The sequence below is a fragment of the Achroia grisella genome, unplaced genomic scaffold (genome assembly GCF_030625045.1).
Source record: "Achroia grisella isolate CSIRO2021 unplaced genomic scaffold, CSIRO_AGI_Agris_v1 utg660, whole genome shotgun sequence".
NCBI classification, from domain to species: domain Eukaryota; kingdom Metazoa; phylum Arthropoda; class Insecta; order Lepidoptera; family Pyralidae; genus Achroia; species Achroia grisella.
In genome coordinates, this window is record NW_026712984.1 from 41296 (window position 1) to 303110 (window position 261815).

The 261815-nt window shown below is 35.4% G+C and overlaps 8 protein-coding genes, 1 long non-coding RNA gene and 1 pseudogene across 11 annotated transcripts; 4 read left to right on the forward strand and 6 right to left on the reverse strand.

The window, feature by feature from the left end:
* Window positions 1-10126: 10126 nt before the first annotated feature.
* On the reverse strand, window positions 10127-17372 carry LOC131849872 (uncharacterized). The gene is made up of 4 exons (XR_009357806.1): window positions 17214-17372; window positions 16641-16735; window positions 13866-13997; window positions 10127-10271 (listed from the first exon to the last, which is right to left on the reverse strand). It is a non-coding gene; the product is annotated as an uncharacterized LOC131849872 (long non-coding RNA).
* A 2699-nt stretch (window positions 17373-20071) lies between these two features.
* LOC131849735 (derlin-1) lies at window positions 20072-24405 on the forward strand. Its single transcript, XM_059199850.1, has 5 exons — window positions 20072-20285; window positions 21304-21507; window positions 22066-22214; window positions 22738-22848; window positions 23547-24405. The coding sequence occupies exons 1-5, from the start codon at window positions 20133-20135 to the stop codon at window positions 23680-23682; spliced, it is 753 nt and encodes a 250-aa protein (XP_059055833.1). The 5' UTR covers window positions 20072-20132; the 3' UTR covers window positions 23683-24405.
* Window positions 24406-26531: 2126 nt separating this feature from the next.
* On the reverse strand, window positions 26532-29234 carry LOC131849736 (NADH dehydrogenase [ubiquinone] 1 beta subcomplex subunit 9). The gene is made up of 3 exons (XM_059199851.1): window positions 29059-29234; window positions 27709-27851; window positions 26532-26767 (listed from the first exon to the last, which is right to left on the reverse strand). Exons 1-3 carry the CDS (start codon window positions 29157-29159, stop codon window positions 26574-26576), a joined length of 438 nt encoding a protein of 145 aa, XP_059055834.1. The 5' UTR covers window positions 29160-29234; the 3' UTR covers window positions 26532-26573.
* Window positions 29235-36146: 6912 nt separating this feature from the next.
* On the forward strand, window positions 36147-69652 carry LOC131849594 (clavesin-2). Of its 2 annotated transcripts, none has more exons than XM_059199697.1 (6): window positions 36147-36312; window positions 64813-65078; window positions 65728-65949; window positions 67014-67207; window positions 68367-68483; window positions 69042-69652. In XM_059199697.1, the coding sequence occupies exons 2-6, from the start codon at window positions 64823-64825 to the stop codon at window positions 69282-69284; spliced, it is 1032 nt and encodes a 343-aa protein (XP_059055680.1). In that variant the 5' UTR covers window positions 36147-36312; window positions 64813-64822; the 3' UTR covers window positions 69285-69652. The 2 variants fall into 2 exon arrangements, with proteins under 2 accessions (XP_059055680.1, XP_059055679.1); XM_059199696.1 differs by lacking the exon at window positions 36147-36312 and adding an exon at window positions 56436-56518.
* LOC131849648 (uncharacterized) lies at window positions 45348-54492 on the forward strand (annotated as a pseudogene).
* Window positions 69653-73099: 3447 nt separating the features above from the next.
* LOC131849609 (sister chromatid cohesion protein PDS5 homolog B-B) lies at window positions 73100-113696 on the forward strand. 2 transcript variants are annotated; one of them, XM_059199717.1, is made up of 19 exons: window positions 73100-73307; window positions 77010-77099; window positions 81763-81957; window positions 82767-82957; window positions 83359-83566; window positions 84119-85165; window positions 85713-85890; window positions 99043-99231; window positions 100092-100185; window positions 100831-101014; window positions 101973-102203; window positions 102992-103129; window positions 103481-103540; window positions 104114-104273; window positions 105193-105311; window positions 106491-106634; window positions 107747-107911; window positions 109180-109278; window positions 112167-113696. In XM_059199717.1, exons 2-19 carry the CDS (start codon window positions 77019-77021, stop codon window positions 112266-112268), a joined length of 3585 nt encoding a protein of 1194 aa, XP_059055700.1. In that variant the 5' UTR covers window positions 73100-73307; window positions 77010-77018; the 3' UTR covers window positions 112269-113696. The 2 variants fall into 2 exon arrangements, with proteins under 2 accessions (XP_059055700.1, XP_059055701.1); XM_059199718.1 differs by having other exon boundaries at window positions 101973-102194.
* A 4742-nt stretch (window positions 113697-118438) lies between these two features.
* Window positions 118439-134156, reverse strand: LOC131849727 (facilitated trehalose transporter Tret1-like). The gene is made up of 7 exons (XM_059199842.1): window positions 133843-134156; window positions 128581-128810; window positions 124421-124744; window positions 123440-123572; window positions 122129-122346; window positions 120436-120621; window positions 118439-119184 (listed from the first exon to the last, which is right to left on the reverse strand). Exons 1-7 carry the CDS (start codon window positions 133901-133903, stop codon window positions 118948-118950), a joined length of 1389 nt encoding a protein of 462 aa, XP_059055825.1. The 5' UTR covers window positions 133904-134156; the 3' UTR covers window positions 118439-118947.
* Window positions 134157-136547: 2391 nt separating this feature from the next.
* On the reverse strand, window positions 136548-141379 carry LOC131849847 (trypsin-1-like). The gene is made up of 6 exons (XM_059199972.1): window positions 141289-141379; window positions 140441-140693; window positions 139423-139702; window positions 137983-138150; window positions 137423-137541; window positions 136548-136737 (listed from the first exon to the last, which is right to left on the reverse strand). The coding sequence occupies exons 1-6, from the start codon at window positions 141377-141379 to the stop codon at window positions 136548-136550; spliced, it is 1101 nt and encodes a 366-aa protein (XP_059055955.1).
* Window positions 141380-143224: 1845 nt separating this feature from the next.
* Window positions 143225-172223, reverse strand: LOC131849626 (facilitated trehalose transporter Tret1-like). The gene is made up of 8 exons (XM_059199736.1): window positions 172080-172223; window positions 154238-154467; window positions 151043-151159; window positions 149774-149980; window positions 147707-147839; window positions 145430-145659; window positions 144473-144667; window positions 143225-143722 (listed from the first exon to the last, which is right to left on the reverse strand). The coding sequence occupies exons 1-8, from the start codon at window positions 172159-172161 to the stop codon at window positions 143447-143449; spliced, it is 1470 nt and encodes a 489-aa protein (XP_059055719.1). The 5' UTR covers window positions 172162-172223; the 3' UTR covers window positions 143225-143446.
* A 27395-nt stretch (window positions 172224-199618) lies between these two features.
* LOC131849598 (facilitated trehalose transporter Tret1-like) lies at window positions 199619-237321 on the reverse strand. The gene is made up of 8 exons (XM_059199702.1): window positions 237201-237321; window positions 224611-224840; window positions 222548-222717; window positions 217310-217463; window positions 207899-208031; window positions 202357-202586; window positions 200921-201115; window positions 199619-200030 (listed from the first exon to the last, which is right to left on the reverse strand). The coding sequence occupies exons 1-8, from the start codon at window positions 237271-237273 to the stop codon at window positions 199770-199772; spliced, it is 1446 nt and encodes a 481-aa protein (XP_059055685.1). The 5' UTR covers window positions 237274-237321; the 3' UTR covers window positions 199619-199769.
* Window positions 237322-261815: the final 24494 nt, after the last annotated feature.

Consider the following 261815-nt stretch of genomic DNA (forward strand, 5'->3'; position numbering starts at 1 on the left):
CCGACTCGCCGCCGGAGTTGCGGTAGAATGCATCGCCGCTCCGGCCCGCGGCAGTGGCCGTAGTTTGGCGAGGGCGACTCCCGAGCCAGAAGCCGCCGCTCCTCGCAGCGGAGGGCTCGGCCCGACTCGCGTCGAGCTCTGCTTCCGCCACTCGGACGTCCATAGCCCCGACGATGGTGACTATCTCCAGCCCCAGCGCGCTGATGGTCGCCGTATCACCCTTGTTGAGCTTGCTGCCCGGACCGGTAATCATCCCCATAATGAGTGCCATGTTCCTCCACGTCCTCTCCAGCAGCTCGAGTTTGGTGGCCGTCCCAAGGTTCACCTCCAATTCTGTCGCTCCTGACCGCGGCTGCTGCTGCTGTGGCAGTGGCAGCTGCGGAGGCTGCGACGTCTCTAGGCTCGTATCTGCACCGGCGGCGGACGGGGTGCTCAGAAGCAGTCCCGCCACTGGAGGGGCGGAGCCGGCGGTTTGCCGAATGCTCGGCTTCCTTCTCTCCGCAGCCGCCACCTTGCTGCGCTGGGCGGCGATCGTCTCCGGCGACGTCAGCGGCCTCTTGCCGGCCGTCTTGCCGCCAGACGACGTACCCGACGCAGACGGTTTGGCGGCTCCTGCTTCTCCCCCGTCGCTCCGATGCTGCCCAGGTGGCGGGGTCCTACAGATGGACCGTCGCGTCACGAATGGGCATTCGATGTCTGGTTCCTCCATTTTCTAGTTCCTGCCTGCTATGCTATTTATAAAGGAAACAAATAACACAAACAAGAACAGCGAACTAAATACAATTTACAATATGGAGGACGGAACAATTATTCTGGGGGGAACCTAATCTAGCTAATTTGGCACTAATTATTGAAGGAGGCAACACCGGAATCAGCAGGGATGCCAACCCACAACAACGTACCAACCTATGCTACTAAACGCCAAAGTCAATCTGACACTCTGACAGTGACAGATGACTTTGACGTTTGTATGTTGGTACAGCGGCAGGCAATATGGCGGCTGTCAGTGCGACAGCCGTCAATCACCGACCGCGTGCGGACCACGTTCCTAACCTAAAAATGAGAGCACGTGCTAACCTATCAGTATTTACCGTCGCAATTTGTAATTTTGGGCACTATTTTGGGACCTACTCTAGCTAAAATTGTATGGGGACTTAATCTACAACTCACGATACCGCCTTTTGCGTCCAGGAGTCTTTACACGCCACTGTGGTCCAATAACAATGTCCAAGTCAATAACAATTCACAGTTTTCAATTTCCACCTCACTCGCGAACCCGAGGAAAACGCGGTAATTAATTATTAAAGCGCGCACCTGTTCGTGTAGTGGAGGCAACAAGAAAAACAAAAAGAAAATAACGAGATTTGGGGAAAAACTAGTTTTCCCGAAAAACAATAGACAATTTCGAGCGGAGCGGACACGTCCGTGCGCATTGACGGCCGACACCGAAGTTGGCCACATCCACATGACAGTGAACCCACCTCCGAGATCCCAGTCCACCTGCCGGTCCCGATATCTTGGGGATTTTTAACTGGCTCGGCGCACGACGCGAGCCGATCTCCACACTCGTCGACGCGATAAGCTATAAGCCTATGGTCGCTGCAGCTGGCTCTTCTGTCACCCGCCAATCGGAAATCTTCAGCCCCCTTGTAAGGGTCAGATCTATGTTAGACTCGCCGTTGGGGCCACAGAAGGTTGCTGGGTTGGGTTGCCCGGCGAGTTCCATACGACGAGGTCTGGGTTGAGGATGAAACTTTCCATAGCTTTTCTTCTGTATTCTGCCTCGTGTCTACGTTCGGTGTAGTGCCAAGGCTCAGAGAATCACATCGGCGAGTACGCGCTAAAATGATGCAGGTGGCGGTCGATTGCACCGCCAGGAGCGGCACCTTCGGGTCAACCAAAGCCCGAGTTTTGTTCTTGAGTAAGAACGATATCGAGACCCAGACCCCGCACGATGGTCGGCAATTCCCTAGTGGCTAGCTCCGAGCCTCCCGCGTTGATCTGCCCGATGGTAATGGTTGGACCCCTACGATCCATATTGAGTGTTATGGACTTCCCGTTGCTCAGTGTGTAGGCGCGCAGGCCAGTTCCTCGCCATTGTTCAAAAGAAGACACCGCCATACACGCCGTATGGTGGTGTCTTCTTTTCCGAACAGGTAGCACGTCGCGCAGCGGGTCTCCTCAGACTTGCAGCCCGTGTCCCGTACCTCCGCACTGTCCGCAAGTCTGTTTCTTCGCCCGGAAATATTTAGCCGGGTGGCCGTATTGCAAGCACTTGGCTTAGCACGTCACATTCACGTAGTCTGTAGGCGTGACTACGTCCCATCCGATATAGTTTGTCACGCCTAATCAACGCTCCCCTCAGTGACTGGCTACACCGAAGCATCACGGGGACAAGAGGACAGTCCGCAATCCGTAGTAGCTCCCGAGTCGCCAGCTCCGAAATTTTTAACTTTATTTGACCTATCCACATACCTAATGCGCGATTACGAGCCATATTTAGTCGATTCTACAGCCCGCTAGTCTAGCCGGGCATACCCTATCCATAGTACCGACTTATGCGACCGAATTTCTGACAGGTTGCGCACCGCCTGCTGGTAGCGCATCTGTCCCGTGCATTTCCAGCTTCTCCACGTCTCCCGCAGGTGACGTCCGAAGCCCATCAGTATTTTGCCGGCAGCATTGGCGGCACTTTTGGCAACTCGTGATCCTCCCCAATATACAGCCTCTCCCGCGTAACCAGGAAGTCTCTGAGGCCGGCACTGCATAGCACGATCGCCATGATGTTATGACTGTCCCTCCAACCCTTTTTGAAGGCTAGTTCAGCGTTGGCCTTCACTCTCTTCAGATCCGAATCTGTGCTGCTTAAGTTTTGCTCCACCAATCCTCCAACGATGTCCTCCCACTTAACATTCTATGTGAATCCTCTCAGTGCCTCCAATGGCCGCTTCAATTTGGGTTCGGTAACCCGAAGGGCCCGCTGAGGCTGCCTTCTTGAGACGCTCCGCTGCCTCTTTGTTCGTCGTCTGCACTATTTCTTCGGGTTACCGACCTTCCTCACATCACCTAACATCTCCACCGCATCGGAGCTCGGCCCAACTTGAGTCGAGCTCAGCTTCCGCCAGTCGGGCGTCCATCGCCCCGACGATTGCTGTGATCTCCGGCCCTAACGCCCTGATAGGCGCCGTGTTGACCTTATTCAATTTGCTGCGATCATTCGCAGGGCTAGACAGCAAATTGAATAAGGTAAGAAGATAATAAGAAGAACATGCCATGTTCTTCTTGGTCCTCTCCAACAGCATAACAACAACCCTCCACCAGCCCATGGCCATTCCAACCTCTCGGTTATACTGGCCGAATCTGAGGGGAATGCGCGCTGAAAAGCACGCATTCTCTTGACCCCTACAAATTGTTTCTACTCCTGTCCCTTTCTCCTCCCCCTTCTGAAGTGCTACGGCACGCACCCGCGTCGTCCGGCGAGGTAAGCGGCCTCTTCGCCGCCGCCGTGCGGGGCGGCGAGTCAGCCTAGCTCGTAGAAGCTGCTCCCGTCGTCGCTCCCGAGCCCGCCAAGCCCAGTAAGTCGCCCTCGACCAGACCCGGAGGGTCTCTGCAAGGCGAGCGCGGGGGAGGGGTGCGGCAAATCGAGTTCCGCGGGAGGAACGGGGAACCATCCTAATCTTCTTCCATGTCTAATAGCGACTACCCCAATATATGGGACTAATTTACCCCAAAATATGGGAGTTGCAAGATTAAATTAACGTCCACACCGAGTCTTTAAAGTTTGTAGAACACCACCACACTCAAACAAAACAAAAAATTTTTTGTTGATGGGCAACACTGCATGCACCTCTGACAGACGTCAGAGCGCTGCACCAAGCGTGCGTGACAGTCGGTCTGGGATCGTCACTGTCAACACTAACTGACAGGCGACGGGCGAAGTCTGTCAAAGGTTATCTGTCAGTCGCCACACTGACGCATGCCTACCACATGGGCACCGCATGGCGCAACTGTCCTAACCTAAAAATTAATAGTTCTAACCTAACTTATGCTACAAATAACCTAATATTAATCTAAAAACTTAAAATTAGGGCGTTTATTTCACCAAACAATGTTTACTTAAAACTATAACTCACTGTTTATCCTTTCTTTTTCCGTCCTTTCGCCAACAGCACAATACGAAAAATATCCTATATATAGGCCGCCTCGCCACGAAGTGGCACTTGAAGTCTTTTGCCATACCTACTATCCTATTCTAAATCTAGTTGGGAGAATCACAATAGTGAAGATATGTAAGCAATTTTTTTTACAGGGGTAACCTAAACCGGATAATTAGGTACAATATATTTGTAGGTGGCAACACCGACCAGACAGGGATGCCTAATTACACTACTCTACTCTATGCCAACACCAGATGTCAAAGTCAATGTGACATATTGATAGATGACAGACGTTTCTATTGTAATGCAGTATGGCAAAATGGCGGCTGTCAGTACGACAGCTGTCAATCGCCCGACTGCGTGCGGACCACGTTCCTAACTAAAAACGCGTGCTTAACCTAAAAGTATTAGAGACAAAGATTTGGTAAATTACTGAATTTGTGTCGTCAGTATATCTTTCGATCAATCTTAAATTCACGATACCGCTTTATGTGTCCCGGAGTACATGCATGATGACTGTGGTCATCGCATCATAACACACGCTAACCCGAAAAATGCGACGGAAAATTAGGTAAAATTCAACGCGTACCAGTTCGTGTTATGAAAAATAAAATTTCAGGAATAATCAATATTTCCCGGAAAACATGCAAATTAAATTTAAGTAGCGGAGCGGACAAGTCCGCGACGACGGTCGACACCGAAGTAGATAGGGACAACCTCCAAACCATGGCCATTCCAATCTCGCGATTATACTGGCCGAAACGCGAGAGGTGCACGCGAGCACGCATCTCTCTTGACTCCCTGCAATTATTATTCATATTTTTTTATTCACAAATGTAACAAATCTCGTTACACAATAGTAATTACATTTTTAAGATAATTATGTCACAATTACAATTTTAAATATTCAAAATAATAAATTAAATAATATATAACATTCTATAAGTCACTTAATGGAAAATGTCATAATTTTACATTGTAATTCAGATATTCCGTCACATTGTAAAAAGGATGTTGCTCGAAATATGATTTTATTTTGTTCTTAAATTCTGTTGATGTCAATTCCATTGTTTTATTTGATAGTTTATTGTACATTTTTATTTTTAAATAAATACCTTGTTTTATTGCTTTTGCAAGTCGTAATCTTGGTAATTCTAATTTATGTCCATTTCGTGTCATGTAATTATGGTTATCCGCCTTTTTACGCAGTGTATTGCTCTTTTCGTGTATGTCTAACAAGGAATAGTATATTAACAATGATATAGCTGTCATTATACGCTGTTCAATGAAATACGGTCTCACAGAGGTGTCTATGGATTCCGCATATAATTCTGATAGCTCTTTTTTGTTGCCTCAGGACTTTTGCTATGAGACTTGCATTACCCCAGACTGTAATACCATATAACAATGAAGACTGAAAATATGCGAAGTACATAGTTTTAGTATTTTTTTTGATAATACTTGCTTCAGTTTACTCAAAGCATAATTGGCTGATGCTAATTTATTACATAATCTTTCGATACGTGATGCATGACTTACTGTATTATCAATAGTGTATCCTAAAAATATGGTATTTTGACTATGTGTTGTCAGAACAGACAGAAGTTTGCTTCTTATGTCTGGTGGAGTAAGACATTAAAATACTTTTATCTGCATTTAATACAATACCATTCGATTGAAACCAATCATGCAGCGTTTCTACGGTGTTAGTCATCATTCTATCTAGTTCGTTTTATTTGTATTTCTTATTCCTACATATGTATCATCTGCAAATAAAGTTACAAATGCCTCTTCTGGTAAATTGTAAACATGTATAAGAAAAAGAACAGGTCCAAGTATCCGTCCTTAGACCTGTTCTTTTTCTTAAGGTTCCGACCTTGAGGAATACCAATACTAATATTCTGCATTTCTGATACTGTATTGTCATTTAACGCTACTACTCGTTTTCTGTTACTTAAATATGATTTCATTATTTTAATAGCATTATGTCTAAGTCCATAGTAATCTAATTTATCAAATAATATGTCATGTCACAAACAGTCAAAGGCTTTAGTGAGGTCACAAAAAATGCTACCGCATTTCATAGATTTATCAAGAGATTCCAGTATAAATTCAATGGTGTTAGTAATTGTCATACCTTCCTAATCTAAAACCATATTGTTTGTCTGTGAAGAGATTATTTTCCTCGAAATACTTTTCTTACATATATTTTCTTAGGGAAAGCGATATAAAAATATTTTAATCCCAAGTATAAAAATTTCAGCTTTTTTATTTGAGTCAATATAATTATTTACTTCATCATAAAAATGTTTGTTTGAATTGATAGTGAAAATAATAAGTTACTTTTAGAGAAATTACGTTGTATAAAAATATTTTTAACATCCTTTTTTCATCATTATGTTTTGATATACATGTATAACTAACTTTAATAACATTATGATCTGATATTTTATAGTCTAGAACTCAGATTTGTCACAGTGTTCCGAGTCATGCCCGCGCCCTGTGTAGTGGCGAGCCTCGGAAAACCACAGTGGTGAGTGGGCGTTACAGTCCAGAGCGATGAGGATCCTTCTTCCGCGAAGAACGTTGAGTACTCTCTCCAGGTGGTGCAGGTGGCGGTCTTTGTCGTCACCATATTGGAAGTAGCCGGACACGATACATAAGTCGGTGTCCGCTACGTGCCCATTACATAGATCCCTAACAATTGCGACTACTAATGACCTAAAGACGAGAATACCTGCCTTGGGGTTATCACCGACTTGTATGGCAAGAGGACGGTCCGCATCGGCCCAGGCTCTTGCGTATTGTTCCTGGGCGAGAACAACATCGAGGCCCAGGTCTTCCACTATCCTTGGTAGCTCACGAGTCGCCAGCTCCGACCCCTTCAGGATTATTTGTCCTATCCCTATTCCTAGTGCGCGATTATGAGCCATAACGAGTTGATTCTACAGCCCGCTGTTCGGCGTGGATTCTAGCTGGGCATACCCTATCCATAGTACCGTGCAACGCGGCGTCTTTACGGCCAAATTGGCCTGCTGGCGGATGCGCATTTGTCCCGCGCGTGTCCGGCTTCTCCGCACCTTCCGCAGGTGACGACCGAGGCCCGGCAGTATTTTTCCGGGTGGCCATATTGGTGGCACTTCTGGCAGCATGTGACGTCGATGTAGTCACCGGGAGTGACTACATCCCACCCGATGTACAGCCTCTAACAAACAGCCTAAACCAACACGTCTCGAAGGTCCGCACTACACAGTACGACCGCCGTGGTACGCCTCCTTGTTGTCCATGCCGTTCAGATTCTGCTTCACTAATCCCCCTACAATATGCTCCCATTTGTGGTCTGCGCTCCGCCGCCTCCTTGTTGGTGGTCTGCACCGCAACGCCGGCGTTACCGACCTTCCTCACCCTCTTCACCTGCACATTCAGGTCTTTAGGCCGAACCGCCTTCTTCAATACCCTCTTTGTGTCTTCGGCCGTCTTCAGCTCCGGGGCCGCCTCTTCCATAAGGTACACAAAGACGGGCCCGGAGGCGATCTGGTGCTGGCTGCGCGGGATTACCCCTGCTCTTCTGACTGAGCCGCAATGTTTTCGCGTAGCTCCGTGGTCCCGATGATGGTGCCAGCGCAGATGAGGACGCTTTCCCGGCTCCCGCGGCAGCCTTGGCAAGGGCATTCCGGAGCTCCTCGCAGCGGAGCTCGGCCCGACTCGCGTCGAGCTCAGCTTCCGCCACTCGGACGTCCATCGCCCCGACTATTGCGACTATTTCCTGCCCCAGAGCGCTGATCGTTGCCGTGACACCCTTGTTGAGCTTGCTGCCAGGACCGGTAATCATCCCCATTATTAGCGGTGGACGGAAACAATTATTCGGGGGGAACCTAAACCAGCTAATTTGGCACTAATTATTGTAGGAGGCAACATCAAAATCAGCAGGGATACCACCCTTTTTTTTTTTTTTAACGTGTGGAAAATCTTCAAAAGACCGTCACCCCGCCGGAGGGAGGGCGGGGCGGTGTGTGAGATTTATACTCACCACAAAAACCACACGGTGTACCTACGAGCGCCTATGCCGGAGCCAGGTGATTCGCAAGTGCATTTCTACCCCAGCTCCGACGGCGACGGCCCGCCCTGTAGATGTTGTAGGGCAGGCCCCATCTCGTTATACGGTTAGGGCGACCTATTTCGCCCTACTCCATTGTGGAGGCGTGTGGGTACATGCGCACACCTCCGGGGCCTTTGGATTGGGGGGACTGCCTCCCTCAAGGCAGTCACCCCGGCCCCAGTGGGGGATAGAGGGGGGCGGAGTTGGATACGCCCCCACCTCTAGGCCTGGCTCTTATATTAATTATAGATTTCCAGCCTTGGAGCCGCAAATCTAAAATTTTCCTAAGCGCAGAAAACCCCGAACAGTAGATGGAATGCTACCATACTTTATCATACGCCAACGACAGTTAGAAGCCGTCGGCAGTCAAGGAAGCTGACGAAGATGAATGATATATTATACCGAAGAGGTGCGACTACACACGAGTTACTTAAAAAAAATACAATTATTTGATAATCATAATACAATTAATTATGAAAACTAATACAATTAAAGTAAACTTAACCTAACTTAAGAATTAGTGTCATACTTGGGAACAATTTTTTTTTTAATTTAAATTTGTTTGTTGTTGTGTAGTATATCTTTTTGTGCTGGTTGTAATTTTTTAAATTTTAAGCTATTGCATAACTTTTATCGCGGGCTTTGAGCGCGGCGACCAAATCAAGAAATTCTATAACGAAAAAAACCTAACACCCCCACTCCGACCGGCACAGCGGTGCGGCGTTGAAAGTCGTGCATCGTCTAAAGTCGTTTCAGTTTGGCAGACTTCGGTACGGTGTTTGGATGCGTGCAATTAGACGTATGCGTCTAGACTACCTGCAAACTGCTCATAACTGAGTCCACGAGTTACTTCAAGCCCGCGACTAGTTGAATTTTAACGTGTGTGTATATGATACGACTGCACTTGAAATAGAAATAGAAATAATCTTTATTCAAATAAACTCTTTACAAGCACTTTTGAATAGTCATATTTTGATTCTACCACTCATTCGGAATGCAGATTCATCACAAGAAGAATGAGCAAGAAACTTGTGTGTTGCTATTTTTAATATTTTTTTGATAAGATTTTTTTTTATATAAATAATTACACTATTACAAGTAAGAGGCATGCGATAATCAACATAGAAGTCGCTACGCACTCATTATTAGTGTAATCAGATAATATTGTCAGTGCTATGGATTTAAAGTTTTTCTATAAAAACATTATTATCGTTAACGAATTCTTCAATTTTATAGTAAGCTTTTTTGCAAAGGAACTGTTTTATTTGACATTTAAATCTTTTTTCTGGCAGATTTATAACATACTCTGGTATTTTATTGTAAAACCTTACGCAATTGCCATAAAACGAATTACTAACTTTAGCCAAACGACATTTAGGTAAAATCAGTTTGTTATTGTTACTAAGCTTTTATTAGTGCAATCACTAACTCTTTTGAAACTGTCTATATTCTTTCTGGCATAGATGATATTTTCGCAACGGTGAGGATATTTGATTCTTTAAAACACTCTCGCAATGACTCCCTGGGACCCATACCATAAATGGAGCGAATGGCCCTCTTTTGTAAAGTAAATATTGTATTTATATCAGCTGCTTTGCCCCACAACAAAATACCATACGACATAATGCTATGGAAATAGCTAAAATAGACAAGTTTAGCCGTTGCCACGTCTGTTAATTGTCTGATTCTTCTTACCGCTAAGCTGCTTCGAAATCGGACGAATACGTAAGCAGCTGTTTGTGAGAAAGTATATTATTTTATTACTGTATAATAAATTGTTCTCTTATCTGTCACCACGCTCAAAAAGTGTAACTTGAATTAATGTCAAAGAAAAAACTTGAATTAATATAATATAAAAAAAATACTGCATGAATAAAATAAATAAATAATTATAATTGCATAAGTTGATAAAAAATGCTATGCAATAGCTTTACCGCGGCAGTCTCCAAGTGCCACAATTTTTTTTCTTACAATACAGGAAACGACACCTACGTGTTCTTCTGCTCGAGGTTTCACTGAAACAAAAGAGAAACAAGAATATTCATTTTCAGAATTATCATTATATTAATAAGTAAAGCAAAAACTTTGTACCCTGTTTAGAAAATTGCACTGGCGGAGTAGTATAAAATTTGGTACACTTATTCTTACTAATACTGTAAATGCAAAAGTAACTCAGTCCATCTGTCTGTAAAGGTGTCACACAAAACTTCTTAACTCATTTATAAGAAATTAGTTACAGATAGTCTAGATCCTGAGAAAGAACACAGGCTATTTTTTCAAACAAAAATGGTTTCCAAGGGGAAATGAAAGGCCATATAGCTGTACCATTTTTAAAGCCAGAAGCTCTAAACGTAATAAATATAAGGCTGTTGATTAAATAAAAGAAAATGTGACATTCAAAGTTTGTAAAAAAATTACCCTAAAGAATGTAAAGTAAAATAAAAAGTTTGTATGGAAATTCGTCATTTTTGATGGTATAAAGATATCATGTACGACTTATTTGTAAAACAATTAAAAACATCATTCAATGTCACTATTCCACACACACAAACTCGCGGGCATGGCTAGTAGTTCATATAGATAAACATTTTTTGCATGCATATGAATATAAATAACATTTTCTACAACTTTTGTCCGTCTGTGTGTCTGTTTCGGTTAATCTCTGAAATGGCTGGACCAATTTTGATGAGAGTTTTATTGGTAGGTAGCTGATGTAATAAGGAGTAACTTAGGCTACTTTTATTTCAGAAAAATTCTCAAATTAACTTTTTTGTTAGTATAAAATAAATTAACATCTATATAAAACATTACTCACACTACCATTCTATTACAAGACTGATCAAACGTCTGTGTTAATATTGTTAACAAGCTGTACCCGCGACTTCATCTGCGAAAACAGTGACCTGGATCAAATACTGAAATAAATTTAATAATCTAACCCCATAAAAGTCAATAAAAAAAGTTTCATCGTTCTAGCTTCAAAAATGACGAAACCTCCATATAACCTTTCATTTCTCCTTTCGACCACTTACACCCATTTCTCGCATTAAAAAGTAGCCTGTCTTTTTTCAGGGTCTCTAGACTATCTATGTGTCAAATTTAATTTAAATCGGTTCAGTAGTGTTGGTGTGAAAGCGAGACCGACAGACAGATAGACAGTTACTTTCGCATTTATAATACTAGTAGGGATAAGAGAAAAGGGTATGTTTATAATGTGGACTAATAAATAATCAATCAATCAAATCATTTATTTGCAGAATACAGGACTTATAGGTGTATACTATATTAAATATGTCCAGTGTATTCAGCTGCATAATTTTTTTATATATTATTATTTATTTATTTATTTACGTCACACTAAGTGAGCTTTACAGTTTCCCAATATGCCCACTTAGGAAGATTGTATACATATATACACACTTATAGAACACTAGTTACTAATATGTATACTAATTACACAAGAAAAAAAAACAATAATAATAATAATAATCTTTATTTTTCATACTACATAAATAATCTGCTGCCATCCTACGAAACTCCAGCAAATTACAAGTAAATATGTCTAGATCTGGAAAGCGACTAACTACACCGTTGAGTAGAGTCAATGCCAGAGAAATAGGAGCCTGTTTGGCTAGCTCTGTTCTTCTCCACGGAACATCGAAAGTAATTATTGGGCGCTCTTATGAACACCGATTTGAATACCGCTTGGGTACAATTTTCACCTCTCATGACTTTCACTACATATTCCATTAATGTAATTTTCCGTCTTACTTCGAGTATGTCATATCCCACCATCCCCAACAAAAACATAGTAGGATATATATTAGGGTATGTGACTCTATAATCATACTGCCTTTGATATATATATCATATAATTTCATAATATATATATCATATAGATTTTGTTGGTATAAACTTTTTTTGGATTTTCTCCACCACTCAAAGATATTGTTTATATCTTTCTGAAGGAGCTCGCAATCAGAAAAATTAGTAATTTAAAAAAATAATTTGTCTGCAAACAACAGACCGCCGTAGTGACTACCTCCGGCAAATCATTGATAAATATCAAAAATTCCAGGGGCCCTAAATTACTTCCCTGACTCACCCCGGAGTACGTGTAATATGGCTCAGAGTAGCTTCCATTATACTGCACAAACTGCCTTCGATTGCGAAGGTAGTTAGAGAAGAATTTAATTAACGATGGAGAAAATCCGGCAGCTGAAAGTTTGTGAAGAAGTACATCGTTGTCTACACTACCGAATGTTTTTTTTATATCGAAATATGCTGCGTAAATCTGGCTGCCACAGTCCACTGCTTCCGTGACATATGTTCAAAAGGACAGTAAGTTGGTAGTCGTGGACACTAACATACATAACTCTTTCAACCCCTTATAACTCTTTTTCTAAATATATATTTAACAAATTTAACTTCAAGCTTCTTTTCCATATAAACATTTAACTCTCCTTTAAATTCTTTAGAACCCATTTTTCTTTAATTATATTTAATCAACAGCCTAAAAATCAGTTTCAGGCTTTGAAAATGGCAACATATCCATACAACCTTGCACCTAGGGTAGGTGCAAGATTGTATTCAATCCCCTTATAACCCTTTTCCACATTAAAAAGTACCCTATATCCATTCTCAGGGTCTAGATTGTGTGTTTCAAATTTCATTTAAATCGGTTCAGTAGTTTTGGCGTGTAAGCGAGATCGAGAGTTATAATATTACTGAGGTATTTAATCAATAAACCCAAAAAAGCCAATGAAAAAAATTTCATCATTCTAGCTTAAATAGTCATGAACTTACATAAAACTTTGATCCCCTAAGTAAGACTGACAGACAGACTGAGTTACTTTCACAGTTATAATATTAGTAAGGTATTTAATAAACTAACTCAAAAAGCCAATGAAAAAAGTTTCATCGTTCTAACTTCAATAATGACAAATTTACATAAAAACCTTCATCCCCATTTTTATTATACACCTTTAAGGGTAATTAATTTTCATGAAAGTCAACAAAAAATAAATTATTAATAATTAAAAATAAACATAGTAGTTAAAAAATAAACAGTTAAAAATGTAATAACATAATCCTAACCCTTTTTTTTACAAGGGAAATTCCGTCATAGAGATCCGCACGCCCCGGGGGAGGCCTGCGGATACTGCCGGACTCCCACCGGCTAAAACCCCTTGGTGTCCTCCGCTCGCTACTAGCGCCGGGGTTACGAGATCGACATTGCAGTCCACCGTGACCCCGGCAGCACGGACATATAATATCAATATGTCATTTGAAAGCTTGAAACCTAAGCATTAAATTTATTTAGAACAATGTTTGAATGCAGAGGTAGCGCTCGAGTGCTATACTGCACCGCTATCTTCATCACATGTAAGTAGTCAAATTCAAACTAAGCAATCATAATCAAAACAATACCCTACGTGTCGAGTGGACAAATTTGAACAAGTTTAGTAGTTTGACAATTAGCCGACGGGCTGAGGCCGGATTACCGTGGGATTATTATATATTACAGTAGACTCGCGGTAAAGCGTAACAAACAACCCTGCTTACACATTTATAATATTAGTACAGGATTGATAGCATTGAAACGATACCTGGTATTTCCGTACTGGTTAACATAAAAATCTGCTTGTTACTGGCACATTCCCATAGGTAATACATCCCAATGCAGTATTATTTAATAAAGGTCCAGATGGTTTTATGGGGAATCACTCATGCTGCACTACCTGAAAGAAGATTTCACAACCCAGTAGCAATAATATTTTAGCAGTACAGTCAAAGCTGATATCAGGAAGTATAATATGATGAGAAGATATGTTGAATTGCTGTTGCAATATCAACAACCCTAATATTTTAAAGGATTTGTTAATTAAATTTGTTATTATTAATTTAAAAACATTGTTTGTTAATTAATTATATACAAGTATGTAGTCAGTAACCTGTGACTTTGTCTGTGTAGAATATATATATATATATATTTACTAGCTGTACCCGCGACTTCGTCCGCGTAAAATAGTGGCCTTGACTATATGAAAATATATATGTACTATGAAAATATTTAATGACCTAACTCAATAAAAGCCAAATGAAAATGTTTTATCGTTTTAGCTTCAAAAATTTCGACACTTCCATACAATCTTTCATAACTCTTTCAACCCCTTATAAATCTATTACTTAATATATATTTAAAAAATAGGCTAAAAATTAAACTTCAAACTTCTCAGCTTTAAAAATGACTATATTTCCATATAAACATTTAACTTTCCTATAAATTCCTTAGAATCAATTTTCTTTATTCATATTTAATCAACAGCCTAAAAATCAGTTTCAGGCTTTGAAAATGGCGATATATCCACACAACCTTGCACCTAACTTTTCAATCCCCTTACAACCCTTTTCCACATTAAAAAGTACCCTATATCTATCCTCAGGGTCAAAAATAAGTTTAAGCTCCTAGCTTCAAAAGACGAATTTACATAAAATCTTTCATCCCCTATTTTATTTTCCCTCTTAAGGGTATGTTTTTTACAAACTTTGAATGATATATTAATTTATATTTAATCAACAGCTTCAAGAATAAGTTTCAAGCTTCTAGCTTCAAAAATGACGAATTTACATAAAAACTTTCATCCCCTATTTTATTTTATACAAACTTTAATGGCCTATTTATTTATATTTAATCAACAGTCTTAAAAATCAGTTTCTAGCTTGAAAAATAACGTATTTATATACAAACTTACATCCCCTATTTTATTTTACCCCACTAAGGGAAAATTTTTATAAACTTAGAATGTCATATTTATTTATATTTAATTAGCAGCCTCAAAAATAAGTTTGAAGCTTCTAGCTTCAAAAATGACGATTCTTCCATACATCATTTCAACTTCTTACAACCCTTTTTTCGCATTAAAAAGTAGCCTATGTCCTTTCTCAAGGTCTAGACACAAAGAGTGTGTACCAAATTTCACTTAAATCGGTTCAGTAGTTTTGTCGTGAAAGCTAGACAGACAGATAGACAGACAGAGTTGCTTTCGCATTTATAATATTAGTAAGGAAGTAAGGATAGTAAGGATAAACTTAAATAAATATCTAAAATACATGTAGCCTAAAATATTCCTTATGACATATAGCTATCTAAAGTCCCATCAAAATCAGTACATCTGTTTCAGAGCTAACAAGAACAAATAAACTCTGTCTACAAAAATTATTTAAATTACTTGTACTGGAGATTCCTCCGTGGTATAATGACCTTGGGTAGCATTTTAATTAATTTTAACTTATAAACGCCCCATACGGATAACATTTTTACAAATTTGAATGTTATATTTTATCTATCTTAAAAATTACAATATTCCATACATATTTCCATCACCCCCCTCAACTTAGGTCTATGTCTAGACTAATGGTGTACCAAATTTAAATTAAATTGGTTATTAAGTTATTTTCACATTTGCAAAATTAAGAAGAAAGTAGAGTCGGTGAAATACCACTAGTTCAACATACAAATATAAATCTAAAACAAAATCTCAATATAAAAAGTTGTGTAGCAATCATATGAATTAGAACCTTAATAATGTTCAAACTTATAATTTAAATTAATTATGGTCAAATTTCAACCACTGGGGGACCTCTAGTTGATATAGAATTTTGAAAAGTTAACAATTTTCTTATATGTGTGGAAAATTTATTGAAAATTCTAATATGGTGTTAAATATAGTTATTCATTCAGTTATACATAATAAATAGTAATGTTTGCCTTTTGCCTATTATATACTAGCTGTTGCCTGTTTTGTCTGTGTTTCTGTTGTTTTTCTTAAAATAAGTAGCCTATGTTCAGTATGTTCAGTGCCTCACAGTTCAGTGGTTTTGATGTGTTTTCCAAACATTTCCCATCAATGCTCTGCTCCTATTGATAGTAGCATGATGAAAAGTATACTATAACCAGCCCAGGAGTATGAAGAATAATTGTACCAAGTTTCGTTAAAATCCATCGAGTAGTTTTTTGTTTCTATATATGAACATACAGACAGACAAAAATTTTACTGATTGCATTTTTGGCATCAGTATCGATCACTAATCACCTCCTGATAGTTATTTTGGAAATATATTTCATGAACAGAATTGACTTCTCTAGATTTAATATAAGTATAGATTTGTGCCATTTACTATACCCAAACTATAATTAATAGGTATGTACAATCTTGTCAATCAATGCCTTTTATCAAAATAAATATTTTAAGTGCACTTCATGCTCATTTAAACATAATATGCATAAAATTTTAGTTTTTTTGTTTATTACACCTTTGTTGGTTAGCCATTTTGAATTTGACACATCAAACAGCTTATATACTTATTAATATAATACTTACACAATTGTTGTATTTCAGCAGTCATCCAATACTTATTTTAGAAGACTCATTCGATTTATCGGCAAATATGGAGCTGGTAGATTCTATTCGGATGACTCCCTAAAAATAAAAAAATGCAGTAAGCTTTGGCATGGCAGTTTAGCATTTCTGTGCAGTTGAAGCCATAGCATATATTATATCTGTTATTTTTAGGTAAAATGTTAATGAAGAATAAAACACATAGCTCCAAAACTGCTTCAATATTTTCGGCCTGCAATTTGCAGTTTGTGCATGAACATGTATGCTGTACATTAAGATTAGCCAGACACATCAAGCAGTTTGTATAAAAATTAATTATATCTTTGGTGAATCACCATATAAGTAATTTTAAGCGTATCGTAATTGTAAGCGGTAGATTTAATTTTATTTTTAACCCTTAAAAATTTAACCCTTAAAAAGCTAAGCAGATTTTAATAAAGCCTAAAGCTTTCCCACATAAATATAAACGTATGTATAATATTTCAGAAACAGATAGTTTTTGCTAAGAAGTAATGTTTCAAGTTCGTTTTAGTTAGGTTAAACTTTTGAACTCACCATTCTTGGTAGGCTAACTTTCTTGATCTTGTTAAGAAACAATATAGCCTTCTATAGATGGTATTATAGTCCTCAATATTTATTTCGAGCAATCCCCACACAGTTTAAATATATTGAAATATATAATAGATTTGAAATACGTCACATGGTGAATTTAACGTGGTCTATCCGTTAGAAAATTTCAGGTTAGCCTCAGGGTTGCCATCTTTAAAACGTTTACCCTCATACGAAGAAATATAAAAAATTACAGATTAACTTAATTTGACTCTTTAATCTCGTATATTTTTGAAAACAAAAAACCTAAAGGTAATTTAGTTAAAAAAAGACCTTGTATATTATAGGATTTTGACCAATTTTCAAAATTCAAGAAATAGTATGAAAACGTCTTTGTACTATAGGCCAGAAATATCGTATTTGTACAAGTATCCTAGTAGTATGGCCGATAATTATAATTATTCATTGAAGCTGTGAATTTTCAAATTTAATATTCAGTTTTAAACAGCATATGTCAATATTAAACCTTTGACTTTGTTATGTTATTGTAAAAATAAATGATTATGAATTTGTTTTCATTAATGTTATTTTACCTTTATATCGTCATACATAGTATCACACCCATCATTCCCACAGAATGAACAAAACTTACGGATATTTTTTTCTTTTTATCTAACGAGATCAATAATTTCCCATAACTAACCCTGGCAACATTATGTGGTGCGAATATACATATAGCACTGTGACTGAGGGACTTCTATCATAAAAAATACTTTACGATTGGCATCCCAGTTTTTTACTCTATGATTAACTGGTTCTAAGTGAATTATATAGATTTTTCTTAAAAACAACATCTTTGAAATGTTAATTTTCTCTTTGTTAGTTTTCCTAATTTCTAAAATAGTTTATTCAAAAACGCTAAATGACAGAAGTTTGGGGTCGTCGTTCATTAACAAACAAACATAAATTGATATGATATCTTTACTAAAACTTCATAATTACTTTATAAATTGAGACAGCATCGTCCTTTTTTTCATTTTCAACTTAAATATCTAAAAAATTGATCATAATTAAACCCGAAATTTCAACAAGAAATTTTTGCATAAAAAAAGCATAATAATAAAGTTAATATATAATACTGAAAAAAAAATATAAGTTAAGAAAAAATAAACAATAATAATAAAGTTGTATTTGTGAATTAAAAATTAATTTTGCTAATATACTTATTTCTACGAATACTAAGTTGTTGTTAAATATATATATATATATAATAATTTTATGCCAAAACAAAAGTACATATTTAATTAGCATTTGTCACACTAATGGCAATTAATATATACTTAGTGTAATTTAAAGTTGTTGTTAAATATATATATATATATATTTATATATATTGCCATTTTTTATAAACAAGACACTACAGTTATGGTTAGTTGGGGTCCCTGATACTTAGTACACAACCGAGTCAATAAAATATATCATTATAAAAGCTATTTATCAAAACAATCGATCGTTTCCCATCGATCAAATATTTCACCGGTCAAATAATTTCGTGTTTGGGTGAAAAGTCAACAACATTATAAAATAGAGAACGTAATATAAAATTAAAGATCCGTGTACAGTATTGGGACGTTATATATAAACATTATATTCTGTTAAATCATATCGTAGTTTTTTTATCGATTAAAATGTTTTTGTGTTTGATCACAACTTGAATACACACGATAGTTGCGGACAAGACTGGCCGATTGTATTTTAACCGAACATCATCATATTTTGCATTTTGAATTACCTTTCAAATTTTATCGAATATTTCAATTCGATGTTAAAACATTGATATTAAAATTTATAACATGGATAAATATAGCCAATAACACGTCAATGATGCAGGAACAGCAATGATAGCAGTTGAAGCTTTTTTTACAACTTAGAATGACGGCTCTCCTGATGGAAAGGGTCGCCTATATACCGTCGCCTATATACATTGAGCAGTACCTGCCATGTTCATATATATCAGCACATTGTTTCCCTCATGCGTGCGAAGTCGCGGACAAAGTATATAGATAGATATACATATACACAGATAGTATACCCTGAGAAAGGTCATAGACTACTTTATAGTGCGAAAAAAGTATTGTAAGGGATTAAAAGCGGAGATGAAAGGTTGTATAAAAGTATCGTCATTGTTTAATTTAAACAAAGAAACTTTTTTAGGTTATAATCTAAATATATTTCCTTTATTTGGTCAATTTCATTATACCACGCTGACGAAGTCGCGGACACACCTAATATACATATAAGGATGGGACTTTTAAATCAAAACAAAGCCTTGAAAACACAACTATTATATATAAATAAAATAATTATTTGCTAAGTATAATATTTGAACATAGTTATCTACTGAATTAATATGTAAGAAAAATTAATTAGTAAATTTATGTTATAGTGTCTCTAGATAGTCTGTGACTGAACCAAAGGAATAATATAATAAAAAAATATGGTCATTATTAGCACTTTGATAATAGTCAGTTATTTAAAAAAACTAAACTGTTTGGTCTGTATTCACTGGATTTCATTTCAGTGTTGTGTATGTGTCGTAAATACGATTAAACCTGTATCAATCTTAAGTATTTAAACAAATTCTGTTGTAACACGTCAATAAAATATATCATTATAAAAGCTATTTATATATTTATACAAATATTACAAAATAATTTCAATATCATCAAAATAACGTGACTGGCCGATTGTATTTCGACTACAATTATCACAAGGATAAATACTGCAGACATAGTTATGACGTGACTTTACTGTTTGGTCTGAAAATCACCTGTATCAATCTGTTTTCAATATAATTGTAGTGAAAATCACCTCTTCAATATAATTGAATAAACTTGTTGAAACTATTTTCAATTGTATATAAAAATGTCTGAATTCAAAGACTGGTACAATAATGTGCCATTCTTTACCCGGTATTGGCTGACATTCACTATAATTCTGAGTATAGTTGGGAGATTTGGTATCATCAGTTACTATTATTTCGTGCTGGATTACTATCCGTTTATTCACCAATTCCAGGTCAGTAAAGAACAACAGTAATTATTCAATTTAGTATTTCTTTAACATAGTTTTGTTACCTATTTTCTGCAGTCACAATATTTTGTTCTCATACTTCATATTAAGATACAATAAAGTATTAGAAAGACCGGTCACTATAAGTGTTGTCCTTGGTAAATTGTAAAAAAGTAGCATGCCAATGTCATTGTGCCCAGTGTTATTTGTGTTTCAAGAAATATGTAACTGTGCTAATAATATACGCTGGGGAGGACAATAAGACGAGCATTAGATCAGGTCAGATAGCCCATCATAACATACAATAACCCAGATGATAGGCTGGTTGCCGAAAACAGAGTCTAATTTATATTAAATTAACCCATCATAACAAATTCAACAGGAATGTGTATTTTAGTGAGTATAGTTATAATAATGAATTTAAGAAAGAGGGGAAAAGTTAAAAAAGGTTATTACTATTGAAATAAGGGGCATAAAATTTAACAAGTTTAGCACAATTAGGTTAGGCAAAAATATGTTTTCTTCAGCTCATGAAATGAATATACTAAGAAAAAAACTATTTTATTGGTGGTTTGTGGCTATGAATTATAGAATTAAATTGTTTGTATCATATCTCCAAGTAAAATTGAGTGATGTAACTTTCTATTTGATTAGGGGTATTTTGAATAATAATTTCCATCTGAAACATAATGTTATAGAATCTTATAATTTTCACATGAGAAATCAAGAAGAAAGTTAAATAAATTTACTATATGATGCTCAAGTAGCTGCTCATCTTGACTTCAAAGGATCATTTTTAATATTAAATATTTTTTTAGTATTTAATGTTACTTTTTTATTTCTCTAGTCCATTCTTGCATCATCTAAAACTTTCTGTTTTCTCTACTCTACCGAAAGGTTGTCTGGAATAGATTGCTTACGCGATAAGACCACCTTTTGTACCTTATTACTTACTATGTTCTTTGTATTATATTTCTGGTGAATTCAAGAGTAAATAATAAATAAATATATAAATTCTTTACAGATATGGAGACCGCTCACGGCACTGTTCTACTATCCCATCGGTCCATCAACTGGATTCCACTTCCTGATAAATTGCTATTTCCTCTATAACTATTCACAAAGACTAGAGACAGGAATGTTTGCTGGGAAGCCTGCAGACTACCTTTACATGTTGCTATTCAACTGGGCTTGTTGTGTTCTTATAGGATTACTAGTTGGCCTACCAGTAAGATCTATTAATTATTATCTATATCTCTATTGATTCTGTAATTGGCATATTGCTTTGTACAAAGTTGTCTGGGTGGATAACTCTGTCTTACCTATTCAGCCGCCAAACAGCTTGTTTTGTAAGCTGTGAAATTACAGGATAAAAGGCATATTATATTATTATGGACTTATAATATTATAGTCCTCTGGAGTAAAAAAGCCTGGTGGTGTAAAGTGTCATATAATAATGTGAAAGTGTGCTATAGGTGTGGTTAACCATTAAGTAAGATTTTTTGTGCCACTCTGTTTAAATAAAATAAAAAAAAATTATGGCCTTGGTGATCTAGCGGTATAGGACATCACTTCTGATGGTTGCGGGTTCGATTCCTCGCATGGTACAGACATTTGTATTCATGTGTATGATTGGTTGTATCAGTCTGGGTGTATTCTATCTATATTATGTATGTGTTTTAATTGTCCAGGGTTATTATTATTATTATATATTTTATTTTCACAGCTTTTGCTGGATTTTTACACTTTGTGGTGTATATCACATTATTATTGTTGTATTCCACAGATACTCATGGATCCTATGGTTCTGTCAGTGCTGTATGTATGGTGTCAATTGAACAAGGATGTTATTGTGTCCTTCTGGTTCGGCACTCGCTTCAAAGCCATGTACCTGCCTTGGGTGCTGTTAGCTTTCAACCTAGTTATAAGTGGAGGGTGAGTAGAAGGTTCAGTTTATGCAGCATAAAATATTTTTTTTAATTATTATTATCATTTTTCCTAATCAGACTGTTTTTTCTTAATGATATTTTATTACACAAACTAAAACCTCATGCAAATGTGTACTGCAAACCATAACAGTACAGTGTTTTTTCACTTTCTTTCACTATAAGAAATAAACATGAAAGTTTAAGAGTTAAAATATACTTATTAGGCTTAGTTATTTATTATATTTGATTTCTTTTTGCAATTCTGTCACATAAAAAAATATATTATTTAATACCAGCGAAAATATGTCAGTCTCTGAGAGCTGACTGAGCTGAGAGAAGAAAAACTCATCATCAATTAGTAGAATAGAGGAAAAAAATGTGATGTATATTTGGCCTCAATTAACTGATATGGTGTCCTATCAAAATCCATTCAGTAGCAGATTTGGCATGAAAGAGTAACAAATTCATCTATCCATACTCATAATATTTTATAATATTAGTAAGGTTTTTGTGGTGTTTTGTTTCAACAGTGGCATAATGGAACTGCTGGGTATTCTAATTGGGCATCTGGCATTCTTCTTGTTGTTTAAGTATCCACAAGAGTTCGGTGGTCCAGCCCTCTTGACACCTCCTTCATTCTTGTAAGTATATGAATATATCGTCATAGTTGTAGAATACTGACGGATCTGACTATTAAATTAAATAATAGTCAGATCCATCAGTATTCTACGACTATGACAATATTTTTCCTTTTTGTTCATACCTGTCAGAAAATTCATGTCTATGGAGCTTAATTGGTTGCATTAATGATTTTTTCAATCAAGTGATAATTCTTTATATTTAGTCTTAAATAAAGAAAAGAAAAAAATCATTACAGTTATCTGAAGTACATAGTTACATATGTAGGTATAAGCATAATACTATGTCTTTATGCATTATATTTCATAGAGATAAGTATTATAATATGTAAAAACAGCATTCCAACAGAATTTACAAAAAAGGTACAGTTTTCGAGGATTTATTTTTTACTTCGCTTGTTGAACATAGATTATAATTTGTCAGCCATTCTGATTACAATATATGTAATTATAATATAATAGCAATTATTTTGGTTTCAGTTTTTTTTATTTTTTTTCAGACTCTTCTTTATTTTTTTATGAATTTGTATTGGAATGGAGTATATCATTGTTATTGTTTTACTTTAATAAGAACGGTGTAGTTATAACTTGCATGTTTATGTCGTTCTTTACAATGTTTTAATACTTTATCATGTTAACTTCTTAAGGTACAAAAAGCGAAAAATCATATTTTATAGCTAGCCTAATTTTTTTCTTTTCAGAAAACAAATATTCCCTGACACGAGATATATGGGAGGCTTCGGTACAGCACCCCAAGCGAGAATTCCTACTCGACCCGGCGGCAACGTCTTTGGTGGCCACAATTGGGGGCGTGGGCAAACACTAGGAGGGAATTGAACATATTAGGATCAAATAAGTGGTAATGGAACGTCAGATTTCTAAATAAAAGCAATGTGGTTTCTGTTGTTCTACTGCAAAGGAATGGATGTTGTGATCTACTCTGGGAACTAATTTTATTCTTATTACAGTGGATGGAACACTGATATTTTTGAAACTTTAGAATTATACACTAGTAAATAAATTAAAAATTCAATATTGCGTTGGCAATGAACGAACTGATCTGGTTATTGGTTTATTAAATTTTGTTGTGATTACATTTTGAGAGAACAGTACAAAAAAATATTGTAGTGAGATTGATATCGAGATCTCCAGAGTAGGCTTACCCCATATATGAGTTTTTTTATACGGCCTTAACCGAGTGTATGTATATGCGGAATAATATTATAAACTCATTTGTTCCATACCTCGTTACCTATAAAAACGACTGAAGGAATCTTAAAGAAATTTGACGTGAAAATGGATTTCACAATTATTATCATGAGGACAGATATAGGATAGTTTTGCCTAAAGAAAAACATACAAAGTCAAAGGCATCTGTTAGTTCCAAATAAGTAAAAAAATAACAAATCCGTTTCTCGCTTGTTATTTTTTACCTTCATATAATGAGTTAATTGTACACTGTTTATTCAGGGTAAAAGAGTAATTAATTATTTTGTGTACCTCAATTTTTTGTTGCTATATTTCAGATTCTGATAGCCATTAAGTTTTCAATGGAAAAAAACAGATGTGAAGAATGTGTGAATGTCCACGAACAAAATATGTATTGTTATAATCGAATATATTTTTAACAGCCTGTGTATTAATGAACCTAATTTATAAATTTAATAAGCTAGGAATTATTGTAACTTCTTTAAAAACAATGTACCTCATAAAATATCATGATTCTCAGAACAACAGAACAGCAGGCTCTTGTTAGTGTGTGGGTACTATGTACTATTGTTTTGTATAGATTAAAAATAATTTCAATTATTTCTAATTTCTGTACATAAAATTTTTAAATGTTCACAATAATTTGGATCTATTACATCAATGTGATAGACGACATGATAATAAAGGGTAAAGTTATAATTTAATCCTATCGAATACCTAAATATTTTCTACGATTATCATTTCATAAACTCATTTTTTATAGTCGACTAGGTAATCCGATGGACGCTGTCCTGCCTTAGGTGTGAATATTTATTTCGAACTGTCTAATGGCCAATTTTAAATAGTCGTTAAGGTTACTAATTTCAGATTTTTAGGCAATTTTCTTAAAAAAGAAATTCCATAACAACCTACAAAGTGTCAGACAAGTAAAAAGAACAAGTTGAATGAAATCAGTTAGATTGTTCTCATGTTATGTTCACTTGTCTGAAGTGACCAGAGGAAATAGATTAACTAAACATTTTAAATTATAGAACTACATTAACTGTTACCCACGACTTAAAAAATAAAAAAACCCTTCATCTGCATGGAATTTAACTTTTTTTTTTGTTAATATAAGTAAAATTTGTTAAAATAATAGCAGTCTAAATTCTCCCTTCAAATAGGTCCAGCAGTTTCAGAGATTAGTAAGAACAAACAGACAGACACAACAAAGCTGCCAATTTGAAATTACAAACGTACAATTAAATTTTATTTATTTGTACGATTTAAATCAACAAATCTTATTACCAGCTTATTTACTTAATTTACCAATTAAGTAAAGTGTTTCGTAAATAAGCTGGTAATAATATTTTTTTGGAAGCTGGACTAAGCATAAAACTTATGTATATAATAGGGGGATATTACATTATCACTTATGTATATAAATAACAGACATAATGCCAGTTTTGAAGCTATTGATGCAGTTTTGTTTGTATGTAACTGCCTTTATTCTGTATTTATGACTGCTTAATCCAGATAATGTAATAATATTAACCCACTTACCAATAACATTATAATATAAATTACAATTAGTTTTATTCCTTTTCGATGGACTAGATACTTTTAATTGAATTACATGAGTATATTATTTTATATATCTTATTTTAAAAGAAATATATTTGATCAGGATGCATGTATGAAATATTAAGATAAAGCAGGAGTATAGGATATGTTTTAAGTATGTCATGTCAAGAGTTTAAATTGTATTAAAATTTAAATGTTGTATTAACACAAACAAAGATTGTATATTTAATGTTTGTGAGTACAAATTACTTGCCTCTATGTACATGCATGTTGGAAAAAAATTATGTTGGTTGGGATCGTAGGGTACAATACTAAATTTTGAATGGTTCCTGTCAGTTTCTAAACATAATTTTGTTATTTTAAAGTCCGCGCAGATGATGGAGAATCTTTGAATATTAATATGAATGCCTACCAATCTCATGTTTGCAGAATCTTAAAAATGCGACATGTTTAAATTTATCATAGACCTTTGCTGACAAAGAGGGTCACAGAGGACAATCTGAAGTAATTTCCCTTGTCTGCGTAGATTATATTTTATTAATTGTACATAGATATTTATACCTAAGAACTATGGTATATTTCTATAATGATATTTTAACAATGAAACAAATACACACATTTTTATTTTTTCCCCTTTCATTTCATTGTACTATTTAGTTTCTATAGTTGTTGTTGAACCGTGTATTTTTTTATTGGCAAACAAGCTCACGATAATAGTAGTAACCGTCATCTTATTCATGAATAGCACCGCGCAATGTAACCTCATGGGTTGCCATTCACTACTACAGAGGTCTAAATAGAAGTTCAACCCATACACAGCTTACAAATTAAATACTTGGCAGCTTAAATAAACGGTGAAACAGAGATACACACAAATTGCTTTAAAACATAAAAAATGACAAGTAAAGACAAAATAAAATTAAATACGTTTACTAATATACACTAGATTTATACATTCAGTGGTGAAGGTCTTTTGGATCGGGCTTGCCATACTCTTTCTCCCAATTGGCAATAAACTCTTTCTTCCTTTGCTCACGTCGCTTGAAATATTCTGGGTACTGAGCCTTTTCTAATGGATGCCAGTAATCAAGCACCCAATCCGGGGCCGTGACGACACGCGCGTGAGCAACCCCGCCAACGCTGGTAGCGACTGTAAACAGGACAAAAATTAATTGCAGGCGTCGTGTACATTGGTTTATACAACTTAGAATGCTAATGATCATGAATCCAACACTTTGAATTTTACTGACTTACTGACTCACCGGTGATGAACCTATATCAAACCACATGAAACAGTCAAGACAGGAGGGTAGCCTTGCCATGTGAAAAGTAGACATGTCAAATATTTGCTATTACCAGACATTATATAGAATATTTTTAAAAGAGCAGATGGATCCATTATACTATTATCATTCATATAATGGAATGGTCCAAAGAGCTAAGATTATACAATGAAGCACAATAGGATCAAATGGATACATTGAATGGATACATACATTGTTAGTGTAAGAGGACTAGTGGCTTAGTAGTTCTCATTGCTAGCAATGAGGACTAGTGATCTAGTAGCCCAAATTATTAATAAGTTTAACTTAACCATCTAACATTGGCAGTAGGACCTCTGAGTGGGGATGGTGAGATTATTGGTAATGGGGTTGAATCATCCAAACATTGTGTGTTATTCTGCTGAAATGCAACATTAGTGTACAGCATCAGTGAAGCTGGTGCACCAATTCATCATTATCCTTAAACAAAACCTGTAGACTTTCACAAAAACAATAAAGGTTTTAGTAAGTATTATGCAAATTACTTTATATCAGCATGCATAGCTGAGAAGAAAAATCTAAAAATTTAGTAACTTAATTCTAGTAATATTATTTTTATTTTAGAGCAAAATAATTCAAATGAAGACATATCATTCCTAGTTAGAGCTGTGTTTAACTAGCCTTGCAGATCTATGTTTACACCATAAAGAAGATAAACTTCATTTTTAAATAAGAATTCCTTTAGTACACAGTTTATGGCTAGTATGAAGTCTGGTCTATCTTTTACTAATAAAATGGACAGTCAAAGGTTACATTTTTCTTTACTCACATTTCTTAGGAATGGGATGTTGCTGTAAGAACAATTCTTCTTCTCCCTCCTTCAGTAATGTTATAGCCTTGCGCATGTCTGTTTCCTTGGCATTATTATCAAATCGTGCTCGTAGCAGCACAGCATGGTACCGGTATACATGGCTATAATTATAAAAAAATATTAGCAAGTTGATACATCACCTTTCTTTAATTTGTCTCAATGGTCTAGCTGTTTGACATATGACATTGTGTTTGATAGTTTATACATTTTTTTTAAAATAGATTATAATGATATGGTGCACCACCTGCATTATCAGTATAAACTGGCAGGGCACCAGTGGAGGATGATAAGATGAACATGAGGTCAGTTCAGTTTGTCGACTGTGACAAATTCACCAGCAATTTATCTCAATGTTTTTCAGAGGGAACTGCATGGAGTTCAACATGACATGGTACCATGTTAGCAATGGGGTTAACGGTACATATTATCACAATCTCACAACCACCTTCCCCCAGGTTCAGATTTGTATACTGATTGTTTGAATTGGCCTGACTGTTATTAAGTATGTATTTACAAAAATATACAATTTAAAGTATTTTTGTGAGTTCAGTACCCATAAGCTTCGGAGTTAGATGATATATTGACCAGTGATATTAGAATTATACAACAGCTCTGGTCTTCATCTATACCAATACTACAAGTTTCTTTACTTGGAGTCTTAATTGCTCTTTCTTTTCTTACTTTGGCAAATTTGTATTAGGAGACATGGTGTAGGTGGAAGATTAATGCTCATTGGTTATGATTTCTTAATCATTCTATTATTAACAAATCCGAAAAAGGCAGTCCAATTTATTTGTATTTTTTTGAGTTAATATTAACACAAATAAATATTTTTGCCATGTATAGTTATTCAATATAATCTACTTGATATTTTAGTAAATATTTTATTCTAAATAGTATTAATAGTAAAGTAATTTTAAAAAAAATAAGAAGTAATAACTGTTAAAGCTTAGGAAATATTCTAAGGATGATGTATTACTTATGAACCAATTTATATTATACAATTTTCTAAATACAAAACATATAAAGTATGCTTCTAATACGCCAGTAATAACATAATAATGTAAAAATTGCCATACAAAATAAAAGCAATTATGTGTAGCAACTTAAGTATAAAAGATACTGAAATTAACCTGAACAATTTATTGCAAGATTTTATTACAATTTCCAAAAGCACAAAGAATCTTGGTAATATCTGTAAACGTATGTGATCAATAAATTGTGTTTCATAAAAAGCAAAATTACGTAACGCAATATAAAATTGAAAAGGTCTAGGTTATTAATTAGAAATAGGAAAATAAACCATACCGTCGATCATAAAACGCCTCTATATTACGTAAAGCCCTCTTGTAAAGACTACAAACTTTTTGCGCATGGGTTTTTATTCCTAGAAAAGGAACATTCGCCATTTTAAGTATTATATTTTGATTTTAAGATTTTGTTTGCCTTCGAATTTATTTGACTTTGATTGCTTGATTGATGCTATGCCTTCAATCAACGTAGAACTGACGTAGAGCAAAATGACAACACGCCGTGATGTGAAGCGTACGTTCTGATCGATTCAATATAATCGAATAGTTAATTACTATTATAATATACAATAAAATAGAGAACATAGTACTACTTTAAGGTAATTGATAATCGCTTTCTTACTCTGTATTGAGGTTGATAACAACTAATATTTAATCATTGAATAGAGTGGCTAATCATTTGAACGAAACCATAGACAAAATAGCTTGTGCAGAAATGAGTAAGAAATCACTAGTACTAATCACTGTACACAAAGTACAGTATATTTTGTTTATTCACACTGCATATATCAAAAGCTGACATGGTATTAAAATGATTCCTTAGCCGGTATGTATTATAAATTATGCTTATTATGATGTTCAATTAAAACGTGTCTGCAATCCGTCAGATACAGTAAAAGCTTCTTATTCGCGTTTTCACTATTCGCAGATTTAAAAAATGCGACCCAATTCCTATATTCACCGCTAAAATTTTATTTATTCGCAGATTTTGTATGTACCGATAGACCTATATCGGTATCTGATGGCAGAAAGGGAAAAAAACTTATGTTAGCAATACTGGGGAATTTGGAATAAAATGTTTTGATACTTTTTTTTCCTTACAGCGGCTAATTTTGAAATGTAATAAGTAAATTTATCCAATGATCAAGGATAATTTTTGAAAATTTACTGTGGCGAATGTGGGGTTCGAAATTTAGATGAAAACCCCAATTCAGAGTAATTGAGTTTTCATGAGTTTATTAATTAATTATAGGTTATCAGAAATTGAAAATGGTTTCAAACATTGCACATCCATACAAAACTCTTCATCGGAAGTGGAAGACGTAGTATTTATGATAAACTGATAGTCTCAGTTAATCGATTTTGTTCTGTGAACTGATATTAAATTTTTATTACATGTTGACAAGATTTTTGCCATTCATCGATCCCTATTTGAGAGAAAGCTTCTTCTATTAAAGACTTTATATCACTTGCATGTCTATTGACATACGACTCTTCGACCTATATTCCAAACAACAGTTTGGCACAAAACCATATTTTCCACCAGTATGTACAATGATCCATCTAGATTCTAGACTCTGCCGAAATACTTTTAGATGGGCCTGCAATATCTTTATTTTGTCAGCATTTATTCACTGAAAATGAATCGTGTATGTAGGTTTCATCCTAATAAACTACATTTAGCTTATCATCGGCTTCTCGATTCTTTTGCATACGCTCCAAATACTTGAATCTGTGTATCTTTATGTCATAGTCGCTCCATTAAAATATTCCTTTTAGATTGGCACTTCACGAATTCGATGTCTTTTAAAATAAGTCTGAAGACAAAATAAGATTGTTAATTTTAGATTACTATGTTTTTAGATTATATTCAAACCGAAAGAAAATGAAATTAATTTTTGTTACCCTTCCTCCCTGATTTCTCCATTGAAATTGATTTCCTCCCGAAAAATTTGTAGCAATTTCATGATAGTGGGTATTTCTTTTCGTACATTGTAAAACTCATTTATCTTGTTTCTGATCAATTGTAAATCAAACCTATCCAATTTTTTTTGCCACATTTCCACTTTATACCGGGCTTACTATATACGCCTCTGTTAGATCTGCCTTCATCAACAATTCGTCTTATGGTTAGTATTAGAAACTCCTGAAATAAAACAAAGTTTAGTATATATACATAATATAATACACACGAAAAATGCAATAAACCAAAGTATCACGACGTGTCATTCCTACTAACTAGTCAACGCTTGCACATGGCTCAATATCGATCATTGTGTTTGTTCTGCACCTTGTTCATCAAATCAGTATCAATTCAGTATTCTTTTATAAACAATATTTCTTGATTGCGATCGAAGATGTTTCGTCGACATTTTCACCACTTTTTAAAAGAAATTTGAAAAAAAAAAACATAAAATTCCTCAAAATTTCAGTTGACAGACGACATTTTTTTGTTGCCATATGAAAATGACTATTTTTTAAACTTTTTTTGCCATAAGATTCTGGTAGACCTATACATATATAATTATAAAAGGATTCCAATAGGCATCTAAACCAATATCCTTTGTGAATGGCGTTAAATGGACTAATAAAAATATTAAAATAGATCTTACTACTACTACTTTACCTAAAGTATGTTAGTTGATATCGCCGAGGACTTTGATCAATGTTTTTGAGAATGTAAACAAACAGAAAAAAGGGTATCACTTTGAATTGTAGGAGCTTATAAGCAAGAGAAAATTACAAAATTCTTCAAATCATAAGCAGCCTAAAAGCCTTAGGACAATTAATAAAATGTTTAAAACCTTAAATTAAATTGATTTTTTATTTCGTCACCTAGGAACATATCCCTATACTATAATCACATGTAAATTACCAATCCGTATTCACGGTTTCTGTATTCGCGGCATATTTATGGAACATATACCTACTTACCCCGCGAATAATGAGCTTTTACTGTATATGATTACCTAATTTTGCAACTCTTTTAGCTTCCGCGATTGCGCCTTCAGGTTACGCTCGGTTTAGTAGAGAATGTTGAATGTTTTTTAAGTCTTTTGTTCGTTTAGTTTTGATATACGTTTGTTAATGCTAAAGCATTAAGAAATGTATATCAACTCTTCAGTTATCTCATTATTTGTAGTTTAGATGTTTTTTGTACATATGTTATGTATATCGGTATGGTACTGTATATCGATAGTTTGAATGTTATTTACGTACCTGTGTCATTTTTAGATTTATATATGTTAATATTTGCAAGAAGACCTTGCTGGCAGCGACAACATCATTACCCGATCATCAGGTTTGATGAACTAATATGTAAGCGCGGGGGGAAGGGTTATTGTTAGTAATGTGGACTAATAACCCCACTGCTAGCAAGGTACTATCTCAGGTTGACCGACACGTGGTCCCTCTGGCAAATATCGTGATTAAGTCATGGCGAATTTACCACGATGGGCTAACTGACCTGATCTCATCTTATCATCCTCCACTGGTCTCCTGCCAGCGTAAACCGTTAGCGCAGGCAGGTGCACTATTCCTTTATCATCCATAAGAAATATAAAATATGTAGACATATAAATACTTTAAGATGTCCTTTTGTATGAAATAATAAAGTGTAATTCGTTCATTTTCTTTCTGCGATCTTGTAAAAATTTGGGAGTTCCACCGTTATTTCGACCATAATTAATTTAAATTGATTGACCACTAGATTATATTTATTAACACTCTTATCTAATAAATTCTAAATAGAAAGATAGCGTAGATATAAAATCTCAGAAATCATGATTTCTCGACTATTATGCGTGTCTAAAAATATAGTAGGTACCCACCTAATAATGTTGTGAAATAAGTGCATGCAATATAAGGCCCAGAATACATGATATAATTTTTTTAACGTAATTGTAATGGTTGACATGGCGTTTAATTTTGGGACAGCAGATTTAATTTCAAGTAATTATGAATATTATTAGATTCAAGTGTTTATTTTCCTCGTCAGTAATGAAAGGCATATCGTGTAACAATTCTATTGATTCATCTATGTATTTTTTTTATTAATGATAATGGAATGGTGCACCCGCCTGCGCTAACGGTTTACGCTGGCGGAGCACCAGTGGAGGATGATAAGATGAGCATGAGGTCAGGTCAGTTAGACCATCGTGACAAATTCACCAGGAATTCATCACGATGGTTTCCAGAGGGAACCGCGTGGAGGTCAACCAGACATAGTAAATTGCTACTAATGGGGTCATGAGTCCACCTTACGAATAATCCCCTTGTCCCTTCATATATGTATTACATTATTCAATATTTCAGTCGCCAAGCAGTTGCTTTGTAAGCTGTTTGAGGAGTGAGAGATGCCAGTGAAATTACAGGGCATAGAGATAATAGGGTAATACATACGTGGTTCATTTATATATAAATAGGCAAGGGCTGCCAGCTACCATCAGGTGTGCTCTTAGCTTGTTTGCTATTCGATTATCGTTTAGAAAAAGTTAATAGGTCTTTTATCGGAATAGGTATAAAAAATTACAATAAGATACCAAAGGATATGTTGGAATTACCCTTAAATAAATTCAAAACATCTGTTTAATTATATTTACTGAGCAAAGCCTATTACTCACTAAACGATTACTTGAATGACGAGTGTGCATGACAATAGTTGTTCATGCACTAAATTTTCATTTAATGTTAGACATAGACACCTATATAAATATACATTGTAAATAAACTGGCTTTAAATAAAAAGTATATTCAATTGAGTTTCTTGCCAGTTCTTCTCAATTGGATCTATATACCGAACTGGACGGTAGGGGAAAAAAAAAATTTGACTGTAAAAATTTGACGTTCATAAGCGGCTAAAATGTCCTACATGAATAAATGATTTTTGAATTTGAATTTGAATTTGAATTAACATAAAAAAGAAACCATAATGTAAATAAAAATAATCTTTATTTGTCTCAATTGAATTATGTCCTATTAAATTTTATAGTAATAAACTATTACAATTGCTCCATATAATACAAATCAATATCTCTCTGCCCCCGCGTGAGTCCACCCTCTCTTTTATTATGTTATATATATAGTCTTTATTAGTAAATTAATAGATATAACAAAAAATCAAAGTCAACGACAATAACATTTAAGTTCAAAACTGTCCTCTACTAACAAAGTAAACATAAAATTGCAAACTAATAAATATTCATTTCTAAAAAAAATTCAACAATAACAAAATTAAATTAAAGCTAACAATTATTATGGATTACTTATCATGTATACCATGACACGCGGACGCGCGGGTACTTGCACACATATTCACCGACACAACTTTGTAGATTACAATGCTATGAAACGCTGGATTGTTCTTGCATCAAACATTTGCTAAATTTGCGCCGAAATGTTTGTTAAAATAAAATTAGTGATGAACCCCTAGTAAAGCAACCCCTAGTTCTTGTGAGTTTGTTGAAAGGTTCAGAATCCCGTTGTAGTTTCACCACTTTTATAATGTATCGTGTATTCTAGACCTAAATACGAACCTTGAACTGAGTGAGATTCGTAGTACACATCTGGTACAAGGTCAAATCAATTAGTTAACCTGTGGCTAATACATTGCAACAACAGCATATCTGACCTCTACACATGCTGCAGTGTTTGGACTACGTTGGCAACGTAACCTTGTAATATTGCGAAAACTAATATTATATCATAGACGTAGTCTATGAGTAGTTAGTATCATTGTAAATACTATAGCATCATTTTTATATTTACAGCTGACTATTTGTTTGTTTTCAGTAGTAAGGACTAATATAATAAATGCAAAAGTAACTCTGTCTGTCTGTCGCGCTTTCACGCCATAACTACTGAACACATTTAAATTAAATTTGGTTCACAGATAGGTCACAGATAGATAGAAAAAAGGATTGAAAGGTGAGACGAAAGGTCGTATGGAAGTATCGTGATTTTTACAGCTAGCAGCTTCAAATCTATATTTATAATCTACGTATCACAGATTTTTTGCCCAATACGATTTTTAATCTGCCCTATTTTAGGGAGCGTATGTAGTTTAATACATTTAGATCTATTATAGAAAATCTAAAGTAAATTTAATAATACTAAAATTAAAAGGCACATAATTCTAAATTGTAGTACTTAGTATGTTCACGTAATGTTATCTACAGAAAGCTACACAGTATTTTAGGCGAGTGGAATAACAAATAGACGGTCCACCAGAAAGTGATAATACGGAGCGTCGCAAATACTAGAACTGTATCACTGTCAGCACAAAGTAGGCAAACAAACATAACGGACATCTGATGTTAAACGGTTACTACTCGTACTTATAAACACCTGAAAAGCGAAAGACACCAGGTGCGTGTTTCATATAGTAATAGGGTAGTAAGTAGAGGTGCCAAATTTTGTTCAGTCTATTCCCTTATAGGTTAGCTTGCTTAAATAGGCAAAAAATACGGGAATTTAGTTTTTTACCCGGGACAAATAAGAAGCAAAATTATGTAGTGATATTCTTTATTTTTTAATATATTTTTCTAAAGAGCAAGTCAACATATTTTTATTGGTTTTAACATATTCATAAAAATCAATACAATTATAATCGTAATTATAAACAAGTCGCTTTTTATTAAATTAGGAGTATAAAAGTTACGTGCGTGAGTATTTTTGGCTAGTGTAGATCGATCAATTTAATAATAAAAAACGGAGCACGGTTCGTATACGGGACAGAGTCAATCCTGTCCCGTCGGGACATTTGAAACTAACAATAAGCTTAAAATACGGGACGTCCCGGGATATACGGGACTTCTTCTTATATTTCTTTTTCTATTACTATAGACTACTGTGTTTTGCTTAATATAATTTACATGACATATCCCTCCTTTTAAATCCGAATAGCATAAAGAAAAATAAGCGAGACCTAGAAACTCGCTTCTTTGGGATTTTTTGTACAAAGTTATCAGTCTTTGTACATAAAATGCCCTTGTATTATTACGCAAGAAAACTGAAATTTTGTCTGGAGTTTCCATACAGCTGTGTACAATTTACAAATATTTTTTTAAAAATGCTTCACTTCGAAATAATCGAGGTCAAAGAAAGTTAGAAAAACTGACGACGCGAAATGTTCTATCAAAACCGGTCGGTTAACCATCATCAGGGTGGAAGGGCGCTATTTAAAAAACGCAAATATACACTAGTCTAATTTTTATTTTTATTTTTGATTTGAATAAGGTGTTTTATGAAGCCGTTGTAATACATTTTTGGTTGTTTTATTAACATGGAAAGTTTTCAAGAATGTCGAACAACATATTGTGACAGTGGCTGCCTACTTGCCATTCCGCGCCAGTGTTATACCGACACTCGGTGCGGTGGGTACCATAGCCATTACGGCGACTCTATTTTTATACAAACAGATATTTTTTTAACTTTCAAGTGCAAGTTTTGTGTACAAAGGGATTTTTAACTTAAGTGAAAATTTACGGATTTTATACATACACTTCGCTTTGCTGAAATTCGTTTCTAATTGGTAAATATTAGTTTTTTTATTTATTTGTATTATTTTGTTTAAGTCCGCAACTACAAATATTATTATGGTATTGGTATTACCACAGATAACATAATATTACACAGTATTATTATATAGCATATATATACACTGTCTTTGTTATCTATAACGAGTATGTCTAAATCTAGTCTTGAGACTTGCACATACACTTATAAGTCAGTAGAATTATGTGTGTGATACAAGATAATATTCATAGAAACAATATTAATATACAACGTGTACTGTATACTATGTATATAATATATACGAAAAAAAATATATCTGTGTATTTGTATCAGTTGTCTAGTACCCATAGCACAATCTTTAGCTAGCTTAATTTGGGACTAGATGGCGCTGTGTGAATTGTCCTGAGATTATTACTATTATTACACTTTAAACATGAATAGACATCCAATCTATATAGCGACTGTAGTATTCTTTTTTATGTAATTGTAATGACAAAAAAAAAGACAGCCTACCAGTTAGTAAGGGGTACAGTTCATATGCACAGTGAACAGCATCAGAGTACATTACTATACATGTACAGCATCACCATCCAGTAGAGTAATTTATTATATGTGTTAATAAATTCTTAAAAAAAAGAGCTAAATCTTTTGTACGGTTAAAATGGTTTTTATAATTTTCAGTACCTTCATTATTAATGTATATATATTTACCTTAATATAGTATACATAATATTGCATAGTAGTGCGAAGATTCTTTTATAATCATATCAACGATTTTACATAAAATTCTAACAAACAAACTAACAGAAAAAAAATTGAAAAAATGTTTAAAGATTCGGTTCGGTTTCGTACATGTTAATATAATCAATTGCATTTATTCAGTCATTTCAAAATTTAGTATTTATTCGCGTTAGCATAAAATTGAAAAATTCAAAATTTTTCATGTTATTATATACAATCTATAAGATTGTATAACAAAAAATATTATATCATGGTAACGGTAAATATTAAAAAATCCTTAAAGTATTCAATTGGGTTAATATAGGTACTTAATTAATTCTTACCTAATGAGTTTCTATTTAATCATAAATTAATTTGCAATTGAATAAGTGCGTCATACATCATTAAATAAATTAAAATTTATTTGAAATTCACTTCGATTTTGATGACAACCCGGAAAAGGAAAGTCGCATAAAGAAAATGACCTTTATTGAACTGGCTTTGCTCAAGTAATTTGAACCAACAAGTTCGGAACTTACAAATTAATTTACCTTGCATTTCGCATATATTTTATTTTAAGGAAGTGAGAACTTCCTTGTTTTATGAATATGGCAAAGTGGTCATTAAGTAATCTCTGAATATGGGGTTAATAGGCGACATTTAATACAACCAAGTTATAGACTTTGTCTGCGTCAATTTTCCCCCGATTTTACTACATTTTTCAGTACAGTGAAATTTTATATTCGGAGGTATAAGATCTGCTACTATCTAAGTTTTCCCCTAAGTGATAAGGGCTGTCCACCCCTAACATTTATTTTTTATTTTTTGTAAATTTTTTTTATTATATTTTCACTCTTTTACCATGAACCCTTTATTATAATAACCCAATTAACCATAAACCCCATTTTTTAATAGCGATTTTATTGTGGCAAAATAAAGTTTGCGAGGTCATCTAGTAGTCTATAAGATTCTTCGGTAAGGGGACTATGTAAGACATTCTTTCAAAGTTGGTTCGGTAGATCCAGAGATAATCTTATAAGTTTTACCTCTTTCTAATATTAATAGATAGTAAGTATAGATAATAATGCATTAATTGAATTGGATTTCTTTAAATAAGCTGAGCTTTTTTGTAGACCAAAGCTCCGTTCCGAATCTGGAATTGCGTTCACAACAGTTATCCCATACAAATTTTGATTTATAATGTTTTTATTTTGTGACAAAAGAATTGCGAAAATGTTTTGCGATTGGTTTGTAGGTCATCTTGAGCGTAAACTAATCCGAAGTAAATATTTATTATAACATTATTTACAGTGCTACTTAACAAATAGTACTACCTACTTAACTAAAATTGTAATTGTTGAATAAAGAATTTATCTACCTATCTATCTAAAAATAGTGTTAATACTGCTATCCCGGATGGAGTAGTCAGAATTATTTTTAGTTTTGTTATCGATATTTGCTTTCAGGGAGTTAGTCAGAAGTATAATTAGAAATTAATTTTTTTATGTCGACCAGAATAGAACTCTTAAGTATAACTCATAAGTTGTGAACTACTCGATCAACATAAAAAGACATAGGTACATATGTACAAAAAATACTACCGATATATGTTGGACATGTTAGGTGTTCTCGGCAGTCTGCTCTACATGTCCATTGTTTCGTTTTGTTTACAGTTACATAGAGTATCTAGAGTATATCGTATAAATACTTAACATTAATAATGTGAAAGTATCTAAGTCAGTCAGTTACTTTTTAGATAAAGAAGGAATTAATGAAAAATAATATTTAATATACGATTGTGATCTATTCCATTTATATAATCTATACATATAAATAATATTGGAGGGTCTGTTTGTAAGATTGAAATAACCATTTTTTACTACATGCATATAAATATATATATACGGTTCATATACCAAAATAATATTTTTTATAATTTTGTCTGTTTGTCTGTCGGTCTGTTTGTCGGTCTGTTTGTTCCGGCTAATCTCTGAAATGGCTGGACCGATTTTGACGGGATTTTTAAAGGAGTTACTCCTTATTACATCAGCTACATACCAGAAAAAGTTAAAGTTTTAGAAAAATAAAGTTCCACGTGGACGAAGTCGCGGGAACAGCTAGTATTATAAATAAAATAAGTAAAACACAATTAATTTTCATTTTGTATTGTTAGCCTGTTTCGACTTCTTTCAATTTTTCTCATTGTTTCTTGATGCTTCTTGACTGAACCTCTATTTCTAAAATGTATTGAGAATGTACTATATTAACAATTAACGCTACATACGGTTATGTCACAACGTACATTGTAGATGCAATGATACGCTTTCGCCAACGGTATACGAGGTGGAGGATGATAAAATAAGCCTAAAGTGAGGTCAGTAAGCCTTTCTTGACGAACCCACTAGTAATTAAACATGAAGGTTTCCAATGAGCATCGCAGGGAGATCAGGTCTACCCTGACATTTAGGTAATCGTTGCCCCCCCCCCTCCCCTCCCCGCAATCATTTACAAGTGTAGGTTGTCTTTATTTTGCAAAGTAAGTAACTTTGACAATAGAAACTTACTATAATATACTTTTAACGAAATGAAAGCACAGACGGAGTTATTAAAGTGAAAGAGCAACGTTTACTTTCGACAATAGGTATTGTGACTTCTTGCGGTTTTATAATACGTGTGAATTGGCGGTACAGTCGATTTTATAAGTAGCAAACTACTTTTTTTTTTAAATAAAAGCCACCGATTACAGAGATGATTAATTCGTAATAGTGCCTTATTTAAAATTGAAATATATTTTGTAATATGTCAGATTTGTCTCCTATTATTATCTACTATTTCCTTCTAAACACAAAGCTCGTACAGTAGCCTTGTCTCTGTCTCCTACTCGTACGATAATTACTACTACTACTGGGGTAGATACATAAATAGCGGATCAATCACACTTATACAGCTATATATTATTTTGTAAGTAGTGTTGTTCCTCTTTGAAAACCACTCTGCGATAAGGCAGTGAAATACTAAGTCCTACGGCAAGACACGTACCTTAGTATCAATCAGCATCGCATCAGAGTGATCGCGGGTGTCCAAATTTTATTTCGTTGCAATTTTCTTGCTTATTTATAACACATGAAACGTTACGTTAACTTGTTTGCTATTCGGTTACATATAAAAAAATATGTTTTTTTTAATGGTGTACATAATGATGAATTTGTCTTGTAAAGTGATACAGATCTCTTTCGATATTACTAACTATATGTATACATTACAATACAGATTGATTGAGTAAAAATGTATCAATATTGGTGAGATAGGTGTCGGAAGATAAGACTAGAATTATAGTCTCAATTATTAAATAGTAAAGGAAATGGACGATGTACCTAATTCATTAATTCTCTGTCTGTCTGTCTAGTTTCATTTGTACCATCTTATCTGTGGTTGTACACAAGGTAGGTGATACAACACTAACTATTAAGTAGTAAGTACTAAGTATTAAGTAACTACTAAAGAATATATTATTACTAGCTGTGCCCGCGGTTTCACTCGCGTTAAAGTTCAATATAAAATATGGCCTACGTGTTATTTTGATGCATAAACTATGTTGCTGTAAAGTTCATCAAAATCCGTTCAGTAGTTTTTGCGTGAAAGAGTAACAAACATCTATACTCAAAAATTTTCACGTTTATAATATTATTAAGATTAAGGTTTTAAATTGGATGTTAATTGAATTGTATTGTAATTGTGTATTCGCTTGCTGTAACGGTACACTGCCACCAGGGAGGTCAGATAGGGAGGAGGAAGTTAGGTCAGATAGCCCATTAGGTTTTACAGTCGCCAAAAATTCTTTAATTCTTGTATGCAGTTAATATTATAAACTGCATACAAGAATTAAAGAATTTTTAAAGAATTAAAGAATTTATTTAAACCAATAGGTAATAATAACCTAATAATAATTCAGCCCAAATATCGTGCGACCAGCGCTCGTTTTCTTTATTTTAACGTAGGTACATGAACGTTTCAATGTCAACCTTCGGTTAGCTTTATTAGCTAACGGAGAATCCGGCTATTGAGTAATAATTAATTTAAATTTATGTTAACGCAAAACAGATGTAGGTATAATTTTTAACCGAAATAAAGAAGTTCTTAATCCGAAGTACCTACTTTTATTTGATACGACCTACGAATATTTTATTTAGAACCGATTTTGTTGAATCATCTTGATTTATTGACCAAAATGACAAAAAGACCTTAAATTTTAAATTTAATATTACATAACAATAAACTGTGGTTTTACCCGTGTTAAATTTCAATAAAAATATAGACTATATGTTATTATGATGCATAAGCTATATCATTAAAATCCATTCACTCACAATCTTTCGCGTTTATCAAGATTTAGACTCAAATTATTAATTAAATTACATATTATTTCAATTAAGAGAAAAAGTTATTTAGTATATGTTTTTTCGTATTAGGCAGTAGGAGGTTTGGAGTAGGTACGCTTTTCATAACAAGAAAATTTGAAATTTTGAATTTCGTGTTGCCAACCTTAAAATAATTAGCTTCGTACGAACACAACAATAAAAATTTAAAAATCTCGTACTTGCTCAATTTGGCTTTCTAACATCGTACTTTGATCGATTTTCGTAGGTCAAAATCTAGTACATAAACTTGTATGTGGGGGAATGTAGCAAAAGGAAAAAATCTGGTATTTGAACAAGAATCCACGTACGATTGGCCTTCCTGCTACAGCCTGTTCTACAGCTATCTCACACTTTGTTAGGTAAACTATCTTGTGTACTTTAAACTATACATACTCGTATATAACGTACTAGCTAACCCACGCAACTTCGTCTGCGTTTCATTTCCCCACCTTTTGCAATATTTTTCATTGCAGCTCCGCTCCTAATGGTCGTAGCATAACGTTATACAGCTTGAAGCTTTCCTTAACAAGTGAACTATCCAACACATAAAGAATTTTTCAATTCGAACTAGAAGTTTCTGAGGTTAGTGCTTTCAAACAAACAAACAAACAGCTTTACAATACTAACGAATAATAATAATATAGATCTACAATGTGTGATACAAGGAAACCTGCGTGTACTATTATATACAAACTCTGTGGTTTAGCGTTTATTTGCTGACCATATTGAGATAAAACATCACGAAGAGCACACTATAATAAATATACTCGTTTGTACGTACACTTTTTTCAAATAATATCCTTATTCCTTATTTAATACTAGCTGTACACGAACACGTGTGTACGCGAACACGCTGTTCGCGTGGAATTTAAGTTTATATTTCTAAAATAAAGGTAGCCTAAGTTACTCCTTATTACATCAGCTACATGCTAATAAAAGTCCCGTCAAAATCGGTCCAGCCATTAAAGAGATTAGCCGGAACAAACAGACAGACAGACAATTTATAATATGCATGCATCTAGTAAAAACGTACAAAAAATGATTTTATTTATATATATTATAGATATATACATATGTATATATAGGCGACGTTTTCTATTTATATTCATAATGCTAAAATGCATCTGCTTTTTTTATATAAAAAAAACGATTATTTCAGATATTGGTATTAGTATAAAAACATATGCATAATGACTAGGTTCCTCACAGGACACTGCAAGTTTCCTCTTATAAGATGTGTCACTAGACATCTTATGTTATTGTACATACTTATGGATAAACGAAATATCTCCTTTGGAAAGTTTACACTCTTTCCTGAGGAGATAAAAATCATCGCTCCTAGGAATAACCTTCAATTCTTGTCCCTGACGAGTCTAGATAGCGAACTCTGAAAAAGGGCTAGCACAAACGATATATGTAGGTCGCAGTGCTACAGGTCCAAGCAACTGGCAATCCCAAACAACCCAGTAAAAAAAAGGTTATATCTGTCCTTGTGATAAAACGTATCTTTACGTCAAATTACAAAAAAATGTACATAAGATATTCAGACGACTCACTTTCACATTTATAACATTTGTATAAATCAAAGCATACAGCTTTGATTACCTATACAGTTTATGTGTAACTATGGGTTACTTATTCTTTTTAGATATACATTGATAATTGAGAAATGTTCTTTTAATCGTAAGTCGTGTCTAAACAAAAACAATTATTATCCTATACCTACTAATTTACTGGTCTATTTTTTTGTAATATTATTTTGTGTTAATACGGTTTTGGTTTAGCTAACGTCATTTAAATTACTGTTACATAAACGTACCACAAAGTGGGTTGCCTGCCTTTTACATAATCCAACATGTAATTTATGAAACAAGAGAAAAACAGATAACTAAAATTGCGGCTAGCTGAGAAATAAAAAATACACTGGCAATAGTCACGACTCCGCCACAGATAAAATAAAAAACTTTCCAAAAATTAAAAAAGAAAGTCTAATAAATGCGTTATGGCGGGAATTCGTGAGATTTTATTTTTTGTATTAAATAATATAATATCGGTACATTATTATGATAATTTGCATAAAAATTAAGTACTTTAAACATTTTAAGTACTTTACTTACAAAGATATTACTTCGATTGAATCCACACTTAACTTTAAGGCATTTTAATTTATTATATTTAATTAATTTTAATTACAGTTAAGACTCCATTACGAGCAAGGTCTACCTCCATGTGGTGTACAAACCATCGTAGTCAATGTCTGTTGGCCAGGAGGGCTAACTGACCTGATCTCATGCTCATCCTATCATCCTATACTATCATAGTGCTTTGTACACTTTTTTATAAAAATAGGTCACATTTCGACCGTAATTAATTATAAATTAAATATAATTTGAAACATTATTAAAGTTATATTGTCAGACTTGCTTCTGATAGTTTACTTTGATAATATCACCGAAACAAATTGAAAAATGGAAACAAATTTTATGCACTTTTTTTAATTATTTCATTTATTTCTCGTCAACTTAAATCAAAATTTCTTTCTGAATATTATTATTAAAATATTTGTTTATATTTATATATTGCGCAAAAACTGGTTAAAATCAAATCGTCATGGTGTAAATCAAAATTTCTTTGGACTAAAACCCCGATTAGTTGATTTAACAATTAACAATATTGACATTATTTGAGATTCACGTTTTCTTATGTATTGGTAAAATATTAGTAGTGTGTGTAATATTTTATTTCTATTGGTTGAATGTATGTTTTATGCAGAATTAAAAAAAATATAAACATTCCGTACTCTTTTTCTATATAAAGTATAAGTTCCGAAATTTCATACGTCCCCGTCCGCGCAATTTTCTAAGAAACGTGTACAAAGTCTTTGCTTTACGTATACTGCGGAGGTGTATGAAATTTGTATGGAGCAGTGTATTATATGTATGTTTAAAATACATGAAACTTATAAACAAAACTTTGCACACATGTACAATATATACATAAATACATACATTGTCTTCGACAATTTAATACACACATAATTTATGTATTCATGTATTATGTGTGTATCTATGTAACAACTTTAATAATGTTAAATCTTAAATTCCAGATTAATTCAATGTAAATAAAACAGCTCTACACACACGAAATGGTAGAAAATACTATTTAAACCGGCCACAGTGGGTCTGTCGGTCACTCGTACAGGTTGATTTACGTAACATTCCAGTTGGCATGGTAGGCATGGTTCTTTCGTAAATTTTAGTTTAATGTTTAGTCCGTGGTAGCTGTAGGTAGAGTAGGTAGTAGCCATATGTGTTGTTTGTGTGTTGTATGTGTGCTGTATTGCATGTCACACATTATAGTTAGCTTAGTGTTGCCCGTGACTTTATCTGCTTATTTGGTGATAAAAGATAGAGTTTATGCCAGTCCTCTTCATCTACATTAAAAATGTAATGCCGTGTAATCGCGAAAAACTAACAAACCAAATAAACAGACGAACTATCGCATATATATCTAATGTTATAGTTATTTTTTTTCGGACTACTCTAATGCTGTTGGCCGCAGCTGGCCTTTACAGCTTAACCGGACATTAGGGGGCGAGTACAGATGGCACTCCAAACCCGCGGAAGGACTTATGGAGCGGCTGAAGGCCAGCTCCTGCCTGACGGATACGACTTTAGTCTGAGGGCACCACTAGGGGTTTGAACCTCAGCTCAGGCCGTCGTAATATCGATCGCCGTTTGAATTGGACGGGGGATCGATCAGAGAGGCGCCCCCTGGGCGCCGGTGATGTTATAGTAGTAGGGATGTACGGCGTAAATACAAGAAAATTGCTGCTGGCAGCTTCTCCACCGTTCTTTTTATAAATATTGAATTATTTTGATACTTTTTCAAACAATATTCTCAGTCTGCCACTATGGATTCTAATATATCTATAAACATTTCAAATATTTGTTCAAGATCAGTACTACTAGTACGTCGACAGTGTATGAAACTGTCTCTAACCCATCTATATATACGTATTAATATATATATCTTACTTCTTTTTAAAAACGCTAAACTTTGAGAGTATAATGGATGGTTACTCTTTCACGCAAAATCTACTCAATGTATTTTTATGAAATTTTACACAACACGTAGGCAATAATTTAAAAACATATTATGTAAATAGAGTTAGCTAGTATTGTATAAATATAAACTAGACTATATCGAGATATAATTTTTGTCAATTAAATTTATCACACAATTAAAATTATCACAAATGCCATTGTCTTTATGACTTAATTTGTTTGAATATAACAGAAGAGCAATTTAATAAATTCACTCAAAATTACAAAAATGAGTGGTTTTGTCCTTCATGTCTATGCCTCATGCCCAAAAGTGATAACACAAGTCTCCATCGTCGGCTATGTCACTTCATGACACTTTTTCTATAAGTCAGAATGTAAATACAACTAGAGGGAGCAAACTCAGGGGAGAAGGGACTAACGTCCAAACCGACTTCAGCGTAGCCGATTATTCTCCGAAATTCGCCGATTACGTGACGAAGTTTATGAGGCACGACAAGAAATAAAGGCCCAATCAGCTGCTTTGTCAAAAACACTAGACGAACGACTTATAGATTGCGCAAGGATCTGTCAAGATAAAGACCTGGAAATCGCCGCTCTGAAAACATCAGTTGGCCAACTCCAACAACTTGTCACTGCACAGGATCAAAACTTGATCAAAAATGAGCTAGAAATTATTGGTATACCCGAAGAAGATCAGGAAAATCTACCTCACATAGTATTGCTGGCATCCCAAAAAATCGGAGTTTCACTGACTGAAGCTGACCTGGACGAAGTTGGTCGAGTTGGTCCTAAACGTTCCAAAGACGCTAAGTCTCCGAGCTCTGTCGTCAGTAGGTCACGTCCTATTGTTGTAAAACTTTTGCGCCGCCAAAAAGGGATGAGCTGGTGAGAGCAGCTAGATCCAGAAAGAATGTTACTACTGAGATGATTACTCCAAGCCCTGCTCAGAAGTTTTACATTAATGAACGGCTCACGAGGGCAAATCGTGATTTATTTCGTGAAGCTAGATCCCGAGCGCAAAAACAAAAATTTCGTTTTTGTTGGGTGCGGCACGGAGGCATCTATATCAAAGAAAATGAAAATAAACAAGCAATCCGAATTTTCTCATACCAGGATTTGGATGAGAAACTTGGTCTCACTAAATATAAGATAATATTTTTATTTCTTTATGTTATGCTAATTCCATTAACAGTTAAAAATATATTATACTCAACACTTTCCAATAATATTACACATTGTAACATAATATTCACCACATACTATACAACATACACATTAAAATTTCATACAAAACATAACTACTACCTTCACGTGTGCTTTACTTCTCCAAAGACAATCTCCAAACAGTCTATAATTCGATTTCTGATCTTCAGATTCTTCCATAAAAAGAAAAAAAAAACCTCTAATGCTTGATTTTTACGAAGACATTAATAAAACACTGTCGATAAAATGTCTTTCTCTGGAGAAGTTAGAGCTCTGTACTGCGGTGCTACCATCAGATACCAGTTTTCTGGTCTTAAGTCTTAATATAAGAAGTATACAGCGCAACTTTGATGAATTTTTAGTTTCTTTAAATAGGTTGGAAATCCTCCCAGATGCAATTCTTATGTCTGAGTGTTGGCTAAGCAAAGACCCTTATATTCCACAGATTCCGGGATATGTGTCGTTTTATACAAAAAAATATGTCAACAAGAGCGGTGGGGTTGTTGCTTTTATTAAAAATAAATGGAGTAGCTCAGCGAAAGAACCGTGCTTTACAGAGTGTAATTGCCTTCAAATATCTATAAATAGAGAAATCACAATACTGGGCATATACAGATCCCCATCATTCAAAAACTTAGATAACTTTATAGCCTTTTTGGATAGCACTTTACTGGATATCGGCGAACGTCAATGTATAATTCTTGCAGGTGACATTAATATAAACATAACCGATGATTCTCCAAGCGAGCAATGTCTTGAATATCTATGTATGCTAGCCAGTCACCAACTTCTTTGCGCTATTACAAAGCCGACGCGGGCTAATGCTTGTTTGGATCATATTTTTGTAAGAGACAAATCAACCAGTGTCGGAATAGTCTGTGGAAACAGCATAACAGACCATGATATGTGTCTTCTGGCTATGACTGGTAATAAAGACAGTGTAAACACATCGAATCTGACTAAATTTACAATGGATATGCCAGCCATTGTTAGCGACGTTCAGTCTGTTGATTGGGGTTCAATTTACGAGGCGAATGACCCTAATGATGCCGTTAAACAATTTTACGAAACTTTAAATTTCGTGATTAATAAACATACTCGAATATCTGTCATAAAACGAAGGCATTTCATTCGAAAACCATGGATTACTCAGGCCTAATAAAATGTCAAAAAAACCGTGATAAACTCCACCAGCTGAGTAAGAAAAATCCTGATGATCCTATATGCCAAGTAACATACAAAAGATACCGCAATTTCTTGTTCAACTTACAAAAACGCCTTAAAACAGAATATGAAACCAAAATTTTAAGAGAGAATCAAAACAACTCCAGGAAATTATGGACATCAATAAAGAAAATATGTAATATGCCTTCTACTCATGTATCTCCAATTGCATTGACAAAAATCCAAAAAGACCCTATTTCTTCCCTCAATTACTGTAATGAATACTTTTCTCAAATCGGTAGAAAATTGGCTGATGAAACTTTAACCATGCTCAACAAGTCGGAGGCGGCGTTGGCTTCAGATATCTATTCAAAAAAAGTACCTAAAGATGGATGCTCATTCTTTCTTCATCCAACCGATCCGTATGAAATAGCTAAGCATATTGATCTTCTCAAACCCAATAGTGCCCCAGGTATCGATGGCTATACTCCATACCTGTTAAAACAAATCAAAAAGTTTGTTGTTGGTCCTTTGACACACATTTTTAACCTTAGTCTCCTCTCTGGAATTTTTTCCCCAATGTTGGAAAATTGCTGCTGTTTCTCCCATACACAAAGACGGTGATAAATCAGTCCCTAGCAATTACAGACCTATTTCGCTTTTGAGTACACTTTCTAAACTTTTGGAGAAAATCGTAAACAAACGTCTTATCAGTTTCTTGAATAAAAACAGCTTACTTTCTGATAGACAATTTGGTTTCCGGAGTGGAAAATCTACTGAAGATGCCCTACTATCACTGGTCAGTGTAGTGTCGGAGTCATTGGATAGCAATCTTTGTTGTTTGGGCGTTTTCCTTGATTTGTCCAAGGCTTTCGATACCGTATCCGTGCCCATTCTTTTAAGCAAACTTGAGACCAATACGTCTTTGGATTGGTTCTATATATACAAATCGCTATCAATGTTTGAAAATAGATTCAACAACAAGCGACCTGCGTAAAATAGATGTAGGCGTGCCGCAAGGCAGTATTCTTGGACCTACATTGTTTTGTATTTATATGGATGACATCTTGGAACTACCGATACTGAATGCAGAAATTTTCTGTTATGCCGATGATACAGTTGTCATTTTTCGGGAGAAGACTTGGAGTAGATTGATTGATGCGGCTGAGACAGGCATGGGAACGATGGCTAAATGGTTACAGAGAAATTTGCTTACCCTTAATGTAGCTAAATCTAAATATTTAGCCTTTTATAAGACAACCGCATCAAAACCACTATCAATTAATTATTCATACATGTAACTCTGGTGGCAACCGTCAGTGTTCTTGTAAAATGATCGAGAATACAACTTCTATTCGTTATCTGGGTGTGCTGCTGGATGAAAGGCTGACGTTTGAGAAACACATGGCATATATATCTAACAAAATACGACAATCCATTTATATTTACAAAGCATTAAGGAATTGCGTGGACTATGAAATTCTCGTCATGGTATACAAGGCGCTAACGCAATCACTACTGTACTATTGCATTTTAGCATGGGGTGGGGCTACCAAAACAAAACTGATTACACTTGAAAGAGCTCAACGCGCAGTCATTAAAGTTCTGTTACAAAAACCTTTTAGATTCCCCACTGAAGAACTATTTAAAGAGAGCAAAGTACTTACAGTACGACAAATATACATTTTAAAAGCAACATTATCAATGCATGATGAAGTTGTCAACTCCACTGATTTCAGTCGTCTCGTCCGGCGCCGCGTATATCGTGTACCAGTACCAATAATTAACACTACCTATATGAAACACCAAGCTGTTTAACACACACACACACACACACACACACACACACACAACACGCACAAACGCACGCTCATATACCTACCCAGCCTACACCCAAACTTTACCTTTATTTTAGTTATTATTATTCTTTGTAAAAAAAAAAAAGTACCGATATAATATTAGTTAATTTTGTACCTCGTTGAACTGGAGCCTGTTTTAAGTTAATGTTTTTGTAATTAAGGATTTCTGATTCCTGCGACACAAGCCCTGAGCTTAGTGCAGGGATTGCTGTTAATTGTCTTGTCTACAACCATCGATGTAATGTGTACAAAATAAATAAATAAATAAATAAATAAATAAATTACACCATACTTACTAGAACATGTTAAATCGTACAACAACCCGAATTTTATTCATGCAACGCAAATGAAACTCGATCCTTTTCATAATCTATTGTAGAATCGATATATTCAGAATATTTTACAATAACTACGCTTAAATATATTTAATTGCGATTGAAATTACCGACATTAGATATCTTCTTAATTAATAGTTTTCGTCAGAAACACATTAATAATAATTAATTAATTGTAATAATGAAAACATTAATATGCAGTGCCTAATTGTAATTTTATCAAGATATCTATAAATAAAATTGGAGTGTCTGTTTGTAATATTGAAATAACCGTTTTTTACCACATAGATATGCATATAAATACGGTACATACACAAAAATAACATTTTTTTACTATTATTGTTTGTCTGTCTGTTTGTTCCGGCTAATCTCTGAAATGGCTGGACCGATTTCGCCGGGACTGTTTTTGGCAGGTAGGTTCCTTATTACATCATGAGTAACTTAGGCTACTTTTATTTTAGAAAAATAAAGTTAAATTCCACGCGGACGAAGTCGCGGGTACAGCTAGTTAATTATATAAATGGTATATTTACTGTGGAGCTTGGACTTAGGAGCCCCCGTAATGTTGTCGTAAGACGTCTAACTACAAGTCTACACTGGAGTCTAATTTAAATATCAATTTCAATGCAATCAATTTTGTTATTGGTTCTTTTGTTTGTTGTTATTTTCGTATACTGCCAAGACTGCACAGAATGATGCAGTAAAAATATCAGTTCGTAGACCACGATACATGTACTGTAGTAACTAGTGTCTAATTAAAGAATATAATAATATATATACATAATATAGGCCAATAATATTAAGTTACTCGAATTAAAATAAAAAAAAACGATGGAAAACGGCTCATTTCGTGTCATTGGATCGGAATGAACTAGAGTAGACCGGTTGGTCACAGGTAGACTATAATACGAGTACTAGCTGTGTCCAGGACTTCGTTATGGAGTGACCTTGACCAAATAAAGAAAAGTTTCATTATTCTAAATTCAAAAATGTCGATTTTCGATCCAAATATTCATCCCCCATTTATATTAAGGGTAACATTTTTACTAACTTTGAATGTCATATGTATATGTAATGAACTGCCTAAAAAATAAGTTTCAAGTTTCTACCTTTAAAAATGACGACACTTCCATAAATCCTTTCATCTCCTGTTTCACTTCTTACAACCCTTTTTGGAATGAAAAAGTAACCTGTGTTCGCATTAAAAAGTCCTTTCTCAGGGTCTAGACTATCTGTGTACCTAATCAACTCCTACTAGGGTAGAGTTGATGGTACTAGACCCCGTGGACGATCACCCATGCGATGGACCGACCAAATCAAAGCAGAAATAGGCGGTCCACTCCACGAGTGTACCAGAATGGCAGACAGTAGAGACAAAAGGCGACCTGTCATGCAGCGGATGACATTAGCCTCACATCCCACTACATAAGGACCACGACCGTTCTGACAAGAACGTAGCGAATGAGAAGAAGAAGAATCAACTTCTTAGAGCCCTTTTTTCGCATTAAAAAGTAGCCTATGCCCGAACACGTGATACAATCTACTTTCGTATCTGTAACATTAAGATCCGTTTCGCTGTTTAATTGTTGATATGTATATACCAGACAATATATCTTATATCTATATATATAAAAATGAATTGCTGTTCGTTAGTCTCGCTAAAACTCGAGAACGGCTGAACCGATTTGGCTAATTTTAGTCTTGAAATATTCGTGGGAGTCCAGGGAAGGTTTAAACGCTGATAAATTATGAAGAAATTGCATGGAGAAATAGTAAAAACAACAATTTTATTCTTCCATGCAAAGTGTCAAACAGGCGTTCAGATATTGCGTAACTTAAAATTCAAAATTCCTTTAATTCTGAGGCGAAACGGAGTTCGCGGGGTCAGCTAGTATATATATATCTGGACATACTTTGGCATTTATAACGTTAGTGTGAACAACATGTGCAATTTGATATAAACAATACTGCAAACAAAAGTGCAATAAAGTGTATGTCAAGGTTTGTCGATTATTCAGTATTTTCTGAATACAGTACCTATGTAGTTAGTGCCATCGGTTATTGCGTTTAACAGCTGTTATATGGTTCAAGCAGCGTAGACTGCGCTCACTCAGTGAGTCATACGCCCCCATTCTGCTCTGTTGGCTACCGGCGAAGACTTTCACTACATGCCTGGAGACGAATCTGCTTATAATGAAACATTGATCGATGCTTAAATTCTCAACCGATTACAAAAAAAGTGGTATTATTTAGTATTTAGTTGCTTTTCAAGTTAATGAATACAAATATGAAAAAAAACACCTCATGTGTCAGTGAATATTAAAAATCATTTTTCATAGATGTTTGAACATCGTCGTAATGCAAATTATTTATATTATAATCGTCTCTCCATAAGGATCATAATAGTGTATGCAATAACAAGAGGACATGTATGTGACAAATAGATTCTACATAGATTTTCCTTTTATGTTTTGATATATTAGTAGAATTGAATGTGCTTGTATATTACCTGATTAATGTTGTTTACTGAAGTTAAATATTGTTAACTGCTAACTATATGTTATCCTTTGAGATACATGATTATATATAGCTGACCCGCACAATTTCGTCTGCTTTACACTTACTTGACATTTCTCATTATATTTTGCTCAATTGTATTATATCGTTTTAAATTATAGCTGCCCGGCAAACGTTGTTTTGGCATATAATTTAATAACGCTATAAAGAAATAGGGGTTGGTGATACAAGGGGGGAAATTTATGTTCATTCTCAGGGTCTAGACTATCAGTGTACCATATTTCATTTAAATTGGTTCAGTAGTTTATGCGTGAAAGGGAGACGGACAGACATACAGAGTTACTTTCGCATTTATAATATTAGTAAGGACATAGATAATATAATGTTAGGATAAGGATTAAAGTTACTATACAGATAACATTTATTGTGTCTTGGTGAGCACCTACAGTGAAGTTACAGAGTAGGACGCATGACGTCTGAGTCGTAACGCATCATCAACACCATGGTCATTATGTCATCTCATCAGATAACAATGACCGTGCTGCTGTTCAAGTATATAGACGGAGTCCACGTTTGTCACTTACCATGACGTTAGCCGATAAATTTACCATTACAGTTACAAGAAAACCCATTGCTGTTAACAAAAGTGATACTTCAAACACCGACCTCGGTGGTTCAGCGGTTTAGTGTACCGCCTTACTTACGAAGATCGCGGGTTCGTACGGCACCAAAATTTATATTAATGAGTATGATTGTTTGTATCGGTCTGGGTGTTTTCTATGCATAATATGAATGTAATTACGAAAAAAATAAATGTCAATGTATTTGTATCACTTATCTAGTACCCAACACAAGCTTTAGCTAGCTTAACTTGAGTCTAAATGGCGCTGTGTGAATTGTTCTGAGATTATTCTTATTAAACAATTGCAATTCCTGATATACCAACACTGAATACTAAAACCTAAACTTATCTATTTATATATAGCGTATATTATGTACCTACACGGAAGTGACCCGAAAAAAAGCGAATAAAAAACTTGCAGAAAGAGCAAGGTGACGTCGAGCGCCTTTCTTGAAAAGGTTCCGTTACACTTTTTAATTTATTTCCAACCGACTTCAAAAAATGAGGAAACTCTCAATTTGACTGTAAGTTTTTTATTGTGTTTTACGTTATAACAACTTTCTACGTAAATAGTGACTGTACTGTATAATACAAGCTTTTATTATAGCAGTACATTGTTGTTTTGTATATTTTTATACGTATATAGTTATACACATATTACTAGTTGTGCCCGCGGTTTATCCGAATGAATTTTATAGCCTATATGTTATTCTGAACTGTAAAGTTACATCAAAATCTGTTAAATACTTTTTGCGTGAAAGAGTAACAAACATCCATCCATACTCACAAACTTTCGCGTTTATAATATTAATAAGATATTATCTGTGATACTGTGATATTATCTGTGATAATTTTTATACCAATACGAAGTTATTGGTTTATGATTTACTTGCGGAAAATACAAAAAAAAATTATATCTATAGTATTTGCTTCTTCTTTTTTAATTATACTGTGTTGTAAAATGTGGATGTTTGTGTATCTGTTGATATAAACATCTCATCATCAGTCAAAATGCATATGTATGTATCTTACACTACGTTACTATTATGTTGTGAAATTATTACAGTCGGCTATAATTTATTATCCCAAGAAATACCAAACAGGTATGTCCAGTTTCGATGTCCCACAGGACTGTCGCAATTCGGGACTAACGGTGCAGCCAGGTGCATCGACCGAGATCGTAAACGGTTTACACACGACCCAAGAATTAGGGGCTATATCGGCGCAGTTTTTGAAGAGAGCTCTAGGTAGCTGCACCCGATGGATACTATCCACAGTATCCACGCTCTAAATAATATTCATAAACAGAACTAGTTCTTCTTCATTCTTGTTCATCCGGGGGATCCGGAGAATAGCATCCGGATCTCGTACTGCTTCATCATCACTATATAGTATAAAACAAAGTAGCTGTCGCTGTCTATCCGTCCCTATGTATGCTTAAATCTTTAAAATTACGCAACGAATTCTAAAGCGTTTTTTTATATTAGATACTTATAGTAACCATTTCTTATCTTTTATATTTAACGGGAAAAAATGGTTTATTTACGAAGCGATTTTGAGTTTTTATCCAATTAAGTAGCTTAAATACGTTGTCTATTTAATATAGATCAATATGGCCCATATGAATTTATTAAACAATTTGCAATTTAAATGAACATTTCCGACGATATTACAGATTTAAAATGCAGGGATCGCAGGGTCAAACTTTCAATGTTGCGGGCTTAGATTTGAGCGTTGAGTCTTTTTGTCATAGTCTTTCGAGAGTAACCTTTAAACAAAACATGTTTGTATTGTCTACTAACAAAAAAGCTATAAATATTGTTTATAAGGACATTATGTGGTAGGTATATTTAGTATCAGCATTGCACCCGTGCGAAGTCGGGTCAGATCGCATATCATATAAAGCAAACTATTTAACGACTAAAATAGGACAGACAGACCCTTTATACAAAGCATACCACTTTGTACAAAGTTAACTAAGTACTTTCTGCATCACATCTTGTGTAGGAAAATGGTTATGGACAATTATCGTCTAGGAAGACTTGTCGCCTGGTATGTTGCGAAATCGAGCAGCCAATCTTTTCTAAATCTATTATTGCTGTTCCGCTATTGCTCTTGATTTTATTTATAACTTTTTATGTGTAATTTTCGGGTCGTGTGTAGACCGTTTCACACTTTTTTACTTGAACTCCTTTTGAGCTTTTGTATGTTTTCGGTTTATTTTATGGCGAATCAGGAAGTACGTATGTTTGATACAATTTTTTTTGAGTTAACGTCTCATTGTTTTTGTATTTATTCGGATATACTGATGACTGTAAAGGCATAATTCTATTCTACTTTATTATCGACATAAAAAAATGTGCAAGCAGTATGATATTCAATATGAATACGAATGTGATTCACTCGTCTACGTTAACGGTATATGCTGGCCGGCCATCAGTGGAGGAAGAGAAAGAGCATGAAGTAAGGTCTGTTAGAACATTGTAAAAATCCATTCATTGCCCAGTGTGAATTCACCGGTAATCAACTACAATGGTTTCCAGGGGAGGCTGTAAAGACTGTTCTGTTATGGTACATTGTTAGTAATAGAAACCATTACTAATAACCCCTTCTCCTCCTGTTTTCTTTATTAATATCGCCAAATGAATATAACGAAAGTGTCTTAACCTTTGAATCGATTATGATGATTTGATGTGGAAGATTGACGGGAATACAACGGATTCTTAGATCTTTCTTTGTTCTTTTTTCTTTGCAACAATATTGTTAAAAAATAATAATTGACAAAATCAACGTTTTAGATATTGTCGATATATGAATTGCTAATGATTGGAGAGGGGGGGGGGTGAGGTAGGTAATGTGGATTAATAAGTCCATTCCAAGGTAGGTATCAGGACCTTCACGCAGTTCCCCTGTAAACCGTCACGTTTATTCCTGGTGAATTTGCTACTACGGACTAATTGACCTGATTCATCCTATCATCCTCCACTGGTGTCCCGCCAGTATATACCGTTAGAGCAAACGACTATTCCATTCCATTAACATCCCTTAAAAATTCATTAATGATCGAAGTCGGTTTTTTCGTGGCCTGAACACTCGCATAATTGTACTTACTCGTATTTATTTACATATAACTCACATAAAACACCTTTATGGAGTGTATGGTCATTGAATCACGAAGGGCCTATGTCGCAATATTTCGGGAGCTAACGGTGAGGACCGGGTGCATCGACCGGCCGCGCCAGTCCCGACTGGCCGCTGAGTACTGTGTGACGTGCCCGCCACAACGGCGTCCACCCGAAATTCAAATTTGGAAATGCGTAAGTGACTATGTGCTAGTTATTGGTGTTTTTACCCTATCGTTTACGTGTTAGTGACGTAATTTTGGTGGTTTCTTACCTTCATAGGGCTGTTTTGTGAGAAAAATGCGATATTTATTCTCTTTAATATTGTTAGAAATAAGTTATAGCATTGATGAATCTAGACACGCGGCAGCGTGTCAAGCCGAGTTTCAAGTAAACTGGCTTGCAGCACCGTGTGTATATTTACACGAACCATTTGGAGCCACTTTTGACCCCCTCATAACTCAAAAACTCTTTCACACAAACCTGTCAAATTTGGTTTATATATTGAGACTTGCGAGATAAATATGTGTTCCAAATTTCATAAACATATCTCAAACGGTTATTTAGATATTAATGTCCAAAAATCGTCATTTTTATCACTGATCAACTATAGATCAAAATTATAACCCACTTCCAGATGACCTAGGAAGTTCAAATTTGGCATGCAGATAGGTAATTAGGTGAATATAAAGGAAAAAATCTGAAACTGGTAAATTGTTATCATTTTACTACAATTTTTCACTTTAATTGATTATATTTCAACTTATACTGGACGAATACTAAAATTCTATGAAAACGTCGATAGCCACCAATTGACATTGATCCCTGGCGAAAAATCTCATCTTGTACTGGACGGAAAGTAATATTGTATGAAAACGTCGATCATTACCAATTTACGTTGACCCCTTCACATCAGTGTCGATAACTAGCAAACACAAATATTGCATTGAGCGGTAAACACTAGTTGCTAAAATATACTCGTACTTATAACTAGGAGTATAGTCGAATTTCGTATTTATTATGTTATTAACTGAGATTTGGTATTAATTATTGTTTCAATATTTAGCGTACATCGATAGTGTAAAATCATTATTTTTATAAATAATTATTAAATAATAGGCATTTCGGTATAGGACGCCGCGGCGGCGCCGTGTGGGAGTGGTGCGATAAAACTCAATGTTTTGTTTCTCGATATCTAACCTACAAGGTTGCGATTTATGCTACGAAATTCATAGCTTTCTTAAATTATACTTATATATTTGTGGTTATATTATTATTACATTATTTTAGTAAATACGTATGGTATAGACAATAGTTTAAACAAAAAATTAATAACAATTTTAGTATAGTTATAAGTAGGAATGTATAGTTAACTCGAGAATGAGAACTCATTGGTAACAAATTGTTTTCTTGAGAATTCAGTAGATAACAGTCAATTTGTTACATAATCGTCTTTACGAACTATAACGTGTCAATACGAAGTTTCAGATATTAAATAATGTATAAGTTGAAAGAGAACAATTCCGTATTTGCTTAACATATGCTATTACTATACACAAATCACAAGGCCTTAGTTTTAGCAGTCCTCTTCTCAACATAGGCTCCTCTATATTTAATAAAGGACAGGTTTACGTTGGACTCTCCAGAGTTAAAACCTTAGATGGAGTACGTCTTAACAATTTAGATCCAAGTCACGAGAGCTCTATTGTAGAGTACAACCATCTGTGGACGTTATACCGCCCCGATTTGCCCAAAAATTCCTGATACTGAATTGGCAATGCACTTGAACATTTAAAAGTTACAAGAAAATATAGAAAATAACACAAAAAAAGACAATTATACCCCGTAAATATACGAAAATACAGTAATTTATCAAAAATAATTTGGTATTAATTTAGTTATAAATAAGTACCTCGTATAATTTATGTACAAAAAGTAATGATATCCCATCAAAAACATAAATGTGAAATGATAGCCGAGTTTAATATTATGATATATACCTTGATTGTTGACTTCTACCACAAAAGAGATGAGATCTAAATGGGTGCCAAGTTCAATGGTCTGTCGTGAAATGTATTTATAACAATATAAAATATCATTTCTTCTTATAACTTAGGATAATATACTGTAGCCTAAGGTCTAACTTGGCTAGTTTTCATATACGAAATATACTGTAGCCTTCGCAAGTTCTAAACATGTTACTTGTCGGTTCCTATTTTAATATTAATAGTAACTAGCAATCGAAAGTAATAATTGGTATATGAGAATAAGTTATAGCAGTATATTATCCTAAGTTATAAGAAGAAATGATATTTTATATTGTTATAAATACATTTCACGACAGACCATTGAACTTGGCACCCATTTAGATCTCATCTCTTTTGTGGTAGAAGTCAACAATCAAGGTATATATCATAATATTAAACTCGGCTATCATTTCACATTTATGTTTTTGATGGGATATCAAATTTCTTAAAAAGAATCAACGCAATACTATTAAAATTAGTAATTGGTCAAGAAGTTGTTATTTCAATAAATTGAGATATAAATTATTAGGTTTCTATGTAGTTATATTTTTATGAGTATTTTGGTGGGTTATTATTGTTGACATCAATTCACCTAACGTACTAAGAACCTACATAACATCTAATTATGTTTCACAATGTTGTTGAACAATTTTTATTACAATCCCAGGTAATATGGCATAACATTTGCCGCAATTTAAAAATTGCGGCATACGTTGATATAAATGTTTAAGTTAAACATCGTTATAAATTAATATATATATTAATTAAATAATAAGACGTAATATGACAACGATAAAATTTATCGTTGTTTGTATTCTTCAATGCTAAATCATAAGAAAAAAATGACAAAATTAAAATATTTGGGGTGAGTCATTAAACGGTATGAAAAATAGATGTCGGCCCATTCTCAAAGCTACCCGATATGCACACAAAATTTCATAAAAATCTAGGATTTTGGTAACAAACATTCAATCAATTTTAAAAACATATTACGCCTACCTCAAATCTATCGTATGGAAAGTGATGACTGAATATTTGAATTCCCATGTAGGTATTTCCGCGGAAGTTGCGTGATAAACAATATCTACAGTTTTAGATATACTGATTATTTTAGGATGTTGTATTCTTGTGAAGAGAAGTCTTACATTGCAACAACGCGAATTACCAGTACCATATTTGCTGCTAATAGGTTGCAGGGATAACCTTGAAACTACCTATGACAGCTGTGTCTAAGTTAAGTTAATAATAATAATAATAATCTCAGGATAATTCACACAGCGCCATCTAGACCCGAGTTAAGCTATCTAAAGCTTGTGTTACGGGTACTAGATAACTGATACAAGTAAGTACATAGATATTTTTATTTTTTCAAAAATACATACATAATATACATAGAAAACACCCAGACCGATACAAACAATCATACTCATGAATACAAATGTTTGTGTCGTGCGAGGAATCGAACCCGCGACCATCGGACGTAAAGCGTGTGTGCTAGACCGCTAGACCACCGAGGTCGCCAAATGTTATGTATGAAGTTAAGTTTCTTAAAACGATGACTTTTCTACCTTTATAGATGCATTGTTTACCTATAGACATTGTTACATACAATGTATAAAGATAGAAACGTCATAGTCAACACAAAACAGAAATTAGTATAAAATATATTACCTGCCAACTACATATTATCTATCGAGACTTATTTTTTTTAATAATTCTCGAATAATGAAAATATATAGTAGGTGTATCCCTCTTTAAATTGTTCATATAAATTATATATCATGGATATCGGATACCTAGTGCAAGCACTAGTACTCCGCTTTGTTCATTAAATTTACATGACCAAATAGCTTGGTTGCACTGCAAATCTTATCAATGCTTTAGAGAAGAATAAACATTGTTATTCTTTGTACATATATAGGTAACCTTCGGAAAAATTTAAACATGAGAAATCTATAACCTTGACAAGTTATAACAAGGTAGTTAAATCTTATATCCTATTTCGCGCCTCCATCTACATTACAGTGTCATCATGCATTACAGCACATGCATTTATAAACAAGCCCATATACGCTCGCTGTAAAAAGTTAGGCGAATAGCTCATTTTGAACTCTGTCTCAATTTCATAAGATACAAAACGGGCTGTCATGTGACAAAGCTATGACGTCACTGACCGATGTACAGGCTCGCCCGTGGACTCCCAATAGCCTTATTGTTACTTGTCATAGTTCCTAATCAGGTATACCATATATATATACGTGTTCTATAAAGTGTGTAGTTCTTGATATATTTTAATGTATATGCTTCTTCTATACCTATACGTATTTTTGAGCATCATCATCATCTGCTTCTTCCTTATCCCATTTATTTGTGGTCGGCGTAATATGTTTTTCTCTTCCATTCAGCAGTCGCAGTCATCTCGTTATTTACTCGTTTTTTTACCATATCATCTTTCATACGTCCATCCATCTCTTGGATGGAGCAATTTGAATGAAATTTTGTATGTACATTTCAATGAGGTTCTGGATGGTTTGAAAACACAAGCGGGCCGGGTATGCGCGATAAGCAATGGTAACGATATGTCACCAAATTGATTATCTGGATAATTGACAACATTAAAAATTTTCAGCGGTTAATATAGTTAGTTGCCTGGCTAGAAATAATCCGGCGGACCGGGTAGGAAGATGTCTGCCGGGTTTTTTTTTCTATTTTGATGCTGTTGGCCGTAGCTGGACTTACATCTTCACCGAAGTAGCCTAGGATAGTATTCAATAGTTTATTTGAATGACTTCATCATCTTTTATGAATTTTTGATGCGTCATTAAATAACTAATGTATACTTGTTAAACTAACTTTACAGAGGTTGTACATATTATTTTTTGTTCTTCGAAAATTTTGTACTGATAGTAATGTTTGCCTTTAATCATAAAATAATAATTAATAAAGTATTTTATATAATAATTTATTTGATTGCAGAACAGTGTTATAAGGAGATTTTACAATATGTATATAGAATACACCCATGCATATATATAATATAATTATAATATATTATATAATTCAAATTCGTTCGTCAATTCGTTCAACCGATTCATAATTCGAGCAAACTAACCATTAAAACAATCTAATCATCTTTATAAACTTTGATATTTATTATACTTATAATATAGGTATTTACATATATAAATATCAAAGCCATAGGTATACCTATGAAACTAGCAAAAAATATAATTTGTTGCTAAGGTGACTATACCTTGGTGATCAGATTTTACTCCAATACATATGTTGCTGGCAGCTTGTCTACCATTCTTATTATAAAGTTTATATTTTAGATATTTTTTATGTCACTTTTGACTAATTGTTTGTGACTTTCTTTTGCTTCGCTGTACCCTTTGGGGAAATTACCCTTTGGGGAGCCCTTTTGGGAAAAATACACTTTTATACTATTATTTGTTATTACGATTAAAATAGTACGGGTACTATTTTCCAGTCACAACATATAGATTAAAAATTTTCATATTCTATCAATAATTTTAGTTTTTAGCCACTGCAACGAATAATATCTCCTACCTAATTAAAATATGAATATGGAGACATCACGTCTACTTAGTTATACTCTGTAGTATTATCTTATCTGTAGTTATACCTACTGTTAATATAATTGTTATATTGACTGAACTGTTGTATTATGACTGTATCAAGCACAGCGCGAGATGGAAAGCGAGTGAAAGTTTGGCATTCATAGTCAAGTTTGAAGGTCATGAGTTTGCGCCGTGGAATAGAAATCGGTGAATTACATACAAACTTCCAAACTAGTTTTGTCAAACATTCGATAAACTATTACAAAATATTATTGATATATAAATATTTAGAGACATACTTCATTAACTATACTGTATGTATAAGCTTTAAAAATGTAAAATATATCTACAAGTTTAGCCATCGCCACGTTGTTAATTGCCTAATTCTTGTAACTGTATGTGTATATTCACTAAGTATTCACTAATTTTGAAATGTGAAGGTCCCAATTGTAACATTCGTTCTTTTGATATCATTAACCTTAACGACATTTACTTTTATATCATCAACTATTGGACTCAAATATTTTATCATGACTGTTATAAATCTATACATATAAATAACATTGGAGTGTCTGTTTTTAATATTTGAAATAACCGTTTTTACTACATGCATATGAATATAAATATGGTACATATAACAAAATAACATTTTCTACAATTTTGTCCGTCTGTCTGTCTGTTTGTTCCGGCTAATCTCTGAAATGGCTGGACCGATTTTGATGGGATTTTTTTGGCAGGAAGCTGATGTAATAAGGAGTAACTAAGGCTACATTATAATTTAGAAAAATAAAGTCGTATTCCACGCGGACGAAGTCGCGAGTACAGCTAGTATATAATAGAAACAAAAATTAATCGACACGGTTTCATTAGGGTATACCGATCCAGAAGGCCATACTAATTATGCGGTAACATGATATTCAGATTTTTTGAGTCTGAGATTTTTTTTCAGATTTTTTCACGGTTCTCGGTGGTTTACAGGTTTAACACACCGCTTTACTTCCGATGGTCGCGGGTTCGATTTCTCGCACGCATTCTCGCATTTGTAGTCATGAGTATGATTGTTTGTATGGGTGTATTCTATGTATATTTTGTATAAATTTACAAAAAAAATCTAAGTAATTACATCAGTTATCTACTACCCATAACACAAGCTCTGCTTACCGAGGGAATAGATGGCGCTTTATTAGTTTGTACAGATTTTACGCGCTGCCATGCAGTTTATGGTATTGCAATACAACTTTATTAACTTATTTACACTTGCGCGATGGTTACACAATTAATAGTACAGCACAGTTAAGTACAGTTGTACATATATTTAAGATATGTATGTAATGAGCCGGTTATCAGTGGTACTAGATGATAATGATATGGTGCAACCACCTGTACTACCGGTAGGTAAACGTTGGAGAGGTACCAGTGGAATATCATAGAATGAGCAAAGACAACTAACTGGTGTTAATTTAAAAATCAAGTAAGATCAGCCCTGGTCACCAATACTAATAAAACCCCTCCTCTCAAAGCTGATAGGGTACTTTGTCAGCACAATAATCCCTGCTAACGCCAGGTTTCAGGGGGGAAAGGAGATTGTTAGTAATATGGCCAGATGATCTTATTGCTAGCAATGTACCATGTCAGGTTGACTTCCACGCGTTCCCCATGTAAACCATCGTGATAAATTCTTGGTTAATATGTCATGATGGGCTAACTGACCTGACCTCATCATTCTCCACTGGTCTCCCGCCAGCGTTTACGCTGCGCAGGTGGGTGCAACATTCCTTTATCATCCATAAAGAATCGGTGGCGAAACGACAGCTATTTACCTTCTCAAATGAACTCAATATTAAAACTCTTTAAAAGAACCCTAAAAAAATTTGTCAGGACTCAACCTGTAATTAAGTAGGTATATTACGAAATGTTTAGAAAAGTAATTCGTCATCCCTAACAATCGACTTTGTCTGGCTATTTTATGCAATTTGCCAATTTCACTTTCTACCGAACACAATAGCGTGTTTCATATGCGTAATAGGTCGCGGTTATGCACAATTTTTTTCTGTCAGTAGGTATTATGTACTATAGAATGAAATTTCAACGACTGTCAGATACTGAGCGTGAAGATTTTTTAATATACTGTATGTAATTGTAAAAAAAAACAAAATGTGGCCGCTCTTATAATTGAATATGGTAACCGTCGACTGTGACATATGAAGGTCACGAAGTCACGGGGTCCATATGTCGCCATTCCTGATCAACTGATCACTATTGTTACAAGGTTATTTTTTATCTATATATTAATACGCGAAGCAAAAATTTTGTATCCCGTTTTACGAAAATTGGGCGACCGTAAGGAGAAATTCCGCGCACGTATTGTATTTATCGAGAAGGAGTATAAAAAGCTAATATTTGCATTTAATTTTGAAAAAATACAATAAATTATAAAAAAAAATTACACACACTACCGTGTATTTGATATACATACACATGGGAAATCTTAATAATGTTCAAACAATACCATAAATAATTTAATTGTTAATATTTAATTATTTATGGTGGTGATATTATAACTAAAAATATCTACAATTAATAATTAATTCTAACCTACGGTTGTTTACTACTTTAATTTGGATAAAAAGGTTGTGAGTTTAAATCTGGTCGACATGAACTACTTTGCCACATTATATTCAATTGTACCGAGCCACGATGGGTTAACTAACCTAACCTGTCCTCATGCTAATCGTATCATCCTCCACTGGTGTCCCGCCAGCGTGTATGAACATATCAAGCATGGATTGGTTCACATTTGACAATTCCTATATATACCCCATCTGGAATATCCATTTATAAATCTAATTAAGTAATACATAAAACATATTTATCTTTTCAGGTAGAAAAAAATGGCGACATCGGTTCTCCAACCTGAAGAATGTAGACGTGAACATGAACCAAAACCCGATATAGAACCGCGGCTGACGAAGGATGAGAGGCTGCAGATTTTAGAAGCTAAAGAGAGGGAGACAGGAGAGCTGCCAGCTGAGCTAAGGGAGAGAGCAAGAGTAGAGTTGAGAGAAGAACCGGCGATAAGAGAACACGCCCTTGCGCAGATGAGGCATTTCATAGAGAAACACCCGGCGATAAAAAAGTCACGAACAGGTAACCTTCTATTAAACCGGACATCTATGGTATTTATCATTTAATATAGTGTGTATGCCTTTTTTATTAATAAGTAATGACAGTACGTCGGTGTTTGATATTCCTATCACGAGAGATTATACAAATAACATTTTAGTATGCACTGCCGATATCAAGGGTTGTTGCTAGCTAATATAAATTGAAACCACTGAGAGAGATGTAACGTGACACAAATATATTATCCTAATAGTATTATATTATAAATGCAAAAGTTTGTAAGTATGGATGTTTGTTACTCTATCACGCAAAAACTACTCAACGGATGAAACCTTACAGTAATATAGCTTATGCATCACAATAACACATACGCTATATTTTATATTGAAACTAGCTGTCCCGGCAAACGTTGTTTTGCCTTAAAATAAAAATAAAAAATTAGGGACTACCCTTAACATTTAGGGGTATGAAAAATAGATGTTGGCCAATTCTCAGACCTACTGAATACGCTTACAAAATTTAAAAAAAAAACTGTGACACGAGAATTTTATATATAAGATATATACATTGAAACCGCGGGTATATCTAGTAAACTATAAGTTCTCGACAAGTCTATCCGTAGTGGGACATCAGTTTATTTCCATTTTACATAAAATGAACTATATTTTCCCAGATGCTCCCTTTCTGTTGCGGTTTCTACGCACGAAGAAATACTCCATTCCCCAAGCTTGCTCGATGCTGGAACGTTATCTAACCATAAGACAAATGCATCCACATTGGTTCCAAAAACTGGATCCTTTAGACCCGAAAATAGCGGCTGTCATCGATGCAGGGTATCTGGTGCCGTTGCCGAAGAGAGACGCTGAAGGAAGGCGTGTAGTATTGTCTTGTATGGGTGAGTATTCTTTTAAATAGATGATTATGGTATGGTGCATCCGCTTTAATAGTATTCTCTGGCGTGTAGAATATAATAAGGTGAGGATGAAGTTAGATCAGTTTTTTTTTTATTGGGTTGTTTGGGCTATTGTCAGATGTTTGTAGCACCTGTAGCACTGCCACCTACAAAGATCTATTGTGCTCGCCCTTTTTCAAAGTTCGCTACCCAAACCCGTCAGGGACAAGAATTGAAGGATATTCTTAGGCGCGATGGTTTTTATCTCCTCGGGAAAGAGTGTAAACTTTCCAAAGGAGAGATGGAAAATTCACTGGAAATCCACCACGTTTTGCAGGTCTGCGTGGAGGTCAAACTAACATGATACATTACTATTATGGTGCCACTAGTTGCTATTACTAACAAAGCCTTCTCTCAAGGCATGATGTCCGTTATATGACCCATCAAATGAACTGACAACTCGTTTACTATTCCCGTAAACAACGCTGCGTTTTTATTTATATTTCATCCGCTAAGCATCTTGCTTTATAAGCTGTTTTGGTTATAGGGTGCTGTTTAGGCAGTAAAATTACAGGATAAGAGCATATTATCTTAGTCCTCTAGGATGGCAACACATAATTAGTAGCACGGGTGTCACATGATAACGTGATGTCCGTAGATCCGTCCGTGATGTTGATCGTGTATAATGTTGTTCTGTATCCACTTATCATCAGCTATTACAAATAATCACTTTCTTATTGAGCGGAGCGAGAAGTGCACTACGTGCTTCTCGCTATCTATCTTAGAGATCAGATTTGCACTCTTTCTAACGATACTCCTCTGAAACGACTTGACCGATCGAGGCCAACTGGGCCAAGTGATGGGCTAACTGAACTGACCTGGCCTGATGCTCATCTTTTCATTCTCCGCTGGTGCCCCGCCAGCGTAAACCGTTAACGCCGGCGAGTACATCATTCCGTTAGCATCCACTTAAAAATCCTGTGACCTGGTGTGACAGGACCCAACAAACCTAGTATATAACATACCTAAGGATTGTTATTAGTAATTAATATGTCATTATTCGACAGGTCGCTTTGACCCCCACGTCTACGACAGTTGCGTAATGGCGCGCGTTCATTCCATGATCGTGGAGTTGTTACTGGACGAACCCAGGTCTCAACTTCTGGGGTACACACACGTGAATGATGAAGCCGGAATGCAGATGCCTCACGTCAGCTTATGGTCTTTTAGTGATGTACGCGTCATGTTAAATTGTATACAAGTAAGTTGACAATTTGTAATAACGCAACGCTTAATATAGTCCTAGTGGTCACCCAATGGTCGAAATTCGACCATAATTAATTTAAATTATAAGTCTCATCATTCTTAAGCTTCTATTGTCAAAGACTTTACTTTTATGTGTGTGTTAAATACATGGTAGTGTGTGCAATTTTTGCTTTCTTGATTTAATGTATCTTTTATGCAAAAATTAAAAAATATTAGCATTTTTCACACCTTCTCTGTATAAACAATAAGTCTGCGAAATATCATATGCCTCCGTTCGCGAAAAATTCGTAAAGAGGTTACAAAGTTTTTGCTTTACGTATAAATAGTAATATACGTACATCAGTCACACTTATTTCAAACGTCAAGCAATTTGTTTTGTAACATGTGTTTCAATTGAAAGGTGAGATAAAGCAGTGAAATTATAGGATGGAGGCATTACATCTTAGTCGTCCGAAATGGTAACACTTGAGTGGTATTACGACCGTCATGTGATTACATGATAGGGTGGTATAGGCTGTTCATATATACTAAAGACGACGGTTACCGTTTACCATCAGATGGACCGTCAGCATTCAAATTATACAAAAAACTAGTCTGTGATATCATCAACCTTTTTAGTCCATGTCTTCGTCATACAATTTATTTTGATGTCACATTCAGCAGTTTAGTCATGAAATAGTAACAAACAAAAGACAAACGAACAAACAAACGGCCAGAGACACTTTATTTTTTTATACATAGTATTTGAATGGATTATACAGTCCATTGAAATAACGGTAGCTAAATCCTTTATTGTAAAAAATAAACGATAACAGGTACAAAATTTTGGCGTGTTACAATGCACCTATATTTCTATATAAAAGTTAGTAAGTTATCTATACTAATATTGCTGAAGAGTTTGTTTGTTTGAACGCTTTAATCTCAGGAACTACTGGGTCGAATTGAAAAATCATTTTTGTGTTAGTCAGTCGATTTGTCGAGGAAGGCTTTGAGCTATATAACATTACGACCAATAGGAGCGAAGCTACAATCACAGATAACATAATATTAGATATGTATAATATTGCAAAAGGTGGGGAAATGAAACGTAGACGAAGTAGCGCGGGTAAGCTAGTATTAAATATGTGTGTATAATTTTGTTATTTGTTTTACAGAATTCTACACCCATGCGACACAAGTGCACCCATTTCGTGAATATTCCGCAGTACGGCGTCAGATTTTTTGAGTTCGCAGTGTCTCTGCTTAGTGAGAAACTTAAAGATCGTGTTATGGTAAGAACAAACTATTGCATTATTTGTATGTTCTATTGTATAACTTTATATTCTATTAATTACATTATCCCGCGTATGAGTTTTTAAAACCACAAAATTCATCACTACAAATAACCATTGTCAATTTGTCGATGTTGTGGAGAATAACGCTGGCAGTATTGCAATCCCACGTGAGAAGGCGAGTCTACAGCAGTCGTCTTGTTATCCTCATTTCAGAAATATAAATTGTCACACAGTTTTTTAATATTCAAGTTTTAGATAAATGGAATATGCTTTTAGTTGCATTATACAGAAAAGCTTAAATTACACTGAAACATTTATAAATACATTTGTAATTTGTATAGCTGTAATAAGGCAGCTTTATCGCCAAACGCATTTTTATCAAGCAAACCGTTGGGTAACGGGTGTAATTGTTAAACATATGGGTGACATGCATATAAAAAAAGTATTTTTTAACTCTTTTTGTATGTAAGGCGTAAATCTCAAGTCGACGGCGGTCTCATGAATGAAAAGTGCACATTTTTAATCTATTAATTTATATGACTATTCTTTTTCCAGTTTCATCGAACCAGCGAAGATCTCACAAAACACGTGGACCCAGCTATTTTACCGAAAGAATACGGCGGTACTGTCCCACTTAGGGATATGATTGAAGAATTGAAATTAAATCTATTGAAACATAGAGACGAGTTATTAGCATTAGACGATATGTGTGTTGACTTACACGCACTCGAAAAGAATGACATTACCCAAGATATACATTCAACGGCTGGTTCGTTCAGAAAACTTGAATTAGATTAGTGTTTAAGGATAAGTTACAACAATGATTTACTTAACTTATTGTAAAATTAAATTCTAAAATCAATTATATTGTAAAAAGAAATTCTAAAATCAATTTCTACTGTCTACAAAGTGACATTTCAGCTTTCAGTTCTCTAATTCTTAAACTTATCATTGTCCTCGAAGGGTATTTTTATGTTTCCAACATTTTTTTTTAAATTTTCTACCGCTTCGGCGTCGCTCACTAGTTTGGTTGTAGTTCAAATAGTTTTTTTAGTATTATTTCTTGTTAGGGAACGTATCTACACAACGTGACCCATTCGTAGCAGCTAAATTAAATTATAGTGAACATTTTTAATACATAAGGTTAATTTATCACTTATAATTATAGATATTTTATTTGATTATGTACAAACACTCTTAACGTCACTTGCTCTTGCAGAGTGACGATGAGACTGCATATACAAATATTAGCCAAATTATTTTTTTAATCTTTCTGTTTCTGAAGACATATTGTATAGCATTCATGATTTGTTACGTCAAAACTAAAGGGGAACGGTCATTATCGGCCCCCTATAGTTTTGACATAAGCAAAATACATACAAAAATATATACAAAAACCATAAGGAGGCCCGTCGGCCTCCTTATAGGTTTTATATATACTATAGGGTATATACGATGGGTGGTCACCGATGGGGGGGGAGGAGAGGCAATAAATTGGTCACGTAGTGTGTATGTTCTTTTAGATATAGTTAATTATCTCTCTAAAGCACTTAGTGTAAGAATCAATAATGTGATCGTTTCCTGTGATTTAGTAATCGCACACATCGTATTCGCTGAAGGGATCTCAATTGTTCACATACCTAATACATAGATTAAGATTTCAAAATAATTGTGTCCAACAATATGCTTGTACCTATACGTAAAATTCATAATTAGTTGTTAATCTCTGTATTTTACTTTTTTCACGAATTTTTAGTACATTGTACTAATTTATATAAATGGGATATATCTTATATTTAAAATTCTCGTGTCATAATGTCAATTACCACACCACTCCTCCGAAACGGTTTGACCGATTCTTATGAAATTGAATCAAATTTGATTTTTATAAAAATGCATATTGGGTAGGTCTGAGAATCGGCTACTATGTATTTTTCATACCACTAAACGATAAAGGTTGTCCACCCCTAATATTTATTTTTATTGTTTGGAGATTTTATTTTATAACTAGCTACTCGCCCCGACTTCGCACATTAAATTCAAATTCAAATTCAATTCAAAGTATTATATATATATAAACCTTCCTCTTTAATCACTCTATCTATTAAACAAAAAACCGCTTCAAAATCCAAATCCGTTGCAAAGTTTTAAAGATTTAAGCATACATAGGGACGGACAGACAGCGACATCGACTTTGTTTTCTACTAAGTAGTGATGATACAACCCTAAATTTTCAATCTCCTATCACCAACCCTTATTTTTAAAAGCGATTTTAATTTATATGGAAAAACAACGTTTGCGGTGTCAGCTAGTAGGTACAATAGTAAGATTATCTATGAGCTCTAAGACAAAATCTGCTGGAAATCATTGTTAACATCCACTGCCATCTCCAGTAGACCTGTGACCAGGACGTCTGTAACATCGACTAAATATTCCATATAAATATCCCATTTATATAATGTGTACTATTAGTTTATAATGTTGCTATCATCTTCTAATATCTATTATAGTAACTAGTGAGCTAGTGGCAGCCGTCGGTGGTGTCACGTTACCATTCTTAACTGGTTCTATTCCAACAATTTTTATATGCTTTCTTATTGTGTAATTGTATACATTCACCACTATTATCCCAGATGGAGTATTTAGAGGTGACAAGTATCAATGTCAAGGTTAACGCAACATTCGACGTGCCCTTTTCCATGAGTGTATTTAGTTTTAATCTGAAAAGGAAGCCTACTGCCTTCTCTAGCATTAATATTGGTTTATAATAGGCCAGATTCAAACACAACCTTTTATCGGCTTTAAAAAAAAAGAGTGTAGTAAAAAAAAAGAGTTTTGATAAAGCAAGACTGTTTTTATTAATTAACTAATACATAGATTAAATATATACCGACAAAACTACTCGAGACTTCCATTTTTAAATATTGCTTCACATACTTACGTATATAATTACTTATGTAGTTTTACAAAAACAGCTTCTGCTTGTAAATGCACCTAAATGAAATTCCAAACACGAAACATTAAGTACATAATAATACAATATTACTTTGATTATTATTTTCTAAGTTAGAATAAAATATTTTGTAAGGCTTTGGAAATAAAGTATTTGCTATACAATTATATATATTTTAATAGTACCTACATTTTTGTTTTTATTTTTCGTTCCACTAAAACACAGTCATCACCTGATTATGATGACTGCATTCTAGTAAACCTGTATAGGTACATAGAATACTCGAAATATCTAGTTGTAACCAGAATCTAAAATTTTAAAACTGTATAAGCAATGCACTCATACACTCACTTATCATAGAATACGTAAATATACGTATTCTATGATAAAATAATTTTACAACTTTTAAGTCAACGATGTTGGTGGTTTAGCAGAGTAACAAGTTGTGTTTAATACACATATCGAACTTAGTAATAAATATGTAGGGCGGCTTACATATCACACTAAATTATGGACACTATGCAAGCAGTGTTGGTGGGGGTAAACACAGCTTAACGGACAGTGTGAACTTGTCGATATCGCTTGGCTAAACACGAGGCGCTTTAGGAAGCGATGCCAGGCACTTACCACAATTCCCGCTCATTCTAGAATCGTCTAGAGGTCTTTTAATGAGTTGTAATATTTATACTATTATTATGTTATCTGTGCTATTATTATTATAAAGAGAAATTATTTATTTTTTCGATTAATTAACTCAAACTCACATATTTTATGTAATTGAAATGGCAAGCAATACAAACATATATATGAAAACACAACTGTCATCCGTGGTAATGTGTCCATGATACACAATTCCGAAGCACTGTCATAAGTCTTGACTCTTATCCTGTATATTCACTGCCTTATTCCTAAAGTAAAAAAAAGTTTTCACAAAGCAAGCTGCTTAGCCTGTATATAATAAAGTACTCTGTGCTGCTTAGCGACTGAAATAGGTAACTGAGGCATTAAAGTTAACTTTTAAAAAATATACTTTGTACACAAAGTAAATTATAATATAGGTATCGTTTATTTAAAAATAAGCTACTATAAGGTACTCGTAACACACCACTGCGAGGATCGCTACTTATAAATAAATTTACTAATATTACTGAAGTATAAAATTCATAAAAACTAAGAATAGATTAGGTAAATATAAATAAATAATATTCATTTGGGTGAAATATCGTCAATAGATGGCGCTAGTTTTGCATTTAATGATGGCTATTTATACATATACATTAGAAACTCGTAAGTGTATTGATTATCTTTTTATGGCTATATTTACGGATCCTAATGAAATTAGGCGTGAAGACAGATTATATTATGACGATAAAAATAGGATACGCGATATCGTCAAACATTTTAGATAAAACCTTTTTCTAAAACAATTAATAGAATTTGCAATAGAATTATAATAAATTGTTCCAAATATAATGTCGATTAAAATTTACTACAGTAAAGAATAAATAATTTTAATAGACAATTTATTTAATGGAGTGATCCATATAGACAACACGACGCCCATAGACAATATTTTTAATATTAAATTTTATCATAGAGCACAAAATGACCTTGAATTACTAACAAAAATCAGCTAACTTCACTGTAGTTTTTCCCGCAGTTTGGCGTCCACACGACAGAAAAAATATTACAGGAAATTTCTATGTATTTAGATCAATAGGACATTTATCTAAACGTATGATAAATAAGCCAGTGATTTTTGATGCTGTGATTATGTTACGCATTTGATTGTTTTGTTTGATTTTGTGTGCTGTGGTAATTTTTGTAAACATCGGGACAGGAACACAGGCCCACGTCTATGACTTCTTGTACGTATTTCTAGTTATTTAAACGTTGTCATAAATTTCATATTATGTATAATATGTTTGTAAATAGTATATATTTTGTAGATATCTTAACAAGTGTACGATTAACCTCGAAATTTTTGTGAAGTTTGCTATAGTAAGAGAGATACAGGCGTATTTCTCCATAGTCAGATCTTGTATTTGTAGAGGTATATTGCATATGAAACATGAGTGCATTGTTAGTGTCGGCGAATATTAATTTCTAATGTTTCATGCTTTCTTGTTAAAGCTTAGATAAGATTTAAAAAGTGATGTAGCATTTAACGTGACACCAAATTGTGTTTACGCATCGTAGCTTTGGTCAATAAAAGCAAGACGACGTTTCGATGTTTGACTACTATTGTCATAATGTTGGTGTAAGGTTAGTTACAAAATAATCAATAATTGCAATTATATATTTATATTTGAAGTGCATATGCATTCTTATTATAGTTACTGAGATTCCATATATGTTAATACAGTGACCTGTTGAGACTTCCAAGGCCTTGTTATGTGTACAATCTATACATACAATAAAAATCACTGCCTCATAATAAAGATTACTGTCTGTACATGGAGCGTTTATGAGAAAAACTATTATTGTGTGCATTTAACTACCTAATGGACACAAAACAATTGTTATTAGAAATTTTATCTGCTTGTCTGTTTGTGCACATAGTAATCTCAGAAATATTGAATGCTATTTATACATGCATGGTGGTCATCACAAAAATAGTGTTTGTTTTAATCAAATTGGTTTACAAATAAACAATATTATACACTGTAGCGGGTTCTGATAGAAGACAATGTGGATGTTAAAATATAATATTAACTAAGATGGTTTAGCAGTTTAGTACACTGCTTTACTTCTGATGGTTGCAGCTTCTATTCATTGCATGATTCAAATAGTTGTATTCACGAGTATGGGTGTTTTTTATGTGTATTATGTATGCATTTACAAAAAAATGTGTTTCAACATTTGTAGCAGTCGTCTAGTACCCATAACACAAGATCTGTTTAGGTTGAGAATTGTTCTGGGTTATATATTTCTATGAACACTCTTAAAAATCTATCTTATATGTTATAGATAGTGTTAATGCAATATAGTAAAATATATTTGTAATTACTTGGGTTATTATATATTATTATAATCATATTATGAGGTTACCACAGCATAATGGTATGTGCTGTATAATTTAAGGAACCAGATAGATGTATTGATTGTCTTTAATCAATATTTTTGAATTAAAAAAAATTAAATTAAATTTTATATTAATAGAGATACATAATTGTACCCATGCTTATATTACTGTGATATTCAGAATAACAATAAGTTTTTTGTATACAAACTGATTGGAATAAATCTAACACTAGATTTAAAACGAAGCTTCCCTCAATATATTTGTATTCGTGTAACATATACACAAATATTTTAAGCCATTTTAGCTTAGTGTGCATAAATGCACATGCAAAATTTGAAACAATTTTCTTACAAATTGTTTTGGGTTCAAATATATTGATAAATTCCCCTAAAAGTAGATTTTGTCATATATATTTCATGTACAGACAGCAATCTGTTACATTTTTGTTATATTATACATAGATTATTGATTACATTAAAGGAATTTGTAAATTACTATAGAGTTCTGTTCTCACTATAAAATATACTTTATAATATTAGTACAGTGTACACTGTTTAAAAACATAGAAATTAAACATACAAAGGCTGTACATGTCTTAAAGCATTATGTTTAAACTATACAATAATAGTTTCCTAAAAACTATGCAGGGTAGTGGTAGGGTAGGGTGCACACTGCTCATGTTTGTTTGTGTATCATATTTGATTATACAGATAATGTTACAGTATTTTCTGCTCCATTTATCCATTTATCCTTAATGTGTAATGAAAATGTTGATGAAAGAATTATGATTAAATATAACCAATTTAAAAGATATATATGTCTTTGAGAATCAATGCTTATAATTTTACTACTAACTGGTACTGGCAACTTATATATATAAAATCCACTATTTCACTCTCTTCCAGATTATTTGTTCATGTAAGAAATAGGCTATGTTCATCATGTTTGTGATACAATAAATCTTTATTGTTTTAAGCTTTTTTCATTATCTTTTGTATACTTACATTATGTAAGGGGATAGTTACTATCTCAGGATAATTTTACTAGATAATGGAGGCAAGTTTTTTTCATTAATATAGAGAATTACCTCCGATATTGTCTGCTTTCTTTAGAAAATATAGTCTTCGTTGGCCATCATATGCATTGTATGTTTATACCTAATTTCAGCCATTTAGTATCAAAAAGATAACGGTCAGATGGATTGGAAGCATGAATTGTTTCTAAATCAATGACAAGTTATTCCTGATGCTTCCATTAAAATTACAGCAAATTTTTAGAAACTTATGTTTTCTGGTCCTATATCTTGAGTTATATAAATTCAATATTTTTCAGATTCTATTTTAGGGATATATTATTTATCTGTACTAATATTATAAAGAGGCAGTATTTCATTGTTTGTTTGTATTAAATAAGTTCCAAAATTACTGGACCAGTTTGAATAACAAAAATTCTTTTATCATTACAATCATATATTATTCCTGATGAAAATAGATGATATGTGTATATGTTTATGAGATGTTAGGGATCTATATGAAAACATCTATATAACTTGTGCATATCAAAAAATCTTTATGTTTCATACACTAAAATTATTAACTATATAGCAAAGTCAGGCGCTAGTTTTATCGAGGATATCATTATTCAAAGATATGAGTGTCTTTGAATTAAGAAATATTGTTATTTCTTTACATAAGCCGAGAAGCTGGTTCTAATGGCAAGTTTCTTGTATTATTATAATAATGTATTTATATTTTAGGGACTGTTATTCCAGAATCAGCTCTCTCCATTTATAATTTGATCTTATCTGTTCATGTAATTGAAAGTTATATTGTTTAATAGCAGAATATTTCCTGAATAACTGTTATCAGGTCATTAACTGACATACTTATAATGTTTGTTTCAATAAACATTGTTATACATATTTTGTACCATGACTGTAGAGTTATTTTAAACATAGGTAGTAGGGTGCATAATATGAATTAATTTAAATGATATTTACAGTGCTTAATGGGTAATTGTATACACAGTTTTATATGAAAAGAAGGTGAGCTATGTGGTTATTATTATTAGTGTAATATTGGGATTTTTAACATTTCAGAACAGGATTTATATAAAAATATTTTCTTTCTTAATTAACAATTATAAAAGGAATTATTTTTTATATATGTTATATGATATACTCAAAAATACTGGAGTGCTTTAGTAGCTAGTAGTAGGCATAGTAGTCTAGAGTCTAACTTCAATATTGATTTCAACCCAAATAATGGTATTTTGTAACCCAATCAAGAAATTAAATTCAATAATAACAATACCAGGTAGTTTTTTTATTGACAACTAAATATGGACGAAATATTATAGCTAATGTATAATTAAAAGTTAAATAATTAAAATTTAAAGCCTGCCATAGTTATTTTTATGATAATAGAATAATGCATTAGTGGAGACTATGTGTCACTGGGCCTCCATTACTGATACTCTTTCCAAAATAACATTAGTTAGTAATTTATAAAGATGTTATTGTCACTTCCACAATTTCGGCTTACAGATTGGCAGCATGGCGGAAATAGTGTACCCGCAAGGCTGCCGCCCCATCACCGATGACCTTGGACCTGATGAATTGGTCCGGAGACTCAAGGTGGGTTAAATTGGAGCGTCAGTATGCAGTTTTTTTATCTAATTATTGAATAATGAAAATAGGAATTAGTGGATCTCGCCAGCGTTAATGATATCGGGATAACAATAGAATAGAATAGAAAATTCTTTATTCAAATAAACTTAATTTAAGCACAATTGAATAGTCATAACATTTTTTTAATGTACCGCTCATTCGGAAATGTCTCATCATAAGAACGACAGAAGTTTGTCAAGTCAGGTTGACCTAGACGCAGTTCCCCCTGGAAATCATCGTGGTAGATTTTTGGAAAATTTGCCACGATGGGCTAACTGACCTGATCTCATGCTCATCTTATCATCTTCTACTGGTGCCCCGCCAGCGTAAACTGTTAGGTCAGACGGGAGGACCATTCCATTATCATCCAATAAAAAAAACATGCCAGGGCCTAGCCTGCTTTCCTTACTCGCATTATTTAATATCGGATTATATAATACTTTTAAAGTTTCAAATCGGCCAATTAGAATTCAGGACAATAGGGTCCAAGTTGGGATAGTAAACCGCTAGACAACGATACTCACTTTCTTGAATATTAAATACAAAAATACAAACAGTTACAAATAAGCAGGTAAAGCACTTAGTTAATTGCATATTGCTTTCATCCAGACCTGCTATTATGTTGTGCGGTAGTACTCAGGTATTCTGTGGCTATACTTACGTTCATTTTATATAATAATGGAATCCCTTACAATTGCCATTTACTCGCATAGCAGGGCTTCCTCTTTTTTGTCTAACGATAGCTATTAATGTAATACAGTGGTAAGGGTTAAAAAGTTTGTATATATAAGGCCGTTATTTTTTTAATAATAGGTATACATCTGTAATAAATGGAATCTAAATCAAACATTAACAATATTTATTTGTATTGGTTTTTTTATATTATAGTTATTATAACTATATATAATTTATAACTATATACTGTAGTTATTATAGTTTGTACATGTACCTTCTGTCTTGTATGTTTCAATTAGGTAACAATAAGTGACTGGACGAATTTGAAAGAAATTGCGTGGTTGTGTGGATGTTATTCCAACTTATATTTTACTAGTGGTTTCCGGTGACTTGGTCTGCTTTCTGATCGATTCTCGTGATAAAATAGTTGTCATGTCAAATTTTATTATGATCGTTCTGAGGTTTTATTGTTAAAAGGCAAAAAATATACGGACAATAGACGCATACACTTACAAAGTTGTATGCATTTGAATATTTTATTAGAGTATGATTTCCTGTAGATAGAAAACGTTTTTCTTAATTTCATATAATATCCCTAAAATATGGTCGAGCGCAGTGATGGCTGACTCATCCGTCATACTCGTGAACGAGTGCTGCTTGTAGGGACTGGACTGGACTTATATTTGACCCAAAAAATTAGTGCTGGTTGGTAGTTTGTATTCACACGTTTCGATTTGTAAATGTAAACTTACAAGGATTATTTAAAAGAGCAACATACAAGTTTCTTGCTCGTTCTTCTTGTGATGAGACAGCTTTCGAACGAGTGGTAGATAAAAAACAAATTGTTATGACTGTTCAAAAGTGCTTAAATTAAGTTTATTTGAATAAATGATTTTCTATTCTATTCTATTCTATTCATATATACGAACAAAGTCAGCAGTCTAGGTATCATATATATATTAATACGTTAAGTAAAGATTCGTGCCCGTTTTTACGAAAATTTGCGCGGACGGAGGAGTATGTATCGCACATTTATACTATAGAGTTCATATGGAAAAAGAAAGCAATTACAAATATTTTTTAAAACTTATTCTTAAAAAATACATGAAATGTACAAAGAAAATATTACACACATTAACATGTATTCGACATGCATACGTACTCTTTTGTTTATTGTTTAAGTCTGTGATCAAATTGAGGATGGATATTGTTTACCTTTAATCTTACTGAATGTTAAATAAATTATGGTCCAATTTCGACACTGGGCGACCATTAGTAAATATCAATACGTGAAGCAAAAATGTAGTCCGAAATGCTATGACGGAGTATAATAATATTTGACACAGTTAAAGATATGGAATTGAAGTGACGAAACTTAAAATATACGTTTTTAAAATAATGCTTAACAATATTGCACTTACAATAATATTAAATTATGGTCCAATTTCGATAACAAGCTACTATTAATTATAATAAATATTCGAATTTGGTTCTTTATGCCTTAAACAAGTTTCTTTATATTTACGTACATATATTGAGCCTAATTGTTAATTGGATATTTTACCACAAACATTTTAACCTATTTTATGTTAAACGCCACTCCCTAACGCCATACCACATAAAGAACGTTCGTTCTATATTTCGTGGCATAACTACGGCGTTAATGAGCTAATGAGTTAGACAATCAGAATTTATTTTTTCTTTGTGTTACTGTAATGATTTGTCTAATATTATAACATAAGCATCTTCATTACGATCTTAATAAATTACATCATTAAATAGTGGCGTATTGAATAATAGTCACTAAAATAATTATTTCACATCTTGGATTATTATTTTTTTGCTCGTCATAATGTTACAAATTTATTATATTGTTAACTGTACACTACAGTTTCACTCGCTGTTTAAGTTAAAGGACATGCCCACCCCTCGTTCACCGCGTAACCCGCTTGCGCTAAATATTTCCTCCTTTAGCTTAAGAATTTGACTATCAAATGTGATTAAAGGAGGTACTGCAAGCGGATGTCATGGTTTTCAAATAAGGATACCAAGTACAAGTTATCCGTGATGCTGTAATGTTTATAGTACTTTCCATAAAATGAGCAGTTTTATGGATTGTAATCGTATGATGTAGTGCAGGATGGTAGGATGATCGTCGTTTTCAGGAGGATCGGATGGAGGTTGACTTAACGACACATTTTATTAGCAATTGCCCATTAATAACAATTTCCTTTTCCTTTCTCCTTAAAGTCAATCTGATTTTTAATCCATAATTAAAAAACAAAGCTTTATTTAAACAAAGTTTTATCAATAATACACTTTTCATATTTCATATGAATAAATCTGAACGGTTCCTCAATGGCTCATAAAAACACCTGTAACTGTATGTCATTTATACGACCATAGACGTGACTGCCACGCGGGCGAAAATAAACAACTTATTTTTAACAAGGCACTCCTCTAAATAAAAGAAACTGACGGCGGATTTGCACATGTATTTTTGACTGGTTGACCCACTTTATGTTTTTATGATTTGTATCTGTCGTATACTCAAATATGAATTGGAATGGTGCATCCGCCTGCGATAGCTAAACATACCTAACATTAATGAAAGAACCTGAATGTAAGGGGGAAACGGAGTTGATAGTAATCCCTCAGTCCTAGTAATTTACCTATAATGTTAGTAAGACCTCCACGCTGTTTCTCCTGGAAACCATCGTGTTGAATTCTTTGTGAATTTGTCACGATAGGCTGACTGATCTGACCTCATATTCAGATGAATATGAGGTCAGATCAGTCAGCCTATCGTCAAATTATGATGATGATAAGATTTATGATAAGATGATACTATGATGGATGATAAGATTTATCATCCTCTACTGGTGCTCCGCAAGCCTGAACCGTTCAGGCAGATGAGTCATTTCATTATCATGCACTAAAAATAAAAAATCTGTCAATTGTTTAGTACCATCGTACAAAAACTGCTTAGTTTTAGACTATTTTTGTAATGTATGATAATAGTATGGTGCACCAGCCTACGCTAACGATATAAGCTTGCAAAACACCAGTGCAAGATAATAGAACGAGGTTGAAGTCTGGTCGGTTGGCTCATCGTTGTGATCTCACTAGGAATTAACCATTATACATACATTTTTAAAACCGCGTGGAGGTCTACCTGATTGTGTATATTGCTATCAACTGGGTCTCTGGTTCTTTTTTCTTACTATTCCATATTTAGTTTAGATCCGTCTCCGATAAAGGTATATATTGGAGGGCACCAGTGTCTGATCATAGGATGAGGATGAAGTCAGGTCAGTTAGCCTATCGTGTTGAATTCACTAGGACTTAACTATATGGTTTCCAAAGTGGACTTGCTACATTACTTACAATGAGACCATTAATCTCTCTCACTACTAATAATTGCCTACTATAGTCTGTTTTTAATGTCAGAAACTAAATTGACAGGTATAAATGTCAAATTTTAATAATGTTACCAGCTGCAGTGGGATAGTGATGTACCTGCGATACCGATTTGTTTAATCCTAAGTTTTTATTTTAGAATATTAGTTGTAAAACTTTATACGAAGTTTCCACAACGCATTTTAAAAATTTACGTATGTATACTAGTGTTTCCATTACTATCGTTGTATTATAAAACACAAAAATACATTAGTGTGATATTCTGATAGCGACAGCTACTTTGTTTCATACTATGTAATGATAAGTCAATTATACAATCAATTTTGATACAACTATTCTATGTTTATCAATACCTACATATACTTTATTAATTTTGTGTTAATGCGCTTTAAATAAACACCCTATTTCTGAGTAAACTATAAAAATGATTATTATATTAATAAGCTGTCAAATTTGTCCCCAGTATAAAAAAAAACAGACCATAGGTATCACTATACGAGTAGTGTAATGTTATTTATATATTAAATTGTTACAGGTTCTGGCCCACACGCTTCAAGGTCTGGGCCAGGATGAGGGTATGTACCAGCAGTACATCCCGCTGGCGATACACTTGGCCGATGAATTCTTTCTCACGCATCCGTCGCGGGATGTACAACTGCTGATCGCATGTTGTATCGCGGATGTTCTCAGAGTGTACGCGCCAGAAGCACCTTATAAGGACCAGGAACAGGTGAGACGGGATCTTGAACCGACTGTTGAAAGAAGTAGGTTCTTAATTTGCTTCTTTCACATAGTGATAGTCATATTATCAGTTGGTAACGGACTGTACCGAAAAACACCTGCGGATACATAGTTGTTTATTTTATGATCAACCACAGAATTTTATAGAATTCTGGGGTACTTTTTTACAGACGAAGGAAGATTATAGAAAAAATCACACATAAAAAATCTAATATGTAGTAAAGTGTATGTAAATAAAGCTAGATTATGTGTAACGGTAGACCACTTGTCCACTCTGTCTACCTCATAGAAGTTAGACAGAAAGAACATGTGGTCTCATCGCATTTGGTATGAATGTAAAACTATAAAATTATTCTTTTTATTTATATTATATTCATATTAAGTATATGATGTGACTACTATATGTATACAAACCATACAAAATTGAATGTGTTTTACCTATGATATGTATTTGCGTATGTTCATATGACATGCAATAGAATATTTCAAAATTTTATGTAAATATAATGGTTCTTAGAGAGTTTAAGTTAAAATATTCCATGCCACCTAATGGCGTGTACATATTGTTTTGTAATGTTGCATGCCGTTTTTTTTTAATATTTGTTCAGGGTTAGCAACGCGCACGAAACACCTTTTGTGTTTTAGGCTACGGTAACTATATACTATCAGTAGGGCCGTATGCTAGTTTACCACCATTGTGGTATAAAAAATACTTATATCCCATAATTAAAGATTGATGATCCTATGATAAAATACTGTACTGTGATTTTTATACATTTAAGTTTTATCTGTCAACAGGTGAAAACAATATTTCTGTTCCTGATCAACCAGTTGCAAGGCCTCCGGGACCCGAAGGACCCGGCGTTCAAGCGATACTTCTATTTACTAGAGAACCTGGCGTATGTCAAATCGTTCAACATGTGCTTCGAGCTTGAAGATTGTCAAGAAATATTCTGCGCTCTCTTTTCATTGATGTTTAAAATAGTCAAGTGAGTGATGTTTATGTTATATATTGTTATTTATTTGGAGACTTTGTACAAAGTATCTGTATGCGACGGTTGTAAAGCAATTAACTTTGTTCTAGTTTTAGGGGGATCTATAGTAGTGAAATAATAATAACATTATAACGAAAGTTATAACGAGTTAGTCTTCAGGAATACCATCGCATGATGACCTGATAATCGCACGCTGCGGCCGCTAAATTTTGTAATGTTCTAATGACCAGAGACATTCATAGTGGAATGACAGCACGGCCCAAGACTTGGTCACGCCATGCCACACCCAGCTAGTTTTTAAGTGGGAAATTACCATCTAAAGAATATTTAACAACAAAAAATTAGATATTTTTAATCAGCATATGCTTGTAAACTAATAATTTATTTGTCAACAGTACGGAGCATTCCTCCAAAGTCAAGTCATTCATGCTGGATGTACTCTGCCCACTGATCACCGAGTCTGACGTGGTATCCAATGAGTTGCTGAATGTGATGCTCATAAATTTGATCGAGCCGACAAAGAGAGAGCACAAACATGCGTATGGTCTCGCGAAAGAACTCATAATAAAGACTAGTGAGACTTTAGAACCATATATACAAGCGGTAAGTTTTTCTCTTGTTTTTCTTTCAGCATCCTAGCAACCCGTATTTTTTGGCTATAATATTTATTATGGAAATCTTTATCAACTCAACTCTATAGTCTGTTTTTTAATCCTGGAGACAAATTTGACGTTTCAGTTGTTGCCACGTCTTTGCATTTCTTAAATAGATTTGTAGCACTATCGGAAATTAATATAACTTACCCATTTTTATATTTTTAGTCTGTTTGTAATATTGAAATAACCGTTATTACTACATGCATATGAATATAAATACGGTAGATATGCCAAAATAACATTTTTTACAATTTTTGTCTGTCTGTCTGTTTGTTCCGGCTAATTTTTGAAATGGCTGGACCGATTTTGACGGGACTTTTTTTGGCAGGTAGCTGATGTAATAAGGAGTTACTTAGGCTACTTTTAAATTAGAAAAATAAAGTTATATTCCGCGCGGACGAAGTCGCGAGTACAGCTAGTTTATAATATAAGTTGCTTTATAACAAGGGCTTTCAAGTTGATATACATATAAAAACTATTTTTTAATTTCATCCCACAGTTCTTTAACCATGTCCTGATTCTCGGCAAAGAAGATAAGGAACTACTCATATTCTCCAAAGTTTATGAACTGATATACGAATTATACCAATGCTGTCCTTCATTACTATTGGCTGTGCTACCACAACTAGAGTGCAAGTTAAAATCAGCGCAGTTCCATGAAAGACTCAGCGGCGTCGCTTTGCTTGCTAGAATGTTCTCCGAACCCGGTTCAGAACTAGCGAAACAATATCCAGCACTATGGAGAGCATTTTTAGGTCGATTTAACGATATATCAGTACCTATTAGAATAAAATGCGTTCAATACTGTATGCATTTTCTTGTACACCACCCGGATTTGAGAAAAGATATCACAGAAACATTAAAACTTAGGCAACACGATGCTCACGAGCAAGTTCGTTACGAGGTCGTTATGGCTATAATCGCTACGGCCCAGAGGGATTTCCAAGCTGTCGCCGAATCTGAGGATCTCCTACATTTCGTTAGGGAAAGAACGTTGGACAAGAAGTTTAAAATACGAAAAGAAGCTATGTCTGGGCTTGCAATGATATACAAAAAGTTCCTAACAGAAGACAGCGTACCTCCCGCCACGGAGAAGGCCGTGCAGTGGATTAAAGATAAAATTCTCCACGGCTACTACATGACCGCTCTAGAGGACAGACTGTTAGTTGAGAGACTTCTCAATACGTCGCTAGTTCCGTACACTCTGCCTGCGCCAGTCAGAATGCAAAAGCTGTACTACTTAATGTCAAATGTCGATGATAATGCAACCAAAGCATTCATTGAGTTACAAAAACATCAGCTGGCAGTACGACGTACGGTGGCCGAATGGATTGATTTACATAGAAAACCGCAGACACCGGCCGTGCAAAAGGAATTGATATCTAAAGTTCTGCACATAAGCTCCAAATTTCTCCCTGAGTCGGTGAAGGCACAAGAATTTCTGAATAAATTTTCAGTTCACATGAAACAAGCTCCTGAATTGTTGCAAGGCATGGAAACTATTTTAAATCCAAATGTTAGCTGTGAAGTTTGTGTACGCACAACTGTAAGTAACATTTCCTACCTTAATTTGTACTAAATAATATTAATTAGTAGTAACTAATTAATATTTAGTCTGTCTTACCATGATTTGTTAGTGGATATTGATTAATATTATGATATATTTATCTTAGATCATACAAAGTATCTAAAATAAAAAACGAGGTTTGTTACCGGTGTGTTGTTTACACGCCAGGTCAAAGTTGAGCGGAGCGCGTTTATTCTTTTGTATGTAAGTCTATGGCAACCTTTATTACCGACCATTCCTCAAGGACATGACCGATCGGAATTTTTTTGAGTGGTAAACGATGGAGGCCCTAGGGTCGAACTTTGATTAAATTTTCGTCTCGATCAATCAAGTCTTTTTGGAGTATCGTTACAAAGAATGTAAATCTGATCTCTATGAATAATCTCAATAATATGTCATTGTCATTGTCATAATAAGTCTACGTGGGCAGTCAGTTTCGCCTATTTAAGCTGCCATGCATTTAGCTTTGTAAACTGTTACATTACAAGTTAATGAGTTTATAACATAAGTATCTATAATATTCCAGTCGAACGTGTTAAAGAAGCTGGGACAGCCGGTGATGACCAATCTCTACTACAATACAGTGAAGATGTTGCTGGAACGCGTCAGCTCGGTGATGATCGATCATGATTCGTTGCTGATACTCGTGGGCTATGTGGAGGGCGCTGTAAAAGGAACAGATCCGTCCATCGCCGAAGAGTGTGGTAAGTATTCATGCTTTTATCTGAATTCATTAGGTTGATAGATATATAGATAATTCATTTATTGCCAACATAACAAATAAATAATAAACAAAATCTATATCTATACATGTAAATAAAATTGGAGTGTCTGTTTGTAATATTGCAATAACAGTTTTTTACTACATGCATATGAATTTTTGTCTGTCTGACTATCTGTTTGCTCCGGCTAATCTCTAAAATGGCTTAACTGATTTTGACGGGATATTTATTGGCAGGTATCTGATATAATAAGTAGTAACTTATGCTACTATTATTTTAGAAAAAGTCTTTAATTAACTTTTTTGTTAAATTCCATGCAGACGAAGTCGCGAATATAGCTAGTAAGAAAAAAAAAAATATACAAAGTTGGCAATAGGTGCTGCCTCAGCTGTTGCTGATATAAGTACAACTTCAATGAGGCGCACCTATATGGTTTTCAGGCCCCATTACTCATAAAAATAAAATTAACTTGCTTTAAGCTTTTGCAATAACATATGCTGGTGGTCATTCCATTCTCCCAAATTTGAATTTAAAAATTAATCTGCGTTATTGTAGACTAGACATTTATTTGAAAAGAATACGAGCTGGTTTTCTTGTTAGTTCTTCTCATCTCGAAATCATTCCGAACTGACGGTAGATTTAACATATCATAAGAGTCTGTAATAGACCTACACGTATAAAGATATTTTGAATTTGAATTTGAATATACAACCTGACTTTTGTATGAAAATTCGTTATTGTTTGCGCCACAACTAGTTTAAATGCACATCTCGTGTAATAGACAAGGACAGACATACTCACGATCTAGGGCCGAAAGGAGCCGAGTACGCCCGCGCCATCGCTGGAAAGAAAGATGGCGCTACTTTTTTTTTCCCGCTCGTGTCTGTGAAACGCCGCTCGCACATAATTACGTTTTATAATAATTGAATCACTACGATTTAATAAACTATTGAATTGTCAAGGTGTATATAGATAGTGTGCAATATTCAAGGTGTATATACACTAATTTCCGCCGCGCGTGTTGTGTGTGTGATCAGTTCATCGATCATCATCGTCGTCGATCATCGATTCCTGCACCAAGACGCCATAGCAGAAAGCCAGGTACGCTCGTAACTCCTTACTTTGCCCGTGATCTGTGACGACAGTCTTATCGAAGGAATATATCTCTCGGGATACATATCCCTAGGGAACCGCTTTAACATTTTTTGGCCCGTTGCGAACCGGATATTTTGCTATTTTTTAAATTGAGTTACATTTAATAACGTACCCCTTTTGCTATTTATTCGCAAGGTCCTTCGTTTAATATTATTATTAAGAAACCGCTTTCAAAATTGATAATATAAAATCCGCTTATTTAGTCTTATATTACTTATTTGTTTCTCAGACATACCCGCGTAGCCATATAGGATTGCCTTGTTATTTCTTTATATTATACCGCAACCAAGCACCTATATGTGTAATAGTTTATTATATACCGCTATAGAATAATATATAATATCGCATACCTCTGTATTATCTCTTTAGATAATAAATATTTATATCACCGCATTTATAGTATAGTCTTAAAATTGTATCCTATTTGTATATTATACATAATATACTTGTACATCCCGCACACCATTATATAATATACAAATATAAATGTCCATATCCCGCATTCCATTATATTTTATATAGTAATCTACGCAACACTTAACCGTGTTCTCGCTACATACCTACATATAATTTTATTTTTTACTGTCCGCTTACGCTGTCTATTGACAGGTCACTGTATAATTACCTATAGTTATATTGCGTTAAATCATTAGATATGTCACGTAAAGATAAAGATGCGCCTACCTTTTCACCTAGTCGTCAACTTATTATGTTAGAAGCTAAACGTAATGCTTTATTTCAACGAATACAAAGTATTTACGATAAGTCGAAGTTGGCTACGGAATCGGAAGAAAAAAGACATATATTTCTTAGTTCATGTATAACCATCGATGACGTTCGTAATAAGTTTCAAGATGTACTTGATGAATATAATAGTAGGATGCTTGATGAGAATCCTTCTGCCGTGGATAATTTTCATGTATATGACTCATTTGAAGATTTGTTTTGTTCAATTAAACAGACATTTTCTGATCTTTCTTTGCGCCCACGGGTGGGAATTCGTGTGGGATAGATGCACCTGTAAAAAAGGCTCCCCCCTGGAATTAGTCTCCTTCAGCGACAATTATCAAGATTTATTGGAATTTATTTTACGCTAGTTACAAATCTACTGTTTTTGACAACTCCTCACTTACAAACTCAGAAAAACTGTATTATTTACTGGGTAAGTTATCACCCAAAGTACAATCGGTATTTGCAGGTATTACACCCTGCGCCGAAAACTATGAAATTATATTTAAGTCTCTGCTTGATAAGTATCAAGATATTCACGTTCTCGGTTCTAATTACTTAGACCAGATTTTAAATTTTAAATTAGGCAAAATGCCTTCCGCCGCAAGTTTTCAATTATTTATAGATAAGTATGTCACCGCCGCTATGTCGTGAAAGGGCTTAGGTATAAAACAATTATCCGATTTCATTTTATTATATATTGCAAAACGTAAATTCGATTCAAAACATTACGCGCGTTCGAATTACACATTTTCTATAACAAAATCACGTGATTTTGACGGATTTATTAATTTTATAAAAACGCAATGCCGCATATATGTTAATACACAACCCGCGCCCGCCACCAGTACAGAGTCAAATAAATACCGCCCGCCTACTAATAAATACTCGCCCGCCTGCTAAGTACCCGGACCCGCAGTCTTATGTTTCAATGTAACAAAAAATGTTCACTTTGCAATAGTAATATGCATGAACATTTTTATAAATGTAGTGCATTCGAAAAATTGTCACCTCTCGATCGTTATAAACATATTAAAGCTAACAATTCATGCGTAAATTGTTTAAGTAAAAAGACAAGTCAGGTGTTTGTACATCAAAATCTTCGTGTCGTGCATGTCAAAAGCGCCATCATTCTTTGCTACATTTTGTTACGGATCGGGGTCTCGCTGCCCGCGCGCGATGCACCGCGCCCCGTAGTTGGCCTCACCCCCGCTCCCGTCACACATGGACATATATATTTGTGTGGCCAAGCAGAGTGGTCTGTCACTTTGCGCGCTCAGTAACAAAACTGTGCTACTAGCAACTGCACGCGTTATTGTGTATGACGCATTAGGTAAACAACACTTAGTTCGATGTTTATTGGACAGTGCGTCCCAAAGTAATTTTATTACTGATGAATGTTGTGACCGCTTAGGTTTATTAAATGAATTAAAATATTCATCTACGATGGTAAAGGGTATTGGTGGCTCACAAAAAAACGTTAAGGGTTCAGTAGAATTTAATATATTTTCTCGTTTTAATTTTAATGTTCACTTTAATATTTCCGCGCTTGTTGTTGACCGTATTACGGACAGTTTGCCTTCCGTTCCTGTCAATACCGCCGCATTTTCACACATTAAAAACCTACCGCTGGCAGACGGCGAGTTTGCCATTCCTAGTAATATAGACGTACTTATAGGTAGTTCTATATTCCCGCACTTGCTATTGCCGGGTATTGTGCATAGCAAGTATAGTGACCCACTTATTTGTTATTTATGTCTTTTGTATGTAAGTTGTTATCGACGTAATATCGGCTCGTTAGCCATAGCTCCACGTCTTTACTCCGCGGCGCTTGCGCAGGGAATCTTCCCTCTTGCGCACGGCGGTCCGTGTACGCTCGGCTCGAGACGATAGATAATAAACTGCTAGTGTTTCCACATACACTACATCTCTCTCCTTTTTAATTTTATTTTCTTTTCAAGCATGAATCAATCCACTCTATTAGGTATTTGTTTTGAGGCATGTGTGCTACGTTACACCGATGGTGGACTCATTTTGACACTATACTGCCACACATAAGCCGAATGCCTCTAGTGCGATTGGCCTTTCCACACGTAACCAGCACCGTGATTTTTCCTCCTCTTTCGAATATAAATTACATTTATATATTAACTCCAATTTACTCTGTGTTTCACATACTTCACCTTTCTTCTTTTATATTTGTTTTCATATAATCGTTATTCCACTTTGTTATTGTGTAATATTATGTAAGATTAGTATAAAGCACTTCTGAAAAAATGTTGTATGTTTATGACCAGAATATCTCTATCATAGTAGTCACTACTTTATATTTTGTAGGTTTAAGGTAAATACTTATATTTTTTTTCATTCTATCTGTCTCATGCAATGTGTTATTTACATGTAGTATTTTTCTTTATCATGTACATTTGAAAATTGATTAAAAAACACAAGAATTTCTTCAAAACTCCCCACTAATTATTATTATCATTTTAAATATTGATGGGTCCTGTGGTGGTAGAATATTATTATTATATCAAGAGTTGCATCAACAATTGCAAACGACTTTCCACTATATTCTGTCTACACATCTGATATCAGTCCATATAGTATTAATTGGGTATAACTATAACCATTCTTCATCGTACCAAAATTATCTCTCTTATCACCTGCATTAATTCAGTGCTAAAATATTAGGAAAGGTTGTCAGACCATTTTGAGCGATCGACATATACCACATATAGAACTATATATCACCACAGCGACTCTACGTACTCCAGCAATCGTCAATTATATTAGTTATAGAAATTATATTTTCGACCAAAATTAATGTGTGTCCTATGACTTTTGCAATTTTTTATTACTTATATTCAACCGCAATTTAATGCAACATTCTATCAATTTACCTTTAATGAATAGGACACCATTCATCAATACACAATACAATGCTTGATGACCCCGCCAAAGACAATTTAACACAAACTGGACGTCAATACGCAATTGAATGCTTAACGACCCAAACGCAATTTAATGCAACCTGTCCGCCAATACGCAATTTAATGTGAGTTATTTTAATTGCACATCTGTCCATCAGTTCGCAATTTAATGCCTGATGGCCCAGCCAATTTTTAACAATCTGTCCATCAGTTTGAATTTAATGCCTGATGGCCCAGTAATATCTAATTTAAAAAAAATGTCCGTCAATACGCAATTTAATGCTTGACGGCCCAGTCATAGTTACCTCTGTAGCTCCTTTTTTAGAATATCAATGCCATTGTCACCGTCATTATAACTCCATTGAACTTCTTAATTCATAATCTTTAAGTATTGGTTATTAGTCTTATGCTCATTGTTTTTCTTCCTTTGCTAATTTCTTTATCCGAGCCAATAGTCAATTTATAAGCAAATCATGGACTCCTGCAAAACACCAAATTTTATAATTATAAGACAATTAAACACCACTCTTATCCATTTAATTTTCACAATATATACATTTATGACTACTAATATTAAACATATTTCAGATTTATTTACTCCACAAGAATGTCCAGTAAATAATTCTAATCTAAAGTATAGGAATACTAATAGCAAGAACCACTTTTTTTCAATAATGTATCGTTAGTAATTGTTACTGTCATGCATCATGGTTTACATTATTATCTAGTAATAATAATAATAATTGTGCAGCCATAATATAACGCACCTCATTCACAATAATATACCTCGTATATAACGACTTCCTTGATTTAACTAATTCTTTGTAATCCCTTGGATTTTCCATAAGAATCGATGTAAAATATACCTTTACATTGCGACATTATTATTATTATTTTTTTTAATTTGGAAAAACACCTCTTTTAAAATTTTCTTAACCCAAAACCTTTATATAATGTTCCCACCAATGGTATGACATTAAATAAAAACTTATTCTTATCTCATAAAATGTGATTCATGTCAGGACATGTTTCGACGTACTTATGTTCGTAGAACAATAATTGTTGTTCGATGGAAAGTAATGTAAATTGTAAACACTGCTGCTCGTCACTATTATTAAAGATTCAAGTTGAAATAGCTTACGACAGTTTTTTTACTTTTTATAATATTAGACCAACGTACCTTCAACATAATAAATCTCAGTTCAACGAATTTTTACATATATATATATATATATATATTTTTTTCGATTTGTTTTATCGAGGTTGCACTGTAGTACGAGAAAGTTAAAACACGCTAATTTGTCTAAGCTACCCTGCAATCAAAGTATTTAGAGAGCGACCAACACCAGTACTATGACGATAAACAAATACATGTATATATTTTACAACTACTTTTTTTTTTTATATACTACTATGGTTGATAATTACGGCCCATTTGATGGTAAATGGTTACCGTAGCCTATGGATGTGTCACGTGCGCGTTGCCGACACTTAGGTAAGCAATATACCCTTTTTGAAAAACCCCATGCTGTATGAGAAAACCTCGGCAGGAAGTTCATTCCACGATTTAAGTGTACGCGGGAGGAAGCAGGTATCATTTCCTATTGAATCTCAAAACTCAAAACCACATTAATACACTTATTTCGCGTATCGCGACATGACACAACTATACACACTTAACTGTCAATTAAAATGACTCCCCATCGCTCCAACATCCCCGTCACATTCATATAAAATAGCTGTCAGCGCTGTCTGCATGTGATACAACAAATTCTAACTCCATTCCACAGCTACTAAATGCGGTACATTAATGCAATTTTTTATTCCTATTATTTATTCAAGCTTCTTTAAATAAAGAATATTCATATTCTATTCCATGTTCCGCGAAACTTCAAAGAATGTAAAAAACTAAATCTAATAACCCCTTCACTCATCCGCATAATGCATTAGGCGAGTAGGTACAATAATTCAGAACTTAATTTAGTTCTATTTGGTGGTTATTGTGCAATTTCTAATTTTGGTATTTTTAAATTAGAGAGAATCTTAAATATGATTCCATAAAGACATACTCACCAACTGTACTATACTATAGCTTATTATTAAAAGTTAATCACTGTCATTGCTGTAAAAATAATAGAATAATTCTATATACATAATTGTTTATCATTTTTCTCGTTCCAGTGTTACTGACTAGAAACCACACACCGCATACAGAAACAGCACTCCTGTACCTTACATCCGACCATAACTAGCGACACACTTCCTCGCAATATAATAGTCGGCATCTCAACCTCTTGACTACGTTGTTTTTTGTTTTTCTTCAACAAATTCATTAGACACTAAATTCACCAAACCAAAAGATTGCCTTCTAGGTCGCAAGTGTAGATGCGCGCTTCATTTTAACACAAAGCACAAATTGGTAAAAATATGCCAGACAAGTAGATAGGCACCTTGCACTATACGACATGTATAGTAGACCCCAACATAATAATATCAAACTAATAATTAATCTACATTTAAAACCTTCCTATGCAAAACAATTGCAATTCCCACCGGCATCCATTGGAATGCTCACTAATAATTATTATTTATAAATTATATAATCCAAAAGCCAAATCCAATCCAAATAAAAACATTTTAACCACACTACTTCGCGGCTCTGCTCGAATACCAGAATAAAATAGTCTGCAGGTATTCCGAACAACTCATCCGCATCGAAATGTATGGGACTCTGTTATCCAGATACTTCAACACTTGCAATCAATTAAGGCAAATATAAATATTGTTCACCAAGCACTGCTCAAACCGTGTGTGTCACCCCACCTTAGATTTTACTATTGTTGTTTTGTATATAATACCCAACATCAGTACTATAATGCAGGTACAATTGTCAGCTCACCATCATTTGTAATAATATCGTATCACCCGACAACATCGTAATATTTTTTTTTTATTTACATCGTAATATAATATATTGTACAAAATGTAATATTAGGTTATCATGTGATCATTACAGTTAGAATAATAACTTTAGACCACTTCCATTTGCAGCAATACTCTAAAGAAAATAGTGACATTTGAACATAGTATCTGTATAAATACAATAAGGCGGCCCTATTGCCAAAAGTAATTAAAGTGCATCGACACCTAGAAAAGATAAAGCAAAACAAACGGGTCGCCCGCACACTGCTCTATTATACTTACCCACAGGTCTATTGCATCACGTAATATGATGTCCCACTAAACATCTCACCGTCACCGTCCCCTTATGAAACGAACATGCAGCGGCAACAACAATCATTACCGATTTTTTTATTTCAACACGGAAATACGGAAGGGGGAATGGGATTGTTAAAATATTACTGCTAACAATATATCACGCCAGAGGGACCTGCCCACGCGGCTCCCCCCAGAAACCATCGCGACAAATTAACACGAACCCACCACGACGGGCCAACCGATCCTATCCCCCCCCCCCCCCCCGCTCATTCTACCATACTCCATCAGTGCCACGCCAGCGCAGGCAGTACACCATTATCATACATTAAAAATAATAAATCACGGATATACGTAAACATATTACTATAATGATTATTAATACGACTATTCCTACCAGCTAGAGACACTATAGGTATAGCAAGTACAATTTATAATTAGGTACCTACTTACTTGGCGCAAATCGATCGTAAACCGATGTTACCCAGATATTGTTTTTACTGTATAGGTCTATATAAATCGCTCCCCGTGCGGCCCCACCATAATCCTTCTAAATTTGTAATTACTTACCCGTAGGATATGTATATCTTATTAAATGATTTTGTACTTATCTTTATTTATATCCATTTTGCCTCGTCGCCACATATAGTGTTCACTTATTTGTTATTTATGTCTTCTTGTATGTAAGTTGTTATCGACGTAATATCGGCTCGTTATCCACAGCTCCACGTCTTTACTCCGCGGCGCTTGCGCAAGGAATCCCTTCCCTCTTGCGCACGGCGGTCCGTGTACGCTCGGCTCGAGACGATAGATAATAAACTGCTAGTGTTTCCACATACACTACAGCAAGCATCGTAATATTCCGCCTGCGATACAAACCGTATTAGGGTTTGTAATCATGGGTTCCGTACCCACTTTTAATTCCGCATCGCCTAATTCCGCATTATTAAATACACGCATATACAACGTCATGTTGTTCCGTGATTCATGATCGTATTTCTCTCTTCAAAGTTTTTGGGAATGTGGAGGAGATAACCGCGCCGCCCGCTCAGAGTGCCGATGATCTCGAGTGTGAACTATATTTTCGCGCCACCACTACTCGTGATGATAGTGGTAGATATATCGTATCCCTGCCGTTTCGAGAGGACGTGTTCTCCTTAGGCGACTCTTTCGCTGCCGCACATAGACGTTATTTATGTCTAGAACGTAAGTTGGAAGCGTCACCTCATTTTCGTTTTCCTTATAACGAAGTAATTCGCGCATATATTGATAAGGGCTATTTAAGTCCAGTTAAATCGCATCAAGACAATTCACTTATACCCTCGTACTACATTCCACATCACGGAGTCATCGGAGGATAAGGTCACCACTAAATTGCGCGTGGTTTTAGATGCCAGTTGTAAAACGACATCTGAATGTTCGTTAAATGATATATTGCATAGTGGTACCAACCTACAGGGTGATTTATTTAGTATTTTAATTAACTTTCGTCTTTTAAAGTTTGTATTTCCGCCGACTGTTTTCAAATGTTTCATCAAATAGTTGATATACCCGATCGTAGGTTTCAGCGAATTTTGTACCGCTTCAGCACCGATGATCCTGTGACTGAATATGAATTTAATCGTGTATGCTTCGGACTGAGGTCGAGTCCATTTCTCGCGCTCCGCGTTGTTCAACAACTAGTTGAAGATGAAGGGGATAAATTCCCTGCTGCTGCCGCTGTTGCTTCGTCTGCACTATATATGGATGATATCGTATCTTCTGTTATGACAGATGAACAGGCTATTACCATTAGCAACGAACTTATTGCATTTTAAAATGGCACAGTTTGATCTCGTAAAGTGGACGAGCAGCTCCCGCGACGTGCTTGCTCACATCCCGGATACACACAAAACCCTCAGTGACAAATCATTCGATAATTCCACCCCGCACAAGATCTTAGGTCTATTTTGGGATAACTCTAATGATTCTTTTAAGTTCAAGGTAATCACGCCAGACGCTATATGTACTAAGCGCGCTATTCTCTCCGCTGTTGCCCGTTTATGGGACATTTTAGGTTTCGTGGCTCCCGCTATTTTGTACGCCAAGCTCCTTATTAAGGAACTCTGGTTGTTGAAATGTGATTGGGATGCTCAACCCCCGCATCATATCATCGCAGCCTGGAGACAGTTCTGTTTAGAACTGCTGTGAAATTACCTCGCTTAATAGGCTTCTGATTGGGCTGCATACCGCGACACCTAGGTGTGGTTGAGGATTGTCAATTGAATAGATTTCTGACGCTAGTGAACGTGCTTATGGCGGTGTAGTCTACCTACACATTCAGGTTGATAATAAATATTTTGTTCAATTATTATGCGCCAAGTCAAAGGTCTCGCCTGTAAAAATTGTATCCATCGCGAGATTAGAATTGTACGCAGCCGTATTACTCGCAAAACTACTTCGTAAGGTTGTTGATACTATCGCACCACGGTATCCTGTGAATAATATATACGCCTTTAGTGATTCAAAAGTGGCTCTTGGTTGGATCCACTTTTCTCCGCACCGCTGGCAAACTTTCGTTGCCAATCGGGTAGTACAAATTATCGATAACGTCCCGGCAGACTGTTTCTATCACGTTGCTGGTTCCGATAATCCTGCAGACTGCCTGTCTCGTGGACTCACACCAGACAAGCTAGTAAACCATCCGCTATGGTACACCGGACCTTCATGGGTATTAAGTAACCCGGCCGAGTGGCCACTTGCTGTTAATCACGACTTATCGAATGAAGACATTCCCGAACAACGGACTGTTATACACACATTAATTTCAAATACCTCTGAATCATTACTTTACGCGCTATCTCAACGCTTTTCTGTATATTCTAAATTATTACGGACTATTGTTTATATATATAAATTTATTAAACGCCTTCCTCGTAATACCGTTATTACAGTGAAGACTTAGATTTTGCTGAAATAAAGTTAATCCGCGCCGTGCAAGAAGTATATTTTGCACATGAGTTTAATAATTTAAAAAATAATAAATATTGTTCTTCCGCTTTAAACAAGCTCCGACCATTTATAGACAAGGACGATGTCATCCGCGTCGGTGGTCGCTTGTCAAGTTCCGCTGAGGATTACTGCACTAAGTATCCTCTACTTTTACCGCGCCGCGATCATGTTATCGATATTCTTATCGATTTTTATCATAAGAAGCATCTTCATGCAGGACCAGAGTTACTTATGTCCTTATCAGGCAGAAGTACTGGATCCTGTCCGCTCGCCGCTTAATACGTTATCGCATTCATAAATGTAACGCTTGTTTTAAAATAAAACCGCGCCCTACGTTTCCACTCATGGCCGATCTACCGAGCCACCGCGTCACTCAAGTTGATAAGGCATTTACGCATATAGGTTGTGACTATGCCGGTCCCTTACAGTACACACCTATTCGTGGTCGGGGGTTAAAGGCCGCAAAGCATGGCTATGTATTTTCACTTGTCTGACAACCCGTGCTACTCATATTGAAGTTGCTACTGATTTAAGCACGGTTAGTTTCTTATCCGCACTTAAACGATTCTTATCTCGCCGAGGCCCGATAAACTGTTTATATACGGACAATGGAACATGTTTCGTGGGTGCTCGCAAGTATCTTCGCGATTTATATAAATTTCTTGATGAATATCGCCCGCATTTAGAATTAGAACTTTCAGAAAATCGCATTAGTATGAAATTTATTCCTCCCGCTGCTCCCCACTTCGGTGGAAGTTGGGAAAGCATCTAAAAATAGTTAAAAATAATTTATTTAAGGTGATAGGATCACAAATTCTCTCTTATGAGGAACTTATAACAGTGCTTTCTCAGGTTGAGGCACTTATTAATTCGCGTTTTTAAAATGGATTGAGCCGTCTGCTTTACGCCGGCTCATTTTTTAATACTGTCCCTCTTTCATCCATTCCTGCGCGCAAATAACACGCACGATTTAAATCAACGCCATTCCCTTCTGGATAGCATTGATAAATCTTTCTGGCGCCGGTGGCGATAACAATTATCTGCATCAATTCAGACACGCGCTAAATGGAATTTTCCATCATTTAGTTTTTACTATATTTGTAATTTTAGTAATAATAAACCGCCCTTTTCATGGCCATTAGCTGTCGTTGAAAAGGTACATCCTTCCAAAGACGGAACTACGCGAGTGGTCACTGTTAACTTCAAAGGGTAGCTACCTTCGCCCGGTAGTTCGTTTGTGCCCATTGCCGCATCAATAGTTATATATTTAATATAAGTAAAATTTAGATTTAGCTTAGTTATATATAACTTTCATTCATATATCGTATTCACATAAACAGATAACTTCCCGCTTATGATTAATCTTATACACATTAATATACCGCTCATTTATTTATATATATCTTCCGCATACTGCTATTCATTATCCCAGTTGTATGTATATATGTATATTTTTTTTATAAGGCAACCCTTTAAGGCCGGGGGAATGTTTGCGCCACAACTAGTTTAAATGCACATCTCGTGTAATAGACAAGGACAGACATACTCACGATCTAGGGCCGAAAGGAGCCGAGTACGCCCGCGCCATCTATGGAAAGAAAGATTTTCACTTTTTTTTTCCCGCTCGTGTCTGAGAAACGCCGCTCGCACATAATTACGTTTTATAATAATTGAATCACTACGATTTAATAAACTATTGAATTGTCAAGGTGTATATAGATAGTGTGCAATATTCAAGGTGTATATACACTAATTTCCGCCGCGCGTGTTGTGTGTGTGATCAGTTCATCGATCATCATCGTCGTCGATCATCGATTCCTGCACCAAGACGCCATAGCAGAAAGCCAGGTACGCTCGTAACTCCTTACTTTGCCCGTGATCTGTGACGACAGTCTTATCGAAGGAATATATCTCTCGGGATACATATCCCTAGGGAACCGCTTTAACAGTTATATTTGAAGCTGAAGAACGATGTCATTATTTCATTGGCTGTTTTTAATAGATAAATTATTAAATAATTTTTATTTTTTTTAGTAAAGGTCCCTATACCACGCTGACGAGTAGTGGGCACAGTTAATTCCATTTATAATAATAAATGTGTATCCCACAGGCATAGAACTAAAGAAGTGCGCAGAGAGGGGTCTCAAGTTACTGGTGATGCTGTCGTTCGTGTTCCCCGCGCACTTCCTCCACGAGGATGTTCTGAACAGGCTCACGTCGCTGCTGGAGTTGGACGACGAGGCCGTCGCACCGCATATACTCGCCGCACTCACGTTCCTCGGGAAGTACCGCCCTCTCGGTGAGTAACTTTACATGCTACTAGCTGCCCGGCAAACCTTGTTTTGCCTTATCAATTAAAATCGCTATTGAAAATAGCAGTTGGTGATAGAAGGGTGAAATTTAGTTGTATGTATTTTTTTAAAGCTACAATTTAAAAAATTTGCCCAAAAAATTGAAATAAATGTTGGGAGAGGACAACTTTTGTCACTTAGGGCTAAGAAAAATAGATACTAATTGATTCTCAGACCTACTGAGTATATAAAATTTCATAAAAATCGGTCAAGGCGTTCCGGATGAGTATGGTAACTAACATTGTGACACGACAATTTTATAAGATAAAACAAAATTGCTGCCAGTCTTTTCGTTTATCTATACTAATATAATAGAGGTTAAGTTACAAACTTGTTTGATTTTTTAAAAATTCTTTCACTGTTAGGAAGGTATATTATCCCGTGCTATAGGCAAATTTATTTAAAAGTAATGCATTATTTGCATAAGATAATGAGGTGTAATTATAAATATGCATTGGTATTAAATATAAAATGCATAAAAAACCATGTCAATCTCAGCATGCATATATTTGTAAGTATCCAATTAAATTTGTTTTCAAACATCACACATAATTTAATTTACCACAAAGAGATTTCATACAAAGTCATCTGCGTGGATATATCTATCACTATATTTCTACCACCAAAAGATTGAAACATTTTAAATGGGAAATTAAATATTAAAGTATTTTGTGACGTGATTTCGTAGTGAATAATGTTATAATAAAAAAAAGTACCCCAATAGCACGAAACTCTGGCAATTAATCTATAAATTTATTATAATTTATTTTCAGTATAATAGTTAATTTATTTTTTATCTAATTTCCAGGAGAGGCGTGTCCTTCTTTATTCCCAAAACTGATCGTACTCTGCAAGGCATATGCTGAAGTTGGCACTCCAAAGCAAGCTAAGAATGCTGTCAGGTATGTTTTATTTTCTATCTAAAAATTTAAACTGATTTAATATACAAACCAAGACGGATCGCCGTGGAGATTATTGGGGGAGGTCTTTGTTCAGTAGTGGACGTCTTCCGGACTGAAATGATGACGATGATGAATATACACACCGTTACGACTGAAACATTAATCAATTACCGACGTCATGGTGAACAAAACATATGATATGCCCACATTTTGCAGTATACACTTGAAACCAACTTGCCTGGGTTGATTTCTGTTTTTGTAGTCGATGTCTTAAATGAATGTTAATAATTAGGACGGCCAATTCTACCCTATGGGTATCTTAATTCTCGTGTTCTTCCTCTACTCCATCTCTTCTTCTAAAGCCCGACAAAGCAAATGTTGACATGAAAAAACATGTGCTTTGATATGAAGAAACATTATCTTGTTGGGGTTGATGGACCACGGTAATCAATTGCCGTCAGTAGAGCTATAAGTTCATTTGCGTCATGTAAAAAAAAGACAATGAGGCGATCACACAATGCCAATTACAGTGTACGTGTTAGGCAATTTCGCTAAAACCGCACTGTCTGTGTACCTTCGGGCACTAATTTGAGATTTTTCTGATATGCTCTGTACCAATATGGACATATATATTTGTGTGTGCAGGTGTCTATTCGTGAATGTTCCCGAGCAGCGCACGCAGATCTTCACGGAGATATTGGAGACGCTAAAAACAACGTTGAGTCCACATTCGGAACACTACCGCACTGCTATAGTCACACTTGGTCACATCGCTCATAATCTGCCAGACAATTTCCCTGTTCACATCAAAAATATTGTCTCCAGGAAGGTAAGTTAGACTCAAAAGAAGACTGCTATATTTTCAGACATTGATTTCATGACCTGCCGAATTGATTTCAAGTCCTGTAGAATGGCAACGCATGATTGGTATCTCGGGTGTCACATGGTAATATGATTTCTGAAGTGCTGTTTATGCATATAGGTGATGGTTACCGTTTACCATCAAGATGGGTCGTTGTTAACTTAATTACCAATTTTTTAATGAAGAAATTTTTAAACTGAACTATTTTTTAAAAAGAGCATCACACAAGTTTCTTTCTCATTCTTCTTGTGATGAATCTGCATTCCGAATGAGTGGTAGAATCAAAATATGACTATTCAAAATAGTTGAATAAAGATTATTTCTATTTCTATTAAAAAAAAAATACCAATTATATTAAAAAACAATTTGATAAAAAAATAATTAGTGCAAATATTTTAAGTAGAAGTAATAATAATAAGCCAGGATTCACACAGTTACAAGCTAAGTAATGTTTGTGTACTCATTTTTTGTAAATTTATAAACAAATAATAAACATAGTACACAACTAAACCAATACAAACAATAGTACTTATGAATTCAAATCTTTTTTGTATTGTCCGAGAAATTGAACCTGCGGCCTTCAATGTCGTCAAGTTCCGCGATATTCATGTATATTTTTTTGGTACAGTTAGGTCACATACTAATTTTGTTCTAACTGAAGTTGTTTTTCGTTTAACTTGAAAAAATTGTATATAAAAAGAAAAAGATTTTGTTATATTTAATTCCATATTTTATAATTTTTAAATTTATGTATTAAGATGACAGATATGATTCTCTGTATAAATTACATATACTGAAACCATGCTTCGGCATATTTGGAACTATATTTTTTTTAACATAAAATTGATATTAATATAATCATCATTGTCGTAGCCATTATATTGCTCTATCATAGGAGCATTAAAACAACCACATTATTTTGCAGATAGTGAAAGAACTATTGGTCCGCGAAGGCGGTGGTGGTCCAAACGCCCCCGGTGACGATTGGTGCAGTGAGGACGAGTTACCTGAGGAGACTCGTTGCAAGCTGGAAGGACTCAAGTGTATGGCGCGGTGGTTACTCGGACTGAAGAAAGATGAATTGTCAGCACAGAAGACGTTCAGGATGCTAAACGCGTTCATTGTACACAAAGGAGATTTATTACAGGTGAACAGTGTAAGATTTTTAATGTGATTATTTTAATTTCTACATTAGAGTACTAGCTGACAGAATAATTATTTATTTTTAACAATAAGTATAGTGTTGAATTTAAGATACAAAAGTAATATCTAATTCTAAAATTTAAAAATATGTCCAAATATTCATAGATTAATAATAATATTAATAACTTAAAGATATACTACTAACAATTGCTAAATTATTCTATAGTATTTATCATTTATTAAAAAAAATGTTATCAATGCAATAAAAGCTTTTTTGATGCATTCATAGTTATAGACTTTTTAAACGTCATCAGTCTCACCTATTTCAAACGCAAAGTAGCTTGTTTTATTGTCCTATGTAATGGTAACATATTACCTTTACCATGCACCATGAGGAGGCTGTCAGTTTTCTTGCCATTTCAAAATTACATTAATATAAGAAAGAAATTGGTCATCATCATTGCGTTGCCTTGCCTTCCCATTATTTGGGGTCGGCGCAGTATGTCATTCTCTTCCACTGCTCTCTATCGGTCGTCATTACTTCTTTTATTCATAATCACACAATATAGGGCGTCCCCTCCCTTTACATCCATCCACATTCATATTATACACTTTCCATAAGACAATCCTCCGCATAACATGCCCATAGCTGAAAGAAATTGGTATACATGTTAAAATCTAAATAATTTGTTCTTTTAGGATACCTCTCACTTATGGTCAACTTACATTCTATGAAAATAGCGTGACATCATTTTATGCTGAGGAAGCCAAAAAGATATACCAATTATTTTTTGATTACAGCAAAACCAGTTGTCTAAAGCGGAGATGGCTCACCTGCGGCTGGCGGCGGGAGCGGCCATGCTCAAGATCTGCGAACAGAAGGGCGTCGGCGATCAGTTCACGGCCGAGCAGTTCTATAATCTTTCACACCTCATGATTGTAAGTAGTCTCCACTAATTTGGCTTTATGTATTTTTATTGTTTACTAGCTGACCAGCGCAACTTCGTCTGCATCACACTTCCATGGCCAATTTACATAATATCTTTTTAAATTGTAGCCTACTAGTTTTTACCCGCGGCTACACTTGCATTAAATAAAAAAAAAATTTTTTTTTCAATAAAAGTATCCTATGTTCATTCTAATATCTCCAAGAACATGGTTGTGTACAAAATTTCATGTTGATCGGTTCAGTAGTTTTTCTTATAATGCTGAACTTTTACATTTATAATATTAGTATAGTATTTGTGAGGCAGTAATATTTTACAATTCTTATAATTAATATTTTTTTAGGATAACGTCCCACAAGTGAGAGAAACGTTTGCAGCGAAATTACACAAAGGACTATCAAAGGTATGCCTAACAACTTAATTAGTACATATTATTTTATTTATATGTAAATACTTTGATTTGATAATTAATGTAAAGTTTTACAATATGTGTTTTAAAGAGCACCAGGTAAGCAAATATGTAATAGATAAAAAGGTATATCTATTAAAAAGTGCTGAAATTTAAGTTTATTTGAATAAATATTTATTAATTTAGTCTCGAAAAGATGACAAATATACATACTTGCATTTATATTATTACTATGATTGCATTAATCTCATAAACTAATATAGATGTACGTAACTTTAAATACAACTTTTTTTACGAAGTTAATGTCTTTAGTGATTTTTATGCTTGATTATTATTTTTAATATTGCTTCTATTTTAAAATATGGCGCGGTTCTTTAAATTCAAAACTAAATGGTGCATACTATGATGTATGATGCAGGGTATACCGAACAAGTTCGAGAAGCTCTTTATGTCTTGTGGTGGTTTTTATGACTGATTATATTCTTTATGTTGTTCCTATTTTAAAATATGGCGCGGTTCATTAAATTCAAAACTAAATGGTGCGTACAATGATGTTGTATGATGCAGGGTATACCGAACAAGTGTTTACCACTGGACTTCATGGGGATGTACGCGCTGGCCGGCCGGGAGCCCGACCGCCGCGTGCGATCGATCGTGCGACAGTACATGATGGCCGATGTCGTGCGACGTCGCGAGTACGTGCGGAACATCACCGTCGGCACTAAAGGTATTCAATTCGTACTGGAACGTGTTGTAGTTTTATTTTTATACTAGCTTTTACCAGCGGCTTCCCTCGCATAACTTCACTACTGGCTGCTAGATGACGCTGAATTAGCAAAATGATAGATATTTTATTTTTTTTATAAAAATATTTGTTTTTATTAATGAAAAGTATCCTATGTTCACTCTAATACCTCCAACAACATATGTCCTACAAAATTTCATGATGATAGGTTCAGTAGTTTTTGCGTGAAAACGTAACAAACATTTCTACTTTCAGATGTATACTAGCTGGGTCCGCATAAAAAAAACAGTTCTATCGTTCTAGCTTCAAAAATAACCATACGCACTTTCATCACCGATTTTATTTTACTCACTTTAGAGTAAAATTTTTACAAACTTTGAATGGCATAGATGTATATTTAACCAACAGTCTAAAAATAAGTTTCAAGCTTCTGGCTTCAAAAATGACGATACTTCCATAATACCTTTCATTTTCAACGCCTTACAACCCTTTTTTCGTATTAAAAAGTAGCCTATGTCGTTACTCCGGGTCTACACTATCTTGTGTATATAGGTAAATAGAAAATTTTCTTTAATTACTTGGAGGAAGGCTATTTCAACATTTAATAATAAATAATAATTTTAAACTAAAAAATAAACCAAAATGTGTCGTGAACATATATCTCTTCTATATCTTTGAGGCAAACTGATTGTAGGCATATGTATATTATTATTCCATGTGAATCAACCACCATAACCAACTGACATTACTTCACAGTTATCATACCACTGGTGCCCTGTCACCGTACATCGTTATTGAATCATCCATAAATGTAAATTGAACTCTATTCTCCGCAATCAGCCTCTGAAATTAATGATCCATGAAGAAAATGTTGTATATATTAGTGATTGTGTGTATACAGTGGAGCGCGCGGTGAGCCAGCTGCCTCACATCCTGCCGGACTACATGCTGGTGTTCGCGGTGCCCGTGCTCACACACGACCCCGCCTTCACCAACTTCGACAACGTCGCGCAGCTCAAGGTACGTCCCACGACAACATACTACTTGTGTTGGCACAAGGAACTACACCCACGCGGCCTAATTGTGTAACGAGTCCTCAATTAACTATGTTACACGAAATTCTTTACCACACAAAATTGAAACTGAAATTCAAAATATCTTTATTCATGTAGGTCTATTACAGACTATTATGATATGTCAAATCTACTGTCAGTTTGAAATGATTAGAGATGAGAAGAACTGACAAGAAACTCAGCTCGCATTCTTTTCAAATAAATATTGTGCATGTTTACAATAATACAAATTTATTTTAAATTAAAATTTGGGAAAATAGAGGACCACCAGCGTATGAATTGCAAAAGGTCTAATCAGTGTTCGTACTGAACTGACCAAGCAACACCCGTTTACGAATGTGACTGATGAGCCAGCCATAATTGCACTAAACTGCAATAATCATGTACGCATGTACTCACGTAGCTTATTTATGTAACAGGCCATCAATAAATTACGTTACACGAAATTCTTTACTACACAGAATTGCAATAATCATGTACTCACGCAGGTTATTTTTCTCTCTCAAGATTACTTATGGATGTGTTACATATGGGGTGGTTCGGGGTTCTATATTTGACCATAATAGTAATATCTCAGGACAATTTACACAGCGTCATTTACTCCCAAGCTAAGCAGACCTAGTGTTCTGTCTACTAGACAACTGATATCAAAACAGATACATTTTTGTTTATAAATATGTACATAGATAATATGCATAGAAAACACCCAGACCGATACAAATAGTCATTGTCATGGATACGAATGTTTGTACCGTGCGAGGATTCGAACCCGTGATCATCGGAAGTGCTAAACCGCAAAACCATCGTCATAATGAATTTAAAATTTCAGTTTGAATATTGTTAAGGTTCTATTATAAACGAACTTTCATTAAAACTGTGTCAAATTTTATAATTTTCTGTTCGTGTAATTATTGTAAAATAGTGTACAAAGTTTTTTATTCACATATTAATATACAGTTATATTAAATTTCTTCATGTAAATGTACCTAAAATGTTTACAGTATGATGGAGGGAACTAGCTTTCGTGGCACAGGTTTACCTATAACTAAAGCCAGGGCTAACTAACTGTAATATTACTGTATATTTATGAATAAAGATTATTAATATCATTTTTATTTATTCACAGACGGTGAAGCAGTGTCTATGGTTTATCCTGGAGCCACTGATCACACGTAACGACTTCTACTGCTATGGGTTCTACAAGAGTCTCGTGGAGCGTATGAAGAACCACAAGGACGCGCTCAATGAATCAGATGACGCTGTTAATTACGTAAGTAATAAAATGAATTACATCTAATCAGTCCCGCGATTAGACTTTGTAAGACTCATCTTCGTGGGTACCTCAGTCTCGCCTATTTCAGCTGTCGAACAGCTTGGTTTTTGGTCCAGCTGTTTCCGGTGTAGGATGCAGATTGGGCTGTGAAATTACAGGATATAGGAATAGGTAGAGATCTTTGTCCTTCGGAATAGCAATGCATGAGTCTTCAGACATCACACGGACTTACACCCAAATTCATGATATCAAATATGGCTGAGAAAAAACATAGTATGTCAATTTATATTTATGATAATCTCCGGTTATAGAAATACCGATAATAAATAAAATTAATCTGATTGTGAGATATATATCGTTGTTGTAGAATAAAAAAAAACAAAATCAAAAATCATTTATTCATGTAGGACATTTTAACTGCTTATGAAAGTTAAGTTTTCGTATTAATATTTTCTTCTCCACCGTCTAGTTCAGTATATAAATTTAATTTAGAAGAAGAGATAAGAAACTCAATTGCGTCAAAAGTTAATCAAAAGGAAGGTTTATATGTATCATGTACACTTGTGCGATGCCGGGGCGGATGGCTAGTAACATAATAACCATTTCCAATATGTAACCTTTCTATTATATATAATAGAAAGGTATATAAGATAATGTATAATATAAATGTATATCTATTGCTCTTTAGTGTGTACATTTTCTAAGTTATAATTGTTTGTCTTTTTTTTTTGTTAGTCTCTATTTCCTATCTTTTGTTACGTTCTCTCTCTGTTTTCACTTTTTCATTGTCACAGTATGTATATGGTATATTTGATTTATATATTTTATTTTATATTTATTTATAGATTGATATATATTATATGCATTTGTGTATGTATATGCATGTGTTTACATGTACTTACGTTTAGTATATTATGTATAATTTTTTTTTTGACCTATTGTTTTTTTATTGTTTATATTTACCTCTACAATTTTTCTCTGCTCAACCTGTAGTTGACTGGTAGAAAATGCCGTAAGGCATTAAGTCCGTCATATGTACCTTGGTACATTTACCTTGGTATTTTGTGCATTGAAGTTATATAAATAAATAATAAATGTATGTTTTACAGAAACTATGGGCGGTGTGCGACCTGGCCATGTCCGTGATCTGGGCGCGATCGCAGAGCTTCGAGTTGCGCGACTTCCCGTCGGACGCGCGCATTCCCAGCATGTACTTCGCGCCGCAATCAGACTACTTCGTCAACACGCGCGTGTTCCTACCGCCAGAGTTACAGGTAAGCGGTCAAGCTAGCTAATAAGTAAGCCATTACTGATTTATTTTAACTGGAATATAAAACTGACCGCCCACCCAATGGTATGTGGTAGTCATTGCTTATGAACAGCACTACGGACATCAAGTTATTATGTGACTCCTACGATAGGAGTCCAGAGGAGTAATTTCATGCCTCCTATAAATTCACTACCTAATCTGAACCCTACAATCGAAATAGCTTACAAAGCAAGCTGCTTGGTGGCTGAAATAGGTGAGACTGTAGTACCTACACAAACTTTGTGCAATGTTTGTTTAATGGATGATAATCGAATGGTGCACCCGCCTGCGCTAACTATCTACGCTGGCGAGGCACCACCGGAGGATAATAAGTTGGGCATGAGGTCAGGTCAGTTAGCCCACGATGGCAAATTCAAAATTTATAGCGTCGCCGTTTGCTGCCGAACAGTCAACCAAGTTTTACCAAGCTATATCCGAACTATTCAATAATAAAAATAATTGACATGTACAATTCACGCAAAGTCATCCAGTCCCAATGTGCCATCAGAACTTGTGTCTAGGTACTAGACAATGATATAAACATTTAGATATTTTTTTGTAAATACAAACATATACATAGAATTTGACAGCCTCGGTGGTCTAGCGGTCTAGCACACCGCTTTATGTCCGATGGTCGCGGGTTCGATTCCTCGCACGGCACAAACATTTGTATTCATGAGTATGATTGTTTGTATCGGTCTGGGTGTTTTCTATGTATAATATGTATGTATTTACGAAAAAGTAAATTATCTATGTACTTGTATCAGTTATCTAGTACCCGTAACACAAGCTTTAGATAGCTTAACTTGGGACTAGATGGCGCTGTGTGAATTGTCCTGAGATTATTATATTATTATTATAGATTATAGAAAACACTCAGATGACAATACAAACAATCATGAATACTCATGAATTTAAATGTTTAACCATGCAAGGATTCGAACCCACAACCATCGGAAGAAAAGTGGTGTGCTAAACTGCTATAATCGCAATAATCTACATGGATTAAATTAACATTTTTTAAACCCAGTGTCTACAGTTCTTCGAGTACATTGTATATTAATTTAATTACCTTTTAATATTAAATTTAGCGTCTATCACAAAAAAGTCAATTAACCTTCATAAAATACAATAATAGGGAGTTAAAATTTATATTGTATCAAATGTTCGTCTGTGTTTCACATATATTGTCGCCTTCTTTTTTATTTAATGTACATTTCATTAACGTTACAGTTCCAACCTAAACGACAGGCGTCGAATCCAGACGTCAATGCTCGCGGCAAAAAGCGGCCCCGACCCTTGGTGGACGAAGCATTTGCAAACGACGTTGAGGTAAGCTTAACATGTACTATATGCTTATATGTATTATTATATCTTTCATACTATGATGCTAGAATGTGTGTATTTGTACAACTAGTATGGCCTTTATAACAGATGGGAAGAGGTTATAAGCCCTAGAAATGTGGCATGTTAGGTCGAGATCTACGCGGATTCTTAGCTTTGTTTTGAAAAACGTATTCGCCATGTTGGGTTAACCGATCTGTCTGCATTCTCATTCTATGATTTTGCATTGATGCCCCGCCATCTGTTACTGTTAGTCAAGGCGTGTCATTCATTGGTTCATAATTTAAGTGCCATGCTCTTGTCGGTGGAGCTCTTGCCAATTTCCATGATCTATATGTGGATATGATGACTCCAATTTTGTCTTCAATTTGCTTGATGTATCGGTGCATTGGTCTTCCCCTCCCTATTCCCTCCTTTCCTTCTATTTTGCAGTACAGGCGGGTTTCCTATTAAATTTGTAAACAAATTAACTAAGTTAGGCAATCTATACTTGTATACATATAAATAAGGAGTGTCTGTTTGTAATATTGAAATAACTGTTTTTACTACATGCATATGAATATAAATACAGTACATATACCAAAATAACATTTTTTGTCTGTCTGTTTGTTCCGGGTAATCTCTGAAATGGCTGGACCGATTGTGACGGAACTTTTTTTGACAGGTAGCTGATGTAATAATGAGTAACTTAGGCTACTTTCATTTTAGAAAACATATTTTATTTTAGAAAATAAAGTTTAATTCCATGCGGACGAAATCGCGGGAACATCTAGTTTTAAATATGTTTTGTCACAGTTTTTACATAATTATGAGCTGGTAGAATATTTATATGACATTAAACTCCAGTTGTATATTCTTTTTGAGTTATATAGTTAATATTCATGTATATTTTGATTTGTTTATTTCGACTGCAGACAGCATTATATAAGTAAAATTGTAATAGCATTCAGTTAGTAATTAAATGATATGCTAATTACTCCTAATATTAATAATTTATGTTGACTTTAGACAAAACATGTCACATCATAGTACAAGTACAATATATATATCTTATATATAAAATTCTTGACTGATTTTTATGAAATATATGCATATTCAGTAGGTTCGAGTATCGGAAACTATCCATTTGTAATACCTTTAAATGATAATGGTTGTCCAGGTCTAATTTTGTATTTTTTTATTATGTGGTATTAAAAAATACATACAACCCTAAATTTTCACCCTTCTATTACCAACCCCTATTTTTTAATAGCAAGAATAATTTTTATGGCAAAGCAACGTTACACCGGGACAGCTAGTTTTAATATATGTATGTTTATGATTTTATATATGTTTTCTTTCCCCATCACTGCCCATCAATCGCTTTTTTATCAAACAATGCTTCGTTGTTAAAAAGGTCCTTATGGCATTAAGCTTGTCAAATACACACATTTTTAGAGTGCAATAAATAATTAATTATTGTTACATGTGTGCTAAATTATATATTAAGTTATTTTATCTATAATATAGTTTTAAATAAAAAATAGAGTGTCATTAAAAATAGAAATTACTTTTTCAAAAGAGGTATCGCTGCGTTTGCTACTGACCGTTTAGTTCCATGATTTATGCTAGACATACCTTTTCTTTGTTCCTTTATGTTGTAGTTTTATGCTAGTATTCACGGGAATTATAATTTTTCAAGCTGACAACTGGACGCTCAGGAAGTATTGACGCTAAGGTAAAACACTCGCAATTTAGAGTATTTTTAATGACATCATTTAAAAATTGTTAATGGATGTATTATATATAGAAATAATAAATATTAAATATTATTTCGCACATAATATTTATGTTAATTTTCAGCAATTTGTAAGTATTTAATATACTTAAAAATTTCAGTCGATGCATATAGCAAAATAAATAATTGAACGAAATGCTATATATAATTCTTTCAACTTATCATACAAATCTATTTAGTGTTATCGAAAATACATTTTTCGATAACACTAAAAAGTTTTATACATGTAATATATTTTGGCTTACATAGTAACTTTTTGGTGCTACCCCTATTACTTTGAATTTTATATATAAAATTCTCGTGTCACAGTTTTCGTTCCGATACTCCTCCGAAACGGCTTGACCGATTCTCACGAAATTTTGTGAGCGTATTGAGTAGGTCTGAGAATCGGCCAACATCTATTTTTCATCCCCTAAATGTTAGGGGTAGTCCACCCCTAAATTTTTTTTTAAGGCAAAACAACGTTTGCCGAGACAGCTAGTATATATATATATTTACATAATTTATACTGATTTAAACCTTTTTAACTGTTGTATACTTTAAACCATATAATATGTAAATAATTTATGTTCTTCCTTTAGACATAAATAATGTATTACATGTATAAGACATATGTTTCGCTTGTGTAGATTACAGCACACCCATTTTCACCTAATTGGTGAAAATAGATGTCAAACCTACTTGTTGGCTAACATACATTATAATACTATATTTGATATTGTAATATGTTGCTCATGTATGTAACCCAAGATCGAGAAACTCAATATTTTGAAAATTAATTAAAAGTCGCCTCTGTTGGTTGACATACATTATTTTATACTAACTATGCTCGCGGTTTCATCCGCGTCAAATTCTAATAAAAATATAGCCTATGTGTTATTCTGATGCATGAGCCATATTACTGTACAGTTTCTTCAAAATTCGTTAGTTGTCTTGGCGTGTAAGAATAACAGATATCCATACTTACAAACTTTCGCATTTATAATATTAAAATAATAATAATAAGATTGTAATGTATTGCTAAAGCTATGTAACTCAAGCACAAATAATCCCAATATAATGTTTTGAAAATTAATTATAAATCATCTCTCGTCCACAGCCATCAGAAGCGTCCGACACACAAATCCAACTGCCAGGACTTGAGCAACCTCCCGAAACTGACTTAGAGGAGCCGGCCAACAAACGCACCATCAGCGAATGAGCCCCTCACCACGCAATGGCAGGTTCTAAACTGTCGCACGATGTAGACTTCACTGTCGCACGATTTACTGTCGCGAATATGTTTTCAACAATCTTTTTTAATGTTTTAGTTGTCTCATAATAAATCCTAATCAAATTTAATTGTAAAATATTGATTCTATATTGTAATGACGTTTTATTATTTTATTTATAAACAAGTCATGTGGGTTGTCATCGTAAAGTTTTCCACGTATGATGTCTATTAAGATAATTGTATAGGTTGAAAATTATTTTTCCTACTGACACGGTTTTCAACCTTGTTTTAGGGTAATTAAAGTGTATTTTACTCTAAAGCAAATTATATAATAAATTTCGATGTCTGCGACAAAAAGCGACTATTATTGATTCCAAATTGATAGTTTCGTCTACAACGTACGACTTTCAATTAAAATTGTCCCGTTCTGGAGCAACCAGATCCCAGTCAGGTAATCATACGCTTAAAACATTAAAGACTGGTTACTATACTATCCAAAACTGACACCTAAATATATTAATTGTAAGGTTTAAAATCCTGGGTTACGTTTAGTAACTACAATTATGTGGTGTGCATTATATCCGGATTCATTATGTTCATTTATAGTGATATACATTATAATTACACATTTTTCGAACAAGGAGTCTGAACACTAATGTTAGTTTTATGTATCAAGAATAAAACTAATACGACAAAAGTTGTATTTATAAATAATATAAGATATGTAAATGAGAATAAAATGCGCTATTCCAGTTAAAGTTGACCGTGTCATAGTTATGATGCCAAGTCACGGATCCCGCTAACTTTATTTAAAATTTACTGGGCTTTGTATTTTTTTAATCAATGACAATTATAAAATTTCATAGAAAAATACCGTATGATAAAAATCTTTTTTCAAATAGTATATAGTAATAAAAAAGATCGTGTAAAAGCAATCATGACAGTTAATAATGAAAAGTGTATTTTTCTTTGAAATCTACAAGCACTAAAATTAGATATATTTGAACCCAAGATCACATCATTCTAAAGTGTGTTTACTTGGTTCCATACACAGCATCAATTTAACATTTTAATATGATAATGTTAGTGGGCCGTGAGATAATGTGCTACTAATATGTCTAGTGTAATATTAATTTTACAATAACATTTTTGTGATTCATTTTAGTTTCGGTATATCAAAAGATTCTATAATATGCAACTGTACTTTTAAAACAAGCACGAGCAGAAATAGCTTATATATAAGTACAGCTCATTTTATTTATTAATTTAATCATACACTGCTATATTTATAAATTTCAACTTTAGTTCTTTGTGCTTTAAAATTACATAAATATTAAATGACAAAAAAAGAATGTATGCTGGGACACAAAGTAGAAATGAAACTTCAACGGAAAAGTCTCTTCCCTTCACAACACGATAGCCGTAACACATTTTCGTGACCGAAAGATCCTAATACATATTAAAGTTTCACATAAAATCATGAAAGTCCTATATTGTAATAATCTCTGTACGGGAATTTAACGAACTTGCTGTTTTTGTCTTTTTTTTGTCGACATTGTTTCGATATATTCCTACAGTTTGCTGGCTAATTGCGTCGCACTAGTCAGAGTAAAATAACAAAACGTAAGTTCTGTACATGTTATTTTATTTGTGTCATACTGTTTTTACCTTTGTAATTATTCTCTGTGCGCAATAAAGAGTTATTATTATTAAGTTCACTAAATTTCCTTACTTAGTTTGGAAATTATAGTATTTTCAATAACATTTCGCGCTCACCAAAATATTAATGTATATAGTACAATATTATAAGCTTTCTTGATCGAGTCATGATTATAGCATGATAGTTATAAAATTTATCTCAATGCATATACCTCATAATATGATAATAAATATATAGAAGTATAGTCTTGTTGTATATTATGGAGTCTTTGGATATATTATATTAATTCTATAAAAACTCGATTCAAAACAATTACAGTATTTGTATTCCATTGGAAATCAATATCATACATTAAAAGATGTAAATGATTGAACAAATTCATCAAGGTTTAACTTCTTTATCCCTAATGTTAACATTTTATTCAAAATCTATATAAATAATTAAATAATAATTTTATTCCTTATTTGTACATTGGATATTAAAAGGTATCTAGTAATCTGCAAAATTGATACAATATTCAAAAAGGTTACTCGAAATACTAACGAATTATAATAATACATAATTATGTGTACTGTGTATTATATATACATGTACATTGTTTATATCAACAATAATAAATGTGATCCCGATATTTTGTAACAATAGACATTTTTGTATTACAACCAATCATTGCAATATACTCTTACTTATAAAAACAAAACGGATAACTAATATAACATTTTATATCAAGTCCATAAAGAACACTTACAGATTATAGACATAATTATTGTAAGGTTTTGTTGATTTTCATCGCGTCACACGCAGTTTGATTTAAGGACACCAATAAAAATGACTGTGGTCCCTCGATCCCGAATAATCGCATACCACTTAAACGGTCAAATATATAATCTGTAACATAGACAACTGGTAAGAGAATCTATTTCTAAATGTGTTAATTTTACAGTCTGTATCAGAATGAATGAAATGAGGTGGCACCTCGGCACCTCATTCTCTGTTTACATTTTCTTTGGTAAATCAAAAATTACACGCTAATCATAAACGTGTTTAGAAATGGAATTCTCTTTGTTCCTTGTCTATGAGAGCAGTCAAACGTTATCCGCTATTGAACGGGCAACGGTCTTATGGATATGATAGTATAGAAGTTAATGATGTATGTGACAAAATGGATGTTGTTTACATTTTCACGAATATAATGTACACGACCATTAGCCTCAAAATATATATTACAATACTATTGATATAACTTTGAATCGTAGCAAGTTGTACGTAATTATATAAACAACTTTATACAGTAGCAGTTATTTCTAGAAATGTATTTATTTATATACATAGCATTGGAAATGTTTTTCAAAATTTATTTAGTTTATGCACAATAGCTATCTTTTTAATAATGTTATATAAAAGTAATTATATAGAATATAATTATTATTTAATTAAGCAATTTACTTTCAGTTACACAGAGACAGATAGCGAATTTTTCAATGTCTGTTTGTGGAGATTAATCAGTGCATATTTAAAAATATCATACTACACAAATGAATATGCTATGTATATATCAATTCAAGTAAAGGCATTACATTATATTTGTGATATGTACGTACACATAGAGAGATGAGTCTGTATTATAGTTTTTTTTTATCTTAAGTTTTATTCATAATGTTTGTTTGCGCGTTGTTTTAGTTATATTTAATCGACCGGTCGATTTATCTAATTTTTTAGAATGTATAATTAAATCGGACCCTGTGGGAGGGTTCCGTGCATTGAAAAGTTAGAGACACAGTTCTTGTTGTATTTAATCTGTATCGCTAGAACAAGGTCCCTTATATACATGTTATATTCTAACAGAGATCGAAATTACGACGTCTTGAGATAGGGTTCTAGGACTAAAGTCGTATCCGTCAGTCAGGAGTTGGCCTTTAGCCGTTCCACAAGTTCTTCCAGGGGTTGGAGTGCCCTATTCAATCTCCGTCTTATCCGGCCCCCGCCGGTGAAATTGTAAAAGACAACTTCAATCAATAGAAGTAGTAGTTGGAAAAGAAGAGTCCAAAGTGAACACTTATCGATTACAATACAAAGTTCATGACAAGTTGAAAGTGAATAACGAAACATGTTCATATACACGAGAAAGAACGAGATAGCACGACGGCCCCTCAATTTTTGTAATATCTAATTACATAATAGTCAAAACTAATCGAGTCCATATTGCTATTGTAAATAGAATTTAAATGACTTTGTTCTAGCGTTGTAGAACATTTTAGTTTTAATGTGTCCGGAAAGAATGTCTAGCAAAACGATAATCAAACGACCCATTGTGAACCATGACTCTATATCTATTACAAGGAAGTATTTAATTTGTTTATTGATTTTGTTGGATTTCAACGTTACGCACTTACTTATATACGCCGTGCATTGTTTTTATAACAATGTGTGATCAATCACATTTAAACCTACACAAAATATTTCTAATATAATTTCATTCAAATTATTTCTGCAAAATTTAAAATATTCGACATGAATCAATTCAACTTAATTTGTAATCTAGCTTTCTTGCCCTTTATATGGCCTGGGATAAATATTTTGGTAATTTATATTATAATGTATACGTGATTAAGGGAATTAAATGCTACGGTATTCCTCGTTATAAATCTGTTACATATAGGACATGTTCAACTACAATGCAAAAGGTTGCGTTCAATTATCATTATTTGGTTTTGTTTAAAGTTATCTTTGCATTAATGAATATTACAGTGAAAACTCGATTTCAGAATTGTCTGCCGGGTTTAAATGTAGGTATGTATGGACATGCATAAGTACGAAAGTATGTAATATGAACATCGATTTTGGTTGATAACTTTAATTTGGATTTATTCAACAAACACATGAGTTAATAATGTGTGAATTAATCTATTTTAAACATAAATTGAATTCATCGAGTTTCCACTGTGTCAGCAAACAATAATATAATTTTACTTCGCGTTGGAAAGTCCGTAATAGAATAATGTTAATTTCAAAATACCAACGTTATATATGCTATGGTAATTTGAATGTACATTACATATGTCTGCAATTTGTTGCTAAAACTAATGTTCACTATATATTGTTTATGTCTGTCCCTTTTGCACAGTTTTGTTTAAATGCTGGCTGATTTCAAGTTTATTTTAAGTGTACCAAAAAGTGTCTGTAAAACGACGCGCGACACGATCGCACGTTGCAGTGATGATTCTCTGTAGTTATGTATTAAAATAAAATAATAAACACAATTAAATCAAGTTTTTTATTGTACACTAATTACAGTCATATACGACGCGCATTTATCCAACATCTGCAGGCGCACAATGAGTTCTTATGTCATAAAAATAATTAGAGATGCAGTGAACTCCTGTGACCCGGCTCCAACTCATCTGGACACTGGCTGTACATTTTTTTTTTACTTGTATATCACTAATACTGCATTACTTATTATTTTTTGTTTTCTAATTCTATAATCATTTTAAATCTTAATGCTAACTACATGGCCGTAATATCAATTTAGTATGAAGAAATCTTTGCTTACAGATTTTAAATTTGGCTCTTAATGAAAGTGGTTCCGTTACGAACATTCTATATGGATTTCTAGTTGGATTTTGACTGTCTTGATGACTAACCCTGCGTACATGAATGGCACCTCTTGACTTGCCATTTCTAAGGACTAAGCTGTCGTGTCTCTGTACCCTGGAATTTAAATTCCATCTCAGCAGATTACGCACACTCAAGGTCAGATGCATTTCGACATTGTCTCTGAATGCGCGCTTATAACTAAACTGTGGTAAATAAATAAAAAGTTTTTAGAAGAAAGATTTGAAGTTTATATTTCTTAATTTTTGTTTGTGTTATATGCAAATTGGATTTCTAGGATGCACCTTAGTCATGTTTTTGCGCAAGTATAAGCCTTATACAAATAATAACAATTAAAGTCTTTTTCGTCTATGGACGTAGCTTATAAAATGCATTTTAAACAGTCTAAGACTTATTTGATACATCACAATATATTTATGTTTAATACAACGAATGTAACAAAATATTGTTTGATTACTGGCGTAATCGAGATAGTTCTTGGCTGCAATATAATTAGTTTCTTTTTAATTCGAGGTTTAAAATTTCTACTTATTATTTCTAAATAAGAACTATAATCAACAAATGTATGTCTAGATACGAGTATACATACACTTCATATATTTTTAAAGCAATTTCTCATTTGGTATTAGTAGCTGGCGTTGTTTGTACTACTCGAAGTGTTACGCACTAATTCATAAATATATTCAGCTAACTTAAAATAATAAAAACACCTATACCTGACATTATAAATAAATAAATAGTTTTTTTTATTAGATATAGACTTTTTTCATGGTTATTTACGATTGTTTTGTAACGAAATGTTTACCGTAATTATATATATAGGTTTATATCTGTAAGATCTTATAAGGGACTGTGGCCGGCTTCGCGTGGGTATCTAAATTAATTTATACAAAAAAGATGTATAAAAACCGCATGATAAAACGATTCAGTTGTTCATTAGATTATCGCGTCAGTGTGGACGTGACTTGGGACTTTGATTTTTAAATATGTATGTGTATTTTCTTGACTATATATTTTTGTGATAATAACTACGTAGAAAGACTAAGAAAGTGTGTTGATATATGGTGAATAGGTAGATCTGTCAGTAATAATTGTTTACATCTACCTCACTTGTAATACCCTCGAAATATCTGGAGCTCACAAAATAAATTACGGTAAATATCCTGTTACATTAAATGTACTTATCTATTTATTTATTGCTTTGTTACCAATTCTGATGAGTCACGTAAGATACACTTCTTACAAGTAGAAAATATATATTTATATGTGAATAAAATTAAAAGAAATAATTCTACATTAACCATACTCTTCCTCTCATAACGGCATTAACAAACTCACAATTACATAACAAAAACAATGTCTTTTTCCGCGACAATGGACGTCATATATTCGTCATACAAAAACAGTTTCCGGCTTCTTCCAATAACTCTGTATCTCGTCTAGACTCTTGCCTTTCGTTTCTGGCACACAGAACACCGTGTAAAACACGCCTAGTAGAGTTACAGTTGCAAAAGTGTAGAACACCACATATTCCCCAAACTGGTTAGCCACTGGGGTGTAAAATAGAACCGTCATGGAGCTACAGAAGAATGAGAAGGCCATAGAAGCACCCGCCATGCGTGCGCGCATCTGGAATAACATGAAATACAAAATAATCTATGATCTAAACATATAAACTACATGTGATTTACACCTGTTAATATTGATTAGTTTAATATTATAGAGCATATGTTTAATTCTAGACGACTGTATTACCAGATGTCATAATTAGAAGTAGGGATGCTCCGTAACCGTAACCGAATCCGAAATAAAAGTTTCAGATCGGACACGTTATTACCTATTTTTTAATTCCTTAAACAATTAATATCCGTAACTGAATTTATCCGAAACTAACGGATGATCTAAATTAATTTCATATTCGCATCCGTATCCGGTATATTAATCATTTCTATATTCGAAGTTTATCCGTATCCGAAATTTCATATCCATAATGTCCCTGATTAGAAGTATTATCATTAATCGACTTAGTGTTGAACTCAACACATGTCATGTTCATATTTGACTGAGGTATTTTGTAAATAAAAATAAAAATAAATCCGGTAGCAAAGTTATTCAGTATTAATATTCGAATTTAAGATTATTAGAGTCCATAAGGGATCACTACTATAGGAATAATAATAATATTAATAATAATCTCAGAACAATTCACACAGCGCCATCTAGTCCCAAGTTAAGCTATCTAAAGCTTGTGTTACGGGTACTAGATAACTGATACAAGTACATAGATTTTTTTTATTCGTAACGAAAACACCCAGACCAATACAAACAATCATACTCATGAATACAAATGTTTGTGCCGTGCGAGGAATCGAACCCGCGACCATCGGACGTAAAGCGGTGTGCTAGACCACCGAGGTCGTCAAAAGTAAAAGAGTATAGTAAAAGACATAATGCTCTAACGCAAAACTACGTTCAAAAAGTAGTTACCAAATTAAAATCAATGCTCGAGTAAAGATCGTTGACCGCTACGTCACGATTGTACATTTTTTAAGCCATTTTAAATTATTATTCTTTAAAATATAAAATTCAATATAAGTACAATACGAAATTTAAAAAAACCATTAATGTTTTGTAGGTAGCAATGTTAACATGTCCAGCTTGTCAGTGACGCAGCCTATTCTTCAGAAAGTTAAACTCACTAAATGTTACATAGAATGGAACCATAAAGTTGTCCTTAAGTTTAAACATGGGAAGTTGTAAAACAGTTTCATGAACATTTTTAAGCCTACATGCCCATTTGTACAACCTACATAAGTTGTACAAAGATCATTTCTATTCTATCTGTACTAATGTTATCTGTATAGAATTTAGAAGACTAACCTGGAATGTGAATACTTCTGCCATAACCACCATTGGGACAGGTGCTAATCCAGCGCCGTATGCCAGGATACAGACGCAGACGGCCGTAACAGGTAACCATCGTACTGACTCGCTACCAAGCAGGAAGTAGGTCGCCAGCGTGGCCATGCAGATGGACACCAATAGTGAACTACAAGCTAGGGGTAGCTGAAAAACAATATTACAACTATAAACACAAATATTGTTGTAAGAATACATCACTAGCATGATTATAGATTGTTCTCACTAGAGTAGAGATGTGCTAACTCGTAATAGACATGACTCGAGTTAACTCGAGTTGAAATTCAGTTTGAAAGAAAAGTTTTTCGAAATTAGAAAAATTGTGAAAAAATGTTGGCCGCAGCTGGCAGCTTCGCGGAACCATATAGGGGGCGAGCATGGGAAGTGGCACTTCAAACCCGCGGCAGGACTTATGGAGCGCATGCATGGCTGCAGGTGAACTTTTCCTATTTGAGTGAATGAAGTGAAATTAATCTGAGCATTTCTTACATTTTACACGTCCACTCACTGGCGATTCGAAAATGCAAACAAGGGATTTCCTTTTAAGATCGATCATTTACCGGTTGAATTGTCCCAACTCGAGTCGAGAGAATTCAACTCGAGTTAACTCGAATTCAGCACAACTCGAGTTGTCACATCAGAAGAAAGAAAAAATATTTATTAATTTGTTTTTTTTTTCGGACTACTCTAATGCAGTTGGTTTTTCAGCTTCACCGGACCATATAAGGCGAGTGCAGATGGCACTCCAAACCCGCAGAAGGACTTATAGAGCGGCTGACGGCCAACTTTAGTCTGAGGACACCGCTAGGGGTTCGAACCTCGGCTTAGGCTGTAGTAATTTTGATCCCCGTTTGATTGGACGAGGATCGGAGAATAGGGATAAGACGGTATTTTACCATTGAATTTACTTGATAATGAAGTTACGATTGTAATATAGGACTGACTATATCTGATTAATAAAACATTTTTGTTCAATACACGTTCGGCATATCAATGAGAATATATCGAACCTACAAACACAGTTGTGCATCTTTATTATTATGAAGTCATCATTTTGTACAATAGCGGCTTATATTTTTACGTGATAACTTACAAGAAAATTATATATGACGTAAAATTTTGACGGCCTCCATGATCTAGCGGGTTAGCACACCGATCTTCAGTAATCAGATGGTCGCGGGTTCGATTTCTCGCACGGTACAAACATTTGTAGACATAAGTTACTATACTTATAATGTTTGTATATGGTTGTTTTCTATGTATAATATGCATGTACTAAAAAGAAGATACATCTATGTATTTATATGAGTTGTCTGGTGTCTCAGCTTAACGAGCTCTGCTTTGCTTGGCGCTAGATGGCGTTGTGTAAATTGTCTAGGGATATTATTATTTATATTGCAACACTAGCTGAGCTGCAACTTCGTATCTGTATAACTTTTATGGTTTGAATTGGAATAACACAAACATAAATTTTTAACTGAAGTACATTATTGAAAACTATGCTGAAATTAAGCTATTATTAATATTATATTATTTCTGTATTAGCGCGCACAAAGGTACAGTTTCATCGCCAGCGTTAGCGCAGGCGGATATATCATTCCATCCTTATCCATACAAAATAAAGACATCATACCTAGTACGTATATATATGTACCTTCCTTCCAAATTTCTCAATAGACATAGTTGTAAAAAAGGATCCAGCTAGTTGCAAGGAGCCCATAAAAAGGGCTAGCGTGTTAGGGCTCCACTCTGTGCCTGCTCGCCGGAACACGTCCGCTGCATAGTTCATAAGGGCGAAACACCCAGATAGGGTCTGCATCCCCATCAGGACCAGGGTCACTCGCAGCGCGGAAAACGTTGCTTTATCTCTAACTGCACAATTAACAAATAATATTCAATTGGAAGTAATATTAAATACAAAAAGTATTTATACCAAATTATAATTAGAGTTGATATATTTGTATATTTATATCATGTTTATTCATATAGGTCTATTAACACAATTATAAATCAAATAAGAACTAATGATAATTCTCATCATGAGGAAGTGGGCAGGAAAATTACTGCTAATTTCATGTAATTATATTTACTAATGATGTCCCGATGAACGAAATTCGACTTTAATTCATTTAAATTTAAGTTTAACTGTGTAATTTTTTTTATTAAGGTAAATTCAATGACTATGTAAAGGAGTATGGTACATGTACGAGTGTGAGTCTGTTAAATACATGATAATATATGTAATGTTTCTTATTAATTTAATTAATATATTTAATGCATTAGTATAAAAATTAATATTGGCTCTTTTAAAACTTCTTTCACGATTGTTTACACATTATAGTAACGGCATATTTACCATGAATACGATATCTATACGGAAGTCTATTTCAAGTTGTTCACCACATGGAATCTAGTGTTAGGTATATTGTACATATTTCATAAGTATAAACTTAGATATGCTTTAGAAGTCGAAGTGAAACAATGAGTGTGTTTTGTCGTGTTTTTACTAGTAGTGGTAGGACTGGACTGTGTAGGTAAGCACTAAAAATGCGGGTAGATATATTTGTTTGCTCATAATAATTGTTTACATCCTCCGCCATCTTGGTCACGCGAGGACGTTTGTAACAGAGTCGAAATATCGGAAATTCTTAATTAAATGATGATACCTAAATATCACGTTTACATTATGTGTACAAATATTCTGCACTCTTTAATAAAAAAATTAACTGTGACATAATTCATTTTGGTCTTGTATGAATGCTTCTTTTTACCATTTACGCTCGATGTTTTGTGTAGGTATGTACCTATGTATGTATGAATATATAAGTTGTGTATCGTTTTGACTTCACTTGTAAAAATACACATAAGTTTAAAAAATATAATACAGTCTAAAAATATATTTCTTGGCGAAAGCTAAATGTTTAAATAATAAAATAGCCTCCAGCCAAATAAAATCAATACTTACTAACACTCATGACAGTCACCCTGGGCATGGCTTCGTAAATACATTGCTCAGTTTTCAATTTGGATAATTCTTCGACGACAACCTTGTTGGTTCTACTCATGCTGCGCAACCAGCATATTGTTTTGGCAGCTTTCTGAAAATGCGAGCTCTCCGTATAAAGGTATCAAACTTAGGGTGCCACTGTCTCATCTGGGGGCATGGGGATTATAAATACCATTACTAACATTAATTTCCTGTGAATTAGCCACCATGGACTTACTGAGCTGATTTCATGTTCATCTTATCATCATCAAAAAGAGCAACACACAAGTTTCTTGCTCATTCTTCTTGTGATGAATCTGCATTCCGAATGAGTGGTAGAATCAAAATATGACTATTCAAAAGTGCTTGTAATGAGTTTATTTGAATAAAGATTATTTCTATTTCTATTTCTATTTCTTCCACTGATGCCCCACCAGCATGTAGCGTTCGCACAGACGAGTATACTATCAAAAGCTATATATAATATAAAAGCTAGCTGTGTTCACAGTTTCAATCGTGTGAAATTTACAGCCTATGTCTTATTTTAATGTATAAGCTATATTATTGTAAAGTTACAATAAACTCCATTCCGTAGTTTTTGCGTGAAAGAGTAACAAATATCCATCCATCCACACTGACAAACTTCCGCGTTTATAATATTAGTAAAAACAGCTAATATAATTGTACTTGTTCGTTTTGTCTAAGTTAACATAAAGTTATAGAAGAAAGGGGAAGGGATAGTTAGTAATGGGGGTTATTATCCGCATTACTTGCTATAGCAATTTATTCTTTTAGAATAGCCTCCCCTTAGAAATTATCGCGGTTAATTCCTGGTGAATCTGCGCCGGGCTGACTGACGTGACTTAATGCTCATGCTATCATCCTCCACTGGTGCCTTGCCAATGTTAGCGCAATCGGGTGCATCATACCATTATAATCGACAAAAAAAAAGACACGCACCGCTTCATTGTCGATCTTGAGTAAATAATTAGGTGATTCAGGCATAAAACAAAACAATATCACATGGCATGCAGCAATCGCTAAATAAATCGCTTGATTGGCTTTATAGGACACTGACATGCCAACTGCGTACACGAATATCACTCCCAGCTTGCACACGGTCATAGTCAGCGACGCAAGCGCTCCCCTCAGCGAGTCTTGCGATATTTCCTTCACATAAACTGGGACTACCACGAAACAGCCGCTGGAAGCGAGCCCAGCTATCACTCTAGCGGTGGTCAGAGCAGTTGGCGTAATTAAGGTAAGCTTTATGGTCCAGGATATCTGTAACAAGACAAGGAGTATAAGACAATTTTTATTTGGTTGTTTGGGTTATTGTCTGGTGCATGGACTTGTAGCATTGCGACCTACATCTAGACTTATTGTGCTCGCCCTTTTTCAGAGTTCGCTATCTAGACCCGTCAGGGACAAGAATTGAAGGATATTCTTAGGAGCGATAGTGATTATCTCCTCATGGAAAGTGTTTCGTTTAAGCATGAGTGGGCTACAACCACATAGTATAATAAGACTTATTTCTAGGAAAAATATTTTTTATAGGACGGGTCATTGGGCTCCCTAAATATAGCGCAGTGATGGCTGTCTCATCCGTCATACTCGTGAACGAGTGCTGCTCAAAGGACTGGTCTGCTCTAATCACTACGACTGATTTCCTCTTAGAGATTCAACCAGTTTGTTGTATATACTAACTGCGCCCGCGACTTCGTCCGCGTAAAATGACGATACTTCCATATAACCTTTCAACCCCTTGCAACCCTTGTTTTGCATTAAAAAGTAGCCCATGTCCTTTGTCAGGATCTAGACTATCTGTGTACCAAATTTCATTTAAATCTGTTCAGTGGTTTCGACTTGAAAGCGAGACAGACAGACAGACAGAGTTACTTTCGCATTTATGATATTAGTAAGGACTTTCTCTATTTGTGTATTTAATTAAATTCGTGCTAGTTGGTAGGTTGTATTCAAACACGACTCTTAAAAATGTAAAGTAACAACTAAATTATTTAAAAGAGCAACACGAAAGTTTCTTGCCCATTTTTTTTGTGAGGCAGCTTTCTGTATGTCATGTAGATTGAAAAAAAAAACGTGACGACTATTCAACAGTGTTTCAATATAAGTTTATTTGAATAAATGATTTCTATTTCTGGACATTGTCAGTTAATCCATTTTCATGTATGTGGATTGTCAAACGAATTACCGGCCTACCTGATGGTAAGTAATCATCGCCTATATACCTACATGATGTCCTTAGTGCTACTACGGACATCACGTTATCATGTGATGCACGTGACACCTCTAATGCGTTTCTATTACGGAGAACTCAGATGACATGGCCTCACGCCTCCATATTCTATAATTTCATTGCATTATGTCACCCATTAACTGAAACATAGCTTACAAGGGAGGTCGCTGAAGTAGGTACCCACGCACAGGACTTTCTATAAAGTGTACTTAAGTGAATCTGTATATTGAGTTAATATTTAGACGGATATTGGCAGAGGCGGATCGTGAATTTGTGGGGTCCTGGGCTAAAACTACTTAGGGCCCTACCTAATTATACTCAACTAAAAAAATACACCGACCAAAAACAAGTGACGTGGAATTCCCTGTTCCGTTCGATAGATGCACATCTATAGGTTAATGGTTCTCAGGGTTTGTCAACCTTATGATAGGTTTCTTAATATTTTAGTATTTTTTTTAATCTAAATATCGCCTATTGTTTTCAGTGGGGGCTGGGGGCCCTTTGCATCCATGGGGCCCTTGGCTGCAGCCCAAAAAGCCCATAGTTTATTTTTTAATAACTGGAATTACCAACAAGGTTTTTCGCTTAGCATTTCTAATTTTATCTTTTCACTCAGGTCACTAATGGTTGAATAGCATATATAATGTTAAGTAGCTTATGCAATACCTTCATCAAACATTGGTTTATAATAAGTAAAAATATTTTTAGACCAGACTATTTGTTGCAGTGATTAGCATGCTCACACCATCTTTCGGCTTTATTGCATGTATAGATAAGGTTTAAGTTACTCGTACCTCCGTAACAAAGTTACATTTCAATAACAAGCAATGTCATATAATATTATATATACAACATAACTAATCTATGTAATTGTATATAATAATGTGGAGTAATATTTTGCTGTGATTACCTGATTATGTTATCATCTCAATTAAGAACTGCTATAAAAGCTATGTATTTGTATATTATTATATTTAAATACATAGTTCATCTACATCTTAGCTGATAATGACACTTTAAAATAATACCTCGAGTAGGTAAATGAGTAAGTTTGTTAGGTAATTACATAACACACTTTGAAGGTACATTTTAAACTATAAATTATAAGAATTGAAAGAAGAAAAGAAAGAGTTTCATTTGTTTCGCAATAATCACTAATTTAAAAAACTATAAACTATAAAAAAAAAAATTATAAGAATTGAAAATAGAAAAGACCTACTCAATACGCTCACAGTTTCATTTGTTCCGTTTCGGAGGATAAACGAAAACTGTGACACGAGAATTTTATATATAAGATGTATTTTTGTATATCTGTGCCGAATAAAATAGAATAGTACTAAATAGATTTAACAAAATATTTCACCGTTAGATTCCTATATCATCTCTGAGTAACATACACTATTATTATTACTAGAAAATCTAGTAATTCTTACTAATACTTTAATACTTAGTAATGTACATATACGTATAAATAAAATTGGATTGTCTGTTTGTAATATTGTAATAACCGTTTTTTACTACATGCATATGAATATAAATACGGTACATACACCAAAATATTTTTTTTACTATTTTCGTCTGTCTGTCTCTTTATTGTAATATGGCTGGACCGATTTTTTACTTTTTTACATGCATATTAACATAAATACGGCTACTTTTATTTTAGAAAAACAAGTTTTTCCACGCGGACGCAGTTGTAAGTTCTTACTAAAAGGTGTAATAAGACGGTACAGTACACCTTGGATTACAATTTAAAAAAAAAAACAATTAATATACTACGAAGTTGGCGCCACTAGTCATTCATAAAAGGGTACAAATTTTATTAGTTTAAAATTATAGCTTTACAAAGTTCTTTTTATACCTCAAAAGTGACAAAAAAGCATACGGCCCATCTGATTGTAAATGGTTACCGTAACCTATAAAAAAAAGGAACTATGTATTTATATCAGTTGTATAGTACCCATAACATAAGCTCTGCTTACTTCAGGATCAGATGACGTAGTTTTGTATTGTCCAGAGGTATTGGCTTGTAAATTAAATTGATATAAAAAAAGAGATATCTTTTTTTATTACTTACATATATCAACCGCCAAGCAGGCAGTTTGGCGGCAAAATAGGTGAGCCGACTTTGAAGAAAGTTTATCTTTAAAAATTGTGAGAGATTAAATTAAGATATTAGTCGAGTAGTCGACTTAGATTGTATCGCAGTTATAAAAAAACGCGTTTCAGTGTTTGTTTTCTCACGAAGATAACCTTTGGTTTGTTGGATTTGGTTTCAGACACTATATAATGACATACGCAAGGCCATGTTGCGTTCAGTTTTGCATAATTAAAAAAATATGAATAAACGGGTAAATTCGTTTAATATTAAACTCGATTAGTACGCCAAAGATTTAGGTAACAAATAGAGGTGCCAGCAAGTTAGTCACGTCAAGCGTAATCACTTCACTTGTACCTAACAAGTGATTATTTGTGTCTTTTTCGTTAGGTTAACTTTTATCAACAAATAATGTGTTTAATTACTCTGTGAATTGTTAAGTGACTGGACTGGTGTTACCTCAATTAGAATTGGAATATTCAGGATTGCCATTAACATCCTTAAAATGATCCACTGTATTCATCTTAATGATTTTATTTACAACTAGTAACCGCGACTTCGTCCGCGTGGAATTTAACTTTATTTTTGTAAAATAAATGTAGCCTAAGTTACTCTTTATTACATCAGCTACCTACCAATAAAAGTCCCATCAAAATCGGTCGAGCCATTTTAGAGATTAGCCGGAACAAACAGACAGACACGGTGAGAGTAAAACCGCTAGACCGACACGATTGTAAATTATTCGGAATTTTAAATTCTACTTACACAAGACAGGAAAGAAACTCCAATTATACAAATTTTTCTTCCAAATCTATCTGAGGCATAACTGAAGAAGGGTATTCCACAAATGGCCGCCAGTGGTAATGCCGCCGCCATCCACGAGATGGCGTTGTCCGTGAATGGTACTAGAGCTGGTGTGTCAGCAGACTTTAGGAGGGGGCCCATTGGCGAGAGCCAGCCGATTTGTATGCCATACGTGAAGGTAGGTATTGTAGCTGAAACAAGATATTAATAACATAAATAATTGCACGACTTTATGTTACTTATTAGAATATTTATTTATTAAAACAAGAGCTTCGTGCCATGTGTGTTACGTCATATCAAATCGAGCTGACGCCAAAAATAAGTCAGTTTACATTTTTGACTAACTCCAACAATGGAAATACCAATATTAGATTAAAAATAATTATATGGACAGAGTTAACTTCAGTTCCTGTTACGTTGGATTCAAATATGCCGAGCGAAATGTGGTGTGTCAAATGTTATATTCACCACAATATCGATGCTTTACAATGCGTTACTTTAATCGGTATGGGATATCGGCCCTAAGGTATTATATTCTATACTAGCTGAACCCACGATTCCGCGTGGAATTTAACTTTATTTTTCTAAAATAAAAGTTTCCTAAGTATTCCTTATAACAACAGCTACCTGCCAAAAAAAGTTCCGTCAAAATCGGCTCAGCCATTTCAGAGATTATCTGGATCAAACAGACAGACACACAGACAATTTGGTGTATGTATCGTATTTACATTCATATGCATGTAGTATAAAACGGTTATTTCAATATTACAAACAGACACTGCAATTTTATTTATATGTATAGATGTATAGATTAAACCAGACGTAATTAACAGGGACGACGTGGACCGATGATCTAGTCAAGATCGCTGGAAGGTATTGGACGCGAGCAGTGCAGGACCGATCGTCGTGGAGATCTTTGGGGGAGGCCTTTGTTCACCAGTGGACGTCTTCCGGGCTGAGATGATGATGTTGATGATGAATAACAAGGAGTAGAGTAATTAATTACAGATTGATTATAGTAATTTCTTCCAAACAACGTTTAGGTAGAGGAAATAAAAATAGGATGTTAAAAATTACCTAACAAGTTTCATCATTTAATTTGAAATAAAAAAATGAAAGAATGAGAAGAAATATTACACTACATTATTTTCAGGTCTTTTTTTTATGAGTAGGATGGTAAGAAATAAGTATGTTTGTTTGCGCATCTGATGGTATTTATTTCTAGGTACCTTCAACATGTTTCATTTGACTTTGGTGATAATTAACATGAAGCATTAAAAGAAATTCAGTTATTCAGTTTCTTGTTAATTCTGCTCAATTGAATCTGCATACTGAAAAGAACGGTAGGGAAAAAGATATAATACAAAAATTTGACATTATGTATTGCAGATTCAATTGAAATGAACTGGCAAGAAACTCAATCGTATAAGCCAGTTTATTAACATTGTGTACTAATGGTGCCTATTTTTTTTTATTTGTTTGTTTAGACTATTGTCCTGTACCTGTAGTACCTGTAGAACTGCGATCTACATAGATCTATTGTGCTCGCCCTTTTTCAGAATTCGTTGCCTAGACATATCAGGGACAAAAATTGAAAGATATACTTAGGAGCGATGGTATTTATCTCCTCGGGAAAGAGTATACACTAGTAATACACAGATATTTCGTTTATGCATGAGTGCCAGGAGTGGGCTACAACCACATAGGGTGTGTAGTAGCGTTTCGTCATAGGTGCCTATGTTTGAGATTAAATGAAAAACCGGTACATGAACAACTATTGCCATGCACGTTTGTCATTCAGTGAGTCTTCTTTTTAGTTGAAAATCAAACAAAGTTCATAAAACAGTTCAAGGAGAGCACAAGATGTTTCGAGTTTTCAGTTTAGACCGCCGTTTGGTAAACATTTGACTTTGTTCTTCCACTGTTGTTCCTTTGTTTGTAATTTCAATTCTGGCATTTTCCTTACAATATACAATGGAAAAAGTATTGAGTTTATATTTGCCAAATATATACAAGTTTTGTTGGTAGTATTAACAGATGGTTCTTACAAGGTTAGTAATTTGTGACATTATATTTGTATTACATCGTACATACATACAATACACCTATCGTTATTGTTGTAGTAAACATCCCACCTATATTGTATTTTACCAATATTATAATGAGAAAGTCTATGAGGATGTATGGCTGGATTAATATTCGGTAAAAAATCCATGTATTTCCTATGCTTCATTAACATTTTTAAGTGTAAGTATCTGTGTACTGCAATCAAACATTATGATGAAAAATAGGACAATGTTAAATCAATACAGAAATTATAAAATATATAAAAAATATTATTTCGAATAGGCACAAAAAGCGTTGCATCGTAATCATATGTCATCAATAATATCGCAATTCACGTGGACTTATTTTTATATATTGCCCCAAAACTGGTCACATCATACCTAGTTTAATTTAAAATTTTATTGGACTATATAAACTTTATTATTTTCATAATAAATGTTAGAAGTTTATAAAATCTATGTTACGTTATTGTTTTCATAAATTTAGGGGCCGGGATTTCTTTAATTGACAGTCTCAGGTAGGGATAAATTTAGGAAAAATCTTTAATCATGACTTAACATCAAATTCAAGGCAATTTTATTTTTTAACAGATTTTCCAGAATAATCTTTTCAGCTCTTTGATTTTTATTAAAATAACTAGTTTTTTTTTTCAGTTATAATTACGGCGCCTGGAGGAAAGGGACAGATGATCAGGGAAAGTAATGTGGACAGATGATCTTATTGCCAGCAATGTACCATGTCAGGTTACCACGCGGTTCCCCTTGGAAACCATCGTTATAAATCGGTTACGATGGGCTAACTGACCTGACCTCATGCTCATTTTATCACTCGTGCCCTGCCAACGTAAACCATTAGCGCAGACGGTGCACCATTCCACTATAATCCATAAAAAAAATTACGGTGCCTACAATAGGGTCGGGAATATGGTGTAGTGTTTACTTTGGTGGATACAATTTGATATTATAAATAAAAATAAAGTAATAATAATTGTAATAATGTTAATAATCTATAATTTTAAATATGTAATATTAATCTAATTGTTATAATGTACATATTAATATATGTAATTATTAGGTTTATTAATAAAATTTGCATGCCTACTGAAAAAAGACATTTTTATTACAGTGCAGCCTACTACTGTCACTGGGGCTTTATTGTTATGTATATATTTATTTATTTAAACTTTAATGCACAAATACAATATATAAATGTACATATGGCGAACTACTACTACTACTACTACTACTACTACTACTACTAAATTGACTTACTTACTTACGAAATGAATTATCTAGTCATCATCAGAGCGTGTTTTAGGATGATATATCAAAATATTTTGCTTTGCTCTACAGCACAGGGAAAGTGCACATTCTAGTTCAGACATTTTATTGCAGCATTATTCATATGTACTATTTGTTTTATGTGTTATATAAAAGCGACATGTTTTTCTATTATATTATTGAAACAAACAATATTGTTAAAATTGCGATGATATTATATTGTTTTATTGTAAACGATAACAATATGTACCATTGTAATTCAATGGGATTGTTAAAAGCAAGCAGACTCTCATTTCTAGTGTATATAACATTCGAAATGACCAGATTTCGCATATTAAAACCTATGTTTTTCATTTATTTATTTAACTGAGGTAGACATCGTACATAATATTATGGATGATAATGGAATGGTGCACCCGCCTGCTAACAGTTTACGCTGGCGGGGCACCAGTGGAGCATAAGATGAGCAAGAGGTCAGGTCAGTTAGCCCATCGTGGTAAAGTCATCATTAATTTCTCACGATGATATTCAGGGGAAACCGTGTGGAGGTCAACCTGACATGGTACATTACTATCAATGGAGTTATCAGTCATTACTAACAATCACTTTCCCCCTTTGTACGTAATCGTCTTCATGTGTATCGGAACACCTTTAGCAAACACAAAGCTGATAAAGTTGAACTGATGTATCCATGAAGACATTTGGTTTATAAGCTGTTTCAGTCGAAAGATAAGATAAGCATGAAATTATAGGATCCAGGGTCCATGTCATTTCAGTTTTTTCATAATGGCAACACATGAGTGGTATCAAGCACATGAAGATGTAATGTACCGTAGTGAATTTCATGTACAGAAGACGGTTGCCACTTAACGTTAGCTCGTTAGCTATTCCAGTTTAAACTTCTTATTATAAACCTGTTATTCTGACGAGGTAATAATTATATATATTAACATTAAAGTTAATATATAAATAACATTTATTACACATAATTATTTTCTAAATATATTTGTTTTCATATCCCCCTATTCAGAAAAAAAATGTAGTAAATTAGTTTAATCGACAAATTTTTATCCTGTAACTTTATTATTTAATAGTACTATTGTTTACTAAAATTCATACAGAGAACTTGGATTGCACTTTTTTCGATTTTTCACTCTACTAATCTAAAAACTGAACAAAAAAATAAAAACAAAATATATCCTTACATAGTATAAAACAAAGTCGCTGTCGCTGGCCGTCCCTATGCTAAAATCTTTAAAACTACGCAACGGATTTTGAAGCAGTTTTTTTAATTGATAGAGAGATTCAAGAGGAAGGTTTATATATATAATAATAAATGTACACCCATGCGAAGTCAGGATGGGTAGCTAGTTGTAAAATAAAAGAGTAGGTACAACTAGCCAAGCTGCCTGTAATAGTTTAATTAAAGAACTTTCTTCTGGAAATCTGTTGTGAGTTATTGGTTCAGAACTGCATGTGAAAATAAAAAAAATCCATTACTAAATTTGTTATATGTGGACATTTCTAATATCTAATAATATGATCCCATAAACTATACACACTGGTTGCAGAGGTGAAGAATGAAGAATGAAGGTTACTTACAATTAGACAATTCTGACACAGAAATTTATGATGATGATTTCCAAGAAAACCGTTTGTAACTCAATTTGACTCTAAATTCTTGGTAATGAAGCCAAACCAATTGTCCTCATTATTAACAATACCCTCTCCATAATCGATAGGTTGAAAGGAAGTTCACCATTTATTTATTTAGTTCTACTAAATCATTTGAACTTCATAACCTTTAGTTTTACTCACATAGGTTACTTTTTAAAGGTCGGTTAACTAAATGGTCAATGATGTCACTTTCACTCACCTAGTAAAGCAGTAAAAATTTGTTTCCGGGCACTTCTTGCATTTTCCCGCCGACCATCCATGACTGTATACTTCGATTTCTTAGCACGAAAATTAAAACTAATACCGCTGCCGTATAGGTTATATTTTATATTTTTGAATTTAGAATTAATAAAGACACTATATATTTTTTAATTTTCCAAGCCAGTGTCCAAGCGATAAATGTTTGATTTACTTTTATGTCATAATTTACGTGAATTATTTATTTAATACGCGTTATCATTTTAATATACGCGTACGGTGTGAATTGTCATGTCTGACACACTAAAACATGCAGGTTTTATAACCTACGTACTCGTATACCGTATCAGTACGATATAATTCGCAAACGTACAACATGAAGCACGCCACTCATATGTACACAACTTCATAGCTTTTTAAACATCACGTAATAGTGCCATTAATTATGTGAACTTCTCACGTATCTATAAGTCCGTATCTCAAGGCAGTAGGGTTTAATGTCATTTAAAAATGAAATATCGAATATGTACAGTTATTTTGGTTCGCATACTGACTGATTATATTGAGTTTGCATCGGTACTGTAGTTAGAGGAATTTAAACTTTATTGTTATAACATAAAGTTCATCATATTATTATGCAGAATTTTATTGATTTTAAATGGTAGGTAACTTGTAGCTTAATATACAGGTTTTCCCCTAGACCTTATTTCCAAGAAAATCTATAATTTGTTGTAATTATAATTTACGGTTCAGTTCCGGAAAAAAGTATTCGCCTTCGATTATAGATACCAACGGATCCTCTTACAAATATAAGATCTTTCAAGATTTTGGCATACGAAAATCGGTCAAAATACCCTGTATGGGATTATAAAGTCAAACTGAGCTAATGTGTATGTGTTATATGTGTTTAATACGTGTACAATTTATCATATTTTGATTTCTTGTTTGATGTTTTAAGATTGGTTGATCGATTAGTATATAAGATCTACAGGGAAGTAAACCCAATAAATTGTAAAAGTAATCATCAAAATCGGTACAAAATTGACGAAGGTATCTGCTAAATTGATCACAAATGTCCTGGAGTTAGTAAGTACGTTTAGTTAATTAAAATGACTTATCTATACATATAACTAAAATTGGAGTGTTTGTTTGTAATATAGAAATAACCGTATTTATATTCATATGCATGCATATGAATATAAATACGGTACATACACCAAAATAATATTTTTTACAATTTTTTGGTTTGTTCCGGTTAATCTCTGAAATGGCTGGACTGATTTTGACGGGACTTTTTTGGCAGGTAGCTGATATAATAAAGAGTAACTTAAGCACCTTTTATTTTAGAACATTTTTTTTTTATTAAAATAAAGTTAAATTCTACGCAGATGAAGTCGCGGGTACAGTTAGTTTTATATATATTTACTCAAAAAATAGCTATACTCTTATGTCAACCCAAAATACATTATTCGAAATTTAGAACTAATCATAACTCGAAAGAAAACGGGTCAAATGATTAATTCTCTTGTATTGATTTGGCCGGAAAACGAACGTAGCCTATTTCTTGAATTATTAATTAATTCTGTATACAGTCGATTGAGAAGAACTGGCAAAAAACTCAATTGAATTTCTTTGAATCTTGTATTAGGTGTCTATATCTAACATTATGTGAAAATCCCATGGATGCACGGTTGTCATTCAAATAATCATTTAGGCTTTTGCTCAATAAATATGATTTAACAGACGTTTTGAATTTATTTAAAGATAATTAGCTATTTATTATTATATTCATTAAGATCCGTTAGTCATTTAGGCCACAAACAGACAGATACGCGTCCGCGTTTATAATATTAAGAATTAGTATATATAGTACAATTACATAATATAGATATTTAGAGTGTAATACCATCAGAAAAATTGTTTAGTTTTGTAAATAGGTATATTTTGGTTGTTTTTGTTAGATTAAAGATTGTCGATAAGTGATACTTATTACTAGAGTATCTACTTATAGATAAGAATTGTATTTGTATCTTCACTACACATAAAGGTTACAAGTTACAACATTACAGAACAAACTTACAGAACAGAACAGCTCTACATTACAGAACAAACTTATTTCTCTATAGTAAATATAATCCATTTTATTCAGTTATTTACATATGTAAACCATCTTAAGGTTGTAGTCTTTGTAGATAATAAATAGATCTGGGTGGGGTACAAAATATAACCGTATAACATATTAGCCCTGCGGAACATGATAACGTGATGTCCCTGGTGCTGTTCATGTATATAAGCGACACTTACCATTAGGGTAGTTCGCTTGTTTTCCATTCCCATTAGGTACATAAATTACATAATTATATATATACATATGTATATCTGTTTGGGTTACGAACACCGATTAGACTATTTGTCTTTGCAATAGCATATGCTGGTGGTCACTCTATTCTCCCAAATTTGAAATTAAAAATGAATCTGTATTATTGTAAATATGTATAACATTTATTTGAAAAGAATACGAACTGAGTTTCTTGTCAGTTCTTCTCATCTCGAAATCATTCCGAACTGACGATACATTTGACATATCATGAGAGACTGTAATAGACCTACATGAATAAAGATATTTTGAATTTGAATATAGATAAATGTAGAAACCTCTGATTTAACCCTTTTTTTTATTAACTTGTCCATGGTCTTCGCAACTTTTTAATCATGTCTATGATCGGGCCTTGTGACATCATCGCCAACACCGGCATGTAAATCATTGGGTGCTTTGTCTTCAGTATCGGGATGATGTGTTATTGCCTGTGGATTTAGTTCTGGTTCCACTTCTTCCATTGCTTCTATTAGATCAGCTGTCGTTTTGTACGATGCTATAGTTGATTTCACAAAGTCCCTGAATCAAAGAAAAATGTTGAAACGTTACAAAATATTATATAAAATAGTTACCAAGTCCTTGGTAGTCTACGGGTTTAGCCGCATTACAAGCGTATACTAGCGATGGTCGTGGGTTCATTTCCTCGCACGTTTCAAACATTATTCATGAGTATGATAGTTTGGATTGGTCTGTGTGTTTTCTACGTATATTATAGAAGCATTTACTAAAAAAAATTATTTAATTATTTCTATCAGTTGTCTAATATAGATTGGGACTAGATATTGTTGTGTAAATTGTCCAGTGTAGTTATTATTATCCCTACTACAGTTTTCATTATGCACGTGACTTCGTTATTTATAAGTTAATCATTAAAATTATAGGTGGTAAATTGTAAAAAAATATTATTCTATTTTAAGAATATATTCTGTAATTTCAGCGTAATTCTTCCAGCTGTTATATGAAACTTCTTATCCTTGGTGATACCTAAATACATAAACCGATAGTTTTTACCTCGTCACGATTTTATTATACGTAAAGTAGGTGTACAGATAAAGATAATGCATAATTATAGTAGTTATTAAATATTTGATTACTTAGTGAAACCTATAAAAAATACTTATGTAGTAAAGAGCCATCCCGCTGGAGAGTGGCAATAGTTAGTATCTATGTTGTCTTACATCTATTTATACATTCACATATTTACCTAAAATAAAATGCCTTGACAAATACAGCCGGTTGGAATTCGTGTCCGCAGCGCTCAGGACCAAAACTCATAATGCCCATCAATCTATTCTGTTGTACCGCTGGAGCGCCTGCATCGAACTAATAGCAACAAAATGCAAAAAAAATAAAATGATGTTAGAGATTGGTATGGCGTTTCCTTAATTTTGGCATCAATAAAAATTATTTATCGATGTTATTATGTTAACAATAATTCTCAAAATAATGGAATATATTTCATTTCGTTACAAATGTTTTCTCTTTTAATGTTTTTTTCAATAATATTGGTTATTAACACTTTATCTGCAAAACTTTCGTTCTTTTCCAGATTAGGTATTTTTTGAGTTAAAATATAGCATATAACCATGCTCGTGATATAATTTATTTTCAATTATTTTATATCGATCCCTTCAGATAGTTATCATAAAACGGTAACAAACAGACAGACATAATCACAGGCAGATATTACGTAAACCGCAAATGACCAAGAGGACAAAACGGAACATTGATCTTTAATTTCTTTCTAAAGAATATAATATTTACCAGACAGGCGTCTCTGGTACCATTTCTCAGTGATGCACAGAAGAAGTCTTCGGTAAATTGGAATCCGTTGACCAGTTGGTAAGCATCGATACAGTAATGTCTGGTGCGGACTTTCAACCGAGCGCTTAGCAGGTCCGGGGTATGGTCTCGGAAAGCGGTATCTGAACCCTGGTGTAAGTTGTTTGGTTATTTTAATACATATACGGAACACATATGATGTGTGTTATGTTGTATTATGTATACCTAAATATTAATCATTTTACATCATTACCTCTTTTCCCTTCAAGTAGGTTAAGCAACTTATATATAATTTAAAGATTCACAGATTAAGAAACTACCTCATTTCATGACGACGAATCATAGAGTTTCCTGACTCCTTTTAATTAGCAAAAACGGTTTAACATAATTCTTTAAGCTCTATACTACAAATCATAGAACTTCTTGACTCCTTTTTACTAGCGAACACGATTTAGCCCTATTCTTTGTGTTTAAAAGATCTCAGGTTCAATTTCCGCATCGCATAAGCAATAATAAATATGATTATTCATATTGATCTGGTTACATTATATGTATATTATGTGTATTAGTAAGTCAGGGGCAGTTGAACTAAGTTAATATTTAAATAATATTAGACATAGGTACCTACTTAATAAAAGGTACCTAAAAATAAAACGCCGTAACTGTCTCATTGATGTTTTTAATGCAAAGCCCAACAGTTGGACTACACTTGGGTTTCACATAATCGTTATGTAAATTTTCAACAAAACTGGTTTGATTTGATTTGATTATTCATTAAAATAAATATTTTAGTTTTTTCCATAGCACACAGACTGGTCGACGCCTGTCGAATATTTGCAACGCAAGGATACGAATATATAAAGAGAAAATAAATCACATTTAATGGCTGAGATTTTTCCATGTTTCCTATTCTATATACACATGTATATCTGATGTAGTCACTAAAAACTAATATGTAACATAAACTTGCGCAATAAAATGAATATTTATAAATATGCAAAATTGAGTATGTTTATTTGTACAGATATTATTTTTACTCGTAATAAAAATTCGTCCAAAGTCCATAAATAGTACAAAGTAAAGTTGCGATTTGTTTTGTCTATTTCTCCGCTTCTAAACCTCGTATTGGATTTTGCACGATTTTCATATCAAATCGCGAATTTAGTTTGAAAGATATGTATAGGGGAAGGGGGTTCATTAGTAATGGGAACTAGTGGACTATTGCTAGCAATATAGGTACTATGTCAAAACATAACCGCGGTTAATTCCTGGTATATTAAATTAAATTTAATTAATGAAAGGACGTCACGCTCCATGCTCCTCATATATTGATATGGGGACCTTCACTGGTGCCCAGCGTACAGCCTACCAACCACCTTTCCATTATCATCCATAAAAAATAGTTATCATTTTAATTCTTACCCTCGTCGCACCCCACCCTGACACCACGATGAAGCTCTGTGCAAACGGTTCCTTCATGCCGTTGTAGATTTTGATCAGGTTCACATATTTACTGAACTCCAAGTTCTCAGCTAACTTCAGTAGAGCCACGTCCGCGTGGGGGACCGGTTCTTCCTCGAACTTGGGATGTCTGACCGCGCCGACCACATCCACCAGGATACCACCTTCGTGTGGTCGAGTGCTGCCAACGCGGATCTTCACATATTTCCCAAGCGACTTCATTGGAGACACATGTAGGACACTACAACGTTATAACTACTAGGTGCAGTCGACTCTCTAACTATTTAACTTTTTATTTATAAACTGATTAGTAAGAATCTTTCACAAAATTTTAAATTTAGCTTTACATAATACATTATTTATCATATCACATTATCATCTAAATCGATTAACCCGTTATGAGATTAACGCGTACATATGTACAGACAATCATTCAAAAAGACAAAAATTCTAACAATAATTGTATTGGGCCGTAATTCGTTGTTAATATAAATATTACTTTCTTTATTATTTGACCATGCTTCATTAAAGTTTAGTTTGAACATTATCAAGTTGTCAAAGTGTGAATGGATTTAGATGTGTCCTAAACCACACACGGTAGTTTGTGTAGTCGTTTAATTATTTTCATGTTCTTATCACATTATTATAATTACAACGGAAACCCGTAGTAATATATTAAAACTTATTGCACCAACCTGAAATGATTTGAGATAAAAACTGGAAGTTGATGATTTTATAATTTACTACTACATGAGGTTTTTCAAGAAGGGTATATTAAGGTTTCTTAAGAGTCGGCAATGAGGAATTGCCATCCCTGGTATTTCAGGCGTCCATAGGCTCTGGTAACCGTACCATAAGATAGGCCGTATGCTTGTTTCCCACCTACTATAAAAAACAGCGGGATACTTTTGCCCCCGCAAAGCGGGAGTTATCTTGAAAGTATGTCGTCACGTTATTCAAGTATGATGAATGTACTCACTAGTTGAGACAATGAGCTGCCGTCACTACCCAGTTTAGATCCACAATGGCCCCCGCACACCATAGTCGTCCGTTTATGATAATGGCGGCCATGTATGGGAAGTTAGTTGTATCACTTATGTTACCACCGCGTATCCGTAGGTTCTGCTTATCATCGAAGTTGACTGCGTAATCGTTACGTACACGAAAATTCGGCTTGCGATGACGTCTGCTTTGGATTTGTGGCGAGTCTTCCATGTCCACTTCGAAGTTGACTTAAAATACATGTAAATAAAATGTAAATTATTTATACGACATAAAATATTATGTACGACATTTTACAGCCACTTATGAATACCAAATTTTCTTAGAACTTAGGGATAGTTAGTTAGGGAAAGTGGCTGTTCTATTCGGCTAATTATTAGTTGTAATTTAGAAGAACTGGTGACAAAACTTATACATTTTTGTTTATGAAATGAATAATTCAAAACCAAACATGTACACCAGTTTTTCTAAAGTAAAAGTTAATATCTACGTCTGATTCTATACAACAATGAATGTTTTCATTTTGCCTTTATTTATAATATATGACATTGTCATACATATTGCGATGTATGACGACGATGAAATGAAGTCAAATAATATACTTAAATCAAATATTTGCAGAATAGTGTTAGTGTTGGAAAAAGTACTAAAATTTATCAAACAATCCTATAGACAACTATCAAACTACCCATAGAGAAATTAACGCTACTTTATAATAATTTACCAAGACATCGACAGTATATGTATGTATATGGTAAGTAATCCTGAATAATTTTTAGGTTATAAGTATTTAATTTTGTTATTCTCGTATTCTCAAAAACTTACCAACCGCATCATTTGAATTTGTATTGAAATATTGCGATGCGGAATTCAAATATATTAGACAAAAGTTTAATAATATAATATATAGTAACATAGCTTTTGTCATGAAATGTTCGACCAATACTTGAACCTTATCAGTAATATATACAACTATTGTTAAGAACTATAACATTTTGATAATAAATGGTTGTAGTGTTTTTATATCGTGTTTCACTTTCAAGTTACATATTACATTACAATTTACATTCATTCAACCAATTGTGTAAACTTTGGTCGCTGTTTGTAATAACACGTTTGGAATTTCAAAAACCGTGGAAAATATGGCGCCTACCTAATATGTACTGAATAATATAATGTTAGAGCGTATACAATTCAAGGATGTTATTTATATATTAATACGTGAACAAAACATACTAAAGTAGAAGAATATGAAGTTTCACACACTTAGAGTTTATATAAACTATATAAATTATGTGTAAAAAATACATTAAATCAATAATTTAAATATTTAACAAAATATTGTGTGTAATTTTTTACACACAATATTTTAAAAAAGGTGGTTGCTTTAGGCAACTGTTTATATTTATATTACAGGTAATTAAACTTATAAACTCTTTGCTTAAAATATTGCTGAGTTGGGCATAGGTAAAATAATATTGCGCGTGTTTCCTTACTGTCGTTCTCTGACTATTGAACAAAATAAGTTAATATATTATATTAATAATTTAATTTATAATAGAACATGTCGTCATAATGACTTTTTATTTTTGATAGTAACATTTTTGATTGTATGATTAGAGATAGATTTCTATTTCTATAGTTATTTGTATGGCTGGTTTAAAGATCAATTTGTATTATTTATTACGGTGTAAATTCGTAGGTACACATTAAATTGGAATGACAAACAAGCTGACCACCCACTCTACCACTGTAAGGAATGACCATCGCTTATATATGGTACATGAATAGTACTACGTTATCATAGGACATCTATAGAAATCTTGTCATTCCTCCGTACCTTGTAATTTCACTGCCTTAATACATCCAATATATATATAGCTTATACAACAATCTGTTTGACGGCTGAAATACGTGAGACAGATATACACACGCTTATGACTACTTTTCAAGACTACATTTGTTCATTTTTATCAGATTTACGTCTAATAATATGAGGCACTAGCTGTTCCCGCGACTTCGTCCGCGTGGAATTGCACTTTATTTTTCAAAAATTTAAGTAGCTTAAGATACTCCTTATTACATCAGCTACCTGCCAACAAAGCCTCGTCAAAATCGGTCCAGCCATTTCAGAGATTAGCCGGAACAAACAGACAGACAGACAAATTTTTAAGTAAAGTAAAAAATGTTTTGATCTATGTCACGTATTTATATTCATATACATATAGTAAAACATGGTTATTTCAATATTACAAACAGACATTCCAATTTTATTTATATGTATAGATTTAATGAGTTGACGTCACTTACCATTCACGAGTGCACTGACGCATCCCCCTCTGATCGATCCCCCGTCCAATTCAAACGGGGATCGAAATTACGACGGCCTGAGCCGAGGTTCGAACCCCTAGTGGTGCCCTCAGACTAAAGTCGTATCCGTCAGGAGCTGGCCTTCAGCCGCTCCATAAGTCCTTCCGCGTTTGGTTTGGAGTGCCATCTGCACTCGCCCCCTAACGTCCGGTGAAGCTGTAAAACCCAGCTGTGGCCAACAGCATTAGAGTAGTCCGAAAAAAAAATTCCTCCCAATATTTCATTTCCACCGTTTATCTGCTACTAGAGTAGTTAACTTACAAGGTAGCATTAAAATGATGTACGTAGTGCTGCTGTTGAGGATATTGCAACTTCAAATAAACCATATGCTTTTTCATTGTAATAAAAAAATAGCAGGAATAATAAATAAAAACAACAGTAAGTTGAGTGTTCTTAAAAATATAATTTTAATACCTTTGTCAATAATACTAAATTAAGTAATTCGTTATTTATATCACATTCAGGAATGATATGGCGCGTCATTTTTAGTACGATATCAAACTTTATCACAATATAAATAAGAGCCATCAGGATAATCTCACAATTATTCAAGACCATGTCATAATTAAGACTAATTTCTAAACATATCTAGTTTTGAGCAAAGCGTAATTACTTATAATCTGCTAACTTCTTTCGCTACTTCTGCGTCCCTGTTCTTCTGCTTCTTTCTTCCGTCTTCTAAAAGTGCGTAGATCTCCTCTACACTTCTATTTTTAGTCTCTGGTACCCACATTATCGTGTAAAATGTACCAAGGAAGCATACAATTGAGAACATCATGAATACCCAATGTATACCGAGCAGTTTTAGAAGAGGGTCGTAAGCTTTTGTTTGAAGGAAGTCACTGAGTGCTGTGAATGACGTAATTATAGATGTGGCCATACCGCGATGCTGCAAAAATAAAATATAATATTTATTTGGCAAAATGCAAAAAGGGGCAAAATGCCCTAATAAATTTATTACCGTAGGAGATTTTACAAAATCATCACTTTACCCACGTAAATAATTTTGTGAAGATACTTCAGGGATTGTTAGTAATGTTTTCATTACTACGCAGCCCTCTTGTAATCATCGTGGTTAAATCCAGGTGCATGAGAATGGTGGTGGTACCACAATCAACCTAACTTTAAACTCATCCTGTTATCATTGGTGACTCGCCAGTGCATGACGTCAGACAGGCGATTGCATCAATCATTTAATAAATAAAAGCTAAGCTAAAGAAATTTATCAGTAATTTAAAAGAACATAAAAAACTGTCCTAGTCAATGACAACGTGGTATTATTTTTTTATTTTGTTCCAATTTCGATTATTCTATATTCGATTAATAAATCTAAACTATTACTATATATGTATTACACAAAAAAAAATTGACCTGAACACATACAGGCCAAGTGAATACTGTCTTCACTTGCGTTGTTAAAGACAACTCAAAAACTAACTGTATAAAAAGTACTGATCAGATGTTGATCAAATTTATATGGAACAGCACGCGCCACCTACTTTAAAATAATAAAAAAAAATCAAAATAAAGTAAAAGTTCTGAGGTAACATATAGAAATACATTTCAAAACCTCCTGCATTCTTTTGAATTAAGTTAAAAATTTGAGATAAATGAATAAAGTAATGAACGAGATACTCACTTGAAATGAAAACAATTCTGAAGTAATCACATATGGTACAGGTTGGTAGCCGGCCGCATCAGAGAAGATGCATAGTCCCATAGCGAGCACCGGCAACCAGCCTGGCAACCACACTGACATGGAAGTTACGTAGAACCACGCGCCGAGGCCCAGCATTGACAGGCCGGTCGCAAACGATGTACTAGCCAACAGCCACTGTAATCAAATCAAATGACAATTTAACTTTTTTTAAACTTTGGACTATTCACACAACGTTATATAATGCCAAGCAGAATTTCTGTCTCATCAGCTATTATAGAAATGATAAAATTACTTAACACATTTATTTTATATCGGACAAATCATTGGTATATTATAGTATCATTCATGCGTTGTTAAGATGTGTTAGAACCTGGCAGGCGAACTATGTTTGAATATGAAAAGAGAATATATTGTCTATATTGTCTGCCTTCATGTAAATCCGTACTATCTATATAGTTATAATATACGTGCTTTTATATAATTTTATTTTGTTCAGAAAATTATTTTTGACTAGCTGTTCCCGCGACTTCGACCGCGTAAAATATTGACCTTGACCAAATAATGAAAATAAATATTTAGTAATCTAACTAAATAAAAAAGTTTATTTGTTCCAACTTCAAAAATGAAAATTTCCATACAGAATTCTATAAAATTCAATCAACAGCCTAAAAAATAAGTTTCAAACGTCTAGGTTTAAAAATGACGATACTTCCACACAACTTTACATCTCTCCTTACAACCCATTACAACCCTTTTATTTTATTTTATCCACAGCCTAATAAAATACTTTCAACTTTCAAGCATTAAAAATGTCAATACCTGCATACAACATTTCAACTCCCATTTTCCTTAATTATATTTAATCAATAGCCAAAAAAATAAGATTCAAGTTCGGGTTGTAAACTAGTTTTCAATAAAATAATTACTTCTACTTACCTTTCGTCCAGTTTGCTCCACAATACAGCTGGCGACGATGGACCCAAGCAATTGTATTGCTCCTATGACTATCGTCTGCTTGTTCGGACTCAGTTTTAAGTTGATAGACTCGGATGCCTGTTCGAAGATCGAGCCGGCGTAAGTTAGTACAACGAGGTAGCCACAGGTCTCCTGTAGCAGCATCACGTTGATTGCTATCCGGAAGGCTTTGAATATTGTTTTGTCTTTCACTGTAACAATGAATATAATTGAATTACTCATTAGTGTTGTTGAAAGCACTATAGAAGAGTAATTTTAGAACTTTGTCACGATGACAATATATTGGCATTATATAGAAATGTTCGGAAATTTTAATAATATAACACAATAGTGTATAATAAGAGAACATGGTAGAGTGTAATTATGATATTAAAAAGAAGATACCTAATAAGCATTATGCTTTTAGCCAACTATACAAAGAATATTACGTTTATTCGTTGAACCTAATTATTTTTTACTTTAATTGTACCACAGATATATTGAAAATCGTTTAAGTAGTTCATAATATTGATATAGCAAAATAATAATATAATAATTGTTTATTTAGCTTTTATAGTAGCACAACAAATATAGTGTAAAAAAGATATATAGAAACTAATTATATAGGTATAAATGTAAAAATATAGACTGTCACTAGATCCACCACTCGAAGGAGATTACATTCGTAATATATAAAGTTTCTTTAGGTTTGATACGGACTTATATAAAATTGTATGTAAATGTATGAAGATGTATGTATGTAGTTTTCTTCAAAAATATACCTAATAATATATTCATTTGTATTACAAACTTCCAGTGCAAGCTAAAAATAACTTTACAAACTGATTAATCGTCCGCCAGCATGAAACACGATACTAACTTTTGGAGAGTACGGTAAATCCGAATGCATTATGCAAGCTTCGTTGGGTGCCTTCAGGACGAATGATTAATTAGCTAAGTATTTCTTAAGTCGTTGACCTTAAGGATCCTTCTTGAAGAGCCAGTTTCTACCTGGTCTGACTTAAAAGAAATTTATTTGGTTTGTAATCCCGTGTTTGCTGCAAAGCCGGTGCTTACGTCATCAAGTTTTGTATATGAGAAACCATCATCCGGTTTCATATATGTTATGTATATACAGTTTCGTAAACATATTAAGTAAGTAACTGGCCAGTAATAATGTCTTAAATGAAACATTAAAAAAATATACTAGTTGAGTTTCTTGCCAGTTCATCTCAACTCAGAACTGGTTGTTAAGAAACAAAGTAGTCCTTTATGAATGAATGATTTTCATTTTGACTTTTAAATTATACTATTATATAATAGTAGTAGTATACTTTGAAAATTGTCCATACTTTGTGTAACAATATTATTAAAAAGACAATGAATATTTAATCGCGTGAATATTTTTTTTACTCGTGGCTTCTTTTTTACCTTTTGGGGAAAGGCAAAGACGTAAGCCATACAGTCACGTTTTCATTTGTGTTGATCACGAAACAATTTATTCTTGTTACATACATTATTTTTCTTTCGTATGTTATTTTGTTTGTGTTTTTTCCGTATGTTTTATTACAAATAGAAGGATATATACGTACGTATCCCTAATGGTAACTTTGAGTTTTAACTTTAAAATTTGAACATATTTGCGAAGTATAATATTTTAATGTCATATCTTCATGCTGACTGTATCTGTACTGTAGCTAATTTAGAAAATTGCGTATATCCACTGCGAAGCACATTCCAGGTATTAGGAGGGCGTTAAAGTCGAGTTTGAATCATGCGAGAGCATCGTGCATACTCGTAAGAGGTTTCTTGTTTTATCTTATTTCAAATCATTATATGCCAGTATGTAAATACTGGAAAACAAAAACAGATTTATCAATCAATGCTCTGTGGTTGCTGTTATTTTTAAATTAAAAGTAATATATATAACATTATTATAATTATATTTGACGGCCTAGGTGGTCTAGCGGTAAAGGACATCGGCTTGTCTTCCGATGGTCGCGGGTACGATTCCTCGCACGGCACAAATATTTGTATTCATGAGTATGATTGTTAGTATCGGTCTGGGTGTTTTCTATGTATAATATATATGTATTTACGGAAAAAAATATCTATGTATTTTTTTATTGTTATCTTGTGCCCATAATATAAGCTTAGCTAGCTTATCTTGGGTCTAGGTGGCGTTGTGTGAATAAAAAAAATCTCAGAAATTAATGTTTCATTTAATGTATTTTAATTAAATAATGTTAATGTACGTACCCAAATCCTTCCAGCTGCTCTTCTTCACGGACCTGGAATATTCTTCCTCTCTCTCCAGTTGCTGTACTGCCTCCTCTAGGTTCTTGTCATCTTCTGTGGTATTCCGTAACCAGGCCAGCGCTGCCCGCGCTTCCTGCCAATTCAAATAGGTCATGTGAACTCATTTGACTTATTTTTCAATGTAACGGGAGTGGTACAGGATTCCTCAATGAGCAGCATGTACGACGGGAGTCACATGCGTGAGATGTCGCTATTGACACTTGCTATACTCATTAGTTGTCATTGCAGAGGATTCAAGTTTCTTTAAAGTACTTTTTTTTTAATTTCGACATGCCAGCGATGTGTATTATAGATGATGCTAGATGATGTTAAATAAAGAATATTTCAATGCTGAATTTCTGAATACGATGGACAAAGATATCCACGTAGCTGACTTGTATAAAGTCTCCCACAAGCAAACATTATCAGAAGCAGAGTTATTGTATAGTTATTATATCTGCTGCTGCTCAGACTGCTACAATATTTCTTATATTTGATGATTGTAAGCATTATAGTTATTGTTTATTATTAATCTTACTGATATTATAAAAGCGAAAGTATGGGAGTATAGATGGATGTTTGTTACTCTTTCACACAAAAACTACTAAACGGATTTTGATAAAACTTTACAGTGATATATATCATATTTATAGTGATATAGATCATATATCAGAATAACAAATAGGCTAAAATATATGAATCCGCGGGCACAGCTAGTTAATAATAATTAAGTACTGAATTGCATTGAAGTATTGTAGATAACAACACAAAGTTATATCTCAATAATGTATAAAAAAGGTCCATGTCATTTGTCAACGTGGAATGTAACAAAGATAGAGTTTTTATTTCAAATCAGATGACTAGAAAAACTGTAATAATGTGTCCACGTTGTTATGAGAAAGAAAAACATATTTTATTATTAATCATTGTCAACAGTATTCCTGTGTCGTGTATTACTTGACCTCGCCAATATACCGAAACAATAGTTACTTCAATTATTTCTACAGTAAAGCTCTTTTATTTTTTTGGAACAAACAATTAACCGTTTTTACTGTAGATTATAATAACTATAATAGTATATGTTATCTGATTTTCATTTGAAAAACGAAAAAATTAAAAAGAAATCCCTATTATAAATCGTGCCACATAAGGGTCAAAATATATTATTTGGGTACAGATAAGATAATATTGTTTTGGGTGATAATGTACCTCTTTTGATAGATGTATACCTGACTCGAAACTTAATTATTGTATACACATTTTTATTAAAATACGTTTTTAGAGTGAGTACTGCTTTTACGTAGAGAAAGTTTTACGAGAAGTAATGACAAAACTGAATCCATGTTTTTTTTTAAAAAGTTCTCTATTAGAAATTTTCTGGTCTACTTGGGAGGACGAAACCTTTTAAATTATCGTAATACAACTAAATGCATTGAAATGCTACAAAGAAAGGATGTAAGTACAGTTTCGAGGAAGAAATGTATTTTTCTAAGCTTGAATTTTTTTATTAATTATGTTATATCTATTAGGTTGTTATTTTAGCCGGATATTGTCTACTTTATAATGATTTCAGTACTGGTGTAACTTATACGGTATTGAACAATTATAGAGATGTTTCCATTCCAAAAAAAAAAAATCCGGAGACATCCGGAGAAATAATAATAATTAAAAAAAATATATGTGAATAATTTCTACAAATTTGTGTGCAAATAATGCTATTTTACTATATAATTCATAATCAGTATTGCTATCATAAAAATATAAAATCTGGTGGCCTCCTCTGAAAATCAAATACAAATAAATTACTAAAGGATAAATGAACTAAAAAATTACTTAACTAGTTTTCTTTGTTAAGTTGTATTATGGTGTGAAGCACTGTGTTGACAAAAATTACAGGGTATGGGTCATCATGATACCTTAGTTTTCCGGAATAGCAACCTATATGGATTATTTGTTACTGTTTATGTTCCACTTAATATTTGGCATTCAAATTATTTGCCATTACATAAAAAATCAGTCTGTATTTACCTGTTGTTTCCCTTGTTTCACAAGGAATACTGGTGTTTCTGGCATCGCTAGGAAGGTAACGAGGTGTAGTAGTGGCACTGCAGTACAAATCCACATAACCATAGTGAAGGAGAGTAGATCTCCAGCTATGTATACCAATAAGTAACCGAGGTTTTGGGATAAAATGAAAAGTGATCCAAGCGCACCTCTCACGTTGTCTGATGCGATCTGAAATAAATAAATTAATAATGTCTGATATATTTTTTTATTTGCCATGATATATATATTTATGAATCATGAATTTTTGCTGAATGAATCATTGGCTCGAAATATCAAATCCTTATAGAATATGGAGCACTAGCACTTTAGGTTGGTAACGCGTATTCGGGTATCTCAACTATTAAAAAATATCATGGCATTATTTGTTTTAATCTAAAGGGGTTTAAATTGTTAAAGAAATAACCGATTTCAAATTATAAGTAAACGAAAAGACTATTAAATAAATATTGGCGGCAACACTGCCTTTTGTAACGCAAAGTAATAGATCCTTTTAAAATGCTGTTTTTTTTATCTGTTCTCTTTTATTACTAAAAGAGAACAGATAAAAAATGCTAATAAAATATTAATTTATTATTATTGTTTACCAGACAAGACAGAAACACCCTTTTTCACAATCGATTATAGAACATATGAATCATGTAATCATGCCATGATGATAATTAACAACACAATGAAAAATTATTTGCAGTCCTATAATAATTTCTTACATGCAATGTGTCTAATGTATTACATATACACTATATACTCAATGGATGAACGGACTATAACTCTAATGCATAATATAATAATTATATAATATAAATAATAATATTTATAATTCAATAGCAAACAAGCTGACGGTTCACATGACGGAATTTGGTAACATGATGGAATTACCGACGTCACAAAATGGTATTTTGTTAAAGTTTGTTAACATTGCTTACTTATTTCGTACTAGCTGTCTTCTGTAGCTGACTTCGTCCGCGTGAAAATAAACTTTATTTTTCTAAAATAAAAGTAGCCTAAGTGAATCCTTATTACATCAGCTACCTGCCAATAAAAGTCTCGTCAAAATCGGTCCAGCCATTTCAGAGAGCCAGAACAAATTATAAGATCAGTATATTTTGAAGTAGTCATAAGGAAACTTTCAAGGATTTATATCTATTATATTTTAAAGGTTCGGAGACAGTATCAATATACTGACACACCTGGTATTTACGCAGTATTAGCAGTACAAGAATTTCTACATACCTCTTTTAGATATAAAGGTGTGACTACATAGCAACTAGCGCAGGCGAAACCCGCGACGGCTCGAGACAGGATGAGTGCCCACGGCCGCAGCGAGAATAGCGTTATCGTCCAACTTATCTGGAAAAAAAGGTATAATAGAATGTAATAAAATAGAAATAAACCTATTATTAAGGTGATTTAATAATAATTAATTCTAAAGTCCATGATTTCATTTTGGGCTTTTGATTTTCTTTGTCGATAATAAATATACTTTATGCAATTGCAATAAGGCATGCTAATGGTGAGGTTAGGATTAATCGAAAAATTTCTTTATTCGTCAGTCGTTTACTTCCAAAAATCGTTGCTTTATTCCGAAACAAAATCTTGAGTATAAAATAAATAATCATTCACGTAGTATATTTTTGCTGCTTATGAACGTCAAGTTTTTGCCATTTACTTTTTCCCCTATTGTCCAGTTCAGCATATAGATTGAGAAGAACTGGCAGGAAACTCAACTGAATTTTTTTTTTGGTAAATTTGCTAAGATTGCTCACTTATTTCGTACTAGCTGTCTTCTGTAGCTGACTTCGACCGCGTGGAATTTAACTTTATTTTTCTAAAATAAAAGTAGCCTAAGTGACTCCTTATTACATCAGCTATCTGCCAATAAAAGACTCGTCAAAATCGGTCCAGCTATTTCAGAGAGCCGGAACAAACAGACAGACAGATATCTCATCCATTCTTGTCACACCACCTGACCATCTTAACATTCACATTTCAGTAGCATGTCGAGATGAATCTGCTGCATATATTATAAGCGGATCTATTATTTTTTCTCATGATTCCTTTTTAAAATCACAGTTTAGTTGTCAATCCAAATGTACTTCATGTGCAGTGTATAACATGCTTAGTTATCTACAATGATTTGTTATTATGAAATAATTAGATATGGTACTTAATAGTGGCAAAAACCGCAAAAAGCCAAGAGCAGATCGCTTACAAAGAATTCTGACGTAAGCTTTCGAGAATGCTACAAGGATCGAGGAGTGATTTGCTTGAAAGTTGGCATTATAGATCGAGTCGGTGTGGAGACAAAGACAGGTAAAATGATTCATTCTAACGCCATTAAACAGGTGTAGCTACTATAGTATTAATAATAATAACTAAGAACGATTCACACAGCGCCATCTAGACCCAAGCCAAGCATAGCTCATGTATATGGGGTATTAGACACCTAATATATTTTTTTTTGTTAATTAAATATACGATATATTCTATATTACATCAAAAAAACTATTAATGTTTTTGTCTGTAGTCTGTTTGTTCTTGTCTGAAAAGGCTGGACGGAATTTGAGGGGATTTTTACCAGTATATAACTAATGTTATAAGGAGTAACTTATGCTACATTTATTTAAAAAGTATAACTAATGTTAAATTAACGATAAAAAAAGTTAAACAGTTAGTAATAAATATATTTTCATAAAAAAAATTATGAGTGTGCAAATTTTATTAACAATTTCTAACATATATAAAAATTACTCTATTAAGTGTCATTACGACCTGATACAAAAGTGCTTACAAGAGTTTACGACCGTTTCATCTTACATCTTGTTTATTGCAGTCGCACAGGAAATAACAAGAACTGGGAGATAGGTAACAAGTTTTGCGTGGTATTTCCATCTGGTTGTCATATACTAATTGTGTTCCGCAGTTTCACTCGCTTTTTAATTCAAAAGTAATGGCAGGATTACTTTCCGGCTGATTTTTCGCTTATTATTCATATTTATCTCGATGATTGACGGCCGCGATGGTCTAGCGCTATAGGACACCGCTTTTCTTCCGATAGTCGCGAGTTCGGTTTGTCGCACGGTACAAATATTTGTATGATGAAATGTATCGATCTGGGTGTTTATTTATTTATTTATTCTTTTGCACACAAAAATGTATACATGGCGGACTTAATGCCTGATGGCATTCTCTACCAGTCAACCGTCGCGTTGATCTAATTGATTGAGATAATAAGGCGGTGCACTTTAATAATTAATTGAAAGAAAAAAAGAAAAACAAAAATTATAACAAATAGATACATAAAAATAGTACATATATATACAGATACAAATATATAAAAATACTAATATACCAATATAAAATTTAAATGTTGTCTATGTATATTATATTTGTAGTTACAAAAAAAATCTATGCATTTATATCACTTGTCTAGTACCCATAATACAAGCTCCGCTTACCTTGGGACTAGATGGCACTGTATTAATTGTCTAGGATTATTATTATTATTATTGTAAAGAATCCTAATGTTATGCCCTAATCTCAAGAATTAAGGTATCACATGTTTTTTAAGCTAATATGCAGATCAAGAGATTAGTTCGTTCAAAAAAACAATCTTTTCACCCTTATTTGTACTCGTTACTAAATACTACCTTACCTGTGACTACGCCTCCACAAACTTGCATCCCCTATTTCACCCCTTCCCAGATCACAAATTATATTAAGATCCGTTTAGTCGTTTAGATAAGAAAGTAAAAATCAGACAGATATACAAACTTGTCGATGAAAATTAACATAAACAATCATTTAAAGTTAGAGATGAACAATATAAGAACAATTCATTATACGTTATAATTTTTTCGATATAATATTTTATTTTAAATTTATTATTATTTAGGATTGAAAATACATACAACCCTAAATTGTCACCCCTAACATCAACCCCTATTTTTTAATATCGATTTTAATTTATATAGCAAAATAACGTTGGCGGCCAGCTAGTATTTATATGTATAGATAAACGTACAAAAAATATATTTTCTTTTCATGATATTAATAGTTGTAATATGTATAAACTTTCATCCCTATTTAATACCTTTTTTGAAATGCCTGTCTTCGTAATACTAGCAGCTACATATCAAATTTCATTAAGATCCGTTTTTTTTTATTCTACTATGGTTGGCAATCAAGCATACGGCCCATCTGATGGTAAATGGTTACCGTAGCCTATGAACGCCTGAAGCACCAGGGGTATCACTTGCGCGTTGCCGACCCTTAAGAAACCTTAATATACCCTTCTTGAATAACCCGTTTAATTGGGATAAGGTAAAAGATTAACTTTAGGATTTATAATATTAGAATTGATTATTATTAACTAAACTTTCTAAGAATAAAGTAGATTTAATTATAATATTATTGCCAATTACTTACCAATAAAAACAAAGAAGTCAGAAGTGTAACTTTTTTTCTACCGACCAGGTCGACTAGGTTTCCCATGAGAAACCCACAGAATATGGGTGGGAAGAAGACCAGCGACGCCATCCAGGATATAGTCTCATCCGTAATAGGCTCAGGGGCTGGGCCCGTCGGGGACTGCAGTATAGGTGTCATGGGTGACTGCCATCCGAGGAGCATCCCGAAATTAAGCACCGGGATGGTCACTGCAAGTAAAATTACTAAGTTATATGCATAATAAATAAATTACTTTCCTTATTTATTCTTACCGAGACGATCTCGATGATCTAGCGATTTAGCATTCCGCGTTACGTCCGTTGGTCGCGGGTTTGATTCCTCGCACGGCACAAACATTGGTATTGATGTGTATGATTGCTTGCATCGGTCTGTGTGTTTTCTATGTATAATATGTATGTATTTACGAAAAAAATCTATGTTGTTGTATTAATTATCTAGTATCCATAATACAAGCTTTCGCTAGCTTAACTTGGGTCTAGATGGCGCTGTGTGAATAGTCCTGAGATTATTATTATTATTTAACTGAAATGGCATACGATCTAGCGGGTTACTTGATGTTAACTATATCCCATCAAAAACATAAATGTGAAATGATAGCCGAGTTTAATATTATGATATATGCCTTGATTGTTGACTTCTACGACAAAAGAGGTGAGATCTAAATGGATGCCAAGTTCAATGGTATGTCCTGAAATGTATTTATAACAATATAAAATATCATTTCTTCTTATAACTTAGGATAATATACTGTAGCCTAAAGTCTAACTTGGCCAGTTCTCATATACCAATGATTACTTTCGATTGCTAGTTACTACTAATAATAAAATAGGAACCGACAAGTAACTGTTGTAAATGTTTAGAACTTGCGAAGGCTACAGTATATTTCGTACATGAAAACTAGCCAAGTTAGACCTTAGGCTACAGTATATTATAGAATTACTAAAAGAGGTGTCTCTACACCTCTTTTAGTAATTCTTGAGGAACATTATCATTCCTGTATTTATGCAGCTACTAGATGTGCCCGCGGTTTCGCTCGCGTTAAATTCTATGTGTTATTCTGACGTATAAGACATATTACTGTAGAGTTTCATCAAAATCCGTGCAGTAGTTTTTGCGTGAGAGGGTAACAAACATCCATACTTACAAACTTTCGCGTTGATATGATAACATTATTAAGATTCGCTATCTCATACTGCATATCCCATTTCCGTTTTAAAAATAATCTTCTTAAATTATTCTCAATGCACAATTTTGGAGTGTATCACAAGCTACTTCAAAACTAAGCCAGCCTTACAGCTTCCCAATATGCTCACTTAGGAAAATTTACAAAAAAATATATAGATATTAAAACAATAATAATCTACAATTTTGCGTATTATTTCGGAAATTCATTGACATTCCGCTAAAATTCAACAATTCACATGTAAATATGTTCAGCTCAGGAAATCGATTAACGACACTTGAGTAGACTCAGTGCAAGAGAAATGAGAGCCTGCTTGACCTGCTCTGTTCTTCTCCAAGGAACATTAAACATGTACCATACCATGGAAAGCAAATAAAGACGATGTGTATGGCGCTGTTCATACGGATACGGTTGCTTACCCAACCAGTCAACAAATACAATAAGATCAACTTTGTGCCTTCTCATTTCAGTTGCAAAAAAATGTTTGTTGTTTAGATAAGATACCTATATATAAATGATATTAGAATCTGTTCACTGCTCGCGACAGATTATTGGAAATACTAATTTGTGTCAATGTAATTAAAATACAATGGAACAAATGAAGGTTGAGGTCCGCCCCGGAATATGTTCTGCATAATTTATCGTACGCATGTTGCATTCATTAATGTTGTTATTTTTGTGATCGATCTCGGTGGTTTAGTATGTGCTCATACTTTCAGCTGGTCTGTGGTAAAGCTCGGTGGTACAGAGGTGGTAGTTTAGAATATACTCTTACTATCAGATGGTAGCGGGTTCAATTCCCGCTCGTTTTCACTTATGACTTTTTGTTTACTGGTACTACTATCTAGTTGATCCCGCATCTAGCTAGATTGTAGTCGTGCGGTGTGAAATTTTTGATGAAATGAAACGAATAATACTTTTTAAGTAAACCTTACCATTCGAGCGCGTATAAACGCACAAACAAAAACTTTAAAACATAGTCCCGCTGCTATTAGTTTGTTAAAGTATGCGTCACTTTAATGTTTTTCCTCAATAATATTTTTTTAACCGTACAGTCAGCGATAGATATTTATACATTTTTATTATGTAGATACTAGTGATTCTCTTTACCGCCCCGTGCTCTCATAGATATCTATATATATATATATAATATATTAATACGTGAAGCAAAAGTTTATAACCCTCATAACGGAAATAGCGCGGACGGAATATGAAAAATAGTTTATACATTAAATCAATAAGTTTATATTATATCTGTAAGTTTATATTCTGTTAATTAAATAAATAAATAAAAATAAATTTAAAAAAACAATACACACATTACCATGTATTTGACTCTTAGACAATAGAAACCTGGTAAAATTTCGACCATCGGGCGACCGATCGATTGGTATTAACGAGAACCGCACCCAAAACGGAAAATTAAGATAATACACAAACATATAGATCAATAGACGAAAGTTCTAAGATTTTTTCAGTCGTACATCGTTTTTGGTTCTAATATATTGATAATAAAATTAACAGTAATTAGTATTTCTTATATATCTTTTATGTACAGACTGCGATTAGTTACATTGTAATTATACGTATAGATGTAGATATCAAAGTATAGAATGCATGTAGTCCTTCATTGTTAACATAATGAAAGGCGGAAACAATAACAAACTTGGTGTTAAAGGCGATTTAGCTAGAACCTATGTCGCTGTAGGCAATAGTAGATAATCATTTATTGAACATGCTAAGATGAATCCCAACTAGCAATTATACGTCATTGTAACTTCAATTTTTTAATGTAATGCGTAGGAACGAGCATAATATTTTAAGAAAGATGTTGCAAATGAATGTGGATGGTTATAAGGGCAGAGGAAGGCCGAAAAAGAGATGGATGGACATTGTGAAAGATGATATGGTAAGAAAGGAAGTAAATAACGCGATTACTGCGAACAGCGATGAATGGAAGCGAAAAACATATTACGCCGACCCCAAATAAATGGGATAAGGCAGAAGCAGATGATGATGTAACTTCAATTTTTAGTAACAATGGAATTCCAGTTACTGAAGTACCTTCGGGTTACAATTATTAGAAAATTACGTCATTTTAGATCCATTTGACGATATTGAACTAATATGTATATATTATACTTTATATATTTTTGCAATTTTGAATTAAAACTATGTATATAATCGGATCTTTAAAAAATTCCCCATTATTGTCATGATATGCGTCCTTCGTCTCGGGTCACGTTTGTGTGTCTCCATATCTAATGTATCGTCACATACTTTAAAAACAAACAAAATTTAGAAATTACATACGTATATTTATTTCCATTTAAAATATGTATTAAATAATAGAATAGAGTAGAAAATCCTTTATTCAAATAAACTTAATTTAAGCACTTTTGAATAGTCATAGTTATTGTTCTTTTAATCTACCGTTCATTCACAAGAAGAATGAGCAAGAAACTGGCGTGTTGCTATTAAAAAAGTGTATTTATTGAAAAATAATGTCACGACACTCATGACACCGTCCTTCCTTTGTCACACAATGTTGCACTGTCTCCCACTCTAATTTTAAACTTTAAACTTTTTATTCTAATAAAACCCTTATGGATGGTCCCTTACTGGTTGGTACATAAACGATATATAAATTAATTTTTGTCTATGTCATATCTTTAGTAACTACCACTGATAAATATTCAAAGTACGTCGCCATAGTTCGACCACAAGGTTTCCATTCATCACTCGACTTTTCAGATAGAACACGTCAGTAATTGGAACCATGAAACATGATAAACGACTTGATTTTTAATTGCAATAAACACTTAGTCATTTGGTGTGATTTGAAAGGATTCATGTAGAATACTAATTAAGAATTTATATGATATATAGCCATCTGTTCCGGCTTCATGCGAGCACAAATATTCTCAAACTTAAATGTTAGTTATTCATACTGTTGGTGAAATAAATTTTAACGTTTTTCCATTACAAACTGAATTTGTAATGTTTCCGGGTTGTAATATTATTTTATGTAATTAAGACTACATTTCGTGAAATAATAATTTTCAAGTAGGTAATCTCCGGGAAAATAGTAAACGATCGCGATAAATATGAAACACAGCGTAGACTATGTACCTACACATACACATACTACATAATCCTTATTTTTTATCCTTATATTTCATTATTTTAATGAAATTATATAATTTTAAAGTCATAAACATTCTAATAAAGTTTGTTTTGTGACCAAGTCCCAATAATACAATTTTTTTCATAAACCCTAAAGTTTAGGTACCTTACCCTACCTAGGCTTCTCTAAATATAATCATTGTAATATTAGGTTGTTATGTATCTTACAGATAAAAAGAACAGTATTAAATAATGGATGAAATTCTTGGATGAATTTCATTCTTTATTTAATTTCCAATCAATTTGATAATTAAATTGTTTACATATTGAACGATACTATTGTGCCTTCATTAACTTAATTAAGACCTATTATGAATACAATGTACGAAGTATACATTAGCGTAATTATTATAAATACGGTATACTATGTTGATGACCCGTACAACTTCATTTGCATCACCTAAGTGGGCAGAAGCTCTCCAAAGGAATTGTTATAATATTAGAATTTCGAATGATGGTGAAACTGAGAGAGAAACATTCCCGACTCGTGAATCGATCTTCACCATTATTGCTTCACGATAACGCAAGACTTCTTATGCACGCTGTCATAGGCATAAATGAACTTCCGATTAGATGGCAGCAATATATATGTAGATATATAGATTATAAGAGTAAATATTTTGATTAAATTAAAATTAAATTAAATTAAATTAAATTGCATTAAATTATGATAATAAATTAATAACAGCAACAAAAGATGTAGTTAATGTTTTTGAAGATTTTTTTGCTAATATTCCGATTAATATTACATCTTCTCTGGACTCATCTCCATCTCGAGCAAAAATATTACTAGAGTCTAATATCGGTTGTTGTGCTTTAAGATTTAAATTTTCACATGTTAGCCCCGTTCATATCATAAAAATATTCAAACATCTAAATTTTAAAAATACAGAAGACCTTTGGGGCATGTCTGTAAAAGTAGTTAGTTCTTTCATAGATATTGTTGCTCCATATCTAGCTACTATTTTTAATAAATGTATTGATAATGGGACTTTTCCACAATTAATGAAATTTAGCAAATTAATCCCACTATTTAAATCAGGAGATAAATTTGAGCCAGGGAACTATAGACCTATATCTATTTTGCCAGTTCTAAGTAAGGTGTTTGAAAAGATAATGTTAAATCAAATGTTACAATACTTCAGGGATAACCGACTGCTTCACAGTCAACAATATGGTTTCACCGCCGGCAAGTCTACCACTGACGCAGGTGTAGCGCTGATAACACATATTTTCCAATCATGGGAGAAGTCACAGGATGCACTCGGAGTTTTTTGTGACCTATCAAAGGCATTTGATTGCGTGGATTATAAAACACTTTTGTACAAGCTCGAACATTATGGTATAAAAGATAATGATCTAAAATTAATGAGAACTTATTTAGAGGATAGGGTCCAAACTGTAGATATTGACGGTATAAAATCTGAGGGAGCTAATATTGGGATGGGCGTTCCACAAGGGTCAATCTTAGGCCCCTTTCTTTTTTTTAATTTACATAAATGACCTTCCCTTTATGGTAGAGAAAATTGCAGATATAGTGCTGTTTGCGGATGATACTTCGTTAGTGTTTAAAATTGGACGTCAAACTAATCAATTAGACGATGTAAATTGTGCTATGTCTGCTATATTAAATTGGTTTACATGTAATAACCTATTATTAAATTCCAGCAAAACAAAGTGTATAAAATTTACACTTCCTAATGTAAGACCAATAAATAAACAGTTATTGCTTAATGACGAAATAGTAAATTTTGTTAATGATACAGTTTTTTTTATATAACAGTGGACTCGAAATTACAATGGGGGCCCCATATTTCAAAATTGGCCAAGAGACTCAGTTCAGCTGCATATGCAATTAGAAGCATTAGGCAATTAACAGACGTGGCGACGGCTAAACTTTGTATACTTTAGTTATTTCCATAGCATTATGTCATATGGTATACTACTATGGGGTAAAGCAGCCGATATAAATACTATATTTATTTTACAAAAGAGAGCCATACGTTCTATTTATGGTATGGGTTCAAGAGAGTCATTACGTCAGTGTTTTAAAGATTCAAATATCCTCACCGTTACTTCACAATACATTTATGAGAATATCATGTATACACGGAAGAATTTAGACAGTTTTAGAAAACTTAAAGACTGTACAAATAGAAACTTACGCAATAAAAATAAGCTAATTTTACCTAAATGCCGCCTGCACAAAGTCAGTAATTCATTCTATGGTAATTGCGTAAGATTTTATAATAAACTGCCAGAATCTGCACTAAATCTGACAGAGAGGCAATTCAAATCTTATATTAAACAATTTTTATGTAAGGAAGCCTATTACAGGATAGACGAATTCATAGAAGACAACATATCAAGTAAATAATTAGTTTATTAGCATACAACGTTATAATTTGTTTATCTCATTGCTTTCTTGATTCAATTATTTTAGAAATATGAAAGCGTAGCGGGTTTTGTATTAATTGCCGCATGCATTCTTATGTGAAATGTGAATACTATAAACATCAGATGGCAATTGTGAGTAGCTATGACGTGGTCTGGTGTTTTGAGTAGTCATGCTCACTAAAATGTCCAGACTTGTGGCGGCGTGGTGGGCCGGGTCATTGGGCTCCCTAAAATATGGTCGATCGCAGTGATGGCTGGCTCATCCGTCATACTCGTGAACGGGTGCTGCTTGTAGGGACTGGTCTGCTCTAATCACTATGACTGATTTCCTCTTATTAATTGTTTAACCAGTTGGTTATGTATTCAATATTTTTTTCTTTTTGAGTATTTAATTGAATTAGTGCTAATCGGTGGTTTGTATTCACACACTTAAACTTAAATTGTAAGTAAGAATAAATTAATTAAAAGAGCAACACACAAGTTTCTTGCTTGTTCTTCTTGTGATGAGACAGCATTCCGAATGAGCGGTAGATTAAAAAAAAAAAGTGCTTCAATGTAAGTTTATTTGAATAAATGATTTTCTATTCTATTCTATTCTATTCTATTAAATAAATATGTCACCTCTTTAAAAAACTATTTTCAATTTTTCGTTACAAATCGGCAATTTCATGCTGTATGAAAGCGAACTGTACCATATAAGAGGGTTCCTTATATGGTACAGTTCGCTTTAGTCAGCTTTTGTTCTTGTTTTTAGACATCAGGACGTGATGAAACCCTATAAACCTACACTTCAGTTATGTCTCCCCCACAAATTCGCTCATTCATTTATTCACCCATTGCCAAATATTCAGCCAGAATTTGGGGAGAATTCCCATAACTGCATCATAGTCCTTAGTTGCTTTATATAAATTTATTTCGAACACAGTGGAAAAATGAGTGTTATTTATATTACTACTATACAGTGATTATTTTTAGTTTTTTAGATAAGTTCGATAGAACAGTTAATATAAAACTGAGTTAGAGTAGTTGTTAATTTGGGCTAAAAAGGACTTGTATCCAGAGCCGTAAAATATACTTATAAAAAAATATATAGTCCTTAATAAATATTTATATATGTTTTATATGCTGGTATATTTCGCATGTTTGAACCCGTTTGACATTCCTTCCTCTCACAGTTCTGTATTCACTGTAATTTTATTTGCCGCTATGCAAGGGGAATCCCGTTCTACGGAACTGGTGCGTATGTCGAAGTAATTTATAAATGACTAGTTAATCCACGCAACTTCGACTATATCGCATGTTCCTCGTTTTGTCTATCAGTCTGTCGGTCTGTTTGTTCCGGCTAATCTTTGAAATGGCTAAACTGATTGTGACGAGATTTTTATTGGTAGGTAGCTGATGTAATATAAGTTACTAAATAAGTAAATAAGTTACTCCTAACTTAGACTACTTTTATTTTAGAGAAATAAAGTTATATTCCACGCGGACGAAGTCGCGGTTGCAGCTAGTTATACATATAAATACCCAGATCGATTCAGACAATCATTCATGTACAATGTGAGGAATGGAACCCGCGACCGTCGGAAGTAAAATAAACGTTTGACCACCGAGACCGTCTGTTGTATTGAGTCCACTTCTGATATATAACTATTCATTTTAATTTTGTTCTTATATTAGTTGGTTTTTTTGTGAAGTAAAATATGTTTATTTGAAATATACTATTTGTAGTTTATAACATTATATAATAGTTATGAAGAATTCGTTTATCTTCTTACATTATTTACTAATAGCACAACAGTCACAGATAAAAAGTATGCTAACATTTATATATACATACTTAGAAACAAAATCAACTGCATGCTGTGATTGTCATTTTGTACTATGTTTGTCTACAAACATAGTACAATAACATTTTATGATTTTCAAAAACAGACTTGGAGGCGTAAGCTTGTTAAACATTATCTTGTATATAAAATTCTCGTGTCACAGTTTTCGTTCCCATACTCCTCCGAAACGGCTTGACCGATTCTCATGAAATTTTGTGAGCGTATTGAGTAGGTCTGAGAATCGGCCAATATCTATTTTTCATCCCCTTAAATGTTAGGGGTAGTCCTCCACAAACAATTTTTATATTTATTTTAAGGCAAAACAACGTTTGCCGGGACAGCTAGTCTTATATATCAAATTCTTGTGTCACGATGTCAGTTACCATACTCCTCTGAAACGGTTGACCGATATTTATGAAATTTTATAGGTATATTCAGTAGATCTGAGAATACGTTTATAACTATTTTTTATACCCCTAAGTGTTAAAGATGACTCAACAATATATTTTTATTCTGTGGTATTAAAAAAATCATACAACCCTATATTTCCACCCTTCTACCACCAATCAATATTTTTTAATAGCGATATTAGTACTTACATTTATATGGCAAAAAACATTTGTCGGGACAGCTAGTAGTTATATAAAAAAATCACAATATACATATGTGGTTATCGCGGCTAGTGTGGGATTCATACCCATTAAAACACCATTGTGTTCCGCCTCCTTGCCGTGATGTCGGGGTCACGGGGTCACTGTGGGGGACCCCGGCAAGGAGGCTTTCGCGTTCTACCGTGACCAGCGTCGTTGAACCTAGGCATTAGGTTCTACTAGCGCTAATGACTTAATATCCGGTTATCTGAATATATCTATCTGATAATTATCATTATATTACAACGATATTAAAAAAGAAAAGCATCTCAACTACGCTATATTTTTACTTTTAGAACTTTTGAACTAGTGTAATTAATAAAATGAATTTTGTTTAAAAGATTGCATTAATGAAAACAGTTCTTGGTTTGATTTCATGAATTGAAAAGTAAAGTTTTTGTTATTTTACAACTTGTCAGTTTTGACAAGTTTTAAATAATAAGAGTTAATTTAAGATTTGAATGCTATTTACTTATAAATAACAATGGACTGAATTTAAAAATATTATTTTAGATATTGGACATAGGCCTATGTCCAGAAGTGGACGTCTTCCGGGCTGCGATGATGATGATGATGATGATGATTTTAGATATTGAACAATAAAAACAAAACCGGTGTTTCTGAGTTGACGGCAAGTTGACCTCCACGCGGTCCTGGAAACTACCGTGGTAAATTGCCATCTGCCTAGATGGGCTAACTGACCTGACCTCATGCTCATATTATGATTCTCCACTGGTGCCTCGCCTCGTTAACGATTTGTTAGTACAGGCGGGTGCACAATTTCATTATAATTCGTTAAAAAAATTAGCATGGACTAACTGATTATACTTAGTATAAAATCTGTTAGACTTTTATTAAGTACGTTCGATAATTTTTTGACATTTGACATGTACACAATGACACATCAAGAAGCAATGTCGCAACGATGGGAATAATACTTGCGTAATTGTACAAACTATTAACCCACCTGAGTTATCTTACACAACATTAGCATACCTCCAGTCTCCAATATAATAAACACTACTTAAGGGGCTAAATAAATATAATAATACTAGCTGACCCGCCAAAAGTTGTTCAGCCATATAAATTTATATCACTATTATAAATAAGACTTGATGGTAGAAGGGTGAAAATTTTGGGTTGTATGTAAAAAGAAATGTCCAGTAATCTATATATATATAAATAAAATTGGAGTCTCTTTGTAATATTGAAATAACCGTTACTTAATGATACGGTACATACAACAAAATAACATTTTTTAGCATTTTTGTCTGCCTGTCTGTTTGTTCCCGCTAATCTCTGAAGTGGCTGGATCGATTTTGACGGGACTTTTATTGGCAGGTAGCTGATGTAATAAGGAGTAACTTAGGCTACTAAACTCTAATTAACTAAAATAAATCTCTAATTAACTTTTTTGTTAAATTCCATGCGGACGAAGTCGCGGGTACAGCTAGTATAAAATAAGATTTCGTGGTAGATCATCCTTGGGGGTATGAAACATATACTACCTCCTATTTTCAGATCTATTAAATATACACACAAAATTGTATAAGAATTCGTAAAATCAATTAACAATGTCAAAATATTCACATAATTTAAGAACAATAATAACCTCCTCCTCGTGTTAATAATAACAATGATAATAATTAGTAGTCTATCACTGAAGTTAAAAATCATATTGGCAAACGTCGGCCAATCAACACGAACTCCACGTGTGAAGTCTGTTGTACCCCTCATGCGTTATCATTCTGGACGCCAAGCTGTCATGCTCGTGTACCTAGTAATCTAATATGTCCTAATGGCACATGTGAGGCCTTTGTCTAGAAAGTCTATAAGCCTAGAAAGTGCGTAACTCTCGCATCATTAGTAGTTATATAACTGAGGTAATAAATCATATGTCTATAGGTAGGCTTACGATGCGCTCGCTACAGGAAACTCGAGTGTATGCTGACCCTAAACCAGAAAGTACTATTATAAAAATTATGAAAATTATGGCCCGTGGTTTTAACCACGGGCCATAATTTTCATAATTTTCGGGACTAGAGTAAACGTAAGGTAAACCTTACGTTTACTCTAGTCCCGCGAACCATTGCATTATGACATCACATCACCCAGCTGCGTTTTACACATATTTGATGAGTGTAATTTTTTTTTATTTTGGCACGGTTCTTAAGGTGCGTAATAGCCTTACCTATATATTTCTTAAAAATTATACTATGAAATGCAAAGATCTATATTTTTACATAGTATAAATCGCTTCCGCTGTCTATTCGTTTAGATCTTTTAATCTGCGCAACGAATTTGAATGAAGTTTCCAACAATAGATAGTGATTCATGAGGAAGAAATATATGTATATGTATAATACATGTCCACCCGTGCAAAGCCGGGGCGGGTAGTTAGTATATAATAAAAATGTAAATGTAAAAATTGCTGTCTTAGGGGGTGTATTTCGGACTTATTGTAATTCATTGAGAGGCACGTCGTCATTCAAGGCTGTACATGACCAATAGGGTCTTTGAGTTGAGAGTCAAGTCACTAATCGTGTACATAAAAGATATATGATAAAACTAGTATTGGGAAATTTTTAAAAATAATAATAATAGAATATTCATAAAACAATAGTTATACATAGAATAAAAGGCAAAATTTCTAGAATTTTTTACTTTTATTCTATACGTTTGTACTAATCTCAGAATTTGTAGCCGATTTATGAGCGGTGAGAGAATCTAATGCATTGTGGTAGGCTTACATTTAAATTTTATGTTTCTTTTATTCCAATCGGTTTGCAAACAAAGGTCAAATAGGTATTAAACAAGACTGGTACTTCCACAGATTATTATTTCTGATTTATCTCATATTAAATCAAATAATACATTAGAATATATATCGCATTTTTCGGAATAGATGACGAACTTTATTCCATAGAAAACGCGAGTTATCTCACACGCAGGTGAATGACTGATTTACTTACATTCTTTGTTTATGATGCTCAATATATATTATTAAGAGAAATATTAAAACGTATTTTTTAAATAATCTTATAAAGATGTATTGCTTATCGGCCGTTGCGCTGAATATTTCGAAAAATACGATATAGATGATAAAGGACAGGTGCACCCGACATGGCTAACAGCATAAGCGTGGGGGGTGTGCTGACTGACTTGACTTCATGCTTATCCTGCCATATATTTTATATAATTAGGTATTGGATATCGAAAGTCTATTTCATTACTTTACGGATATATATTATTTTGTATAATTCTATGAAATAGAAATAATCTTTATTCAAATAAACTCATTACAAGCACTTTTGAATAGTCATATTTTGATTCTACCACTCATTCGGAATGCAGATTCATCACAAGAAGAATGAGCAAGAAACTTGTGTGTTGCTCTTTTTAATAGATGTTTTTTTTTATATAAATAATTACAGTATAACAAGTAAGAGGCATGCGATAATCAACATAGAAGTCGCTACGCACTCATTATTAATGTAATCAGATAATATTGTCAGTGCTATAGATTTAAAGTTTTTCTATAAAAACATTATTATCGTTAACGAATTCTTCAATTTTATAGTAAGCTTTTTTGCAAAGGAACTGTTTTATTTGACATTTAAATCTTTTTTCTGGCAGATTTATAACAGACTCTGGTATTTTATTATAAAACCTTACGCAATTGCCATAAAACGAATTACTAACTTTAGCCAAACGACATTTAGGTAAAATCAGTTTGTTATTGTTACGTAAGCTTTTATTAGTGCAATCACTAACTCTTTTGAAACTGTCTATATTCCTTCTGGCATAGATGATATTTTCATAAATGTATTGTATATTCTACCATTATCTTGTAAGGACGCAAATATTCGAAAACTTGAACATAGCTACTGGAAGAGGGTCTATTGATGATCAAATTCCGCTGAAAATCACTAGGTTTCCAAGTATATCCGAACTCTATTCAATACCCGATGATGCCTCGGTGAAACACGTGACTCAATATAGGTGTAGACTCAATAATGGTCAAATTTGATCACGAATAGAGAAGGCAGTAACGCTTCCAATTGCGATGGTCAAGTTTTTACACTGAATATTTGATGTCACACACACGCTAATGGCAGAACTAAACAAAATTAATGTAATGGATATGTTATTATGTTGTTTAAGTAATTATCCCTTTATTTTTAATTGCAGCCTCACCAGCGTATACCTACCACATTTCGTTATCACCCAAAAAAAAAAGCCTCTGCCTACCTTATCTGGGGTTACACATATTGTAAATAACCTCAAAAAGATCAACAAAACATAATAATTTGCAAAATCACAACATTATTATATTTGAATTAAAAAGAAAATTTATATTTATTCATTTATGTATGCATATAACTATAATATATATGTATTTAGTTCGATAATTTTGCATTCCCTCCAGAGGAACACACTATACAATTAAAACTTTGGCCGTATCAAATCGCAGCTGAAGTACTACATAATATATTTATAATAAAAAAAAAGGAAAAATGTGATAATAAAAACATTAGAGAAACATATAAATTTAATAAAATATATATATATCTGGGGTTACAATCGTGATGGTATATTTATGTTTAAATACAGATTAAACAAGTACCTAATAGAGTAATACAGGTATGAATATTGTTGTAATGACTCGAACCAGTAATAACCTCGATACAAACGCTTACCATATAACCATATAATCCTGTCTGTCGACCGTTAAACTCGCTAAAGCCGGTTCTAAACGGAGACACACAGTGTTCTTATTATCTTTACCAATATATACAACTGAAGGGTTTGTTTGTTTGAACGAGTTAACATGAGGAGAGGGGGGGGGGGGATTGTCAGTAATGTGGACTAATGATTCCATTGCTAGCAATGTACCATGTCAGGTCGACCTCCACGCGGTTCCCCCTGGAAACCATCGTGTTAAATTCCTGGTGAATTTGTCACGATGGGCTAACTGACCTGACCTCATGCTCATCTTATCATCCTCCACTAATGCCCCGCCAGCGTAAACCGTTAGTGCAGGCGGGTGCACCATTCCATTATCATCCACAAAAAAAAACATGAGGAGAGGGAGGAGTATGGTAATTAATGGGGACAATAACCGTGTCAGGTCGACAACCATGCGATAATTGTGAAACCACCTTAATAATTTAACTTTATATGCATATCATCCTCCACTGATGCCCCGCCAGCATGTACTGTTCGCTTATTCATAATCCAACGTTTAAAAAAACGAGTAAACTTGCAACCCATAAACATTTCGTGGTCATCATTGAAAAGATATTTTTATATTTCATAAGCCTTATGCTTATATATATATTATTTTTATTTATTTATTTGCTTCAGGTTACTAGGCCCATATTATAAATACCTTATAGACTAACATACATTCTATATTAATTATGTAGGTACAATATCATTAAAAGAAGTTTCTTGTCAGTTCTTCTCAGCTCTAATGACGAATTGATTGATTTGACTGATTGATCGATTGATATACCGATATCTGATTTACTATAAGTGTCTGTAATTAGATCTACATAATTATAGACATTTTTAATTTGTTTTTATTGATTTGCGGAAGATTATAGACTATTTAATACCACGCTACAACTTTGAGGAGTCGATCTAAAAGAACAAAGTGAAAACGATAGGCCGTACTATAAGCGCAATCTATACATCTATACATATAAATAAAATTGGAGTGGCTATTTGTAATATTGCAATAACAGTTTTTTACTACAATGCATGTAGTAAAAAACGAATATAAATACGGTACATACATCAAAATATCATTTTTTACAGTTTTTGTCTGTCTGTCTGTCTGTTCCGGCTAATCTCTGAAATGGCTTGACCGATTTTGATGGGACTTTTTTTGGCACGTAGCTGATGTAATAAGGAGTAACTAAGGAGTAACTTCAATTCCACGCGGACGAAGTCGCGGGAACAACCAGTTAATAATAATAAGCGCATTTGGGCGATGTCGTAGGTCAGGCCCGATTTCATTTGGTTTTATTTACACTGCGAGTAGTATGTACAGAGGAGTACAGCTCAATTTGTCTCCATTAAAAATCTATGCAAATCTCACCAACACTAATATAAGACATGAGAAAGTCTGTGTGTGTCTGTTTGTTTGTGGTCTTTTAGCCATTAAAAATCTTAATACAATTTATCATACGTCTTGTCATAAAGTATATGGATATACCTATGGTATGTCCATAATATATCCTAGTACCGCGAAACTACGTCTGTAAGTAGCATACTTACTTGACATTTATATATTACTAGCTTTTGCCCGCGGCTTCGCTCGCGTTAATTTATCCCCTTAGAGGTGGAATTTATCAAAATTCTTTCGTAGAGAATACCTACGTCATAGGAGCTTTATGCATGCAAAGTCTCAGTCCGATCGGTTTAAAATTGACAAAGTTTTATACAAACTTTCATCCCTATTTTATCCCTTTGGGGGTAGAATTAATCAAAATGCTTTCTTAGCGGATGCCTACTTCATAACGTCTACCTGCATGCCAAATTTCAGCCCGATCCGTCCAGTGGTTTGGGCTGTGCGTTGATAGATCACTATGTCAGTCACCTTTGAGTTAGATATATATAGATATTATATATTTCGCCCAATTTATATACGATCTTTTTAAATTATAGTCTAAGTGTTATTCTGATGTACAAGCTATATTACTGCAAAATTCAAAATCCGTTCAGTAGTTTTTCAGTGAAACAGTAACAAACATCCAACCAACTCATAAACTTTCACATTAATTATACATATTATTAGAATGTTATATTTTATCTCAAAAAGTAATGTATAATGAAGTAAAATAGCAGATTAAAGATAATATAAATAGACAAAGACGCGAGTAATATCTAGTATTTTATATCTGCACGTAATAATGCGAGAGTAATTGATCGAGTTCCCTGCAGTGTATGGGGCATAGTCCACCATGTTAATTGGTGCAATATAGACCGCGCGTAACTCATACGTGCGTAGGTTCAGTCTTGAAATAAGGTTCAATCGATCGACATTGGACTATAGCCGTACGACCTCGGTGATCTAGCAATTTAGAATACCGATTTATTTCCGATGGTCATGATATCGATTCCTCGCACGATACAAACATTTGTTTTAGCGAGTATCAGAGTTTGTATTCGGATGTTGTCTATGTATTCAATAAAAAATATTTAAGTATTTCTATCAGTTATTTAGTACCCACAGTACAAGTACTCTGATTAGTTTAGAACTAGATATAGCGCTAGTGTACATTGTCCTGGATTATAAATAAAAAAATATTTTCTTGTATTCAAATTGGACACAAGCAATGTGTTACTTCCGTATGAAGTATCATTGAATGAATCCACAATATCATCCACTAGCGGCTAAGGTTATATTAGTTAGCTGTTAGCTCAGCTTTTAACTATTATAGTTTTCCTATTTATGGAGCAGAGCTTCACCTTATATCATAATAATAAAAAATACTTATATATGGCAATAAATATCTCAATATTTAACCGGATAAGAAAGATTAAGATCCGTAACAAAAAGACAGTCTCAATGAATCACCTAACACATATACACAAAGAAGTGACTGAAAACCTCTAACAGTGTACAAAAATTTCCAGCACGCACTTCTAATGTTATATCACAAATCGTTTTGTTGAACCATAAAACGGGATGTTTACGACTTTTGTGGTTTATGTATGCTGGTAAACGTAATAGATTCCTGTTGAAATAACATTATTAGGTAAGTACTAACCATTGTGCCAGATTTTATGTGTATACAAACTCAGGTAACGATTTGTACATATTTTACATGTTTATTAGTACATGTTTTCTTTTTTGTAACTGGCAATCGTTGCTTATCTACATGAACAGCACAAAATACTGCGTCGTCCCGTGACTCCGAGGCTCTTGATACTTTGCCACTACTGAGGTTTATATCATGGCTCCATACCGTATATTTCATGGCGAAATCTCACCCTTCGTCTATTTCTTTCAAAATACATCTTACAAATTTGTCTATATCTTCTTATTTATATTATACATCTTTTTTTTTTTTTATTCATTTATTTATTTATTTTTTTCTCTTTATTTTGGCAACAAACAGTCGTTATAAAAACATATATTGTTTTTAAATATAATAAAATAGCGATGAATCAAAAACTGTGTGTTTGTCTATTCATTTAGTTGTCTGTATATGTTTTAAGCTTTTACGTAAAAACGGCAGGTGCAATCAGGATGAAATTTATACAAAATACATTTCCATGTAGGGTACAAAGTTTTAAAAAGTAAAGCAGAAAATTAGTAATTTGTTATTAATAATTATAAATACACCATTTACAATAGTTTATTAATTTATTATTTAATAAAATAATAGTTCGTAATAACACGGATAACATCGTAACTAATAAATACAAATGTTAATTTAGTATGCTGTAAGTCCAATAGACGGTGTTTACAAATGTACACTCGGATGAAGATATGGATACCTCGAGTATTTTAATAACTAAATATGATTACAATGGTAACATACCCATTAAAGCCATGAAGAACTGGTTGATGAGGCCACCATTGTTGATGCGGGTCAACCATTTCACCGACGGCATGTGGAACATAATGCCGTGCAACGAGCACTACCGACTTTGACTTCTCACATACACATTGTATGCGACGAACGTTGTTTCTGTAAAAAAGAAAAAAGTTGTACTACAAATATATATATATTTTTGGTTCTGTTTATCCTTTATTTATTTCGCAAGTCTCAATATATCAACCAATTTGACAGGTGTGTGAAAGAGTTTTTGAGTTATGAGGGGGTCAAAAGTGGCTCCAAATGGTTCGTGTAAATATACACACGGTGCTGCTCGCCAGTTCTCTTACTTAATCGGACAGGAAAGGGAACTGCGCCTTTTCTTGTGTAATGGTATACAAATTGACAGCAAGTGTCAAACTATTGTCTATATACGCCACCGAGGTTCCCGATTCATGACGATTTATGCGTTAGAGCAATTGAATAATATTAATAATTATGCCCTAATGGACAATTCAAACAACGTCATGTAGTCCCAAGGTAAGCAGAGTTATCGGTACTAGATAGCTGATATAAATGCTTAGATATTTTTTTTGTAAATACATCTTCTATGTATACTTATAATAAAATAGAATGAGGGAAGGACATTCTTAATAATGTGAATAATAACCCCATTGACAATGCCTTCCTTGACGCATTGGCAACGTACCATTCCAGGTTTCCGTCACGTGGTTCCCCCTGGAAACCATCGTAGTAAATTGCCATTTGCTAAGATAGGCTAACTGACCTGATTGAAGCTCATTTTATCATCCTCCACTGATGCCCCTCAAGCGTAAACCGTTAACACGGGTGCATTATCACTCATAATATAAAAATGTACATAGAAAACATCCAGATCGATACAAAAAATCTCACTTATGAATGTTTGTACAGTGCGAGGAATAGAACCCGCAACCATCATTTGCTTCTTCCTTATCCCATTTATTTGTGGTCGTCGTAATATGTTTTTCGCTTCCATTCATCCCTGTTCGCAGTCATCGCGTTATTTACTTCCTTTCTTACCATATCATCTTTCACACAGTCCATCCATCTCTTTTTCGGCCTTCCTCTGCCCTTATAACCATCCACATTCATATGTAACACCTTTCTTTAAATATTATCCTCATTCCTACGCATTACATGTCCATACCATGATAGTCGATTACTCTTCAACCTCTCTGACACCGGTGCCATTTTCATACTTCCTCGAATAGAACCCCCGACCATTGGAAGTAAAGCGGTGTGCTAAACCACAAGACGACTAAGGCCGTCAAATATAATATAGATTAATATTACAGGTTATAGAAAGCTTAGTACGGACAGATAAACAATGTTACCACGACAACAAGCTTCTGTGTCACCTTAAAAACGTGACGAAACTCGATAGTCACTTAAAGCACATAGACGGCACGTGTTTGTTCTTATTCAAGCATGCGTTGCATAACAAATTTATTACATAAGAGAACTTGCATCGTAAATTGATAAGTAATCAAATCAATATATTAATAAAAAAGACCAAACAGTGCCAGAACTTAAACTAAACAAATAATTAATTATTACAGAACTTTTTGATAGGATATAAATATATAATCTTATATATAAAATTCTTGTGTCACAGTTTTCGTTCCCATAGTCCTCCGAAACGGCTTGACCGATTCTCATGAAATTTTGTGAGCGTATTGAGTAGGTCTGAGAATCGGCCAACATCTATTTTTCATACCCCTAAATGTTAGGGGTAGTCCACCCCTAATTTTTTTTATTTTAAGGTAAAACAACGCTAGCTGGGCCAGCTAGTATATATATATATAAATCTCAGTATAAAATCTGTTGAATTTGTATTTGTGGGTATATAGTTGTGTGTTTAAATAAAAAATCGTGCAGTTGCATAATGCGAATAAAATAATTAGTAATTTAAGTAAGAAAGAATAAATCTTATAAAATACTAGCTGTACCCGCGACGTCGTCCGCGAGGAATTTAACTTTATTTTTCTAAAATAACAAGTTTCGCACTCATCCACGTTTATGTACGTCTTATAGAGCTGTAAAGGCCAGATGCGGCCAACAGCACTAGAGTTATTCGATAGAGGGTTGCATTCTTTCATATGCTTTTTTACGGTTTACACAGCGCCAATTTTAATCAAAAGTCCTTAATCATTAAATTTTGGAATTAAAAATAATAATAAAAAAAAACAAACAATCAAATACATTCCTGTATTTATTATAATTTGTAGCTAGAATTAGTAGTAAATAGAATTGTTGCGGGCGATACAGCTATTTAAATAGTAATTAATTACTTTATATGAAATCTAGTAATTACAATTATGTATAAATTCAATAGAAATTTAAAAATTATACAAGGAAAATATTAACAAAGTAATCGATTTCTTTGTATGTATAGTTTTGAATTATTCAACAAATATTATAAGAAATACATTAGTATTATACTATATCTCTTCTTTTATAGTTCCTACTTCCTGTCGTGGTTTTTCCTCTCATACATCATCAGAATAATATACAATCTATATATATATATATATATACAACTGAAAGGTGACTGACATAGTGATCTATCAACGCACAGCCCAAATGACTGGACGGAACGGGCTGAAATTTGGCATGCAGGTAGATGTTATGACGTAGGCATTCGCTAATAGAGAATATTGATTAATTCTACCCCCAAGGGGATAAAATAGGGGATGAAAGTTTGTATGAAACTTTGCCAATTTTAAACCGATCGGGGTGAGACTTTGCATGCATAAAGCTACTAAGACGTAGGCATCCCCTAAGAAAGGATTTTGATAAATTACACCCCCAAGGGGCCACCATACCATTTTATAGAGCTTAATATATATATATAGTTAATAGCTCTTTGACTTCAAGGTCTCTACAATAAAACTTCTCTGATTACGAGGTGCATATATCCTTTATAATGTGTCTGATTTACAACTTTGACGTTAAAGTTTAATTTAAATTAAGTTTAATAAACCAATGACTTCTTTACAACAGTAACTCCTGGTTAATTCGGTACCTTGCTTGCTTGTTATATATGTAGAGCTATAAACTGAAAAACTATTTGACCGATTTCAAAACTTCTTACTCCATTAGAATGTTACATATTTCTGAGTACATAGGCTATATTGAGGGGAAGGTGCTTGTTAGTAATGTGGACTCAGAACTCCATTGCTAGGAATGTACAACTGATTTGGGGTTCTAGGTTAATCAGGTTGATCTCCGCATTGTACCCCTGGAAACCATCCTGGTGTTTTACCACGATGGGCTAACTGACCTGACTTCGTGATCATTTTATCATCCTCCACTGGTGCCCAGCCAGCGTAATCCTTCCTACGCTAGGCGGGTGCACCATTCCATTGTCATCCATAAGAAAAAACATAGTCTATATTTATTACTTGAAAAAAAGTATTGAGAGTTCCGCATTCCTAAGGTGTAAAAATATCCATACAATGTCTTACATTCGAAAATATAAGAAATAAAATAGCAATTTGAAAATAAACCGTTTCATATTACAATCGTTGGTTACTATTACTTATATTGACTAGTATAGATAATTGTACTTCGTTGATATAATTTTAGTGACAAATAAATGGGAGACTATTGAGAATTTTAAAGTTATCCTACACCAATGTAACATATTCAAGGTAATTTATACATCTATACATATAAATAAAATTGGAATGTCTGTTTGTAATATTGAAACAACCGTTTTTTACAACATGTATATGAATATAAATACGGTACTTTTACCAAAATAACATTTTTTATAATTTTTGTCTGTCTGTCTGTCGGTCTGTTTGTTAAGGCTAATCTCTGAAATAGCTGGACCGAGTTTGACGGGCCTTTTTTGGCAGGTAGCTGATGTAATAAGGAGTGGGCACTTAGGCTACTTTTATTTTAGAAAAATTCTTAATTATTTTTATTTTAGAAAAATAAAGTTAAATTCCACGCGACCGGGAACTGCTAGTCTATAAATGAAATAAAAAAAAGCATGTAAATAATATCTGGCATAATGTCACAGGATTCGTGTTTATGGTATACTCCTCCGAAACGGCTTGACCGATTTTTATGATTTTTTATATGTATATTCAGTAGGTCTGAGAATAGTTTTATAACTAATTTTTATACCCCTAAGGGTGGCTCACCACAAAACATATTTTTTTATATTTTCGTCAATTTTTTAAATTTTTATTTATTTATTAAAAAATAATAAATAAATAACAACCCTATATTTCACCCTACTATCACTAATCCCTATTTTTTATAGCGTTATTAATTTATATGGTAAAGCAACGTTCGCCGGGACAGCTAGTTTATTATACATTTATCTCAAAATGTTTAAAAAACAAATATCTATGTATATATATATTTTTGCCTTCTTTTTTGATACATTCACACGCAGAGAGTTACATTGTCGGCGAGTGAGAATGGTTCTATCATGAATAGTTGTGATATTTGATTGACATTCAATTGATTTGCTACTTGTAAATCAATCAATGAGATCGTGATATGCATTCGTTGATTGAAAACGATTTAGAGGTTAAGCAACTCACGAGAATGTCAAGCTACGTCGAGTTTGAGATTCTCAATTATCTTATGGTTTTGTACTTTTTTATACGGAACTGATATTTGTTATGTAAGTGCGATGGTAAACAAACTGGCAGCCTATTCGATGGTAAGTGGTACCTATTATCTAAATAAATGAAAAGCACCAGAGACATCACATCTTCATTACGACCATGGTCTTCTGATGTATTTTCATTTAATTAAATTCAGGCTATTAACGGCCCATATTATAAATACCTTACAGACTAACATATATATGAAAGATATGAAATCTATACATATAAATAAAATTGGAGTGTATGTCTGTAATATTGAAATAACCGTTTTTTACTACATACATATGAATATAAATACGGTACATAGGTACACCAAAATAACATATTTTACAATTTTTGTCTATCTGTCTGTTGGTTCCGGCTAATCTCGGAAATGGCTGCACCGATTTTAAGCAGTAACTTAGGCTACTTTTATTTTAGAAAAATAAAGTAATGTTGCAAAATTTCACGTGGACGAAGTCGCGGGTACGGCTAGTTTCATATAAAAATGAATATAATATGTCTGTGTGGTCACGGCACTAATGACAGCAATCTGCCACGGTAGCGGCGATATACCACACCCTTCGGCCAGTAGTTCTCCTTCATGAAGGTGGTCAGCATGTTGGATGGAACTATTGCCGCTATAAAACATACTCTGGCACCAGTGAATGACAATCGGATGATTTCATGAAGTTCGATTAACTTCAGTTAGCGTCGTGTAGACTTCACTAGTCTATTACAAATCAACCAGGATGGTGACCGTGGATATCGACCTGACAAATGACAATCGGATGATTTCATGAAGTTCGATTAACTTCAGTTAGCGTCGTGTAGACTTCACTAGTCTATTACAAATCAACCAGGATGGTGACCGTGGATATCGACCTGACAAATGACAATCGGATGATTTCATGAAGTTCGATTAACTTCAGTTAGCGTCGTGTAGACTTCACTAGTCTATTACAAATCAACCAGGATGGAGACCGTGGATATCGACCTGACAAATGACAATCGGATGATTTCATGAAGTTCGATTAACTTCAGTTAGCGTCGTGTAGACTTCACTAGTCTATTACAAATCAACCAGGATGGTGACCGTGGATATCGACCTGACAAATGACAATCGGATGATTTCATGAAGTTCGATTAACTTCAGTTAGCGTCGTGTAGACTTCACTAGTCTATTACAAATCAACCAGGATGGTGACCGTGGATATCGACCTGACAAATGACAATCGGATGATTTCATGAAGTTCGATTAACTTCAGTTAGCGTCGTGTAGACATCACTAGTCTATTACTAATCAACCAGGATGGTGACCGTGGATATCGACCTGACATGATACATCGCTGCCCCCTCCCCTCTTTCCTCACCTCTAAACATAAAGTTTGGACTCTGTCTATTAATATGCATTCACGTGCCAAGATAATATTGGCACGCATTTCTATCGCATCAATCTGGACAAGTTAGAGTAAAATCGGCACTAACCGATTTTAACCGGTTTCGCAACTCATATCAATTCTTCACCGGTTATATCTTCATGAGATTACACGGTGTAGTTGAGTGTTTGTTACATATGTACTATATATTTATACTTGACCACGAAGTATTTTGCATGGTGTATAGAGGACATGATCGCCGTTCTGGATCGTATCTGGCTTAGACGATTTCTTTAGTAATTTAACGTGGAAATGCTGCTAGCATCACGGGAACTTTTGGACCGAGTACGGGATGGGAGGATTTTAATAGCAATCGTTTATATATATGTACATATATATAAATGATTCACAATATTAGTTTAGTGAGAAAAGTATATATTTAGATAGATTATATAAAAACTAGCACTTTGTATAGGTAGAAGACAACTGATAAAATACTTAAATACTTATTTAATTTATAGGTAACTAGCTGTGGCCACGGTTTCACTCGCGTTAAATTTCAATATGATCCTGGCCTATGTGTTATTCTGATGCATAAGCTATATTAATGTAAAGTTTCATTAAATTTAGTTCAGTAGTTTTTGCGTGAAAGAGTAACAAACATCTATACTCACAAACTTTCGCATTTATAATTATTAACTAGTTTTTGCCAGCGGCTTCGCTCGCATTAATTTGTCCCCTTAGGGATGGAATTTATCAAAATCCTTTCTTAGAGGATTCCTACGTCATAGTAGCTTTATGCATGCAAAGTCTCAGCCCGATCGGTTTAAAATTGACTAAGTTTCATACAAACTTTCACTCCCTATTTTATATACTTGGGGGTAGAATTAATCAAAATCCTTTCTTAGCGGATGCCTACGTCATAACATCTACCTGCATGCCAAATTTTAGCCCGATCGGTCTAGTGGTTTGGGCTGTGCGTTGATAGATCACTATGTCAATCACCTATGAGTTATATATATTTAAATAATAATAAGATATAAAAGTACTTATGAACGAAACACAATGATTTTACCGGGGAATTGAACCCATAATCACTGCAAGTAAGAGCGTGTGTAAAACCGCTAGATCACTGAAGCCGTTATATAGTAAAAGAGTTGTTATCAGTGGTTAAGATAAATCTATTTTGAATTCGTGACCTTTTAGATCAAGATCAATGTTTTGAAGAAAACAAAATACTATATTTAAGCAGAGTTACAATAAATAGCCACGTAAACTAAATAATACTTGCTCTGAAGAACCAATAGTAGATTCATTTGTGAAACTGGAATAATAGACAATAACACCCCTCCGATCGATCCCCCGTCCAATTCAAACGGGGATCGAAATTACGACGGCCTGAGCCGAGGTTCGAACACCTAGTGGTGCCCTCAGACTAAAGTCGTATCCGTCAGGTAGGAGTTGGCCTTCAGCCGCTCCATAAGTCCTTCCGCGGGTTTGGAGTGCCATCTGCAACTCGCCCCTAACGTCCGGTGAAGCTGTAAAGGCCAGCTACGGCCAACAGCATTAGAGTAGTCCGAAAAAAAAAGACAATAATTAATTTAATAGTAAGCGGTAACAATCGCCTATATACGTGAATAGCAACATTAACATCACCTCATTATATACCCGTTGTACTCCTCATGTGCTGTTCTGGAGGACTTAGATATCTTTATATATAAAAACTATATATAAAGATATCTAAGTCGCGTGGAATTTAACTTTATTTTTCTAAAATAAAAATAGCTTAAGTTACACCTTATTACATCAGCTACCTGCCAAAAAAAGTCCCGGCAAAATCGGTACAGCCATTTCAGAGATTAGTCGGAACAAACAGACAGACAGACAAAAATTGTAAAAAATGTTATTTTGGTGTATGTACCGTATTTATATTCATACACATGTAGTGAAAATCGGTTATTTCCATCTTACAAACAGACACTCAAATTTTATTTTGATGTATAGATTACGGAGAAGAATGGAAAGAATTAGCTGGAAAGATAAAATAAGGAATGAAGAAGTGCTTGAGAGGATTAAAGAAAAGAGACAGATCATAGATATTATTGAGAATAGGCAAATTAAAATGTTGGGGCATTATGATACGACACGACGAACTAATTAACAACATTATAGAAGGAAAAATAGATGGAAAGAGAGGAAGGCGAAGACCAAGACACAGCTATATCAAGCAGGTTAAGGAAAAAGTTGGAGTCGTGTCGTATTAACAACTAAAAGGATTGATGGAAGATAGTGGAAGGTGGCGGGAGCTCTACCGACAAGAGCACAGCTCTTAAATTATGAATGAATGTATAGATTACGTGCCATACAGTTTGTCGGCGATGAACTCCTAAACTACTGAACCGATTGCAAATTTGATTTACATATTGTGTGCAGTTTGTTCCAATTTGAAAGATAGGAGAGCTTACATCTCAATTTATAGTCGCAATATTATTTTATTCAAGAACCTTAGCCACAGCAACGTGTGGCCGGGTTTACTAGTACTTCCATATGTTATTACACTGCTATATTATCTCATTCTCCAATCGAAATAGCAGATCATGATCTTTTAAGGCTGAAATAGGGAAGATAGATTTCTTTTTTTATATATAGAATCTATACTAATATCATAAAGCTGAAGAATTTGTTTGTTTGTTTGATCGCGCTAATCTCAGGAACCACTGGTTTGAATTGAAAAATTCTTTTTATGTTGGATAATCCATTTGTCGAGGAAGTTTTTAGACTATATAACATTACCATACGACCAATAGAAGCGAAGCATCAGTGAAAAATGTTGCAAAAACGGGAAAACGATAGTGTTTTTGATAACCACGCGAACGATGTCGCAGGCACAGCTAGTAGGGGATAAACGAGCTTGCGGTTCACCTGATGGTAAGTGAGTACCGCCTCCCATGAGCACCCGCAACTCTAGGGGAATTGCAAGTACATTGCCGGTCATAAGCTCAATTCTTGAAGGTTTCAATATCGTGTCTTGTCGGAACTACTATTGTTGGAAGGTGATCCCACAATGTGGTAAAAAGTTTCTAAAAAAACTCACGGTGGAGGACCACCATTCAAGCAGATGATCAGGATATTGTATTTAGATGTATCCATTCTGACAACTTTGTATAAATCGATTATATTGTACTTTTCGTTTCGATTTCTTTAATATATTTGTTTCGGTGCGGCATCAGTAAAAAGGTACACATTACACTCCATTCACAATTTCGGAGTGTTCGTTCCCTGACAAAATTTATATGGCCATAAACTTATTCATCTACGTATTTACTATAGTTGCATTTCTACGAAGTTATAATAAAAAATGAACAATTGCGAGTAGATCTCGAGGTTTGTGGGTTCCGTGACACTACAATAATAGTATTTACTTTCAACATATTCTAACCTTATGAAAATTATACTAAAAATATAAGAAAATGGTAAAGTTTAATTTTAGAAGTTTATCAAGATAGAGGTAGTGATTCTGATAGATGCAAAATATAATAATGAGTGCAGAATGCAAAAATATTTTATACTAGCTGTACCCGCGCTTAGGTCCGCGTGGAATTTAACAAAAAGTAAATTAGAGAATTTTTCTAAAATAAAAGTAGCGTAAGTTACTCCTTATTACAACAGCTATATGCCAATATAAGTCCCGTCAAAATCGGTCCAACCATTTCAGAGACTAGCCGGAACAAACAGATCGACAGACAGACAGACAAACATAAATATGTATAAAATATTATTTTGGTGTATTTATATTCATTTGCATGTAGTAAAAAACGTTTATTTCAATATTACAAACAGACACTCTATTTTATTTATATGTATAGATTAGTTATAGAAACTTGGTGCTTGCAAAAAAAGAATTAAACCATGTATACCAAGACCAACAGCAAAAATTTATTAATTTTAGGTTCAAGTAACATTAAGGTATTTGTAGTTGACAAAATCATGGAGAACAACTTTTGATGCCCACTTTTAGCTGTGCAGTTATATTTGAATCTACGAGACCGGGGCGAGTCTACCGCCGTCACTCGGAATAATCTGATTTAAATTGGTATTTCCAATATATGAAACTCATACACAAATATAATTTGTATTTTGTTATATAGTAATTAGTAAGTCACAGGATCTTACATCTTAAAATAAAACGTATACGGATAATCCGTATATATAAATGTCAAATTATATATACGTATAATTAGTATCTATTACATTTTGGTGCTATGGTGTCGGCCAGATTCGAACTGAGGTCTTTTAGATCCAAGTCAGCGCAGTAAACTCTACAAATCTTATTTATATAATGTAAAACGCACTTAGTAATTAAATAAAAAAACATATATAACTTCACATATTTTGAGACAAGGAACTCTAAAAATTGGATATAAAATTTACGATGTCAACCGGTCTTTCAAATGTAAGAATGTTGTTTTCTAATCCTTCGTAAGTGTGCCTATATTCGGCAGGTGTGACTGCCGCAGCCTCAGCAGGTAGCTTTTATACATTTTGCTTATTTGTTCGTTCAATGCATATCTACTAACATTATAAATGTGTCTGTCTGTTTATTGCCTTTCTTGACTAAACGGTTGAAAGGTATGACAAATATGGTGTGTAGGTAATACAGAAGAAGATTAAACTGTTCAATATTTAAAATACATTTTTAAGTAGTTACTAGTTTTTCTTAGAAACTTTATCTTTTCGGTATAAAAGATATATTTAGATGATGCTGGCGATGATACAAAGTTGTACTCACATATAATCGTAATTACACATAATAAACAACAGAACAAAGAATAAATTTGTCACACGTAAAATAATTTTTAGTAACCTTTAATATTTGTTGTAAATTACTCGTGTATTAAAATAATTAGCTATGTTATCATTCTTTACGTCGGCCGTCGAGATATATCTTGACATTTATATAAATAGTCACGTATGTATTCATATTTAGAGATATAATTCCCATATTTTTGATACGACAATCTCTGCAATTGGTCTATTTATATAGCATAAAAAAACTTTGTAATAATTCGTCTTCATTGGTACTTCACTCTATTTCCATTGCCAACCTCGAGTTGTAAGGTGTGATTCTAGAGCGACCATTTAATTGTAAAATTACAGAGAGGCTACATCCCTCAAGAATAACTATATTGCCACGGGAAACCACGGATTTGAAGTAACTACTCGTGTCTATGTTCATGTTTATAGACGACAGTTGCCACTTCCTGTCAGCTTGTTTGCTATTCTAGCTAAATAAAATACACGTACTTTATTTATTGTAAAATAAAAACTCTTTTGAACTAGAGAGAGATAAGAAATAGATAAAATATAAACATAAGAACCATAGATTAAAGAGGAGTGTCGACATCTGACAGAATAACGGAGTGTCTACCATTTAGAGTATTATACGGGGATTACAACATGTAACGATATCGCATATTCTTTGATTATGAACTTCAAAAAAGGCGGAAGTTTTCAATTCGAGATTCTGTATATGCGATATCTTTTATTATCAACTGGTTTCTCGTGTACTTATAGAAATGTAGACATGTCCATTGTCGCCTTCTCCACAACGTTGAAAGTTGCAATAATAATGTCTCTGACTACCCGATATGATATACAGTCATGAAGGTAATTCAAAAGACAACACACAAGTTCCTTGGTCGCTCTTCATGTGATGAGTTAGCGTTCCGAATGAGTGGTAGAATAAATATTGAGTTTATATGAATAAAGAATATTTCTATTTCTATTACTATTTTGTTTATTTGAGTGATTAACAATACGTCTACTATGTTTACAATTGTTATCACTTACATATAGTTCTGGTAATGTTGACTTAATTACTGGTTACCATGTCATACGTGGATTTAATAAATTAGTTTTTTAACGTTACTAATATATTATTATTATTAAAGACTACAGATACCTACCTTATTTAGTTATGGTATATGTAATGTTATAATTTACATATTAAGCATTATTATAAAAAAATATTAGCTTTCTGCATTCATTTTTTAAACTTTATCTGTGTAATATTCACAATTTCATTTATTTTTTTGTCTACGTTTTTGTAAAAATGTGATGGTAAAGGATTGTACAATGTTTTTAGTTTACATCTATATATCTGCCTGAGCATTTAGATGTAAAATATATGTAAACACTCTGATCTTACGTAAACGCATTCAATTGATTGTTTTATCATAAAAAATCTTACGATTTGCACATAGATATTGAAAATAAAAGGAAATCTAGTTTGAACTAGTTTATATTTCTATAAATTATCTAAAACGAGCACGTACATATATTCATCACTTATTATTGTAAATGTTAGCTGATAACATATTTATCAGAGTGTTCAACGTTTGATTCATCTTAAACTGAACTTTGAGGTGTTCATCGTTCGATCAAAATTTGAGGAAAATGTTGATTTAGATGTTCTCAATAGATTATAGCGGATTAGTTTCTTTGGTTTCGTAACATTAAGTAATTTAGTAATATGCAAATAGTATATTTACCTAGATTCAAGTATTGGTCTGCGGCTTACATTATTTATTAATTATGAAATAGAAATATGAACTAGCTATATTAAACAATTTTAATATAAGCACTTTTAAATCCTTCTTGTGTTATAATAAATTAAAATAAATTAAAATCTTTAATTTTCTGCCGTTCATTCTAAATGCAGAATTATAAGGAGGATGAAAATAATGTACCTAATGTTGTTACTAACAATTACCATTTTAGACAGATTGTAATGAACAAAATTGCGATTACATACGCAATTGCAACTGTGAATAATCATTCACAGTTGCAATTGGGTTTCGTACAACCTTGATTGTATCTTTTCTGGTATTCATAGCAAATCGCAAACCCATCAATTTTAATTTGCTACAATTGAATTGAATAACAGCGTTATACAATTAGGCTTTTGTATAATGATAATCTTATTTGCAGGGGAGGAGATAGTTATGTGGACTGATGATCCCATAGCTAGCAATGTACTATTTCAGGTTGACCTCCACGCTGTTGCCCCTGGAAACCATCGTGATAAATTCCTGGTGAATTTATCGCGATAGGCTATCTGACTTCATGCTCATCTTATCATCTTCCAATCCAATGTATAACGTTAGCGGATGCTTGTGAACCGTCCTATTATTATTATATTATCTATAAAAAAAACTCATTTGCATCTATAGTCAAGTTTCATGTTAATTTTTCTCGGCACAAACTAAATTCAGAACTGAAATTTGACATGCCTGCATAAGTGTCTGTATTAAACGTAGATAAAAAGGTCATGTAATAAGCAAAATAGAGTTTTTATCTGCGACTTTAATTAAATAGCAGTGTATGAGTTCATACCTATTTAATTTTAGAGACTCTTACAATTAATATTGCCGTTTCAACAACTATAACAAGGAAGTTATTAAGGAAATCTGTAAGAGGATATTAGGTTAGTTTTAGCGAAGTGCAAAACTTAACGGTTTGATTAATTCGCTTTACAGTCGAAAAATATCCTATACTTCTTATGGATGACAATGGAATGGTGCATCCGCCTGCGTTAACGGTTTACCAGTCGCTGGCGGGGTACCAGTGACAAGATGAGTGTGAGGTCAGGTCAGTTAGCCCATCGTGGTAAATTCACCATGAATTTATCACGATGGTTTCCAGGGGGTACCACGTGGAGGTCAATCTAACGTGGTACATTGCTAGCAATATGTTTATTTATCCACATTACTAACAGTCCCCGTCCTCTCTAATATGCTATATTGTGAGCGGCGTGTCGGAAACCCATACGTAACAAAATTGCAAGAAACAGAGGCATGACATCTTAGTCTTTAGAAATGTCAAAGCTATAGGGAAACCAAGGAAGAGACAAATTCTTGGGGCTGTTTTTGATCTGTGGACGACGATAATTGCTTTCCATCAAGTGGGTCGTCATCTCAAAATATTCGTCGTCATCTCGTCATACAAAATATTTAGTTTCTACTTGTTTATGTTACAACATACAAAAATACATACAATCATAAATTTTCACCCTTCTATCATCAACCCCTATTTTTTATAGCGTCATTAATTTATATGGCAAAACAACGTTTGCCGGGAGATCTAGTTTATTTATAAAACTTTAATGCACGTAGTACAATAAGTAGCAGTACATTTGGCGGACTTAACACCATGCGGTATGTTCTAGCAATCAACCTTAGGTAGTGCATTGTATAATTGTTGGTAGTAATGATTTTTAGAAATACAATCAAGACTAGACCGAATAAATCGATAACACTGTCAAATAAGTTCTTACATTGAAATATGCAATTAATATTTTACTAATGTATAATTGAAGTATATAAAAAGGTGAAATACAGCATAATCAAATGTCATTGGATCGGAAGTAGTAGCAGAGCAGTATATAATCTTTTATAAAGTCATAAATTTTGTAGTCTATTGGATAATCCTACCTGATGGAATTTATATATACAGTTTCATACGACAAAATTTCAAACATGTGTTTAATTGTTTTAAAATTTGTAAACGAATACTTACACTGCACAATTCTTTAACTGATTGGCACAGATAATTTATAAAGCTAACAATTCGCTATAATGTTATTGGGTTTTCTATAAGATACTTTCACTACAACTTAAAAATTACACTTCACTTTTAATTTATCACACCGTTTCGATCACAGGTTTTTTTTTACTCTAAAGAAAGAGTTTAAATTATTTTTTTATTTTCGAATGTTGCTCTATATAAATTACATAGACAATCTTGGAAAAAATGATTGTTTTTAATATTTAATAACGAAGTTGTGTTCGTTGTCAATGACCGCACGCGCGGGAACCACAGTCGTAAAGCGTACGTTCCCTTACAAGTTCATTCATTCACTGACGAAATTCTTAAGCATGCAACATTATAACCATGCAGAATGTAAACAAACAGCGTGTTCTTTATCTCATTAACTTTATTAGAAACTTCATAATTATGTGTATAATATAAATATATAACATATCGTGGTTGGAAAGCCTAATTGATATATACATATATAGAAAGTGCGTTTATTGACAAAATCGGTTTTAGATCTTTTTATAAAATGGTTCTTTTTGCTTTAGTTATTGTAGGGTTGCAAACTTCAAGATACCCTTAGGTATTATATTAATTTTCTTTATCTGTGTAGGTGTATTCTTGTGATATTCTTGTGATCCAATCAATAATAAGGGGAAGGAATGGTTTCCTCCACATGTCCCCTCTGGAAAACTTCGTTTAACAACAAAATAACTTGTGATAACTCCATCATAAGCTGTCTGACCTGACTTTATGAACTTCTTATCCTCCACTGGTGCCAGCTTAAACTGTTAGCACAGGTGCGTGCACCATTTATTTATTTTATTTATTTAAAACTCTTTATTGAATCTCAAAAACAATACAAAAAAAAAACAATATTCATAATACGCAGAAAGGTAGGCTAGGTACAAAAGGCGGACTTATCGATAAAGCGATTTCTTCCAGACAACCTTTGGGTAGAGGAAAAAAGACAGAAGGTGGTGGATGGCGCAAGATGGAATGAATAGACAGAAATAATAATAGTAATATATCATATATATCCATATATACATATAAATACACACATAATATAAATACATATACATACACCATACATTCCGTTATCTATACATCTATACATATAAATAAAATTGGAGTGTCTGTTTATAATATTGAAATAACCGTTTCTTATTACATGCATATGAATATAAATAAAATGTCTGTCTGTCGGTCTGTTTGTTCCGGCTAATCTCTAAAATGGCTGGATCGATTTTGACGGGGCTTTTTTGGCAGGTATCTGATGTAGTAAGGAGTAACTTCGGCTACTTTTATTTTAGAAAAATGAAGTTATATTCCACGCGGACGAAGTCGCGGAAACAGCTAGTGTATTATAATATTGTCAAATTGTATATAACTGTTTGAAGCACGGATTTGAAGATATATAATTAAGAGATTGTATTTTTATAGTGACCATATCTACATTTATTAATATTATGTTATTTTATCTGAAATTAAAATGTCTTAGATGTTACTTGTTTAATTTTTGAAATGATGTAATAATTGGGTTAAATTTGAAATGTCAGAACCTTCTAGGCATATATAGTAATATATTTTAGTTTATATCTAAAAACAGATTTCTTAAAACCTCGAAATATTAGGATAGTATATAAGAAAGGAGATATTAAGATATTGCTATATTATATACTAGCTGCCCCGCGCGACTTCGTCTGTATCACACTTATCATTATATATCGCCCAATTTATATAATATATTTTTAAGTTATATATGTGATATTTTACCTCCTTAAGGAAGTAGGTAGGATAAAATTTTTACAAACTTTGAATGTCATATTTATTCACATTTAATCAACAGCCTCAAAAATAAGTTTCAAGCTTTTAGCTTCAAAAATTACGATTCTTCCATACAATCTTTCATTCCTACTTTCAACCACTTACAACCTTTTTTTCGCATTCAAAAATTCATTCTTTCTCAGGGTCCAGACTATCTGTGTACCACATTTCATTTAAATCGGTTCAGTAAGTTTGGTATGAAAGCGAGACAGACAGACAGACAGACAGAGTTACTTTCGCATTTATAATATTATAATATAAATCACATACTTTCTTCTACATACCATCAACCGAACAGAAGTTCTTACCTAATGGTTAGCTGGTAGAGAATGCCATATGGCATTAAGCTCGCCAAATTGTACAATTTTTAAAAGTGCAATAAAGAATAAATAAAATAAATAAATACTGTCTGGTCATATTGTCTATTCAGAACCTTAACTGCGCGAGAGTGTTTCGTACTTTATCAGTTCTTATCGTTATAGGTAGTACTCGTGAAACATGTTCAAAATAATCTGCATTTTAATTAAAAACAAGTTTAATTAATATATTAGAATAAGATTAGAATAAAGACAAATAAAAGAGATACAACACTGAAACCTAGTTTCCTTGACTTATGGCAATCAAGCTGGTCCATCTGATGGTAAGTGGTAACCGCCGCTTATATAGAGTTAGTCAGAAAGGGCATACTGTTGAGAATAAAACTTGCATTTAGTCTTTTTAGCATTTATTTTATTATTGGAATATGTCAAATTATAAAGAAAAATAAATGTATATAAATGTATACATTATCGACAACACATACTAAGGCGCATAGAAATGAAAGTACCAATGGTGGCGACCAGCTTTTGTTTTACAACTTTCCCTGAAACCCTATAATTTTTTTGAGAAAAATGGAATAATATAACGGGGGATCAATTAGTTAATAGAAATATATTACAGTGCTTGCGGTTTAGTATATCCTTTCCGACTAAGCCTGTATACATAAACAGAACGCTGATAGCTGCTTGTGTGGACTGGTCTGCTCTAATCACTACGACTTATTCTCTCTTATTAATTGTTTAACCAGTTGTTGTGTATTGAATGTTTTTTCTATTTTATTATTTCATTGAATTAGTGCTAATCGGTAGTTTGTATTCACACACTTAAACTTAAATTGTAAGTAAGAATAAATTATTTAAAAGAGCAACACACAAGTTTCTTGCTTGTTCTTCTTGTGATGACACACCATTCCGAATGAGCGGTAGATTAAAAAAAAAATGTTATGACTATTCAAAAGTACTTCAATGTAAGTTTATTTTGAATAAATGATTTTCTATTCTATTCTATTCTAGAACTACAGATGTTACCATACATATATATACATGTATACATACATATATACATGTACCATAGGTATACATGTGATATCACTCATGCGTTTCAATTCCAAAGGACTAAGACGTCATCATTATTAGAGTCATCTTATCCAGTTATTCCATTCCTTAATCAGCACTCTATAACCGAAATAGAGCTTACAAAGCAAACTACTTGGCAGTTAAAATAGAAAAATAAAAATAAAATGAGACTGAGGTTGACGTAGACCACTTTTTACAGTCTACCTCTGGATTCGTCTCAGATTTTTTAAGGGATGGTATTGGAATGGACCGCTCGCCTGCGCTGAGAGTATGCTCTGATGCACCAGTGGAGAATGATAAGATGAGTCAGGTCCGGTCAGTTAGCCCATCGTGGCAAATTCACTAGGAATTTAACGTGATGGTTTCCAGGGGGAGCCCCGTGGGGGTCAACCTGGCATTGCTAGTAATGAGGTTATTATTCCACATTACTAACAATCCCTTTTCCCCCTCGTGTCAGATTTGAAGTCGCATTTTCTTGGTTGTAGTTTGAATTAGTCAACCATGATACCATGACGCTCTCTAGCTGTCTGCAGCTGGGGGAAAGTGTATAATGGGAATTAATTTCTTCATCACTAACAATGTACCAAGTCAAGTTCATCTACATATACGCTGTTCCCCGTAGAAACCATCGTGGTAAATTTCTGGTGAATTTGTCATGATGGGCTAAATGTTCATCTTATCATCCTCCACTGATGATAAGATGAACATGAGGTATATACCTCTTGTACCCATGAGCTAATGGTTTACTCAGCGTAAACCATTAGCTCAAGCGGGTGCATTGTTCCATAAACATTCCACAACAAAAAACTGTCTGCAACTGTATGCATAATCGCAAAACTGACAATTTCAATATGTTTCACGTGAGTATTGTTTGCAACGATTTTTTTTCTTTTTATTACAGATTTATTACACAATTGAACCACTGCTACTGTCACGGTTATGTGCGGAAAGTACCGTGGGAACTGTTAACAGGAATTAATGGCGATCGTGTGTTTGTATGTGTGACACATAATGAATTCCTATTGTGAAGTAACATATAAAGAAGGTTAAAAACCCGCTTTACAAGAATCATAGTAAGACGTACTTCGTTTAACTCATCAATGATGATGAAGGAGGCGAAGTTATTTAATAGGTCGAAATTCTACCACAATAAAACATACAAATAGATCTTTGAATTTAGCAATAACAATTAAACAAAAGAGTATATATATGCGTAGGTGTGTCTAATACACAGTAGAGTGGGTAATAATTTTTTTTATGGAATATACTTCTGCTGCAAAATTAAAATAATGTATATAAATTCTTCTTCTATATATAAACTATAAGTGTGTGAAATTTCATGAACCTCCTTTCACGCAAATTTAGTAAAAAGCGGTACAAAGTTTTTGCTTCACTTATGGTAATGGTCTCACTAAAGCACGTTAGAGTTAAAGGGAGGGAGTTTGGTAATAAAGACAAGTGACCCCATTGATAGAAATGTACGATGTCGGGCCAACCTCCACGCTCATCCCTAAGAAAAACCATCGTGGTTAATTCTCGATGAAATCGATTTCACGATGCGTTAATTCGCCTAACTTCACGCTCATCCTGTCATTCTCCACTGGTATACCGCCAGGTTATACCGCAGACAAAAGCGAAATTTTATTATCCAATAAAAAAAATAAGCACAATCCTCACTACTCATAAATTTTACGGACTCAGTAATCTAGCGGTAAGCACACCGCCTTACATCCGATGGTCGCGGGTTCGATTCTTCGCACGGCACAAACTTTTGTATTCATGACTATGATTGTTTGTATCGGTCTTATGTATGTATTTTAAAAATGTATCTATGTATTTATATCAGTTGTCTAGTACCCATAACACAAGCTCTGCTTACCTTGGGACTAAATAGCGCTGTGTGAATTATCGTGAGATATAAAAAAAGTGTACTCTGAAGTACCACTCGTGTCATCAGGCAAATAACCCGTGTAACAGTAAACGTTCATGAATTTCGTGGTTTAAAACAATGTATCTAATACCGCAGGATTAGTTTACGCATTGCTACCTGGGAAAAATATCGCTAGAGAACTGTGTACTTTTTCCTTTTTAAACAAAGTATTATATATATATATATGCATAAACATTATTATTGCATTTACATACACTGTAAACATTCTATAAGAACGACGACGGTATGAGCAAACTGAGAATTCCTACCTCTATGAATTGTCACTCTGCCTCATCATCAGGTCCAAGATGTTTCTGTCATGTATGATTTGATTTTCAGTCGCTCCACAAGTCCTCGTCTCCTCCTTTGCACTCTGTCCTAATTCGTCGTCAGATCTCGAAAGACCAGCTGCAGCAAACAGTATTGGAAAAACATATTGACAGTCTGACATTTACTCATTCAATTACTTAAGTTAGTTTAATTGTTACATGTAACAATTAATTGATGACAATGTGAGGGGCGGGTAGTTAGTAAGACAATGTATAAAGACTATATATTTTGTTTATGTTTTTAAAACCTACCTACCGAACAAATGTATTTATATATACAGACAATATAAGAAATATATGCATTCAGGTACGTCACTAGAGTTTTTTCTCAGCTGAATAAATATTCAATTATGATTAACTTGTCTGTAATATTATGATATCTTGGTACTTTTCCAATTGAATTACAAGAATAATTTACTAAATTACTAATTACAAAACTTTTCCAATTGAATTATGAAACTAATTTACTAAATTATTAATTACAAAACATCACAGAAGACCGAAGAGCTGGCAGCTACCTTGGACAAAGATTAGTCTAGCTATTCAAAGAGGGAACGCTGCCAGTATTTTCGGAACTTTGTCTCCTCCTCCTTTCTCCTTTTCTCCTCCTCCTCCTTTCTTCTTACTTTGCCTCCGAAAAGGACTCCTTTTAATAATATATTTTAGTTATTATATTATATTTTTTAAGCTTTTTAATTTTAGGTTCTTAGTTGTACAAGTAAGTTATGTAAATAAAAATTCTTGTACTTACTATATCCAACAGTATCCTATATTAGATGTTTACCTAAATTACTTGTTAGGTAATTTAATACTACATGTACTCAGCAATACCTTGTTGCACACGATTACTTTTTATTCTACATTATTTGAATTACCACAATGATGACAAAGAAGTAGATAGGTACACAGTCAGATAGTAGACTAGAATAAAGATCTTTCTTTCTTATGATTGATTTTAAAATAGATAAGATTTACTCTCATTTTGGTTTGATAATAAAAGTGTCATGACCAGTAATAATAACATTTTTGTCGAATTATGTTATTAGCTGGTTGCATATATAACTTCGCTTAAGAGAGGAAAACGAGGGCGAGTGCTGAGGGCACTCCAAACCGATGGAAGGACATGGGACGGCTAAAGGCCAACGTTCGCCTGACGGATACAACTTCAGTCTTAGGGCACCACTAAGGATTTTAATCTTATGCTCCGATTCCCGAAGAACGAGAAAAGATCGTAAGGGACACGACATTATTGAATTATAGCCTATGTGTTATTCTGATCTATGAGCTATATTACCGTTAAGTTGCATCAAAATCCGTCCAGCATGAAAGAGTAACATTTGTTACTCTTTCATGCTGGACGGATTTTGATATGTATGGATATTTATCCATACTCACAAACTTTCACGTTTATAAATTACTAGCTGTCCCGGCAAACGTTGTTTTGCCATATAAATTAATAACGCTATAAAAATTAGAAGTTGGTGATAGAAGGGTGAAAATTTAGGGCAGTATGTATTTTTTAATGACACATAATAAAAAAATTTGCCCAAAAAAATGTTAGGGGTGGGCAACCCTTGTCACTTAGGGGTATGAAAAATAGACGATATTTATGAAATTTTATATGCACATAAAATTTCATAAAAATCGGTCAAGCCGTTTCAGAGGAGTAGTAGTATGGTAACTAATATGATAACTAACATTGTGACACGAGAAATTTACATATAAGACTAAGGTAAAATACTATTAGTTGCATTAATTTTTACATTATCAATAAGATGAATTAGTTTTTTTATTGCGAACAAATTGTAAAAAACGCTCTCTCGTTTTAGTTATAAAGTATGTAGGTTGTTGCGATTGTAACAAAAACTTTACCGCTATGGGTGGATACGTCCGTGATATCTCGTTTTGCTGCACAATATAATATAAAAACTCAGACCGCAAAAAGTATTACTACAGATGTATTAATATTTATGTAGATTTATTTATTTATGTATTATACGGTTCATTCCCGTGACTCATACTAATCTTATTATTGTTTTATTTTTGCAGATACAGTAAATTATTATATACTAGTTACTTCCCCGGCTTCGCACGGGTGTACATGATAAATATATAAACCTTACTCTGAAATCACTCTATCTATTAAAAAATAGCTTCTAAATCCGTTGTGTAGTTTTAAAGATTTAAGCATACATAAAAAATAACTGATTTTCTATTCTATTCTATTCTAGAAATGAGAACGGGCTGGTCAGCGCGAAGGATATGACGTACACATGTTAAATTTTATTTATTTCATTTTGTGTCTTCTTTTGTGATGAATTTTTTCTTATCTTTTGTATTATTTTCTAACATATATTCTAAGGATTTAATACCTAACCATTTCTATATCTAACTGTAAAATGTCTTTGTGTTTGCAAACTACTTAGTATAAGCTCGAAATTAGGTATTTGCGCAATTAGTTTATAAGATGACACTGCTCGTAAATTTGCCATAAAACATTATAGTTTGGGCAAAGTCATTAAAATATCTAAGGAAATATAAGTTTATATTGTTGTTACAATGTGACTAGAATTATTTAAAAATCACACTAATATTTTTAACGTGTTAGTTTTTGAGGATTGGATGGCTTGATAGATGTTTGTTAAACTTTTATGCAAAACCTACAGACAGACAGGACAGAAACAAATGAAAATTGGTACACAGATGGATCATCATGCATTTTAGTTTTAGGGAATAGTTTAATAAAAATGATAATTTTTTTTTAATATTACTTACCTAAAGCCTAAGAGGTATCGTTCTAGCTTCAAAAATGATGAATTTCCATACAAAGTTTCACCCCCTATTTTATTTTAAGGGTATAATTTTCAGAAACTTTGAATCTCATATTATTAGCAGCTTATCATACATCATACAACCTTTTTCGCATTAAAAATTAGCCAATGTTCTTTCTCAAGGTATAAACTATATGTGTACCAAAATTCCATCGGTCCTCCATTTACGTCGCTTCAATAGTTTTGGCGTGAAAGCGCGAGAGACAGACAGACAGAATTACTTTTGCATTTATAATATTGGTTAATGGTAAATGTAATGGTAATAGGATTTTTAAAATCCGTTCAATAGATCCAGAGATCACCCTATACAACCTCACAAACTTTACCACTTTATAAAATTAGTATAAATGGAACGGAGTACACCTATCGTTATCTAATACATTTAGTACAAGTATTTACAAAATAAGTGTAAATGTTTAATTGCTTGTTAAATCAAAACAGGCGCTTAAGCTACTCTCCATATTTAGAACTATAGAAAACATATTAGGCCAGAAATAAGTGCAGTTAACAACAAATAAAATTGATGTTACAAAAGCAATAACAATTGTACTAACCCGGAACAATTCACATACACCAACCATACCCAAATTGTGCAGATTTTGTATAAGTACTATGCGTTAAACAACTGATATAAGTCGTGAATATTTTTGTAAATAGCTAGGTACCAAGGTAGATATTAGACAAACGATTCATTTGCCATACAAATTATTTTGGATAGGGTTAATCTTATCATGTAGGGCTTAAAAAAGCCAACTACCTATACTTAGACCTACTAAATATACACCAAAAATATTGTAAAAATCGGTCAAGCTTTTTCGGTTTTCGACGATACACGCATAACAATGCGACACGAGGTGTTTATATTATAAATATTCTGTTTATAGTATGACAATACCCTTTTACTAACACTAATATCATTTTACTGGTGAAAAAAGGATTTTTCAAGCAGTGCAGGAATTTCTCGAATCGGCGCAGTTATTTCAGAGTTTTTTCATAACACAAGTGTACAATAATACTATTGTAATATATTTGCAATATTATTATTATCGAATAGAATGTACCTTAAATGCGCACTCAGCATCAAAATTTCCTGTTTACGAACCTTATTTTAATTGTTTCATAGGTGTTACTTTTTTATTTAGATACCGAACATTAAAAAGATGACCTCATCTAAATTTTAGCTGTTAATCTAGATGAGATTATCGCGCCGTCCTTGCTTAGATTATTCTGACTACCTATGTTTTTGCTGGAATTCTACTTAGGATTATTATTGAATTATAATCTATCTTCACGACTAATCTCAGATGGGGTAAACAACTGCCCACTTTTTTGCTCAGATGTCATTCACGAGACATTTTTTTTTACTTATGGATGATTGTGGAATGGTGCACCCGCCTGTGCTATCGGTTTATGCTGGTAGGGCACCAGTGGAGGATGATAAGATGAGTATGAGAACAGGCTGTCAAATTCACCAAGAATTTATCGCAATGGTTTCCAGGGGGAACAGCGCGGATATCAAGCTGCCATGGTACATTGCTAGCAGTAATATCATCGATCCACATACTAAGTATACTATACGATCAATCGTAGCGTGATGAAAAGTATACTATAACCTGCCCAGGAGTATAAAGAATAATTGTACCCTTTCATTAAAATCCGTCGAGTAGTTTTTGTTTCTATAACGAAACTAGAAGGAAAATTGTGAGGAAGGACATGCGCTACTTATTTTTCGATAAACGACGGAAACGCAGACGAAGTCACAGGCAACAGCTAGTTTATAAAAATAGTTTTGATAAGCCTATATACTAATAATAAGTCGTATAAAATATTTACTTGTGCATTTATGTTTTCGTAATAGTTAAATAAAAAATACAATTTCATTATTCATTTTTATTTTCTTTTATCTCTTCGGGTGATTTTCTTTAGGTCCCACAAGTATTGGGAGGTGTTTAACCACCTCTGAACAATATTAATTTCGGTATACAGTTATCAGTACTAATAATATGTAAACACTTAGTACTTTGTCACAATATCTTATTGACCGTTGCAAACATAAGTATATATTACGACAAAAATTAATTAATGCGACAAAGGACAAAATGTTTATATAATTGTTACTCACAGTTTAATTACTACGAGGATCTCATGGAAATTGGTCTACATTAGCAATTTAACTATAGTTCTATTCATTCTCCTTATATAAAATCGAAATTATAATAATTAACTTTTTTTGGTCTTAAATCAAAGAAATAAAATTATAGTGAAATCTATTCACTGATCACATTTACATATAAATAATAAAAATTTGTTAAGCCTAACTTTTTATTATGAAATTAGTTGCTATTTAGAAAGACTAAGATGTTTAGGAGGTCAGATCTTAGCGGTTTGGATTGGCAACACGGTATCGTCGGCGTCACATTATAATACCACAGATAATATAATTGATAATACCTTCTGTTCATATACATATTATTATATGTACCTATATGAAGGCGACGATGAATTGTTTATGTTTTTCAAACCAAATCAGTACTATGACAAGGTATGTAATTGTTAATATATTTCTAAGTAGACGCCGTCCTAAACTTTATTATTATAACTTATAAATTTAAATTTATTTAATATAATAAAAAAAGTAAAATATTTTTTATTTTTTTTCAATTATATTGCAGCTACTAAAGAGGAATAACTATGTTACATTTAGGAATAACTATATTACACTTAGAATAATTCAACAAAAAATATTTGTTTTAGAGTGACAAAAATTTAATACCATATGGAGAACAGGTAAGTTCACGCAAGGTAGTCAGATCAAAACTTAAAAATACAACATACCTATAATATTTTTTATTAAATTAGATAAACTAAAATATCGTTTCAACATCTATAACTTTTGATATGTCAATTACTAACATAATACATCATCGTGTTAAGAATATGGTATACAAGTTTTTTATTTAATATTACATTTGATCGCCATTAGAGAAGGTCGTAACGGTAATCAAGTTTCCACACAGAATATTTTTGGTCTAACACGTGTTAATTGGAGAGGAATAAAACAAAATAATATAAATTCGTCAAGTAGTAAAATTACATTAGTCATAGTTAGTTGTCATCAAATTAAATGTAAAGTACAAACAAGATACACCAATAAAGACTATACTTACTGCACTTATAATCTATAGATCTATAGATATAAATAAAATTGGAGTGTCTGTTTGTAATATTGAAATAACCGTTTTTTACTACATGCATATGAATATAAATACAGTAGATATACCAAAAAACCACTTTTAAACATTTTTGTCTGTCTGTCATTCGGTCTGTTTGTTCCGGTTAATCTCTCTGGCAAGTAGCTGATTAACTTAGGCTTAGGCTTAGGGAGTAACTTAGGCTACTTTTATTATTGTTTTTTTTTATTTCAGAAAATAAAAATATAAAAATAAATTCCAACCGGAGAAAGTCGCGGGTACAGCTTGTCTTATAATATATAACATTTGTTATTTAAAGTTTTTTCATTTATTTCTTGACCTATGAATACAAATTTAGGTAATAAAAATAGAAAATTCCAGATATCATGAATATTTTAAGATACATATTGAATTTGGTGTAGCAATGTCAATTATGATTATATATATACTTGTATCTGAAATGGCTGACTACTTTATAATATAATCAATTCTAAGATTTATCCTCGATACATGAAACTATATTTCTCGTATCATACATAAAAATTATGCCTGAATGAAAAAGTAATAGAAAAAAAGTATTAAATAACAAATATAATTCATATATCTAGTGTTATTCTATACATATAAATAAAATTGGAGTGTCTGTTTGTAATATTGAAATAACCGATTTTTACTACACGCGTATGAATATAAATACGGTACACACACCAAAATAACATTTCTTGTCAGTCTGTCTGTTTGTTCGACTAAATTCTGAAATGGCTGGACTGATTTTGACAGGACTTTTTTTGGCAGGTAGCTGATGTAATAAGGCTACTTTTATTTTAGAAAAATAAAGTTAAATTCTACGCGGACGAAGTCATGTGTCCTAGTTGTAAATATACGAGTAGACATATCTCATGTATACACAGTCATCAAATTTGATCATTATAATAAAACAATTCCGTGAGCTTTTATGTATTTGTGCTTATTATTTACCTGATACTCTTAATGGTTAACTTTACATACATTAATAGTATTGATACAAATATATATTTGCTCTCATTTAAATATGAATTTTATTCTTATTTCAATTGTATTTTATACCTACTACTTAAACATGCTTACGCAAATACATAAATTCTTTATGCGCTCGTACGATATTTATACAGAATATATTTTATGTTCGTAATGCTATTAAATATGAAACAGTAGACAGTTAACACTGATGTATCACTGTTGCTAAGTACTAACTACAACAACAACAACTCAATAATTGCATTTTGGAAAATTGTATTTAATAGCTAACAATTTAAAGTTGATTTTCTAAAATTTTTAAGAAAATGCAGATTAGTTGTAATCGTCCGATATATTCATAGACATTCACTACTCTTGTAACATCAAACTAAAACACAACACATCAACACCTAAACTCCTTAAATGTAAGGCTTCATTTAAATACTAACAAGAATGGAGTTAATCCAAACTAAAGTATTCTCACTCATGGCGTCTTAATTCTTTCTTCACATTAGTGAAATATATATATTATGACACATTTTCAATAAATATTGTCTGTTTTACAACTACGGTACAGCTTCTATTTTATTTTCTACCATTTTGTCTTTTTTTCTAGTCAACTTAGTATATATTTCTTCAATGGTTCTTTGTTTTGTTTCAGGGAAGGCGATCACAGTGTAAAAACATGAGAAGAAGCAGACGACAGAGAAGAATAAGAAGGTCCAGTGGATCCCGATGAGCTCGCAGAGATTCGTGAACCATTTCATCTGAACGAAGTTACTCAGCTTCGCACAAATGTTTGTGAACGATGATACTGTGCCACGCAGCTGAAAAAAAAAAAATTTTTTAATGGAATGGCAAGAAATCTGATGAACCCAATTGAATACATAGTCTATTTATTAAATACTAGCTGTGGCCTCGGCTTCACCCGCGTTAAATTTTATATAGCCTATGTGTTATTCTGATGCATAAGCTATACGGTAAAGTTACATCAAAATCTGTTTAATAGTTTTTTCCTGAAAGAGTAACAAACATCCATACTCACAAACCTTCGCGTTTTTATAAATTACTAGCTGCGTCCGTGACTTCGTCCGCGTAAAATGACGATACTTCCATAGAACCTTTCATATTCCCTTACAACCCCTTGCAACCTTTTTTTTCACATTAAAAAGTAGCCTATGTCCTTTGTCGGGGTCTAGACTATCTGTGTACCAAATTAAATTTAAATCGGTTTAGTGGTTTAGGCGTGAAAATGAGACAGACAGACAGACAGACAGAGTTACTTTCGCATTTATAATATTAGTAAGGAATAAGATTTAATTATATGATTTCCATTATTTCTAACTATGATAAGTGCCATAGTTCAAACGGAGATGGACTGAGATAACATCTTTTCACTAAATGCATATGAAAGTATACACGGCACTTATGTCTAAAAAATATAAAAAAATATATATTATCTCAGTTCATTCTTGTTTGTTTTATATATATGGTTTCTGTCGATACTGTATATGGTAATTTTAAAATATTCAAATCAGTATTAATTTGAGTAAAGTTTTCATAAATCTTTACTAATGAAATAGGGTACGGTAACTGTTTAACATCAGAACGTGAAGACGTGTGCTCTACCTACGTAGTATAAAAACAACGAATTACACTAAAACATATATAATCCTATTTCTTTTGGTAATCGAGTAAAAACAGTAAAGTTACAAACCTGAAATGTAAATAAATCTGTGATAATAATATAGGATATAGGTTGGAATCCTGCAGCGTCAGCGAAGATGGCCAGCCCCATGGCGAAGACTGGGAGCCAGCCTGGCATCCAGACGCCGACAGAGGTCAGGTAGAACCAGGCTGACAGTACCAGCATACCTACTCCCACAGCAAACGAGGTGGTTACGAGAAGCAACTGAAATAAAAAGTATGCTGTTCAAACATTATATCTTTTTTTTTATTTCGGTTACGAGAAGCAACTGAAATAAAAAGAATGCATTTCAATCATTATATCTTTTTTTTTAATTTCGGTTACGAGAAGTAACTGAAATAAATAGAATGCAGTTCAATCATTATATCTTTTTTTTTAATTTCGGTTACGAGAAGCAACTGAAATAAAAAGAATGCAGTTCATTCATTATATCTTTTTTTTAAATTTCGGTTACGAGAAGCAACTGAAATAAAAAGAATGCAGTTCAATCATAATATCTTTTTTTTTAATTTCTTAACAATTTCGAGACTTTGGTTTGAACAAAAAGTAATACCAGTCTTCACCAGTCAGCGAATTACCTTAGCATCACTATCTGAATATATCTGAATAAGTCAAGGTAATAATAATAATTTATGGGAATGGGTATAAAAAATATACAATAAATTGACCGAGTGTACTGGAATTACCTTTAAATAATAATAATAAAAATAAAAATAAAAAAACCAGCAAAAGCTGAGAGAATATAAAGAAAAGAAAATTTTTATTTGTGTCAAACAAAAACTTGTCACACAATACAACTGTTGTCCATACAATAATATAATTAAAAACTAATATTGTATTGAAAACAGGTTTTAGATCATATTTATCGAGCAAAGCTATCTCACTAAACGATTGCGTATACGTCCCTCCATACTCACAAACTTTCGCGTTTATAATAATAATAAGATTGGTGCAATACAGGCTGTATGTTGTATATCATTTGCTGACGGAATATGTCAGGAACGAGTGTCTATTTAACACAGAATAACGTCCGGCCATACAATAAATATATTCGATGTAAGTGTCGTCTAGAGTGTTTTTCCAAACCTTTCAAATCAAAAATCATTTAGGATATTTTAGCCGCTTATGAACGTCGAGTTTTTCGTATTAATATTTCTCCCTACCGTCCAGTTCAGTATACAGATTCAATTGAGAAGACCTGGCAAGATATTTATAAGCCAATTTATGTACATTGTACACTTATATAGGTCTATGTCTGACATTAAATGAAAATTCAGTGCATGAACAACTATTGCCATGCACACTCGTCATTCAAGTAATCGTTTAGTGAGTAATAGGCTTTGCACAGTAAATATGATTTAACAGATGTTTTGAATTTATTTAAGGGTAATTCCAACATATCCTTTGGTATCTTATTGTAAATTTTATAATAAATAAGTTATTACCTTTCTGCCAGTTTTCTCGACGATACAAGTAGCTAGCGTGGACCCTATCAGCTGTATGACCCCAATCATAATAATTTGTTTGTTGGGACTCAGGTGTAAGTTGGTGGTTTCCGATGCCTTGCCGAAGACGAGCCCAGCGTATATAAGTACTATGAGGTATCCATCGAACTGCTGGGCTATCTTGATCACTAGGGTGATGATGAATGCTTTGCGAGTTGGTTGATCCTTACCTGAAATTAAACAATTTAATCAAAGTGATGACTTTATATTACACTGTATAATATAAGGAATAATACGGTCTCAGTGGTATAGCGGTTTAGCACACCGATTTACTTGCGATGGTCGCGAGTTCGATTTTCGCACGGTGCAAAGTTATATTCCTGAGTATGAGGGTTGGTATCGGTCTGGGTGTTTTCTACGTATATTATGTATGTATTTACAAACTATATAACTATGACAGTTGTCTAGTACCTATAACACAAGTTCTGCTTAGTTTGAGAGTAGATGGCGCTGTGGGAATTGTCCAAGGGGCGTATTATGAACTCTTTAAAACCAGTCAGTTTCCAGGTCAGTTAGCCAATCGTGACAAATTCTCTAAGATTTTGTTATTATGGTGGTACGTGATGATGCGGCTCGAATGCTCAGATGGTCGGTGAGGTTGTCTTCAGCAGATTACGGGTTGTAGATAAATGATAGATTTCGCTTAATAGTCTCGAATTTAATGGCAAATATACTATTTATTACAAATTTGGTGGAGTGAACAAAATGTACGTTAGATCGGTCGGTTGATATTTTAAGTCTGTTGCATTACGGTGCGTATTTGAATTGGATGGGTGTGCGCTCCAATCAGAACGCTCCTTTTGTGTTGCGTTTTGTTGCTGCTTGTACGCGACATGCCCCCGGCCTTGGAAGCTCTTGAGTGGTTCCAATGTGAACTGCGGTTGAGTCTTCGCTTGTTTGCTGCTCCGACATTTATTTTCGTCCCCATCTCAACGAAAGTTGATGACAAATCTGCTCAACTCCTTGATCATGATAGAGTAATTCCCTGTATCAGTCCTCATGTCCTGACATACTAGTGCTGTAAGCGGACGACCAACCAGGGAGTGTGCAGGACTTAAGGGTTGAAGGTTATTAGGATAGGGTATCATTGTGGAAAGTGGTAGAGAATTTAGGACCGTTACCTACACCGTGCGCAAAATAATTTGTGCATATTCCACCATCCAAAAGCCCCACCAAATGAGGAGAATAGAGGGAAATAAAATAGATTGACTTATATGTCTTACAATAATTAGATAATAATTTGGAAAATTTGTTTGTAGCACATGTGAAAATTTGATTTTATTAAGTTGAATAATTATTTTAGGCGGTTTACCATGATGCAAAACAGATTGTTTCAAAACGATAATGTATGCTTCAGTGGATAGATCGATTGCAAGTTTCAAAAGTACTGTGCGTGTCATGAAACATGCACGAAAACATTTGTTTTTATATTTATATGACTTAACGGATTTAGCGCCCATTCCTTTACGATTCAATATAAACACAGGTCCCACATAATCAACACCATAGGTCATAGACGAATAAGTAGCATTCAACTGTTTCCTAAGCCTAAGATTAGCCATGAGAGGTTGCAAGGTTTTACCGAGTATACGCTTGCATAGAATACACTCATGTGAAATCTTTCTTGCAAGCTTCCTACTTGCAATAGGCCACCACTTCTCCCGTATGGTATATCGAAGCGCCTGTGGTGCTGCATAAGGTAAACGTTTGCGTTTGTGGCTCGTTAATAGTAGCCTATTAATTTTAAAATTTCGTTCGTAGTGTATAAATTGACGTATACATACAAATATATTCTTCATACGGTATAATTGAGAAAATGTAGAAAAGAAAAATAATTTGTCTAGAAATTTGTAATAATCATGTTTTTGTAATTGCCTTTCTAACGATGAAAATCGCTTTAGGGTTTGAGGATATGATTCGCCTAATTCATGTGGTGATGACTTGAGAGGAATGCGAACGCAAAACCTTCCATCATTATTTCGCATCGTAGTTTTAATGAAAGGATTTTCGCACTCTCGCTGGTCATCAGTTTGCGTCTCACATGAGTTAGTGACTTTCTCAAGCTCCCTTAATTGTTTTAATTGTGTATCGGTAACGTGTGAAAAATTACACTGGATATGACCGGTATTCTGCGTATTTACACCTACAGAACCCGATATAATCCAGCCTAGTCGTGTATTTTGCAAAAACGGACCGTTAGGTAATCGTATTCTGCCATTACTTAATAAATCCCAGAATTTATCTGCGCCTATTAAAATATCTATATTCTGGGGTTCATAAAAGTGCGGATCTGCTAGTTGGACACTGTCAGGAATACGAAACTGCGCGTATTGTTTCGGTATCGCTGGCAGCGTAGATGTTAAATGCGGCAATACAATACATCGTATGCACGCAGTGTATGAGCTAATACGGGATTTCAATTCAATATCACACATCTTTGTGGACTGTGTTATCGAATTACCAACCCCATGAATTTCTTGAGTGGACTGTATAATTGGTAAATTTAGTAAATCGCATAAAGATTGCGTCATAATACATCGCTCGCTACCCGAGTCTAAAAGCGCGCGAACGGTGTGAATATTATTATATTTGTCAAAAACATCGACTAACGCTGTCGATAAAAGAACTGGCTGCATACAGCGATACTGAGCGCATAATGTATTTGTGTGCGTAGATAAGCGTGAATACTTGTTAATGTTAAGATCGGTACCTATGACGGCGGCTGCGGGGCGCCCCCCTGCCTCGGTGAATGAAGAGTGCATAGATAATGCAGCTGTGTTCCGTTCGCTTACCGGTGACAAGTTGCAAACTTCACTCTCTTCATGAATCAATGAGTTATGTTTTTTGTTACACTTCCTACATCCACCGAACCTGCATTCATTCGGGCGATGCCCCGGTCGCAAGCAGTTGTCGCATAATTTATTTTCACTGACGAACTTTAGCCTAGAATCTAGATCAGTGCTTATAAATGTTTGACACGCATATAATGGATGATAACCGTTGTCACAGAATAAACAAGATCGCTTCGTGTGGATTTGTGGCTTATTGCTAGAAACATTACAATGTACGTTGTGTTTTATCGTGTTTGAAATTTGTTTGTTATTTGAATCGTGTTTATAATTGTTGTGCGACGCAAGTAATGTTTCTAACATGTCGGCCCGATCTTTTAGGAATGCTAATAATGTATCTACCGTCAATCGCGATTCGGAGTTACCAGAAAGTTTTAAAACTGTGATTTTATATTGTTCCCATTCGCGTTCAGATATTTTGTCTAATTTCGATACGATTATGTATATAATTAGTGTATCCCAGCTATCGACTGGTTCGCCTAATAGTTTTAATGCGCGTAGATTTTTTAAAATATTGTCGATTAAATATCGCAATTGATCTGGCGACTCCTTAGTCACGGTTTGAAGAGTAAATAATGCCTTTACGTGGTTATGTATTAATAATCTACTATTATTGAACCGATTTAAGAGTAGTTCCCATGCCACCGAATAATTATTAGCTGAAAATTCCAACGAATCGATAACCATAGCTGCAGTACCTTTTAACGATGATTTTAGATAGTGAAACTTTTGAATGCTACTTATATTCGTATTATTATGTACCAATGATAAGAAGATGTCCCTATACTGTAACCACTGATCGCTGAGCCCTGTGAAGGTAGGTACCGAAATTACTGGAAGTTTTAAGGAATCGCTAGAATTGGGGCATGATTTAGAAAATGACGCGTCATCTTCTCCACTGAGCATACATTCAGCTTGAGACAGTGTGTTGAAGTACTTGTCTTCAAACTGACCTCTCTGCTCAATTTGTTCATCTAAATCGGCTTCTAAAACTAATTCTTCTAATTTAGACTGAAGGTCGTTAAACTCAGAGAACAGATTTGCAGCATTTTGAATTCGTAGCTTCAAATCTGCCTTTGTTTGACGAGAAAGATTTGAATTTATTTCAAACGTATTGATAAAGTTTTGAAATCTGGTAAACCGGCCTTTGATAATTGATCGTTTTTTGACTAAATCACGAATTAATTGATTCGTGTTATCATCGCCTGTAATTGTTATTTTACATGGTGACTTAGAATGAGGCTTTGATGTTGATTGAGATTGTTCACTCATATTGGTAGACAGTGAAAGGTGGAGTACTCACGTATAGGAACAGTAGAAGCAGTTGCTAGCTGACGGCAAGCTGCTCTGTTGTGCACTGGTAACTCTCTGCGTCTCAAACACTGTAATAGATATTTACCACAATACAGAACACAAGTACAGGATAGGGGTAGGATAGGATATCTGGTGGTCGTACCGATTTGCGCTGTATTCTCGGAGTTGATCTGCCAGGTATCTCGTCTGTCCAAGTCTCCCACTATGCTTTGCTGCTGCCCAAGGTTCTGGCTTGATATTGTAGACGTTGTTAGGTCTTGATGTGGAGTAATCTGATGAAGTTCTCAGTGGTTCGCTCGTTCTTGCTTGATCGTTCGGCTCGAAGGTCCAAATGAGTACGTGATGATGCGGCTCGAATGCTCAGATGGTCGGTGAGGTTGTCTTCAGCAGATTACGGGATGTAGAAATGATAGACTTCGCTTGATAGTCTCGAATTTAATGGCAAATATACTATTTATTACAAATTTGGTGGAGTGAACAAAATGTACGTTAGATCGATCGGTTGATATTTTAAGTCTGTTGCATTACGGTGCGTATTTGAATTGGATGGGTGTGCGCTCCAATCAGAACGCTCCTTTTGTGTTGCGTTTTGTTGCTGCTTGTACGCGACATATGGTTTCCAGGGGGAACTGCGTGGAGGCCTGATATGGTACATCGCTAGAATTATTATCATTGTATACCCATAGTGAACGAACACTTGACATGCTTATTTGTGCTTCGGATATTATTTGAATCCAATGTTCCAGGAGTCTACTAACTCGATTCGCAAAATTGTATAAAAGTATCGTTATTTTAAAAGGTAGAAGCGTGAAATTTATTTTTCAAGCTGTTGATGAAATATAAAACAATGTAACATTCAAAGTATATAACATTACCCTTAGGGTAAAATAAAATAGGATGAAATGGTAATTCATTTGTCGTCTATTCCACGCCGACGAAGTCGCGAACACAGCTAGTATCTAATAATATAGAAAAAATATTTCTAAGTATTATGGTATTTTATAGCATTTCCTTAGTAATTATCAATTAGTATCGGTATAATAACGTAGTGATGTTATATTTATTACCCTATTACGTACATGTTTGCGGTTATGAGAAAAATAAAAAATACACCTAACTATACAATGAGGTAATTTTTATCAAAACAATAATTACTAAAATTGGTTTAAGGTAAATTATAATCGACCTCTTTTTTGAGGGGAAATGTTGAAAACAGACCCTATACGAGAGGTCGGATGGATCTCAAATCCTTCTATTTTCAAAACTCACCGCGATTAACTCTTTAATGACCCTGACAACTGAATAAAAAATATATTTACAAATTATGCCCCAAACGGAAGCCGCGCTGGCTCGAGTCTGTTTGTCCACTTTCACCACACTGTCAATGTCTTGCTCCAGAGTCCTATCCACCACGGGCACCCCACGGAGCCATGCTAGTACTGTCTTTGCTTCCTGGAATTATTCAGAAGTACAGTTCATTACCATTACTAAATATGTAATAGTATAAAGCCCTAAATTAGTAAAACTAAGCAAACTCGAATCAATACTCCAATTGACTTTTGAGTAAAAACAATATATATTTGCATCAGGACTAGGGCCGTCACGGGACACTCCAAATTGAAAAAACACATGGCAAACTTAAACCTATGCGCTCCAGAAATCTGCAGATTTCAAGCTAATGTGGTAGCCATTACACATCCTATGTAGTTGTAGATCACTCATGCATAAACGAAATATCTCCTTTGGAAAGTATACACTCTATCCGGAGATAAAAACCATCGTTCCTAAGAATATCCTTCAATTCTTGTCCCTGACGGGTCTAGGTAGCAAACTTTGAAAATAGGTGAGCACAATTCATGTATGTGGGTCGCAGTACTATACAGGTCTAAAGCATCTGAGAATGGCCCAAAACGCTTAACAAAAAAAAAAAATTTCTATATTACATTTTTTATGTACCTAATTAGAACGGCGACGTCATCCGTGTAGCATTTTTTTTATAACACAGGGGACAAACGAGCATGCGGCTCAACTGATGGTAAGTGATGACCGTCGCCCATGAGCACCCGCAACACCAGGGGAATTGCAAGTACGTTGTTGGCCTTGGGACGTGTAAGCAAGCATGTAAGCAAGGAAGCTAACAGCTAGTAAATAATAAATTGTTCACTTATAAAACCATACCATTAAATCTCTAGGCCTCGAACTTTATTATGGTAATGTATAAATTATTTGATTATTATTGCATTGCGGAAATCCTTGGCCGTTCATATCGGACATTTTCATATGCTCTCCTCAGTGCCGGAACATAATGTCAACTTAATACATTTTATTGATAAGCAATAAATGTATTTCCGGTAAACAATCAATATTATATATCCGAAAGTGTCTGTCTGTCAGTTTGTTAACATTTCACGAGTTAACATCTCAACGGATTTTAATGGCTAATTTAATAATAATAATAATATACATTTATTTAGCAAAAAAGTCAACATTAGCATACATACATTAAATTAATTTTGTAGTATGTATACATGAATCAACACATACACACACCGCCACTCCTATGCAGTAAAACAATAATTAAAACCAATAATAAATAAATTTAAATAAATTCAAAACATCTGTTAAATCATATTTACTGAGCAAGGCCTATTGCTTGTTCATTACACGGCACTCTGATCAACCAGCAGCGCGACCAGCGGGGTCCGTCCGGAGGACACCGACAATACCCGAACGGAGCCGACCGCCACTTGTGCATAGTACGGCGGCAAAGTTACACCTTATTTTATAATCTTGTAAAGAATCAGCAATTAAACTATTTATCATATCAACATATGTATTATTGGAGCTGCTGAAGCTCCAACAAGGTCCTTCGAGGGTTTATCAAGAAACTACAAGATATAAATCGACTACGCCGATACAGCAAGTCATTCAACCACGTCATACAATTGCACTATAGACCGGTCGGTGCGGCCGGGGCATCAGTAAAGGAAATAAGAAGTTGTGAAGATTCCAAACCAGTGTTCAATTCTTCAAATTAACGCAACGTGAACATTCGGAGTACCTCATCGATACGGGTTTTGTGAGTCCGTTCCATAATTCCATTTTATTCCTACATACCTACATACATACATTCAGAATTTTCTATCAGTCTTGTCTGGATCAGGCATATTGATCTCTTATACATATAGCCAGATAGTAAATTCTTATTTTTAAAACGTACTTATCGGTTACTTACAAATGTTTTTAATCATATAAATATTTTATTCAAATACTCAATTGCATAACCAGAAAAGTTAATTATTTATTTCATAATAGATATAATAAGTGATTTTTCAGTAAATGCTACGTATATTATAACTAAATAGCAAATAATATAATAGCAATAGTACTTTCGTATATTAATCGACCGAGCGATCGAGAACTTTCTTGCATAGTTGCGTAGGTACCCACTTATTGTTTTTGTTTGCTTATCGGTCGTCAGCTGCAGTTCCTATTGTTCTTATATGCAGCATCGAGACCGGTCAGTAATAGACATTCAGCTACCTGCGTTTTATCGGGTTTATAACATAACTTAAATAATATTTAGTACATTATAAATTATATTTTTTTACATTTTTTTTTCTCACAATGAATAAAGATAGTGATAGTGATGTGTTTTCTGCTAGTAAACTTAAAGAAATCAATATCAAACGCGGAACTATGAAAGGTAGACTTACTAAATTCAGTACATATTTAGATTCTTTAGAGAAACAGTTAAATTTAAATCCCGTCCAAGAAGCCGAGCTCGAATGTCGTTTGAGCAAAATAGAATCCCTATATAGTGATTTTGACGATTTACAGGCAGAGGCGGAGTCGTTGTGTGGAGCAGCAGCAATCAACAGGAGCGTGAAAGAGATCAATTTGAGGACCAGTATTTTGGACTGGTTGCCGTAGCTCGTACTTTACTCGCTAACTCGCGGGGTCCGCGCGGCTCCATGTGCGTTGAAGAAATAAGTGGACTTCACTCAGCCAGACATGATTTTGTGAGGCTTCCCAAAATCGACCTACCTCAGTACTCAGGCGATTTCCAAAATTGGATGGAATTTAGAGATATGTACATTTCTTTAATACACGAAAATAGCAATCTTAGTAACATTAATAAATTTCATTATTTACGAGCAGCCTTAAAGGGCAGCGCCTCACTAGTTATTCAAAATTTAGACTTCCGTTCAGAAAATTATTTAATAGCTTGGCAATTATTATCAGAAAGATATGATAATACTCGCGTACTTATAACCAATCATTTAAATGCATTATTTAATTTAGAAGCGATTCCAAAAGAATCTAGTCAGTCTTTACGTAATATGATAGACGTAATTAACAAAAACTTACGGTCATTAAGTGCCCTTGGCCAACCTACAGACCATTGGGACACTCTTATTATTTATATTATGTCTAGAAAATTGGATTATACATCTAATTTAAAATGGGAAGAACTGAGAAATGATCGTAATGACGGCGAAACTTTAGAACAATTTTTAAAATTTTTAAACAACAGAGCTGACTTACTACATACTGTACAATATAACAAAAATGCAAATAAAACATATACGCCATATACTAACACAGTTAACAATCAAAAAAATAAAACATTTACAGTTACAACCAACAATAATCGCAGTAATAATTACATTATATCTTGTGCGTTATGCAAACAGAGTCATCACCTTTTTACTTGTCAGTTATTTAGAGATTTGGATGTGGATACTCGCATACAAAAAGTTAATGGTTACTCCATATGTCAAAACTGCTTGCGTCCAGGACATAAAGAAAATAAGTGTAAATTATCACATTGTAAATATTGTAAGGAGAAACATAACACACTGTTGCACAAAGATGTACATACTGAAACTATACATTCAGAAAATGTTGTCTTATCAACAAATATTGTTCAAACGTCTTCTCAGTCACACATTTTATTATCCACAGCATTGGTGCAAGTGTCAGACGCTCAAGGACGACATACTGCGCGTTTGCTGTTGGATAATGGAAGTACTTCTCACTTCATCACACGGCAGCTCTGCGAGAAGCTGGGTCTCGTAATACGTAACACCAATTCCACCATATCTGGTATTAATAACCAGCTTACCGTAAGTGCAGAGTCTTGCAATCTCACTATTAAATCTCGGTCTAGTGATTATGGGGTGCGTCTTAACTGTTATATCTTGCCTAATATAACTCAGTCATTGCCCTCAACATACATAAATACCGATATACAACTTCCCCTGGAATTCAGTTAGCTGATCCGTCTTTCAATGTTCCAAATGCGGTTCAAATCCTAGTCGGAGCTGAAATATTTTGGGATGTCTTAGGTTCTAATACTATAAATCTCGGCAAGCGACAACCTAAGCTTCAGGAGACTAAGTTAGGTTGGATTGTGACAGGCGTGATTCACCAGGACCCAGTGACACATAATCGTAATACCAAAATAATACGCCAAAACCCATCATGCTTTCTCACACAATGCGAAAATACACAATTGACTCGCTTTTGGGAGCTTGAGTCCGTATCTCCCAGGTATTCTCAGTCAGCAGAAGAAAGGTTTTGCGAAGAAAGTTTCAATAATAATACACGGCGTGATAGTCGAGGTAGGTTTGTTGTAACTATACCACTCAAGGAGTCCCCTGAGGTGTTGGGCGACTCATACATGAAAGCACGGAGTCAATTCCTTTCTCTTGAACGTCGACTGCAACGCGATGAGACCCTGAAACAAAGGTACGCAGATTTCATGCATGAGTACATTCTACTAGGACACATGGAAGAAAATAAACAAAAAACCGAAAGTAAATCATATTACTTACCTCACCATGGAATCACACGGGAATCCAGCTCCACTACGAAGCTACGTGTTGTCTTCAACGCTTCAGCGTCGACCTCTACCGGTAAATCATATAATGAAATACAATGTATAGGCCCAGTTGTACAAGAGGACCTCTATTCTATTCTTCTTAGATTTAGGCAACATAAATACGTAGTCACTGGTGACATCGAAAAAATGTATAGAGCTATCTTAGTTACACCCGAACAACGTTCATTACAACAAATATTATTTCGATTTAATACGTCAGACCCTTTAAAGTGTTATAAATTAAATACGGTGACTAATGGCACCGCGTCGGCACCGTATTTAGCAACCAAATGTCTGGCATCACTAAGTAACGCTTGCTCTGATCGTCACGCTTCACTTTCAATACAGAGAGATTTTTATGTGGATGATTATTTGAGTGGGAGATACCATTGAATCCATTAAAAAACAATGTCAAATTGTAAAGGAAGTATTAGAATCTGCTCATTTTAATTTACGTAAATGGCAATCAAATAATATAGATTTGTTACGGTCAATTACCACCGATAAAAAGTTAATTGATACAGAAAAATCATTAAATTTAAATCAATATCAGCCATGTAAAACTCTCGGTCTGAATTGGGATACTATTTCTGATATGTTTTTGTTTACTATTCAAATAAAGAACAATGACGACAAAATAACGAAACGTAATGTCCTATCTCTTACAAGTCAGGTCTTTGATCCGCTTGGCTTGTTGGGTCCATGCACAGTCCGAGCTAAACTGATCATACAACAGTTATGGAAAATTCAATGTGGCTGGGATGATGAAATTCCAGAAGCGATAAAAAAAGAATTCATAGATTTTATCGATTCCTTACCTTTGTTAAATTCATTGCGCATTAGTATCCTCTACATTAAAATCATCGATCGAAATACATACATTTACAGATGCTTCAGAACTCGCTTATGGTGCCTGTGTGTATGTTAGGGTAATGACTGATGAAAAGGTATATGTACACTTATTAACTTCCAAAAACAAAGTAGCCCCTGTAAAACCGACTACAATCCCACGACTGGAACTTTGTGCAGCTCTGCTGGGGTCAAGATTATTTACAAAGGTTATACATTCACTTACTTTACAGTTTACGCGCTGTTTCTTTTGGAGTGATTCCATGATAGTACTGGGGTGGCTGAATGCTTCAACTAGTCAATTAAAACATTTTGTTCGTAATCGCGTTAACGAAATTCAGGAAACCACGAGTGGACATAAGTGGTGTTACGTACCGTCACAAGACAATCCGGCAGACCTGGTTTCTCGTGGCGTGAGGTCTGAATCCATCAGTATGTCAGAATTGTGGTGGTCGGGCCCTACTTTTTACATACAAAGACAATCACGATACCGAAACAACCTAACACATCAGTTACACATTTACCAGATATCTCACTACACACAAAAACATACACGCTAATAAGTACAGACATACATACAAAAACACACACAAACGGAGACACACATTTACAAAATAATTCCATATATTTATTTATACTTAAATCATCAAATTATACAAAATTAATTAGAATTGTTGCATACATAAAACGATTTATTAATAATTGTAAAAAATCAAACCTTAAAATGAATAATTGTTTATGTACTACAGAATTAAAAGCATCAGAATATATAATTTTAAATATTTGTCAACAGGCAATGTTTCCTCATGAATATAACATTTTAAGGGGTAATAGAATTCTTGAAAGGAGGAACAGATTGAATAGTTTATCTCCATTTATTGATGCTAATAATTTAATTCGAGTTGGTGGTCGCCTTGCTAACTCATATTACTCATACGACATTAAGCATCCTATTTTATTATGTAGCAAGCATCATATTACGAAAGTGCTTGTTAAAATGTATCATGTAAATTTACTACATGCTGGACCCCAACTTTTATTAGCAAACTTAAGACTGAATTATTGGATTTTAAACGGTAGAAATTTAGTAAAAATAATTGTTAAAAGATGCATAAAGTGTTTTAGATTTAATCCTCGACATTTTCAGCCTAAAATGGCAGATTTACCATCATCGCGGTCCCAACTTGATTATCCATTTCAAAATACAGGTATAGATTATGCAGGACCAATATTAATAACAGATAGGAAAGGTCGAGGTGGAAGGCTCACTAAATCTTACATATGTGTCTTTGTCTGTTTTGCAGTGAAGGCACTACACTTGGAGCTGGTGACGGACCTCACAAAGCAAGGGTTTTTATTAGCTTTAAATCGATTTATGGCTCGCCGTGGCAAGCCTTCTACTATACATTCTGACAACGGCACCTCCTTTGTAGGTGCTTCTAATGAAATCAAACGAATGCTTGATAATTGCTCAGGTGACATCACACAGCAAGGCATAGAATTTAAATTTATCCCTCCTTACACGCCCCATTACGGAGGTCTTTGGGAAGCATCCGTAAAAAGCGTGAAATATCATTTACGTAGAATTCTTTCTCTGTCTCATTTAACGTACGAAGAAATGTCGACTTGTCTGATTCAGATAGAGGCTGTTTTAAATTCGCGTCCACTTACCCCTTTATCAACAAACCCTTCGGATCTTTCCTACCTTTCACCTGCCCATTTCCTTATTGGACGGTCTCTCACATCACTTCCGTGTCCTCAGGTCACCGATGCCAACATCAATCATCTACAACGCCATGACAGGATCGAGAAGATGAGACAACATTTTTGGAAAAGATACACTAACGAGTATATATCTACTCTCCAACAGAGAACAAAATGGCAGTCATCAGAGGGAGAGGAAATGAAGGTTGGAGCCATGGTCATAGTCAAGGACAAAGTGCAGCCACCGCTCCTTTGGTTATTAGGGCGGATCACAAAGTTATCTGGCTCTGACACTACAATATAGATTCGTACGAAGACAGGCATCATCACGAGGGCATACAACAACATATGTGTACTTCCCATCTATTGAATGGCATAGCATTCAACGTCCGGGAGTATGTTCATTACACGGCACTCTGATCAACCAGCAGCGCGACCAACGGGGTCCGTCCGGAGGACACCGACAATACCCGAACGGAGCCGACCGCCACTTGTGCATAGTACGGCGGCAAAGTTACACCTTATTTTATAATCTTGTAAAGAATCAGCAATTAAACTATTTATCAACATATGTATTATTGGAGCTGCTGAAGCTCCAACATGCTCACTAAACGATTACTTGAATGACGAGCGTGCATGGCAATCGTTTTCATGTTCGGGATTTTCATTTAACGTTAGACATAGACACCTATATAGTTATATACCTATGCATTGTAAATAAACTGGATTTAAAAAAAAAAGTAATTCAATTGAGTTTCTTGCCAGTTCTTCTCAATTGGATCTATATACCGAACAGGACGGTAGGGAAAAAAATTCTAATGTAAAAACTTGACGTTCATAAGCGGGTAAAATGTTCTACATGAAAAAATGATTTTTGAATTTGAATTTGAATTTGAATACACTACTAACAAGTATTTGCTAAACAGGACTCCGCTCAGCATATTGCTGCAGCCGAAGCTACAACGCTGATTTTCAGACGAGCCCTTAGGGTAAATAAAATAGATAATAAACGAAATTATAGAAAATAATAATAGTTAATCATCTTAATCTTAATCCTAATCATTACATAGTATAAAACAAAGTCGCTGTCGCTGTCTGTCCATCCCTATGTATGCTTAAATCTTTAAAATTACGCGACGGATTTTGATTCGGTTCTTTTTAACAGATAGAATGATTCAAGAGGAAGGCTTATATATATAATACATGTACACCCGGACGAAGTCGGGGCGAGTGACTAGTAATATTATAAACGCGAAAGTTTGTAAGTATGAATGTTTGTTACTCTTTCACGCAAAACCTACTGAACGGATTTTGATAAAATTTACAGGAATATAGCTTATGTATCTGAATAACATATAGGCTATATTTTATATTATTAGAAATTTTACGTGTGTGAAACCGCGTGCACAGCTAGTTTATTTGTATTTGGAAAACTAAGATTTACAAACACAATACTAGTGTTGCCCACTCATTGCCAGCTAGGCCACGCTGTGTTGGATCGACTGTAGAGATCTCTCTTAGAGATTAGTCCAGCGTTGCTCACATTGTTTTTAATTAGGATTATTACCGAACTTCAAAGAATATATGTAATAATAAACATAATTAAAACAGATTGCCCATTTACAGGTTTTCACAGATACATACAAAACTAACAATAGCATATTTTATCAAAAAATCTTATGAAAGGGGCTGAAATAAGGGATGAAAGTTTATAATATTGAAATAACCGTTTTTTACTACACATGCATATGAATATAAATACGGTATGTACACCAAAATAACAATTTTTACAATTCTTGTCTGTCTGTCTGTTCCGGCTAACTCTGAAATGGCTGGACCGATTTTGACGGGACTTTTTTGGCAGGTCACTGATGTAATAAAGAGTAATTCGGGCTACTTTTATTTTAGAAAAATAAAATAAAATTCCACGCGGACGAAGTCATGTATACAGCTAGTTAAAAATAAATCAACAAAAGTTCAGATTTAGACGACACAAACATAACAATATGCAAAAATGCAGTCGATTTGAGTACATTCATATTTTAATGTTGAACAAAAAACAATATTTAATTAATATTAGTCATACGCAGCCAAGGATATCAAGATTCTATGTGACCAATCACAGTCATCAGTCATCAGTCACAATCAGTCTATTCTATGTGACCAATATCCTCATGTGCTTTAATATACGCATATTGTATTTTAGAAATATAACGTTCAATTTCACGCGTTCAAAGTCAGCTAGGTATATAATAAAACTGTAATTAAAAATAGTATAATAGGTACTTACATCAATCTTGCCTTGCTTGACGAGAAACTCTGGGGTTTCTGGCATGATGAGGAAAATGAAGAACACAATAGCTGGCACAAGCAGACCGATCCACAACAATGCATTCACTGATAGTAGATCCGCGCACACATAACTCGCGAGGTAACCTATATTCCTGGGTAACGTAAAGATACCAAAACTTAAGTTTATATAAATAATTGAAATTCGGTTATAATTAATTTAAATTACAAGTTATATTAAGGTTATTAAGGTATAAGGCGTTATTAAGGTATAAGGCGTTATTAAGGTATAAGGTTATTAAGGTATAAGGCGTTATTGAGGTATAAGGTTATTAAGGTATAAGGCGTTATTAAGGTATAAGGCGTTATTAAGGTTCTATCATCAAATACTATTAATTCTATGCTTATGTGTTTCAAATACATAATAATGTATGTAATACATTTTTATGTTAAACTAGTTGTTCTTGCGATTTCGTCCGGGTGGAATTTATTTCTATACTGTATTCAAATTTCAAATTCAAAATATCTTTATTCATGTAGGTCTATTACAGACTCTTATGATATGTCAAATCTACCGTATATATATATCGAGATGAGAAGAACTGACAAGAAACTCAGCTCGTAATTTTTTTCAAATAATTATATAAGTATTTTTCTAAAATTAATATAAAAATCTACAATAAAAGTAGCCTGAGTTAGCCTAAGTCCCGTCAAAATATGTCCAGCCATTTTATATATATAGACAGAAAATATATATATTCATATGCATGTATATATATATTACAAACAGACAAATTTCATTTATATATATACATAGATATATAGATTTAAAAAAAATATTTTAGTATTCTGCACTTCTTCTCTATATAAATTGCGAAATTTCATATTCCTCCGTTCGCCTAATTTTCGTAAAAAGGGGTACAAATATTTTGCTTCACGTAATAATATAAGTAATGATACTAGCTGTTAACCGCGACTTCGTCCGCGTTCATTTAACTTTTTTTTTAATTAAATAAATTTCACATAGTAGTGTCCGCCCGCAACTTTATCTACGTATGTATCTATAAATATATTGACGGCCTCGGTGGTCTAGCGGTTTAGCACGTCGCATTACGTCCGATGGTCGCAGGTTCGATTCATCGGACGGTCTTTATTGTTATATTAAAAGAATTATGTTAATAATTTTAACTATGCTATGATCACATAACAACTCGTAATATTGATACTGCCTACTTTCTGATTTCCTCACGTCTTGACCTATCATTATACTTTAAAATTATATTAGGTTGTTCGGAAAGTAATTTCTTACTTACTTGATATTTAAAAGGGTACCAATCAAAAACTACTGCGTAGCATTAATTGTATTTTTCACACACAAGCCTTGCTATATGAGCTCTCAAAGCAAAAAAAAATTATACGCTTTAAGTGTGAAGTTGAGTGCAAAAAATATAATTAAATCCTAAGTTAGGAAAAAACGAAATTACTTTCCGAACAACCTTATACCTTATGTGTTATTCTGCTGTGTATAATCGCATTATTAAAATTCCCTTTTAAGATTTCCCTTTTCAACGAATTGTATAATATGGAGTACTATTATCTATTGTATAATTACTGCTGTCAAAAATTAGGTATAGAGGAAGAAAATCTCCAAACATGGTAACCGATTCTATAGAGAAATAATTAGATACGTATTAGCTTAATTCTTTTGTTATAAAAGATTCATTACGTCCAACAAAAATACATTAAAATAACAAAAGTTACCTATATGTACTTAGTTGTGAAACTATTGTAGTTTGTACTTAGAATACCACATTGATAATCAGTTCTGTGCTTCGTTTTTTATATTTCTATACGGTTTAATCTGACTGCTTATATGTCTGAATAATTTTGTAAAGGAATACTGAAATCTCGTCTGTTTAAAATAAATTTGTATCACAATGTATCCATTGTTGTCAGATTGTGCTTTATTTATGTATTTTATGTGGATTTGGAAATTTTCCTATGCTCTAGTGAATTGTTTTTTTGCGACTATTCAGAGGTTGTTAACCTTAGAAGGCCTTTACTGCTTTTTACTGAAATGGGACATGTACAAAAGGGGCACATAATTATTATGAGTAGAATTGGGGCCTAAAGATGATTAGTTATATGATTTTTTTTAGTGGATGACAATGGAATGGTGCACCCGCCTGCGCTAACGGTTTACGCTGGCGGGGCACCAGTGGAGGATGATAGGATGAACATGAGGTCAGGTCAGTTAGCCCATCGTAATAAATTCACCGGGAATTCATCACGATGGTTTCCAGGGGGAAACGCGTGGAGGTCAACCGGACACCTTCTCCCCTAGTTAGATGATTTAGTTGTGGGGACTAGTGACACTTCCACGTGGTCCTCTCTGGAGACTATTGTAGTTAATTTCCGGTGATATTATCACGATGGGCTAACTGACCTGAACTTATGTTCATCCTATCAACCTCCAGTGGTGCTTCGTCAGTTTATCCCGCTAGCACAGGTCAAACCATGGTATTATTAAAATATACTAGGTATGTACAGGTTAATAATGAAAAACCGTAAAAAATAGTTCATGATCTTATACTTCGCCTATATACGTCACAAGCACCTGAGGACTATACCCTGTAATATTTTTTTTTTTTTTTATACCACTTAGGTGGCAAACAAGCATACGGCCCATCTGATGGTAAATGGCTACCGTAGCCTATGGACGCCTGAAACACCAGGGGTGTCACATACGCGTTGCCGACCCTTAAGAAACCTTAATATACCCTTCTTGAAAACCCCCATGCTGTAGTCTCTCGAGAAAACCTCGGCAGGTAGTTCATTCCACAATCTAAGTGTACGCGGGAGGAAGCTCCTCTGAAACCGCACTGTACGAGACCACTTAGGTTCCAGCGTGTGGGGATGAATTCCCTGTCGATGGCGAGCGGTGCGATGGTAAAAGGTAGCCGTAGGCATCATGTCAAACAATTCATCAGAACACAGTCCATTGTATATTCGGTAGAACACACAAAGCGATGCGAAGTCTCGCCTCAAGCTAAGTGGTTCGATACCGTTAGAGAGATTGGGATCATCGACAATTCTCATAGCACGTCTCTGAACCGAGTCAAAAGGACCGAGCTGGTATCCAGGTGCTCCTGCCCAAAGATGAGAGCAGTACTCCATGTGCGGCCGAACTTGCGACTTATACAATAGAAGTCTCTGGTTCGCAGTGAAGTACCGCCTCGCTCTATTCAGCACACCGAGCTTCTTGGACGCCAGCTTGACCTTTTCTTCGAGATGACTACGGAACTCAACTGTGCTAGAGATGTCGACACCGAGAATCCCAATGCTCTTAGAGATGGTAATGGACGTGTTCTGGAATTGCGGAGCCACAGCAAAAGGGGTTTTCTTAGCGGTGAACGCGCAGGCTTGTGTCTTGGTAGGGTTGAATTGAACTAAGTTCAATCGCCCCCAATCGGAGACTCTGGTGAGAGTACTCTCGATTTCAGACACAAGCTGTTCGCGCTTTGACTCCACAACGGAAAGAGGGATGTTCGCACGGCCCGTGTAAGACGCGTCCCCAGTACTGTCATCCGCATAGCAATGAATGTCAACCGTAGTTAACAAATCATTAATATGCAGCAAAAACAGTGTCGGGGAGAGAACAGAGCCTTGCGGGACGCCAGCGTTAATGTCCATGCTATTGGAGCAACTACCGAAATCACTGCCATCCTTCAAAATAAGACACAACTTATGTAAGAAAGAGTGGTAGACCACCAGAGGCAAACCACTGTAGAAGTCTAAATCTTTGTGATAGGCAGAAATAATAGATCTAATTTAAAATTTTCCGCAAGGTTTATATCATACTAGCTGTCGTCCGCGGCTTCGCTCGCATTAAGAAGTATTATTATATTATTAGGTATAGTTTTTGCGGCTTTACAGTACTTTTGTACAAACTTTCAACCCCTATTTTATCCCCTTAAGGGTGGAATTTATCAAAATCCTTTCTCAGCGGATGCCTACGTCATAACATCTACCTGCATGCCAAATTTCAGCCCGATCCGTCCAGTGGTTTGGGCTGTGCGTTGATAGATCACTATGTCAATCACCTTTGAGTTATATATATTTAGATTGCTCTAAATAAGTAAAAATAAGCAAAAATTTACCGAGCAACTGATATTTTATATTTATTTATTCAGTAACAATTTAAACTACTTCTGTTATTACCTAGAAAAACCAAATCGATGCAATCTTGTATCGGGCACTGTACAGTCTTGACCAGATTACGTGTTTTGTTTAATAATACTACAGAATACATAATAGTCTACTAATAATACCTATAAATAGATAGAAACTAGTTTCATTGTAGAAAATGTACCTAAATATTTACATAAATACATAATGGCTTACGATCTACCTATGTATTTATGTTATTTAGAATAGAATTTGATTTTCTAAATAGAAAATAAAATTGATATCGGATATTAGTAGAAGAACTTAACCACTTATTTTAATAATATAAACTTTAATAACCCATAGAGTAGCTGAGAAACTCGACGAGGTGCAGCAATTTGAATCTTAAAATGATTTTCTCATTCGAAAATATAACTAATATTGTACATAAAGAAGCAAAGAAATGTTTATTTAAATAAAACTATGCCTAACTAGCTGAGCTGTGTAACATCGTTTGCTATGTCAGTCCTAGTGATAAAAGTAGATTTTAAGTTGAAGTTACGCGGGTCAGCCAGTCAAGCATACGACCCATCTGATAGTAAACGGTTACTGTAGACTATAGAAGCTACATATCCACATAAAAATAAAGGCTTGGCAACGCGCACGTGACACGCGCCCCTGATGATTCAATCGTTATTGGAACCTTATATAATACTAACTGTGTCCGCGACTTCATCCACATGTAATATTGACCTTGATGAAATAAAGAACATATATTCAATAATGTAATACAAAAAAGTTTTATCATTTTAGCTTCAAAAATGACGATATTCCTTACAAACTTCCTCTCTACATCTCCCCTTTCTACCCTTAGAACTCTTATTTGCAAAGTATTTAAAAAGTAGCCTATGTCTTTCCTTAGACTATCTGTGTGCCAAATTTTATTTAAATCGTTTCAGTAAGTTTGGCGTGAAAGCAAGATAGACAGACAGACAAACAGACAGAGTTACCTTCGCATTTATATTAACAGTCAGGATTAGTAAATTAATGAATGTATTTAAAAGAAACTCACCTATTTAGTATAAGTAGAGAGCCTAATGCACCTCGTAAGTCAATATCACTGATCTCCTTGAGGTATATAGGGAGTACTATGTAGCAGGCAGAGCAAGGTATCCCAGCTACTGCGCGAGCTAGGATCAACGCCCACGGTTCCAGACATAGCAACTTTATCTGCCAATATATCTGGGGAAAAGAAAATAGTAGTAGTAGAAAAAAAACATTACAATAGACACTGCATCGTCAATTGTTAACCCCGTTCTAAAAAGCAGTTGTGCGCTAGACTGTTGATATTTTTTAACGTTGTAATAATATCTTCCGAAGGTTGTGTTAAAATGTGCCTTGAAAGGATTACGCCAAGAATATTGGCCCTAGCGGTGGATAAAGACGGAAGGGCTTGTATAAAAGTGTAATGTTATTTGACAATTTCACTGGTAGATACTGCGTCGAGGTCCAATTTTTTCTCGGGATTAAAAAGCAGTCGGGCACTATAGTGTTGAAAGAATAATTAATCTTATATCTAATAAGAAGTGATGGGCCCTAACGGGGGATAGAAGTGGAGGGACGTGTATAAAAAATTAATATTATTTAGTGAACTGTAGAAGTAATAATGAGTACAGCGAGTGATATGTGATAACATAATGTTTTTTTTTTTTCGGACTACTGTAATGCTGTTGGCCGCAGCTGGCCTTTACAGCTTCACCGGACGTTAGGGGACGAGTACAGATGGAACTCCAAACCCGCGGAAGGACTTATGGAGCGGCTGAAGGCCAACTCCTGCCTGACGGATACGACTTTAGTCTGAGGGACCACTAGGGGTTCGAACCTCGGCTCAGGCCGTCGTAATTTCGATCCCCGTTTGAATTTGACGGGGGATCGGAGGGGTTATAACATAATGTACGTGGCGCTGTTCATATGTACCAGAGGTACATTGTATAAGTCGTCCATATCGTTACCTCAGTCTCGTCTACGTCAGCTGCCCAGCAGCTTGCTTTGTAAGCTGCATTTCCGTTATTAGGCGCAGATTACCCGTGGAATAGGCATTCAAATACCGAGATGTGAGGCATGAAAAAATATGAATACAAAAAAGTTAACTATGACAGTTCAGTTTTTTATATTATTATTAGTATTGTATTCATATTTTTATTTTATATAGGCGACTAAAATTTCTTAGATGAATAAATATTTTTTTAATTAGAATTTGAATAATAGTTAATCAAAATTAGTTGATGTTGGAATCTCCTTCTTATGTTGTCTTAGTCGGTTCGTAAACAACAAAGCAATGATTATTGAATGTAGATAAAAAAGTTAACTGCACAACTGTGAAGAGATCCGTCTAAATAAAAAAATATCAGCTGAACGGAAGTAAACCGTGATCTTTTTAGAGACCCATTTCAATACAATTAAATGCAAATTCTATAGCTATAAGTAAAAAAGGGAAGGAAATAAGGTTTTGTGTGAAAGAATAAAAGAGATAAAGAATTGTTTGGGAGGTAGGTATTTAAATTTTCTTAATTTAAGTATTGCATCTGCTCGGTCTACCTGTCAACCTGTTTCATTTTGTACACATGTTATAAACATGAGATTTTGAGTATTATTAGACGCGTTACAAAAAAACAATTTAAATTTTAATTAACAAATAACTTATATCATAGTCAAAATTTAATTTTATATCGACAGCACACGCCATCTTCAGACACAAAAAAGTATTTCAATCGTATTATAAAAAATATAACAAGAACTACAGGTTGGACATCGAGTTGAAAAAAACTCAAAATCGATTTTCGTAGTAAAAAGTTATTAGGTAACACACATAAAAAATGACACGAATTGATAATTGTTTTTTTAAGTCGGTTGTAAAGGGAGGGGACGCCCTAAGAAAAGATGGATGGATTGTGTGAAAGATGATATGAATAAAAGAAGAGTATGTTTAGATATGACGACCGATAGAGAGCAGTGGAAGAGAATGACATACTGCGCCGACCCCAAATAATGAGATAAAGGCAAGGCAATGATGATGATGATGAAGTCGGTTCAATTTGATTTACTAATATTGCCAAATAAAAATAATAAACTTACAATTAATGATAGGGTTGTGAGAAGAGTCATCATTTTTCTCCCGTATCTGTCAGTCAGGTATCCCATGGGAGCGCCGAAGATGATCGCAGTGATATATGTGACTGACGTCATCCAGGATATGTCAGATGTGGTGTACGGTTCAGGAGATGGAGTTTCAGGTGACTGCAGCACTGAGATCATGGGGGACAGCCACCCCTGAACCATGCCGAAGCTGACCAGCGGGATTGTTACTGAAAAGGAAGATAAAATTGTTTACAAGATGACCCGACTTTACCAAGGTAAAGAGTAGTCCGAAAAAGAAATCAGACTACTGTAATGCTGTTGGCCGTAACTGGCCTTTACACCTTTGCGATTGCAGATGGCACTCCAAACCCGCTGAGGACTTATGGAGCGGCTGAAGGCCAACTCCCGCCTGACGGATACGACTTTAGTTTGAGGGCACCGCTAGAGGTTCGAACCTCGGCTCAGGCCATTGTAATATCGATCCCCGTTTGAATTAGACGAGGGATCAATCGGAAGTATAGTATAAAGTCATCAGAGAGCGTAGAGACATCTATCTCACATAAATCAGTCGCAAACTAAATTGTATTAAATAAAGACAGCCATTCTAGAGGCTCCGGAATAATTGTCCTCTGGAATGTTACGCCTCCATATCCTGTAATATTAAATACTTACTAGCTGCGTTACTATTACAGATGACCCGACCGACCGATTCGTTTGCATCACACTTACTTGAAATTTGTCATTATATTTCGCCAAATTTACATGATATCTTTTTAAATTATAGCCTATGTGTTATTCTTATGTATAATCTGTACTACTGTAAAGTTTAATCAAAATACTTTCAGTAGTTATTGTGTGAACGAGTAACAACCATGCATCCATCCATATTCACAAACTTTCCTGTTTATAATACTAGCTGTGCCGGCGGATTCAACCGCGTGACATTTCTAACCTATCTAGACACGCGGTAGCGTGTCAAGCCGAGTTTCAAGTAAACTGGCAAGTTTGGCAAAGGCTAGTTTTCATATACGAAATATACTGTAGCCTTCGCAAGTTCTAAACATGTTACTTGTAGGTTCCTATTTTAATATTAGTAGTAATTAGCAATCGAAAGTAATAATTGGTATATGAGAACTGGCCAAGTTAGACCTTAGGCTATATTATAGGCTATATTAGGGTATATTATCCTAAGTTATAAGAAGAAATGATATTTTATATTGTTATAAATACATTTCAGGACAGACCATTGAACTTTGGAAATTGGGTGCCAAACCCATTTAGATCTCATCTCTTTTGTCGTAGAAGTCAACAATCAAGGCATATATCATAATATTAAACTCGGCTATCATTTCACATTTATGTTTTTGATGGGATATGTTATACAGATCTTTGTATAAGCAATATTATTGTAAAGTTTTATAAAAGTCCGTTTAGTTGTTTTTGCGTGAAAGAGTAACAAACATCAATTCAACCTTACATCCACATTCGCATACTTTCGCGTTTATAATATTAGTAACACCTCACCATTTATTCGAAATACATCTTATAATATGAGCTACTTGGCGACTGCAATAGATGTACTCAGACTGACGAATGAATGAATCTCTCATAGGGGGGACGGGGCTTATAGTAATGTGGACTGATAACTCCATTGTTAGTAATGTACCATGACAAGTACACCACGTGTTTCCCTCTGGAAACTACCGTGATAAATTCCTGGTGAATATGACCTAACTGACCTGACCTCATGCTGATCTTATCATCCTCCACTGGTGCCCCACCAGCGTGAACTGTTAGCGCAGGCGGACGCACCATTCCATTCATCCATTAAAGAAAAACATATTGTCCAGGCGGGTGTAGGCCTGTTTGCCATTCGAGATTTATAAAACAACGGTATAGAAATATCTAGTAATATGTAAGTACTAAATAAACGCAACAACCTTCTGATTTCAATTCATCGTGCACCATTGCGATCTTGAACTCCTATTTATAAGTTAATATATCCAGTTTTGTATTAAAAGGTACGTCATACTTATTTATTGATACCGGTTCTGAATTACAAAACAATACAATGTCTCGATATATGTATAGATAAATATATTTTAACGGACGCGGTGGTGTAGCAGTTTAGCACACCTTACTACCGATATCGTAGGTTCGATTCCTCGCACTGTAGAAACATTTGTACGCAGTATGTATCATATAGTAGTGTAGTATGATTGTTTGTATCAGTTTGGGCGTTTTTTATATGTATGTATATTAAGTATGTATTTACAAAAAAGTTACTATGTATCTTGTAGTTGTCTAGTAGTTATAACACAGTTTGGAACTAGATGATGCTGTGTGAATTGTCCTAAAAATATATATAGACTAGCTTTTGCCCGCGGCTTCCCTCGCGTTAATTTATTCCCTTAGGGGTGGAATTTATCAAAATCCTTTCTTAGGGGATGCCTACGTCATGGTAGCTTTATGAATGCAAAGTGTCAGACCAATCGGTTTAAAATTGACAAAGTTTCATACAAACTTTCATCCCGTATTTTATCCCCTTGGGGGTAGAATTAATCAAAACCCATTCTTAGCGGAAGGCTATGTCATAACATCTACCTGCATGTATATTTCAGCCCGATCCGTCCAGTGGTTTGGGCTGTGCGTTGATAGATCACTATGTCAGTCACCTTTGAGTTATATATATAGATATATGTATAATATATAAAGAGGAAAGATTTCATTATTTGGTTCTATGAGGTAAGACGAAAATGTCTTGATGGATTTAAAAAATCACTCACATATAGAAAGGTACATTAACAGACAGTAAAATGTGGACTGTAAATTATGTATTTGTTTGCTGCGATATTAGTACGTTTTTTTTTGGGAGGGTAATGGAATATTTGGAAGTTTGAGCTGAATTGCACTAGTTTGCCCCACCAATGCCCCAACACATGCACATGCACTGCTGTAGGATTATCAACCTACCCATCCCATCATCTATAGAATCGTCACCGTCAGGTTATTTCTCCACATAAGTGATTGACATGGTACAATGCTATTACTACGATTACTGGATTTTATTATTAACAACTCCGTATCTTCATGGTTAGTAGGTTACCATTACTTCAACATATCGTCATTTCGTATTAACTTATTGTTTTTATTAAAATAAATCCAATTTCTAAAATATATGTAGCCTTCTTAATAAAAGTGACTTCTTATAATATTAGCCATTTGGGAATGAAAGTTATGTTAAAATCAGTCCAGCTATTTCAGAAATTAACAAGAACAAACACAGACAGACTTTTTGGATATAGGTACCGTATATACTTTCGTATGTATTTAGTGAAAATCTGTTAATTTGATATTACAAACTGACATTTAAATATTTATTTATCTGTATAAATGTAGCTAATCAAAACGAGAAGGTTTTGATGGGCAACTTGTTATGTCAACAAGAATTTTTACCGTTCATTGACCTTGATATTTGGGCCGAAATGCGATCGCTTCTTTAATTTTGTCGACAAACTTTCAATACATTGCAAATATCGTGCAAGATTAATGCTGTGGTTGGTAACATCAGAATCAGTCAGAAAATGAGGACGACCTCCACGCGGTACACCCTGGAAACTATCGTGGATAACTTCAGGTGAATTCACCTACTTCATTCTCATTAAATCATGCTCCACTGGCCCGCCAGCATAAAACGTTAGCGCAGGTAGGTGCATCATTACGTTTTGTTTTTGCAGAAAAAACTTAAAATTCACTGACAATATTATCTGATTAATATCTATGAATGAGTGCGTAGCGGTTTCTATATTAATTATCGCATGCCTCTTACTTGTTATTGTGTAATTATTTATTAAAAAGAACAATACACAAGTTATTCTAATATTTTTACTGTTATTTTTTTTTTAAGTTTAATTAATCCCCTCGGGGTTGTTGCCCCCGATTTTGACGTCGGGGGACAGGGGTTCGCTCCGAGGCCTTCACCCCCGTAAGGGGGTGCGGATGACAAGTGTGTGTACGTTGTATATGCTAACATAAATATCTATTAAAATAGTTATAAAATTATTTTTAGGCACTACATGATTCAATCAAATACGAATCGAATTCAAAATACTGATTCTTTGATATGAAGGGATTTATTTATGTCCTTTATACCAGTGGAAGAATCCTAACGATTGGTTTTAAGACTTTTTTTTAAAGGGTTCAATGATAACAAATAAAGAAATTTGCCAACAATTAAAATTGTACCAAATCTTATAACAATTAAAACTTAATTTCGAATACTTATTGATCATTATCCTTACATAGCATAAAATAAAGTCGCTGTCGCTGTCTGTCCCTATGTATGCTTAAATGTATAAAACTACGCAACTGATTTTGAAGAAGTTTTTTAATATATAGAGTGATTCTACAGGAAGGTTTAAATATATAATACATGTACACCAGGGCGAGTAGTTAGTTATGTACAAAATGCAGTATGTTATGATATCAAGTTGTTTATTTGCGTACATCCGAAATACATATACTAGCTGTCCCGGCTAACGTTGTTTTGCCATATAAATTAATAACGCTATAAAAAAATAGAGGTTGATGATAGAAGGGTGAAAATTTAGGATTGTATGTATTTTTGTATGTTGTATCATAAAAAAATAGAAACTAAAAATAGAAACTAAAAACTTTGTCTAAAAAATAAAAAAATAAAAATTTTGGGATGGACTGGACTACCCCTAACATTTAGGGGGATGAAAAATAGGTGTTGGCCAATTCTCAGACCTATTAAAATAGTTATAAAATTATTTTTAACGTCAAAAACGAATTAATCTCTTCGATGATGTTGTTGGAATTTTATATATAAGATGTCTAAAATACTTTTGACTAATCAATAAAATATAATGGACATACTTACGTGGTACAGAAGTCACGATTGTAAAACGTTATATAATGCTATCAACAAACCACGTTTTACACTAAACATAGACACTATCTATACTATATATATATCTGTTTGGGTTTATATATAACGATTATATAATCTATTGTGTTGCTCTTGTTCACAATTGCTACCTTCTGCATAAATTCCAAAATGGTCTCGGGAATGTAAACCAAAGGATTGGTATTTTCACCAACTAAAAATAGCAAACTGTTTGTTATATTCCGATAAAAACGATTATATTTTGATTGATTAGTACTCATAGAATGAAATATAGGCGTAAATTGTGATAACGTTGGTTAGTCTATTTAGTACGAAGGTAAAATAAGACAAAAAGTTTAAATATATATTTAATTCAGCCCTTATTAATTATATTTCGTTGGCCCATTTTATAAATACCTTACATACTAGACTATATTTATACTACAGATCACATAATATCTTATATATAAAATTCTCGGGTCACAGTTTTCGTTCCCATACTCCTCCGAAACGGCTTGATCGATTCTCATGAAATTTTGTAAGCGTATTGAGTAGGTCTGAGAATCGGCCAACATCTATTTTTCATCCCCCTAAATGTTAGGTGTAGTCCACCCCTAAAATTTTTTTCTTTATTTTAAGGCAAAACAAGGTTTGCCGGGACAGCTAGAAATATTATAAATTCGAAAGTGTGTCTGCCTGTCTGTTTCAGTACACAAAAACTACAATGATGACGTGATAGTATTATCAATACCAATACATCATTATCTATACATAGAAATAAAATTGGAGTGTCTATTTGTAATATTGAAATAATCGTTTTTTACTACATGCATATGAATATAAATACGGTAGGTACATACACCAAAATAACATTTTTTACAGTTTTTGTCTGAATTTACGTGAAATCACGACGGATTTTAATGCGCTCAAATACCATAGATAGAATGATTCAAGAGAAAGGTTTACCTGTATAATAGGTATGACAGACCGAGATATTTTATATTTATATTACTGGTTACATTACTATATTATACCAGCTACCCGCCCCGTGTGAAGTGAGGTATATAAATATAAATTATATCTGTGGTAACGGCACTGACGACGAAAATCGACGGAATATTGGGGTACCTGGTTGTTAAAAGCTATCAAATAGATTATAGGTAATAAAAACACTAATATTTTGCATAGTTTGTAACAATTAATACGAGTGAGGAAGCCAATCTATGAAGTATAAAGTGTGTTGCCGGAAGTATTTAACATAAAATCATTGCCAATTTGGAGGTAAAACAAATAGTCAATTAATTGACAGAATTGTCCTAAATCGATATCATTTATAATCATAATTATTCATATCTATAAGTTGTGATTAAGTTTGTATATGTATTTACAACTTCAAATTACAGACTCGTATATACATCTATAGATATAAATAAAATTGGAGTGTCTGTTTGTAATATTGAAATAACCCTTATTTACTACATGCATATGAATACATATACGGTACATATACCAAAATAATATTTTCTATAATTTTTGTCTGTGTCTGTCGGTCTGTTTGTTCCGGCTAATCTCTGGAATGGCTGGACCGATTTTGACGGGACTTTTTTAGCAGGTAGCTGATGTAATTAGGAATAACTTAGGCTACCTTTATTTTAGAAAAAATAAGTTAAAATCCACGCGGACGAAGTCGCGGGTATAGCTAGTAACTAAATAAAAATAATTTAAATCTCGTGATTTTACTTTCTGTCAGACAAAATGTCTTAATTTGGCGGCTAACTGCAAGTCTACAAGGTGGGCTTGTAGTGACCCGTGTCACGGCAGTTCATAGCCTGTGCAGAACATATCGGCAAAACTATACTATTTACATTTATTTACATCATTATATTAATACTTGAAGCAGAAACTTTGTATCCCTTTTTAATATAAAATATTCTATCTGTACATATAATTAAATTTAGAGTGTCTGTTTGTAATATTGAAATAACCGTTTTTTACTAAATGCATATGAATATAAATACGGTAGGTACATACACCAAAATATCATATTTTACAATTTTTGTCTGTCTGTCTGCCAGTCTGTTCCGGCTAATCTCTGAAATGACTCGGCGATTTTGACGGGACTTTTATTGTCAGGTAGCTGATGTAATAAGGAGTAACTGACTTTTATTTAAAAAAAAATCTGTAATTAACTGTTTTCTTAAATTCCACGCGGACGTAAGTACAGCCAGTATTAAATAATCTTCTAAATTATAGTTAAAGGTTAGGTAGGTAAGGTTAAATTTAGACCATTGGGCGACTACTAGTTTTTATTATTGTTTATTCTTTGATTTTGGAGGATGGGAATAGTTCATATTGAGTATTAGTATATATATATATATATAGCGATGTACCATGGTCGACCTTAAGCAATCCCCGTGGTAGTTTCCAGTTCCTGGTAGTTAATTATGGCTTACTAGGTCTGTGAAGGAGGTAGTTAGTAATGAGAACTTGTATGCAATTGGGGTTGTTAGTAACCCCATTAGAAATAGAAATAATCTTTATTCAATTAACTTTATTATAAGCACTTGTGAATAGTCACATTTTTTTTATTATGCCTCTCATTCGGAACGCAGACTCATCATAAGAATGAGCAAGAAACTTGTGAGTTGCTGTTTTAACTAAATGTTATTTATTAAAACATTATTACATTAATTTAGATTAACAAAGATCAGGCATGCGTTGAATGTTACATAGAAACCGCTATGCACTCAATCATTGTTCATTACGATAACATTGTCAGCGCTATGAATTTTAAGTTAGATATTTTCTACAAAAACATTATTATCATCTATAAATACTTCAATTTTATGATATGCTTTTTTATAAAGGAAATGTTTTATAAAACATTTGAATCCCTTTTCTGGCAAATTGAGTACAGACTCAGGTAGTTTGTTGTAAAACGTTACGCAGTTTCCATAAAACGATTTACTAACTTTCGTCAAACGGCACTAGCTATGTCCTCCTTGGTGTGGCCCGAAAACTATCATAATCAATTCCTGGTTTGTTCAAATTGAATTCGTTACATTAAGTGATATCCCTTAACACTTATCCTACCATCCTCCATTTTAGATATACCGATAGCGCAAGCGCATGCACCACTTCATAATCATCAAAACAAAAAATCTCTCCAAGACTATATTGAAACAATTTTCATAACAAAAGCAAACGATTCCCAGTAATACGGTAAAACACAATTTACAGATAATAGCAATTAGGACAAGCAAATAATTGTGATGTGATCATTAGTTACAATTAGGGCTGTAACGCGGCTGTTTTAATTGAAAATTTAAAATATCCGAGAAATAATCGCGTGCATTATTATGTTTATAATTAAGAAGCACTTTAACGGATATTCTTCTAATAAATTTATGTTCTGTGTTTGCTTATTTTTAATTGATTATTATTAACAATGTATATCATTGTGTGTTGCACGTAATGTTTTAATTCATTTTATGTAATTAGTTAAAACAAGCTGCGGTTACCTGGATAAGTATAACTTAACAGGAACAATAATTATTATGTGAAGATGTGTGAAGCCCGTGCAGCATTCCCGAAGATTAAGATGTCATGCCTCCTAATATGTAATTTAATTGCCTTATTTATTTATTACTAGCTGATCTATTATTTATTCGTTGTTTTACCATATAAATTAAAATTGTTATAAAAAAATAGGGGTTGGGGAAGGGTAGAAGGTAAAAATTTAGAGTTGTATATGTTTTTAATGCCATATTACAAATAAATAATAAAGTGTTAAAAAAAATGTTAAGGGTGGATAACTACTGGAATATGCATATAAAATTTCTTAAATTCATAATCGGTCAAGTCTTTTCGGAGGAGTATGGTAACTAACATTACGACACGAGAATTTTTAGGCATCGTTTGCCGCTAAACAACCAACCTGAAGGTAGTTAGAAAGATTTTATCTATCTACCATCACGCTGGCTGTCTGCATACTTAGCATAAAAGAAAATATTTTTTACACTATAATTTACCTTTCAAAAAGTAATAGAATATATCAAAACGATATAAATTCGCTAACTTTGTGACGTTATTATGCACAGGTAAGCCAGTTAGTATATTTTTCCATTTGATAACCCTAGATATAATGATGTCTCTGCACGAAACAAAATATCATTAGGAGTATTTATTTTCATTGTCAATTGAGAATGTGTGTCAATTATTGTTCAACATGGGAAGACTCATTGTTGGACTCGGGTTTGCCTGAAGACGCGGATATTAGACAAAGAGTAACAGAGATAGAACCAATTTGCTTGTTGCTTTCTAAACTGAATTGTAACTAACTTTTTGAGATAAATCTGTCCGTACTTGTTATGCAATTTATTTTTACTTAATTCATTAAGATAGGTTCAGCAACCGCATATTGTCGCGCTTATATTATTTGTATGGAGTACGGATATACCTGAATAAAGATACTTCGACTTTTTGACTGTTGACTAACTTTCTATTACTGCGGAGTAAGTCGACAGCTAAGATAATTAGCATTCAATTTTGTTTTATATACTTTCTATTATTGCTTGTGTGTATCGAATAAACATATTGTTTCCTTTCTTCTTTCAATATTTTGGAGATGACAAGGTAGAGTAATATTATTCATATACCATCACCATATGAAGAAATAATGAAATATAATATATAATAAAATTAATAACAAAATGATTAATGAGTTATAATTAACTAGTGTATAACAGTGACCTTGATCAAATAATGAAAAAAATATTTAATATAGCTCATTACCCATTATGATAAAATGTTTTGGAATGTTTGAGTCATGTTTGTTTATACTTAATCAACATCCTAAAAATAAGTTTCAAGCTTCTAGCTTTAAAAATGACGATTCTACCATACAACATACATACCCCTTTCAACCCATTACAACACTTTTTTTGCATTAAAAAGTAGCCTATGTCCTTTCTCAGGGCCTAGACTATCTCTGTACCAAATTTCATTTAAATCAGTTGAGTAGTTTTGGCGTGAAAGCGAGACAGAGTTACTTTCGCATTTATAATATTAGTAGGTAAGGATTATTGAATTAATAACATCGAGTTTATGCTTGACTCTCGTTTTCAACTACTGAATACAATTAACCGCCATTCACGTTCACAATAACATTGTGACCATTCATGGCACACGCTATGGTTATTATGGCATTTAATAGTAACTAAATCAGTACAGTCGTAGAAAAAATGAAACAAAACAACTCTAATATTTGCAAACGATTTTGAAACTATTTGCTAATTTTTATGTAAATTTAATAACTGGCATGGAATGGTAAGAAACAACCGTGGCCTATATTTATGGCATAACGGAGTTGCCATTCCGGAAAAATAAGATATTAATGCCTCTATATATGTACTGTAATTTAATTTTCATACACAGTATACATTATACATATGCATGTAGTAAAAAACGGTTATTTCAATATTACAAACGTGTCTGTTTGTAATATTGAATAACCGTTTTTTTTATATGTTTATCCAATTTTATTTATATGTTTAGATAATGAAATGGTTCATCCGCCTGCGCTAACACGGTTTACGCTGGCGGGGCTCCAGTGGAGGATGATAAGATGAGCATGAGGTCAGGTTAGTTACCAGGAATTTATCACGATGGTTTCTAGGGGGAACCGGGTGGAGGTCAACCTGACATGGTACCTTGCTAGAAATGAGGTTTACATTACTAACAATTCCCTTACCCCGAAATTATTAAAAAAAAAAATACAGCCTTAAATTTTCACCCTTATACCACCAACCCCTATTTTGTAATATTATTTATTCATACGCCAAAACAACGTTTGCCGGGACAGCTAGTTTTTGTATAATTATCTTTATTTATTAATGTTACAAGTGCAATAAAGTAAAGTAAGTCGGTTGAAAACTTTTATTGACTTATTCAATTTTATATTGTTTTCTTAGCAGATTATCTGGCCAGCTGTGTGAGCCACATGTACCATAGTCTGTGGCCCAGATAACAAAACATTTAAAATTTTGTGTATATATTTTATACAACACTAGCTGTGCTGTTAGTTCACGCAGCGAACGCAACGGAAGCCCTCAAATATGAATAATTGTCTCCATTTTTGCAACGTTTTTCACTGATGCTTCGCTTCTATTTGTCGTAACTTAATGTTATATAAAGCCTTTCTCAACAAGTGGACTATCCAACACAAAAATATTTTTCTATTCGAACCAGTACTTCCTGAGATAAGCGCTTTCAAACAAACAAACAAACTCTTCAGCTTTATACTATAAGTATAGTTTTTTTTCTGATCCAGGTTCAAATCCCTAGCAATGCCTTTAGACTAAAGTCTTTCCATAAGTCCTTGCGCGGGTATGTAGTGTACTCGCTTCTATTTTCCTTCGCTGTAAAGGCCAGCTAAGGTTTTAGTACTAGAATAGTCTAAACACATATTCGCTCAAACAGAATCGAGTTTAATTTGCAATTTATTGCAGTCGACAATCTTTACCGTCGTTATTTTTAAAGATCGCTCCTTTTTGTCAATAAAACTTTTATGAACAATAAAATAGATTATTATTATTAGGTACCTATATACTAAAGAATTCCGCATAATTGCTTCAAAATGTATCCAAAGTTTATATTACCCAAAATTAAGACCTGTTAAAACAAGTTCTATAAAATTAGAATAAAATAAGCAATAAAAAATAATATACTATAGTTAGCGTTCTTAAATATCAAAAGTTAATCAAAAAGTACACATTCCTAATACGTATTATTTTAAATTGACTCTGAATTAGTTTAGAATTTTTTTATAAACAAACCTTCGAATATTTATTTAAACATTAATTTCTAATAATCTACTATATTTTTTTGTTTTTATGTTCTACTAATATTAGAGGCAAGAGCTAAAACAGCTCGTTTATTACTGTTGTGGTATAAAATATTTATTATTTTTTAAATAATACGTACCTATATTTCTCCTTAGTACCTATTTATCGATTTCAATACCTATGTAAACACGTTTGTAAATGGGACAATTTATTAAGTATAAAGTGCCGGCATTAAAACTTATATTATCTCAGGTATCAGGTATCTCAGTAAGCAGGTATCACAAACAAATTCGATTTACGGGATTTTGAAAAATTTACATATTTAAACATCCTGTGCTGAGGCACAAATTACTTCAATTATAAACCGGTAATTTATTCATCAAATTAACCGTTTTTAAAAAGAGAACTCTTTATTTTATGATAACAGTACCAAATTTAATACGTATATTGAAAATATTTAATGTGCATTTAATATGTACCTACTTTGTCTGTTCATTAAAATTTATTCAATAAATTATATTCGAGCATGTTAGTCTATCGACACATGCTATAAAATAATAAAAAAAAAGATATATTTGTAAGAAACAGTCAATAGATATTGATTAGGTTTTCAATAATACAATATAATAATAGGTAGGTAGCAAATATTTTATATTGTGTTACTGAAATTAAACTACAAATCTATATACAATAAGACAACCAATATTACGTATAAATTAACATGTAGGTACTATACAATTTTTATTTATAGACATAATAGTAATTAATTATTCAACTTAAACAATGTTTTAGTCACTATTTTAGATGAAAAAATAAAATAAATATGTACTCACTTATAATTGCGAATATATATTGATTGATCCGCGTTCCATTTTGCCACATAAGTTTTGATATTATAATATTCATTATTAAATGCACTTTTGATGTCCACAATATGTTTTGTAAAGAATTCTCATCCAAACACGATGGTGTCTTTAATCCAACTGAGTGTTGTGTTGTATTGCGCGCGTATTGTAAACTGCGTGCGAGTGTTTACGGTGCACTATTCGTTATCGAAGATCAACAGATTTGTTTCTCATAACGTACGGAATCGTTTGGAGACAATTTTATTGTTCTCAATAGTGAAGTACTTAAAAAACTTTTTTAAATATATATAATTTTTGTATATATATAATTTTTATTCATCAATGAAAAAAGTGCTAACGATTGATAGTGTATATATTTATTACTTTAAGGTATGATAATAAAATAAACCACAGTGTTTGTCATACAAGGTACTGATCCCGGCGAGAAGCTAAGGACAATATCTACTTGAAATAATAATAATATATATATATTGAGGGGAAAAGGTATTGTTACTAATGTGGGCTCATGACCTCATAGCAATGTACATTGTCAGGCTGACCTCCACGCGGTTTCCCCTAGAAATCATGGTAAATTCCTATTGAATTTGTCATGATGGGCTAACTGACCTGACCTCTTGTTCATGTTATCATCCTCCACTGGTGTCCCGCCAGCGTAAACCGTTAGCGCAGGCGGGAGCACCATTTCATTATCATCCATAAAAAATATATATAGTACTAGCTGTCTCGGCAAACGTTGTTTTGCCCGTAAATAAAAATAAAAAATTTAGGGGTGGACTACCCCTAACATTTAGGGGGATGAAAAATAGATGTTGGACGATTCTCAGACCTTCTCAATACGCTCACAAAATTTCATGAGAATCGGTCAAGCCGTTTCGGAGGAATATGGGAACGAAAACTGTGACACGAGAATTTTATATATAAGATATTGATTTATTTCTTCTATAACTTGTGTAACAATTTATAATACACCTTATTTATCCGTACAAACATACAGACAGACACATTTTCAAATTATTAATACTACAATAAATTTATATAAAGAATCGTTCACTATAGACTAGCGAGTGGTTCATATTCGACCGTAGTGCATTCATTAGCATATTTTTGTTTATAAACATTTTTTCGAATGAAGGTAGTAGAAAAAATGTATGAATATTTTATAACCTGTTTAATTCAATTGATTCGTTTTGTGAACTTGTTTTTATTCGCCAATGTTTATAATTAATAAGTATATAACCGCATTTAATGCCGATTGCTAATTGGTAACGCTGGGGGGGATTATTAGTAATAGGGTCTAGTGATCCCATTGCTAGCAATTTACCATATCAGGTTGACCTCCACGGGTCATTTTTAAATGGCAAACAAGCTGATGACTCACCGGATGGTAAGTCTCACCTTCGCCTATATATATGGATAGCACTATCACGTTATCATGTGACGTCGGATGTACTTATACGTTGTCATCCCGGAGGTCTAAGATGTCACAGTTTACTGCCTAATCTGATCCTAGAACGGTTAAAATCTTAGTAAGCAAGCGGCAGATATAGATGAGACAGTTACGAACGCAGACTTTATACAAGGACTACCTCGGTAAAGAAAGAATAAAATGCACACTTATGTACATACTATCATAGCTGTGCCCGCGATTTCACTCGCATGAAATTTATAGCTTACTAGCAGTACACGCGACTTTGTTTATCTAAAAAGTAGCCTAAGTTAATCCTTATTACATCAGCTACCTGCTAAAAAAAAGTCCCGTCAAAATCGGTCCAGCCATTTCAGATATTACCCGGAACAAACAGACAGACAAAAATTGTAGAAAATGTTATTTTGGTGTATGTCCGGTACATAAACCAAAATAACATTTATATTCATATGCTTGTAGTAAAAAACGGTTATTTCAATATTACAAACAGACATTCCAATTTCATTTATATATATATAGATGTGTTATTCTAATACTTAAGATTAGAGAGTATTACTGTAGTTTCATTTAAACCCGTTCAGTAGTTTTTGCGTAAAAGGACTCCATCTAACCATACATACTCAAAAAACTTTAGAGTTTATGATAATAGGATAAATAATTGTTGAGGCTTGCACATGCGTTTTGCAAATATACTCTGTTAATACAAACTGTATCACTTTTATGAAATTTGAATGGCAATCAAGCTGATTACCCACCTGATGGTAAGTGGTAACCTTCGCCTATATGCATAAACAGCACTACAGACCTCACGTTATCGTACGTAACACTTGTGATATTTCGAAAACGTTGCTACTCCGAAGGATTAATTTGCCATGATTAATTCTGAAATTGGTGAGACTAGACATTTTTTAAAAATAGAATAGAAAATAATTTATTCAAATAAACTTAACTTAAGCACTATTGAATAATCATCACATTTTTTTTTCTACCAGCTCATTCGGAAAGCTGTCTCATCACAAGAAGAACGAGCAAGAAACTTGCGTGGTGCTCTTTTAAATAATTTTATTTTGCTCATTCTTTTTGATGATAAACAACAAGAAGAATGAAACCTGTGTGTTTTTTTGCAGTGCAATCTGTATCAAAAATATAAAATCACAGATTCACATTATTTTGGTTTTAATGAAATGTGCTTCTAAACTCCAAACTCTTACTATAAATACATACATATTTTATATTACAAAGTCTGTTTGTATGTTTAGAGACCATCTTTAATTACGTCATACGTTAAGAAGGAAGAGGATGGCAAAGTGAGATATTATATAACCCTTGGGGGTTGTATAACCTAAGACTCCTAGAAGGGGTATTAGAATTCATAATTTTGTAAATACAAACACAAAATTTTAACTATTAAAATGCGACCAGATGTGTAAAAAGAGATATTAATCACTGAAATTAGTGTTTCCTAATTTATTGATGATTGATGCGTAGAATTTAACTGAAATCAAATTTCTTTGTTATACCTTATAACATTGGCTGTCTGCGAGTGAATGTCCGATCCGATTTTTTATAAAATTACTTTGTATCGTATGCATTTAGTGCTAATTTGAAGGTAATGATCTAAATGTTAACCGCCTCTAGCTGACAAGTTAATAAAAAAGCAACAAACACTAATTAGAGTTTTTCCGTTTTTTTTATAAAAAAACATTACATCTCCATATAAGTTTTCGATTTTCCTTAAACGGGAACCGAACATGTAATCCTTGCCTTGTACGATAAAGCCATGAATCGAGACGAATAAGACCATAACGGCCCTTATTATTATGTATGTATGAATTGTCTGCAAATAATTTAAATAATTTCAACCTTGTGATCTAAGTACCAGCATCTTTGTGGTATATTTATATATTAGTTAATTATCTATTTCTAACAATAATTACCTAGAGTTATATATAGCATGGTTAATGAAGGCAGGGTAATAAATAAAAAATATTATCTAAGGTAATTTTTTTAATGAAATAACATGGAATCTATACATATATATATTAATAAGTGCAGCTAAAACTTTGTACCCCTTTTTTACAAAAACATATATGATACTAGCTGTCCCGGCAAACGTTTTGCCTTAATATAAATAAAAATTTAGGGGTGGACTACCCCTAACATTTAGGGGATGAAAAATAGATGTTGGCCGATTCTCAGACCTACTCAATACGCTCACAAAATTTCATGCGAATCGGTCAAGCCAAGTATGGGAACGAAAACTGTGACACGAGAATTTTATATATATGATTATAACAATAATCTCTATTTCAGTGTCATGAATTTGCCGACTAGCAGCAAATTCATGTACAATACTGAAATAGAGGTACAAAAGGTATTTTTTCTTAAAGTAAGGAACAGGAAGTCTGAAAGTTCATCTTTCCGTATCGTCCGTACAATAGACGTTACCAAAGCAACAATGTTTGGAAATTACAATCCGAGGTTTGGAATTAGAATTACATTATTTTAGTCCTAGCTGTGCCCGCGGTTTTCTCCGCATGAAATTTATAACCTATATGCTATTCTATATTACTGCAGTTCCATTAAAATCCGTTCAGTAGTTTTGCGTGAAAGTTACAAACATCCATACTCACAAACTTTCTCGTTTATAGTGTTAATAACAAGATTAGACGTTTTTTTGTAGGACTGCTATGTCCAGGGCTCGATTAAAGGACTAGGTGGAATAAGCAACTAAATATAAGGGGCCGTATACACGCAAAAGAAATTGAAAATAAATATTTTAATAGGTATCGCAAAAATAAATTCCCACTAGATAGGACGAGATGAGATCTATGTATGTATATACGAACTAATAAAATGGCGTCCACCACACCGCCATATGCCCACGTCACACACACTACACACATGTTCTGTTTTATATTGTACAGTCTCTTTTAATTCATTAATTAAGTTTCCGACTTATCGCAGAGATACACTATATATTTATAAAATATAAATTCAGGTAACTAATTGGGTATGGTGTTAAAAAATAATAATAATATATAAAGAATTAACTTAAATTATTAATTATCATACCTACAAAGAAAATAAATATTTAGTTCGAGAATAAATTTATGATCAACTGCCTATTTAACTATACTAACTAGTCGTCGCCTAATGGCAGAAATTCGACCATAATTAATTTAAATTAAGTTTGATCATTATAAGGTTCTATTGTCAACTACTACTACTTACTTCTATGAGTGTGTGTATCAAACACATAGACTAATGTTTTTTTATTGATTTACAATGTATTTTATGCATAATTAAAAAAAATACTATTCTGCACTTGTACTAGAATTTCCTCGGAAAAAATTAAATAATATATCACTATAATTTTTGTTTTAATAATAAAACAACAAAATTTTTTATAATTAATTTATATTCATTATACAAGTCATATTATTTCTCTAAGTACACTTGGAAAGTATAAACAAAAAAATATAATGTACAATAAAACAATCATGTTTGTGCGTAATCCAGGAGGTAACTAATTACAATAACTTATTGGTGCAGGGACGTTAATCCAGCACTTTCTACCGTGATTGTTACACTTTCTTTATTATGATGTATAATAATATGACGCCCATTGTTACCCTCGACCATTACCATTCTATTTGTAAATTTCACTGCTAACCACTGAAACGTATCTTTACACAGCTACTTGGTACCTGTGTATCCATATTGAATTATTTGGCTGTACTCGCCAGGTCACTTCATTTCACCAGCATCATAACGGGATGCGCAATGGTGTTTTGGAAAGGAGCGTGGAGTACAGGGCTATGAATAGTGAACTTCGGAACTAGACCATTTTCTAACCCTCGCTTCGATATTAAGGAGGTTTTGGCAGCACACCAAAGCCAGAGAGGGTAAGTAACGTAAGTAGTAAGTAACATTAAAGTGGCCTATCATAGTGCGTTCGTAATATCGAAGACGTATGTAGAAGGTTTAGCGGCATCATGGTCCGTTACATCATTAACGGCACTAAATTTGCATCAGCAATGGTAATCCTGGTATGACCATCAGGTCATACCAGGAATGTGGACAAATCCATGAGCGCGCAGGTGGATGCTCGGTGCCCTGACGGAGCTGAGCCTACGGACATGAAGTACCATCGACAGGTACGCAGCAGCTTAGCTTGCACTTTCGTAGATGTGACTCTTCTCTTCCGGGACTATGCATTAAGGCAGGCGTGATCCTGGACGTCTGGAAGAAAGGTCGACTGGTCTACTTCTGTGTCGGCCGTCAGTGCGCACGGACGTGTCCGCTCCGCTTAAATTGCATATTGTTTTTCGGGAAAACTCGTTTTTCCCCCAAATCTCGTTAATTTTCTATTTTCTTTTTGTTTTTATTGTTTCCTTCACTACACGAACAGGTGCGCGTTATTAATATTTATTTATCGCGTTTTCCTCGGGTTCGCGTGTGATGTGAAAACTGTAAATTGTGATCAACTTAAACATTATAATTGGACCACAGTGGCGTGCAAAGACTCCTGGACGAAAAAGGCGGTATCGTGAGTTGTAGAATAAGCCCCATTATAATTTTAGCTAGAGTAGGTCCCAAAATAGTGCCCAAATTCACAAATTGCGACGGTAAATACTTGGTTAGCACGTGGTCTCATTTTTAGGTTAGGAACGTGGTCCGCACGCGGTCGGTGATTGCGGCTGTCGCACTGACAGCCGCCATATTGCCTGCCGTTGTGCCAACATACAAACGTCAAAGTCATCTGTCACTGTCAGTGTGTCAGATTGACTTTGGCGTTTAGTAGCATAGGTTGGTACGTTGTTGTAGGTTGGCATCCCTGCTGATTACGGTGTTGCCTCCTTCAATAATTAGTGCCAAGTTAGCTAGATTAGGTTCCCCCCAGAATAATTGTTCCGTCCTCCATATTGTAAATTGTTTAGTTCGCTGTCCTTGTTTGTGTTATTTGTTTGTTTATAAATAGCATAGCAGGCAGGAACTGAAATGGAGGAACCAGACATCGAAAGCACGTTGCGGCTCAATCAAAAGAGCAATATATCGGTGCAGCAGCACCATATATCCTATAATTTCGTGTTCTACCCTACGGAAGAGGCGGCCCCGGAGCTGAAGACGGCCGAAGACACCAAGAGGGTTTTGAAGAAGGCGGTTCGGCCCAAAGACCTTAATGTGCAGGTGGAGAGGGTAAGGAAGGTCGGTAACGCCGGCGTTGCGGTACAGACCACCAATAAGGAGGCGGCGGAGCGTCTCAGGAAAGCGGCCCCAGCTACCCTTCGGGTTACCGAACCAAAATCGAGGCGGCCACTGGTGGCACTGAGAGGTTTTACCTCGGATGTCCAATGGGACGATATCGTCGGGGGTTTAGTGGAGCAGAATTTGAGCGGCACTGAATGGGACACCAAGAAGGTAAAGGCTAACGCCGAGCTGGCCTTTAAGAAGGGATGGAGGGATAGCCAAAACACCACGGCGGTCGTGCGTTGCAGTGCCGGCCTTAGAGACGTGTTGGTTGCGCGGGAGCGGCTTTACATCGGGTGGGATGTAGTCACTCCAGGTGATTACATAGACGTCACCTGCTGCCAGAAGTGCCACCAATATGGCCATCCGGCAAAATACTGTCGGGCCTCGGTCGTCACCTGCGGAAGGTGCGGAGAAGCCGGACATGCGCGGGACAAATGCGCATCCGCCAGTAGGCGGTGCGCAACGTGTCATAGATTCGGCCGTAAAGACGCCGCGTCGCACGGAACGATGGATAGGATATGCCCGGCTAGAATCCACGCCCAACAGCGGGCTGTAGAAACCACGAAATATGGCTCATAATCGCGCTTTAGGTTTAGGGATCGGTCAAATAAATCTGGGGGGGTCGGAGCTGGCGGCTCGTGAACTACCACGGATAGCGGAAGACCTAGGCCTCGACATCATACTCGTCCAGGAGCAGTATGCGAGAGCCTGGGCCGACGCGGATCGTCCTCTTACGGCCATACAAGTCGGCGACAACCCCAAGGCGGGTATTTTGGTATTTAGGTCTATGGAAGTCGCGATTGTTAGGGACTTATGTAGTGAACATTGTGTGATAGGACATGTAGCCGAGACCGACTTATACATCGTGTCCGGCTACTTCCAATATGGTGACGACATTGACCGCCACCTGCACCATTTGGAAAAGGTATTCGACGTTCTTCGCGGAAGAAGGATCCTCATCGCTCTGGACTGTAACGCCCACTCACCTCTGTGGTTCTCCGAGGCTCGCCATTACACGGGGCGCGGGCACGACTCGGAACACAGACGGCGTGCAATGGAAGGACTCATCCTCAGTAGGGACCTCATTCTACACAATAGAGATGGCCAACCGGCAACCTTCAGCGGCCCTAATGGCGAATCGAACATAGACATCACATTGACCTCGCGGGGGGTAGGATTAGATGGGTGGTTAGTCAACGACTGTGTCAGTGTTAGTGATCACAGGATGATATCCTTCACGGTGGGCGGTGCGACCAGCCGACCGGCGATAGACTGGGGTGCCCGAAACCGGCTGGAGTTCTCCCCGGGTAAGTCGATGTCGATGACCCTTAAGGGAAAGCTCCAGCGGCCCCCGGTCATCAAACTCGGGAACAGCTCGGTCAGGTCCATCACGACGGCCACTACTGGGGGCGACTATCGATGTAAGTCTGTCTTTCGTGCAGCATGCGACAACGATTGGAGAACGAGCGGCCAAATGCTTCGGGAAGATGTCGAGAGTATCGGCCTCTTCCTGGGGCATTCGCTATCCGGCCCTCCGGATTCTCTACAAAGGCACCTTTGTCGCCACGTTGACCTATGCTGCATCTATATGGTACGAGAGGGCGAACTTTCACGTCGTCCGTAGTGTGCTTTTACGGCTACAGCGTCCGGCGCTGATACTGCTGACCAAAGCGTACAGGAGTGTCAGCACCGCGGCGCTGCCAGTTTTGGGGGGAGTCCTGCCTGCAGACCTGGAGTTGACTCGTGCTGGTAGGATGGATAAGGAGCGCGAGTCCGCGCCCAGACCGGAGTTGAGCAGGCGTAAACGAGGGGTATGGGACGAGATAGTTGCGACATGGCAGGATCGTTGGACATCCTCCGCGGACGGCAGAGAGCTGCATCGTTTCTTCCCCGAGGTAGGTGTGCGGTTGACGTCTACGTGGGTCGAGCCGGACTACGAGACGTCCCAGATCCTCACTGGACACGGCTGCTTTAGGAAGCGTCTGCACGCCATGAAGCTCAGTGAGCGGAGTGGCTGCGACTGCGGGGCTGAAGACGAGGACGTCCACCATGCCCTGTGGGAATGCCCGCTGTACGGCGACGCGAGGATGGTGATGCTGGACGGCATACGTCGAGGCAACGGTGAGGAGGGACCAGCCTACTACCAGGATCTCGTGTCTTCGGTGGAGAATTTTAGACGGCTACGGGAGTTCGCGCATCAGTGGCATAAGAGACGGAGCAGGTCGGAGAGGATGACACGTGGAGCGGAATCAGGAAGCACAGAGGAAGACATTCGGGAAGATCCGGAAGAAGATGGAGTGCTGCCCGGCACCGAAGTCTCAACTGCTGTTGCTGTGGAGTCCACTGCCCCAGAAAGGGTAGAAAGTGGACTAGGGACAAGGAATGTAGATTAAATAACTTGTAGGGAGTCAAGAGAGATGCGCGAAAGCGCACCTCCCGCGTTTCGGCCAGTATAACCGTGAGGTTGGAATGGCCATGGGTTGGTTGGAGGGTTTGGTCTACTTCGGTGCCGGCCGTCGTAACGCGCGGACGTGTTCCACTCATTGCTCCGTACGGTACCGTAGTACTCAGCGCGAATTTTCGCATCGTTGCAGTGTTCGGGAGTTTCGGGAAGGTTCGGGAACTTGTTCCCCTATTTTCCGTGTTTTTGTGTTCCCGCAGTACACGAACACCTCTCTCCCTCTTTGGGAAAGCGGGAAACGTGTACCGGGACACGTGGTGTTAGTGACAGTGCAATAGTGCAAAACTTGGATTGCAGTGTAATTTGGCGAAAGGACGCATAAACAGTGAGTCTTAGTTATAAGTAACATTGGTTTGGTGATATAGACGCCCTAATTTTAAGTTTTAGATTTAAATTAGGTTATTTGTAGCATAAGTTAGGTTAGAACAGTACATTTATAGGTTAAGACAGTTGCGCCATGTGGTGCCCATGCGGTAGGCATGCGTCGTTGTGAAGACTGACGGATAGCCTTTGACAGACGTCGCCCGTCGCCTGTCAGTGTGTTTGACAGATACGGTCTCAGACCGACTGTCGTGCACACTTGACACAGCGCTTTGGCGTCTGTCAGCGGTGCATGCGCGGTTGCCAGTGGACAAAATTTTTGTTGTGTAGTTTGTGTGACCTTATTAGTGGCAACTTTAAGAACACGGTGTGGACAGTGTATAATTTTTGGCATCGAAGCTGGAGCTGCTGGAGACCGTGAGGAAAAATATGGCCGCCATCATGGCGGTCGTGACGGCGCCGGGCAGCAAACTTAACAAGACGGATACGGCTGCCATCAGCGCCCTTGGGCAAGAGGTGATAGCCGTCGTGGGAACGCTGGACATCAGGGTGGCAGAAGCGGAGTTGAGACTAGCAGAAGAAAAGCTGCGGAATGCGGGGAGCACCTCAGTGGCCCACCTAGATGGTGTAGCCACGAAGCCGGCCCCGGCGGCGGAGACATATGCCTCGAAACTTAGGCTACATGGAGCGATGGCGGCCGTAGACCAGGGATCGACCTCGTCGATAGTTGCGCCAGGACCCGTTCTGGCGTTCTACCCGACAGAGGAAGGAGCGAGCAGCATTAAAACAGCAGAGGACACGAAGCGACTGCTGAAGAAGGTGGTCAGCCCGGCAACACTGCAAGTGCAGGTGGCGAACGTCCGTAAGGTCGGTAATGCAGGGGTGGTCGTACAAACCACCAACAAAGAAGCTGCTGCCCGCCTTAAGGAGGCCGTCCCGTCGACCCTAAGGGTCACCGAGCCGAAGGCGAAACGCCCGCTCGTGGCCCTGCGGGGCTTCTCGGATAACGTCAGCGCTGAGGAGTTGATGGACAACCTCGCAGTGCAGAATATAGACACAGAAGGGTGGACCGCCGACAAAATTAAGAAGAACTGCGAGGTTGCCTTCAAGAAATAATGGAGGGGCAGCAGCAACACAACTGTGGTGTTGCGGTGCAGCCCGTCACTGCGAGGAGCGCTGATCCGAAGAGACAAACTATACTGCGGGTGGGACGTCATCACCCCAACTGACTATGTGGACGTGACGTGCTGCACCAAGTGCCAACAATACGGCCACCCGGCCAAATATTGTAGGGACAAGGAAGCGACCTGCGGACGGTGCGGAGGTACGGGGCACGACCGATCGGGCTGCAAGTCCGAAGAGACCCGGTGTGCTACGTGCCACCGCTTCGGCAGAAGAGAAGCCACCACTCACGCCACGATGGGCAGGGCTTGCCCAGCGCGCCTGCACGCCGAGCAGAGGGCAGTCCACACCACCCAGTATGGTTCCTGAGCGCCCCACCGTCACCTTTGGGCAGATTAATGCGGGCGGCTCGGAGTTGGCCACCAGGGAGCTGCCGGCCCTCGCGCGGGGCCTGGGCCTCGGTATTGTTCTTACTCAAGAACAATATTCGAGGGCCTGGGTTGACCCGGAGGCACCGCTCATGGCGGTGCAATCGGGTAACCAACCGAGGGCTGGCATCCTCCTTGGTGCCAACTCCTTGAGCGCCGCATCACAGTTGGACCTCTGCTCGGAGCACTGTGCAGTGGCGCATGTTGCAGCCTTAGATCTATTTGTCGTGTCGGCGTACTTCCAGTACGCCGAGCCCATAGACCGCCACCTGCACCACCTTGAACGCGTGCTGCAGGAACTCCGCGGAAGGAGAGTCCTCATTGGGCTAGACAGCAACGCACACTCGCCGATGTGGCACTCTGAGCCCCGGCACTACACAGGGCGCGGACACGAGGCAGAGCACCGGAGAAGGGCAATGGAGGGCTTCATTCTGAGCCACGACCTCGTCGTATGGCACCGGTCCACCCAGCAACCTTCTGTGGCCCTAACGGTGAGTCAAACATCGACATCACCATCACGACGAGGGGGTGAAGCTTTCCGAGTGGCAGTGGCGCGGACACAGGCTCATTGTGTACCGCATTGACGAGCGATCGGCTCGCGTCGTGCGCTGAGCCGGTTAAAATCCCCCTAGGTATCGGGACCGGAATGTGGATTGGGAACTCTTCCGTAGGCGGGTTCACTTTCGTATGGGTGACCCCGGCGGAACTGGCCTCTGCTTTCACCAACGTGATCAGTAGATGTGCCAGAGAATGCCTGGGGGAGAAGCGTGGCCGGGGAAATGCCGGTTCCTGAGCTTGATGATCTACGGCGGATCGCAGCCAGAGCTAGGAGACGTTGGCAGGCGTCTAGGCATAGGTGTGGACAAGTGGAGGCTGACACCGGAATGGCTCATCGGGAAGCGCGCCTGCGCTACCGACGTAGAATGGAGGAGGTGCAGAGGTCACATTTTAGGCACCTAGCAGGCTCTGGCAACCAGGACCCCGGGGCCAGGCCTACAGGGTTGCGAGTGGGAGGATTAGACCTCCCAGTAATATAATAAACGGCACTGTGTTTGCTGAAGGCCATGCGAGGGACGTGGGCGAATCCATGCGGGCCCTTGTCGGGGCTCTGTGTCCTGATGACGATCAGTCGAGGGACACGGAGCACCATCGTCAAGTGCGTGTACTGGCTGCGCTCACGCCCTCGGGCGACTCTGCGCCGCCTCTATCTAAACAGGATCTGGGAAGCATCATTAATTGCTGCCCAATACCGCCCCGGGGATCGACGGGCTCTCTTCCCGAATCATCAGACAGGCGTGGAAGGCGGCGGAAGCCGAATTCCACTTCGTCTATGCGCGGTGCGTAGAAGCCGGTATTTTCCCCGGCATATGGAAGGAAGGTCGGCTGCTTGTCCTGCCTAAGGGTAACGACAAGCCGCTGACCGACCCGAAGGCGTATCGTCCGATCACGCTCCTCTCGGTCTTTGGAAAGATTTTAGAACGCGTAATGTTAAAAAGCGCTCCGATGATCAGTTCTCGGATCTCCGACTGTCAGCACGGATTCTCTCCCGGTAGGTCCACCACCTCCGCGCTTAGGGCTATCTTAGACTCGCGGCATGAACCATGGAAGTATGTACAGGCCATCTTCCTCGACATCTCGGGTGCCTTCGACAACGCCTGGTGGCCGATGATTCTGGTAAAGGCGAAACAGGGTGGTTGCCCGCCCAACATCTTCAGGATGCTGGCGGGCTACTTCGCTGGCCGCCGCGTGTGCCTCATCACCGGTGACCAGGTGCTGTGGAAGGAATGCACCATGGGATGTCCACAAGGTTCGGTATTGGGTCCGACGTTATGGAACCTACTGATGGATGACCTGCTTCGTCTCCCGTTACCTGAGGGAGTAAGGATGGTTGCGTACGCGGACGATGTTACGGTCCTGATCGGAGCCGACTCTCGAGCGAGCATCGAGAGCAAGGCGAAAGCCACGCTCTCGCTCGTCCTCGATTGGGGTGCCCGTAATCGGCTGGAGTTCTCCCCAGGCAAGTCCATGACGATGACCGTAAAGGGAAAGCTCCAGCGGCCCCCAGTATCAGGATGGGTGGCGACTCGGTCCGGACCGTCACGGCGGCAACCATTCTTGGAGTGACGCTAGACGACAGGATGTCCTTCGTGCAGCATGCGACAACGATTGGAGAGCGAGCGGCCAAATGTTTCGGGAAGATGTCGAGAGTATCGGCGTCTTCCTGGGGCATTCGTTATCCGGCCCTCCGCACTCTCTACAAGGGCACCTAAGTAGCCACGTTGACGTATGCTGCACCCGTATGGCATGAGAGAATCAGTCTCCATGTCGTACGTAGTATAGTCCTGAGGCTGCAGCGACCGTCTCTCATCCTCCTTACGAAAGCGTACAGGAGCGTGAGTACGGCGGCGCTACCAGTACTGGGGGGGTCTTGCCTGCGGACCTGGAGGTAATCCGTGCTGCCAGAATGGATGAGGAGCGCGAGTCCGCGCCAAAGCCGGAGTTGAGCAGACGGAAACGCGGGGCATGGGACGATATAGTCGGGGAATGGCAGGAGCGATGGCACTCCTCCGCGGATGGAAGAGAGCTCTATCGATACTTTCCGGATGTGGCTATTAGGTTGGCGTCTCCGTGGGTTGAACCCGATTACGAGACGTCACAGATCCTGACTGGACACGGCTGCTTCGGTAAGCGACTGCACGCCATGAGACTCTACGAGTCGAGCGGCTGCGGTTGCGGGGAATCGGAAGAGGACCTCCACCACGTTGTGTGGGAGTGCTCCCTATATTCCGATCTCAGGGGGAAGCTGCTGGAGGGGATACGTCGTGGTGAAGGCGAAGTTCAAGAAGGAAGGACACCGCTGAAGACGGAGAGCTGCCCGGCACCGAAGCTGTCGACGTTTCGTCCGCTGCCCCAGAAGGGGGAGAGTGCGACAAGGGACTGGAATAGAAATAATTTGTAGAGGTCAAGAGAATGCGTGCTTTTCAGCGCGCATTCCCCGCAGATTCGGCCAGTATAACCGTAAGGTTGGAATGGCCATGGGTTGGTGGAGGGTTGGTCTACTTCGGTGCCGGCCGTCGTAGCGCGCGGACGTGTTTCACTCGTTGCTCCGTACGGTACCGTAGTACTCAACGCGAATTTTCGCATCCTTGCAGTGTTCGGGAGTTTCGGGAAGGTTCGGGAACTTGTTCCCCCTTTTTCCGTGTTTTTATTACTACTTAGTACACGAACACCTCTCTCCCTCATTGGGAAAGTGGGAAACGTGTATCGGGACACGTGGTGACAGTGACAGTGCAATAAACTTGGATTGCAGTGTAATTTGGCGAAAGGACGCATAAACAGTGAGTCGTAGTTATAAGTAACATTGTTTTGATGATATAGACGCCCTAATTTTAAGTTTTAGATTTAAATTAGGTTATTCGTAGCATAAGTTAGGTTAGAACAGTACATTTTAGGTTAAGACAGTTGCGCCATGTGGTGCCCATGCGGTAGGCATGCGTCGTTGTGAAGACTGACGGATAGCCTTTGACAGACGTCGCCCGTCGCCTGTCAGTGTGTTTGACAGATACGGTCTCAGACCGACTGTCGTGCACACTTGACACAGACCTTTGGCGTCTGTCAGCGGTGCATGCGCGGTTGCCAGTGGACAAAATTTTTCAGTGTAGTTTGTGTGACTCTATTAGTGGCAACTTTAAGAACAGGTGTGGACAGGTGTATAATTTTGGAAATTCCCAGATTTTGGGGAAAAATTTGTGTTCCCATAAATTGGGGAAAATTTTGTGAACAATGGAGGAGGAGGACGACGGGTCCCCGTTCCTCCCACGGAAGTCGATTTGCCGCACCCCTCCCCCGCGCTCGCCTAGCAGAGACCCCCCGGGTCTGGCTGAGGTCGATTTGCTGGGCCTGGCGGGTTCGGGAGCGCCTTTGACGGGCAGGGCTGACTCGCCGCCCCGCACGGCGGCGGCGAAGAGGCCGCTCACTTCGCCTGATGACGCGGGCCCGCGCCGTAGCAAGCCGGCGGTGAAGCGACGGCGGCCTACAGTTCGTACACAGCAGCAGCGGCAGTCTGACGCCCCCCCGGTCGCTGGCCTGCAGGCAGGGGCGCTGGGTCCACCTCTGAAGAAAAGTGTAACGGCCCCGGCGCCTCGCCAGCCTGAACCGCGACCCCGGCAGGAGTCTACTGTGGAGCCGCCAAGAGGACCAGCAGAGCAGCCGCTGCAGCAGGAGCCCACTGCTGGCAGCCTCAATGTGGCAACGGCGTCCAAGCTGGAGCTGCTTGAGGTCGCCAGGAAAAATATGGCCGCCATCATGGCTGTCATTACCGGGCCGGGCAGCAAACTCAATAAATCAGACACAGCCGCCATCAGCATATTGGGGCAAGAAGTAATCGCAGTTGTGGGTGCACTGGATCTGAGAGTCGCTGAGGCAGAGCTTCAATTAGCACAGGAAAAGCTCAGAAAGATCGAGAGCACCTCGGCGACTCACATGGAAGGACCAACAGTGAAGGCAGCCCAAACGGAAATGTATGCCTCTAAGTTGAGACTGCACCAAAACATGGCGGCTGTACAGAAGAACCTAACAAGGATCGCAGCGCCGGGACCAGTCCTGGCCTTCTACCCCACAGAGGAAGCAGCAAAAGAGATCAGGACTGCGGAAGACACGGATACTCAAGAAAGTAGTCAGCCCGGCGACACTACAGCTGCAGGTGGCGAACGTCCGCAAAGTCGGAAATGCAGGGGTGGTCGTTCAGACCACCAATAAGGAAGCTGCTGCCCGCTTGAAGGAGGCTGCCCCGCCGACCCTACGGGTCACCGAGCCAAAGGCTAGGCGGCCTCTAGTGGCCTTGAGAGGTTTCTCTGCCGACATCGGCTCGGAAGAGCTAATTGGCAACCTCGCAGCCCAAAACATAGAGGAAGAAGGCTGGACTACAGAAAAGATAAAGAGGCACAGCGAGGTTGCCTTCAAAAAATCGTGGAGGGGCAGCAGCAACACTACTGTGGTGCTTCGGTGCAGTCCGTCACTAAGGGGAGCGCTCATCAGGAGGGACAAACTGTACGTAGGTTGGGACGTCATCACACCTACAGACTATGTAGATGTGACGTGCTGCGCTAAGTGGCAGCAGTACGGCCACCCGGCCAAGTATTGCCGGGCCAAAGAAGAGACTTGCGGACGGTGCGGAAGTACGGGGCACGACCGATCGGGCTGCAAGTCTGAGGAGAGCCGCTGCGCGACGTGTCATCGCTTCGGGCGAGGAGACGCCGCGACACACGCCACAATGGCAAAGACCTGCCCGGCGCGCCTGCACGCCGAGCAACGGGCCGTCCACACCACTGAATATGGCTCCTAAGCGCCCTGCTATTACTTTCGGGCGGATCGATGCGGGCGGCTCGGAGTTGGCCACCAGGGAGTTGCCGGCCATCGCGCGGGGCCTGGGCCTCGGTATTGTTCTTACTCAAGAACAATATTCGAGGGCCTGGGTTAACCCGGAGGCACCGCTCCTGGCGGTGCAATCGGGTAACCAACCGAGGGATGGCATCCTCCTTGGAGCCAACTCCTTGAGCGCCGCATCCCAGTCGGACCTCTGCTCGGAGCACTGTGCAGTGGCGCATATAGCAGCATCAAGGCTACGGCTGCATAAGACTATGGCGGCTATGGAGGAGGGACCAACGTCCACAATCGCATCAGCAGGGCCAGTCTAGGCATTTTATCCGACTGAAGAGGCCGCCAAGGAGATAAAAACCGCGGAAGAAACTAAGAACCTGCTAAAGAAAATTGTTAGCCCGGCGACTCTGCAACTACAAGTGGCGAACGACCGTAAGGTAGGTAACGCCGGGGTGGTCGTACAGACCATCAACAAGGAAGCTGCTGCCCGCCTTAAGGAGGCCGTCCCGTCGACCCTAAGGGTCACTGAGCCGAAGGCGAGACGCCCGCTCGTGGCCCTGCGGGGCTTCCCGGATGACGTCAGCGCGGAGGAGTTGATGGACAACCTCGCAGTGCAGAATATCGATACAGATGGGTGGACTGCAGACAAAATTAAGAGGCACTGCGAGGTTGCCTTTAAGAAATCATGGAGGGGCAGCAGCAACACAGCTGTGGTGCTGCGGTGCAGCCCGTCACTGCGGGGAGCGCTCATCAGAAGAGATAAACTTTACTGCGGGTGGGACGTCATCACCCCGACCGATTATGTGGACGTGACGCGCTGCACCAAGTGCCAGCAGTACGGCCACCCGGCCAAATACTGTAGGGCCAAGGAGATGACCTGCGGACGGTGCGGAGGTACGGGGCACAACCGATCGGGCTGTAAGTCCGAAGAGACCCGGTGTGCAACATGTCACCGCTTCGGCAGACGAGACGCCGCCACACACGCCACGATGGGCAGGGCTTGCCCAGCGCGCCTAAACGCCGAGCAGAGGGCCGTCCACACCACCCAATATGGCTCCTAAGCGCTCCACTGTCACCTTTGGGCTGATTAATGCGGGCGGCTCGGAGTTGGGCACCAGGGAGTTGCCGGACCTCGCGCGGGGCCTGGGGCCCGGTATTGTTTTTACTCAAGACCAATATTCGAGGGCCTGGGTTGACCCGGAGGCACCGCTTCTGGCGGTGCAATCGGGTAACCAACCGAGGGCTGGCATCCTCCTTGGAGCCAACTCCTTGAGCGCCGCATCCTAGTTGGACCTCTGCTCGGAGCACTGTGCAGTGGCGCATATAGCAGCGCTGGATCTTTTTGTTGTGTCGGCGTACTTCCAGTACAGCGAGCCCATTGACCGCCACCTGCACCACCTTGAACGCGTGCTGCAGGAACTCCGCGGAAGGAGAGTCCTCATTGGGCTGGACAGCAACGCCCACTCGCCGATGTGGCACTCTGAGCCTCGGCACTATACAGGACGCGGACACGAGGCGGAGCACCGGAGAAGGGCTATGGAGGGCTTCATCCTGAGCCACGACCTCGTCATATGGAACTCACCGGGCCACCCAGCAACCTTCTGTGGCCCAAACGGTGAGTCTAACATCGACATTACCATCACGACGAGGGGGGTGAAGCTTTCAGTGTGGCGGGTCCTTGAGGGAGTGAGCTGCAGTGACCACAGGCTCATTGTGTACTACATCGACGAGTGTGGCGATCGGCTCGCGTCGTGCGCTGAGCCGGTTAAAAATCCCCCTAGGTATCGGGACCGGCATGTGGATTGGGAGCTCTTCCGTAGGCGGGTTCACTTTCGTATGGGTGACCTCTGCACTGCTCTCCCCCCGGCGGAACTGGCCTCTGCTTTCACCAACGTGATTAGTAGGTGTGCCAGAGAATGCCTGGGGGAGAAGCGGGGCCGGGGAAATGCCGGTTACGAATGGTGGACCCCTGAGCTTGATGATCTGCGGCGGATCGCAGCCAGAGCTAGGAGACGTTGGCAGGCGTCTAGGCATAGGTGTGGACAAGTGGAGGCTGACACCGGAATGGCCCACCGGGAAGCGCGCCTGCGCTACCGACGTAGAATGGAGGAGGTGCAGAGGTCACATTTTAGGCACCTAGCAGGCTCTGGCAACCAGGACCCCTGGAGCCAGGCCTACAGGGTTGCGAGTGGGAGGATTAGACCTCCCAGTAATATAATAAACGGCACTGTGTTTGCTGAAGGCCATGCGAGGGACGTGGGCGAATCCATGCGGGCCCTTGTTGGGGCTTTGTGCCCTGATGACGATCAGTCGAGGGACACGGAGCACCACCGTCAGGTGCGTGTACTGGCTGCGCTCACGCCCTCGAGCGACTCTGCGCCACCTCTATCTAGACAGGATCTGGGAATCATCACAGGATCTGCCCAATACCGCCCCGGGGCTCGACGGTCTCTCTTCCCGAATCATCAGGCAGGCGTGGAAGGCGGCGGAAGCTGAATTCCACTTTGTCTATGCGCGGTGCGTAGAAGCCGGCATTTTTCCCGGCATATGGAAGGAAGGTCGGCTGCTTGTCCTGCCTAAGGGCAACGACAAGCCGCTGACCGACCCGAAGGTGTACCGTCCGATCACGGTCCTCTCGGTTTTTGGAAAGATTTTGGAACGCGTAATACTAAAAAGCGCTCCGATGATCAGTTTTCGGATCTCCGACTGTCAGCACGGATTTTCTCCCGGTAGGTCCACCACCTCCGCGCTTAGGGCTATCTTAGACTCGCGGCACGAACCATGGAAGTATGTACAGACCATCTTCCTTGACATCTCGAGTGCCTTCGACAACGCCTGGTGGCCGATGATTCTGGTTAAGGCGAAACAGGGTGGTTGGCTGCCCAACATCTTCAGGATGCTGGCGGGCTACTTCGCTGGTCGCCGCGTGTGCCTCATCACCGGTGACCGGGTGCTGTGGAAGGAATGCACCATGGGATGTCCACAAGGTTCGGTATTGGGTCCCACGTTATGGAACCTACTGATGGATGACCTGCTTCGTCTCCCGTTACCTGCGGGAGTAAGGATGGTTGCGTATGCGGACGATGTTACGGTCCTGATCGGAGCCAACTCCCGAGCGAGCATCGAGAGCAAGGCGAAAGCCTCGCTCTCGCTCGTCCTCGATTGGGGTGCCCGTAATCGGCTGGAGTTCTCCCCAGGCAAGTCCATGACGATGACCGTAAAGGGAAAGCTCCAGCGGCCCCCAGTCATCAGGATGAGTGGCGACTCGGTCCGGACCGTCACGGCGGCAACCATTCTTGGAGTGACGCTAGATGACAGGATGTCCTTCGTGCAGCATGCGACAACGATTGGAGAGCGAGCGGCCAAATGTTTCGGGAAGATGTCGAGAGTATCGGCGTCTTCCTGGGGCATTCGTTATCCGGCCCTCGGCACTCTCTACAAGGGCACTTACATAGCCACGTTGACGTATGCTGCACCCGTATGGCATGAGAGAATCAGTCTCCATGTCGTACGTAGTATAGTCCTGAGGCTGCAGCGACCGTCTCTCATCCTCCTTACGAAAGCGTACAGGAGCGTGAGTACGGCGGCGCTACCAGTACTGGGGGGGTCTTGCCTGCGGACCTGGAGGTAATCCGTGCTGCCAGAATGGATGAGGAGCGCGAGTCCGCGCCAAAGCCGGAGTTGAGCAGACGGAAACGCGGGGCATGGGACGATATAGTCGGGGAATGGCAGGAGCGATGGCACTCCTCCGCGGATGGAAGAGAGCTCTATCGATACTTTCCGGATGTGGCTATTAGGTTGGCGTCTCCGTGGGTTGAACCCGATTACGAGACGTCACAGATCCTGACTGGACACGGCTGCTTCGGTAAGCGACTGCACGCCATGAGACTACGAGTCGAGCGGCTGCGGTTGCGGGGAATCGGAAGAGGACCTCCACCACATTGTGTGGGAGTGCTCCCTATATTCCGATCTCAGGGGGAAGCTGCTGGAGGGGATACATCGTGGTGAAGGCGAAGGAGAGAGTCCGGTGTACTACCCGGACTTGGTGTCTACAGAGGAGAATTTTAGGAGGCTGCGGGAGTTCGCGCATCAGTGGCACCGGAGACGGAGCGAGTACGAGAGGACTGCTGGTGGTACGCGTTCAAGAAGGAAGGACACCGCTGAAGACGAAGAGCTGCCCGGCACCGAAGCTGTCGACGTTTCGTCCGCTGCCCCAGAAGGGGGAGAGTGCGATAGAGGGGACAGGAGTTGAAATAATTTGTAGGCGTCAAGAGAATGCGTGCTTTTCAGCGCGCATTCCCCGCAGATTCGGCCAGTATAACCGAGAGGTTGGAATGGCCATGGGTTGGTGGAGGTTGCCCTCGCCAAGCTACTTCGGTGTCGGCCGTCAGTGCGTACGGACGTGTCCGCTCCGCTCGTAGTATTCAATATTTTTTCGGGAAAACGAGCTTTTCCCCAATCTCATTTTTCGTTTTTCTTGTTATTATCCCCACTACACGAACCGGTGCGCGTTTAAAATTTGTTTTTCGCGTTTTTCCTCGGGTTTGCGAGTGAGGTGAAAATTGAAACTGTAAATTGTGTTTGACTTGTGACATTGTAATTGGACCACAGTGGCCGTGTAATGACTCCTGGACAGTATCGTGAGTTGTAGATTTAGTCCCCATACAATCTTAGCTAGAATAGGTCCCAAAACAGTGCTCAAATCCCCAAATTGCGACTGTAAATACCGATACATAAGCACGTGCTCTCACTTTTAGGTTAGGAACGTGGTCCGCACGCGGTCGTTGGTTGACGGCTGTCGCACTGACAGCCGCGATATTGCCCGCCGCTGTGCCAACGTCAAAGAAACGTCAAAGTCATCTGTCACCGTCAGATTGACTTTGGCGTTTCGTAGCATAGGGTACATTGTTGTAGGTTGGCATCCCTGCTGATTCCGGTGTTGCCTCCTTCAATAATTAGTGCCAAATTAGCTAGTTTAGGTTCCCCCCAGAATAATTGTTCCGTCCTCCATTTCTAAATTGTTTCTAGTTTTCTGTTCCTATTTGTTGTGTTATTTCTTCCTAGTGTAAATAGCATAGTAGGTAAGGAATTATTATGGAGGAATCAGACATCGAATGCCCATTCGTGACGCGACGGTCCATCTGTAGGACCCCGCCACCTGGGCAGCATCGGAACGATGGGGGCGAAGCCGGAGCTGCTAAACCATCTGCGTCGGGTACGTCGTCTGGCGGCAAGACGGCCGGCAAGAGGCCGCTGACGTCGCCGGAGACGATTGTCGGCCAGCGCAGCAAGGTGGCGGCTGTGGAGAAAAGGAAGCAGAGTTTTCGGCAAACCGCTGGCTCCGCCCCCCCAGTGGCGGGACTGCTTCTGAGCACCCCGTCCGCCGCCGGTGCAGATATGAGCCGAGAGTCGTCGCAGCCTCCGCAGCAGCCACTGCCACAGCAGCAGCAGCAGCCGCGGTCAGGAGCAACCGACATGGAGGTGAACCTTGAGACGGCCACCAAGCTCGAGCTGCTGGAGAGGACGCGGAGAAACATGGTTTTAATTATGGGGATGATTACCGGTCCGGGCAGCAAGCTCAACAAGGGTGACACGGCGACCATCAGCGCGCTGGGGCAGGAGATCCTCATCGCTCTGGACTGTAACGCCCATTCACCTCTGTGGTTCTCCGAGGCTCGCCACTACACAGGGCGCGGGCACGACTCGGAACACAAACGACGCGCAATGGAAGGATTCATCCTCGGTAGGGATCTCGTTCTACACAATAGGGAAGGCCAACCGGCGACCTTCAGCGGCCCAAACGGCGAATCCAACATAGATATCACTGACCTCGCGGGGGGTAGGATTAGAGGGGTGGTTAGTTAATGATAGTGTCAGTGTCAGTGATCACAGGATGATATCCTTCACAGTGGGCGGTGCGGCCAGCCGACCGGCGTCGTGCGCTGAGCCAATTAAAAATCCACCGAGATACCGTGACCGCCGTGTGGACTGGGAACTCTTCAGGCGGAAGATCCACTACAGAATGGGCGACCTCGACACTTACCAATAGCCGGCTGAACTCGCCAAGGACTTCACCAGCATCATCACGCGATGCGCCAGGGAATGTCTCGAGGAGAAGGAGATAGGAGGACTGGGCTATGAATGGTGGAGTCCGGACCTGGAGCGTCTTCGTAGACTTGCATCGAGATCAAGGAGGGCCTGGCAGAAGACCAAAGTCAGTGGGGGTAGTTTAGAATTGAACACTTAAGCGGCCTATAATGGCGCACGACTGCGCTATCGAAGACGAATGGAGGAGGTGCAGCGGGATCATTTTATGCGACTGGCTGGGGCTGGCAACCAGGACCCCTGGGGCCAGGCCTACAGGGTAGCTAGCGGTAGGGTCAGACCCCCAAATAATTTAATAAACGGCACCAAGTTTGCTGGGCCATGCGAGGGATGTGGACGGATCCATGCGCGCACTGGTGAACGCCCTGTGCCCCGACGACGACGTGTCCGGGGACACGGACTACCACCGGCAGGTACGCGCTGTGGCTTCGTTCACACCCTCGGGCGACGCTGCACCCCCTCTCTCCATCATCAAGCATCATCAAGGTGCTACCGAACACTGCACCGGGTATAGATGGCCTCTCATCGCGTATAATTAAACAGGTATGGATTGCGGCTCCGGCCGAGTTCCACTACCTGTACTCGCGGTGCATAGAGACGGGCGTGTTTCCGGACGCCTGGAAGGAAGGTCGGCTGTTCGTCCTGCCGAAAGCGGAAGACCTGGGCCTCGATGTTGTTTTCGTCCAAGAACAATACGCGAGAGCCTGGGCCGACGCGGACCGTCCTCTTGCGGCCATACGAGTCGGTGATAACCCTAAGGCGGGTATTCTTGTCTTTAAGTCATTAGTAGTCGCGATTGTTAGGGATTTATGTAATGAATATTGTGTGGTAGGGCACGTATATATCGTGTCTGGCTACTTACAATACGGTGACGACATAGACCGCCACCTGCACCACCTGGAGAGAGTATTCGACGTTCTTCGCGGAAGAAGGATTCTAATCGCTCTGGACTGTAACGCCCACTCACCACTGTGGTTTTCCGAGGCTCGCCACTACACAGGGCGCGGGCATGACTCGAACGGCGTGCAATGAAAGGATTCATCCTCAGTAGGGATCTCGATTTACATAATAGGCAAGGCCAACCGGCGACCTTTAGCGGTCCAAATGGCGTATCTAACATTGATATAACTTTGACTTTGCGGAGGTTAGGATTCGAGAGAGATGCGCGAAAACGCCGAAAAGCAGGAGGTGCGCACCTCTCGCCTTTCGGCCAGTATAACCGTGAGGTGTGACGGTGACGGTGACGTGACGTCTTCAGGTCATTAGTAGTCGCGATTGTTAGGGATCTTTGTAATGAACATTGTGTGGTAGGGCACAGAGTTTTCCCGGGTAAGTCGATGTCGATGACACTTAAGGGAAAGCTCCAGTGGCCCTTGGCCAAATGCTTCTTGGCACCGGTTCCCTGGACGTTGCAGCAAAACCAGATCTCAATACAGAGTACTGTGTTGTGTTAGTGTATTTTAGTACTATGGGCTCATCGGTCTGGACAGCAATGAGTACTGAACCGCGCCACTACACTGGAATTGGACACTAGACTACAGAGGCGAGCCATGGAGAGCGTCATCCTGTCAGGATCATGAGGTATGGAACTCGTCGGGCCACCTTCGGCCTACCTTCAGTGGGATCAACGGCGTATCTAACATGGACGTACCCTGACGACCTTGGACCAGGCGTAGCAGGTCGAAGAGGATGGATTGTGAGTAGATTGGTACAGTATAACGGCAAGTTTGGTATGACCAAAGGTTAGAGTTGATGGTTAAGACCATCATTGTGCTCTTCTCTTATACTAAGACGAAACCATCATCGTCACTATTATCAGTGTCAGCACACAGAATACATAAAAGGGGTACAAATTAATTGAATCGTCAATCTAACCTTAGATACAGAGATTTTTATCTACAGTTCAGTACAGTATCCCTAAAGTTCCAGTATAATAGAATTATTATTTGGTATATTTTGGTCTTTTTACATCATAATATAATCATAACTCTTATTACAATTTAAGAATTACAACATAACATAATACTAGTATAAAACATGTTTTTTTGTAAAATATACATACTTGATGTGAACAGTTACATTCT

Bases quoted from the DNA above. Each gene is read 5' to 3' on its own strand.
- LOC131849735 (XM_059199850.1), top strand. From the start codon at position 20,133: ATGTCTGAATTCAAAGACTGGTACAATAATGTGCCATTCTTTACCCGG. The intron at 20,286-21,303 runs GTCAGTAAAGAA...AATTCTTTACAG, and splicing joins CGTTTATTCACCAATTCCAG to ATATGGAGACCGCTCACGGC. The intron at 22,215-22,737 runs GTGAGTAGAAGG...TTGTTTCAACAG, and splicing joins AACCTAGTTATAAGTGGAGG to TGGCATAATGGAACTGCTGG.
- LOC131849626 (XM_059199736.1), bottom strand. From the start codon at position 172,161: ATGTTCCACATGCCGTCGGTGAAATGGTTGACCCGCATCAACAATGGT. The intron at 154,468-172,079 runs GTATGTTACCAT...TTTTACTTGCAG, and splicing joins GTTCTTCATGGCTTTAATGG to TGACCATCCCGGTGCTTAAT. The intron at 151,160-154,237 runs GTAAGTAATTGG...CTTTTTTTCCAG, and splicing joins TGACTTCTTTGTTTTTATTG to ATAAGTTGGACGATAACGCT.
- LOC131849736 (XM_059199851.1), bottom strand. From the start codon at position 29,159: ATGGCGAATGTTCCTTTTCTAGGAATAAAAACCCATGCGCAAAAAGTT. The intron at 27,852-29,058 runs GTATGGTTTATT...TTATAATTATAG, and splicing joins GAGGCGTTTTATGATCGACG to CCATGTATACCGGTACCATG. The intron at 26,768-27,708 runs GTGAGTAAAGAA...TCCTGTTTACAG, and splicing joins ACATCCCATTCCTAAGAAAT to TCGCTACCAGCGTTGGCGGG.
- LOC131849609 (XM_059199717.1), top strand. From the start codon at position 77,019: ATGGCGGAAATAGTGTACCCGCAAGGCTGCCGCCCCATCACCGATGAC. The intron at 99,232-100,091 runs GTGAGTAACTTT...TCTAATTTCCAG, and splicing joins CGGGAAGTACCGCCCTCTCG to GAGAGGCGTGTCCTTCTTTA. The intron at 101,015-101,972 runs GTAAGTTAGACT...ATTATTTTGCAG, and splicing joins AAAATATTGTCTCCAGGAAG to ATAGTGAAAGAACTATTGGT.
- LOC131849594 (XM_059199697.1), top strand. From the start codon at position 64,823: ATGGCGACATCGGTTCTCCAACCTGAAGAATGTAGACGTGAACATGAA. The intron at 65,079-65,727 runs GTAACCTTCTAT...ATATTTTCCCAG, and splicing joins GATAAAAAAGTCACGAACAG to ATGCTCCCTTTCTGTTGCGG. The intron at 68,484-69,041 runs GTAAGAACAAAC...TTCTTTTTCCAG, and splicing joins AACTTAAAGATCGTGTTATG to TTTCATCGAACCAGCGAAGA.
- LOC131849847 (XM_059199972.1), bottom strand. From the start codon at position 141,379: ATGTTACTATATATTATATTATTAAACTTTTGTCTAATATATTTGAAT. The intron at 138,151-139,422 runs GTAAGAATTAAA...AACTTACACCAG, and splicing joins CAGGGTGGGGTGCGACGAGG to GGTTCAGATACCGCTTTCCG. The intron at 136,738-137,422 runs GTAAATATGTGA...TCTTTGATTCAG, and splicing joins GTCAAGGCATTTTATTTTAG to GGACTTTGTGAAATCAACTA.
- LOC131849727 (XM_059199842.1), bottom strand. From the start codon at position 133,903: ATGGATGGTCGGCGGGAAAATGCAAGAAGTGCCCGGAAACAAATTTTT. The intron at 122,347-123,439 runs GTAAGTATTGAT...TTAATTGTGCAG, and splicing joins GGTGACTGTCATGAGTGTTA to TTAGAGATAAAGCAACGTTT. The intron at 119,185-120,435 runs GTTAGTCTTCTA...ATGTTATTCCAG, and splicing joins CAGAAGTATTCACATTCCAG to ATGCGCGCACGCATGGCGGG.
- LOC131849598 (XM_059199702.1), bottom strand. From the start codon at position 237,273: ATGAATATTATAATATCAAAACTTATGTGGCAAAATGGAACGCGGATC. The intron at 217,464-222,547 runs GTGAGTTTCTTT...TACGTTACCCAG, and splicing joins TCTCTACTTATACTAAATAG to GAATATAGGTTACCTCGCGA. The intron at 200,031-200,920 runs GTTTGTAACTTT...TTTTTTTTTCAG, and splicing joins CAGATTTATTTACATTTCAG to CTGCGTGGCACAGTATCATC.